The 267,777-nt window shown below is 40.6% G+C and overlaps 2 protein-coding genes and 1 long non-coding RNA gene across 5 annotated transcripts; all 3 read left to right on the top strand.

Annotated features, from left to right (window-relative positions):
- Positions 1-22,530: 22,530 nt before the first annotated feature.
- On the top strand, positions 22,531-186,571 carry LOC134510710 (uncharacterized). Of its 3 annotated transcripts, none has more exons than XM_063323962.1 (18): positions 22,531-22,568; positions 40,054-40,109; positions 46,300-46,366; positions 46,673-46,849; positions 58,860-58,946; positions 63,416-63,499; positions 69,096-69,265; positions 83,067-83,134; positions 86,113-86,233; positions 88,386-88,625; positions 101,332-101,595; positions 102,887-103,025; positions 107,638-107,799; positions 115,746-115,834; positions 120,190-120,329; positions 152,873-153,125; positions 157,743-157,906; positions 186,472-186,571. In XM_063323962.1, exons 2-18 carry the CDS (start codon positions 40,098-40,100, stop codon positions 186,488-186,490), a joined length of 2,256 nt encoding a protein of 751 aa, XP_063180032.1. In that variant the 5' UTR covers positions 22,531-22,568; positions 40,054-40,097; the 3' UTR covers positions 186,491-186,571. The 3 variants fall into 3 exon arrangements, with proteins under 3 accessions (XP_063180032.1, XP_063180031.1, XP_063180033.1); XM_063323961.1 differs by lacking the exon at positions 22,531-22,568 and adding an exon at positions 39,874-39,958; XM_063323963.1 differs by lacking the exons at positions 22,531-22,568; positions 152,873-153,125; positions 157,743-157,906; positions 186,472-186,571 and adding exons at positions 39,874-39,958; positions 144,724-144,855.
- An 8,837-nt stretch (positions 186,572-195,408) lies between these two features.
- Positions 195,409-209,614, top strand: LOC134511641 (uncharacterized). The gene is made up of 3 exons (XR_010069933.1): positions 195,409-195,622; positions 205,591-205,735; positions 206,709-209,614. It is a non-coding gene; the product is annotated as an uncharacterized LOC134511641 (long non-coding RNA).
- A 43,981-nt stretch (positions 209,615-253,595) lies between these two features.
- LOC134510711 (UPF0500 protein C1orf216 homolog) lies at positions 253,596-257,768 on the top strand. The gene is made up of 2 exons (XM_063323964.1): positions 253,596-254,028; positions 254,615-257,768. The coding sequence occupies exon 2, from the start codon at positions 254,640-254,642 to the stop codon at positions 255,441-255,443; it is 804 nt and encodes a 267-aa protein (XP_063180034.1). The 5' UTR covers positions 253,596-254,028; positions 254,615-254,639; the 3' UTR covers positions 255,444-257,768.
- Positions 257,769-267,777: the final 10,009 nt, after the last annotated feature.

The following is a 267,777-nucleotide window of genomic DNA, read 5'->3' on the forward strand; positions in this document are numbered from 1 at the left end:
CTTGACCGAGGGCTGTTTAAGCCCTTTCCTGAAGGCAGAGCTGCAGGACCTGGGGGAGTGGGCTGCTTCGTGGGAGGCCATGGCTCACGGTGGCTCTTGCTGCTGTGCCGTGACGCTACAAGCAGCAGCAGGACTGGCAGAGCCTCGTCTCTTTTGGTTTTGTGACTCATGTTGGATCCTTTGGAGTCCAAGGGTGAGCCAGGATTGCATGCTTTGTCTGCCTGGGGACCGTAATTAGGTCTCCCTCCCCTCAGACCAGGTGCCCGTTTTCCTGACGACTTGCAGGAACTTAGTGATGTCAAGGTCTCTGACCTTCTGCCAGCTGTGATCAAAGTCAGGCAAGATGCTCAAAAGTTGCTGGGAGATATATGGATGGACACACGCATGCACGCACTCAGCATGATTGCATTAGCCTTGTCTTCTTAAGAAACAGATGAAAGCTATATAATTTAATGGTTGGATACGAGTTCTGTGAGTGGTAATGAGAAAAATGCTGCCTCCACCACACCACACAAAGCGCTGGCTTCTGAGGGCCTCTTTGAAGAGTCGGGGACAGGCACAGCACTGCAGTGGCAAGACATTGCAGTGTGAATAAACACATGTTTGGGCATTGCTTAAGTGACGCTGACATTTGTCTCTACCTACTTTCTATTCAAGCATCTGGTTGGAATAAGCTCCATGGGGGAGAGGTTACCTGTGGTCCTTGAGCTGATGGAGAGGCTGAGCCCATTTTGAGACACTTCCGTGTCCGCAATGACAAGCTGTGGCCTCGGATGTGTGTTTTTACATTATCGCTTGGAGTTTTCCCTTTCTGTTTCTCAGCTGTTGCACAGATTTCCCAGGAACCGGTTTCCAAGGGTCGTAGTAGCTGACGCAAGAGCTCTGAAAAATTGTAAGGACTAGTGACTGAAAATGCAGTTTTCAGCCATTAAGCGGAGCAGCTGCTGTGGCAGGCTGGGCAGTGCAAGTCGGCAGGCTTGACTTCTGCCTAGGTGTCCTCCTACAAATTGTATTCTGGAAATGAGAAAGCTGTGTCCTGTGACAAAAATAACGTCGTCGTATGCTTTTTCAAAGCGAAGCCAGCATGAAAATATGGAGGAAGTTAAAAACTGGGTCAGGAAGAAGAAAGGAGATTTTTGATTCTATTTCAAACTGGCTGTCTTAAGTCACAGATGTCACTGGAGGGGCACATACTTTTGACTAGCTGGCTTCTCCACCAGAATTCAGACTGAAACTGGAGTTAAGCTGTGTCATAGGTATAAAAGTTAATTTTACTTTAGGGTAAAGACGAGCTAGTTTTCTAGACAGGAACTTTGGGATGATTATATTGTACTTCTAGCAAATGTGCACTGTTTTTCTGCTGCAATATGATTCAGAAACTGATCTTTTTGGTCATAGCGACACACAGAATACCATGCCTGTGTATATCTTGAGCTGTGGGAACCCTTTTTGATCTTTAATTACAGACTATTGGCTGAATAATGTAAGAAGTCTATGTTATATAGATATAGAAAGCCTTACTGCATATGTGCAAGAGGAGAGAGTTTAAACTCTGTGGGGTATTTTTCCTCTGGTTTTCACTTGCTTAATTGTATAAACCCAAGTTTTCTCTTAAATGAGTAACTACGATGTATACGTAGCAATGTTTTGGTTATTATTTAGAGGTAAGAGTTTCATAAAAATTACGTTCCCCTCCACCTCGATGCCCAAATCAAAGTACATGCTATGCCCTGCCTGTGTTTTTGCTCTATCCGTGTGGGTTTCCACCGTGGGTGTACGTCTGTCTTCTGGCTGCCCAGAGTCCCATCCTGCTGTGGGTCCCAGCTGCGTCTGGGCATTTCCCTACAACAAGGGGCTGGGAAATGTGTCTGGGTCCGACCAGATATGCGCCATAGTATTATATACAGTTCCACCTCTGGGTTTCTTTCTGGAACTTCAGCATCATTTTTATACCTGTGAGATTTATGTTCAGCGCCATGGAAAAGATTTTGATGATTACACCTGCACCTTTCGGGAAACATATTTTTTTTATTTAATGTTACCATTGGCTTGGCATTTGCAGTCCTTTGAGCAATGGTGAACTAAGAGGCTGCAGTAGGATACTCGGAGACTTAGATCTGGTTGAAGTAATAGTTAATGGCTATTGCAGATTTACTTTGCTTTTAAGCCAAGAAGGGATGAATGCTGGGAGCCAAATTTGAAAGCTCGTCACGACCACATGAGTTGGAAATGCAGTCTCTGTGACATATTGATAGTTGCGGATGACAGAAATGATATTTATTGCCATGGACAGTAAAATTTATATATATTAAAAAAATGCAAACTTTGGAGAACGATGGGAAGTACTGACAGGAAACGCCTTAGAACAAATTTCTGCAAGAAAAAGTGGCCGGAGGAAGCAGCTTCAGTGAAAATGTTTTATTTGTTCTGATCTGGGGGCCAAATGATAGAGTACAAGAAAAGTCAACTTCTGAAGTATCATTTCCCTTCACCCAATAAAAGTCACCTCAACTTTAGTATATAACGTAAACGTTCTTCCCTGCATAGCTTTGCAATTAGAAATATTGATGTCTTTTCAGAGAAGAGAACGTATTTAACTGAAAGCTTTACTCCAGCTGAAGCATACTGGCATGTCCTAAAGTGTCTGGGTAAATGCTTCCCTGTTCTCTTGAGAAGTAAAATACAGTTGGTTGAATGTTTAATTTGTATATTTTTTCCCCTTCTTCTCTCCAACGTGAATTTTAGTATTTAGGAAGCCTAGCCAGGTATTAAGTGGAATATTAGTTTTATACAGTACAAAATTTAAATTGCTGCAGGTTGTTGTTTAAATTATAGCTTTCTCTTTGTTTTTTTCCAGCCTAGCTATTGCACTGTCATGATGTTGCCTGAATTACTGGGAAACAAATGTGAATTCTAAATAAGAAAAACAAGGTAGACCGCTTTGATAGGTGAAACTGGGTAAACTGCTAAACATAATAGATACTACAGCTTAGAAATTCTGGGAGACAGGAATGGAAGAGGTTGGAGTTCTTTTCATCTGTCATAGAAACATAAGTCCATAGTTGTGTAATTCTATTAAAAAAGTCATATTATCTGCTCATTCCTGTACTGAAATCACCCCCCAGAACATTTGTGCATGTATTTTGTCTTGGCTCTGTTGGGGAGTGGTAAGGAAGTGTTTGGTTCTGGTTTTTCCTTCCTTTACTATAGCAGGTGGGGAAGCTGCAGAGATATGCACTAAACCAGTGCTGTGCAAAAAATATCTCAGCTCAAAACTCCTTTCTGTAGAAAACTTGGTTTTGAACCGAACCTTTGCCAAGTTACCTTCCCCCGAAATATTTTGACACATCAAACAAGGAGGAAAATTACGGAGATTTTGTCTAAGTGAAAAGTCAGTATTTTCAGTAGAAGTCAGTAATTTTAAAATATTATGAGGGTGGACGTGAGATCATTGTCTGCAGGCTGTAGTGGAGCATCTCGAGGAAGGCTGGGGTGAGTAAATGGCACGGGGAGCAGAGGGCCATTTGTTTTGGGGCCCCAGCCAGGCACGGTGAGGATAGGATGGAAGTGGCCAAGCTTTGCCAGCATCCAGAGGGACCATGGGTCAGTGCAGTACATGAGAAAAGGGAATGATTTTACATATGTATATACATCATATATAAAAATATGTACATATGTATATATATTTTAAATTTGTCTGAATTATTTGAAATGCTAAAATAAAGGGAGCTGTAATGGCCAGAACTTCCACGAAAAAAGATATTAATGAAAGAGTAGTTAGGCTAGTTAGGGGAGGCGGGGGGGGGGCGGGAAAGGAAAAAGCTGGCATTTCTTGCCTTCTTTTGCAAACTGCACTGTGGTAGGTAGATGTTTTCAGCACCAAACTCTCAGCTGCTTGTGTGAACTTGCAGAGTATTGATGTACTGTAAGAAGGTAGAATGGGTAGACCGTAGCTCAGCTGAAGGAAACAGCAGAGCTCCTGTTGACTTGGCCCACTGCCAGACTGCTCCAAACCTGCTTTTTTTTTCTTTTTTTCTTCTTTTTTCTTTTTTTCTTCTTTTTTCTTCTTTTTTCTTTTTTTCTTCTTTTTTCTTTTTTCTTCTTTTTTCTTTTTTTCTTCTTTTTTCTTTTTTTCTTCTTTTTTCTTTTTTCTTTTTTCTTTTTTTCTTCTTTTTTCTTTTTTCTTTTTTCTTTTTTCTTTTTTCTTTTTTCTTTTTTCTTTTTTCTTTTTTCTTTTTTCTTTTTTCTTTTTTCTTTTTTCTTTTTTCTTTTTTCTTTTTTCTTTTTTCTTTCCTCTTTCCTCTTTCCTCTTTCCTCTTTCCTCTTTCCTCTTTCCTCTTTCCTCTTTCCTCTTTCCTCTTTCCTCTTTCCTCTTTCCTCTTTCCTTTTTTTCTTCTTTTTTTCTTTTTTCTTCTTTTTTTCTTTTTTCTTCTTTTTTTCTTTTTTTTTTCCTCCATCACTAGTCACAGCAAATCCTGGGGGCTCCGCTGCTGGCTGCTGCGGGCTTGGGTCTGGCTCCCTCGTGGCGTTGGAGGGAGGCAGGGTGGCGCATGGCATTTGGCTGCGCCGGTGGCGTATGCGTGAGTCGGGAAGAGGCATCGGGGCTGTATACCGGCGAGATTTGAAGGCACAGAAAGCACTATGTGTCACGGTCATTTAAGCTGTTGTGCACTTAGCACTGAAAGTTTTATAGAAAGGCAAAATATACAATTCAATTACAACTGCTGCAATGCAATCCAAGTTGATCTAGTTTCTCCCACATGAGCTGACCACAATTTTAAGCTTGGCATAGCCTGAAAGCTTGAGGAATGTATTTCCAGTAATTGCCAGGCCACTTCATTGTTTCTCTGTATACATAAACACTAGGCTGTGATCATAGTGGTCATGCTCGAGCTGCTATCTGAAATTCACTTGTGCTATAGGGATTGACTAATCTGGTTCATACTGACAGCAGTTTCCATTTACTGTATTAGCTCTCTTTGACGGTTAGTGCCGTGCGACTCCAGCTAGGCTCAGAAAACAAAAACTGTTAAGAAGTGCTGGGCACATGAGTCGCGCAGCAGAAAACCCACATGTCATTGCAGGATCCGTGATTTATCAGCTCAGGAAATCTGGCTGGGTTGCAGAAGACCCATTAGTAAGATGCCAAGAGAGTACCAAGCACCTAGGGAGGAACAACAGGTAGTCATTTAGTTTTTAATCATATGGGAGAGGAATGGTAAGGAGTTGGTCTTTTGCAGCCTCAAGACATGCTCTTACTTGGACTGCGTAAGCTTCTCCTCCCTCAGTTTTTGTTTCTCTGAATGCCATGCTGTGTGTATGAAAATTAATTCCTAAAAGCTGCGTCCTTTTGTTCCCAGGCAAAGTTCCCTGTGAAGTTGGTAGGTTTGGGCTTTTTTCCTGTTTCTCTCAGCTTCAGTCTATGCAGCTGTTATGACTTCTTTAACACTGGGCAAACTAAAGCTCCAAGTTAAAACTGGCTGCACTTCTTTATTCCTTCCTAGCAAATCTATTTCTTTTAAGTTTTTCTCAGGATATTGATCGCTGGTAATTTAATGTGTCTCAACTGTGAAAAGCTGTTATGACAGTTTCACACGCTATTGCAGTTTTTTATTTCCCCATTCACAGACAAAAATGGAAGCTTGTCCTTGCTGGAAACTGTAATATATAATTCAGCTAGCATCACCCCTCTCAGTACCCAGAAGCTGTAACTTCCAGCAGTTGGGCCATTATTTTAAAATAGCCCAGTGTGTAATTATTTGACCTGTTTTTTGTGATGCTTTTATGAAAGAATTAGCCCAATTAAATGAAACTTTAGGTAGCTGAGCCAAAATTCAGTGAAGGATGTGATTAACTATTTTGAATTCTACACATAAAATTAAGCCTGTGCTTAGGTGAGAAGTGGAGAAATGCTTGGGATGCTCAGCATCCCTGCCAGTCGCATCACAGGATCGCTTCTGTGAGATGACTAAGGACTGTACGTAGCGCGGGTAGAAATAAAGTGATCCTATTCCCTCCCTTTCTGCGCAGTCCTGATGCCAGTCCTGTCCCTGTCAGCCTTCACTTTGCTAAGGAAAGCAAAACTATCGGTTGTCTTGCTGTCTGCCGCTGCTTCTCTGGTCTGGGTTGAGCTCACCCTGCTGGGGAAGGTGGCCTTTCAGGCAGGGTCTCCACACTGCTGCGCAGAGTGAGATGAAGACCACTGTAGGTCCGTGGGCCAGACCCACTGCTTTTCCCTGGCTCCCATGGTAAAATGACAGCCTCTTTCTGCTGCCAGCCTGCGTGAGTCAAGAAGAAGAAATACCTGACGTGGAGATTAAAACTTCAGTGCTGTAATTAGAGGACGGGAAGGAAGATACAGAAGGAAAATAAGATCTTATTTGTATTTGATTTGCCTTGAGAAGTCTGTACTGCATTATGTATGCTCTTGAAAAAACATTTTTAAGATTGTAAAGCCAAGTGCGCCCGATTTCAGAAATGTCGAATTTATAGTTACCTGCGCACCCTTTGCTCAGTGCTGGTGAGGGGAACTTTCCTCATCTGCTGTGATTTTTATCAGCAGCGTTCCCCAGCCTGCCTCCCAGGGAATCCCTGCTTCACGTCCTCACCAGCGTTCACTCACCTCTCCTGGTGTTTGGCCAGCGGTGGCTCAAGGCTTTGGCTGAGTCAGCGCTTGACTGCTCTCCTGGTTTGAATGAGAGGAACAAATTGAGTGACAAATTACAGGTCAGTTGAAATGGAAAGTTCCCAAACCATTTGTTGCTGTGGTTTATTAATAGCAAACCTAATTTGTCTTTTCCATAGATCAAGGGAACTGGATACAGTGATGTTACAGTAGATAACCCTTGTCTGTCTTCAAAAAGGTGTACGTGAGGCCTGGTGCAGATGCCGCTTCAGTCCATGGGATTTTCCCTATTGCCTTTCGTGGGGACACTAGCACTACTTTCCTTCAGCTGGCTTTCAGCTCAAGCACTAGGGGAAAAAGTGTAGGGAAAAGTGAAAGATTAGGATGTGCCACCCGAAGCAAAGTGTGATTTATTCTCTAGTTAGTTGATATTGATGTGAAATTATCAAGTCCATTGTTAGAGCAAGCCAAAACCTGGCATGGTTTTAGTCTAGCTAAATTCAAATATATGGTTCCACAGAAACACAACAAAGCACTGCAGTGATAGTTACAGACGTCCAGAATAAAGGAGAATTTATGGGTGTGGGGCTTTTTTCAATGGCAAACAAGGGACAGTTTGAAAGAAAGGCGAGGAGGGAAGACCTTAAAAAATAAAGAAACGATCCAACATTCCATATGCAGAGAAAACAATTTCCATGCCTCTTATCAAAAATGTGTTAAATCAGCTAACATTGATATAACTTCAAGCAATTAGGAGCACGCTAATAATGATATGAGTCTTCAGCTGTAAATAATTACGCTGCCTCAAGGCTATGCTTTAATTCTTGGCTTGCTGTATCTATAAACAATAATCAAACTGCAAAGCAAGTTGTGTTGTTTTTGTTCACAATTTGTGAAATGATTTCTGTACCCTACAGTGATGCTGATGGCTATTTTGACCTTCAGGAACTCCGGCCTGTGAGGCTAAGAGCTAATGTGTACTTCCATCGATCTGAGTTACAGGCACACAGCAGGTTACTGTGCCTGTTCTTCACAAGTACAAAAGCTGCTATCGTCAATCAGTGTGCGTTGTGAAAAGGGGGCTTGCTGCTGAGACTCAATAAATAGGGACATTAGGAGGAAATGTTATAATTGCTGCTACCCACATCTTGTTAATGAGTAATGTACAGTTAGACTCCATGCAATTGCAGCTAAACTGTTTATACAATTTATTCTTATGTTGCAACTAACATTTAACATAATGAAGTATCATAATTGCAGCCATTAAAGTCAAGATTAAGATTTGTTTAATTAGAATTAAGAAAATGTAGAATAGACTTTGAAAATGTAGGGTTTACTGGATAGAATCTGCAGCACGTAGGGAGATTCAGAGAATGGGTATTAAAGAGCTTTGTTTGTAGAAAAACCGTGACGATGGGGCATGATTCTTCCGTCCCTTACCCCTGCTTTTGGAGCAGCTCTGTTGCAAAATAAACAATGCACTGATGCAGGTGTAAAAATGAAAGCACAGACTGGCCTCAAGTTCAGGCTCTGATTTTTTAAAATCCTCTGACGAAATGTAAAATGATATTTATTTAGAAGGCAATGTATATGGTTGGCTTCCTATTTCACTGTTAAATCACACCATCCAAATGCAGACCCTCTGTTTTCTCCCTGATGCAAACCTGAAGTAAGTTTGCCATTAATGGGAGTTAGGAAGGGAATGACTCCTTAGACACGATACAGAATTGTCGTGTATATATAATGTTTTAGGAATAAAGTAAGTAATTGCTCTCAACTGTCTTTAAGCACTCTACAAATAGACAGTCAGATTCAGGCAAGCAGTAGTATTTAGGGGAAATATGTGAAAAACTGAGGCTCGACCCCTGAAGCAGCAACTGTGTGAGATATTTGTGTAAAATTACAAGCAGCTTTTTGGAAGTGTAACAACGTTCAGAGATGGCAAAAATATCTTGGGGCTGATAAACAGAGTAAAACCCCATGTCAGACTTCTGATGGAGCAGAGTAGACAATACACTGAAAAAGTGATGTTTTCGACACAGCTCAATTAGCTGGGAAGGGCAGTTGGGTGGGATGTCTCTCTCCCAGGGCTGGTATGTCCACTGGAAACACCACCACTATCAATGACCTCATCTCTATTTAGAGAAAAGCATTTTCCCATATAGCGATGCAAATAATGTTATGGTTTTGGTTTCGCTGAGAAGTAAATATCAATAATAGAGCCCGTGTTTTGAGAAAATCAAAACAATTTTAAAACTTTCTTGGCAAAAATTTTGTTTACTTTCACATTTGTGATTTTGATTTCTCCCCCTCTTCATTTTGAGGTGACGGGGCAGGGACTTGAATGCCTGACCAGATTTGGCATGGGCTGGTTAAGTCGGCATGGGATGGCTAATTGCTTTGTTTTGCAATGCTGTAAATTCTCTTGTGAATAGAATTTTGTACAGATTGTAATTGACCAAAATTTGATGCTCAGTAGCAACAAAATTTTTTCATTCCTTTCATCTTTCCTAGAAGCTTTCAAGAAAATATACCTTTGTGTTACTTTCAGGCTGGATTTTCAACTTATTGAGTAAATGTATTGCTGTAAAGATTTTGATAATGGCATATTAAGGAACTCACTGGTCATAAATGCAGTAGTCGAACATGTGGTAATTTATGCAGAGCATAATTATAGATGACAAACAGAAACAAAGGCCAATTAGGACGATTACTGCTGTAGTGTCACATCAAATGAAGTTTTTATCATTCTTGCTTTCTCTGAAATAAAACACAACATAAACCTGTTGGCCAACATTTTGAAAAAATGAACTGAACAGCTGTGAATACTGGTGTGACGCTGAAGGTTACTGACAAAGTCAGTGCTGGTTATCTAAGATTTAGAAGCCCATTGATTCCCTTTAGAAGGATCTCTATAAATATGGAATAAAATTGGCATTGATTTACTTTTTGGGATGAGGAAACCCACGTACTTTAAGATAAGAGCTATATTCAAGGGTACTTGATTAGCTTGCAAGCTGTGCAGTTGTGTGTGTATTCTTGGTTTTCTTTCAATATATATACAAAATAGAAACTCTGGGATAGCGTTTTAAAGGTGGCTTTTCTAAAATAAGATGAAACAATGCTAGCTGAAACATGGTGGTCTTGTTCTCAAGTACAGTGTGCGTACAGGTAACACGACTTGCTGGTGCAATGACTTTGTTTTGAAAGCTAAGGACCATTTACAATTGCGCTGGCTGAATTTTTGGAGACAGACCAAAATGCCTCCATGGTTCGTTACAGACCACTTTCACCTTGCAATTTATTTCCAATTACCTTTCCTATCTGGAAGGGCCCAATTCTAATCTGGCTTTGAGAACGCCACACCCTCTCCCCATAGTTTGTTAGTTGGCCTGACTTCCCCTTTCTACCCCAAGATCCCAGTTCATATATTTGGGGGGAGCTCATGGCCCAGGGTACCTGATGCCGTGCTCTCCCTTAACCCTCTCACAGCTGTCATGCAAATAGTCGGTAGAAAGCCTAAAGCTTACGGTTACCTGCAATGGGATTGGAAAGTGCCATCTGAGTTATCAAAGGAGACCTTGATAATCACAGACAGCACGCGATTAACCCAGAGAAAAATGCCTTTTCCAGGTGCCTGTAAGCATAGAGTCCTGAGATGCTGTGCCGTACCCATCTTGAAAGCTATAAAGACTGGTAGGATGCATTGTTATGGGGGACGTCTCATCAATCAGCGTCCTAGGTCCCTGAAATAGCAGGGGATTTTCTAAGGTAGGTTATCCTGATGGTCGTAGACAGGGACAAAAAATAACCCGCCAGTCATCGTCATACGGACCCAGGATAATTTCTTACCTGACCCTAAACTTGGTGATCAGGTTAGTCCTGTGTGAGCAGGACATGCCTGACAGTCACCCTGGAGATTTTAATAGCATGAGGGGAACGCCAGTCCACCTTGTCTCCAGATGCAAAATATCTTTTCTTCTTCCTTCCTGGAAACTGAGCTAGGCATGAGGAGGGGAAACAAAAACTGTCTTTGCTCTCTCATTTGTTTGCAGCTGGCAGTTCATACTTTCACTCTAAAGTGCTCTAGATTCCTTATTTAAAAAAAAAAATGTTATGGAGCTTAAGGTATTGTAATGATGAAGTAGACACTTTGATTTATGAAAAATATCATTCAAACTGTATTTGGGATCAATGTTCGTTCCCTTCAGAGGGGACCCTTGCCTGGGTAGAGAAGACTTGTTGTGTTTTACTTAACAGGGGCCTTACCAGGATTTATTTTACTACTTAGTCCTGTTGGATGTGTTGCTATCGGTTAAAAAATAGAAGAATAATAAGCCTGGTGCAAATGGTATATCCGTTAAAGCTATTGTGCCCGAGTAGGTAGCACAAAGGGTTTCCAGCCGGGTACCACCCGGCTGAGCTGTGTTGTCGCAGCTCCCTTTGTCTGTGGCGCCCGGGATGCTGGTGTCCTCAGCTGACTCCAGTCGAAACGGGCAAAACAGCTCTTGGCAGGTCTTCACGTCCCACTGCAGGGCTGTGCCCTCAGCCAGAAGGGGATGCTCAAAAATGAACTAGCCCACCCTGCCCCCTCCGCAGCCAGACCTCTCCTGGCGCCCTATGAAATTAGGGTGTGTGACCTGTCACAGCCTGTGAAATTATTCCTGTGTTTTGTATCTCGTTAAAAAGGACGTTTTCCTTTTGCTAAACGTGAGCAGCTGATAAAAGAAAATAATAGTGCAAAAATAATAGTTGTCTTTTTGCGGCAGGAGAGAAAAACTAAATCCCGTTACAGTAGGTCTCTTTAACCAGGAGTCCAATGATAATGACTGCAGAGAAGCAATTTTAGTACTTCCCAATGATTACAGGTTTATGGTTCTGTAATTATTTAATGCTTGTTAGATATATCTATTTAAGTACACCTCTTCTGATGCAAGATCTCGTGCTAAGCTAATTTGGAGTGACTCCCTGCCAAATCAATATCAATCTTCTAGCAAATATTATTAAATATTTGTTTGATACCTATTTACAAGTAGGAAAATAATTTTGCTGCCAAGGGATTGTAAATGTGTGAAAAGACCCTCTGACAGCTTACTTCACTCACTGTCTACAAGCCGGCGTCTGCATGCCAAACTTGGAAGACTAAGATGAAGAACATAATTAAGGAAACATATGAAGGCTAGCACAGGGTTTGAGATTAATTAGCTGCGCGTCAATAATCTCATCAATATCCGATTAACAAATGACACATTGCCCAATGAAACATATTGATTCATTCACACTCTACACTGTTAATAAATTGAAGCTGCTTTGCTAAATGAGAAAGCTGACAAAATAATAGCTTCCTAATACTTCTCCAGTATTGTGATAAAAACATTAAAATTAGCCCAAAGTATACTTAATTTAGCAGCACTGTCACTACACTTATGAAGCTTGTTAACATGACAGTGTGGAAGTTTGTTTTTTTTTTTTTTAATAGGCTAATTGTTAGAATGGATACATTAATACATGGATGCATACAAAAGTAGAAGTGGAAATGTTATCTGTTTGGAACAGGGTTCTTAGATGAATGCATTTTGGCAGAAGTGACATAAACCTTCTATATAATGTTGGGACTGGAGTTTGAATGGGCATTTTTGTTAAATATGATAACATATTAGTGTTTAAGACCGGTGTCCAAAACAAAAATTTTGTTTATAATTGGGATTTTTTTCCTATTCATTGAAGTAGAAGTGGCATCCGTATTTTGCCTTGTGAAGACCAGATCAAAAAAATTGTTATTTTTGATGAGGAAAATTCAGAAAAGTTGATGAAGAAAGCAGGTACGGAAGTAAAAGGAGTCCTGCTTTCCCTCCTGTGCACTGAGACACCCGGGCTGCTCTTAAGAAAGAAGTTCTTCATAAAAATGTGAAAAATGTCTGCGGACAAAATGTGCTATTTACTTGTCTTATTAAGCTGTCAAAAATATTCAAAACTATGGGAAAACTCCAGCAGCATAAAATATTGATAGTGTGCTTTTGCTATGGGAGTAATACTACCGCTGTGGTTTCTTATGGTATTTGAAAGAATACCGTAACGAGGATACAGCAGTAGCCGCTTGTACTGGCTGTGTTAATACTTCAGCAGAGTGTTTCTTAGAGGGGTAGAGGAGCCACTACAGCCATCAGGGAAGGTCTGGATGTGTTTTTTGTTCTGCACGGCAATGGGAAAAAGCCCTTCAAGTAATTTTGTGGAAGGGGATGCTCTTGTGCATGAGCTGCAATCCAGCTCCCTGCTGGGAGGTGTGGTTTGGGGTTTTTTGGTTGGTGGAGTGTCTTCTTTTTTTTTTTTTTTTTTTTTTTTTAATTGCAGAACCCTTCCAACCAGGTGAGGAAAGCCTGCCAGGTTGACCACCTTCCCCTCCCTCCTCCCCTCCGCCACAACATCTCTTGCTCCGTTGGTGTGAACCTGCGTTGCTGCAACAACGCAGCCGTGTCCCAGCTAGCTCTAGTGGCTCTGCTGTCTGCAGGATCCCACTGGCACTTCTCGCTGTCACCCACCGAGCCCCACGGGGCTGTGACAACCTCAGGCGACCTGCTGGCTCCCTTGTTGGCGGGTGCCTGTCCCCGCCGGCAGCAGGACACGTGGCAGCGGTGGGTGGCAGGTGTGATGGCTGCTTAATCAGCCCCCAGGGGGGAAACCTCGATGCCCAGGGGCAGCGAGATGCAGGGCGGCAGCTGCGCTGGCTTGCTGCCCACCCTGTCAGGCTCCTGCTGCGTGCGAGGCTGGGCAGGGAGCGGCTGATGCCACCCCAGCCTGCTGGCACGGTGCCTGGTCCCCGTGGGAGCGGGATGCGGGGTCGGGCTGGGAAAGAGGGTCCCTCCCCTGCCCCGATACCGAATCGCTACCTGTGCCTGATGGCAGAGCTGCCGAGCGTGGGGACCACGTGTAGCTCTGCAGCTGGGCACCAGCACCAGGATGAGTTTTGCTGTCAATGGTAGAGTTTAGCTGTTGGATTAAAGCACTCATGTGCATCCGAACATGTGCTGAGACACCTTGACTGCTGTCTGGCATGTTATCTGGAAGTTCTTGACTGCTGTCCGCTGTATTATGTTGAAGTTCTGTGACCTGGATGATTTTGATTTATCTACTACGCATGCACGCACACACAAACACGTATATATTTTTATATATATATATATGTGTATACACAACACACACACACACAAAATCTTGTCTCAGACTCACCAGGAGAAAAGTGGTGGCTTTAAACTTTGACGTTATCCAGACCGTGCTCTAGGAAACTTGGAGGATTTGAAATCCGGAGGCCAAACCATTTGCTTTAATAACTGCAGTACGCTCGTAAGGCTTTTATGAGTCATTGTTATGCATTCAAAAAACCTTAACTGTTAGACCTTGCAAAAAAATTTTATGACTGTGACTAGAAATTAGTGATCAAAAAGGCTCTTTTAAGTATTCGAGCTCCTTGCCCTGTTGTTGAGGATTCTTCTCCCACACTGTGAAATACTATTTCCAACCCCATTTTAAATGAACCGACTAACGTTTGGTCCATCTGTAGCTGGCTCTTAACTAACTGTCATTAACTTTTTAGGGCTCCATGATATGCTGAATAACTTGGAACAACTAATGATTTTATTACCAATCTTAATATTTAGAGTTCCCTGTGGAGTCGTGTATGGTTCTTAATGAAACCATTATTTACAGGATTAAAATCTCTTGGCAAATTCCTTTCCTTCCAACTGCACTGAGATTAACACACGATTGCAGTCCAACTTGGGATGAAAAAGGGCTTTATGTGAGGTGTGACACTTAACTCTGGCTTCTTTAAATGAATTATTTCTAAAATGTCAACAGTCAAAAATGAAGTTTATCAACTCCTACCCAGGGTCAATTTAGGATAGCCTGCTACTGCAAACTACTATTATTTGATTTAATTCTACATTGTCTTAGGGTCTGTCCTTGTATTAACTACTTATTTGAACATAGAAGTACTTGGGTACTCCTGCCAGCACAGGGGTGTTGGCCTTTGCACTTTAATAACAGTAAAAGATAGTCCCCATCATGAAGGATGTCCTTGTAACCAGTCTCGTGGGAGTGTTAGATTATACTATGAGGAGCACCAAGGGCATTATCTGAAATGCGTATATGAAGAGAGGTTTACTTATAGGAAAAAAACCAAATGAATTTCTTATTGGGTCTCTGGCTGTGTTTACAGCCTGTGGCACAGCCACTGGGTAAAAATTTCTTTTGGTACAAATTCAGTTTCAGACGAGAATTTTGACACCAGTTAATATGATATTAGCTAAACTTGTATCGTACTTCTTGTACACCCACTGTTCTAAAACTTAACCCCAAAATACCCCCTCTCCACAGATATCCTCAATTTTCTGAGGCAATTACGAACTAAAAAGCAATGATCTGAGGTTTGTCTTGACACCTTCAGGCTGAAGGAAGCATTTGGAGAGAGCTCTAATGTTGTGTAATGTGTTGCCATGTAACGTGTGAATGTACGTGACTACCTGTCCTACCTCACTTACAAGTCGTCAGTGGAGACCATCTGCAGCTTCCACTGGAGTAACTTAAAGTTGCGGGTCCTTCTGCTGTCTCATGATGTAGATGCTTTGCATGCTTTGACTAGCTACAAATCACAGTAATCTCTCTCTCCATCGTGTGGATGAGCACTACCCAGGGATAGTAAATTCTCTAAGGGGCACATGTCCACCGGATATCATGAATGGACTCTGGAGCAGTTCAGTCAACAGTATATCTCCTGACAATAGCAGCAATATTTCCAAAGTAGTTAACAAGGGCAAGAATCCAGGTCTGCCTCCAGGGAGCAATCCTCAGAAATCAGCAGGAGGAAAACCTAAATGGAAGTGTCAAAAAAGAAGAAAAAAAATAATCCATTGCTATTAGACCTACAGCATGCTAAAACCTGAAGGAAAACTAAGTAAAGCTTGTGAACTTTAGCTAGTGACTGGAGCTTTCTGTCATTTACCTGACAGTCTTTTTGAAAGTTGTTCTGAGGTGAAAAATCAAGTAGTGTCAAGCAAAAACTTGAGAGGTTTCCTCACCACTTGAATGTAGATGATTGTACTCTTTTCCTACCTCGTATAAAAATAGAGGGCTTAGAAGCTGGTACATGGTAACTGATGGGCTCAGTCCCCTGTGATGTTGTGTCCGGGCCTTTGTCCCATGCAAAGCAAGCAGAAGGGCCTTGTTGAGTTCTGTATGGGACATCAGGGTGCTGGACACGTGGCATTCCTACTTACCCCTTCTGGATGCTACTTCTAGGTGTTTCCAGAATTCTGAGTACAGACAACTCCGTGGTTCCTTAATACTGTTAATAGCTGTAGCTTCAGCTATACTGTCTGCGAAGGCTTCCGTTGGGTCTTGTTCCAGTCTCAGCTTTTAGGCTTCATGCCAGGGTTTTAGCAATCCAAGCTGCACAGAGGTCATCCTCAGGGCCTGCCTGTCTTCTTAAACACCTGCTAGCTTTCAAGTCAACAAGAAGGAAAAGATCCTTTGTATGCTGCATCCCAACCTGAATGATGGATGGGAAGATGATGTGTGATGATGCTCTAGGGACAGTTCTCCACTATAGCTCCACATTCTCTTGTGTTGTAAGACTGAGTGCAGGGATGTGCTTTGTCTTCTGTCAGGGAGCAGCATGAAGGTGGTGGCATGTCACGTGGGGTTGAAGGTTGTGGAAGAAAGACTGAATGTGCTGTGATGGCACCAATGAAGCCTGTGCCTCAGTTGGTGTGGTGTTCCCTTGCTTTTTGTTTTTTGGCAGAAGGAGAACAGGCTGAAGTCACATAGCATACCGTTTCACGGTATGAAAAGCGACTGATGTTGACAGCCATTGTTTTGTTCATTGATGCCGGACAGTAAAAGATGGGAATGGAAGAGCCAGTTCTATGTATAAAGGGTTCTCCATGAACCTGTGCTGCAAGGTCTTTGCACCTCAGGTATTGTGCTTGTCTTTGTCCCCATCTGTAATATGGGTCAGGAAACTATATCTATTCCCCCCACTTCTTTTATTTCAGTTAAAAATATTTTGAGCAATGAATGTCTCTTCTGTAGCATTGTGCATAAAACTTCCTGGCATAGGCAATAACACATATGGCATCTCTGGGCAGGCTTGTTAAAGACATGTACAATAACACTTGAGTTGCAGTAAAGCTAATAGGGTGAGCAGCAGAATTTTGGAGTTTCCTTCATGCAAATGCTGGCTTTTCTGCCATACAGCCTGTCATTGGTGGGTGGTAACTCACTGAAATGGTAATTCTTAGAATTAGACGCTCCAAACAAAAGACTTGTTTTTAAATAACCAAATCCAGCAATCACAAAGAATGTAGCTTTTGAAAAATTGTCTTGTTTCCTTGAATCACATTTTCCTGCTAGTCCTCATCCCTTTATTGATGACAGATAGAAAAGGCTGTTGCTTGTGTTAGTTGTAAACTTCTCTTTGTCAGAGCCCTTTCCACCATCTGTCATTGCATAACTGTATGTTCCCAGGTTTGTAGCTCTAATGTGTTTTTGCTGTTTTGTGTACAGTACGTTACAAGTTATAAAAGCTTGAGTAAATAATTCATGTAAAAACCTTTGTAAATATTGTCAAACTGTGGAATAAATGATTTATTAAGAGGTCTCTTGGCTCAGCCTAGCAGCTTTATTACTGTAACTTGTTTTGTAAACAACCTCCTCCTCCCACCCTGTATTTTTTCCATCAAGTGACTTTGTGTAAATTCTATTGCTAAGCACTACTCAGATGCATTTCAATCACCATAAATAATGCAATATTAGCACTTTAACCACCTGGGGACTCCATTCAGAAGTCAACCAAAGGTGTATTTTGTGCAAGACCCTTAAGGGAACATATTTTCAATGTGTGTAGAACAGTGTACTTCCCACTGCTTTCATTGCTAATTGTATGTGCTGGAGATGTCTCCCTCTCAGCTGGAAGAAGGTTTTTCAGTAGACTTCAGCTTTGCAGAGAGGCTGGTACCTGTGCTTCGTTTCGTGTCTTGTGGATGTTCTGCAAATGTGAGGATAGATCAGGTCCTAGGCTTATGGGAGGTGGTTCTGAAAACTACTCGATTTTTCTTCTAGCTTTTTAATAAAGCGTTGGCTGACTGGTTGGAGGAAAAGTAATCAGAAACATTTGTGTAAATGAATAATATGACTTCGCTTTGATGTATTCATGAGCCCCTTGTTAGCCTTCTGAAAACACAACTGAAAATGAAATGTTTCTTCAATAATGTTAGTGGAATGGGAAAACGTAAATGTGAAAATGTGTTAGATCTGAGTCCTTATATGTAGGCGTAATTGTGTGACTATGTGTGCTTGTTCTAACTTTGTTCTATGAAGTACAGGCACGCTTGGCAGGTATCAAGCCATTGGTGAACAACTGCAGCGATCATGATGCTGGAAGCTGTGAACCATCCATGCTGTCATATTGACTCATAATTTGAGCTAAGGCTTGAGTCCTGAAGCCTCTGAACGTCCATATTGGTTATAAGCTGGTTTTCTTGTTGGCTCCTGTATAGAGTGAGCAAACCTATTTTCCAGGCATTGCTGGAGACAGAGCTTCAAAGTGGACCTGTGCTGTTGCAGGTAGGATGAACATAGGCTGTCTTGGGTGTTCTGACGCTGCAGACTCAAACCAAGGACAGCATGGCCGTTGGCCAGGATGGGCACAGCCAACTCAACTTCTTCTGCTCAAGGGTGACATGATGTCCAATTGTTCTGTCCAGGCAGGTGAAGCAATAGTTACAGAATAAGGTTTGCAAGTGTACGGATGGGGGGCAGCTGGAGGGCATCAGAACAGCTTTAGTGATCCTAGGAGCTGGTAGACTCTGTAGGAAAGCAGAGCAAACAGACTATGATTGCTTGCCTGTAGACTTGCTTCCCTTGGCTCACCACTCGTCCTACCTTGCTTGGCTCTTAAGCTCCATGGAAATGACTATTCTTTAAAAAGCCTCATGCACTGAGAGCTTCTATTTTTCTCTCTTGACCAGCTTTCTGTGCAGTAGGTGTAACCAATCCAGCATAAAAGAATGGAATTTCTTCAAATACGTGACCTCAACAGCAGATGTCTTCAGACGCTCCTCTTATGGAAATGCTGTTTTCTTAGCTAACTGCTTTGAAGTTACTTTCTGCCAGGCTGGTCTGAGCAGCCTGGGAAGGGCACTTACACAGATTTCTGATTCTCTGTGAATGGGGAAAATCATTCATAGTATTATGTCTGATATCAAAGTTTATCCAGAAATGAAGTAGTACTGTTTTCTGATTGTAGAGATGGCATTTTTTACCTGATCTTAGGAAAGGAGTTGGCCATCTTTTGGTGACTTATCTAGATTTAGGGTCTAAGGAGCACAGCAACCAAGCTATCTGTGTTGTAAGAACTAAAAGTAGACTTCAAGAAAGAAATGTCTTGGAAAACTTTGTAATGGGTTTTGGGCATTTCTGTATGTCAGATGTAGTGAGGAAACAACTTCCTTCTGCTGGCTTTTTAACCCTTATACAAAGAAGATGGTAGTGTCCAAGCAGTGAATGTAAATGAGTTCGTGAGAAAGAAGAAGCCAATAATGGCAGCATTCGATCACGTAGAGTTGATGAAAGAAGAAATAATGGTGTGCCCTCTACGAGTTATTACTGGTAGTTTCCATAAAAGTTAAGTAAATGAAGTCTGAGGCTCAATTAAACCACATCTTGTCTTTCTTCTTGTGTGCCCAGGACAATACATTGTTTGCTGTGAATAGACCACCCGAGGGCTGGTCATGTGTTTTGGTAAAAATCATAGTTTTGTCAAACAAAGCAAAAGACATAATTATAGCCTTTTTATATTAAAAAAAATATTTTAATTATTATTGTGCATTTCCAATTAGAAATGTGTTAAACAGTTGCCATTAGAAGTTTAAAAGCATGAAAACAGCAAAATGCCAGAGAAGTTGTTCTGTAAAAAACTCGTTCTGATTTGGCTCTGTATCAACAATCAACAGGCAAACAGGGATTCCTCCTGTGCCGCCCTCACCCCCCGGCTTTTTTTTTCTTTTTTAAGGAGGGATGGGGGGAAGGGAGGCTGGTTTCTTTTTTTTTTTTTTTCCTAGATGAGAAAATCCTAAAAGTCATCATCTTTGCCACAACAGTTATGGCCTCAGAATAAAAAAATCTGTAATTAGTTGTAGTACAAAATATGTTGTGCCTAGCTATGTGGCAAGGTGTTATAGTGGTGTTACGAGATGTATGTTTCTTGGACATATGAAGTCTAGCTAGCATAATGTTAACACCTGTGAAAATATCATAGATGGATATAGATTGAGAAGGGAGTATATGCTATCGTTATGGAGCTGATGAAATTCGGTACAGTGAGGGGAAAAAATTAAGTCTCTTTGAAAGATCACTTTGTAGCCTCAATAAGCCTAGATATAAGACCCCTTGAAATTTCCTTTTCTCTTTATGGTGTGCATGCACAGGTATCAGTTGCTGTTTTCAGATCCAAAATGGTTGTAATCAAAGGTTTTGTTCTGGACGCTCTGTGGAAAACTTCTATTTATCTTTCACGTTAGTTACTTTAAAGCCTGCTCCTCTTCTGGTGGCGCATCTCCTAATGAAATCTCATGGGAGCTACAGGTTAGACCTTGAGGCTGATCTCTGCTCCACAGTGCTCTGTGATACTCTGACCTTCAGTGTAATCTGCTCTAATTTGTGGAGTTACTCTGTGTGTTGTCACCTTGATGCTGCTGGTGCCCTGTGTTTACCTTTGCTGTCAGACATCTGTGGAGACTGGAGGAGAAGGAATGCTTTAAATTATACCTTGGTTTCCTGGGTGTTACCAGTGCTCCTGGGCTGATGGGCTTGCCACCATCACCTTTGCTGGTCTGCTTTTCCATGTTGTGTTGTCGGGTCTGGCTGTAGGTCCCTGATGGAAAGTGACTTGTAGGCACCTGTGCAACTTTACTGACATCAGGACATACAACCCTTCCTAGTCCAGTGGCCTCTGCATCCCATGGTTTGACTGAGAGATGTTTTTTATATCTCCTTGCTGTAAAATAGAAATTAACTCTGTGTGAACTAGGAGAGACGGCTCTTTACCTGCACTTCTGTTGCAGTGGATTAAGGGCAAATCTATTGGCTTCTGCAGTGCACCTACAGCAGGTGCTCCTGTGAGGAGGAAAATACAAAGAAATTCCATCACTTTGAAAGAAAAGAAGATGACCTCCGTGCTTACCAACTATGCAGATAGAGGCATTGCATCATTTGGGTGTAGTCGTCACTTCTCAGGGGTTATATGCATGCCTAAGTCCTGTACTACTGTTTCCTTTTGGACTTTCTTGTGTTTCCTCTCAAACTGCCTTTTTTTTTTTAATGTTATTTAGCATCTAAAGCCTCAGGCAGGGGCCAGCAACCCAGCATGAGGAGGGCAGTACACAGAGCAGCAAGCATTCCCTAATCCCAAGTATTTACAGTCCAAGCATTAGAAAAGAGACGATATATGAGCAAGGATTAAGAAAAGAACATGAGGAAAAAAACTCCGCACAGTAGGTACGGCACATCAGTAACCCAGTGTGGGACTAGATTTTTAACATGCATTACAGCATTTGTCTTTTCTGGATTGTACTTAATGTCTGCTGGGCTATTAAAATCTTCATCTTTAGGATGATGGGCTATATACTTTTGGCCAACTAGTGAAAAAGGACATGGAAACTTAAGGAAATGACAACTATTTATCTGGATCAAATAGGATCCTTAAATTCTGAGTGAACAATTTTATGACAGAGGAATCACAAGTGAGGTGATTGCAGCAGTGTATCACACACAGTTAAATCCTTCAGGCAAGACCTGCTGCCACAAACACTGCTGGACTTCATCTCCTCCCCTGCAGTGGGGAGCAAGGTTGCAGTGACACAGAACTGCGCTAGAGACCTTCAGCTGCAAACTTAGGAAAGGTCAGTGAAATATAAAGATGATCTAGAGCATCTACAGGGTGTGCCATATCAGCAGGTGCTGGCAGTGGACTGTGGCAGAAAGTCAAAGCTGTTTCCCTGGCACATCTCCCCCCCATCTGGGAACCCGGAGGGAAAGCACCGGCGGGGACTGAACATCCTTTGCTGTGCCTATAAGCTACTACCAGAAGACACGTTACAGTGGAGGTGTGCTTCAGCATTATACAACAGCTAGGTACATACATTATGAAATATAACCAGGACTATATATAATACCTGCCATTTTGTAACCCCAGTGACTCACTGTGTCTTTCCTAAGGAAAGAAAGTCACTGGAGCCACATCCCCTGGCTGCCTTTCGGCACACCTTTGCAGGTCCCACCCGCTGCTCCTCACTTAGCGCTCGATAAAAATCTCCCCTCTTGCTCCTCTCTCCACTAACCAGGAGCCAGGAAACATCCTTCTGTCACTGCTGGTTCCTTGTGCCAGGTGGATGGACATTGTAGGAGGTTTTCATCATGGTGTTTATCAGCTAATTCTACTTCATGATGCAAATATCTTCTCACTGTCAAACCCTCTGGGAAAAATTACCTGTAATTAGTTCATTCTGCATAGGCTATCCCAATACACTCTTTAATAGTAGTGCTATCCCATTTATTTCTTAAGTAGCAGTAATTATTATTGAAAGGAAAAATGAAAGAGCTTTTAGACCCCATATTTATACCCAGTTTCCCCCTCTTCTATGCATGGAATGGTGGTTTAACACTGTTTTCTTTACCAGGTAGTTTGTCAGACGTGGTTCTGGAGAAAAGCATCATGTCCCAAGGAGGAACCAGAGACTGGAGACATTTCTGGTGCCGATAGATTTGCTCTGGCACCTGACACGCGTGCCAGCAGCCATCTCATCGGGGGGGACCTGGACGTCACTGTCACCATAGAGACAGCAACGAGGATTCGGTTTCAAAAGGTGAAGAGAAGCTGGGAATTAGGAAGGTAAGGCTGGGTCTAACAACTCTCATAAAGGATTTTAAAATGATGCTATGTTTGAAAGGATGCCACAGGACTGGGATGCTCTGCTGTATATTTATACACATGTATAGATAAATCTATATAAATATACCTATAGGCATGCATATTTACATGAACTGTTTTGAATACTTAGATGCAAAAGAACCCAATGGAGGTTTTTAAAAGACCTTGCTAGTGTTCTGCTTGTGCTCCTCTAATTAATTTTTCTTTTACAGATGGTGTAAAACAATACTTGATTTCTGTTTGAATTTTATTTTAAAAAGTCTTAAAGAATTCACTATCTCAAGATTTTATCTGTTTTGCACAGAAGCTGAGCAAGCTGTGGTGCGTTGTAAATTAACGTTGTTGACTTCTGCCCTTTTTCATGGTCTTCTGCTGTGCTTTAGCAATGATACGGATGTAAAGCAATGGTGAGTGTGTGAGTGGTGACAGGCGCCAGATAGGGATCAGCCATGAGTCATTGCTTAACCACACGGGACTTTTAAAGCCTGGGTTTATACTGGTCCAGAACAGCTTCCAAGTTATCTCTCTGCCCACTCTTATATCAGCAGATAAAACCGCCTCTCCTGATGGCTTACTCCATCGCTTGCAGATACAACCTCAGTGGTGCATAGACTTGTTTAAAGCTTCAGTTTGCACATTTATAATCCCCAGCAAGACGCTGACCCCAAAAGGATGTTTCTCGTACCTTGAAAGCAAATGATAACTTCACGGGTATGACTCTGAGGGGAGAGGAGTGGTGGCAAGGGAGGAGTCCATCTAGCAAAGCAACAGATGAACTACTAACAAGTAATGCCATATAAGCATTACTGCAGAAAGGGTGGTAGAAGGATTATAGAGACTGATAAAAGACCTTGTCTGCGATGCCATGCAGTGCTGGATGCCACCGGAGTGGACGGGGCTGGATGTGCGTTTCTGATCTTGGGCCAGGGATGCTCAGCAGAGCCCTCAAGCTCCCCTTGCCCTGCCGAGCCTGCTGCAGCTCCAGTGGGGAGTAGCCAGAGCACAGCAGGTTTTTTAACCATGACACACTTCTTGCCTTGACAGCTGGAGGAAGTCTGGCATGTGAGCCAAATCTATTGGCTTTGCGTTAGCTCTGGGGTATCTTTCCTGTTTTGGGAATTCCCCGCCAGGGAGGTACCACTGCTGTTTGGAGCAGAGCTCAGATCTCAGCCCCTGGGGCTGTCCACTCTGGGAGGGTGTTTTGGCAAGGGTATGTGTTTTTTGCTATTTCTGGGTCTCTTTGATTTTATAAATAACTAAGTGACAAGTAAAATTTTGGTATTCACCCTATGGCTGAATTTTCCGCAGGGATGTTTTTGTGTGTGCGTAATACCATTTGTATTTATTATTCCTACTGCTGTCGTCACTTGCACGTTTTCTGCAAACACAGAACAAAAGGCAGCTCCCTTTGCAGTAAGCTTATGGTCCCACTGCTGTGTAAAGACAGCAGAGGACACAGAGAGTGCCTGGGGGGGCACAAGGAAACCCTGAGATAACACTGCTTGGGCTGCCGTTGTCAGACCTCTACAAACCGTGATAATACGCGTATGCTTGATGCTAATAAAAGAGGCAACGAGGGTGTATGTGAAGAACTGAATTCTCCATTTACATGCAGCTGGGGCTTGCATTTTTTGGGGTACCATTGTTGGGACATGCAGCTAGCTGGCTGACTTCCATAATAAACTGCATTTTTAACTGATTTTATCTGATGACTGCTGCAGGATCTCGTCTACCCAGATTTTAGTCATTCACCTTGACTTCTGTTTCAGGAAGCTTCTGACCAAATTGATCTTTGGTATTGATATGAAAATCTGTGCTGGTGAACTTTCAGGCTTGACTCACTTTCTGGGATCAGCCTATGTCTCAGTTATGGCACACTCTCTTCATTAATCATTTGGTCACGCTTTTTAGGGAGAACAGAAACTGCGATTACGTTAGATTCAGAGTTCATCCAGTTCAGTTCCCTGTCTCCTGTGGTGGTGGTCTCCAGCTATTTCAGAGAAAAGAGAAGGCAATCCTGCATTAGTCAGGAAGGACATCATCTGTTGTTCCCTCCGAGCTCTTATAGAAACTTTGTTTCCATATTTCTCGAAGGATTCTAAAAAATGTTTTAATTAATGTGACACGTGAGAACACTCCTAGCCATGCAATTATCCTATGCTTTTTGGAGTCCCGTTAAATTGTTTGTTTTCATAACATCCTTTGGCAAGTGGTTTTCAACTGTACCTTCTCCCTGAAAGTATTTCTTCTTAACTTTTGATTCGTCCCCCTCCATTTTGTTGAATGACATCTGCTTCTTGAAGTACAAGACAAGCAAACACAGATCTTGTTGATGTGCAGCTCTGGATTATCCAATATTTGGCATGTTTGCTTGATGCTTTTTTCAACAGACAAACCATTCTCTGAGAACTTGAGTACCAATTGAGATTATTACAAAGCCAGATGTCAAGAGAGGAGTTGGATACCAACATTATCTTGGGGATCTGATCTGAAAGATTTTACTGATGCAGAAGCTGCTTCAGAGGGACAGCAGAAGCAGGAAGAGTGGACGGAAAGCTGGGCTTGATGTCCAGCCTAGAGTCCTGCTCTTGGCATGTTCAATCAGTTGCTCGTCCACTTGAGGGGCTCCTTAGCCGCTCTCTGGTGGCTCACTCCCTACAATCTGCTTTTGCTACAGAACATATACACTTTATCTGCTGTGGGGTGAATGGGAAGCAACACCTATTCTATCAAGTACCACCTTTTTTTCCCCCTGTTTTTTATTAGTGGTGGGGGTAATATAATTCCTCTGCTATATATAATTCCTCTTCTATAATGCCTCACACTTGACTGCCTGTGTGAAGTGGTCAAGACCTGCACCTGGAAATTATGCAGCAACAACATTTTTATTTCTTCCTTGCTACAGCAGGGATATTTATTTGTACCAGGTTTATGCCATAGTCTACCAGATGGTACAAGAAGTAATGCAACTTCAGCTATCTTCCTTACAGTGTTATTCTGTGATATTTTCACTTCTTCATAAGATTTCCTGAGGTTTTCTTTGGCTCAGGCTGTTAAGATTGGCCACAGTTGTGTTTTTGTTTTGAGGGTAAGGGAGTACCTGTCTGGAATCATGCCACGGTGATTGTTGGCATGTAAATAATCTACCAATTTGTGTTGAGAAGATAGGCAAAAGACAATATGAAACTGATGCTGGCCGTGATTTCAGACTGTAGAGCTGTGTACTCACTGTAAGCATCTTTGTTGATCGTAGCCATCATTACCCAAAGTTAGATACTGCTTTCTTTCTACATACTTCTGTACACTAGGTTAGCCGCTTGGGTTTTCCAATTGCCTCTCAGTTCAATCTTTCAAGTGACCCTTAAGATACTTACAAAGCCTATTTATTTTCAGCTACATTCATTCTATGAGAGGATGAATGAGACAAAATAACTGTTCTGAGCGCTCAGTGTTGTAGTGAAGGGTATACAATCCCTTTTTGCCTGAACCAGTGGACTTCGGGGAGGGTTTCTGAGTGCATGGAAACCCTGTTGTGCTGTTGACCTTTCTCACAGATTGGGCCCCAGTCAGCGAGGATAAATTTGCAGGCAATCCAGCCAGGATTTTTCCATGTCATAAGGGGAATGATGAGGAGCTCTAAGCTCTGAACGGATGACTCAGTGCTGCTGGTGCTGAGTTAGACCTATCACTGTACCCATTGCAGAGGCACGCAGTCCACACCCAATTTCATCCTCTGCCCACACACAAACATGTCATCTATCTATGCATGACTGAAGTGCTCACATCAGACACATTTGCCTGCCAAAACTGTGGGAACTGTCCTAAAAGGCTATTATCTTCTTCCAACTTTTCAAGTATTTCCCTCCTCTCTGATCGTTCCATCCCCTCTTTGCATGTGTTATAATTTCTCAGGGGTCCACCTGTGCATGTAGGTCTGTATGGAAGAACTGTATTTGCAGAGACATCTGTGAGTCATGTCAGTTTAAGGAAAACTACTGGGAGGAACCTGCTGAGCTAAAACAATGTATGGAATAGAAATGGATCACCTTGCTTATTTTGGATAAAAATATTGTCTCTTAATGCCAAGTATTCCATTCAAAGATTAGTTTGGATTAGTGGAATTTATGCTTTTCATTTCCGTGAATAGCAGAGGATTAAAATGTGGTCATATCTGGCATGCCATCCATATGCAAGTCATGCTAGAATCAGTTTAATTCTATGAAACTTAGTGCTATGAAATTAATTCCCCTTCACCACACTGTGTAGAAGAGGCAGTGAATTCATTCAACTATTAGGAAAAAGTAACTTTCCAATCTAAAGGTATGTGAACATATGTATCTTATGATTTTATATTAAGCTGCTTTCAGACATATTAGAGATGCTGACTTCTGGTCAGGACTTGAGTGTGTATGTGTGCATATCTCTGAGATTAGGAACTCTAAGCAAGGTTCTCTGTGGTTTCTTCGTTTTTTTTTTTTTTTGTTTGTTTTTTTTTTGAAAGTGTAAGATCTCAAGCCATCTTTCAGAGCACAGGCGATCTAGAGTTTCCTGAGGCAAAGTATAATGACAGTTTGTCTCAAAGCAAAGGTGGAAGCTAAGGCCGTAGTTCATGAGAAGAAGGTGATTTCTAAGCCACCCTCACCAGAAGGGAAACCGAAGGCTTGATCTCCTGTCTGGGAAGAGTTGCTCTAGGTACTGCTGGCAGATCAATTGCTTCCTAATGCTAAACAGCCTGGAACTGGAGGAAAGAGAGATTTATCCTTTGGAGCTGGGAGCAGAAGCAGAGGAAAAATCAGTTTCCCTATCCTCTTTTCCCCCTTAAGAGGACTGGGGGCTTAATGCCTTCTGAGGAAGGGATATATGGAGGCATGGTAGAAGACCAAGGTTTAGAGCATTGATCATGAAATTTCTCTTGGTTCACTTTCCTTTGACCTCCAGTCCCAAGAATTCCCGATGTGAACTGAAACCAGAAGATTTCACAGACTCCTACTTCTGGACCGAGTCATGGCTGAGTCACATCCTGCTTTACCTGACATTGCACAAATGATCCAGAGAAAACGGCGTGATGTGACTCCTCTACGGTAATTTAAATGAGAAGGATGGTTGCTGGCATGCATTTCTCAACATGCGGTACAGCGAAATACTTCTCTGCATAACCGTCAGCAAAGGCCGGCACAGAACAAAGCAGGCACAGGTATTAATCTGGGATAATGATGGACAAAAGGTGGCAGGAGGAGCTGAGAAGATTTAAGTCTTGTAACTTGTGACAGTTTTTACTGGAAAGCCAGGAGCACAAGTTTGACTAGTTCCCAAATGAGCCTGAATTGTTTGGCTAGTATTTAAGAAGCAACCTACAGTATTAATGGCAGCAATACAAAGGAAAAGAGGAAGATCTTTATCAGTCATTTTTACTTTGGTTTTATTTAACTTTTATATATATAAAAAATATTTAAATACAACTGTGTAAGCACACATCATGCTGTGTTGTTAGTCTCTGAGTTAAAATACAGTTACATGGGAACAGGAACAAGTAGGAACAATGCATTTAATGCCACGTTATCTGCAAATGCAAACAGAGGTTTGGCTCAATATGGCACGTGACGTTTGCCGGCAGGTTCGAACCTGGGACTATCACTACCAGTAGTTCGCAATGTTTGGGGTTTGAAGTACACTCTCTCCTTGGGTAACAATTTCTGGGAGAAATTGCTTTTGAAAAAAAGTCAAAAGGTTCCCCCCACAAACCAGAGACTTATCCCCTGTCAGTATAGGATGATGTAGCTGTACTAAAAAGTGCAGGTAACAGCTTATGGAGGCTGAAGACCTGGCAGAAGATCCCGGTTAACATCCACTGGTTTTCTGCCGTCATCTACAACTGCTTCATGTAAGAACAGGCAAATTTACTGCTGATACAAAGCCCTATCTGATTGGGTTTCACGTGGCCGCCGCCTTCTGTGTCCGTGATCATGGCAACCTGTTTCACACCCACACCCGAGTTCTCAATTTCCTCCACTGCCCCTTTCAAGTATCCTTGTGCTATATAAAGCAGCTGCTAGTGTTTACTAACTTTCTGCACCTGTAGTGCTGTTGGCTTAGGACGCTGCACTAGATTTTCCTCACTCCGGCATGTTAAGATACAAACTGTGCCCCTGGGCTGAGAGCTGGAAAGTATTCAGTATATTCAGTAGCACCATTTGCAGATGGTGTGAAGGAAGCTGCTCTCGAGGCATCTTGTCAGCGTCAAGGCTGAACATTCTTGGTCCAAGCTGAAGCAAATTCTTTGACACCCTGATATGAAACCAGCCTGTTCCTGTTGTCTGTGTGCCAAAGGAAGCTGTTTCTTAGTTGACGAATAGGGTATGAAGTGTAAACTTCACGTTGAGACTCATGCAATTACCTTGCATGTTTTCAGGAGAAGGGGGATTGTGTGTTCCTGGTCAGCTTGCGCCCAGATGTCAGCATATAGGTTGAGATTTCTTTTTGAAGAATGCCAGACAGGCTCGCTCTTGGTTGAAACTGAAGCAAGAGTTGCATCTTGCTGAAACTCTTGGGTTATTTCTCTTCTCACTCCAAATTTAATTTCTAAAAATGCCCATGGCCCCAGTAGCTGTGCCCAGGAGCAGTGATGGCTGTGGATGGGTCAGTTCAGCTCCTGTGCCAGCCTGATTGTGCCGGGGCAGAGCGCTGTGTCCTTTCCTGCACTGCCAAAGCAGCTTCCCCTCCAGGAATGGGCTTGGGTTGCAAGGATGCTTTCCCAGTGGCTATTCCAAAATCTAGTGTCTGATTCAGCCCGGGCAGACTCCAAGAGTTTGAAACAGGTCGCCCGGTCTGGCCAGCTCGACCCAGCCTTTTCCAGCTTGTATGCCCATGCTGTCCACCGATCTTTGCAGTTTAGCCTGGAGACTTGTCCAAGATTACACAATAAACCTAAAGTGAAACCAAATGCTGAATCTAAGTTTTTTAGGTCCAAATAGAATGTCTTGGTCCTGAAACCTCCCTCCTTCCTGTGATTTTTCTCCTTTGGCAGGAGGGGGAAGAGGGGAGGGAAAAATAAAACTTAGTGCTTTTAACACACTGAATGTCTCCCTATGCTTTGTTGTGGGATACGTGGTGTAGTGCATCTGGATCCATCTTTTTGTTAAGGTGAACACATCTTTGAACTCAATATTAAAGACTACAAAGTGGTTATAACTCTCGTAAGATGACAAAACAACTTGCTTGAAAAATATTATGCCGATTGTTTTTGCAGATGGGATGATCAAGAGGACTCTTGGTTCTGATCTGTCCTGTTGTTTTTCTGTGTGTTGTTGTAAATGGCTGATGGAAAAAAGGAGTCAATATAGCGAAGCGTCATTGTTAGCATCATAAAACCACCACCTTAAGGACTTGGCATACTTTCCTTTCATCCAAAAGTATGGACTTCAGAATCTCTAGCCTAATACCATAGATAAATCTGGTTGTTTGGCCTTAAACAATGTATTTAGGGCAGGAATAAAGTACGAGGAAGTTTATAGCGTGCTACTGAGGGCCAGTAATCACATGATACTATTGCCATCTGGGATGTATTGGCATGGTTTAGTACAAGTGAAATAAAAAACTCTCAAAGTTAATGGCAAGCTTTATAATGCCTAGTCTTCCTTCTTATGCACATAAGCTGAACATCCAAGATCTGTTCATCTGGTGCAAGTAAGTGGCTGAAGGAACTGTGTATGACGAGGCAGTTAGAGGACAGGCTCCCAGTTAGTGTCAGCCCATAGTCCTACAGTTATGCCATTGCAGAGGACTTTTGGGATCTCACAGAGTCCTGCTGGATTTTGCTTGAGGAGTGGTTTGCCCAAACAGAGCTCACTGCAGCATAATCTCCTGTGATGGGTCATGTCTCGTTTTGCTTTCTTTGGTCTTAATTAACTCAAATGCCCAACAATCAGTTGCAAGAAAACATGTGAAAGATCCATCAGCTTCACTTTTTCAACAGATGAAGATATTCCTTAATCCAGCTCTCCAGTGCTCTGGAAGCATCTTCAAAAACTCTTGAAAGACAAGATTTGACATTCTTAATTCAGATATAAAAAAAAAACAACCCACCCCCAAAGGAGGAAAAAAAAACCCTAATCCCAAATGGGAAATTTTTTAGGCATCCTTTATGGATCTTAAGAAAGAAGAACAGGGCAGACCCCTTTCTTTTTCACCTTAAAGATCACCTTCAGGGAAGCGTGAAGTGTTAAAAGTAACTAATGAAAGGCTTAAACTTAACCTATGGGCATATCAGTAACTTCAAACCGAAATGTCACTCCCTTGTGCTTCATGAGTGAAGTGAAAAATGGAGAAGAATTAATCCATCCAGTTTGAGACAAACAGCCACTTGCAATACAGTTTCCACTTGCAACATATGCTAAATCTTAGCTAGAAAGAGCACATCAGCGAGCCAGGGCCTGGAAAAGGGGCATTGTAAGCAGTGTATTTTGCATTTTACTACTATCTTCTTTCTGTGAGGGCTCAGGTACAGAGAGAAAAACATGGAGGTAAGTCAGGTGGAACTGAAGATCTGCTGAAGGTTTCTCCCAAGTCCTGATGTGACGAGGCACAGTGGCACTGTACAGACCCACCCCCTTGCTCACATGTGGATCAGGCCCGCGTTTACCCTTTCAACAAGTTTCTGAAATGTCAGGGAGAGATTCAATCTACAAGAGTTTAACGGGACCTTATACAAATTCTTGTTTAGTTTTGTGTTAGCAGTTTAGGAGATTAATTGACTTTACATAGAAGGAAGTAAAATGGAGGTGATTGTGTTTTAACATTTTCAGCTATTCTGAGAAAAACCCACAAGAAAACATCACCTAAATTAAACATGCAGTAGAAGTGATGCTTGTCAATTGCCTGTCCAACCTGAGACATGCCCCTGTGTGAGTTTCTACTGGTTTCTCTGGATTTCCTGTGGTTTCTAGTTGTCTCTACACTTTGTACAAGGCTTGTGTAGTGTTGATGGCATGCTCTAAAATTTTTCAAAACCAATGGTAGTCTTCTCATTGATTCCAGTGGACTCCAGGCCTTATTTGACTTCCTCACACCACCACGTATGGGCTGCAGTGGGACGCCCTGCAATGGAAAAATCAGTCTGATCTGAAAAGTTGCTGCTAATCAGTAGTTGGAAGTTACTACCGCTCCACCGAGTAATTGTAACTAACGGGGACCAACCTGCGACTTCTGTTGTGCGGGCATGTAGTAAACCAGGCCAGCGTATGTTAAACTTGATAAGCAAGAGCAGTAGCAAACAGCCACTGGTAAGAATTTTTAATCTCTCAATTATAATTTTTGGATTCAGTTAAATAGCTAACCACCTCGTCAATAAATGAACACAAATGAATTATGGTAATAAGAAAGCATTTATGATCTCGTGTTATAGCATCACCTTATTTAAGTTTGTATTAAGTCTGCTTTAATGTTTGCATGACGAAACCCTCTGTTTTTTAGAGTAGGAAAGAACCGTGTTGAAATTTCAGGTGAAAAAGAGCTCAGTATTTGGGCTGTCTTATGTCCACTTTAATGTTTTTAGTTTGTAGAGTGTGACTGATCAGCAGTAAGTATCTGAAACTGCTTTCATTCGCCTTCACCAAATGAGAAATAGTTCTCTCAGGTCAGTGAAATTATACCAATCTTAAACTGATGAAAATGATGTTAGAATGAGCTCCTTAAATCCTCAATCTGGTATTTGAGGGAGGGAGGGAGGGAAGGATGAGGGATCAGAAAAAATGAGGTGTAATCATGCCTTTTTAGTTCTACAGAAGTTTGCACACGCTCCCTTACTACAAATGGTTCTCAGTTGGGAGTGGGTTTATACATTAGTCTGCTGTACTCAATGAAGAAATTCATGCAAATATAGAGAAGCGCGTGCATAAGTGTTTTTCAGAGTTGAGACCTATAAATACAAAGCAGACTAGGCTTCAGTTATTCTCTTCCATTTATTACGTAATATGCTGTTCAACTGTGATGAACTGTTGTAAACTGTTCAAACCCTTCTTCTGTAGTAGTGAAAAATGTAGTATTAAAAGCTAATTTTAGATTGAACTATGGGTGTGGCCCCAAGCTAGCAAAAGCCAAGAAACCCAAAACTAACTTATTCTCAAACAAAACAAGTGATGCTGGGAAATCAGCTGCTTCTGGCTCAGTTTACTTGCTTCTCAAGTGAAACTGTCTCTTTTGAAAGAGGCTATCAAAATGCCGATATGCCATTCAAACTTCAAAAGGCTTCACTGATCTGTAGGCCTTTTGCTTAGCCTTTACAGAACGGCAAATTTCCTGCCTTTTTACTTTCAGACTGCCCCAATCCTAAACTGAACAACCAGCCTTGGGGCAGCAGGTGGTACCCAAGTGGGTGAGAAGAAGGGGGAGCCAGGCTGCCCCACCCTTCCCAAGGCAATGGACAAGTGAGAAGAGGATGCGCTGTGAGTATGAGTAGGCAACCTCTCTGGAGACAGGTGGGCAGGATTGCTTGGGGTGGTAGTGTGTCATCTCCCTGGTTCTATATCCTCAAGTCAATGCTGCCTACTACCTCCGTGAAGACCTTCTTTTTTAATTTTCTTTCTTTGTTTTTTTTTTTTTTAAATTAGCAATACCTACTGCAGTAGGGAAGCCTTAGTGGATTCTGTTCTAGTTTTCACATTGCCAGTCAGTGTAATTTTCTGCTTTGTTCCGATGGTGGAGGAACATAAACATTTTCAGACCCTTAGTTGAAAAGGCTAGCAGAGTAAACTCTAATGTTGTTATAGGATCTAGTTTCAAGATATCTTTTCTTTGATGGGAAAGCTTGCTTAAGGATCTTTTTCCTTGCTGGACTTCCTTGTGCCCTGGTTGTGGTAGTATAGCCATGTGCAGGACCAGTGAAGTGGTTCAAGGTAAATCACAAAAAAAGGAAAGTGTTTTGCGGACAGGTATTTTCAACCTGGCTTAGATCTACAGTAATATCAGCCCAATGAAACTGCAGCGAGCTGCGGCCCAGGGACGGGAATGAATGGCTGAAGAGAGGAAGGGGACAGAGAGCAGAAACTTATTAAGCTGCTTCATCACCAAGGAGAACATGTCATGGAATTGAATTGCTGCTGACTGTTTTACTTGGTTAGATGATATGGAGGGTGTCTCATTTTTATAGCTACTTCATTGGTTAGAAACCAGCTTTGGCCCTATAAGACATGCCGCCTATCCCAAAATGCAGGAATTTGGCTGAAGTCATGTTTGACTATTCTTTGCCTGCTCAAGGTCTCGAGGTGGCTGTTTCTTACATGTAATAAATGAAACATTGCTAGCATTTATTTCAAAGGGATATCTGGTTCAAGAATTCGAATCCCAGAGTCACAATTCCAATTGCTGAATTTTCTGGCTGGAGCAAAGAAACTTCTCACCTAGCCTTGCTGATCAAGGATACCAAATTTAAAACATGCCGGGCATAATTTTCCTGCTATTGTTGGTTGAAAACTAATGCAAACCCCTACAAACTTCAGGTTGTGTGTGTCTGGGTTTTATCAGCTAACTGGATCTTAAAAACAAAGCTGCAGCTCTGTTTGCTTATTAGTCAAAATACATCTTTACATAATGCCATTTCTAATGAGTAGTATGAAAACAGCGCTGTTGAGTCCCTGTCTGCTTTGTGTCACTTTTTCAGTTATAGACACCATTACCTCAGTTTCCCTTCATTTGTACTCAGTGGTTATGTCTTGTTAACAAGTACCTGACAGAAGAGTGCACTCACTCGGCTGAATATATTGATATACATGTATAGTCAATGTCAGCTGGCACACAGAACAACATAAGGAGGAGTAATGCGAATGTATAAACAAATAGCCTATGTTGTTTTATGTTGACACATATATGACACTAATCCCGAAACTCATGCCAGAGGCAAGTGAAATACGTTTTGAACCACTAGAGGTATTCCTTCTGGGATCGCTCATACGATATAATTTCTGTCTCTTTGACTGAAAGAAAAGTCTACTGATCTATTAGAAACAGTATTGATATCTGAAGTGGTATATGTGTAAAAGATGTTACTTTTACAAGATGCATTTTCTTGTATTTTCCAGCATGTTCTTGCTTAATTCAGAGAGAAGATGTAAATCAAAATAACCTTTAACATTGCCTTTTTATAGACGTATTTGAAATTTTAATCTGTAACTGATAAACAGCAAAACTGACTTTTTCCTAGTGCAAATCATGTGTGCTAGTTGGAAGGAAAATTTCCTGGAAAATGATGCTTCAATAATTATAGGCGTATTTCCTAAGCTACGGAAAGTATAAAAGTAATTTCTGATTGTTTGACTTTCCTTTGTAGTAGAAGTGCAAACTGGAGAATGAATAGTAGAAGTTCATGAAGCAGCGCTAAAATCTATGGCTAATGCAGACAGTCACATAATGAACTACTTATTCTCTGAAAATAAATTAGGGAGAAAACTCTGACTTTTCAAAAGAAGTTGGGGCTGTTGTTGTTAAAATTGTGTGTAGTCAAAATATATATTATTTGCTCACGTGTTTACTGTTGATAAATGTTTTCTGCCTGTCTAGATTTTTGTTTACCTTTGCACGTGGTGTCCCCTTAGATTTTACCATATTGTTTTTGCACAAGCAAAATCATTCACTGGTTTTGTCCCTAAAGCATATATATTTTTTAGGATTTCACATACAGCTCAGTACTTTTAACTGACATATTTTGGAGGCCATGTTATTGAAGAATTACAAGTCAGAAGAGCCCTTTGTAACAAAAAGAACCCTTTTTTGCTGGATAAGGACTGCAACGTGGATGGGAAGGGAGGAGTAAGGACAGTGGCAGTGCTGAGCTGCCTGCTACCATGACTTTGCATCCAGAGAGGTCAGCAGAAACCCACCATGGCTGGTAGAGTCACGGAGGTAATGCGGAGTATTATTGTGCCTCTTTTACAAGTGGAAAACTGGAGGAAAAAGAGATATATGCTTGACCATGACCATAAAGAGTGTGATTTCCTTACTGTGCTCAGTGCCCCAGTCCTGCTGCCTGCTACCGTCTTGATCTGAGCTGTTTCTAGGTTTTGTGGTGGGCAGCTGTGCCAAAGAAAAGCCCGGCAAGCAAAACTGGGAGGTTGTCATCCCATCCTGGAAAGACTGTTGTTTGGGATGGGGCTGGCTTTGCCCTTCCCCCAGTATCAACTGTCAGGTGACGGCCACTAAAAATTTCAGCACTCTCACCGTGACTTCACTGGGAGATGACCGTCTGTAAGTGAGGCTCTGAAGCAGCTTGATACATGTTTGTGTATGGTGCTTTCCATTTGGTGGGAAATGGGAATATTGGAATGATGGCAGAGGAACTAAAATTTGTTACTTGCCACTTCCACAGGAATTGCTGGCATGATGTAGTGTACTGGCTTTAGCCGAGATAGAGTTAAATTTCTTCATAATAGCTTGTGTGGGTTTATGTTTTGGATTTGTGATAAAAGTGTTGATAACACAGGGATGTTTTACCTCAGGAGCCCCTGGCTCATCTCTGTAAGAATTCCAAGTGTGCTGCAGTGTAGTCAGCATGTCTCAGAGCTACAGGCCCTTGTTAGCATCCTGCCCCTCTAACCTTGGTGTGTCATCTCACAGCTTGTCCCGGGCAAGCCTGATGTTGTCTCCTCCCCCTTCAAGTCTAGTTTAAAGATCTGTTGATGAGCCCTGCTAGCTTGTGAGCAAAGACCCTCTTCCCCCTTTCAGAAAGGTGAACCCCATCTAATGCCTGGTGAGGCCTGGTGCCGTGTAGGTCATCCCATTATCATAAAACCCAAAATTGTGGAGCTGCCCTAAGAAAATTATGTCTTTATCTCAACCCATGAGTTTTTGCACTTTCACCCTTCTGATCCTCTCCCCAATTCCACTGGGTGGAGGGGGTTAGCGAGTGGCTGAGTGATGCTTAGCTGCCTACTGAGGCTTATCAATAGAAAAATAATTTATCTATCTACTTTTTCAAGCACATAGAAAAAGACTAGGAACATTACAGCCTATCAAGCAAAGTAATTGAATGTGAGCTTAATTTTAAGTGTGTTAATGATCTTTATAAAAGCATATTTGCAGTAAACACCTTACTTTTTAAATTAAAAAAAAAAAAAGAGAAAGGATAGAAAGGATCTGAGTTTACTTTGAAGGACCTGCTCCCAAAATTGGTGATTAAAGAAGGATAAGCACAGTGCTTGTGGCTTCAAAGGTCAGTCCTGCTGAATTTAAGTGACTGATGGATTCTCTTCACCAGAGGTGCAATTTTCCCCTGAAGAAATACTTCTTAAAGACCAATGCTGGCTAGCTGGTATTTATGAGAGAGTCCAAAGGGAATTACAAGTAGGTTGTTAGGGTTATCATTTACTCAGTGGTTTCTGCCAATATTGTAGCACAGAGATCCCACAGCACTTCTTCTTAGCATGTGATAAATTGTGTACCAGGTGAAGGTGAGAAAGGAGTGAAGGCAACCACCGTGATGACAAACTGTTGCTTTGCTACTCCTGCTATGAACCTGCTATTTCTCTGCCAGCAATCACCAGCGCCTTAGCTGTGCCCAGCATTGCTCTCCTTGGCCCGTGATAACGTGCCTGTGCGCTTGGGAGCACTTCAAGGAGATGCTGGGAGCATGGCTACAAACAGCAGTTTTCTTCTGCGTGCCAGCATGGCAAGAACGGGATATTTTATGGCCACATTCACAAGAATCTCATCGTATAGAGGCCCTTTGTGCAAACCAAGTGGTTTCCAGTAGCTGATACAGCATAAAGTGTCAACTGGTGTGAGAAAGAGGTACCGCAGCCTGCTCCAGTGGGAAGGTTTTGATCTCTCACAGGTCTGCAACTGGCAACAGGATCCCATGGATACAGCTGTGGCGTTACTTTTGTTGCACCTCCCTGTATTTAATTCCTCCATCTTTGTATTAAAAACCAATTATTTTCATTACAGAAAGCTACGTGCATATCTTGCATATTTGATGTAGCTTCCCTAGTTGCTAGTCTTATGGAGAAAACCAGCACAACTGGGGGAAAAATGGAAGAAGAAAAAAAGAGAAAGTGGAAGAATCCAATTTAATAACTTCTAAGAGGTTGTTTTGCTTTGTCATTTTAATAGAAATGTACTTAAAAATAACTAAAAACCACCCCTAAATCATACAAAACATTACACCAACTAGGTATAAAAGAAAATATCTGGTGGGATCTGAAATAAGTTTTATGTTGTTTTTTGATTGATGGAAAAATCACGTACTTTGTTTTTGTTATACTCTTTCAGGACTGCAAGCTGGTTTAATGCTAATGATTCAGCTGTTATCCAGATACAGAAAATAGACTGATGAGGTTAAATAAGGCCACAGTCAACAGTGTTGAATGTGTTGCCTGATTGGTGTTAAAAGAAAAAAGGAAAAGCAGCGTCTAACACCTTCATTTAAAAAACCCACCAAAGTCATCCCCCACCCAAACAAACAAACAAATTCCCCAGAAAACCCAAATAAAGGGAAGTTCCTGAACTCTAATAAAATAACTTTTAAGGCACTAATGTTATTAATGTTTCCTCTGAACTCATTGTTTATATATCTTTGCCTTTGTTTTCCTAATTTGCTCAATCATATTCTTTAAGATGAGACTCCAACTCTTCCCATTGATGTTTGGATTCCTGGGACTATTGTGGCTTTGAAAGTCCTTATTGCTGCATCTTTGGCTCCTCTTCAATGAGCAGATGTTGGCCATGGAGGGAAACGTTGAATTTATGTCTTTATCAGTTCTTTCTGCTGGCAGCTTCCTGTGTTTCTACCTTGAAAAGGAGGGGAGCTGTCTCAAGCTTTTATTGTCTTTGGTTTATTCAGTTTCTTGGTTTTTGCTGCTCCTGTTTGAGCCATAACGAGGAATGTGCCATGCCATCGGACTCAAAATTATTTACCTGTTGTGTTCAGTGGATGTGTAATTAGATTAGAGCAGCTGGAAAAATGATGCAGATACTGCCTTGGCCTGGAAACCCATCCTGGATTTTGAAATTGGGACTCTGGGGTTGTTTCAGAGGCATATGATGACTAGATATATGACCTTAGCCTACCTGTGTGATCTTGGTGTGGCTTTATTTTCAATATCGCAGAGTGCTATGGAAGGGAGGAGTTTCGGCATAGTTTCTGCAACAGCTGTGGGCTACGGCACAGGGGCTGTTTAGGCAGGGCTGGCTGCAGGAAGAGCGGGAGTGGCTGGACTTGCAGCCCCCGGCATCTCTGCAGTGGCCTTGGCACTCCGAGGAGGGCACCGAAATCGAAGAGTGATGGCAAAGGTCAGCAGACTCTCAGCGTCAGCAAGACCTGGGCAAAAGCTCAGACCTTCATTCATTACTGAGCAACCAAAGTGACAATGCAGCCTTTTTCCGTGGAGAATTTGTGGCCCCGTCCACTGTCCATTGTATTGATTTCAATGGAACTTAAGCATGTACTTAGAATTAAGCACTTCTTTGCCTGGTGCCCTCAGGAAGAGTGAGTTTCCTCAACTGGGGCCAAACATGTACTTTGTACAGGGCATCTTCTGACCCAGAAGGTCAATTAAAGCTTCTGAGGGACTCTGGAGGGGTATTTTTAATTGTTCAAAGTCTTGTTTAGTTTTCAGGCCCTGCAAAACAATCTGAATGTGTGTTTGTATAAATGCATAAGGGAAAAGCTGGCAAAGGAAGAAGCTTGCTATTCATTACAGTTCAGGTCCTGTGACTGGAGTCAGATTGAGTTTTGCCATTGATTTCCATGAGCACAGGGACAACCCGTCTAGCTATTTTGAATGAATAATTTTTTTCCCACATAGAGACAAAAGTAGCTGGTATAAAATCAAGGCGCTTTTGCTGATGTGATACATAACTTGTAAAATTATTGTGTGTTTTCTTATATGGCTATAACCTCAGAGCAGAGGATGATTTCCATCCTTCTAATGGAAATCCCAGCACAGGGTGTGAGGCACAAGTGGGACCCACCTAAATGCTGGATCACTGAATCATTCCTGAGACTGGCAGTTTTAGCACTGTAATCTTCAGGTTAGCTGTATTCCACAGCAAACTTTGCATTGCTTTAGTAGTTACTGTCTGTGGGTAGGAACTACCCATTTCTGGGCTACTTCCCCTCAAAACTACATCTTTGTTGGTATTACTTCATCTGAGCTTAAACTACTCTTTTCTTGTTTATCTTTGTTTGCTAGCTATTTTTTTAATTGTGATCTGATGCAAAGTTTTTTTTTTTTTTTTTTTTTTTTTTTTTTTTTTTTTCAAAAAGATGACAGCAGGGAACAGCACTGTATCCTCCTTTTGCTCTTTGTCCATGCAGGAGCAGGAACTGCAGCAGGAAAAGACCCCTCATCCTGGCAGGTTTCTAGGTTGGTGCTCTGCAAGTCTGTGTGTTAAACCTAAGGGTATTAGTTGACTGTGTGTAGGCTGAAAATTCAGATGCACTCCCTCTTTTTTATTGCAGGAGGAAGCATTTTCTGCTGCAGGTTTGAGAAAGGGCAGGCTGGCATGGAGAAAGAGGTAAGTGAAGAAAAACCACGCTTTAAACCAGAAAAATTAAAAGGGCTTTTCCTAGCATTGCTATTTCAAAATATTATTTGTAGTGTGATGGGAGGGAAGTCAGCAGACGTGTAGGCTCCTTTATATCATTGACAAGTCAAGGGGATGATTAACGAGAGTACCAGACAATGTAATGGTAGGAGAAGGCCCACAGAAGTTAAACAAAAGTGCCTTCAGAATTTAGAGAATTCCCATGATCCATAGTAGGACCTCATTGTGCTTGTCTACTGTTTCTATTTTTGATTAGATTTATAAACACAGCACCACATATTTTCATGTGGCTCATAGCCCCAGGGCAGAGCAAGATTGACTGCACTGAAACTGTGAGGCTTGTGAATTTCGGGCAAGGGATGGAGTGAAATAAGTAGCGTAATTGTTTTTGTGGAGCGACCGTGGGACCTCCTCTGTTCTGAATTACACATGGTTCAACCCTTTGACCTAACCAACCTCGGCAATGCCTGGTAGATCTCCTAAAGCTGTGCTGAAAGGTCCTATCAGTGACATGTTGGAACATTATCTGTCATGTGAGATGTGTGCCAACAACCATATTAAACTACATTAATTACTAGTGAGGCCATGTTTGTGACAATCTCAACTTCATTTAACCCATCATTGTGTTAGTTATTGTTTAAACAGGAAGTACAAATGAGGACAATTTATGAAATCAAAATGTAGCACCAATGTTTTCTTTAATAAATTGTATGTTTTACTTCGTTTTATTTCCTTTCTATTCCCATTCTCCCCCCTCCAGTGTTTTTGTTCTTGTCATCAGCTTTGTAGCTTGAGTTTTTGAGGACTTTTCTATTTTAAGAGCAAGCAAGAAAAAAAATCTACTTCTTGGTAACTGAACGAATATGCCAGTGTAATTGTTATTTCTTTCAATGTAATTTTAAGTGATACCACAGTTGACTGAAAGCGCCAATGCTTGTTTTCTAGCAAGAAGCAAATGTGCTAAGGTAGTTTATGTAAGGCTGGAAAGATCACACGTGGGTTATTCACTTGAGGTACACCTTCACTGCTCTATGCTCCAGCTCGTGCATCTCTGCACGGCAACGGTTGCGCACCTCAGGAGCGAAGTGTGCATTTCGTTTTAATTCTCGGAGAACAATTTTCTCAGAGGCCTGACCCTGTAAGGAGCAAAGTGTGCTGTGAGTCCTCAAAAGGCAGCCCAGTATGTAGAAATTCAGAAGGATTCTTTGTACGTGGTCGCTTTCTGAAACAATTCTGGATTTTATTGGGGGAAGAGGTAAAAGCTCTCTCATGTCTCCTGCACGGGCAGTGTGGAGGTTCAGTCGTGCCTAGCTGTGCCCAATATTAAATTAGACTAGACACATGGGCTTACATCTTCCACCTACACACTGAGCTGTTCTTTTTCGACACGGCTTTTCCTTTAGCCTCATTCTCTAGCTAGCACAGGATTAAAAGAAGTCGGTATTTTTTTAATTTATTTTTTTAATTGCTGCGGAGTCAGCTAAAAAAAAAAATAATGTTTGACCCTACTAAGTGTCATCCTCATTAACCATGAAGAGTTTGCTCTCTGCAAAATCTAACACGGAGTGCTTAAAGCAGACAGGTGCAAATTACAAGCTGTTTCTCTTTGGCTGCCATCCCTTAAATAGACAAAGTAATAGACTAGGAAAAGGGAAAAGGTTCCAGCTCCAGCTGCATAAAGGAAAGCCTTAACAGGGACTCAGCAGCTGGTTGCAAGAATTAAATGCTGTAAATACCAACTAACGCATTTGTGTTTGTGTGTTCGCAGAGGAATATGTTTTTAGTAAGGCTCCATCCCTTCTCATGCAAGAGGATCACTCTCTGAAATCTGTGCTCTGCTTTATGTTGGATGGCTAATGCTCTCGCTGAAGTGAATGAGAACAGAAGCCAACATACCTGTTCCTGCTTACCATCATTACACTCCTTAGAGCATTTCAGGCATTATTAGGTTCTTGGAGCTCTACCAGATTGACAATATTTCCAGCTACTTCTCTTTGGGCTGTATTCAAACAAGGCCCCAAAGGAAAAAAAAAAAACCAACAAAAAACAAACCACAAAACCAACCCACAAACAAAACCATGGATGAATCTGCTGAGCTAGTTTGCTGATGTTAGAAACAGTTGTTCATATTAGGAACACCTAATTTAATTTCATGAAAGAGACATAACATGCCAGTATGTGTATGAATCTAAGGTATGCATTTCCTAAAAGGAACTAAAACTCTGTCATTCCAAAGTTGCTCTTCTTTTTGACTTCCAGCTTGCATGGGGACTGCTGTCTGGAAGCAGTAACTTTAACTTTAACTCTAAGGCTGCTGATGAGGTCTGTCTGTGTGATCTTCGTAAGCAGATAAGGGTAGGGAGACAGCTCAGAGCAGAGCTTGTTTACAGCAGGACAGAAGAAAACAGCTAGACATAAATGAGGGCTGACGGTTTCATGAAGCACAATTGGTTGATCACAGATTCAATATGACTGCCCTGAACTGAGCGATGATCCGTACAGTATGCAAAATTCACTTTCTTGCTGGTCTGTGCCCACCAGCCTTCCAGCAGCTTTCCCAGAGCCCCTCAGCCACGGCTTTGAGTGGAACCAGAGCTGAACGCAGCATTGTTGTACCCAATTCCTTTTGACAACAATCACATTCTTTTAAAAACTTCATAGGTTTTAGTTGTCACTGGTTATAAATGAGGGTTTTTTCCCTCGCTGCTGCTGCTGCTGTTGTTGCGGCGCTCGCTGCTCTCCTGCAGACCCGAGTACGGCAGGTCCTGGTACTCCCGGTTTTCCTTTGTTTCAATTGGTATTGGAAAGCAGGCGGTGCGTTTTAATGACGACGGCATGCAAAAAGGCATTTAAAGGTTTAGGTCACATTTTGAATGACATGCTGATTAGTCTGCGCTGTGCTCAGACACTTGTAACTCCCCTTTGCTGTAATGCAGCACACTCAAGGTAAAAAAGCATTTAAAAATTAAAATAAAAGGCAAGACTTTTGGTTTTTCACCAACTGTGGTGGAGCTTTGAGCTAGGATGAATTGCTATCAGCAGCAGCATCACCCCTTAAACTTGACTTTGCAAGCAAAGGACATCCCCTTTCTATGTGCTGGTGGGGGATGGACAGGTCTGACGTGTTTTGTTTGTGGATGCAAGCTGGAGCACCTCCACTGCAGGTGTAAACCAGCACAGCCATTGTATCACTTGAGGCTCAAGTTGTGTCACTTCGCTTTTTTGTAGGAATGCTTATTTATGTTTATTTTTGGATAATGTCCTATATTAGAATGGTGGCTTTCTGCACGGACGCGCATTCATGTGCATTAATCTAGGTATGCTCACACAACTGGACTTTGCCTGCAAATACGGCAAGTGGTCACTGAAAGAGTTTTATTTAATTTGCTGTTGCAAACCTGAGTTTTGCAGGTACATGCGAACTGATTAAAGAACAATTGCTTTAGACATAAATTTGCATAAATACATAAATTAACTAGTAGTGACTAATGATAAAATGAATATAAAATGCCACTGGATAATTTCCTGCCTATTCTCTGATGAGAAGGCAAAGGTATCGTAAAGGTAGGGGGGCTGGGGAAGGAAACCTAAAATGAAGGGGGGGGGTTTGAAAAAAAGAGTGTAATTTACATGACTTAAAGGTGCTCATGTGTCAAAGAGAGAAGGATGAGGAAATTGGCTGGAGATAGGTATGCGAGGAAAATGTCTTCTAATTTCCTCTGAAGCACAAAGTGACAAGAACATGTGTTGATTACACAAAAGCCAACACCAAAATACTCTGCTACCGAGTTACGTTGAGAAGTAACCCTGGAAGAGTTCCTTTCTGCTGTTGAAAATGAAGTGTTGCTTTCATTCTAAAAATAGGAACTTATGAAAAGCACCTTTTCAAAACCTGATCACATTAAGGGACAAGGGCATAATTTCTTTTGAAGTTCTTTGGAAAGTAAGTAAGTGTCACAAGCCTGTTCATCAACTACTTGAAAATACTAATTTGTGTTTGAGTGGGTGAAGTGACAAAAACTGTAGCCTATTGTATCCCTGAAAAAACAAAATTTGGTGCTAACTATACCGAATACTTTAAAAAAACCCCAAACAACAAGCAAACAAAAAACCCCTCAAAACACACACACAGGAAAAGACACTCCGAAACATCAGAACCCGCTATGCATCTTTATTAGATATGGGGGAGGAGGAATTAAAAAAACTTTTTTTTTTTAATTCTTGCTGTGAAAGGAGCTTATGCGTTTTACAGACTGTAACAATTGAAAGTTGACTCTGGCCTATGTAGGTTTTGCTAGGGAACTCTGACATGCGGAAGGAATACAGAGAACGAAATGCAGATCATCTCAATTCCGTCAAAGTTACGAATGTATACCGAGTCACACCGGTTGAAAAGTTGTCTCAGAATTTTGTCTAGACGTTGTTTTCTTTAGCTATTGACATAAGTTTAAGGTTTTGTGTGGTGATTATACGCAGCGTAATAAGAATAATCATCACACAGCAGCGTTACAAATACTGCTGTAATCTTTAAAACTGACTTGATTAAAATTTTATGGTATGCAGGAATGCAGCAATACTTTAATATTGCAAAAGGGATATGATTCTAAAGATACTAACCGAGCTAATGTGTATTTTTGAAAGATTTTTCAGTTGGGAAAAAATCAGCAACGGTAGAGTGAATTTCTGAACCTATTGAACTCCTGTCAAAATTATCATTAACTTCAGTTGTACTGCATGTGACTCGTAGGAATTAATTCTGTTATATTATTTATTGTAGTTTCCAGATTGTGTCTAGTCATTTTTACACATATTAGCTTTTTAGTAGGGTAGTAGTCTTAATTTAGAGGAAGTCCACTGTTTTCAGACTAGCATATATGCATATGTGCATACATATGTGGATGTATATGAAGATATTAATATCTATAGTAATCTGTCAGTGCTATGGTTGAGTTATTTTTGACAGATTTATTGATCGTGTCTGCTGCAAGCATTGTTTTTTCACTTGAAATTGACACCCACAATCAAATGGGAAAGACGGATGCTTTAAAAATTGCAATTTTTCAGTGATTCTTGTAATTAATCCTTTTGTATTGACAGTTTCCAGGAGCTATGTTGCCAGGAGTGGTCTTTATCACTGGACAATTAAGCAACTGGCTTGAAAAAATAACGCTGTTTTGAGAAACTGCCGTGTGACGTTTGAAAATAAATGGGTCTAACTGTTTTCTTACTTCGGTTTTGGCTTTGATTAATACTCCCAGATGTACTTTGTTTTAGGTAATCTCTGCCTGCTTTGACTGTTAGCATCTATTATAGCGGTCTGTAGCCATGCACCAGCCCACGTGTGACTCTCTTGCCAGCGCCGCTCAAGGTATTATACAAAGATGGTGTTTAGCATTTGGGCCTTCCTGATGGTAATAATGTGACCGCGTTTTTTTTGAGTCTGGCTTCCCCATGAGAATTAACATGGAACTTGTCAGAGTCTGGGTCCTCCAAGATCTCCTGCTATTTGTTTTCACTGTAACTGTTGTTGACATCTCTCTAATATTAAACGAACTTTTTATCGTTGTAGTGAGTCCTGCTTCCCCTCTCTTCTGGACCGTGACCTCTCTTTTGTGACATCTCGTCGTAAATTGTTTTGGAGTTATTTTTATTTTATCGCCTTGCACAAAATGGTAGAGCTCATTCATTTTTAGCTGTTCTGTGATGAACAAATACACTGGTTGTGTAAGTGGACCTAGAAAAGAAGGGAATGGGGGATATCAGGGAAGTCTGTCTATAAATATGCTGCATAACCAAACTTTTCTAAATGAAGCACTGCAGTTCTGCAAGTGAAATAAAGCAGTTGCTGCTGAATGCATACTGTAAAGGCAAGTCTTATAATGTTCTTCATTTGTTGAGGTTCCTTTGCATTAATTAAACTTGGGAAAAAACAAAGTATTTTAATGTGACCTTCATTTGGCATTTGTTTTAACTTTTCTTCTCCTATTTTATTTAATTCTTCCACTTCTGTTGTTCAATTAGTGTTTGACCCCTTTAGCAGAGATGTAAATTAAATGACATTTCAATGCCATCCCATATTTAAAATACTGTGTTAGTTGTGGATCATAAAGGATGATCTTCGTTCTTTAGCTAATTTATTCATTTAACAATTTCCCTCCAGAAGTTCCAGCAGAAGGCTCTGAAGCAAACTAAGCAGAAGAAATCCAAGTCGGCTGAATTTCTGATGGGTGAGCCTTGCTTGATGAGTTATTGCTCATAATTTGTGTAAGGATTAATTAACTAATTACAGACAAATGGCTGTGGGCGAAATTTTGCTCTTGCTTGTCAGGGTGCAATTTGTAATTATTTTAATCATTTATTCTTTTTTTTTTTTTTTTTTTTTAGAGTTAATTTTAACCTAATTCTGTTTTGGCGACATTTGAGGACGATACACTTGAGTCTTTCAGCAAAGGAATTACTAGAAGGAATTTTCTGCTTGTCATTGAAATACACTTTGCTATAATGTGCTCTTCTGACCTCCTTGTTTTCTGTAGTAAAAGAAGAGAGAGCAGCAACAGAAGGCATTGAAAATCCGGCTTTTAACATCAGCAGCACAGATCTTTCAGTATATCAGCCTTCAGAAGAGAGAGTTATTAGACATGACAAGCCAGATAGCACCCTTGCAGCTCACCAACAAAAATTCGGGCTGCAAGCCCATGCTGAACCAAGAGGTGAGACATCAAACCCGATTAGCCTCAAACGCGGTGACAGTGGGTTGTGTTCCCCATCCAACCTGCATGCTCCGTGGCCTGCGCCGGGCGTTCCCTTCCTGACCTGTCCAAACAGGCGCCCCTGCAAACCTTGGTGGGAAACCCAAAATACCGCTGAAAACATCGGCTGTCTAAATAATTAGAGACCTGGGCTCTGTCTCCATGCTCAAGTGCCTCCCCTTAGCAGGGGGCACAGGTTGCGTGGTGCTCCCCACTGGTGGGGGGTAGAGAGCGGGGACCGGGCTCTCATGGCAGCGCTTGCCCCTAATTTGTGTGTTGGGTTGGGTTTCGGAGGCACCGCAGCTGGTCCGAGCGCACAGATGCTGCTCCCTCGCTGGCTCCCTCGCATCGAGTAGTTTTAAACAGCTTACAGATCCGTGATTGATTGTTGTCCTTAGGTCTCCCATATGCCCTCAGTCAATCAGCATCTTGCCTCTGCTTCATGTTTCATTATTTTTTTCAGCCAGTGTTGCTCAGATACTTGGAGTCAGAGAGTCCTGCTCGCTTGGCTTGTCCAGGGGAGCGATCTTGGCTTTTAAGCTAGGCTTTGATGCAGCACTCAAAAGAGACGCTGCCTCAGGAAGCAATCTCTGTTTATTATTTAGGCTCATTCAAACATACTATAAGGATCTTCACTGATGTTAGTTTTCATTTTGCAGAGGTTTGATATCTTTTAACCTCTAGTGTATGGTTACTCTATTTTGAATTATTATTACTGATGAATGTTATGACGAACATAATGTTTTCACTTAGTAATCTAGTGAGGAAGAAGGTGAGGAAAAGAATTTAAAGGCATCTTGTGAGCTATATGAGAAAAATCTTGGGCCAAGATTTAATGTAAAAGCAAAAATGCCTGAAGTCAGACCTAAAATCTTCCCTAAATACCCATTAAAAAAAAAGAAAAAAGTCTTATTGGACTGTGTGGTGTCATTAACTTCAAGTGGACTGTATGCATCCGTGAATATTTGAACGTGCATCCAAGGTCTGAGACCACCTAAGGTACCAAAGGAACTGGTATGACTTTGACAAGTCCTGATCACCCAGCATTTCCCGTTAACTCGCAAGCGGCGATGCTGCTGCTTGCTAAGTACCCTTGCCTACCAGCCCAGGTATTTAAATGGGTAAGTGCAGGCTGGTGAGCAGAACTTCAGGAATTTGCTTTTAAAACTCGGGACCTTGTTGTGTTAAGATTTTATTCTTGTGGGACTGGAGAGCCCACGGCTCTTAATGGCCCCTTGCAAAATTAGGTTTGGCTTTCCATTTAGCCTTCATGTGACTCTGCAGCACCGCACGGAGCAGGAATTCTTCGTCTTTCCCTTGCAGCCTGTCAGAACAGTGATTAAGCAGACAAAGGGATTGATTGTTTTTTAATGAAATAGTCTATCTGGCAAAAAATGAAGTCAGGCTCGCTGGAGACTATCCATGCTTTCAGTCGTCTCTTCAGAAATTCATGAATAGTTCCCTCAAGAAAACAACACATTTTTTTAAAAGCCTGAAATGTGTTTTTAAACATTTTGATTTTTCATCCTAAGTAGCATTTTGTTCAAAAAACCCTAACTGAATATAATCTTTGTGAAAGGAGTAGAAATTGTTATATTTTGCCTGGAATGCAATGCCTTGATACACTGCTAAGTGTTTCTGTAATGGGAGAGGAAAGCTTGCTGAGAGTCGGAAAATATTGTTTCCCAACACTGCGTCTCCCTCCTCAACCTTCTGTTCATCCAGTTAACCAAAAAGATCAGTTATTCGCGAAGCTCTGCCTCTAAGTCACGCAGCTATTAAAAAAAAATAATCATCCATTTATACCATCATAAAAAGTCTAGATTGGAAGAGACCTCTAGAGATCATCTGGTCCAACCTTGCATTAAATTATTCTAGTCTAACTTCTGTCAGGACTTGTCTGGCAGTCACAGGGGCCGGTTCAGATTTATCAAGGGTTGCTAATAAAACAACAGCTTCAAGCCCGTCCAGAAACTTGGGAAAAAAATTGAACCAAACCTTCTGGTACCTCACAAGCTAATTTTACCTATTCCCGAGTGTAACAATACTTCATTAAAGAGGGAAAGGGAAAAGCCAACTGCATAGGTAAGCACAGTATCGCATAGGTAAGTATGGTATCACATGAATGTGGTAATGTATAAATGGTCGTATTTCACAATCCTCAGTGAAGACTTAGGTCCACAGGTAGCTTACCCCTTCTTGTGGCAATCTGTTGTGGTTTGGGACCACCAGAGCCCACGAGGATCGGTTCCTCAAGCTAGCCTTCCTTTGCTTTGCTCCGTGTTCATGGCTGCTTTACATGATTGCTGTCATTTCAGCTTGTACCAAAACCACACGTGGTGTTGAAAAATACCACCACCCTACAGAACAGGTGAAACTCTTCCACAGCTCCCTCTCCTGCTCCTCAGCTCTCAGGAGCCACTGCGCAGTTCACAAGAGACATTTGAGCAGAGAAGTCTCCTTTTTTTTTTTTTTTTTTTTTTTTTTTTAAACCATAGGAGGCAAGACTTGCACCCCACATTGGAAACTATTTCTCTAGGAGGGGCTGCCCACACATGCCAGCATGGCTTATTGCCCCAAACTTTGCTATGCCAGTAAAATGACAGTTCTTTCGCCACTTCATGCCAGACTTCTTTACTTTAAGGGAAATATCCGCTTAGCATAACAGCACAGCCTGTGTAAAATAAATATGTTTTAGGCCACTCCACTGCTCCCTTTCACTTTTCTCCCCTTTTCATCCCCAGATGCCAATAAAATACTCCTCCTTTTGGGGTTTCCTCCCCTCTGCAACCTTTGGGTGCTCTTACAGCGTTCAGCCCCCAGGGTTAGGTTTGGTTACTTACTCTAGGGGGAATGGTGTTTGTCAATTCTAATGCTCGGTGTTAAACTGTACCATTTAAAAGCAGTTATAACCTTAAGCGCAATTATTTAATCACAGCATTTAGCAGATTACAGGTATGAAAACACTATATAAACATCAGGCTGGATTTTCAGGCTATGCACTTAAAGGCAGGGCATGGAGATGGCATTGCCTTGCTGTTATCTTTCCACCCATCACCCATGTCGTTAACGGCAGCAAATAATAGCTACAGGGGTTGCTATCATCTCCTCCATCTTGCAACAGCGTCACAGCCTGTTCCTCTGTCAGCAATTGCTGGAGGGAAGTGTTTTATACAAAAACCTCCACCTACTTTTGAGATGCCTTCTCACACACCTCCATGCTAAGGATACCAGGAAGGAGTGTGAACAGTCAGCTCTGTGCTCAAGACAGCCTTAAAAACCAGTTGCTGGAGTTTGGCTGTGTCTGCGCAGGAGGCTGCTCTGCAGAACGCGCATCACTTGGGGATTTAATAGCCAGTACAGTGGTCCGTGATATTGCAACTTGCCTACATCCACCCCCAAACAGCTTAATTCACAGGTACGTTTGTGCTATATCAACATCTCCATTCCCTTTCCTCAGAGAACAGAACATCTCCTGAAAAGGAAAGAGATTGTGTGAACTGATTCTTGTTTTCAACAACTGATGAAATCTTTCCAGTATTTTTTTTAGACACTTTTCTACCTTTCAAACCAGATTGGTGGGGGCTATGCTTATGACTTAAAGTGCAAGGCTCCTGCAACGCTTTGCTTGTTGGGAAGCTGAGGTAGAGCATGAAGCCTTATTTGCAGTCACCCCACTGGCCTGTGACAGAAACGGAAATAAAACCTCTGATCCCTAGTTCATTGCTGTTTGTTAGGCCATTCTGTGTTTCACACTGTCATATTTCCTATGATGGGACAATATTCTAAATTTTATCATCATTAATAGACTGTTGTTCAAGAGCAGGCCGTTCAGTAACTCTTTCCCTTGTATACTTTCCATCATTGCTTTTATATGGTGAAGACCTCCTATTGCTCTTAAATGTTATAGTGATGCAGAGGAATTTGCTTGCTATGTACTCAGATTAATCTGATTTTCAGCCAGCCAATTGGTTGCCGCGGCTTCTGCTGAATTTTATCTTTTTGATTCTATGCTGACTCTTTGCTGATCACTCCTATCACCTTCATTTCTTTCTCATATTGCCTGTGAAATTAAGGTCATCTAACAGTAGTCTTGTCTTTGCCAAATTGTTCAATTTATTTGTGTCTGAAAGCACTTGGCGTTTCCTTGTGACTAAATCCAACCAGTTCTTCTGCCTTTTTTCCCCTCAGCAAGTATTTAAATTGCCAGAAATTTTCATGGTGGCCACCCCAGTTGGGAGGTCTAATAGACAAATTTCCCTAGGAAAAATGTCTGGGTTTAGATCATGCAAACCCGCAGTGACAGGAACCTATGCCTACCAATTGCCAGGCACCTGCTCTCAAGGTGAGCCAATATTAGCTTTTCTTTTATCTCCAGAGGGGTCTAAACCCAAAACACTTTGTAGAGTGCCCCAATGTCCAGGTTGGCTTGGTAAAGTCTCTGCCCAGCAAAGGGCTTCCAGCAAACTGTCATGACAGAAGCACCAAACCTCCAGGAATTATGCCGTCTTTGGCTGAAGGCAGAATACAAGGGCAGCTGCTCCACCTCAGAGGGATGATGTATGTCACAAGAAATCCCTTAACACAGGACTACTGTACTTAAGATATTATTGTAGGCCTGCAAAACAAATGTTAGTCTATTTTAGCATTTGATACATTTTGTCCTCAGCTGCCGTGATCAGAAAATGTGCAAGTGGCTTATACCAGTCTGTACTTAGTGTTAACCGCAGCCACCGAGCTACACAGATTTGGTCCAACTAATCCTGGGAAGAGCCCTGTGGGATGGCACTGCTCACATTTCTATGAGACACGTAAAATTTCCAGCCTCAACATGCAGAAGGAATATGTGTCAGAACAAATTAGACTGTGATCTTTCTGGGGTGTCGACCATGCATGTGAGCTGCAGAATCCAGGCACTGGGGCTTTTTGAGCATCCTCCCGCTATGGGGTCTGCCTTGCACCTGGTGGTTGCATGGACACCTTTGGAGACTGTGATGATCTGTTGGTTTTGCGTGGAAGATGAAAGAAAGGCTAATTGTGTTCTCCTGTAGCCTACACACTTGTACAAAGGCTAGAGGCAGTCTGACCCTAAATGTTGATGACTCAAGTTGAAATTCTCTCCAGATGACAAGAAGCATTCATTTTTTTCCCCTATCATCCCCAATACACAAATCTTTTTTTCAAAACCAGATTATCTCCTAAAATCAAAAGCTCTAATTAATTCTACCATTTTATCTGCAACAGGCGCTGTTAACATCTCATATCATGCTCCAATAAATTTGCCCACAGAGATTAACAATATTTGAGGGGGGAAAAAAAAGGGGGTGGGGGAACCAAGGAGGGAAAACCTCTTTCGATTGAAGATCAGAAACTATTCTTCTAATTAGCCTGGGTACAGCATGGCATTAACATGGCTATACTGCTTCTGGGAGCAAATTAGTGTCTCTATGTGGTGTTCTGCTGCACCACATCCTAGCTGCAGAGCTAGGTTGGATGTATCTAACACAGTGGTGCGTGCTTCCTACGGGGAAAATCCCACTGTAAAACAGAGTAGTTCTGCTCCTTATCAAAAGCTAATGTAGAGAGAAAACTTTGCTTATGGAGTGGTTACTGCCAAAGGTATTTCAGCTGTGGCAGGGCAATATAAGCCCTTTCTCACTCAAGCATGTAACTGGGTTGAGGACCTTGACCTGGGAATACATGGACAAAAAAAGGGCTTTCTTGAAGGAACCACATGGGATAACAATTTCATGATAAAAGTATCGGCAAGCGCATCAAATTCAGTCTGTTTACAGAGAACTGGAGGCTGAAGCTTTCTGAAAAGAATGTAATTTCACTCCAAAGAGGTTCTAGTTACCCACTGGAGAGACAGTAAGCACAAAAAAGTAGGCATCTGCTGGAAACTTGTGTTTGTGCTGCATGTGAAGGAAATAGGAGCTTGCAACATGGACTATTTGTGTTGGACGAAATGATTTGCATAAAGGATGGGACCAGAAATATGAATCTAAACCCTACCCCTTTTTTCTTAAACAATGGCAAAGTTTATATCTAATAATTCAGGTTCCGTGTATGTGGTTCCATGCTTTCCGATTCCAACAGGGACTTGAAATGGAAATGCCAAACCCGTTATGCAGGGCATGATGGATCACCATGTATGCATAGGAATAAAAAGGGTTGTCATTGGAAGTAATTTTGCGTTGAATTACACAATGTGTAATCCAATTGAAATCAGCAGAACGGCACAAGGTGTAATGTAGTGTGCAAAACGTGATCCATTGCATGCAATTTCAGCAACAGGGATACTGTACCACTCATCTAAGTAATGTGCTAAAATTGAATTTGTGAAAGGTAGGGAGAGAAGAATTGTGAAGAATGGATGCATTTTATAATTGGGAAATACTCTTTCAGAACGTGACTGAATATACATTTTTAAGGCTAATTTATTACACTTCGAAATTGTTTGCTTCAAAATAGTGCTGTCGGACCCTCAAAATTCAGCAAGTTCCCTTACATGGAATAGTGTGAGACCTGCCGAGCCTGCCAGCCTAGGAGCTCTTGGTATCTATTTTTCCCATTGACATGTGTCACGTTATCTAATAGTGTTCCTAAATCAACTCCATCATCATCATCAGTAAATCTTTTTCTCACGCCTTCGACCAACAGCGTTTCCCCAGGAAAAGCAGCAGGTCTTGCACTGGTGTCCCTTGGCACAGTGCCTCCGTTGCCTGCAGGGGAAGTAAGAAAAAAAAAAATAAAAAATTCCCATACCATACCTTTGCTTAAACAGCAGCAAATGCGGTAAGTCTTCCAGGAGTGGAGTTTGGGGGTGGGGGGTGAAAAAGGGTGCCGTGAGTGTGGTGCGGCATTCTTCAAGTGTCGGGGAAGGCACAGCATGGTCTGCACTTCTCAGGCTCACGAACGGCCCCTTTGCCGGTGTCCTGTCAAAGCTGACAAGTGAGTTTATTCAAGGCTTGTAATATAAACATAAGACACAGTTATGTGGTTTACTTATTTACCTACCCTCTCCGCTGAGGATAAGGAAAATGACATACGATACCTTTAAAACCTCTTTAACATTAAGAAGTCACCCGTTGATGGTAGTATTTAACTAGCTATATTTTCAAGATATAATCTACTGTCCGGTCACTTCCTTAATGCTCTTCAATTTGAGGATGCCATTAACACCTAATTTTTCATTGAATTCTGCCTAGTACTCTTGAAAATTTGAAGCTCGATGCAAAACACTCTACCCCCCCCATGTATTTGGTGATAATCTGGAATAACTTCATACTAAGGAATCTTATTTTAGATCTACATCTAAAATAATATAGGCAATATTTAACTATACTTATAGATGATGTTAGATGTAAATCTAAAAGAATGATAATATGCCTTAATTAGGGCATTCTCTATGTAACCTAGATAAGCCTATATAAATTTAATTAAAGGCATTTGTAATGGCCACGAGCTGAGGTCAATGTAACAGATATCATGGTTCAGTAATAACAATTAAAGATCCAAACTAAAAGTATAACTTCTGGTTAACTCATAAGCACTATTTTTTTTCTTGCTGAAATGAGAACTGAGACTTAACGTTGTTTTGTGGATTACATATTAATTCAGTATGTTCTTCAAAACTAGTTTTATTTTTAATATCTTCATAACATTTAGATATGAGTAAATCTAGTAACACAAAATTTTGTAATAAGGCCTCAAAATATTTCCATGTGAAAGTTTCAAACTTTCCTAAATTATTTTCCAGTTTTAAATTATTGTTTAAATCAAATAAGAACATATAAATTCACTGGAAATCCAGTTAGTTTCTTACTGTCCATGAACTCACTGTTTACACAGTTTTGGTGGATGATTTTTATTTTTCTGCACTTTCTGCATTATGTGAGGGGTTTTTTTTAAGGGGGTAGGCTGCTTTCTCCTCTCTTATGCTGTAGTTGGTTTGACTGAATTTTTTATAATTCTTTATAGCTTTTTTCCAGTAGTGTAGATTAGACGCAAAGGCCTGTATGTACAATGAAGCAACTTGCAGATACCAGGCTTTGTCAATGTAGATACCAAACCATGAAAATGGTGTGTGGGAGTGCTAGTCGCAAGACCTGCCATGTCTTGAGGAAGGATGAACAAGAGGAGGAGTTGGAAATGCAGGAGGTGGGACCCTTCTCTCCCCTTCCTCCTGATCCCAAGTCTTAGTTCTTGCTGGCCATGTTGAGGTGGGCACCTATCTTAGAGGGGATTCAGGTCTGACCCCAGGAAACCACTCTGGCTTTTTCAGTTGCATACTTTTCTCATGAAGAAACAAGGAAGTGTCCTAGCACACAACCTTACATTTTGGCAGCCCAAAGGGCCGTATCTGCAAAGTAAAATGAAAAGTATCCCTAGGGAAACAAGTTCAATTCTGTTGAATGGAGACAGTATTTACCATGATGTTCACTAACAAGAATTGCTGCTGAAACCAGTGCTTTGGGAGAGCTGTGTGGAAAGAAGGACTACTCTTTTCCATTGCTGGCTGCATCACTGTTTCAAAGCTACTTTGGGTCAAAATGCTGTCCTAGACTGGAATTTCATCTTTCCAAGATGCCCGTCTTATTCTATCTTATGCAAAAGGTTCTTATGAGTTGCCTTAGCAATGCCCAGAAATGTTCTACCAAGTCATTGGTAGAGACACATGTTGACTACTCTACTGCCTGAAAAGGGGTAGCTATTACTTAATAAGGCAAGTTTGCTCTGACCATACTGTGCATCCTGTCTTATAATGAAGGCCGGCTCATGCCAAATTTTTTGGTTTTATCCCTAAGACCCAGCACGACTCTGAAAACAAGCACCAGTAAATGCTTATTCAAGCTTTTTAGTAGTCAGTCACCTGGCTGTTATTAATTCCCTCATTGTTACATCGGTCAGGAGACAACAAATCCAACAGAGCTCTGTCTATTCTTTCATTAAACTAAAACCCTAGATCAATAGTAGAATATGAAGGACGATGGAATAATTGCCTGTTATCCGAATTCCTTGCTGTACCCTTGATGTGATATTGATACGGGCTATCTGATCTCTTTGTGGAGTAGCAGACCTTGTAGAAATGCAGCTTAGTCATGCCATTTCTGTGTTATGCTCAGGACTGTATAATTGACTACAGACGTCTTAGCTTAAAAGCCATCTTAGAGTTTCATCCAGTCCTAGTAATACGTGTGCAGTCCCATGGGCTGCATCCAAGGATTATGCTAATTTTATTAGCAACTCCTCATGCTTTAATTAAACTGTATAAATTCCCACCTGGTCACTGTTGTGCCAACACCCTTCTTTCAGTTTTTATTTGAATTTATAGATAATTTGGGGTTTTGCTCTTCCATTCTATTTCCTGAATTATCTGTTGTTTTTTCCACATGAAACGACACGATTTTGAAGGGTGAATAGAGTTTCAAATTGAGTTAATGGTTTGAGTGAACCTCTGGATCAAAGCAAAGACCTAAGTTTCCAAAGTTGGCCAGCTCTTCACAGGAGCAGATATTCAAAGAAACTTGCTGTCTGAAAGCATCAAGCTATACGCTGCTGTTCAAAATACCTGCAAGCAAGCTCTGTATTAACATTTACTTTACTGTGTTTATACCACGGAGCAGAGCGATGTGAATTCCTTAGTGGACTGTTAATTTACATGTTATACACTTTCAAATATTTCCAAAAGCAAATGTGAAATGATTAGTAATCCATTCACATGCTCACAAAATGTTATTAGCAAAGTGCCTTGGGCAGTATGTTATGTCGAATAAAATTGATAATTTTGTGTTTTAAAACTAAAGCAACCTCCCCCAGCCCCCCCAAAATCTTAGGATCTGCCCAGAGCCTAGACCCTCCTGGTCACACCAGTTCTCGGGGAATGTTGAGCTGAGGGGGGAGGGAGATCAAAAACCCCACCAAAAAAACCTAAGAGCAGCGATCTAAGGTTTGCAGTGATTTTGACTCTTTAGAAAAGCCTCACTGCAAGTATTCTGTGGAGTCCTGCAGTTTAAAATGCCTTGTTATGTATAAAATCAGCATAAGGAGGTGATTCTGGTGTTTACCACTCATTCTACCTACACATGTTGTTCTGGAGAAATCAAACGTGGCTCTTTTTAATTCTGCATAACTTTCTGTCTCCAGCAGTGTGTGGTTCTGACAGAGCCAAAGCTCTGGTTGAAATATCTCCTATTTCTCAAAGAAGGGTTAGAGTGGTTCTTTTTTAGAGGACCAAAGAGCAAGCTGTTTAATGGTATTTGTCAACATATTTCTTTTTGGAATAATGGTTTCCATGCCTTGCAGACTCAAATATAATATGACACTTCCTCTTAAATGCCAATTATTCTGTCCAGAAGAGTTGCCTAACAGTCTACTCCTCAGACTTTCACACCAGACCCATAGGATAAAGAATACAGAGTATTAAAATTCAATAAAAGCTGTTGTGATATTAAGACTGTACACTAGCAATGCACTAGCTTATGCACTAGCTTGAGTATTGCTTGTATGGTTGCAACATACTTTCCAGCAATTTACATTTACTGCTATGAAGTAATTGAATAAAGAGATGCATCATCATTTTCTTTTTTAGCACATGGGTGAATTATTTTACCAACGTGTGAAGGGGTGTTCACATAACATCACGGTGCTTTGTGCTAGAGAAAAACAATTACAGTGAATAAGGTAGAATGGCTCTGTTATTGCAGTACATAAGACTTTGATTACATACTGCCAAGATTCATACCAGCCTAGTAGTTGTTGACAGATAAAGTAACAAAAATGAAACTCATTTATTTTTTCTTTATTGAGACCTCAAGGTAAAGCAAATTTTCAGTTCTTGTACTTACTACATTGAAGGAACAGAGACTGACAGTCAAAATGTGCTGGTCCAGAAATATAAATTAAACCTAGTTTCATATCAAAGTTTCATTTAGTCTCTGAAAAGGAGGTGCTGCTTGGATTATTTTTGATCCTAAAACAAATACACTGTAGACTACTATAGTGTATCTTGGATGAATTAACCCCCTCGTCCATTTAGTGCTTTTGTATTTTCCAGGATATAGATCTGTGTCTATTCGAGCAGTTTTAAAATTTGTTACGGACTTAATTATTTTACTTTTGCTCTTTTTAGTAATAATTTACTATATTTGCAAATCCAATGAATGTAAGGATGGTTTTAATAGAGTGTAGCGCTTTTGCTGAAGGAAGGACACGTTTTGAGGAAAGAGGCCTCCTTCCCCCCTTGTGTAAAGAAAATTCTGGCTTTTACTGGGATTTGCTCTAGGCAGTTATATGCTGCATTATTCCTTGATAAGTCTAACAAATTACTTTTTTTGGTAAACTTGATTAGTTTCTAAAGAGCAGATAAAACTAGCCGTTGAAATGGAAAGTGCTAAAATGAGTGGTTTTATCCCATCAAAATCTTGGATTAGTTACCTAGCCCAACTGAATATAATTGCTGTTCAGATTAATGAGGCAGTATTCTAGTATCTCCTCTGTAATTAAACACTTCTCTGGTTGAATACAGTATTAAAGATGCACCAGACGTTGAAACCTCAGTGGTGAAATTTAAAACTGTTGAAATTGGAGGGGTCAGCTGTGAAACACAAATTCCTCTGCAGCACGGGTAATTCACTTGTAAAATGTGTTTCAAGAATAGTTTGGCTTATGTTAGGGATGCTGGATTTTTTAAATTTTTCTTATCTTTCCATCATCTAAATTTGAGAATTCTTCTCATTAGTTCCTGAGCAAAAGTAACATAAAGTGCACTTGTTTCTAGAATTACCTTTTCTGACCTTTCACAAGATGATAATTGCAGTACTAGTAGGCTTAGAGGACTTGTTAAAAAAATTAAGCTTATAGAGTAGCAAAAAATGCCCCTTTGCTTGCTGGTGTCGATTTCAAAATTAACATTTTCGTTCATGTGCTTCTAATAATCGCTGACCCTTACTTCATGTGCTTTCCACAGGAAATGAATACAGCAGAAATTACTTTGACCCGTTGATGGATGAGGAAATAAACCCAAGGCAGTGTGGGATGGAGGTCAGTGAAGAAGGTGAGGCAGAATTAAGTATGTAATTTTGGTGTCAGAATATTCTTTTCCATTCATGAAAATGAGGTGACAAAGATCACGTATGCAGTTCTATTTAAATATTGAGGTTTACAATTTAAATTATAAGCCTTACCTGCTCTGAACACGATAGGCAGCATGCATAGTCTTTGATCAAGGACAGTGAGTTAATGGATGGGTAAAAGTGAGGCTGTGCTGTATTCACTCCTCTACCGTAGCAAAATGAAATGTGGTCTGAGAACATTGTCTACGTCGTGTTCTCTTTAATTAATGAAGTTAGTCCCGAACTGAGTACTAAGCTGTAGCTTGTTTGCAACCCTGCTCCCAAAATCCCTCTTGGAGAGCAATTTTGTTACTGAGCTGAACGTGTGTTTGCCTAACTGAAAGAAACCCCAGAGTCTGTAAAAGTTCCCCACATGTGACGAGGCTTTTTTGGTTGTCTTTTTGTCAGTTTAGCTGAGGCGTTTAGCTTTGCCCTCTGTGGACAACAGTGAGGAGTGGGCAGGGTGTGACTCTGCAGAGCTGGGAGAACTGAATTTCTGCATGGGTATGAGAGAGATGAACCAGGAGGTATTGTCTTTCACTGCAAGCGGAGGAAATTCTCCTTCCATGTCATGGCGTTTAGATAAAAAAGGGTGGGAAACGGGCCTGCCTGAATTTGCGTGGAGCTAAGAAGGAATGTCATCATGGTAATGAAGTGCTTAGCTGTGCACTGACTGCTTTGGCCCAGCTCCTGTTGTTAAGGCGCAAACAACCTGATAGCACGCAAGAGCCAGTTCTCCGGTGCTGCCGTCCTAGCCCTTCGCTCTTTTAAACCTTGTGCTTATTTGTACTGCAGACCCTCTCTAGACACACTGTTGCAGTCAAATCTAAAACCAATTTGCTATAAAGGGTCTCAAAGTAGGTCACTTCTGACATTCATGAGAAACTTTGAGTAGATATGGAGGTTTAAAATTTTGAGGCAAAAACTTATGTGACTGAGAAAAACAGGCTCTGATGCACACCAGTAACTTGTATTTCTGCATACTGGTGAAAAAGATCAAGGTATATCAAGGGTAAATTACATCTAACCCCTATAATTTCCCCATTCGTTGTATGGAACAGCAATGTAATAACTCGGAAGTCAACTTTTGGCTCGGAGATTTTAAATGAAAGATTTTATTTCTGTAGGTACTGCCTTGGTTCATCTTGTGAATAGGTATCACGAGTCACGATCTGCTTCATAACCACAGAATGAAATGCAGATTAGATTTCTGTGTCTGTGCGTGTGTGCCTAAAAACGTGTACGGATAGAGTGGTGACATAAGGGACATGTGGAAATACACTTTTCCTTGTGAGAAAATGTTCTCTTGCCCACAAAATGTTCCCTAGCCTGTGTTGAGGAGGCTGAGTGGTACACACTTAATCTTAATTGGTTCTTTGGTGGGTTTTCTTGTTTGTTGTTGGTTTTTTTATTTTTTACAAAAATCTGAAACAGATGAAAGGTCTGAAAAAGTCCATCTGTTTACAGGGGTGGGAGTGGAGAAGTGGTTTTAGGTACTTGCAGATCGGGCTAGACCTGAGATTCACTTGTGAACAGTTGTCCTTTGGTGTTCCTCCTTTTTCTCCGCAGTGAAAATGTCACTCAAAGGTTGAGGTAACACTTGTTTATTAAAGGTCCGTTAGCAATGGTACTGGCCTGAGATTGGTTATGTCGATATCTGCAGACCAGTTATAAGTCTCTATTTACCAACACCTCTGCCAAGAGCAAGCCTCCCACCTTGGAGATATTCAAAAGCTGTCTAGACATAATCCTGGGCAACTTGGCTCTAGATAGGCCATCTTGAGCAGCGGGGCTGGACCAGATGACCTTCAGAGGTACCTTCGCACCTCAACCAGTCTAATTCAGTGATACTCACAAACCAGGCTTGTTGTCTGGTTTCCTTTTCCTTGCAGAAGCGTTAAATAAATGGAACTACATTTGTGTGTAGTGGAAGGAGTTAAAAGGACAGACAGAACTGAGGTCTGGTCCTGCATGGTCAATCCTCTGATGGGAAACCATATTCGTTTACCTTCTCCTTCTGTCCAGCAGCTGGTCACTAACAAGAGATGAAAGCAGAACAAGATGAAGAAATCAGTGCACACTTTAAAGTTACGCTCTTCTTATGACTTAGCCAAGTCAGGCTCAATGCCCAAAGAGAATAGATGGTGAAAGCAAATCTTCAGCCACTAACTCTATTACGCAAAGTTAAATATCATTTTAATGTGTTCATCGTATGGGATTCTTTAATGGGTTATTCTGTGAAAATGAAGATATTAGCAATTATCGTTTCTATATTTGACAAATTAAATTTGTTCTGGAAATTTGTCTGAGTTGATAATGCCCTGAGAACAAACAACACCCCACTATGGATTTGCTTCCCCTCCTCCACTCCTGCTCCCTGCCAAGGGAACATTTCAATGTTACGTGCTAAAAAAAATAGAAAAGATTCTGTACTTGCAGAAAAGGTTTGTAGAAGCCTCCCTCTTTGAATGCTGTGTGTAACTGAAAAACTTGGCTCTGAAATGTCATGGTAAAGATAATCTATTCTTTGAGATTCTATCAAACACTTAAAAAAAACCACCCAAGGTCCCTTGTAGCTGTACTTCAATCCACCTATTTTGTATGCATTTCTTTGGTCTTCTACCTGCCTGTCTTCACTGATAACTTAGAGAAGTCTGGGAGACCTGAAGAGAAAATAGTCTCAACTGGTCATTTCTCCCTTGAATATAGACACTTGAAGTGATTTTTAGGTCTCATGGAAAAAGGCACATGTATGTCTGTGTGACCCTTGCTCTTTTTAAAAACCTGCAGATGTTACTGGGAATTTGAATGACTGACCAGCCGATAGATCAAAATTCATAGTATGCTGTAATGTAGATAATGTGTTAGAATTATAGACAGCAAGGTAAAATTTCTAATGAAGATCCAAAATAACATTAGAAAACAAATTAGGTACTTTGATTTTATTTTTTTTTTATTAAGAGTCAAACAGAATTCATCTGGCAGTTTGAATATAGATAATCATTTCGACTAATCTATTTAGCAGAATTAGTAAACCAGTTTCAGTGCAGATCAAGGTATAATATTGCTAGCCCTTTAAAAGTATATGATTATGTACTTTTTATTTTAAATGCTCTTTCATAACTCAGAAGAAAATGATAGTCACCTCTGCTATGAAACTAGCACTAATGTAATGAGTTTGTGTGGCAAGGTTTTGGTAGTGGGGGGGGGCTACAGGGCTGGCTTCTGTGAGAAGGTGTCAGAAGCTTCCCCTGTGTGTGATAGAGCTGATGACAGACGGCTCCAAGATGGACCTAAAGCTGACCAAAGCCGAGCCCATCAGCGATGGTGGTAATGCCTCTGTGATAACATATTTGAGAAGGGGAAAAAACAGTGAGAATATGTGAGAGAAACAACTCTGCAGACACCCAGGTCAGTGAAGAAGGAGGGGGAGGAGGTGCTCCAGGCGCCGGAGCACAGATTCCCCTGGAGCCGGTGGTGAAGACCATGGTGAGACTGGCTGCCCCCCTGCAGCCCATGGAGGTCCACGGTGCAGCAGATATCCACCTGCAGGCAATGGAGGACCCCACACCAGAGTGGGTAGGTGCCCGAAGGAGGCTGTGACCCCATGGGGAGCCCGTGCTGGACCAGGCTCTTGGTAGGACCTGTGGAGAGAGGAGCCCTCGCTGGAGCAGGTTTATTGGCAGGACTTGTGACCCCACAGGGGACCCACACGGGAGCAGTCTGCTCCTGAAGGACTGCACCCCATGGAAGGGACCTATGCTGGAGCGATTTGTGAAGAACTGCAGCCTGTGGGAAGGACCCGCGTTGGAGAAATTTGTGGAGGACTGTCTCCCGTGGGAGGGACGCTATGCTGGAGCAGGGCAAGAGTGTGAGGAGGAAGGAGAGGCAAAGACAATGTGTGATGAACAGGCCACAACCCCCATTCCCCATCAGCATGTGCTGCTCGGGGGGAGGAGTTAGAGAAAATCGGGAGTGAAGTTGAGCTAGGGGAGAAGGGAGGGGTGGGGGGAAAGATGTTTTAAGATTTGGGATTTTTTTTCTCATTACCCTACTCTGACTTCTAATTGGCAATAAATAAAATGAATTCCTCCAAGCTTAGTCCATTTTGCCTGTGATGGTAATTGGTCAGCGATCTTTCCCTATCCTTACCTCAACTGATGAGCCTTTCATTATAGTTTCTCTCCCCTGTGCAGCTGAGGAGAGGGAGTGATAAAGAGGCTTGGTGGGCACCTGGTGTCCAGCCAGGGCCAACCCACCACAACTGTGAAAACTATTTGAAAGTGTCAAATGGTTTCTTAACTTTTGTATTTGAATGTCTGTCTGTATAGTTTAAAGTAGTGTTTCCTGAAATGCTACTGGAAGAAACAGTAAATATTTCACTGTTTGTTTTTGTTTTTTTTTTTTTAAGATCCTGTGAAATTTGATGAGCAAATCCTGTATGATAAACTTATGAAGGTTCTGGATGAAGAAAACAAGATGCTGGACTTCCAAGGTAAAGAGCAAAATCATTTGCATAAAGAAAAACAAAACTCTTTTGAGTCTGGATGCGGGGAGGAGAGTGGGTAATCCATCCCCTTGAACTTGGAAGCAAAAGGGACGTTGGCTTTAATGCAAGCCTCTAAGATCTTTTTCCCCAAATGTTTTTGTTTTGAGTCATGTTTATGTGGTTTTAAGTGTAACTTAAGTGGCATGCTTTCTCTAGGCTGCTTCATTGCATGTTGAATTCCACCCATAGAAATGAAGACTGGAAATGTCATTACTTATATGCTTAAAGCTAAAAATCTAAATCCTTATTTAAGCTCATAAATTGGCGGGCCATTTTTCAGATCCATTGGTTATGTCAGGCAGTGTTTGAGGTTATCTACGTAAGGATTTACGCTGGCAGGGAGGGAAGAAAATTATTTCTGTGATTTTCTAGAAATACCAAATTGATGTTCCACCTACAGCAAAACAACAACGTGTAAGAGAAGAGATTTCTTCACTTCAAGCCAGCAGCCTTTGGCTTCACTTATTTGTACGTGTGTTATTTCGCACCCACTTGATTCATGAGGCTGTTACCACCACAGCCTTTCCACAAGGTGCATCTGTTCTCTCTGGTTCATCCTAGGAGAAGTGGCATATGAACAAGCCCCAGCTCAGGGCCGCCCTCACGTTTTTTGTGTATCCCACTTACTTCCCCTTGCTTTCGGCAGAGGTCTTTTGTACAAAGGTATTTTCTGTTCTTTGTATCTGTATGAGATTTCCTGTTCCATTTTGGTTACATCCAGGACCTACTGTGCCAGAGAGACAGAGCAGGTGGTTGCCCATGACACTGGAGCTCCAGGAGCTGCAACGTGTTTTATGACTATGTAGTTTGCGAGCAACTCTGTTTTAGAAGAGGGAAACGTTTTCATTTGCCTAGGGTTTCAGAATCCTTGAACTGGCGCTGGTCATATCAGTAGCATCTTTGAAACCTATTTTGTCTCATTTTAAATGCAAGGAAAAGAAACTACAACAATCATAGCTAAATTCATGCAGATAGTTTAAGCAAAAACCTTTAAGAAATTATTAGCAAGCCTGCTACCGTTGCATGTTAATCTAGAGCTCCACATTGCTGAGAGATTATAACAGTGCTGCAGGTTGATCGTGGCTTTTATTCTGCAACCACACAGATTAAAATAAAAATATGTTTGGCTGTGAAATCAACATTATTTCTATAGGAAAGTTTGACATGGGGTGTCTATCTGTGGTACTTCTGCAGTCCCCATCTAACATTTACAACATTTCATGGTCTTCAATAACTTTATCATCAAAATAACCCTGTATGATGATTAAGGAAAATGTCCTGCTGTCATTTTACAGACTGCCCCAGGGTGAGATCTAGTAACCTTTCCATTAGCTTTTGGAATGTTATCTTCTGAGCTCCCCCAAAGTGGTGGGAGAGGGAGAGAGAAGCATTTCGGGGCAGTGGTTCAACCCACTTTGCTTGGGCACCTCTTAGATGATTAGAGGCCCTGGAAGCAGTTCTCTTTCCTTTGGCTCTAGAAGGGTCTTGAACAACAGACTCAGACTTGACCATTACTTTTTCTATGGCTAAAGATAAGTGTCTATTTGTCTACTTCTAAGCAAGGGTACCGGGGAGTAAAGAGGAAGCCTTTCCCATCTATCAGTGGTTATTCTCTTTTTCAGCTAGGTGCCTTAAAACTTTATATTATATTACAAATAACATTAATGAATATTGTTAAGATTTTTTACAGAGGATAATAGCAAATAGCATATTTAGAGAGAAATAAGGTTTCACTGACCTCTTCAAATGTTTATAATTTAAACTCACCAGGTATGTTTGAACTAAAAATGTCCTTTTCTCCAACTAGTTTTACCAAAGCACCGTGAGAGAGAAAATGCTCTTATTACTGTTCGGCTATGTGCGGTGTGAGACAGGTTCAAATCCCTCATCCATCCAAAGCTGTTTGAACGTTTGTGGTGTGCTCTGCGGACGGTGACCTCGCGCTGAGGGTGCCGAGGTGGCTGAGCTGCTGGCTCACTGATTCACTTCAAGGGCAAGCAAATCCATTACATGTGTGTCTTGCACTCCAGGAGCACGTCAGAGCCCCCCATGTAGGCATGAAGGCAACAAGCGGTGCAGATACTGAAGTCCAGCCTGCTGCTGTCTTGTGTCTTGAGCGGTGCTTCAGTGCTTTTATTTCTTAAAAGTGCCATAATGGGTCTCAGATCTAGTCCTGTGGGTGAATGTCGTGCCTTGTCCTAGCTGAATTTTTTACCTTTCTTGGCTTGGTTGAATAAAATCCAGCAAAGAGCAAGATTTTCCTGAGGAAGCGAGGCTTGTGCAGTCTCCGCCTCTGGATGTGTATATTGGGCTGTATTTATTTCTGCTTGTCTGTGTTTCCCCCTCTCAGTTTTTGAACCTGTTGTTCACTTCCAAACCCTTTTTTTTTAAGAGAAAGCAAGTCTCACAGGTCTGACTTCCCCACCAGTTTTATGGAAGTGGGCAGCTGAGCAGAGCAGACAAGCATTATTAATGTCTCCACTGAGGGAAAAGCTAATATGGGAGTTTGACCCTTATTAGACTGCAGAAAATCCATAGAAAACTAGGATTCATTTGGTTCCATTCTTACAGAACTGCTTCTTTCCTTCATTTGACCACTGAGCTGAAAAATCACGTAGTCATACAGTCCTAATTAATAGATGATCCCCAAAGGAAAGGAGAGAACATGGCTCAGAATTCATATAATTGTATATTTAAAGCATTTTGTCGCTGAGTAACCTGTTGGTGACTCTTGTGGTACGTGTTAGTTCATGTTATAAGGCAGCTTAAAAGGCAACATTAGTGGTTTGTTTTTTTAGAGAAAGAGGTAGACTGTATATTTTTTCACCTAGGGATAAAATCTCTCAAACGATGCAAGACCGTGATCCGTGCACATCTAAAATGGTACTAGGTGAATAGCAAAAAAAAATAATTGTTTTCTGTTCTTTGGTAACAACTGAAAAATTGAGGAGGCAGTGTCTTGCAGCATGATAGTTGTTTGAAACTGATGCATGAGCCTTTGGTGATGTACTATTTTAGCTATAATTATACACAGAGTCTTCTAGAACCAGGCAGCCAAAATGCATTTACCATGTGGAGTTTATAGCTGCTTTATACATTCAAACCCATGCTGAGGTGTAGTCTGCTGGTGAACCTACCCTTTAAATTCTCATCTAAGTATATAAATCACTGCAATCTGATGGACAAATGCAGGAGCAAATGAAGTTACAAGCAGCCAAGCTAATACTGGAGAGATTTTTTTAATTACACCACAGCGTCTACAAATACAACCTGTACTAAGGAGAAGTGATTTAAACTACGTGGCAAGCATGACTTGCAGGGTTAAGTACAGCCAAGGCAATGAAAAGTTTGACGCAGATGCTAACAACTTGAAGCAGCCAGTTTTTAATTAGTTTATCAATCTATCAATGAATTTCCTCATAAATTTTCAGCCACTTCGTCACGTGTGTATGAAGCAGTAAGATTTTTAACACCGTGGCTACTCAAGTTCAGCAAGGAGGTGGAGGCTTTGTTTTGGTCAAGCGTTGCTGCAGGGCAGCAGCTCAAGCCTCTAACCTGTGGGTCAGTTCAGACAAGGAGCAACCTGATGGTGACCGAGTTTCAGAGGTCTCTTTGCAAAGCCAGCGTAGAAGGAATAAACCAGCTGAACAACCCTCCTCTCTCCCTGTCTCCAGCTTAGGCAAATGAACAGTTTTTCCAAATGTGCTTAAATGAACATATGTATCTTTTCATCAAATATTTTTCAAATCTGAAATGTAATTTATCTCTGTATTTGTAGCAGTTATTTCCCCCGAAAAGGCGAAAATGTTTTCTCTCTTATTTTGCTCTTTTCCCAAAAACTGTGTGTTAATAAGTTCAGTGTCTTCCACCAAACTGAGTTCATTCGATGCGATTCCTCACAAAACTAATAAGCACAAAAAAGAGAAAGGATGTTTTGATGAATCACTGCATGGTCATTTTTGTGACAGGAATGTTTTTATTCCTTTTTCGATATATAAGGGCTGTCTCTCTACACCCAGTGTATCCTGAGATAGGAATGTACAGTCTTCCCAGAACGTAAGCTTGCTCTGCTCCTGTGAAAGCAGTAAAGCAGCTGATTTATACCAGCTGAGCATATGGCCCGTTGTGTACAACACGGCATCGAGAGGAACAAGCTGCGTCTTCTGCTGTTGGCAATGTTTCCTTTTCCAGCGCTTCCTGGATTTTCTCTCTCCTAGCCAAACCCTTAATGTTACAATAAATTTAAATGCAAATATTGTTTTGTTTTTGCAGTTAATAGTTGTAGGTCAAATCACTTTTCATTAGGCTTGTAAGATGCTACGTGAAGAGATTGTCTACCCTAAGGTAAATTGTTTGGGTTGTTTATATCTACTGCACACTTCCCCCAACGTGATTTTGAATTATATCCTGTTGTAATTAAATAAAAAAACCACCCTATTTCCTGTGTGTTGGTGGCACCGAGGCGATTTAAGTACTCGGGAGGCTCAACAATTAAAGTCATTAAACAACGAGTAGTGAGCAAAACTGAAATATTTAATAGCCTTAGTTTTATCTTTCCTTTCCTGGTCTTCATTAGCGAATGACAGACTTCAAAGGGGAGTGAGAAAAAAAAATATCTTCTAACTGCTTTCATGTCTTAGGATGGACAAAGAGAAAAACAAATAACTAGATATGGCATTTTCTTGCAGAGAAAGGCACAGAGAACTACAAAAACATGCACTTACACACAGAAATATGAAGCAAGAAAGATAAAGTCAGATGTGGACAACCTGATATCTGTGATTTCTTAGTGACCCTAATGTGGAGAAATGAGTAAAAATAGTCGTCTTTATTATTTGTGACACAAACTAGTATTAGTACTGTAGCAGATAACAATGAAAAGACATATTTTTTTACATAGCATGATGAATTAGACTGAAAAAACGACACAGCTTCTCTTTAAGTTTGATTTCATGAATGGGATTTATTTTTATTTATATGCAGCATGTACTCTTTGTTTCTGCATATCTCACTGCAGTGAAATCAGGGGAAAGATGTGGGTGAGAGCAGAGCTGGACCCAGTTAATTAGGCAGGAGTTGTGCACACACACCTGGGGGAGGAATGTGATCCTCCAGGGCGAGCGGGAGGAAGATGAAATGCTTGGAGTGGCTCCACCTAAAACACCCTTTCAATTGCAGTTATTCCTCCTCTTCCTCAGGAGTGAAAGCCAAAGTTGTTCCAAATCTCAATTCCTTTAAGATTTACAGGGGAGCAAAGTTATGGTGGAAATGCAGAGCACCCCTTTTAAAAATTATTTAAGGAACAAGCTGCACCTGCTGAATTTGTCCCTGTATGCAGGTGTTGCTCTTGAAGAGAGTTTTCCTGATAATGGCATTTGGAACCTGGCAGTTGTTCTACTGCTGTTATTCATTACTATTCATTTTATGATGTGAATTGTTGTCTTAAAATGTTGGTGGGCCAAACACGTTAACTGAGAAAGTACTAACCAGGAAATCAACTCCCTTTTGCTAAGAGATAATCTGCCACTTTTGTTTCAAGCAGCCCGTGTAGCCAGTGAAGATTTTCCGGACTCCGTGATGCCTGTCAGCTCCAGTAAGGCACGTGACCTTCACAGGGAGCTTGAAGATGAAGTGATTCCTTCATATATCGAACAGTTTGAGAGAGATGTTCAGGATGACATAATTCTGCTTGGCAGCTTTTCACTGGAACAGGTCAGAGTTAAGAACTATAAGACAATTTTATCGCTTGCTTCATAACATGATGCTGGCTTGTTAACCTTGTACACCCCAATTCTATTTCACTGCCCGGCAATACATATATTGAAAGGGGAAAAGATAACCCATTTCGTTGGCTTGCTTTATGAGACTGGCACTTTGCTAAGCTAACAGCAGGACCTTTATCTTTGTCTCCATTTCAATGTGAATAAAAATAGATTGCCTTCCTTGCTTCTTTCCTAAATAGTGGAGTGTCTCTGACTGCTCCGTAGTAAGTATTGCAATTGAGTTTCAATCAAGAGCCTAAGCTTAGGACATCTCTCTCTGCCAAATTTAACAGAGGCTTATTCATCTATCAACAAGCAAGTTCAGATTGGAGTCCAGGAAGGATTTGTGTAGTGATACTCACTGTAGAGAGGATAAGATTATTCTCAAATTATGAATCTGTTGTGTTTTTCAGGATGGCAAAGCTTCCTATGGTTTTCTTTTTACATTTTGCAGTGTAAAGAGACAGGGTTGGGTTCATGTTGACAAAGGCATGAGTTTTCAGGGCTGAAATGATACTTGTGGGCACCTAACTACCATTTGTCCCTTTGAAAAATCTCATACTAAGACTAGGGGACAGGAAGAGAGATTAATTGATGAATCTATCATTTTTAATTAGCAACATGAGAACAGCGCACTGGCTCTGATGGGCTTAAAATAGGTTACCCAGTGACTGATAATGATCTAAGATTTCTTTTATTTTCAGAGGAAGTTTTTAGAATTTTTTCACTGCAGGACTAAACCTCATCATTGCCTTCTGCGTATTTGTGAGGGACACAATCCCTTCCTTGCTGCTTTCCTCTAAATCCTTGCTTAGCTGTATTTCATTCCGTCTGACTTTTTTTGGAGCTGTATGCATCATGCATAGAAGGTGGTTGGGGGAATATTGCTCAAAGAACATGAAATGGGAGGGAAACCTGAGGGAAAAACACTCAGATGGTGCTAAGAGCATTGCCTGCCTCATGGGACTGTTGGAGTAGGAACCTGGGAATGGGTGACCAGAGTGCTGCACCTTTCCCAAAGACTTTGTGTTGAGAGTTCATACTTTAACTAAGTTTGGGCTATTTGGGTGCTCCCAAAGCTTCATGAGACTCTTTGATGCCTGAAGGAACACAATAGATTTGTCAGTACTTTGTTTACCCTCCCTCTAAACAGGGTCACTGGGAGGCTGATCATCTTACTTGGACTCTTTTTGAAGGTATTCAGCAAAGTTTATTTCCTAGACAGGGGTGAGATATCTGGTCATCCCAAAACAATGTTCTGCTTTTTAAGTGACAACTGCATATATAAATACACATGTAATACAATATAACACTACTTTTCTTCCTTATTTTCTTCCAAAAGAAAGAAAATCCTCATTTAATGTTATTGATTGAGCTGCTCTACCATGAGTTTACAGATAGGGACTCAACACTTTATACTGCACAGAAGAGGTCTTGAATGCCTGTGTTTTCTGTCCATTCCTCCCACGCATCTCTAACTTCAGTTGTCCATGCCCTGTTTAGGAGTTCAGTCATGCTGGTATCAGCTGTCACACCTGCATCCTGCAAGAGGGTAACAGGAGGGTCACTGTAAATTCTATATTGTCTTCTGGATCAGTGATGTATACGTCCATCCCTTCCTTGAAACCAGACAGAAATGGTGCATTCAGCCCCTTTGAACAGAAAATGGAATGTGACGTTGGAAGTAGAGTCTGTAAACATGCACCTCTTACGGCATATTGGTATTCAAAGACATCTAATAATAATGTGTGCATGCACATTCTTCTTTACTTGACCTTCTTTAATGGACCATCTTTACTCTTTGATCTGTGGATATAACCCTGCAACTCTGCAGTGTTGATGCCTTTCCGAAGCACCTACAGGTTCAGTGTTAGACTGCCGCCATGGTCTTCAGAATCTGTTGCTGCCATCTTTGTGATGCTTCCAGCTTTTGTTGCTTGAATGTGTGTTTCTTGGTTTGAAAAAGTCTTTAGTTTGCCGTGTGGCTTTTACTTCTTATTCAGAAAAAAAACCCTTTCCCTTCCTGCTGCAGGTTTAGTGAGCAGCAAATGTACTTTAGCCAGCATAATTTATGATTACTTAATTTAATCTGCCATAATGACATAAAGTGAGCCTGAAACAAGCTTCTATCAATTTTGCCGTTAGAGGTAACATAATATTTTCAAATGTCTACCAAACTGAGTAATTAACCCTCGGGCTGAGTGAAGGAGTCTAATAGACATCTCTCTCACATTCCTTTGCTTTGAAAAAATGAAAACAAAACATGGGAGCCCAAGGGTTAAAAAAAGCAAGTAAGAGTTTACAGTACATGAGACTAGTTTTATAAGTGAGGTTCAGGAACACACTTGAGTTGCTGCTGTTTCTTATTAGGCTGCCAAAAATTCTCTCCAATGAGAGAGAATGCTGCTTTGCTGGCAGTGTTGGCACGAAGAGGACAGCTATGTATTAACTATCTATCCCTTAGTTCATTGCTTTTCTTCTCTGCTTTGTAGCTTTACAATAAATGGGTGGCTTTTGTTTGAACAGCAGCTCAGTACATGAGATCACCATGATTAAAAGTTTTTGAAAGAGAAGATGCATTTTCCAAAATAATAATAATAATAACAATAAAGGTTTATGTAAGATTTTGGCTCTGGAACTTTAGGCCAAGTCATTCCTTACTTCATGTTCTGTTTTGTAAATGTAAAAGCTGATAGTTGAGGTTGGTAAGACATACATAAGGAAAGATCTGAGAGATTCTTGTAAAAAAGGCATTAAGCAGATGTCAGTGTTCTGTTAACAAACACATTAAAGAATATTAAATTTGGAAAACAGTACTGTTTCCTTCAGCCTACCATGTAGTCCTACAGATTTCAAAAGCCCCAATGATATTTGTTTTTAATAAAGACAAATAAACTCTGTTGAGAGAAAATCATAACTTTGGGACTGTGTTGTGGTGGAAGCTGAGCAGGTACAACCAAGGCTGGGTATGAAGAACATGGCAAAAAAAACATCTGTCATGAGACAATGCAGGGACGCGTGCTTAAGGGCAGAACTTGATCTTACAGAGCAGAGAAGTATGCAAAGACAGACCTGACGTAATGCTCGCTTAACGTGTTTGATTAAAGGCAAGATGCTCTCAAAACATGAGAGACTGCTGAGGGTGTAGCAAACACTGGTGACTGGGGTGAGAATTGTACTTGATGGGCCTTTGGCAACATAATCTTGCCAGTCATTAATTCAAATGCCATGGAAACAAACCAGCTCTAGGATTTTCAGACGTTTCTGAACTGAGACAATAGAAGTGAATGGTCAGTTTTATGTGGGTTCTCTCAGAAAAAATTAATAGAGAGGCAATTGGAAGGATCAATACTGCCCCAGAAGTCAAGAACATCTCTCCTGCTTGGCCATCCTCTTTTTGCAGCTTTGTTGGTATTCTTAACTGAACACAATTTGTTCACGACCTCCATCTCCCTCTACAGGATTCAGACACTACATTTAGCCCTCTATGCTGGGCATAACACCTTGCAGTACTTGGTCATTACAGCTATAATAATCAGTTTTGACCCATGACCTCAACGTGAATTACTCAAGAGCCTCGGAAAGTAAAGTGCAAGTTTTGCTCTTCAGTACCAGCAGCTGAGTTACAGTACTAAGAAAGGAGCTATTTGTTGCAGGTGGATAGTAATAAAATGTTGCCTTTCATCAATAGATTCACCTTTTGGTTAAACAAAGGTTAATGCCTCTTGGCATTAGACCTAATATTCTTACAGGGTCAATGTCATCACTGCTCTAACATCTTGCCAAGTCACAGAGAGATCAATTTATATGATGATGGATTGATCAGTTTTTCTTTGGTTAATGGTAGATAATGCGTGGGTAAAATTTGGTACTATGTAAGACAATGACAAATCTACCCTCCAACCAGCAATTTAATCAGGGGGATCAGGCCTCGGTCGCATAAAACACCAATGCACATTTGCTAGCATGTTTTACTCCATTGGATAATACTATCATTTATATCCTGATGATATCTGCAGAGCTCCCCTTGTCAAAGTCATAGCCTACTAAGCATTGTACTACCCTGTGTGATGCTTCTTCATGAATATGATACCTGTGTGAATATTGTGTACCTAAAAGCAATGCAGAATTGAAGGTGACGTTTCCTTACCTGAAACCTGGCTACTCCTTTTTGACATTTGCCAAAGTTTTAAATGACTGTGATGTTCGAATGAGTAATTTTTTTGTTTTACTGAGAATTGCAGGTCAAGAATACAAAAGCTGGCAATGTTCATAGAATCACAGAATAGTTTGGGTTGGAAGGGACCTTTAAAGGTCATCTAGTCCAACCCCCCTCAAATGAGCAGGGACATCTTCAACTAGATCAGGTTGCTCAGAGCCCTGTCCAGCCTGGTCTTGAATGTTTCCAGGGATGGCGCATCTACCACCTTTCTGGGAAGCCTGTTCCAGTGTTTCACCACTGTCATTATAAAAAATGTCTTCCTTCTATCTAGTCTAAATCTACCCTCTTTTAGTTTAAAACCATTACCCCTTGTCCTATTGCAACAAGCCCTGCTAAAAAGTGGTTCTCCATCTTTCTTATAAGCCCCCTTTAAGTACTGAAAGACCTCCCTCTGATCATTTTTGTGGCAGCCTTCTGGACCCGCTCCAACAGGTCCATGTCTTTCCTGTTCTGGGGACTCCAGAGCTGGATGCAGTACTCCAGGTAGGGTCTCACCAGAGCAGAGTAGAGGGGAAGAATCACCTCCCTCAACCTGCTGGTTACGCTTCTTCTGATGCAGCCCAGGATACGGTTGGCTTTCTGGGCCGCAAGCGCACGTTGCCGGGTCACATCCAGCTTTTCATCCACCAGTACCCCCAAGTCCTTCTCTGCAGGACTTTAGCATGTTGTAAAAGTGGGTGACTTCAATTTAGTTAAGTTAAATGCTACACTTATTATTTGGGTGTCAAAGCATCTCTGTAGTCTGTTAGTATAATGATTTACATTTAATTTTTGTGCTACCGTAGGAATTATGGGTATCTCCATTTTACAGAGGAAGAACAAGGGCACAGATAGAAATCGACTCCTGTCAGAAGTGCTTAGCACCTAATTTCCTTTTGATGTTTGTCATTAGGCCAAGTTCATTGAATTCATTACAGCCCTTCCAGGTAGACTGCTCCTGGACTGATGAAAAAAACACTTCACTGAAACCTATGTTTGAGGGGGGAAAAAACACAAGGGAAAATTCCCAAAGCCTGGGGTGTTGGACTTCTGGCCCTTGGACTTCTGATGTCCTGTGTAGTGAGTATACATGGCTCTCAGATATGTGTCAGCAGTCACCCAGCAGGCCCAAAGCTGGACCAAGATCTCAGTATGTGTACCTAGGGGACTTCTCTACCTCACAGGCTGACAACCTGAGATTTCTGAAGATCTCTATTCTATCAGGCTTGCTCCTGCTTCCTCAGTGGGAAGCCTGGGAACTCTCTAGATTTCTAAGGTTTCTCCCCCATTGCTTCTGGACATTCCGATATACACACTTTATTTATTTATTTATTTTTTAAAAAGAATTGGGACAGATGAAATGGGGAGCGTGGAAATGAATGCCAACATAAACAGAACTGCGGAAAACATGTTTTATGTGTTTGCAAAGAGCCTGTCACTGTGCTGTCACAGTGCCCACAATATTAATATAGATGCTCTTTTTAATTGTAATTCTCTTTTGATTGCCTTATTCAGAAGTTATGTGATTTTTAAGCTAAGTAAATATTTAGATGAAAGGAATTAAAATCTTTTATATTTCTTATATTTTTCACTGATAATGGAGTTAACTTAGTTTTTACTGTGTTCTTTCATTCTTTAAGATCAGAAGGGTAATTAAACAACTAAAGCAATTCTTGATATTCTGTTGAGCTGGAACAATGAATCCTACAGCTACTGTAAATGATGATACTGCATTTGCTGCTGCTTAAAGTAATCTGACTGGTCAGCTCTCTGGCTCATTATCCTAATACAAATTCCAGTAAGGAAGTCTATTTCTATGGTTCAATAAACAGAGGCAATTGGAAAGATTCTTCAAAGAGAATCGGTGTTTGCCAAGTCCTGCTGAAGTGACTTCATCAAATACTGACCACCTGTTAAAAGAAGCAGAACTCATATAAGGATTGTAAAGTAAAGAGTGAGTACTGCTGGTAAATAGGCATGTGAACCTGCAAATATAAATACAGTGAAAACATATTTTTAGTTGCTCGTGTATTCTCCAGAATTATGTTTAGGTTTTTGTTTCCCCAGGGAGGTTTTCAGTTTTCTCTGTATTTTTAATACATGTAGAGCCAAACTGTAGTCACAGGTGTAGCTAAGTCTTCTGTCGATTTGCTTTTATGACAGGAAGCTCCTTAAAATTAAATTAATTGCTCTAAATATTGTAACTTTTCTGCTTCTGTGGTCTTACAGTAGGGCTGAATTTGTCGAGAGGAATCTGTGCTGGATGGTGCTTTTGAGCTCTACTTCATAGAACAGACTAATTCTGGTGGGGAAGGACTGGGCCTCTGGAGGCTGTCTAGTTAAAAGCAGGTATATTGATACACTTTGAGCAGTTCCAGGCTTTCCATGTGTAATCTGAGTTTTTAAGAGCTTTGGAGTTCGCACCAGTTTGTTAGTGTGGAACATAACTGGGTCATCTATAAGTTGCGAGGTGTAGAAATATTGGGAAAGACAGTCCAGTTGCATTACATGCTTGCTTACTTGCTTAATACAAAGGTGGGAAATCATCGCTGTTGCTCAACCTGCGGGCAATCTGTTAACACAGTTGGTTTCTCTTACTACAGTGCTAGACCCTTAGACAAGATGTGGCTTTCAGGACGAGGTGGTTACGATGAGAACATAAACTAAAGTGTATACGTTCACTCAAAGATGTGCCAGCACAGTATGATGTTACGATACAATTGCTCTTGTCAGCATTCAAATCAGAGAAGGAGGGGCTTACGTTTCAGCTGAAAATGTGAAACGATTTCCACCCATAACTTTCAGGAGAGAGATGGAACAGGATGTGGGCTTTCAGGAGGAGATCTGTTCTCTCCAGAGAAAAATCATTAGGCGTGGCAACTTGTCATTTCCACTGTTGTATTTAAGGCAATCATATACTAAACTGTACTTAAAGTATTGTTTCCCTCTCTGTAATTTTGATATACTAATTGTAAGTGAATGTCTCTTTTAATTATAAAGTGCCCAAGTGCATGTCTGCACACTTGAAACAGAAGATGATGTGAAAGCCAGTACAAATGGAAGTTATTGGATAAAGTTAAAGCCTGTGCTTTTAGATTACAATTATGCAGACAAATTTGTGAGGCAATGCTTTATTGACAGTCAGAAAAAAGAATGGGGACTCAGAAGGACAGGGTAGACCGTAACCTCAGACCTAAACATCAGTTTTTATGGGGCTGTAACAAGCAAATTAGTCATTATGACTCAGTTTTCCCTATCTGCAAAACAGACCTAAAATTAGATACCTGCTTTAGGGAAGAGTAAGAGGATTAAAGGAGTAAAGTTTCATGAAGGACTTTGAAAAGGCTATGGAGATAATAAAAACATTCTGTGCTGAAATTAACAAACGTTTTTAAATTGAGGAAGAATGGGGGAAAACCACAAAAAACCCTCTCAGTATTTCCGATTGGTATTTCCTTTCAGTTTCTCTTCAGTTCGTGCCATGATTTGCTGTCGGTATCCAGAAAGCAGCAAAGATTGTAAAACCCTGAAGTTCATTACATAGCTTAAGAACATTTTTTCTTTTTTTTTTTTTCTATTTTAATGTAAACTATTAATTTTAAATCCACAGATTGGCATAGTTCGCTTGGTTTCCGCTAGCGTTGCTCATGCTACATGAGTTTATACTGAAGGGAACGTGTCCCCTAATAAAATGTGGTTACCATCTCCTGTTGTATCTTGTTAGCATCTTCCATTGTGTCTTACTATTTAGGCTAAAATTACTTGATGCTTCTTAGTAGCTGGTGATTTCTAGGCTAATCTGGAGACATCTGAACTTGTGGAGCTTTGACAGGCTAGCACATTTCTGCTTCAAGTCTGTTCATCAATGGCAAACGCCATTTCAGTGTTGTATATTTTCAGTGCTCGGCTATGGTTGTCAGACACTTTGATAAATGGCCTTGCATACACTTACAACACTCTGTAGATTTTGATGAGGACATCAAAGCTTGATGACCTTGAAGCTACCTCTTCTCAACTGTGAAATAAGAAGCATCTGAAGGAGTACCTGGTGGTTCTGAAGAAACTACAGGTGATCTCTCTGTGAACAGCAAGGCAGAAATGAGAAAAGTGAGTCCTCTGTTTTGAGGCTGGATAGGCAAAATCTTTATTTGCAGAAGCTGCGTAGCTCTGCAACACACATCCCTCCAGAGGTTCCTCAGTGCATCTTGAGCAAAGTGATTCAAGTTCTTTTAATTTGTTAGTACTATTATCTTGGATCAAAATCCTGAATGAAAACATCTCAGAGTTTTGGTGAAGTTCAGGTCCTTGTTTATCACATCTACAGCTGTATCCACTTTCCATAACTGTTCAAAATTAGTGTCTTAAATATATATATTTCTTATGAAAGCATTCACTTAGGCAGCAGGACACTGCCTTCCCATATTGACCTGGTAGCTCAGCCTTCACTGCATTGTTAGAAATAATGCAATGCTTTACACAAATTCATCAAAATGATCAGTCTATAATGTTGTCACTAAATGTATCCGTATTACTGTATTACTCAGTGTAATAAGGCTGTAGCACGACTAAAGTAAATCTCACTTTGTTTTCTGCAGTATCAATTTTAAAAGAGAGTATGAATTCTTTTTTTTTTCCTAGCTGTTACAAATGTCTCAGTTGTCTAAGTTTTTAATTTTATGCTCATGAACGGTAAATTGGTTTAATTTTCTATTTGGAAGGAAAGTCACGGGGGGGTGTGGGGTGTGTGCTTTGTTGCTTTTTCTCTTTCCCTTTTAAAAACATGTCTGAGAGATTGTGGCACATTTTTGGCAGAGTGCACCGTGAATAATACTACCATGTGTCCAGGATTTTGACACAACTTTACCTCCTGGTTTGTGGGTATCTCCAAGACAAGATCACCCAGATTCCAACAGGCAACGGGCAGTGCAATTTTCAGAGCAGCTATTCTAGAGTCTTTGCTTTCAATGAAGGGCACTCATCCCATTTAACAATGGTAGGATAAGCCTCTCAAAATCTCACTTTGCCAGAAAGGAATATTAACTTTTCTTGCAATATTTTTGGTGGTTTTTTGTCTTTTTTTTTTTTTTCCCCATCTCAAATGGTTCTTCATTTCTCACTTGTTTTGTGGTATACAGTGCCCTAGATGTTGAAAGTCACTGGGAGTGAACCTCCACGCAGCAGCCAGAGTGTGAAGGAAGAGGGCTGGGTGGCACTGGTGGGGACTAGAGGTGTGGGTTTTGTTTCTAGTCCTGCTGACACTTTGCTCAGTGAGCTCAGGCAAAATTCTCAGTGGCATCTGACTTCTCCTGTCTTGAAAAATTGAGTGGATGGGATTTCCATCACTGCAAAACGTTTTGAGATGCAGAGATGGAAATCCTAGCAAAAAGCTTTCATTTTGGCATCTGTTTACGGCTGGAAAGACAGCACTACCTGCACTGTGATGTACCGATGTGATTTCTCAAGGAGTGGAACGAACGGGAAACACTGAGATCCTCTGCATGTGGGATCCCTGTGGGTGGTGGGAGGCTGCTGGAGACCCCACTGGTGGCGTCTCCACACTGCCTCTGCTGTGCCCTGACCTGATAAGGAGGACTTGTGGGAAGATGAACCCCCACAGCACTCCTCTCAGGGAGTACAATTTCATCAGGGCCAAGGCTCAACTGTCTCTTTCAAACCATAATGGGGTGAGCACCTCACCAGAAGATCGTAATACCAGTGCTAGGACTGACCAAAAGGGGAGGGTAAATGTTTTCCCTAAATACACCATTTTTGCTAAATGATACAAAACTAAATCTGCTTTGCTTCAAAGCTTTGCTGAATTCTGTAGGCTTTCTACTAAGAGGAAAGGATGTGTTTGGGCGGGGTTTGTTTAATTTTTTTCCAAATTGGAAATTACTATAGGAATCAAGTCCTACAGTTTGTGAAATAATTTCACAGTGAAAATAGCAAGTCAGCACTGATTAATAGTATTGAGTCAGGTTCTTGTTTTTGTCTGCAGTAGAAACAATACCTACCATTGTGTGCCTCTGGGCTGAGCCCAGGCTGAAAGACCTTTTTCAAATACTGGTCTTGGTCGTGCTCTCTGAAATCAGTAGATGGACCATTTGTGTAATTAAACCTGAAGATAGCTGATGAAGAAACTGAGAAAGAGGTCTGAAGGAGCTGGCTCACAGCTAAAGCAGTCCTGGTATCGTGATAGGAAACAGGACAAAGCAGTGCTGTGATTGAGGCTTCTGCCTTCAAACACTGCCTCGCTTTCCCCAGTACATCCCAGGCGAGCTCTGAAGGATATCCAGTGGTTCCCAGCTTTTAGTGGCTTTTTTTTTTTTTTTCTGAAGAGGCCCTCAATGTCTATATCAACTTGAAGCTAAACCACATTTCATGCCTTCTTGTTGGCAACGCCCATTGTCAACAATGGGTCGTTTTTACGGTCTAGACAATGCCAGTGTCATGATGAGAAACAAGAGCTTAGCTATGTGTGTGATGGTATATGCCATTGAGAAAAAGCACTTGGGTTTATTCCAGTAAATCTCTGATTCAAGGAATATTGCAGCAATGATTATTCCACATTTAAAAAAAAAATAACATGGGCTGCTCACTTTTTGAAAACTTACACATTTTTTCCTCTATTAAATTGCGTCCTGGTGATGGAAATGTCTGGGATTTTTTTTTTTCTACTGCATCTACTTTCCTTTAGCTTGCGCACCCCTGAGGTAATTAGTGTAGGTTAAAATTTACATAACTGACTTTGGGGTTTTGCAAATAGGAAAGATGGAAATTTATTCAAGGTGGTGAATAATTCATTTTAAAGCAAGTTTCCTGATTTTTTTTAATCATGTAGAAGATGTATTACAGACTCATAGAGATTTTCTGAATAGGACCCTAAGCATTGAATTTTTGATATATTTTATTTCTTAGTGTAGGTAAAGAAATATTAACCATGACTCATTGCACTTTTCCTGTTCAATAAGATTTGAATAAACTTAGCAAATTTATTAGGTAGATGATAGAGCTTTTTAAAAATTATCATGACACACTGTGACAAATATTTTACTAGAATCCAGAAGAAATAGTTTTAAATCATATTCCCATTGCCACTTCAGAGGCAGAGAGATGGAAAGCAGTGCAGTTCATACAGGGAACACCGATTCATATTTTCTTTTGAATATTCATTATTTAATTAAGATTAGGAAGATAAACAATGCTATTGGATAGCTATGGGAGTCTGGTAATATAATCAATTTTTTTAAAAAAAATTTCTCTACTTCTGGCTCAGTGTAAGCCTGGACTGGTAATGTCTGAATGGTGGTGTAATGTTATGGCTACTTGATATTTTACATGAAGTGAGTTTTCTGTTTCATGTTATTTCTTAATCTTAAGTGCCTGCCTCAGAAAAATCGCTATCCCAGGCATCACCAAGAGTTGGATCCAGGAGACAAATTATGAACCAAGCCTTCCTCCTGCTTTCTGAATTTAAACCACTTCAGCCCAACTTTAAACCCCTTCCTATCTGCCACCAAACTCTGGAAACACCCGATGTCTTTTGGTCAGTAGTTTTCGTTATTAAACCCTCTCAGGGACTTTGAGCTCCATTGCTGGGCACTCTCCGAAACACCCTAGCCTTGGCAGGCTGGCTCCTCTGCCTCGCTGGGGTGATGAATGTCACTGCTTGGTCCTTGCTGCTACTGGGAGAGGTCCCCTATGCCTGCAAGACCGTGTCCCTGTGGAGCAGCTGGGGAGGAGCAAACCGCCTTTTCTCTTGATGCGTTCCCTCATGGCTGTAATGCCCACTGGTCTGCGGGAAGTGGCACGAGGTGGGTCTGATCACCCCTAACCAGAAAGCTGCCAGCTCTGATGGAGCAGAGCCGGGACCGGAGCCAGCTCCCAGCCCTTCCTGGGGAAGTAGCGTCGGTGGTGATTCACCGGGCTGGGTAAAGAAAATCAGTGCCAGCGTCTGTGGAGGCGGGAGAGAAATGAGTCCCGATCTCTGCTCCAGGGACTCGTAGTGTTCAGCCCAATACTGTCCAGGAGCAGGAGGGCTTGGTTCCCACTAACCAAGGAGCGGTGGGGGAGGGAGCATTGCCAATGATACAGCTGCCACGCAGAGAGCTTGCTTTGAGCTAGTTTGGTCATGTCACCTTTGTAATCGTGTATGTGTGGTGCTCGAGCAGGGCTTGGAGGATTTATTGCATCCGTCTGAGGCTCTCTGCTGGGACTGCCGACAAATCATACTGTATTTTAGGGCAACCGTTTTGTCTTTGCTTTAATTTCACAGGGTTTAAACAAGTTACGCTAAGAGCTACTCAGGCAGGCTTTGGTAATATGTTTTTTGTAGTCTGTTTTTATACTCTGATAATTTTCATTTGGGAAATTAGCAGGATGCTTTGCAAATAATTTTTCCAGTGCCTTAGTCTTCAACAGAGACTCCTAAGCTTCCTCGAAAACAGCCAGATATTTGTGAAAAAATTTAGAGATTTGGAAGAAAGAAGAGACTTCAACGGACAGATATGGAGCCTCTCATGGGGAATTTTTCTCCATCGGCTATTACATTGTTTCCCTACCAAAATGTTTTTTGGCTTTGAGGCTTGATGAGAGTGGAAGGGAAACAAAATTTTACACTGTTTAGATGACAGTATATGGCATACGGTAGGAAGCCTCCTTGTATATTACTAGTGTTGCACGCACATATGATTATATCAGGGACACCAGCAGGAAGCATGAGAGATACCCTTGAATATTCAGCCAGCGCTCTGAACAGTGTGGGTCAAGGAGAAGTATCTTGTTTTCCTGAGTCTACCACCTTCAACGGGGTAGTTGTTTTTGGGTTTTGCACAGAGAACACAGTCCAAAAATATACGGATGCTGGCTTCTTGAAGATGGACTGACTTTTTCAGCTTGCTGTGGAAGAGTAAAATGATTTGAGGCCCTTCAGCTTCATGCTGGAGAGCCACAGAACTGTGTGGGGGGAGCACTGCTCGTGCAAGTTAGCCTCCTGTGTGTTGCAACATCCAAAAATACCAGTCCCTCTTACCAAACATATAAAAACAGCTGTAGTGATACAAGCAGATTTAAAGGGGGACAAGTGGTGGGGTATCTGGTATTCTATGACTGGTTTGCATGTTATGTTTTGTTGTGTGTGTACAAACACACCGATATGTGCATATATATATATGTATGCACATACATGACTGTGTTAGGTACAGTAAAAATAAGGACTGTGGGACACTAGCATGAACAAATATACATTGTAACAATCAAGCTTTTAAAATAAGATTAGAGCTCAGTTTTGCTTGGAAATAATGGACAAAGCATATAGAAAAATATATGGAAAAATTTACGGAAAAAAAAAAATGGAGTAAAGTAATAGTGGCTGAAATTCCTAATTGCTTCTGAAAACATTCAACCAGAAGACCTAAGGCAAACCTTTGGAAAATTGCACATTTATGGCTTTTATTTCCACGTTCTTTCTGTACCTTCAGAAACAAAATGTAGGGTTTTTTTGTTCTTTTTTTGTCCTTTTTTTTTTCTTTTTGGCATGTGGGACTCAAAGCACCACAAGGAAGTCTCTCACCACAAGAAACAAAAGTTGCGAGCCAAGATTCATGAACTCTCTCAAAGGTATGTCAGATAAGGGCTACTTTGTACTTCTATCTAATGTGCTTTCCTTCCAAAGGTCTTTCAGTGCTTTACAGATATTAATGAGTGGAACTTCTCCCAAACAAAGGACCTCAGGCCTAGAAAAATTTAGCCTGTGCTTTTGAAAGAGGCCTCTGTTTTGGATACCTCCATTTTCAGATACCCAGCTTGGGCTGTAATTTTTTAAGTGCTACACACAGTGCACTTCAAAAGGTGACCAAATGGTGCTTTTCATCCCTGCCTCTGAATTACCGTTAGAGAGTGAAGGAAATATGAATTGGAGCAATGTTTTTGTGATCAAACTATAGGTGACCTTCAGATTAAATACATACATCAAATTACCTGTAAAGAAATGAATGGAGGAAGTAAATAATCCACATGGATACAGCCAAGGAAGCTATGTTCTGCTGTGACCAGCTGATGAGCATGCTGGTGAGCACAAAAGAGGCCTAACTTCACTGAATAAATTATTCTCTTGAATCTAATACCCAGCAAAAGGAGGGAAAGGAGAAAAACAATGCAACCCGAAAAGAGATCGAATGCAGTTATTTAAATGTTTGATGTTCAGTAATGAAAACTGTTTACCTTCATAATTGTGTATTAGCAGCTAATAAAGGCAATAGATACAGTAGTTTAAAAGTAATAAAATCAACAACAAAGTGTATTTAATTTTAAATTGAATTGCAAGCAAATGGGTGTCCTAATGAACCCCTGTGTCAGTGCAGCTCTAACCAAATTAAGTGAAATAATTTCCATCATGAGAAACTAAATAAGTATAAAGTTCCAAACAGACCATTCTTCTCAAGGAGAGAAGTTAACTTCTCAGATGTTTCAGCTCTACAAATTAGCTAGACACACTCAAGAAGCATCTTCTGTCACTTCCATTTAGGACAACTGGACCCAAGTTGACTTGACTGCAGCTCAAGGATAAAACCTCACAGGTGGTTGACCCCGTGCTTCTTGTATTCAGTCCTTAGCACTCAAATTTTGACCTTAATTCTCATCGGTCCTTACCTGGGCAAAATTCCTATGTATGTCTTTGGGACCAGTGTCTACACAGACCTTCCAACTGATTTAGCTGTTGTCTGGGTATTCACATGATGCGATTCTACTGTTAGAGGAATCTAGAAAACAGCTTAACTATGCACCAGTGGCAATTTTACTGCTGTACGTGTGTATATATGTTTCTTAAAAAAAAAAAAAAAAAAAGGGAACAGGCAAGATCTGAATAGAAAATGATTTGTAGCAATGTGCCAGGAACTTGGAGGCAGACTGGGATGTTTAGCTTGATTAGCAGAGTCCCTGTAAATAGTTTTCTTGATAAAGAGCCATGTTAAATGAACAAATGGGGAGGCTTCTCATATTATCGTCTAAAATGCAAAGGAGGAAAAAGGAATGAAGACACTGGAATTGAATTTTCCAAAAGCAAGTCAGAAAATTAAGGAATGCTTCAGAAATGCAGTCCAGGGAAATGTTGGGTTTGATTCCCCGCCCCCCCCCCCTTTTTTTTTTTAAATGAATACCAAACTTTAGCATTATTTTTTTTATGGCTAAAAAATGAATACACGGCTTAGCAGCCTAAGAGAGCTTGTCCTCTGATTGCCTGTGTTGTAGATGCCCAAGCTAATCCTGAATTGCAACTGTACCTGGTACAGTGATTTCTTCTTGGTCCATATGACTCCTCTCACTACGCCGCAGGCAGCTCCCCTGACCTCCAGGGTGGCACGTGGCTGGCCCTCGGCCGTGAACAACCTGCTCAGCCTCTGGCTTTTGAGAGCTGCCGTGTCTTTCTCTGTGCTCTGCTACCTGCCCCAGCTCCACCTGCAAGTGTGGCTGGAGCATCGCCAGCGCGACTGACCAACCCTCCTCAGCCTTTTAAAGCGGGCTGTGGAAGCAAGAGCTGAAGTGCTTTGAAGCCAGCAGACTGCCTACAAATGTTTTTACTTAGGGCCATTTCTATTTAGATACTGGTGCCGAGTAAGGACAGAGGAATTGTTCACGGTTCCATGTCTGTTGAAAGATGGGATGGAATTGCCAAAGCCTACAGCTTTATAGCGTCTGTTGTAAGTGACTTAGTTTTGCATTTGCTCCTGCTGTGCTCTAAGAACAAGGTTTTCTCCATAGGGTACCATGCCTTTTGTGTATCCTGTGCACTGAGCAGGGCAGTGTCGAGTGTAGGGCTGTTCTTACGCTATTTGCTGGGGTTCTGCATTGCTACAGGGACCTCTCTTTAAAAAAAAATCTTTGAGTCAATATAATTACCCCCAAAATTACTTCAACTATGCAAGAAGTTAACATATGAATGCCAAGGAAGGTTTAATGGTCCACATAGAGCTGAGAATTTGTGTATGTGCATGTATGTATATATGGCATATATATCTGTATAAAATAAGATCTTTTAGAAGACTTATAAATTATAGAAGATTTATATATAAATTTATAAGATTTTTTTTTTAAAAGGTAAGATTTAGATATGTAATAAGAATTTCTTCAGTGGTTTAAAGCAACCCAATCCTCAAGGAACCAATGGTTTCCAAAAGCCTGTACCAGTTTATTGAAGCTGTCAATTGGTCCTGAAAGTGCCAATAGAGGCAATGGCTTACTGCTTTAATATTCTTAACCTAGATAATATTCTTAACCTAGAACTCGAGCCCCAACACCAAACACAGCTGGTTATACACGGGCAGTGAAACTTTAGGTTCCTTAAGTTGACCTGTGGCACAGACTGACAAATATTGGCCATGTTACTGGGGCTGTGACTGCATTTTTCACGTGCCGCTTTTTGAAGCCTAGTCATTGCTGTGCTTAGCACACTGTTGTTTCTCCTGGATGCCCTGCGAGGCTTATGATATATTCAAGGAAAACATCAAACAGCGATGCATTTCCAATGGCAAGTGCTTTCTGTATCTGCGTTGTAGTTCATTTCTTTTCAGTTCTTCTTCCCTTTCTAACTGCTGCAGAGTGGGACGTCAGTTGCTGAAAGCAGAGGAGAACGAATGTGAAGAAGAAATGGTAGCCAGCTTCGGTAACCTTGCAGGTATGGATACTGGATTAAATGGAGCAGCAGGACCCTGTGGGAAGGTGAGGTTCTCCATCAGTGCTCTTTTCCCTCATGCGAACTGCTAAATGACTAGATCAATTGCATTGCATTATTATTCCTTTTTTTTTTTCATAGTTTAAGAGGATAGAATTTAGCAGGTTTCAAAATATCCTTTCCAGCAGAAGTAACCATATGCTTAAAGAGAATGTCTAAAGCTATTAATGATGAATCATTTGGGCATGGCAAGAGTTCTTCAAAACAGTTTGTCAGCGCTGGCCAAGCAAAGTCTTTCAGCAGGAGATGAGACAGCTCTGCCACCATGCAAATGAGACAGGCTTGAAATATGATGAATCTTCTATCTCCTTTTCCTACTCGACTGACACTCGCTTTGAGGAAGGTTGTAAATGCAAGAGAGATTGTGGTATAATTCCTCAGACTGGCGTTTCTGCCCCCCAGTCACTATTCGATTATCTTCCAAATTGCTGTGTTTCAGAGAGATAAAGATTTTTTATGGCTTGCTGACTTGAAACAACCAGAAGAGCCAGAAAAGAGATGGCTAACCGGCCATGCATAGTAATTCCATTGGTAAATGACAAAATCTTTGTTTGTATGACATTTCCAAAATTACTACAGAAGATGAATCTAAAATACAAAATGTCACATTTGGCATGCAAAACTATCACAATATATTTCAGTATAAAATTCATAGAGGCGTTTAATTTAGAATGTGTTTAATAACGAAGTCTGCCTGCATCAGTAATCCTGCCTTGAGGTTTAAAAAGATTGTCTTATTTATTCACATAATGTTAATTTTTTTATATATGATTCAGAAACCAAAAATATTAAGGTTAAATCTTCATTGTTAATTAAGATTTTCTAATTAAGCTGAAAATAATTGTCATTCAGATTAGTTGTGATTAGTATGGTTTGTGTTGAGAAACAAAAGAAGTTTAACAAATTCAACTGTTTATTTAACTGCTTAATTTAATTCTAGAAGCTTTCTATCTATATGGAAATATGCTATCTCTTCCAAAATAAATCCAAGACAGGATTAAAGAAGAGATTATTAGCTACTGTAGGCTTAAACTGTGAGACTACTAAACCTAGTAGTCAAGGTAGCCATTTGATTCTGAAGTGCGGCCTGGATTCTTGTATCCCATTGCATTGAAAGAAGACGACCTAGCACTAGTGTTTTCTCAAAATAATGGAAGAAATTGATTCCTCGGAGAAGGAAAAAAAAAATAAAAAAAAGATTGCTGATTTGAAGCACTAAATAATTAGTTATTGTGGAAGCAATTTTGTCCATTAAAGTCACCACTGGAGCCAAACTGGGACTCCCTGTTATGTGCCTGGCCCTGCATATTGCGTTTGGGCAGCACTAAAGTATGTGCTGGCGTAGTGGGATGGACCCCACGCTTTTACTCAGGCAAGACTTGTAAGGATGGCACTGCTGTGTCTGTTCCCCTCTGCCAACCTCCACTCTATAAGCTGAGCATACAAGGAAAGCACCAGAAAGGCATTTCTAATACGCAGCACAGCATTTATTCCATACTAAACATTCTGTAACTCAGACAACATCTTGTCAACAGCAAGCAGCAGATGTTTCCTTTTGTCTGGACTTGGAATAAAGGTGCCTGTAGGGAGTTGTTATTAAACTCTACACGTGTTGCACTTTGATTACTATTTTTAAGAGAATCTGATTATATGATAATCAGAAGGTGAAAGGATAGTCTGCATATTACACAGCACTAATAGCTTTGCCAAGGCTAATAATTAGTATAAAAACATGGCCTGCCCTGTCTTTCACTCTGTGCCTGCAGCCTGCTCGTCACATCACGTATTGTGCCTGTCTTGTAAAGCATGCTGTATTTTGGAAGGTGTTGTTTTCCAGTTAATTCTGCCTTATTATTTCAGACTAATGGTTTCTGGTGTCATACTTCAGCAGCTCCACCTTCCCCCCAAGGATGCTGAACGTTTTATTACGAGTATTTGTATTATTTTTTTTATCTGTCATCTCTATGACTTTTGACCTCCCTAATTGCAGATCCTCGGCTAGCAATGGGTAATTGCAGGTTGAACAAGAAGCACGTTGTCTGCTTTTCGGTAGTTATTCTCTTGAAGAAATTTGTTCTTGCTAATTGTACGGTTAAAGTTAGCTCAACCCAGGTCAGTAACTCAGAGCCTTCTCCCTAGGTTGACTGCTCCAAGACACCGCAGCAGATAGAAATTCACATCAGATGCCTGAGGGGAGTCAAAGATAAGGTGCCTAAAGGCCACTACACCCTCAAAATTTCTGTTCTTAGCCGCTTAGGTGGTGGTTTGCTGGAGTGGCCCAAACTGAAGGAGCAGCCTCAGGCCAGGACAACGCTGCCTGTTAGTCACGATGGAAACTTCTATAACACTGAAATCTACTTCGGACAAAGTATCCAGACTGTAAGCAACACTTCTTAAATATGCTATCTTTGCTTTGAAAGTTAAAACACATCCGCTCTTTCTCCTTCAGGCTTATATATTTAATGCATTCCATCATGTTCATAATTTATTTAATAATTTAAGGTGCAATTTAGGAGGGTGCAATTTTTTTCCCCCTAGGTTAACCCTCATCACTCACTCTAAAAGTGCCAAATACACACTACATCACATAGTGTTGTCAGCTAATTTTAAATTTTACTTTTATTCTCTCTTATCTATGCAGCTTGTCAGCTATGTAATTTGATTTCTGTAAAGTAGCTTTAGAATAATAAATGAACGAGTGGGTGTATATAAACACATAAATGCCCAAATCCTTCTGTGAGTTTTTAGCTCCATTGACCCCCATTTGCCAAAAAAGCAGCATTTGGATTATTTTGGAAGGAGCCCAAACACTTGAGGCTCTATTCTGTCTTCTGCGACTGAGGCACACATATTTTCCTGCCTAAGCATGCTGTGCATGGCAGGATTGTTGTGTGTCAGTTGCTCACTGTTGTAGCTAATGCCTAGTGCTGGTTGAAACAGTGGTCTCGGATAAACTCTCTGGCACAGGAAGGCTTCTTTACGGTTCGAAAAACAACACCCATCTCTCTCAGTGCAGTTTTTTTGCGTGTTGTGAGGCATTGGTAGAACGAAAAGGAGAGTTTTTTACTTTTTCAATTACTTATTTTGCAGTATGACCTGAACAGTAGATTTCCTCCTCTGTCCCTTCCGCCGCGTGAAATGTTGTGTAGATACAGAACAGACAGACAGTCCCTATCCCAAAGAGCTTTCAGATAAATCAGCTTTTATGTGTGGCACTGATGCTTTTAGTTACTTGCAGACAGGTCATTTCAGCTATTGGGTTTGTGATATATAAAGCGCTGCTATGTCACATATCCTGCTTTTTAATTGTTTATCATCTGTAATGGATAATGAACAGTGTGTCAGTAAATACAGCTGTCGGTATGGAAAGAATCATGCATTTAGAGAGGGAAATTGTGAATGTGCCTGTCACATGATGTTATAGCACATACATGTATCTGTCCGAGAAATCGCTGAGCTGGGATTCCTCCCTAGGCAGGATGCACGCATCCTGCTTACTGCCTCGAAGCCCAAGTGCTGCCTTCTCAGGCTTCATGCAGAGGAGAAGACTATGAGCAGTACTACTGAACGACTCCAGCACGCCCTACCTCATTGTGTTTCTCCTGGGTCTTGCCTGCTGCTTTCGCTCCTACCTGGGGAATATCCCCTGTTCAAAACTGCGTGTCTCTGTTCTCAGTACTAAGCAAAAGCTAGTTCAGATTTACCCGTCTTTTGTCCGGCTGCTCCGCAGTGCAAAGGAACTCCTGACATGGATTTGTGAGGAATACGTGCACGGTCCACAACTTGTCTTTCTGTTAGTTTCTAGGGGCTTGTGCAGGCACCTCAGTAGCTGCTTGGAGGTGGCTTTTATGCTTCATCCAAAGGTCTGAGAGAAATGCTTGGTAGTTTTACCATTTTTCCAGAGTTTGATTTAAAGTCCTCTTTGAGTCTCACAGAGGACATTTAATTAGTGTCTTCACCAAACTTAATTTTTAGTCTAGTGAACCAGGGTGCGGGTCTCAGGCAAGTCCACTTAAAATGCAGGACCAGGAGGAGAAGTCGGGCTAAATGACCTTCTGATGATTCCCTGTCTTCATTACTGTATAACAAACAGTAAAAGCTTAATGTCATTATTTTAGAGAACCTCTTCCACCAGCTCATTTTGAAGATGTAGGTGTTGTATTCTGAACAACCCTATGTTTCTGTTCTTCTACCTTGGTATTGGCCCATAACCTTAAAGAATTTTTTTAAAAGAAACCCTTAGGATCTATGCTGAGATGAGGCAAATGTTAGGCTTCAGATGGCTGGCATCTACTGCAAAACTTAGCGTAAGTAGTGAGGTCTTAGTGGTGAGCTCCAGATGAGCATCTGGGTTTGAACACAATCTTATATACAGCACTGCTGCCTTGGGAAATATTACAGTGGGGAAAATACAAGTGCTCACAAATGAAGAATAAGCTTTTGTTTTCATTGGCCACAAAAATGATAGGAGTTCAGTGTAAACATGGTGAAAACGAAGACATGCATGCTTGGTATTGAAGGAAAGCTTAGTTTTAACTAATATATTAGAGAAATTGTTCCAGAACACTACATCCTTCCAAAAATAATAACCCTGTCATGCTGGCAAAGTTGGTGTCAGCATGGGTTACCTGCTGCGTACAGAAAGTGCTGGTCATGTAAGTTAGATCTGCCTCAGGGCTAGTCTGACTTGCGCACCCGACCTTTCAAAAATGTTTTTTGTTCATTAATCAATGTTCTTTGCTCCGGCTTGCCAGCTTCCCTTCTTTCCCCTCCTTCACTGTCCTCCTTTCTAGTTTGTCAACCTACCTCCCCCAATAGCCTCTGACTACGTATTAGACAGTGGCTCCTAATAGCTCCAGTTGAATTTTATTTGGTTTTCAGTAAGGCCAGACAGTCACACGAGTTGTTTTTTTTTCCTTAAATTATGCTGGACAAAGCACGTGTGAATGTTTTGGATTGGGATAAAAAGCAATTGCTGTTTCAAATGACTCTTTACAATTTTAGGAATTGCAACTAACAGCAAGATCTGAAGGGGACTTGTTTTAGACCAAACATTTCAAGGACATTTTCGTATATTTAGTTCATGCATGGGAACTTTAGACTTAGACGAGTTAATGCTGTCTGGTTTAAGTGAAGCAAGAGCTATTTTGAAACTTCACCTATGTTATAACACAAACTGAACATGAACTCAAGCTGAGATTCAAAAAATGTAGTAGGTTAATTCTGGCGGTAAAGAAGCTTTGTTCCTAAACTTTCAATATACTCTTGCCCTGCCTGATTTTTCTCAGGTCTGGAATGAAAGTTGAGTAAGGAGAGGACAGGAAAGGAGATGAGAGGTTTACTATGCATCTAGTAAGGCAGTTACTGCAATTAGATTGTCCTTGGCAGCCTGTGCACAGATGTAACTGTGTCATCTTTAGACTAGACCAAGGATTTTACTAATATAATTTCCTTATTGCCATCTCATGGTGGCTAAGATCCTACTAAGTAGTCAGTAAACATTTTTCATTCACAGTGTACTTAAAGTAGTGCCTTATTACTCCATAGGATCCACGTGCCAATGTTAGCACGTCCAGATGACATTCTTCAGCTTAGTGATGACTTGGAGAGCACAAATGAGTTGCGGTGTGCAAAAGTTTAATTTTGCTCAGAAAAAGTGGTGGTTTTTCTTTTTTTTTTAGTCAGCTTGTCATAAGTTAGTTCAGTAAATGTTAAAATAGTTGTATGAAACAATTACCATAAAAAGAAGAAATCCTCTGTTTTCAGAGTCAAAGTAGTTAGTGGCTTCAATGGAATAAAAATTGGAGTGTGGCTAAAATGCTTCTCTTCTTTTAAGAAAAATGTTTTTAGCTATAATTTCAATTATTAGGGCCAAAATATTTTGTTGCACATCGCAAGATTCACCTACTAAGAGAAGGGACCTTTAAGGAAGATGTTTCTGTTTGAAGTATTTGCAATAAATTTTAAACATTTCTGGAACACATTTCCAGAAAAAATATTGCCTGTTGGGAAGCGAGTTTTTGTTCAGTAGGGAAAGTTCAGATAGGAAATTTTCAGCTATTGCGAAGAGCAGTGTAAGCCAACGAGATGGACTGCAAGTGACATTTAAAAAACGTTCATTAGGCCGTCCAGTCACCCGGGACGTCAGTCCAGTGCTGCTGAGGAGAAGCAGGGACAATCGTGTCAGTGTCAGGCTCCCCAAGTTGCTTTTTAACCCCAGTCCTGCTGCACCTGTTCAGCATCGGCCCTTATTCTGTGCCAGCCTTCCAAAATCGGCACTTCAGCAAGAAAAAAAGTGAGCTCCAGAAGTATGTCTGCACTGGCGCTACGCATTTTCCCCAATGTACCTGGAACTCAGGATAGCACTAAATCAGTTCATACGCATATAAAGCCACAGTTACTGACAGAACAGCTCACAGATCTGTAGCTTTTTAAGGAGTATATCAACCGGTTAATATTTATGTATCAGTGTGGCAAGGTACTAGCGATATTATAACAGTAGCTGGATACCATTTTGTTTTACTTGAGGGAAATTCAATATGAATAAAACAGCAACTTTTCAAACATGACATTTAATCCACGCATGTAAATCATACCAGGAGATCTATTATTCATTATTAAAAGGGCACCATATTTTTATTACACTGAAAATGAAACACAAATGCTGTGAAAAATTTAGTGCCTTTTTCTGAAGTTTCAGGACACTTATCATGCAGTCATCTAGCAGGGGCTGACACTCATTTTAAAATATAGCTACAAAATTAATAAATTCGAACTCTTTTGCTTGGAAAAAGAGGATGTTCTATTTCACTGAATGAGGTGGATTTATTTTTTATTTAAGGCCTCCTAAATACTTAAGATGGCAAAGTAGTTTGGTAATGTTCACATTCAGAGTTAGATGTATAACAGATAAAGTTCATATCTTTGTTGTTATTAGTCATTTCCAACATTTTCTTCCCTGAAGTGCATTTTGAAAACTACATATATCAGAAACTGATTAACATGACCTAAGGTATTAATTCTTAAAATATGATGAAACAAACAGTTTTGAGGACCTTATTTTCTGTATGTCAGCAGCTGTCTAAGGACTGTGATGCTTTTGGTAATTACAAAACAACGTATCATTAGGAAAAGTAGAGCACAAACTTCCCCCGCCCCCGTTATTTTATTCTTGAGCAAAATGCTGGCACAGATGAAGAACATTTAGCTCTAGGACACTTTATAGGACATAACATAAGAGTTTGATACACTATGAAAAAAGATAGAAAGTAATAATGCTTGGCAGTGCCAGAGGACTTTCAAAATGAGAGCCACTTAAATTTTCCCTGGATGCAATTATTTGTAGTTGGGATGATAAGGTGCTACGTGAACCTGTTGGTAAAGGCAAGAACTAAGCTTAGACGGGTGCTTGTATTTATTTGAAGACTGCAGGTTTGACTTTTTTTTCACACAGCGGGAACACACGCTTATTACTACTTCTGTTTTGTTTATCTGAGTCTGTTTGGGGTTTTGGTCTTCGATTGATATTCGCTAAACATCTTTTTGAGCTCCTCAAAAGGCATGTTTTCAGAGGGAGCCTGTTCCAGCTGTGTCCCGCCCCCGTGCCGTCCTGGGGACAGGTCCCTGCGGCGTGCTGCCGGCAGCCCTGGGACTGGGTGCTGCTCACAGCACGGAGACGAGGGACCCACGCTGCTCGGGCTGACTGCCAGCCCTTCAGTAGTCCTCTTCTCCCCAAATGGCCCTGAGTCCTTTCTTCTTTCTGGTACAGCCAGCAGAAAGGGTCGCGAGGAACTCCTGTGCCACTGTGCAGTGCACAGATCCTGTTCCATCCATGAGCTGCCTTCAGGTGCTTTCTCTGGAGACCTTCACTGCCCAAAGATGGACTTTCCCAATGTGGAAAGCTGTTTCCAGCACTGTGTGAAGACTTGAAAGTACTCATTAAGTCTGGTGTGCTGACATTGCAAAGCCATTTTATATTAGACTGCATTGCATCTACCATATTTAGCATTATGCAATTGATTTACGTATGCAAAAGGTTACTACTTATCCCAGGTTTTGTTTTTGGTAATTAGTTGGAGTTGCTTTTCACACTTCTGGTCATTGTTCTGCAGTGAAGGAGTTCTTGGAAACACCTGCTGACTGTGCCATGCGTGCTCCTTCAGCTTAGACCAACCACACTGCCCAAAGACCACGGAAATGTGGCCTATGTTACAGTGCATCATATCTACCTAGGGTAAGGTATGTGGTCTTCATTAGAAAATCTCGCAAGCATATGTTAAAGATCAGGAGTGTCTAGGGACAGGCCTTTATTTTGGACCACTCCATGGCCTATTCCCTACCTAATGGGAAATTATAACTGTAAGAGAGCTTGACGTGAGCCGTAGGATACAACAGTTGTACAAAAGTCATATATTATCTGGGGCAGATCAGTGGGAAGGCAGAATACAGCAGCACCTGCTTGTATCCTTAGCTCCAAGTAAACTCCGGACAAGAGAGGACACCAAGAACAGCATAAATGCCCGCCTTAACATTAAACGCTCTGAGTGGAAAAATGGAGCAATTCCACGACTCACCAGAGCTGACAGCCTGGAACTGTGAAAAGGGGCTTAAGCTGTGTTTTGGTCCTTATCTTCAAGTCGTGGGAGCCAGCAAAACACCCTCAGAAGACACTTATTTTTCTTAAAACATCTGGTTTTGAAGGTTTTCATGTTTTATATAGTTATCTGTGAACTCGGGATGAGCAGGTGAGTTGCAAAGCTGCGCTGTGGAAATGGGAAGAGTACTTTATGCCACGAAAGAAGAAAAAAGTGATCCTGTTTTATACATAAAGTTTTCAAGCAGAGCACACAAGGAAAAGGGGATTTGTTATCAGGAGTCGGTCTCACTGTTTCTTTGCTGGAGGGGTGTTAGCTGAGCCCCTGGAAAGAGAGCAGAGCCCAACGAAGGTCTGGACCACCTGGAAAATACTGCAGGAGTGTCAATTCCACATTGGCACAGCTTCCCTGGTGAAGGGAGCCTCGCTGCGTCCCACGCTGGACTGAAGCTGAAGGAGGAAGGGGATGCTGCTCTACATGAGGCGTGATGAGGAATCCAGAACAGCATCAGGAAAGAGACCTGAGATGGAGCAGCTCGTGGAGCAAAAGGGAGAGGAAAGCTGGCTGCTCCCGCACCGGAGCCCGGGGCAGGCAGAGCAGCGCTGCTGTGTGACTCAGCCCTGTGTGCCCAACGAGCCACGTCTTCCTGAGACTCTTTGGCTCCGAGTGGTTTTTGAGCGAAGTACGTGTCGCCTCGACACAAAAGAAATAAACTCTGCTGTTTCATGTCGGTGGCCTATGTTATCCCAGGAAACTCATGCTCTGACCGTGCTGGAATCCGTCTCAGGAATAAATGAGACGGGAGTTTCAGGAGAAGGAACCCGGGTTCCTGCCTTCCTGTTACAAAGATGATTTCTTCCCTTGCAAGATGAGGTCAGAATTCACCCAGGCCAGCGGTATATCACCAGAAATGCTCGGGGAGGCTAGCGCTGGCTGTACCATACATTACTACTCCCTGCTGGTCAAAGAACAGAAAAGAATTAGCAGCAGATGTGCCAGGACAATTAGCAACAGATGCAGAGGCTAAAGCTCACAGAATGCAAACATTATTCCCCTGTATTTGGGAAGATAAAAGGCCAGATTCTGGTCCTCTGGTGTAAGGTAGTCGTGCCGCGTGTGATGCTGCCGGAGTTAACTGCCCCCTGAGTTATCTCTCCTAGAGGAAAGGGAGGCGGCGGGGGAACCGTTGCTGCTCTGGTAGCACAGGAGAGGGCAGGAGATGTTTCCATCGGGGCACTGGATGTGGCTCTGGGAGGGCACCAGGGTGCTTTGGCACAGTGTATCAGGAGAAATCCTGCTGGCTGCCACTGCCGCGATGCTGAGAGTGGGGAATAAACAGCCCAATTACAGATACCGCTGCCCTGAGCTCCATACGGCTCATCCGCGATCCCAAGCTCATGTGCTGCATCGCAAGTGCTTCTGGTCCATAATCCCCCCCAGTCAGGCAAGTTGGGATACTGGGTCACAGGAAAGATGGTGGTACTGCGTAAAGGTTTGAGGAGATCTGCAAGCTGCAGGGAGAGGAGTCAGGGAGTCGTTTGACCGAAGTCAGGCCTGAAATGTCTGTTCTCTTTTTCAGAAAATAGGGAAAAAAAAAAAAGAAAAAGTATATATATGGGAAAATGAATGATGGTGCAGTGCACAGTCCTCCTTTGATTTGTGTGTTATTTTGTATTCAGATACCTGTTGCAGTTTCCAGCTACTCCAGGACATTCTGATGATAGATAGGACTTTTGGAAAACCCTAATAACATGATATTTTATTTTTACCTTGGCCCGTGTTTCTATTCCCTCCCCTCTGGCCTTTTATAAATTTCAAAGTTACATAAACACTTCCCAGGAATGCCCTTCCCTCTGTCTGTATGCTAGCCTTGCACGTTAATGGGGAAGGCTTGGAATCTGGCTGTGAAAGCTCCGCCTTATTTTGGCAATAACAGCCTCATCTCCAGCACTATTCATTTTACATAGCGAAGTAATTTTTTATTTGTTAATGAAATAGTTTGATGGAAACTGCTTCCTATTTAAGTGTTTTTCTACTCATGTTTTACACCAGTAAGGTTCATTTGCCACAGTTTTCATAAGCAGAAATGATGAGCTGTTAATTTATATGGTCTTTTGCAAGATTCTTCTATATAATAAGAAAACATTGAATTGCCTTTGCATCTTTTAATTCACTTTAATCTGAGTTGTACGTGTTTAGTGGTCAAATTTTTGTGTTATGTGAATTAGGTAATTTTTGCCCTTTTTCTCCTAAATTGAAAGCATTTGAAGGTGAAGGTGCAGAGGAGAGAAGAAGAGGCTTCTTTCTTTCCTGACAAGGTTAAAGCCCAAGAGTAAGTCAGACAAAACCCCCCCAGTCCTCACACTGGATCTGTTTATTGAAATATTCAAATAGAATTCATTCTCTCTCTAGAGTAAATGATTTTGTTGCTGAAATTATGGTGGCATATGGGGAAGTAAGATATATTACAATAAAACTGATATAAAACAGTTGAATTCAGAAATAGTGGCAAGAGATAATTTTAGTTCACTATGATTTAATTCAATTAAATGCAACACTGTTAACTGCAGACTAAGAAGAATTACTTGTGCCTGTGCAGGCACGCACAAGCATTATTTATTCGCTGCCGCATCTCTCTTTGCAAAAGAAATTACACCAGTAAAAAGTGGGCGCTGGATGCTTTCATAGCACTGTAAAAGGCTATATACCTCACCGACCTCAATGGAAATTTTAGCCGAGCACGGAGAAACAGGGAGCTAAGGTGTTAGAGAGTAGACCCATTAAAACTCAGAAACCTGTATTTATGTAGTGTGCTCTCTTTGAGCATCAACAGTGTTGGTCAAGCTTGTGGACTAACTTACCGAATGGTGCCTCAAAAGAGGTTGCCACCAGCAGGGAAGGAAAATGTAGCTGCTTTTTTTTTTTTTTTTTTTTTTCTTCAAAAAAAAGCAGTCCATCAAAACAAACTGGTCAGTTTGAGCTGCCTGTGCCTTGCCCATCCCAGGCACTGCCTCGAGCCAGGCAGTGGTCTCTGCAGATGCATCTTCTCCCACAGCTCCAGAAAGGACCCCTTCCTGTCTCCTCCCAGGGCCCTGGGTCTCTGACAAGAGCGAGCAATTACTGATTCCCCTCCTTCTCTAACCACCTGAGCTGTTCCCTGCCCTGTACCTGACCATGATGGCCCAAGCGCACAGAGGCACACAGATGCTCAAGGACCACAGATTTCAATCGGAGCTGCATGCTTAAAGGCCTTTGTGTATCTATGCCTATGGGTGGTGCTGGCTGTGCCCCAAATCCCTGCTCTCGGGCTCGCCACCTAGGAGGAGGCTAATGAAGGGCAGGTGGCACAACACCAAGCTCCCTCCCAGGGCTGTCTGACCCTGCGGCTGCGGGACAGTGGGCTGTGACGTAGAAGCGCATTCACTGTGGCGATGGGAATAGGTTTAGCGTGGGGCTGTTGAGGGGACCTGCCTCTTTTTTGACAGTCTCCTGCTTCAGCCTGGCTGTCCCTTCCTAAACAGCAGTTCCCCTGTATAAATCATGCTCCCGCAGCCGTCAGGATGGAAATGAAAGCCCACAGGCGCCTGCGTGAATGCTTGGCACACCGGCATAGAGTAACAGGCAGAAAATTGGCTGGGATTTTTCTATGGATTCAACAGAAAGAAATTTCTTACTTGGTAGGTATGTTTTATTTGACCATGTATGCTGAAATGTGTGACGCTGTCCTACCTGGGTCAGACACCCAGTGTTCACGTGTGAGGACTCACAGAATAAATCTCACAGCCTCAGGCTTTGTAACACACACGTGTGTGACAAAATCCTTCTTTTTCTTATTATGTGTTTCGTCATTATGATTTTGGATCATGGCACAGCTTAAACATCCAGCTCCTGTAACTATAAGGAAAGGGATGCTTCCAGTCCTAAAGAGTGAGTTTGCAATCCAGGTCCAGTACAGGAGCTTGTAGCAAATGAAGAATAACTGTGAGAAGGAAACGAAGAAACGAATTTTTAATAGTCAAAATTACCCTCACACCAACTGCTTGACTACTGTCTGTAGGCAGGCTGGCAGAAGAGCGTACTGTGAAGTTTTTCTCAAGAAAAGAGTAAGTCTGGGAAACAAGGGAGAAACCAAAAGGGATGTTGTGATACGACAGTGATTTCAGCTGCTTATGCTTTGGGATTGTTCAATAATGCAGGTAATTGTCTTTGATCATAGCCTTGTAACCACCACCTTTAATTTGTAGCACAGAGGTTACTATCTAGCACCCAGCTAGCCAAATGAAATGTATGGCTTGATTAAGGATCTCTTTTGTCAGTAATTTGTGCCTAATGTTTTTAGCTTTCCCACGGGCTGTTATAGAAAATGGTAAATCTGGTTTAAATGAAACCTGATACTGTTAATGGTTTAATAGCAGCTGCCACAGGGTTATGGCATTTTTCAACAGATGCTTCTGTTTCATTTTAAGCCTACACTAAGTCTTAGAATATATTTACATAATTAATATAAAGTACACCTACATAATAATGACAATATTTATAGTTTTAAAAGATTTCCTCAAATGACTTCCTCTCTCTTGCCATTATCTAATCACAATATATAACTTGAAACAGGAAGGCATATTATTAAAACAATAATTTACATTCACCTCTTCAAAAAAAATTACAGAATGCAGCACAACTATGAACATGTCTCATCTCCTAACATAGCGGTTACTGGTATGGGCAAATCCCTTAGCTACTTCAGAAAAAGAGAGAGAAAAAGCTTGGCTGTACCTGAGTTGTGCTTATTATCTTGCCTGCTCTTCAATCAGGAGTATAGAAAAGCAATGCTTATATTTACAAATACCAGTCAAGAAACAGCTGCGTTGGGGTGTGTACTTATGTGCAGAAATACTTGAAGCAGTAAAGATTTGTGGCTGGTTGTCAGCTGCAGAATGTTGTCTGGTTGAGGAAATCCCTGCTAATTTAAGAAGACTTTGGCATTTTAGGCTTTTAATAGTGGGTGATCAGTTTGGCTGGATGTGTCCTATTTGGAAGTCTCTTTCTGAGTTACAAAAAGTGCCGAGGGTATATCCTACAGGACACTCAGAGTCAGAGGATACCCTTCAGTATTGTGGCCTTCTACGAGTACGTGCCAATTCACAGGGACAAGAGGAGAAAAGGCTCCTCTTTCTCTACCTTGTCTGAAAGGCGAGGTAAGGTTGAGCAGGAGTCTCTGCAAGGCAAATGTACCAAGGCATTTGCTGCTATGAACTTTGAGGACTGAAATGGGAACAACAGAAGGCGGAAAACATTCAAATAACAGAACAATGTCTCTATTGGAGAAGCATCCGAGATAGTTTATTTAAGAGATTAGGCAGTCCCAGTTCTCTATAATCCAGGAGAATGTCTAGGAGCAGTGACAAAGAAGATGTTTTGCTGTGTGAGAGTCACCGCTGACATACTTGCTCCCTTTGTCCCCAGGTGACTACCCTTCAGAGCTGTTAGCCAGGGTATGATGGCAGTTACCTTCCATGTTCTAGCTTTTCTGTGGGTTTTGTTTTATTTGCCCTTTCCAATGTGTTAGAGCTGTTCAAGAGGACTCCCACGCTAATTAAAGAAATCAGTTACATTTGTGGCATAGGACCATATTTCTTTGTCTTTGCCCTGCTCCCTTCTCTACCCTCTTCTCCATGACTTTTTGAATTGCTTCGCACAGCAAGCCTTACAGAGGGATTTACGTAAATTCATTACTTCGGGGTGTTTCTTCATCCCCAATTTTCAAGTCTTTGCCATGGGAACACAATTGCTCCAGGGCCCTAAGGCATTGGTAACCCTTCCACAGCCCGAGCTGCTCAGAATAATATCTCGAGCTATCTTATGAAAAGTGTGAACAGTATTTGCCAGCCTTTGGTATCCTGACAGTTTACTACCTCAAAGTCCTTTTTGACCATACCCTGAGGTTCATATAGTTTGCAAGAAGAGTTTTCCTGCTTTAATTTGAAGGAGGAAGGCTCTTCTGTACCAATATCATTCCCAGAACTGGGTGGAGAAGAGTTTAGGACTCAATGAGGAGCAAGCCCGCAAGTGATCTCACTGGGTATTTGGATGAACTCTCCAAAGTTGCTGCAAGAAGAACCCAGTGGTGAATCTCGGTAAACCTCACAGGGACATCTCAGATTCCCAAGCTGGTTTGTTACTCTGCCTTAAAGTTTTCTTGTAGCAATGTTATTCCACCACTGGTAAAAAAGGCAGAAAATGAAACACCTTCAGAAAGCCAAAGGAAAAAAGAAATCACAAAATTAGCATGGAAAAAAAGCACAGCATTTTTTGTCAGAGTGGAAAATTGTTCAAATGCATTATTTGGTGGAAAGAGCAGAGTTGTTAATTGCTTTAGTGTGCAAAATTGGTTCAAAGGTATGAAGTTTGTAGAGCTTTATATGATAAAAGAAAGCTGGTTCCCTTGTGATGTTTTTATAACTAATAAATCTTCTCTTTTCCTCCTTTGCTAGGTTCTACCACCTAGAAAAGCTGTGAAGCCAGGCATGGTCCTCCTCTTTGAACTCTTCCTTCTTCGGGGGACCCATACTTGGGTTGATCGAGAAGTGGGATGGGGAGCTTTTCCCTTGTGTGACAACAATTTTAATGCTTTGGAGGGAAAATTTAAATGTCCCTTCCTTAGAGGCCACTACGACTCTAAAGTTGACCGATTCAAAAAAATTGAAAATTTTATTTCACAAGACTTGGATCATTGGTTATGCAATCTCTACTTTCAGGTTTGTATTTAAAAAAAAATTAGCCTGCTCCACTTTCCTTCTGTCTGCCTTAAAATCAATACCATCTTTCCAAAAAATGGTTTATCAGCCTACTCAGTAGGCATATAAAGAAAATGAAAATCACATGTGTCTCCAACTTTTACCTGAAATTAACATGTTTTTCACTACCAAATTTTAGTGCTATTTCAAACATCAAAATATTGTCTGGGGTGCTGAGTAATTGCATCTAGAAAATTAGATCAAAAGTTGAAATTCTGAGTTTGAGCCTGCCACCAGTACATGTTAATTTCCTCCACAGTTTTAGTGAATTTCAGAGGTGCTTTCACATGGCTACAAAATAAAATCACGTTGTTTATGATATTGTTGCATTTGTATGTCTGGGATTCTGCAGCTAGTGAGCAAGGCTCTGTTGTGCCAGAAACCTTACAGTGAATAGCTTTTGGACGTAATTCAGATGTGACATTTTGTGTATGTCTTTGGTGAAAATGGGCTTGAATTAAGAACTCCCCTTCAGTGGAAGCTTGGTTTCTGCACTTAGGAATTAAGGGCGATATTGTAACTGAGATACATTCCCTCATTCAGAATCCTAACAAGATCTCAAACTTATACCTCTTTTATAGTCATGTCTGTCTCAGGAAAAAACACTTAACGGAAGAAATGAATCCTGAAAGCATATTAATTTTAACATGTGAATTTACTTAATAGAAAGTGTAGTTGCTCATTTCCTTGTAGTGTTGGGTTTCAGGCAATTTTCTTTTTTGGGTTTACCAAGAGTTGAAGAAAGTGAAAATAACTTCAGAACCACATAGATATATAAGAATTTATACCAAAAAATATACCTAAGATATGCTAGGAAAAAGAATGTCAGGAACAACATTAGTAGAACCATTGTAAAAAAACCAAAGAAGATTCAAAATTAGTTGAAATGGGGGGGAGTGGAAGGGAAGACCCCAAAGCTGCAAAATTAGTCTTTCAACTCAATGTATAAACTGAGATGATTTAATGATCCGGGGAATCTATATTTCCCCTGATGATTCTGAATTTGGATTGTGAATGACCCCCCATTTACTGGGATGTCTTCTTTAGTCTGTAAGCATGGGGAAGATGTACATAAGAAATTGATATGAGAGAAAATTGTAGTAAACAGAGTACAGAGAAACAAGAACTTCCTAAAATCCTCGTAGCAACATCTCGGACTTCTAGGGTTCACAAATAGTGTACAAACAGGTACATTCTGGCTTTGTTGAAATACTGAACTGCTTATGTTCATGTATTTTTTTTTTCTTAACAGATAATTAAACTACCACAGGATTCAGATAAGCAAAATAAGAGTGATATGTACCTTCATCTCCCACCTGAACTTCTCATGTATTCAAGCATTGCTGAAAAGAATGGTGTCTCAGAGAATGTTGAACAGTCTGGACTACAAGGTGATGGATTCAATTTTTCATATTTATATTCAGGCTCTCATTGGAGCAATCCATAGTTTCATTTCAGTGTTGGCTAGTCATTATTCTTCTTGTTAACCTAGATTTTCCTCATTCAGATATTGGTCCAACATGTGTTACAGCAGGAATACTATGATTCTTTTTATTAATATTGCTTAACTTTGTTTTCAGTTGTGAGCAATTTAAACCAGCCTCATTGCTGAGGATGAAACTTTCCGTGCTGGCTTCTGCTTGAGGCTGAATACTGCTTGGAAAGTCACAGCAATAACAGTTCAGCTGTTTATGACACCAAGCTTACAGGAAGAAATGAAAAAAAAAGATACTTTTTGTGTCTAATTATTTCTGGAAGAACTCTAGCACCTCCCTGGGCTAGAATAGGGACTTCAGATTTGGCAGGGAGATAGTTCTGGTATTAGAGGCATGCCTTATGCTATTCCTGTGAAATTCTACCAAGATTCAGTCAAGTGGTAACCTGTAGGAAAGACAAATTATCATTTGCTTATGTGCGGCAGAACTCCCCAGAATCTTTCTCAAAAAATCACTGAATGTTACTCTTAGACTGAGCATTTTGGAACTAGAAGATCTTTAAAGATCCTTCCAGCGCAAACCATTCTATGATTCTATGATCTTCCCTGGCCTCTGAGTCTCCTGATGTAGCTATGTTGAAGACATACTTGCCTGTGTTGCAGTGGACTCAGAAATTTCTCCTCTTCTGTTAGAAATCCAGGAGTGAGAAAAATGTCGGGACACTGCCATTGGTTTTTCTTTTTCAGCATGTGGGATCTGACTGTCATGGACAAAAAGAATCCTTTTTTTTTGGTATACAGACGTTCCTATATTCCTTCTTGTTTAATGAACTGAAGGATGCAGCCATCGCACAGGTCATAGTGTCTGTGTTAATATTATGTGCAGATCTGAAACAGAGGTTCTTCAGGACAGAGGTTCCTTGAGCACTGGGAACAGCAGCAGTGATGCACAGTAGAAGACACGGAAGGAGAAAGAGGAGGATATTGGAAGGGAAGAAAGAGAGCAGATAAGCAATAATCATTTAGCGTGGCGAATGGGCAGCTTAAGTTGGAAGCGTAACACGAAAAGAGGCCAGTAGAAGTATTTTTCAGAGAGTAAGTGATGGTTTAAGAGATACAGAAAATGAGGTTTGCCCTGTGACACTTCTAGGCTAAACAGCAACTGCACCATGATCAAAAGGCTTTTATATAATCACTCTGACACCAGAAGCATGGAGATGCAAACATACATTGTACTGAGGAGTAATGTCTGTTTTGTTGCCATATTTCTTCTACATATCTGCTAAGGTGCTTCTAGGTGTAGCACAAAACCATGAACAGTAGATCCAAAAGGTGGAGTTGCAGCCAATTTTTCTCAACAGTGAAGAGTTATAGGCAAGCTCTTAAGAAATCAAAGTTGTCCTTACCCTTGTTTGGTCCTACCATCGGTTTTCACATGCACACAGATGCACACATAGACACAGAGGCTGCAACTGAATAGGTCACGCTTCTGGAAACACATAGAAAAACTCATGGTACTCAGTTTGAGAAGTCCAGAAAAGATGTATTTATAAGAACTGAGAAAGAGCATTAGGGTATGTCGTATTTTGCGTGCAGACCTCTGAAATACGCCGATAAGCTGATCATGGAAGATCTGCAATTTCCATACCAAACAGATTTGCACTAACAAAATTTCTAGGAGTAATTTTTGATATTGTTTATATTTATTTATTTTTCTTGGAGCCTTCTTTAAAGATATTATTAGCTGCTAATATCCCCCATGGGTTTGTTTTTTAATGTATCTATGCAGTGCTACAGTATGCTGTTTCTGTTGGTGATATGTTGCTAAGAGATTTAATAATGGGTAAACAAACACAACATGTGGTAATCCATTTCAAATTAAAAGTTTATTAAACGCTAGCTTGATGACTTTCTGGCTATTTACAATTAAAGGAGCAAACCTTAGGGAACTGGAGATCACGTGGTGAAAATCACGACTTCAACATTTCCAACAGAAAAATGTGTTTATGATCTGTGGCAAGCTGTCGCACATTGATATGCTCTATAAATACTATATTATATCTGTTAAACCACCAAAAGCAGGGGGAAAAAAAAAGCTCTGTTAAAGTGACATTAAGGTTGAGACACAAACCAGAGAAAGCAAGAACAGTCTAAATGAAGACTGGTGCTCTGTAACTCGCTCTCCTGCAGTAGTCTAAATAGTGAGTGATCTTACATATCGATACCATATGTGGTGCTGCAACATATAAGCAAAATAGAGCAGGTTAGGAGATGGTGTTTTAACCTTCACTTCAAATTTGTCTCGATTTTAGAAGTTCAAGACAGAGCCTTCACATTATTTCCATTAACTCCAGCCTACATTATTCTTGTAAACCACAGCTCCGTGTTGGGCTGGGTATGGCTCTTCCCTGCTGCACAGGATCTCGATTCCAGAGTTCAATGCAGGGGAATGCAACATAATACCTCTCATTCTACCTCCTTTGTAGGTCACAGATGTACATTATCAGATCTAGTGTGTCTCTCAGTCCAAACCATGTCTTCTCTCCACTCTTTTGAAGTGGTATTCCCTGAGAGGTTTGTGGAAGAATACAGCTTCTGCTTTCACCACCACCCCTCTTTGGTTTTTTTAAGAAAATTCTCTGTTGTTGATCTGTTGCCCCATTAAGGGATCAACAGTCCCTGTCAATAAATAAATGACAATTTCTCGGTGGAATTCATTAGCTGTTGTTGTGTGGGAAGTGGTAAGAACTCTAATAGAAGTAGCATAGGTAGGAAAATTTGATGCAACTACCAGAAACGTTGCCTTGATAGACTTGGATCTAAGTAGCCCAGTCTTCTAAATGCATAAGACTTCAGAAATGTGAATCTCCATATAAAATACTAAATATACAAGTTCTTCAAGAGAGCACTCTTTCTCACTGTGAAATCCACAGCAAATGTCCGCTTTGACTTTAGTGTCCATAGATGAGGGGATTCACATGTGCAAAATGTCAGGGCAAGAGTCTTTTTTTGAAAGTCTTTCATCCTCAGTAAAGTAGCTGTACAGCACTCGTATATTTGTTCTCCGATTCAAAGACTTTTAGGTCAGACTCAGGCTCATTTGGGAAGTGTCACCCTGCACTTGTTGGGAACATTCTTCCAAATGCTTGCTCTTCTATCTGTGCTGTTCCTCTGACTTGACAGGGAAACGTCTATTTGTGCCCATCAGAAATGGTGATCAAATAAAATAGGTAAGTAGAAAACCAGGGATAATTTTAGTCTCTGTAGTTTGTAGAACCAAAAGGAAAACCTTTTTGATTCTAGTGGTTTACTCACGCCTCTTTAATATTGGCTAGTTTGAAGTCCTGAAGTTATGGTCAGCACTGTCCTAGGATATAATAATGTGCGCTCAAGACCTAAAAAAGGTGCTTAGAAGGGAGAAGATGGAAGAGTGGCTGAGGAGGATTAAGATACTGAAACAATAATTTTTTTTTTTTTTTAACTGCCAAGTTGTGTGGAGTTTTTTGTCAAATAACAGCAAAAATCACTGCCTGTACCTAAAAATAGTCATGACTAATCGTGCATCTTTTTAAGCAGAAGTTAAGCCAAGCACCACAGTGTGAAATCAAGACGTGAGTTTTGCTTAGCCTGGCTGTGCTGTAGGAGAGGTGTTATTAGCCGAGATTTTCAAGGAGAGTGTTTGAAGGTAGCCAGGCTGGTTTGGTCCCAGCAGCAGGATGGTCTTGCTGTAGTAGAGCTGTGATGCAGGCTATATTAGCCTGGATACACTGTTGTGTTAGCATGGGTACACTGCTCCCAGTGTCTGGGCTAGCAGAGGTGTTTGTTGCTACTGCTTTGCCAGGTAGATTTATCACGTAGGAAGACTCCTAGCACCATAGCTGTCTTTGGACTCAACACCTACCTGCAGATTTTCTATGTGCCTGTAACATTTTCTTTCCAGAAAGTTTGCTTGTCCCTCATTCCCCCCTGCTCCACCATACTTTTGGGAGTGTAAAGAAAAAGGCAACTCAGCTATTTGAGTGTGGTTTTAAGGACACTTATTTTCTCACAATGAACAAATAGCTCATTTTTTTTCCTAAATTTTATTCCCGCCCACCCCCCCCCCCCCCCCGCAAGGCTTGCAGTCTAACAGCAGGGCATGTGGCTCATGTGCCACATACATCAACCAAAAGACAGGTTAGAGCAGCTGAGATTTTTTCTGTTCCTAAACTATGAGTTTATAACGGAAATAAACGTTACATAGAAGGATAATTTTCAGGTATACAATTTATCTGGTTACTGTACAATTCAGAGCATTTTTTGGTCTGTCTTCCTCCTGCCTGCCTGTTAAAAATAAGGTTGGTTTTGTACCACTTGGCTTCAGCAGTCCTTGAAACTTGCCGGAGTTGTAAAGCTTTAAACAGTTGCGCAGGTCTTCAATTGTAAATTAGTTTTGACAGGACCGCTAGGAAAAGGCCTGGCCCATCCCATCGTGATGCTAGCCGACAACCCCTTACTGCTCCTATAGCAAGGAAACATGTGGAAGGAATTGTTCTTTTACATTTCACAGCTTGTCATTTCCTCTGCAGGGCAACCCCTGACCTCCCCAAAAGATCCTGACACCCACAAGGGAAGTATTCCCACTGTTATAAAGGAAGTGGAAAAGCAGTTTAATGCCGCGAAAGGAGGAGAAACGTGTGTGTCAGAAGAAGCTGGGAGAAAAAGAGAGGAGCTCAAAATGCTTCCAGCAGGTTAGGACTTTTATTGCGTTAATTTAGCAAAAGTTTGCAAATAGATCTGCTTGGCATGTGTGTAAATACCCCCATCTCCCTTTCCCCTCGCTCTGCGATAGCATCTCATCATTATTTCACTAGGCAAAGGAAGCGATGGAAGAGTTTAAATCAATTGTGAAGGATCAAAAGCAGCTTAGGCGAAAAAGGTGCAGAAGTGGTGGGGTCCTCCGTCTAAAAAGTATTAGTAGGCCAAATGTGTTAGTAATTACAAGGTGTGTGTGGAGTGCACTGACAACATTAGATTACAGCTGGTGTTTCTGTGACATTTTTACATCCTTTCATTTTATTTGGTCATTTATATCCACGGATCACAACATGTTGCTGTTAGGTGCTTGAGAAGTATTTTGTCTTCCTGCAGCATGTTAATAGCAATATCCTTTGTTAATTGTGCTGAGCTAAATTGCATAAGAGTGTCTGTCTGTATTAACATCAGGTAGCATTTGCTTTTGCGATGTGGGGTTTCTTTTGAAGGCAAAGCCTTGCAATTTGCACTGTTTCAGTTTTGGTTTGTTTTTTTTTTTTTTTTTTTTTTTAATCCCAGGCAAAACACACATGTCTGAAAACTGAGCAACACAACCCTTTGGTCCTATTCTAAACTAGCCAGGGGCATATTTATCACAGGACAGGGCTCTGATGGTATCAAGGTTATAGACAGCCATCCCCACTTAATGACCTGGATAGTGAATTGTGCTCTCTGTCCCATGATAGGAAAATGGCTGCGCAGGCACAGAAAATGCCGCTGCCCATGCTCCCTTTCATGCCCATGCTTTCATGGGCACGTAGATGCCCTGGGTGCCAGCCATCCCTCCTGGTGACAGTACAGATGATTAGGATAAATAGGTAGATTGAGTAGCTGAACTAGTGGAGAGGGCATTGGGAGACAACCTGAGATCTACAGTCATCCGCAGTGGTCGTGACTCTCCCACCTACCACAAACAAGGCGAGGGTCAGCTTTCACTTAGGGAAAGTACGACTCTCATGGCCTTGGTGCATAGAGAGAGCTGAAAGCGTAAGTGAAAATAAATTAATCCCTCCTTTTGAAGGGAAAGAGTGACTCTCCTTCTGTACCAGGATGCTATAACAGGTCACGTTTAGACATCGAACTGAAAAATATTGGGTAAGGGGTAGCTACCTGAGGTCTGATAGATACCTGTTATCTGTGTAAACAGTAGTTTGTAGTTGTCTTCCAGTCTGTGGGCTCCCCAGAATTATGCGGTAGAATTTTGGATGATGATTTGAAGCCAACTAACATGCCAATATCTGGATGTTTCCACCTTTAGAACAACGTACGTCTCAGACACCAGTGATTAGTTGTGCAGGTAGACAGCTATTCCTTGTCCCTTCTTCCTCCTACCCCCATCACTAATGCTTATCTAGGTCTAAAACTACCATGTTGATTTTTTATTCAAGTTAGTTATGTGAAGTTCAGCAGAGATCCAATGCCAAACAAAGCATTTTAGAGACCACGTTTTCAATTCGAGAGAGTCTCTTACAAATACCCTGAAACAATGCAGTTAGAGAAATGGCCTGATTTTGAAAGGTACTGAATTACTACAGATTTTATCAAAGCAAGGTTAGATTCACAGGACATTGATTTGCTTCATCAGAGGATCTAAATCAGTATACTCAAAAAAGATAATACTGTCATCTACTGAGGATTTTAAAAACAGATCTTGTATAATAGGGAGTCTACCAGAATTACAAGCAGATCTCCAAAGGCATCGATGGATTCAAATTAGGTGAAAAATGTTTTTGCTTATCTTTATTCACAAGATGACAGAAGTTTTTCTTGATGAGCTCAATTTCTTGTACTTGCTAAATCAATTACCTGTTAATTTAATGCAAAACCTTGGTTTCAAAAGGCACGTCACTAAAGTACAGATTTTCTGTGTTGGAACATGGTCAGTAATGTAACCACTAAACTCAGTATCTGCACTGACAACTAGGAAGGGAAAAAAGCTTCATTTTAAAATCCCTGGAGAATTTCTGCAGAACCATGTAAAAACTAGGATTTATACTTTAACTGATGTTTAATTTGGAGCTTCAACAGTGCCTGCGTTTTCCTCCCCACCAATGCTTATCCCAGCAGGCATCTACTTCCTCTCATATGAAGCCTGATTTCTTTTTCAAAGCCCCCAGTTAGGCACATACTACAGTAAAAACTCTGGAAACATATAAAATATTTCTCATAAATATTGTTAGTTAGCGTGTTTCAAGCAGCTTGCATTCTGCTCATTTTTGGGGTTTGACACCACTTCTATTGTTCCTTCAACCCTCTGCTCTATCACCTTATGGCACACCCAGGAAGAATTTTTAGTCCCTGATTTTTCAAACATACTAGCTCAGAAGGATTCTTTTGCTCAATGTCTGTCTTCTGAAATAAACTGAATATTAAATTGAAGATTAAATATTGATCACATTTATGGTCTTCTATTCGAAAGTCTCTCTGTATTTGTGGAAAAATATTGGGAGTGAATTGTGTCCTTTTGTGACACCAAAAAACATTCCTGTCTGAACAAAGCTTCAGAATAACACCTAAGCAAAGAGGGCATCAGGCTAATCAAGGTGTTAATACACTAGCAGATAACACTCAGAAATTTATTCAGAACATATTAAGATGTCCCTTGCATATCAAAATACCAAACAGAGACAGCTTCATTCTAAGTTTATTATTACCTTTGGAGAGAAAGTTTTTCATTTGTTAAAACATGCTCGTGTAGGTGAGAAATGGTTTGGTTGAGAGGATTATATTTATGCTCACAGCCACTTCTGAAACCATTTCGTGAAAACTGGTGAGCCTTCCTTGCAATATTTCTCATTATACTGCAACAAGGTTCTCCTTCTGACACGCTGTTTGCTTCTACAAAACAGTTGTATGCAGATGCAAAAATAATTACCTAAACCAAAAAACCCAAGGCTATTCTCATTGGTAGTTCCTCATGGGTGCCACTTTAAAGAGAACAAAGTGATGTTTTAAAATGAAGATTACTTGCCCTTCATTTTTTCTACAGGTAGAGCCTCAGATAACTGAAACTTCTCTTTCTCTGCTGGCCTTCTCCTCCTCTGAGCAGGGCTGTATAATGGATTCGGTTGATTCTTGCAGATAGGATCAAATTCAGCTCCCGTTTACAGCTGTGCAATCCAGATAGTCCAAACTCTTTTCCGACTCTTACAACATGTTTGATTTCCCAGCCGCTGGGGTACTACTAGGGAGGGAGTCCAGATAGGATTTTCTTGTTATTTTCTGTTTCCCTGCTGTAATGTAATTAATCTGGTGATTTCTTTGTCTGCTGCCCTGCTCCTGGGTGTGCTGTCCCACTCTAAAATCCTTTCCCCCTGACTGAAGGGGAGGTTGCAACCATCAGAAGGGAGTGCACTTCATCCTTCTCTACTTTGCCTCCATACAAGTCAGAAGTATTTCCCACCAAACCAATAAAAAGTAATTTCCTAGCTGTGCTGTTTCTTTTTGGCCATATTAAAAAAATGTTTTAAAATTTCTCTTTCCCCTCCCCCCCTCCCCCGAACATGCTCTTTCCATCTACCTGAAAGGAGGTTATAGTGAGGTAGGGGTTGACTCTTCTCCCAAGTAACAAGCCATAGGACAAGAGCAAATGGCTTCAACTTGCACCAAGGGAGGTTTAGGATGGATATTAGAAAAAATTTCTTCACAGAAAGGGTTATCAAGCATTGGAACAGGCTGCCCAGGGAAGTAGTTGAATCACCATCCCTAGAGGTATTTAAAAGATGGGTAGACATGGTGCTTAGGGACATGTTTTAGTGGTGGACTTGGCAGCGCTGGGTTAACGGTTGGAGCCAATGATCTTAAAGGTCCCTTCTAACCTAGTCAATTCTATGATTCTACATCAAAGTTTCACAGTATCAGCTCTATATGCAACCTCTGAAAGTTTCACATCACAGAGAATCTGTTTCCTGTCCCTCTCTAATCCCAGGTCACAAAGGGTGTATCTACATTAGCCTTTAGGTTTTTAGGGCACTTTTGAAGTGAATGCCCAGCACCAGTTGCTGCTGTCTGGTTCGCATTGCTGAGTGATCTCGGAGGACAAGCACTGGACTCCTTTAGGGTAAAGCTAAGCAACAGGATGCACCTTTGTGTGTATCAAGTATTAATGGACCATCAGTTCACAGGACCAGAAGACACTGAGGTGCTGGAGCAGGTCCAGAGAAAGGCAACAAAGCTGGTGAAGGGTCTGGAGAACAAGTCTTATGAGGAGCAGCTGAGGGAGCTGGGGTTGTTTAGCCTGGAGAAAAGGAGGCTGAGGGGAGACTTTATCGCTCTCTGCAACTACCTGAAAGGAGGTTGTAGAGACGCGGGGGTCGGTCTCTTTTCACAAGTAACAGGTGATAGGGCAAGAGGAAATGACCTCAAGTTGTGCCAGGGGAGGTTTAGACTGGATGTCAGGAAAATTTTTTACACTGAAAGGGTTATCAAACATTGGAACAGTCTGCCCAGGGAAGTGGTTGAGGCACCACCCCTGGAGGCATTTAAAAGATGGGTAGACATAGTGCTTAGAGAAATGGTTTAGTGATGGCTTTTGTCAGAGTTAGGGTGATGGTTGGACTAGATGACCTGAAAGGTCCCTTCCAACCTAGGCAATTCTATGATTCTATGATTCTTCAACATAAAGTTGGGTCCCCAGTGTTCAGTGGTGTCTTCCAAATTGCTGGTATCATTCTACAGATCCACTCCTGTTGCACCACAATGCTTGTTATAGAAGACATAACCAAGGAGGATAACTTCCAGACTGAATGTAGGGGACAAAAAAGGTTACGTTATACTCTACAAGGGTTAAGAAGCAGTAAGACACCCTCCATTATTAAAGGTCATGCTACTATTCTGACCTATTGCCCCAAGAAGGCTGATACTGAGAAAGGTAACGGAGTAGCACTAACATTGTAGTTTCCAGCCTCTTTCCATCCTGTTTTAAAAATGTAGGTCCCAGCTGAACTCAGGGACTTTGGTACAGGTGATACTTTCTTTGTACCCCATATCAGACATGAGCTGTGTAGCATCTAAACTGTTGGGACTTAATATCACCAGGAAATAAGACTGCACTCAGCTTGGTCAGGGTCTGGAAACAAACTTCATTTTGCTATACTTTCCCAAATCCAGGCATTACTGTTATCATGCCCATTCCACAGTGGTGGGGAAAAATGCCACCCCTTTTTTCCTATTTGTCTTATACAAACATACAGCATTAAAACTATCCTGCTGGACTTCTTATTAATACCTGATCCCAGATTTATAGCATTGAATTAAGAATTTTATTGTCTTTTCCAGGCCCTGGTGTAATCATATTTTCCTGGTCTTATGCATATGTTTGTTGACTTCCAGATAAACCTATTAACAGAGAGTTTACACCTGCCATTGTACCGTTATCGTAGCTATGATACCTGTCTTTGATCATTCTTTCTTGGTGCTGTTTTCTCCTCCTCAAATTGTTCATTTTTATCATGAATGGTATTATGTTTTCCTGTCAGGGAACAAAATGTATTTTGAGTCAATTTACTAAAATAGTCACTGCTAAGTGCTATATCTGGACAAAGTTGACACCTTTGACATTTTCTAAAATGGCAAAAATAACTGTATTTAAGGTATGATTTATGGGTACTGTAGGTCAAAGGAATTTCTGTGTCATTACAGTTTTTGATGCAGCTATCCGAACTCCTTCAATGAATAAATTGCTGATAGCGCAGCTAATTAATGCTTTATTACTTTTCTGTGGTCAATTATAACAAGTTATAAAAAAATAAAATGCAATTTAATAATAAAGAACTGTGTGATTCTTGTTTCTTTCTCAGAACTGCTTTGTTTTGTGCAAGTGGAAGAAGCAATTTCTACATAGCTCAGTTTTATAAGCCACGTTTCCCCCCACTAACTAAGAGCAACTCCTATGATTAAAAAGTAGACTGGAGTCTTTAAATGTCTTTCTGATTGCTGGCCTCTATTAAAAACTTCTTAAAATAATAGATAGGTTTAATTCCTCAAGCCAAAGAAAAATTATATCATCTTAAGTATTTTCCATATTTATTATATTGATGAGACTTGGCTGCAGAGAAAAAAAAGGAAGCAAAATCTCTTGTATTGCAAGTTTTAAATGTACCAGGCTAAGGTTTACTTAATTAGAACCTCCAGGCAATAAAGGAGCCCTTTTTTAAATTCTGTGAATCTTAATATGCTAAATAATGCAAAGCTTCAACTCTTCAAGCATGAGACACACATCTGGCAGCTTAACATTTAAATTACAGAAAAAAAACCACTTCAGTAGTAATTTTCATGAAGAAAAGAATGGGAAATGTATTACAACTAAATTTAATTTCTTTTTAGATTTTTCATCCTGTCTAATTGCAAGCATTTGCCATCTTCGCCTTTATTTATTTATTTTCATACAGATTTTTTCTGTACTTTTTATTGATCTTTAATTTGAGCAGCTTCTTATTGTTACAGCCATTGAAGAATTACATTGTGTTTTTACTTAGCAAAAATTGTTCAGAGAACTCTATAAGGAATTAAAGTAATGAGCTTACTGGTATAGAAAGAAAAGAGCATTCGGAGCCTTACAAATAAAATACAAGAAGAGCACGTCATGATTAAATAACAAACTTGAGTTCCTTCACCCTCTCATTTCTTAAATGTAGAATATTATTGTTTTCTTTATTCTTTTTATTGCGCTGTTTTTTTGGCCAAGGTAATTACTGCTTTATTCATCTCCAAAAACATTGTCAAAGCCTTCATTATTTCAGCAAAGCTATTTGGAAACCCGTTTCAGTGAGCCAAAATTAAAAAATAAATAAATTGAACAACAAAGAAAACCACAGTAACCATCTTTACAAAGGTATGTTTATATGTTAATGTGTGTTTATGGGTTCATACATGTATCACACGTGTGGAATATGCGGAGACGATTTGAACTGTTTATACTGCATGTGTGCACTCACGCGACAGACCTAGCAGCTGTATTTTATGCAGTTTCACTGGTTTCAGTAGATCTCTTCTTTCTGCCTTCCCAGATGGCGTAAATACCTGTAAATACCCCATCCACTATGAGTGCTCAGCATATATACACCTATACGTGTGTGTAAATATATACGAAGCAAGAAATAGAAAGATATCCATAGGTATATACACGAACGCCCAAGCTCAAAGCCATAACATCGTATATGTACATATTGTATACTTACAACTATAACACCTAAGAGCAGATCCTGCCTGTAGCAGTGATTTTAAGTACACTTGACTGTCTTTTACTGAGGGGAAGTGGAAGTAACTGAAAAAAAAAAAAAAAGGTGAAATAATCACTAAGTATATTTTTGGCTTATCCTCCATGTGCTGTACGTTAAGAAGTGTAATACAGACCTTAATTTCCATTGTACCACTGCTTTCTATGATGTGGGAGTACATTTTTTGTTCACAGGTCACTGCTTTTCAGGAGTTTGAGGGACACTACTTGAGTAAATATTGCTTAGAACACACGAGTACCTGTGCCTCATTCTCGATGCACCTGTACAAGAAAATGAACTTCTTTCTCTTTTCTGAAGAACACATTGTGAGGTGTTTAAAATACCCTTCACTGTTGTTCTTCTTGAGTCTGTTATTTCTTTATTTCTGTTTTTCCCCCGTGCTTTGTATCTATACAGTTTTTATTTCCAGCAATACAGTACCTGAAGTTTTGTCTGCATTTATCATCCTAACACTTCTGGAAGGTAGAAGGTAGGAGAGAACTAACAACCTATTTATAACTAGGACAGAGGGGAAAAAAATTGCCTGGAGTCCTGCAGGATAGGGTCTTGGTGGAAGAGGGAACAAAACCCAAGTCCTTCCTTTCCAGAGCTTTGTCTTATGCACTGATATAAAAATAATTTTTTTTTTTTTTTTTTTCTTATAGAGGCTGATTTTTACCAAGATTGCCCTGGCAGTGCAGACGAGCACTGCAGCTTGTTTTGGCCTAAGGAAGACCAAGAAGGACATCACAAGGTAGTGGCCTTGGTCCGAATGTCACCATCTCCCTTAAAGCCCACAGTGAAGCCATTGGAGCTTCTACCTGTGCCATTTAGGAATGATTTGTGGGCTTGCTTTTGTCATTGTTGTTGGGTTTCTTTAATCTGTCACTGTGAATTTTGCTATAGCGAACATAAGGCTTCGCATGGCCAGGAATATTGCCCTCTCCTGCATAGATCTGTAGGGAGCTAATCCCTCCAGTAAAGGAATTTCAAAAGAATAGTAGGAAAGGCCATCCAGTAATCAGACGATAGCAACTTGATCAAGACTGCACTGCAAGATGATATTTCAGTAACGTTTAAACACAAGATAGATTTCCTATGCATCTATAACTTTTAAGCTTTCACGTCCTTGTGCAGAAGATCCCTACCCCTACTTTTAGGATCCTTATTTGTAGTATCTTGTTCAAGGACATAATTCATTTGTGAACAAATATTGTGTCATCAGTACAAGTTACCATGAAATTACACATGCATCATGGCAACGCTTTCTGGGTAAGAGACCACTGGAACTTTCCAATTTAATGTAAATCCTGAGAACTAAGACACAAAGACGACTCTGTCGTTATCTGTTCTAAATTAGATATTTTCCAATGAAAGATGCAATTTTTCTCTGTAAGTGTTGCTCCACTTCCCTCCTTAGATCAGCATGGCTGCAGTGGACTATAACTGCAAATGTGAATATTCATGGCAATTTGTCTCACCCTGTTCTAGATGTACTCTGAAACATTTTTGATGCTTTTAATTGCCCATGGAAAGAAGTCGTCATGGTACTCAGAGTACTCACAAACTTGTGTACTATGTGTTGATACCTGTGCATGTACTGTGGCAGAAATACTCAATAGCTGGGAATTTATTATCACAACTTTGACTTTAGTAGTGTGATGATCCACTTATATAGATATATATAATGATCCATTTATATAGATATAAACATCTATAAGATAAACCAGATTGGCCAACTGGAAATTCCCTCCATTTTAAATGACTGAGTTTTCAAGTGATTTATTTCTTTAGGGAGGGAAGGATAACTTGGAGAAACCAGGGCTATAAACATAGCTGCAGACTGATGTGTACATGCGTGTGTGTAGCCTTATATCTATAGGAGGACTGATTGAAGGACTGATGGAGTGGGTGTAATGGGCAAAGCAACCCAACCCATGGGAGTGGCAGAGTGAAATTCATTTCCTACAATCCCATAATAGCACATCGTCTTTGTTCAAAGTGCCACGCTCTTATAGGAACCTCAGTTGTGGGTGGCTCTCAAAGCCACATTAAAGTGACCTGGTTTCAGTAAGGTGTGTAAACCCATGGGTAATTCAGCACTGTCTAGTCCCTTTGGATTCAGTGAAATGACTCACAATCTTACAGTTATTGACATGTTTTAATAGATTTCTGAACCGAGCCTCTTCTGAGAATACTTCTGACAAAAGAAAAGTGAGCATGTGAAATCTCCTTTCAAAAGTTGTAAGAGCCCCTCTATTTTAATGCGATGAGTGAGCCTAAATGTTCAGAGAGATCCTTGTTTTGGCATGTTCAAGATTTAGACGCTTGGCCTACCAGTATCTCTGGAACAGAAACCATCTTCTAAAATAATTTTACCCAGCAATCATATATTGCAAACAATTGAACAGACTTAAGGCAGAAGACAGAAGTTCATGTAGTGGATTATTCTCCTCAGCTGTCCCTTTTCTTTTTGTAAATAGATTTTAATTTTATTTTTTTTTTGGTAACAAAAACAAATGGAAAGACCTTTGGGTCTGACCACCATTTTTGGGAATGTAAGATATATCAGCAAAACCACAGGTGTTATTGCTTTGCCTCCCCTGCCCCTAAATTCATCTATGCTAAGGAGTTGCAAAGAGTCTCCCACTGAGGTTCTTCTGAGTGGTGGGCATTAGTGACAACTTAGCTTTTGTTGCAGTGAGCGTGCACACCATTGCATGCATTCAGGATATTGAACGGTGACTATGAAGGACACAATGCTCCCGGTCAGCGTCTTCTTAGAGAATTAAAATATATTCTGTGGCCATAATCCCATCCTCATGCAGATGACTGAGCTTCTGCTTTCATACTTCAGACAAGATCAAACACAGTCTCAAAGAAATTAACTCATAATACTCTTTAACACTTCCAGGATTTATGTCTAAATAGTGTTTTTATATCTACTTTCACAGGGATAGTTTCATGGAGACAGTGTCAGTGCAAGCAAGGTACTTTGCACATGCTACCTACGCTGAAACCTTGACTTTCTCTAGGGAATGAAGTTGGTCAGTCATGTGGCTAGGTGAATGCAATGCTATCTGTAGCTGCCTGCTCTTCATATTTGAAAACAGCTTTGAGCACACTACTCACTTCTACTCTGCCTTAACTATTCCTGTTTACATAGAATCACTTTCTGACAATATATTCCATTGCTTGTGGCAGCTTTTCCAATGACCGCTGAAAATATAATGATTGTATCGTGTTTACTGATAACCATGCTTAGCATTACGTAGGTACGGATATGAACCTCTGTCTGTTATGTCCATGAGCCTTAAATTAAAATTCAAAATGTGGATGAGGTCTATGTAATCCAAGCTTCAGAATACAAATTTGCCTTTTAGAGCAAAATGGTTTACTGAGTTAAAAAAACCCCAACTTTGTAGTTTTCATTACTAGCAAAGTGTACAGTGATGTGACTACATCTAACGCCAGTGTTGTGTTCCCTGGAAACTGAATTTTTTTGAGGCCTACAGAGTAAACTCGGATGTTTTGTTCATTACAGATTTCATACATGCAAAAGTCAAAACGGACCTTCAATCATTGCCATGGAAACCAGGACAATCATTTAGCTTAGCTCCTAGTACAGGCTACAAAATTTCAACCACTTGCTCCATAAAATCGGCATCAAGGGATGGAGAACCAAAATTTCCCTCTGTAGTTACCTCTAAACAGTATACTTTTCATCTCCCTGTCTAAAAGAAAAAACGAAAAGAGAGTCCTGTTTCTAGTTTGAACATAACTGGTTTTAACTTCCATGCATTTGTTCTCTCTGGACTTACTCACTAAACATTAACAAACCCGTCACAGAGTTTGGTACTGTGCCTAGGAAGGTATTAATAGATAGCTTCATGAAGGGACCTGCAGATGTCTGTTTGGTAAGTTCTGACCTCATTGTGTCTCTGGTTGGAAGCGATGGTTGGCGCTCTGTTCAGGGGCAATAATGCCGAACATATGCGCGGAACCTGCTGGTCACTCCAGAGAGAGGCAATGTCAGTGCCAAATCAGGCCCTGTGCGTGCAAAAATGTTATTCCAGGGATGAGCACAGATTAAGATTCTGTACTTTGTAGCTCAAGGAGTAGTTTAAATCAGCATAAACTGGCACCAGCACTACAAGATGCGGTACTGTCCCTCTCCTCCCTTGTGCTGGCACCAGTGCAGGGTGGCCTGGATCAGAGTGGGTCCAGCTGAGAGCTAACCCAGTTATATAAAAGGAAAAGAAAAGAAAGAGGCCAACAGCATTAATTCCCTTCTCAGATCAGTTCCTTCCATATGTTTTACTATGTGGATGTCCAAATTTTTGGGCTGATGGGAGTGCGGTGTGCAACACAGGAAAAAGTGAGCAGCTAGAGGAAGGCTGGATGACCTCTTCCGGTGTCAGCATGAGCTTATGCCTCCAGGAGAGGGTTTGTCAAACCACAGCCTTATAGGGACATAAATCAATTCACTGAACTACTCTGTATGGAGTTCTGGGCCCCATAATCTAAGAAGGATGTGAAGGTCCTTGAACGTGTCCAGAGGAGGGCAACAAGGCTGGTGAAAGGGCTGGAAGGCATGTCTTCTGAGGGGTGGCTAAGGACTTTGGGCTTGTCTAGTTTGGAGAAAAAGGAGGCTGAGGGGCAACCTTGTTGCTCTTTACAGCTTCCTGAGGAGGGGAAGTGGAGAGGGAGGTGCTGATCTCTTCTCCCTGCGATCCAGTGACAGGACGCGTGGGAATGGTTCAAAGCTGCACCAGGAGAGGTTTAGACTAGACATCAGGAAGCATTTCTTTACCGAGAGGGTGGTCAAACACTGGAACAGGCTTCCTGGAGAGGTGGTTGATCCCCCAAGCTGTCAGAGGCATTTGGACAATGCCCTTAATAATGTGCTTTAAGTTGGTCAGCCCTGCATTGGTCAGGCAGTTGGACTAGCTGATCGCTGTAGGTCCCTTCCAACTGATTTGTTGTAGAGTGAGGGGTAAAACAGAGCTAGAAGTTCAAAAACAGGGTGAAACTGGCAGCTCACACTTTGCTAGCTGTGCCCAGCTACTTACCTTGCTATTCTAACTTGGTTTTTCTTTTCGTTTAAAGATCAATGGGAATAACCCACCTGACCAGTGTTATCAAGAAAAATCAGGTCCTGGGAGCAATGCAAGCCCAGAAGGAGGAAAAGCATCTGCAGAGAGTAATTTCTGCTTGGAGGAGTTAGAGAAATATACTTTTTCTGTATGGTAAGCAATCTCAGCACCAAATAGTTTCAAAACCCAAAAGTATGCCTTGTTATTCTTGTATTACAGAGGTATCTACATTCAGATGAATGTTATTAGGCTGCAAAATTCAACACGTAGGTTGACAATTACCTAAGCAATGTCAGTTTGTCCCCTTTGTGCATGTATGTTATGATTATGACATCATATGCTATTTTTCCACAGAGCTCATTTTTCTCTGTGTGTGCTATTTACTTGTGTAAATATTAAGTATTTTATTTTCTGCTTTTTGGTCACTGTAGCCCCTGGCCTTATTTACAACATGCAGACTCTGCCTAGAATTCAAAACTACTGATTTCCTTGTACTTTCCTTCCCAATAGAATTTTACAAATAAGAGTTACTTTTTCTTCGCAAAATCATTGTGAAGTTAGGAAGGGGTGTCATTCCACCTTCACAGACAGGGCTATGAGATAAGGCATTTCTAGCACTTATAAGTAAAGACTTGGATTTTCTTTGACTCCTTAGTGTTATTTATAATTGAAGTTGATTAGAAAAAAATTTGGAAGCATTTTTTGCCTGAGAATGCAATTTTGACATTGCTGTGTTGCTTTGAGAAGCTGTGTTGGGAAAGAAATGAAAGGGGATTTCTGGAAAATCTTTTCAGCATTTTAAGAGCAATACTCTGCCTTTCTTGGACACTACTTTAAGTATTATTACTTTTCTCTGTTATAAAATACACATATGGGGAATGAATTAAATGAAAAGATAAATTAAAGCGAAATTAAAAAGACTGCATCAAAATGAAATCTTTTCATTTGCTTATAATTATTTTTCCTGGGATTTCATCTTCAAGGTAATTGCAAAAGTTGGGCAGTTATTTGTAATTAGTAGAAAACAATGAAGACCCAATCCTTTACTAAATGAAATGATCTGAAATTCCTTCACATAGCTTTGTATTGTGTTTTGAATGTTCAAAACCCAGCTGTAATGTACACCTCTGGCACCTATGGGCTTCTGCAAATCAGACCCTGGAGTTTTAAATAAAGCATCCAGAAAATGAGCATCAGAATAGGGTGGATGTCTGTGAAAATGTAGTTTTAAATGACTTAGCAATCAAAACATTCGAAGGCAGGATTATCTAATCAGGCAAGCCAAGCAGCCTTCAGCATCACCGGCCCTGTCATACCCTGCTCTCACTTGCCACGTTCACTTGGTACCTTTAAAGTTTGGCAGAAAGCTAGGTAAAGACCCTACAGACACAAAGTGCAATTTCACTGTAGAAATCTGAACTCAGCCCTAGAGGTGGTCAGCCCTGAGTATTACAGGAGGCAGCAATCAAGTGGAAAAATAACACACAATCATATCAAACCAGACTGCCATAATTCTGCTGAATGAATCGTGGTTATTTTGGACAGTTAAGGACATTCCCATCTTGGCCATAATTTAAGAATGGATTTTAGAGTAGCGGTGTTCATCTAGATATCCTTGCCGCCTCCCACTGTTTTATTTTACCTACCTCAGTTTTCAAATTAAATTAACCAAATTATCATCAGCCCTTTCTGTCTCAAGGTCCTTGCTTTCTGTGGCGGTGAACTTTACTGTCTCTCTTCTGCGTCTTGCGGAGTTACAGTGACACAATAAATGTTTAAAGTCAGCAGTATCGATCCTTCTTTCTTTTCAAAGTTGTTCAGCTTGAAGGTGTTGGGAAAGGGGCCCAAGTCCATCCTTCCTCAGCACTGAAGCACTCCTGGAGCACATACTGGTTTCTGGTCACTGTCCCTGCAGCAGCCTGGCCCCAGGCCTTGAAGCCTGTGGCCTCTCCGATTGCACAAGGTGCCCAGAGGAGTAGAGGGAACAGGCATTTGTCTCAGTTGCCACGTACCTCACTGTCTGATTTGGGGACAGAGAAAAAATGATGGTTCTTTCTTCCTTTTGCTTTTCCTTTTCCTTTCTTCATCCTCTTTTAGGAAGCCCAGTTGACTTTGAAGCTCTGTGCCTGCAGGGACACTGGCTTCACCAGGGTTCCCTGGGGAGACAGAGGTATGTCTGAGCGCAATAAGTCACAGGGCATGAACCATATTATCCTGGTATGAAACAAAGGCTACAAGGCATGCGTCATGGTGACCGTGCTGCCCGTCCTTCTGTGAAGACAGCTGAGGCTAGTATTTTATTATTTCAATATGCCATTCTATTTACTGTCTCCGTCACCCTGTTTGAAGTGAAGACCAGTGCTTGCTTTATTTACTTATTTATTACGTGCAAGTCCCATGAGGTTAGAACAAAACAGTTTAGAGATCATTTCTTTACTTTCTGCTTCACTTGTGGTAAAACATTATCTTTACCAAAAAAGAAAAAAATTGGAAAACAAATTACTCTACTCTTGGCCAAGTAATATAGATATGACACTTAGCATGCCATGTAAAGAATGTGTCCTTAATAATAATGTATTTTTTTAGCTTAGAGTTAATTCAGTTTCCCTGTGTGACTGAAGGAGTATCCAATACCTTATGAGTTGTTAGTTCCGTTTGTCACCATACTGGCATGATGTTTCAGTTGTTACTCACTTTTGTCTGTCTCTTCTCCTTTCCTTCTCTCCCACTTTATCCATCAAAGGGCATCAGCTCCTCTTTGTCTGTTTCCAGACCTTCCTCTCTGCTAGGATTGCTACCTTTTAAAAAATGCAATGCAAGATAATTAGCTACTACAAAAATTTTTAATAGGACTGTAGATCTGGGGGGAGCTTAGATCTCCATAAACTTCAGAGTTTCAGATGCTCCGAGATGCAATCTGAGCAATTTCCTTGATCTTTTATTGCAGCTGGTAAATCATTTATTGGGCTAGGTTATTTTACAAAATCCTCTTTAAAAACAAAATCCCATAAAATGTATTTATCATAAAATACTGCACGACCAACAGTCTTCAAAGTTGTACATACCCTGTATTAATTAAAAGCTAGTGTTGTACTGGGACAAGTTAAAACTATCCACTCTGTCTCAGTCTCTCTCCTTTTTCTCCCCCCCGCCTCTCTCCCTGCCTCTCCCTGTATTTTTTTCTCTCTTCTTTCCTCCCTCTCATCTACCCTTTTCTTGTAGGGCTTGCCAAAGGGGAGACTGGCGAGTACGAGCAAACTATTCTTTTGTGATCACAAATATTTTTTTGATAATTGTGAATTTTTTTTTTTTTCGTTTCCATTGCTATAGCATGCTTGTCCTTTACCATTCATATTAATTTGACAGTGGTGTCTCACATCCGTAGGCCATAGTCAAACCTCCTTACAGTGGGCATTGCATTATACACACACGTAATAAAAAGATCATTCTGGCTGCAGAAGCCCGCGGCCTTCAGCTTCGGTCTTGCCGCCTACGCGAGTGACTTTTCCACTGTGCCCACACGCAGCCTTGCTGAAAGCAGCTGGCTTCTGCTTAGGTCCAATGAATTGGTGGTGAAGGGTATGAGTCCATAACACAAGGTGAGAGAGAAGAGGTTAAGACAACAGATGAACGTGGTCACATATGAGAGGGTTCTGTGTGCTGTTGATGTGGTCACCTGTGGTGCTACGAGTGCTTTGCAGACCTTCCTGAGAGCCAGCCCCAGGACCTTGACCCCCACCACGGCATCTCTGAACCTCCCTTCTCTCAGATATTTGCGTTTCTGGAACTAAAAGCCCATGTAACCTGCAGCAGAATACTTTTAGGGGCTATTGTCTAAATAACACAGGTGAAATCTATAACCTTGAGAGAGAAAATGTTTGGCGGCATTTTGACCCTTGCAGCCCAAAACCTGATATCAGAAGCTTTCTAGCCCTGTTCTTCTGTTCCCTGAAGCAAGTGAAATTTGAGGAAAAAATGTTCCTCATGGCTATTTGTCACTATAAAGCCAGATTTCCTGAAATGCGTAATAAATACAGATCTGAAAAATAATTTCAGCATTTCAACACTTTAACACTGCTTTTTATGCATCGTTTTAGAGAAGACGGGAAAAACACCCCGGATTTCAAAGGCCTTTATCTGTCTTAATACAAAATAAAACACTTTCTGTTACTCTAGGAATATTCAGACTTGAGTTTAAATATAAATAATGAACTAGCAGTTTCAGTCACCAGCAACTTATCATCAAACACAGCTCTTAAGGGTTAATATTACACACTAATATAAAAGTAACGATCATCCTTTGTCTCCATGCAATTAGCTTTTTAACAATGTGCCTGTAGCTCATACCCAGGCTAAATGCTGCTTTGAAATATTTTCTCCTGAACTCCAAATGTGTTAAGCTACTCTGGCCAGTTTCTATAAAAATAATTTATTATAGGGCATTGCCTTTTGTGGGGGAATACCCAGTGCCCCGTGCAGGCAGTGTCACGAGATGCCCACGTTATCTTGGCTGCAGGTTGGTCGGTGCAGCATCAGTGGGGGATCAGGCAGCATCTTGAGACAGGAGACGAGCCGGTGTCCCACCGCATGCAGGCATCAGTAAGAAATAAATCCTACCTAGATTTACATTCTCACACCTCTGAAATCTCCAGCGAGGTTTGGGCCAGGCTTTGGTTTTCACTTGCAGCCATCAGGAGCAGATGCAGCCCCGGTCCAAGGGGAGAAACAAGGGGAGGGTGGAGAAGAAACGGGCTCTTGGCAGCTTAAGCCTGGGCAGGGCAGAGCGGGTTGAAGAACCCTTTGGAACCCTACCTTTGCACCTGTAGCCTTTACGATTTTACCTGCTGGGTTTTTTTTTGGCCAAATCGGTGAGGACACTCAGGGGCAGGAAGAGTTAACTGTAAACAGCACAGGAAAGTTGTTTTTTAATAAAAACAATAAACTTTCCCTTTATAATACACATGTGATTTGACATTGAAATAAATGCAGATGCTTCTTTGCTTGGTGTATTCCCTATTGTGCTTTCTAAAACACCTTCACATATGGTTTGCCTCATTCCTGTGAAACTGGTTGTTGTTTATGTCATACAAAGAGAACAGATTGAATTTACACTGAGTAAGGAGAGTGATGAATTATACGTTGGAGGAAAATCCTTGTCTGAGTGTTTAAAATTTGTTCAAAATTAGTGTTGCCTGTTTAAAAGGTTTCCCTGGATTCTTCCTTGAGCTCCTTTAAAGATTTTGTTAAAATAAAAAAAAAAAATCTGTGGCTGCCTATAAATGCAACCTTTTATTCAAATATGTAACATTTACCTAAAATCAAAGGTCAAATTTTGCCATTTTTTAATAGCTGTACTAGTAGGACCTGCTTCAATGCACTATATATAAAATATTGCCATTAAGAGTAGGCATTCAACTTTCTTTGTGAAAAGGAGACTAACTCTTTATTGCTTACTTTAAAAAGTGCTAATAATTTAAAAATTACTTCAAGAAACAGTTTCTCAGTAACTTCTGACAGTCCACCTAAACCCAGTTTCATTGTTTCTAATTCTGTTTTGAAGTGGAATCTAGTTAATATTTTTCAAGATGGAGATTTAAAGGCAGGCCAAGCTTTACCTCTTGGGAGAAATCAGAAGTCCCACTGTTTTCTTTGAATGCCTTCACATCTTTCACGTCGTTCCTAAAAATGCTTAAGCTTTGGCTGTGTGAGCACAGAGTGTCACCAAGATTGGTCCTTCTGTACTCTTTGTGGGAGTTATGTTTTGCAGACAAGTCACAGCACGGCACAGGTCACGATTTTTTTTTTTTTTTTTTTTTCCCCGTGTATTCAGATGTCAGATCAGTGTTTACGTTGGTGCGTGTCCTCCCATCTTTGCAGATTGAATTTTTACAGCAGAAAGGTACATATTTATGCGGAGTTTTTGCTTTAGTCTTAGATTTGTCAGGGATTTTTCTGTCACAGTAAAAGTTTACTCTTTGGAAACTTATCCTATGGACAATCATTAAGTATAGCTGTGGCATCTTTCCCATCCCCGGAGATTTTTCTGAAGCTGTGTGTTGCTTCTTTTATTATATAGTATAATTCATAAGTGGGCAAAGTCCAATGAACTGCATACATTTAAGGACACTGTATTTCTTTGCTATCTTGTGCAATTGATGAATTATATTCCTATACCAGTGCATTGTGGTAAAACGGTGCAAGTGAAAGGCGAACGAGAAATAAGCTGTACCTCCTGCTGATGATTCAGATGTAGAGGTGAAGACCGAGGGGATCAAACTGTTTGGAAACAAATTTAAAATCAACAAAAAAGATGATGTCAAAATTTATCTAAACTGCTGGAAAAAATAGGAAACAAAATTTTCAGGATTGAAAATACACGCCAAGGAAACGTGAGCCTTTATTCAGAACTGTCTTTTACAGGGGTCTCTTGCAAAGCCCTCCAATATATATGCACACACTTGATTTTGCCGGAATTTGATGTTTTTTAGGGTGACAGGGAACATTTACTATTGTGATTACCTATAGACTTCAGTGTAATTATGCCTGATGATAATTTTATTTATATGTTCAGGATGATGAAAAGAGTTGGCAGCCGCTGCCCTTCCTCCTGCGGGTTCCAGACCTGCAGAGCTCTACTAGCTGAGAGCTGGCCTCGAGCACTGGAGAGGAGAAGTTGTTGATACAGGTCACTCCATTGAGAGTGTGAGTGGAGCATCATCAGTGAGTGATCACTCACTGACGATGCCGGGGAGATGTATGTTTGTTTGTTTTTTTCTTTTTTTTTTTTTCTTTTCTACTAGCTTTAATGTTCTTGAGTGGAAAGAAGCAGTGAGCTCAGTTGTTGAGCAGCACCACTATGAAAACCAAGTTTTCCTAGACATCTGGGCAAGTGATTTATGTGGTTGCCATCTGATTATACGTAATGGGGCTGAAAGAGGAGGCAAATGCTCCTCAACACTGGAGGAATTCACAGTTTGGCCTAGCCCTCTTCAGGAGTGTATGTCTATAATTCCTAGCCAAAAGGCTTTTTTTCTGTTCTCCTCCTCCCCCTTAGAGAATTCCTATTCGTTCAAAGTGAAAGAAGATGGTTCAAATTTGGTAATAGTCAGGGGAAAGCGGGGTATTCTGACAGAATATGTCTATCGTGCAGCTTTTTGACAGAAGTAGCTAGTTTCTCTTCTTAAATACTGGGATAAATACTCGATGGGTCCAGCCATCGAGCAGCCTGGGCTCCCAAAGTTGGAGCCTTTGCCATGAGGGTAGTCGACATGTTTCTGAGAGAGTACTGCCGGCATTTCTCCCTCACAGGTGTTTCACGCCATTTAGCCTTGATTCCTGCTCAGTGTAAAAGCACTTTTTGACATAACTGAGTTGCTCTTTAGTTTATTCAGACTCATAGGAAGGGGGAAGGCTTGGCAAACTGGCTGTGAAGCATCGGGTAGAGAGAGATTTGGTTGTTGTTTGTCATTTAATACACATTTTGTTTTCATGAGCTAGAAAAGATGACATTACTGATGACTAGTGGAGAAAAGCAAAGCTATAAGTGCGCCATACACGGTCATCTCTAATGAATAGAATGAATAAAAATAATAAGTGCATTACATAGCTAACTGTCACATCTTCAGGGCACTACAGTAAATAAGTGGGAGTTATACATGTGCATTAGTAGCAAAATGGGTACCACACTTTGGATCCTATTGAGTACAGTGTGGAGAGAAATATATGACAGATTGCTGCTTTTTATCTGTCACTGCTGTGGCACAGAAGCATAGACCATATGTATGTAAAATGACTTTGTTATTTCAGTAAATTCTCTAACTCTTTCTGTTGTAGCCTGTAGCAAAATGAATAAGTAGCTGAAGATCCTGGTGGGATAGTTCTGAATCTATCAGAATAAAATACCTCTGCAGAGGCATAATTATTATTAAATATACAGCGATGTGTGACAAAACAGCCGGATAAGTTAGGAGGGTCTCTGTCCTTACAGGTTTCCAGTACAAACTGAGACACTTCAAAAAGGGTGGGAACAAGAAGCTGATGGTAAGCTGAAAAGAGTGGGAGCAGGGAAGTCTGGGAAAATATGGGCCTTCTAACTGGTGACTCTTGTTTCTTATCTCAGAGGTAATGATAAAATTGTGGATGACGGTCAAAATCCTCCTCCTCAGTCGCCTGGTGGGACCAATATTTCACCCCATGTATTTTGACCTTGCTTCAGGTAGAAAACAATATATCCCTCCCTGGCAATATCAAATTGGGGCAGGGAGGAGATAAGAAAGGTGAATAGGAAAGAACAGAGGGCACCTACTGTTTGCCTGGCCTTGGATCCAAAAATACAACCCAACCTGCCAGGTTTGGGAGTCTGGTTACAAAATTCTGGATAAAATGCAGTCTGTCTGCCTTTTGATTTAAAAGGAAGTCCAGCAAACAGGGAATTTGCAGTAGTCATGCTTGAATGTTATGAAAGCGTGAATCACTGTTTTGAGCTTAGTTTTAAACAGACTAGGTAGCTCTCTGGTGTACTTTGTCCTCTTGAGCTTCTCGGACTGGTACCTAGATCTATCCCAGTTTTTGTTTTAGATCTCCGCTGAGAGATAATGACCGAAAACATGCCAGACAGTTTGTTTTATGAGATTCACAGTGATGAAACTCCTGGTTCAGCTATTCTCTCTTGCAACTGTACTGAATGCTGCGTCTTTCTCACAATGTGCAGAGATGCGCTCTCTGACTGTTAATGCTCCAGTTTAAACAATTGCAGGGGAAAGAGCTGGGAATGGAAAAAAAAAAATAAATCCCATTCCTTCATCAGTCCCATTACTCAGAAATAGAGGGCAAGCTATTTTGCAGAGCTTTTAACTAACTACTGATGTAATTTGTTCTGCATTGTTTGCCCATTAATCCAAGAATTACTGTTCCCTTTGAAGCTTGCTTTATATAGAGGAAACAATGCCACCCTTAACCATCATGTGTATCATTTTATGCAGAGTAACTGTATTTGCTTTGCATTTCAGTTAAATGTAGTACAGGGGACTTCTAGCATCTTTGGTTGCTTGGTAAGTTATAGTATTTCAAAGTTGGAACAATTTCCACTTCAAAACATTGTATCATGATCCTCATTTTCTAAAAGACACTCGTATGTGTGTTCATGACACAAGTATTCAATTTAGCCTCAGAGGTGGCAGGAATTTTGAGGAAAGAAAACACTTTCTCGTGTCTGAGTATCTGCCTTTCTCTCTCTGTCTTTAACATACGTACATCAGATACAGAGTTTGACTTAAAAAACGTCAGAGGATGAAAGATGTATATTCAGACCAGTTTATCATGCATTTCACTATCCCACGCAGTGCATCCAGAAAAATACTTCCCTGTCTGTGCATGTGTTACATAAGTAAACACATGAAGACAGTCCTCAGTTTTCCTGGAGATAGCTATAAGAACCAGTATCTCCACTGTGGCAGCGCGTCTCTTATTCCTCAGCTTTCAGGAAAGATATGGGAAATGAAAGGTTTAAAAACCATAATGCCTATATTTTTCTTTCCTCAATGCCAACATGGAATAAATACTGAATTTCCAGATTTGATGTCCCAAAAGAAGGTAAATAGCTGGTCCTGGAAACCAAATGATCTTCCAGTGGTTTTAGCCAAAATATCAAGGAAGCATTTCCAATCCGTCCCTAATGAATGAGCAGCCCAGATATTAAGATTGTAGCAGGACTGTCCAAACGGTGGCCCAAGGAATGGCTCCATCTAACATTTCAGTAGCTTCCAGCAATTCCTTGTGATTGCATACACCCCAAAGCTTAATGCCAGCTGTGCTGCAATCACAGAGATGTGACTCTGTAGTGTACTGCCACCAATCTGTGGAGTCATGGGAGATTAAAAAGCCTACTCTAGTTCATTGGCAAATTGGCTATTATTTTTAGTTAGTTCCCCAGGTGAACGCATCCATGCTATGCTAATAATCAGTCTGAATTAATTCTGGGAGAGAGTTTTCAAAGTAGCGTACAGCAGGCTGGTGTCCCAATGGTGTGTTCTCTCCTGTGTATTAGTGTGGAAGTGTATTACATTAGAAACCCTGTTTATTAGACTGTTCTGTTTCTCTAAAGCATTTAGTCCGTTTAACCTATTGTGCTAGTTATTTTCCTAAAGATTTCCAGACCTGTACTTTTAAAATAAAAATTAATGGTGTGAGAAAAGATGGGTAGATGGAAAATTCAGTGAAATCTGACTCGGGCAGCGTCAGAAATTCTCAATTATGGAATCAAGAGACAAGAAAAGTGGTATTTTAAGCCTGGCCTGCACAAAACTGCAGCCATGTGGAATCTTCCCGTTTGCCTTCACTTGGGCTTTGGATCAGGCCCTGGAGATACCAGACATATTTCAAGGGTTTATGGTCATTGCTAACTTTGGAGACACTGCCAGGCTTCAGAAAAGGGGCTGCATTCCACATGCACCAGGAGTAGCCTTTTCCCTGCTTTGAGTAATGTTACAGGAACAATAAAAAACTCTTGGTACTGGGAACGCCAAGCTCTGTGGGACTTAGATGGGACCTGACATTTATACAGTTCATCACTACTGTAGATCAAAGAACGCTACTTTTAGCAAAGAATGCATATTCATTCTTTTTTGTTAACCTTTGCTTCAGTGCATTCATGACAAGATTGTATGGGTATGTAGCTGTGTTTTAACAGTTTTTTAATTTCAGTTGTTGCTTGAAGCACTATGCTGGAAATTAGACACTTTTAGTAGTTCAATTATTGTTGATTTATTCATCCCTCTTGTAGATACAGTGAATGTAGTTACTATAGTAAGGTTATCTAGTTCTGAATGCCAAATGCCAAGTTTCAGAGCTTACATCTTGGCAACTGCAAGACTTATTGGCTTGGAATTTGTCATGCCAGCAGTACTGCCTCGTAGCATTTATTTCACAGATTTTCATTAAACGGGGGAAGACAAGAGAGAATAGTGCTACTAGTGACATCGTGCATCAAACTGTTTACTGATGTTACAGGGAAATCAGCCAAAAATAATGTACTCCAGGATTCGTTCTGCCATTTTCCTAGACTTCTTTGGAAGAATGGCTGCATTACACCAAATTTAAAGACGTAAAAATGCTAATCAGGAAAAAAATATTATTTAATATCACCCTTTTTTGAAAAAAATGGGAAGCTTAGAACAGCCAAATAAACTAAAAATGCTGCATAATGCTTGAACATTCATTAACTTTGCTCTAATTTCTCTTTTGGGGCAATGAGTCACGAGAAACTTGCTTAAGTTCCACCAGCTTTAGCATCTGCTCTTTTGCTAAAGACAGTGAATGCTGCAGTAATGCAAAGGGACAGATCCTCAGCTGAGGTAAGCTGCTAAAGTGCCATTTCCAGTGGAGTGATGACAATTTACTCTGACTGAAGCGTAAACTTTCATGCTAACCTACTGTAATACTTTCCATCACACTGTGGACTGTCTACACGTGAAATATAATGCACCTAAGGGCATTCAAATTAGCTATCATTGGAGGCATCTGTCACACTATAATCTTTACCAGCCACTTGTAAGGTCTTCTACCACTTAGCCTCCCTCTACTTTTCAGTAGCGTGGCTTGTGGTGATGTTATTCTACACCCAAAGATATCGGCTCTCATCTCCCCTTGCCCCTACTTCCACGTGCAGCTTTAACCTATGCCTTTTACTTGGAGGTAACTCCTAACAATATCTGTGACGTCTTTCCTCTAATCCCATCCTTCCCAAAAAGGCAGCTACAAATTATTAACATCTCGCTCTGCTTAGAGTGATGATAACCGGAGATTGCGGAGACTAATGTGATGTCGAATGAAATCGCAGCCCCATACGTGGCTTTCAACTTACATTCGTGTTTAATTGTCCGCCATGCAGTTTCAATGCTACATTATGATCTCCCTGAAGCATGAACTGGCAATGTTATTAGTTCATCTAGCACCTTGGATGCTTCTAGAATAATAAAAAAAGGAATGCCAATTAATAATTTCTGTTCCCCATTTAGCAACAACAGAACTTCAGATGAAGGTCAGTGTCACTGTAAGAAGCTGATTCTAATAGTTTAGGCAAAAACTGGAGCAGGCCTATGAGAACAGCTGATACACTCAGTGGAGTGATCCATAATCAGCTGATAAATAGCACTATGTACTATAGTTTTTGTGTTCTTTCGGCAGCTGTCATCAACTAGAGATTTCGCATAAATTTTTTTTCAACTGTGATTTTTTCTTCCTGGAGGTTGAGGACAGTATTCTACACTTTAAATGGAGAGTCTGCACTGAAGTTTTCTTCATGTGGTATTCACCAGAATTTGAAGATCTTGGCTTTAGGAAAATGATGCCATTTGCGCTGACGCTACTTTGTTCTCTGGATTTAAAAAAGCCAGTGAATTTTTTTAAAGAAACACCAAACTTAAAAGATACCAATCTGTAATACTCTTTTGATCCATATTTGAATTTCTCATTGTCTTTGAATCCTTGACCCGCTGATTTACTAACTCTCTCTTCTTTATCTGGCTAATTTGTGTATGTGAAATATTTCTGGTTTCGTTGCTGTCCCCTTTGCCTCGTTAGTGGTTCACAGGTTTTCTCAGGCAGTTGAAAAACGCATGCTGTTGCAGGATACTTTCTAATCCATGTTTGCCACTAACTGAATTATACATGGGTGGCATAGCACATATTCAGTCTTTCATCCTTATCTGTTACTTCATCATTACTTTCAATCTGCAGTGAAAAATGTGACTAACATGTTGTGTGGTATAAATAGACACTGCAAGTTGAGATCATTTATGCATGGTTTGAATTTTGATGAAATTTTATACTGCCCTCTGGGCTAAACACTTAACCTAAGTGATTGTCCCAATAATTTTGTTGAATCAAACCTTTTCAGATGGAAGTTTTACCTTTCATTATCTTCTAAATTGTTTACTATAAAGCTTTCCAGGAGTGTTAGGAAGCAAATAAAAAGGACACAGTTGCTGTTTATCAGTGGTTCTGTGAATCATTATCTTGTCATTATAAATGACTGGAAATAGGAATATAAAATACTTTAACTCAAAAGGCTGTGTTTTTAAGTTGCAGGCCATCCTCAATATGTTTTTTCCTTTACACCCACAAGGTTGTGTGTTATACAGAATGTGAAAGTATAAATGTAGATCTATCTATTTACAAGTATTTGTGTATAAATCTATTTGCATTTGGTACAGTTCAATTAGCAATTTATGTAATTCTAAATTTTAATTTTTCAGTTGCTACAGTTGTGTGATCTTCCCATATTTATTTATTTTCTATTAAAATTACTTCAGCTCTATTTCTGTTTTTTTTAAAAAAACCAATGCTTCAGGCCTATATTTGGGATATTTTTTCTCTCAATTACAAACATCCTCTCCATGTAGCTTTATTGTTTCTGATGTTTAAAAGTCTAGAATTTATTATTATGAGCTGAAACCAATCATTGAACACTGACATTTTAAGTATGACAATAATGCAAGTAATTGTCATTCACTCAGTTAAGATATTTCTATTTCTTGCAAGAACCAATTACAATACGGTGCTCCTGTCTTTTAACTGGAAAAATGTCTCCTTCAGTTTTCAGCTGAGTATTTTGTAGGGATTTTCATTGTTCATAACCATGGTGAGTCGCTGATCAAATACCACCCACTACTTTCCCTTAGCCATTCTTAACTTAACAGCCCTAATTTGTTGATTATATTTAGGAAAAGGAATTTTTTTTTCCCCCTCCAGAAAACAACAGCTTTTTGACAAAGTTGAAACATCCAGTCCAGAAGAATTAAGTGGCTCAGTTTGGAAAGGTTGCCACTTGGTTGCATGCGCGCTGTGGTGTAGGCAGGCCCTGTGGTACCCTCCGTAGTCCTTGTCTTCTGGTCCTCTTGACAGAGGGAGATCATGGTCTCCTACCTTGCCTGTCCTGGGTTTCTTTGATGGAAACCTGGGTACATGGGGTGAGGGTAGAGGGGATGGCACTCGGGTCTCATCTCCCCAAAGCTTCCCAGGTGGGCTGCATGCATGGCCCCTGTGCAGCGTGTTCTTTCAGCCTTTGCTTTGCACATTGGGACATTTGATTCTGGTATATCCAAGTGAGGCGATCTGGCAAAAGTGCCTCGCACAGAGCGTGGGCCGAGGGAATGAAGAGCTAGTTGCTGATTCTGATGAGAGGGACTGCTGAAACAAAACAGTTTTATTTTTTTCAGGGTGAAAACCCGAACATTTTATGAAGAAAAAAAATTCTCACAGAAAGGCAGTTTTCTGGCAACCACTGCTAGTCAGAAGTCTCAGTCCTCCTTCACACAACAGTCTCAACGGAAAATTTTATGGCTAGCCCTAGTGCAGACTCTTTCAGAGGTGTTGAGCACCCGCTGTGCCCATTAATTTAAATAAGCCCATAATGTGGTTTACATTTAATAAAGTTGCAGCCTCCACATGAACCAGGTTTACTGAGTGTTGCCTTCTTTCCTGCGGGGTCTGAGTCTGCTGGTCTGGATAGTGTAAGAGACTTGGACCCAGAGCGTACCTTCATCCCTTGTGTTCCTTAGAAATCTCCAAGCAAAGACTACAAAAAGAGTGTGTTTTCACCCAGTAGAGATGACTTTTATTGTGGATAAGCTTGCGCAGAAGCAAAGTGGAAAATGAATAGGTTTGTACTTGGGAGGGCCCTTTTGTTGGTTGCCCTACTACTATCTTAGCAGAATTGAACTCTGATAACTCTGATAAATATAAGCAATGTATTGCTTTAGTACTTACACAGCACTACAAAGATAGCTTACTATTCATTTTAAAATCACTGGATATAGTGGTAGAATAAAAGCCATCAAGTGCATATTAAGAAAATAAGCAAAATGAAAATAGATCAGATACTTCACTAGTGTGTGTGAATCAGCTTGCAAGACTGGTGGCTTCAGCATGGCAATTATGTCAGTTGAAAAACTGCAGTTTAGTTGCACTTTTTACAAATGCTGTTTAAAGAAAGGAAGTGTGAAAAACAACGTATGTGTGACTGTGTGCTGATTTGTTCATATTTCAGTAAGGGAGCCTGGGTAACTGTAGCTCACAGCAAACATTCATCATCTTTGGCACCCTGAATTTAAGTAGACTGGTGGTGGATGCTTTTGCAACCAAGCCTAGTCTCATAGGCTGGCTGCATATGTTTCCAACATTGTGTCATCCAACTCTGCTCATAATAGATATAACCAGTTTATTGTTCAAGCCTCTGCACCAAGCCCTTGTCTACAATTGAGTCTCAGCTTACTTGTTACTAAGGAGGAAAAGAAGATTTGTGGGAAAAACATTTTTAAAGTCCAGTGCAGACCACTGTCCAGGGTTTTCAGTACTTTAACTGGTTAAATGGATCCACAATCACCTTTTAGCTGGTTGATTGGTGTGGTGGAAACTTGGTTTTCCCTTTCGGTGGCATCCTGGGCGGTCAGTTGCTCGGTGCAGAGTTCTCCCCTTCTCTTTCTTTCCCAGGACTTGCCAAGCATTCCCCAGTCCTCCCACACAGCCTCTGGCAGCCCTCTGGCCAAGTCAGAGCACACTCTTTTAACATAAAGACAGTCCCCAGATCGCTTGGATCGCACAATGGAAGATGTATTTCCAATTTACACTCCTCCTTCTCACTATGAGTGCAGTCTCAGTGCCCCGTATAGTCTGCCACGATGCTTGTTAGAGCGGTGCCGGAATGGGTGACACATCAGAATTTTACAGTCTGTCTCAAGCTACCCACTGAAATGAAGGAAGCATGTGACCCCATCAGAATCAAGGATGTGTGGTATTACTGCCACGGTTGAGGGTTTTTTTGACAAAGCACTTCTCATTGGAAAACAAAGACTTTCAAAAAATGAAATTGTGGGAAAGAGCTGGTGTTAACTCTTCTTCCAATTCAGGAAAGGATAATTGGAACAAAGTGTGGACACTCTTGAAACATTCCATCTTGATATTTTGAAAAGAACATTTGTTTTGAAGGGCCTTTTTTTCCCACATGTTTTAATATATACAGAAGGGTTCATTATCTATGAAAAGGTCAAAATAATTTCAAAGCAGTTTAAATGATCAAAATACGTCATTTCATTAACCAGAATATCAGTACACGAACATTTTTGTTTTCAACATTTTCATCCCGATTTGGGATCAGAATTGTTTTTTGAAAATCTTTACACGAAGGAGAAGTTAATTCTCATCCATCTTTCTTCTGCAATTAAAAAATTCTAAGTAACCTTCATGTATTAGTTAAAGTGAGATCCCATGAAATAAGTCATACAGGTTCTCTTTGCCTGCAAGTAAGTACCTTGTGTAACTTCCGCATCTCAGTAACACAGAATTAGATTCAGCATGGAAGAAGAACAAATGGACGGTAAAGACAGTTCCCCAGCCTGCTACTGACTTACCTTATCTTGGAGAATATTCTTGCTGTCTGTGCCTCAGCATCCTTATTGTATTCTTATTATGATGTGTATCATGGAAAAATGTTGTAGATACAGACCTTCACGCTCATTCTGCTTCCTGTGGATATTTTTCACATGTCTTTGTTCTTGCTCACGAACTCCCCCTCTGTGATTTCTCTGCCGATTCTCTTATATTTTCCCTGCTCTCTTATTTCACTTTCTGTCAAAATCAATAGAGTTCAGGCCTACAGTATTCCCTGAATTTTTAGTACTGATTGGTTGGAATATTCAAAAAGTATCAGATAATAGAAAGACACTCACAGAGAAATGTTACTGAATTTTACTTTCATTTCTCACCCAACTTCATAGAACCTGGCTTTTCCTGAATTCTCCCTTTTGGGCCTGGGTGGAAGCTGAAGGCTTTCAACATTTGTTCAAGATGTCTAGACCTTTGACAGCCCATGTGGCAAATCCAGATGCATCCACCGGTTTGTACAGACTTGCTCTATAGCACGTGAGAAGTGACTTCTCTGTGCCGGAGACGTTAGATCCATTGTGTGTGGACTAATAGCCTTGAAATGGGCAAGAAATCTCGTGCTCTCTAGATGCCTTGGACTTGCTGCACACATACAGCTCCATGGAGAGTACTTCTGTAATACTTTCTTGACTATTGTTCTGAGTGTGTTTATGCTCTGCAGCGCATGCGGAGCTGTTTCTTACAGGAAAGCCCAGAGATGCGACTACACTAAGCAGAATGGCTGAAATTATTGAATACAAATTTAAGAATATATTGATGATTGTACCCATTTATTTTTAGAAAATCATAGAGATCTGACGTATTGTTATGTAGTGATTTCCATTCTGCACAAAGAGCTGTATTTTCCAGCACGGCTCTGTATTAGGAGGTTTGTTACTATGATCTGTTAGGCACTAATTTCCCAATCACACCACTTAATCTACATAGGAAAAAACAACGCCAAACAAATCACATTGTAGGCAGTATTTTTTCAGCTTCTGGAATTATGGCTTAAAGAATCTGCCAGTGTGAAGTTCTCAAATGCTGTTTAATGTTGGGAATCCCACAGATTTCTGTGCCAGAAGACAAACTGCAGATGCAATATGTGACCGTCCATCTTCTCACTGTTTCTTTTCTTCCTAACTCCATGCAGGACAGAAATACCAACTGATGAAATAGGAGGGGCAATTATAAAGATGCATTAAATAAGCTTAGATGAGCATATATACACAGTATAACTGTCTTGATCAAAGGATTTGCAAATGAATGGAAACAGCTTTTTTCCAGGCTGGATTGGGTGATAATAACATGAAAAGAATGGATGCCCTAAGAGGAATGCTCTTTCTCTGGCTGTGTTGGAGAAAGCATGAAAGACTATCGCAGGGTGGACGAGACAGTTTCTTTCAGAGGAGAGATCATTGGTGGGAAATGGGTAGAGAAGACCCTAACGTGCTAAAAGGAACCCTGATCTCAGTCAAAGGAGTGCTCAAGAGCAGCGTGGACATGCAGAAAGGGTGACACATTTAGGCTTTTTTAAGCTTGTGTTTTTACCACTGTATGCCCCAGGAAAGACGCATCATTAACACAGAGCAGTCACAAAGCTGGAGTACTGCAGTCTGGGAGGTTAGACCTGACCTGGGGAGAGGCTAAGGCAGCTGAGCTAATGCATCTCATTTTTCTGGAGGTCTAACGCCCTTGCCCAGGAAGTGCGCTGAGAGAGGCCAAGGAAAGAAATGTTATTTCTCTCTCCTAGTGAGGTGACACAAGATCACCGAGAGAGAGAAAGAAAGGATGTCAGGGTAATTTGGGAATTGACACATCAAGGCTTAGAGGCTATATTAAAAGTACTATTAGACATGTCAATTAATTTTCCTTTGCCTCATTAACGAGCATCTTAGCTCTGCATCTTCTGTTTGAAGCAGCACGCAGTCATTTTTCCAGGTTCCTTCATGCTATGACAAGTCACAGCCCTCCTGAGACGTACATGAGACGGGGTGTAATATAGTATGATTATTGTTCCTAATTTCATGAATGACTCTTAACTTTTGAACTGAAGGGAAATATAATACTTATTTTCAAAGTTAAATGGTGTCTCTGAAAAAAAGAAACCTATGCAATTCAACATTTTCCAAAGCACTAGCTTATTCCAGACTTCTAATTTGATTCTCTTGCAGTAACTGAGTTTACCCACTAACTCCAGTGTCAGAGTCCAATCAAAGCTCCGAAAGAAGGAAGGGGAAAAAAAAAAAACATACCTCAAAACCAAAGCCAGAGCATGCTCTTTCTTTTGCCACCAGAGTTATGAAGTTGCTGATGACCTTCATTAAATGCCGCAGCCAACTTCTGACGTGCTCAGCAGTGAGTCTCATGACCCACAAACAGAAAGCCAATCTAAATCATGGAGTGGTTGTATTTGTCTTTTGTGTCTAGAAATCCACTGCTGGAATTTGCTGACTGCCTCTAAAAATGTAGCAGAAGGTTCACTGACAAAAGGCATTGTCTTTGTAAATTTTACCTTCAAACCTTGATCCCAGCGAGCAAAAAATATTTAATAAGCAGGAAAAAAAAAAAAAAAACAAAACCCAAAACCTAAACCACCAAAACCTTCTCTCTTTCTTTTTTGTAATGATTTGAAGTCTTTAAGCTGAAAGAATAACATCAAATACGACCTGTGAACCAATTTGCCTTCAGGTTAAAACAGAAGCAAAATAAAAAATAACACAGTGTGTTAACACAATTTTAAGGTTACACAACTAAAATATCACCAATAAGAAACTAGGAGATGTGAAAACTAAAGTTTCAATGCAAGTTCTGATGCGTTGTGGATCAAGGAAGTTTTAGATTGATCCTTAAGGAAATAAAGATTATTAAAGCTACATATTAAGCAAGAAAAAGAGGCTATAAAATACCAAGAGCGTGAGAGCGCCTTATTGTCTGAACTGAGGGAGAGGTTTTCAAAGTAGTCTGTATCCTGTAACCACAGTGGTCTTTCTAGTTGCATTTCAGCAGCCGGATTCCTTTGGTATTTTTGGAAACCTCACCCTGACTGCCCTGCCTGACTTCTTGAGGTTTTTGCATCCATACACTGTCACCAAACTTATGGGAACCCATGGGAAGACGAGCAGGCTACTTAACTAAATTGAATTAATACTGTGTAAGCATACCTGATTATTAGGCTTTGCCTCTAGATAGGAAGGAAGGACCGATAAGGATCCTGCTGCAGTAGGAGCTGTTGGAGGGGAAAGGAGCACCAGACTCCATAGTGCTGTTAGCCCATCACGCTGAGTTTTGATGAGGGGCAGTTTGTCCAGGAGGGGGAAGGTGTGACTATTTGGTAGGTGCTTCTATTTAAATGAGGTATCGGTTGTGTTGAGTCAAAGGAACAGAGTCTACTGCAAGTCAGTGAAATCTTGTCTGAATTCAGACCAGTAGTGGAAAATCTTATGGATCTGAGATAGTAGGATTTTGTCCTCTGGGATTGTGTGGCTGTCTTTATTGTAGATAGAAAGGTAGAAAATTAGTAAGTGTTAAAGCTGATTGGCACACTGACACACGTCCCCCCCCCCCCCCCTCCACACCTCCAAATAATCCAGCCTTTCAGCAGAATAAGGGAACCCTAAAGTTTAAATTTGGAACCGCCTCTGTGGTGCCTCTTGAAGTGTTTCTTACCTTTATTGTCCGGGTGAACCTGGCTCTTTGCAAAACTGCAGTTGTGTCTTTCAGGTATTAGGAGTTCTTTGATGAAAAATCTAAAGCTTCCAAGAAAAAGCAGGATCGTGTCTTTATAAAAAGACAGTAAAAAAAAATATTTCCTGAGAGTTTTTCCAAAAAATTTTCAACTGTATTGTTTACAAATACACTTGCAGAAAAATATACACAGGAGAAAAAAACACACCAAACAAACAGAGAAGTTATTTGCATGGTAAGTTCAATACTCGCCGACTATCGTTTACCAGAGACAGCAAAATAACAAGGCTTTTGTTCTGCCCAAACGCATTATTCTTCTGCTTTGGAAGCTTTACGTGAATGGCTTCTGAACATCGGGGGTTATTTCTTAGCCAGGTTTTTTAGGAAGTCTGGGTGTGTGCAGTAAGGTTGCCTGTAATTCTAGTAACTTCTGAACCTGCTGGCTAATTTCAGCAAGAGGGATAAAATCCGTTACCTACCACTCTGCTTCTCGTTATTCTCTGATACTGGTGTTTCTCACAGTGACGCTCTTTTGTGTTTTGGCTCATACTGGAGGTCGTTTAGTCACACCTGGGACAGCAGTTTTGAATGTGTCTGAAAGGAAATGCCCCCAAAGAAAAACACAGGCCCAGAGCACATTTTTATCGAGAGCACACAGAAAACACAAAATGAGTTTGTTACAGCACACTTTCAGTATTGCAAAGCAACATTTCTACCAGGAAAAGGACGGCCCCTCTCTCATTTGAGCTTTTTTTTTTTTTTTTTAATTTTACACTCTTAGAGCTATGTATTACCATGGCGCTGTGCAGTAATTAGCAGGAAGTTTCAGGATTTCTTAGTATCAGGCAGAAAGGTTTACTCCTCATAGCAAATGTCCCCTTTGGGAAGGAAGTTTTAGATGAAGAGCATTTCACTGGATCAATAGATGACACCAACAGAGAAGGAAGCCTGCATTTGTCTTGCCATGTCTTACATGCAGCTATGGGCAATAGAGGAAAGTATGTTATCTAGAGATTGTCTCTGATAAGGGGATATCCCTCAAACTCCCAGTGCAGCTAGCGATCATGCATTGATTTTTGAGAAACAAGCTGTGGCAATTTTTTAATTTCTGTTTTATACTGTGGAACCAGAGGAATAAAGCCATATCTTCACGTTGAAAGAAAATTTGTGAACGTTTCATTCCAAAGGCAGCCAGGCAGCCTGTTATAACACTACTTGAACACCTTAAATACAGCTAGTATCCATTATGTCATATAGCATAACAAGCGAGAAGGAAAGCACTGCACAAGAAATTGCACAGTTTTCTTTCCTTCATTCTTTCTTTCTCGTTCTCTCTCTTTTTTTTTTTTTTTTTAAGGCGGGAGACCTGATTTCTGTAAACAACCCCCTAAAGGTACTCCCCTACCAATAGCAGTCCACTGTAAAATAGATAAGGTTCTCATTATGTATCCTCCATGTCTTGATCATAATTTCTATCATGGTTGACATTCTGGTCCAGTTATATCAGGTACATTCTGTGTAAGTCCTTTAGAAGACCGGGATAAAACCCTGCCGAATGCAGGATCATTTTGCCTTGGGGAGAGAGTTAGTCAAAGTGCACACAGTTCAAGGTGGATTTCTCGTCAGATTCTGCAGTACTGGGACATTCTAAAAGAAATATTTTTGAATCGAACATAGCTCAGAAGGAATTAAATTAGTTCTTTAATGCTTGGTTTTTCTCCAGAGCCATCAACACAAATTACTTTCTAAAACAGGCAGCTAAATATAATAATGCAGCATTAAACTGAAAAGAAAAAGTTAATACTGTTATTATGTGATGCATTTTGTTTGTCTAAATTGTATGGATAATTTCCACCATAATTTCAGTGGTGTTTATAAAGATCTTTTAAAAAGATTTCAGTTTAACATTTCCTATAGCTGTATTTTTTCATCATGTAATTGAATTTAAGATATCTGTACAGTATCTAAGTTTTCTCATCTTGATAACTGCTGAATGATGTTTTAAATATAATAGTATCCTAGCGTATTCTGCACAAGCACCTAACTTTTTCCCTTTCTCTTCCCTTTTTTTTCCCCTAAGGCTTTTAAAGATTTAATTTATCTGGTCTAACAGATATTTTTTTCTTTCAGAAAACGGGTTTTATTAAAGCAAAAATGTTTTTTAAAATGTAGTTTTATAACATCAGTCATCTGTTCAAACCCGAGATTGTTCTCTTTCATCAAAACCTTCAGGAAGAGTAGTTCTTCCAAAATGGTTCGTTATAGCTACATTAGAACAAAGTATTGTTTGTAAATGCTCTAAATATTTCAGGCAATTTTCTGTTTGTGAGATTTATTTTTTGCTGTATTACATTTTCATTGTAGTTTCATGAATTGCCTTATCTGGCCTTGTTTAAATCTGCAAGGAGTTATTTTTAACTGCACTCTAATTGGTGTTACCTGGGTCACATCATACTTCACTCTCTTCACGGATTGCTATTCCTGTATCAATCAAACTTTTCTGTGCATGGACACATTGGTGCGCAAACTAAAATTAACTAAACAAAGGTGATAGATATCAAGTAAAAAATTAATTCTCAATGTCAAATTGCTCTAAATATATGTCCTATTGTTCCCCCAGACTCCGTCTGTTTCGCTTGCTTAGTTCTTCCTTGTAAAACTTGCTATGAAAAACGAAAGGTCATTTTTGTCAGGTCATTACAGAAGCTTCTAGAGATCTGACTGGAATAACACTAGTGGTGTTTTAGAAGCACGTTTATGTCCAATCTACAGCCATAGATTCACTTTTTTTCTTTCATCTTTATACCCACTTATTCTAATGGTGCATGAGTATTATAAATCTGCAAATGAAGCGAACGGTGCATTCAGTTTAACAATTAACATCCTAACTCCAGCACCTTCACACATGTACAATTTAATTGTGCAAGGCAAACAACGCAAGCATGCAGAAATTCAATTTGTGCTTCAGCCTGTCGCTGTGAAAAACAGACACAACCGCAGAAGTCGGGGGGCTTTGACTCGTGGCTTGCCTATGTTTGTATAAGATGAAGTTTCGTCGCTGCGCAGCCAGCCAGAATAAGGTCTTTCTGAAATGTGGGACCATCCGGTGCAACGCGTCTCCTGCCCGCTCTGTCCACAGCAGCCACAAGCCTGTTGGTTCTCACCGAAGGAAGGTGACTGATGCCAGCTGTACAGACCCCCGCTCCTAGTGTGATGCTGCTGCTAATTAAGCCCAGGATGGTAAAGATCAAAGCTGTGCCTTTTTATTTTTTTCTTTTCTTTTTTTTTTTTTTTTCCCCTACACCACAAGGCTGTTTCTTATTTTGAAGCTTCATTGCTCTCTGCTACGGCGCTCACTGGAAACCTCACCTGTTTGCTTGGTAGAGTTTTGGCTGGTATTGGATTGCCATTTTAACTTGGCAACTTCAGAGTCTTGTTTCCCAGTGGCCTGCCAGCTAAATTGGTGTGTTACAGATGAATGCACAGCTCACAGATGGTGTTTGAGTGTTTAGTGGCTCTCAGAATTAGATATGTATTTGGTCAGGAGGAAGATTACATTTTTCCTCCAGACAGAGCAAATGTCCTTGGGGATGTTTTCTGTGTCAAGGTAGAAACTGTTCCACACATCAGGTACAGGGGACTCTCTTAGCTAAAGCAAGAGTACTACCTACATGTATATGTATTTCTTTTTCTCCTGGGTAGGGTACGCTGTTACTATTAACATAAATGTAAAGTTTTTCATCTTGATTCACCTGACCTTCCACAGTTGTTTTAGCCCTAACAGCTCCCCTCCTTTAGTTTTTCTTTTCTTTTTAACTGTGATGAACTTGAGGGTGTATTTATTACTCTGGTTGCCCTGTGATGTTCTTCTCCAAGTCGTAAAGTCTTTCTTTTATTGCTCATGCACAGGGTTGAACATTCGTGGTTACCTACTGGTAGAACAGCTTTACAGATAGTGCTGTGTTTGTGAGATCTATGCCTCTCGCATCCTCCCCTATATGGGCTGTGTCTTTTTCTCATTCATTCGTTGTCGTCTTATTAGCTTTAAGCAGTCAGAAGGCAGGGAGGAGGGGAGGAGTTACATGCTTTCTTTTTCTTCTTGACTGGCCTAGTCATGTCATGAGGATGAATAACAGAGACTGTCTGCTGCCTTTTGTTCCTTTCTAGAATGAAATATAAAACAGAGCTTCTTAAAAGTTCTGAAAGCTGCGCTCGAGTTTCCCTGTTTCATGTTTGTTCCCATCCAGAGCTGGAACCAGACAGACTGGAATATTTTAACAAAGTCTGTTCTTGTAAGATTTCCAGACTGTTTTGCCAAGCCAATAGGATCATGAAAATGCAGTTAAGCATGAAATGGGCAAAGTTTTAGTTGCCTACCTAAACTGTAGCCATGACGATAATAATTTGGGTTTTTTTGTCATTTTTGCTTTGTCATTGTCAGATGCTGCTCAAAGCTGAAATGTGCAAAGCTCTGCCAGCTCTCTACAAGGAACCACACTGTCTTCCAGCACTATTGCCGCTCTGCTTAAATTTTGCGATTCCTCCTTCCTCCTATGCTTCCTTTCCCAGCTTGGTAAGAAATCTCGTCTTGTGAATTGCTTAGTTAATTCCCTCAGGAAATTCTTAGTTAGCTAAAGGCAGAAGATGGGCTCTCCTGCCAGCCTTACACCATTGGCTAAAGGGACCGATGAGGACAGGAATCTGCTGCTGTTTGCCAGTTTTCTGTTGCCATAAACTCTTTTATAGTGAGAGCTGTGTGTCCACCATTTTGGGGCTAGCACAGATGCATACAGAGGAATATCAAGCTGTTAGGACTTCCTTCCCTTCCTCTTTAACTAATATGTCTTGGTCCACTGACCCACACTGTCCATCCCCAGTGTTGAAGAACATAGTGGTCCCTCCAAGGCAACAGCTGTGCCAGCGTGTATCCCTGTGAGCTTCTTGGCGCGAGTGCGTTGTGGGAAAAATTCAACTGATGTGTTTGTTCTGGCTCCTGGCTATGAACGTGATGCAAACACACCTGGGCTGTTGCTGATCCAGAGCTTGCTGCCTGCTGGCCATCTCCTTGTGAGCTGGCGCAGTCTGGACCTTGGAAGGAACTCGGCCACCATTGCCCTCCTTCTCCCCAGCTTGGTGGGGCAGCGTGGGTGTTGCCAGGTGGACTCACATACCTGTGTCATGTTCTTTGCAGCAACCCAGAACAATTATTGCAGTTATTGGCTGACTATTTTTCCTGCTTTGCAAGGATGTTTAATTCCTAAAACCTTCTTTCAGAGTTTTTGGATTTTGCATGCTTCTGGCAGTTTCTTTTTTCCGCCACAGCTGTACCTGAAAAATAAACCTGTCATGATTTCCAGCATTTCTTCTGTACCGTGATTTTGGATTTTTCAGTACGCTGTAGAACAAATTCTCCTATGAGCATTTGTATGTTAAGCAATTGCCTAATGTCCCCTCAGGTCTTTTGCCACCCCTCTTACAGCAGGTAGCCCCTGTAACTTCTTGTGGTACCCACTTTCTTGGTGCTTGCAAACTGAAGAATACGAAGCATAGGTGTGTCCTAGAAAAAGATGAGAAAAAGCAGTGTCTTCATCCTTAGCAAATGTTCTCCCTGATTATATTCATTTTGCATACAAACAAACAAAAACCCTAATATTTTATTAGGAATCCAGTGGATAGAATAATGGACTGTAACTCAGCAGAGCTCAGTTCACAGCTCTGCCATTGGCTTATTGGGCAAATTCATTTGTATCATCACCATACAGCCTGGGATAAAGACAATCTCTTTGTAATGCAATATGAGATCTATAAAGCAAAAATATTATGCAGAAGGAATAATAATAAAATCCTTCTAATGATAATAAAATTATATTTTTTTAATATATGTTTATGTTGTGCCCAGTGGAACGAACCAGATTCCATTCTGCCTCGTGCTTCCTCAGTGGTGCTGTTAACTGGTTTCCATTTTAAGGGCCACATGTATTCGTGTATTATTTTTAGCTGAACCTTCAGGTGTGCTTTTCCACTGAAAGTGATAGCATTTCATTGTAGTAACAATGGGCAGCATTTCCTGCATCTTCGTTACTGTTGATAAGCCATAAAGGACTTTATAGCTAAGTTTAAACACCTACCATTTATGCTGATGATGGGGAGGGGTCCCTTTTATTTGTGAACTGAGTAAATACGTTGTACAGATTCTTGGGCTGCAAGTACTGTGATTCCCTGAAAGTAATTTGCATAAAGTCATTCATGTCTGCATTTGCTCTTTAAGTCTTCTCTGGCTGTATGGGTAACATAAAACATTTATTTTGCCTTATTTTATGCAATGTAAATAATAGATACATTCAGGAGTAGATCCTGAATACCTCAGCTTGTATACACCAATGTAGCTCTGGAAGAAGCAGAGTTGCATCGGTTGAGAATCTACCCCCACCATCAGCTGTAAGTGCCAGTCTTGGAGTGCATTATACAAATGTTCGCCGTAGTTTGTCAGCAGCAAAGCTGTCACCCAACAGTACACACTGCCTTCTATCAGCCATTACTTTTCTGTCATCATCATCAAGTGTAGCTTAAGAGAATCTGTGCATCGTTTCTTTCCTTCTGAACAATTTCCATTGAAATAATTGACCTGCTTTTATGGTAATTTGGTCTCTGCTATTTGTTACTGCAGCATTTTGCAAAGAAAAATGCAAAACTAATGCCCTAGAACAGAAACATTCAGCCAAATTACTTACCAGTAATCCAAGGAATCATGGATAAATCCATTGCTCAAGTGGCTTCTCATTTGGAGCTTTATATAGTTTTCACCCAAGGGTTGAGATTTGGGGTTTTTGTGGGTGGAGGGGTTGATTTGTTTTTGAAAGGTAATGCTCATGCTCTCTGCCCTAGAGCAACTTTATATAAATCTTCTGAAAACTGTATCTGCCAGCACTGTCACTCCACCCACAAGCTTTCGCTAGTAACACCAGCTAAAAATATTTAAAGGGGCTGTTTCCACTTGTTTGGTGCATTTTGTTTCATGTTTCTGCCTTCTTCTTTCTTCATTCTTCAAAAAAGTCAATAAGAGATATCATATAAGCCCAGCGTTTTGAAGTGACAACCGGTAAACAGCCTCATACCATGATTAATAAGTATACACAGAAACAGTTTGCTGTAACTTACAAGTAGTAAGTTGGGGCCCGCTGAATTTGTTTTAAAGCAAATGAAGATATTCCAGTTGTGGGTTGGGACCTTCACTGAGCCACTAGATATGCTGCATTTTCCACCAGTTTCTACCACTGGCTGATGATGTGCATGTCAAGGTGTTACACGGTCACAGGGAAGTACAAGCTAGCTCAGGAGTGAATCTGGACTGTCTGACAAGTTAAAAGGAGGACTTTAATTTCCATTTAAAAGCTGGAAACGATGGGCAAGGTGTGTCATGAAAATCATGATGTCTTTTAAAGAAAAAATGGCTCTTCAAAAATCAAAATGAATGTTGTTTGGTTTTGCCTAATGGATGTATTTTTCTTGATTTCCTTGACTTCCAGCAAGCTTGGCCTTCTGCAGAGTTTCTGGGCTGTTATTGCTTTTTTCAGGGAAAGATGCACCAAGGTAAAGGGATCACAGGTGTTGCCCTGCTGGTCTAAGCAGGGTCATTGCCAGTGGAAAATGTCTAGGGTTTGATAACAGCAAATGTGCTCTGAATTTCTGTACTTTGGAAGTTTGCTGCGTAGGTGTATTCCTGTGGCTGAGAGCCAGCGTCTCAGCAGAGATAACAACGCACAGACCTCTGTTCTGCTCTTTGTCATCTCCATGTCCTAAAAAAGTGCGACTTTCTTGATAGCTCACAGGTGGAGGCATTAGCTCTATTTTGACCTCTCGGAAGTGGAAGTAGGCTGGGGAGCAACAGAGTGATGAAGGCACAGGTCGAATATTTTCATTGCTGCCTAAATTTTCATTGCTAGGGAGGTTTGATAGCCCCCTCTTTGTCTTGTGTGCTCGTGGTGTGTACTCGAGCAGCTTCCACACGGTGAATTACAGAGATGGAATAAGTGTATTTATGAAACTCCTGCGAAAGTGCTGATTGCATCACCAGAATCCTGCCTCTGTAAGCAAGAAGTTACCTCACCTTCCCAACCCAGCGTTTCTCAGAGTTTCTGGCGCTCCAGGACAGCTGCGAATGGAAGAGGGCTCGGTAATTTCAGCACTCGAACTGCGCTCTATCCTTCTCGATAGGTGTGTTGGGTTAGAGGAGGGACTTACGCTGTTTGTAACAATTTAAAGGTGTTATATTGAACGTTTCACTCTGGTGTTGCTTGTTTGGAGGTAGCTTCATTTAGTAAACTGAGCCCAAATAATCTAGCAGTCACTGACTCTGACATGAAATGAGAAGGTGATCTCAATCCAGATTTTTGTGGAAAATACATAGTTACTCATGCTCTCGGCACAGAGGCGAAGATTGGCAGTGATCCCTATAGGATGTGGATTTCTGACATGGGTGAGGCTGGGTGGGACATCTGTGTAATTCTGATTGTTTGACGAAGGATGAGAAGAGTGTTATGAGCTAAGATAGTATTCTTTTATCTTTTTTTTTAAATCTTTTTCCTTTTTTTGCACAAACAACAAACTATTTGGTCTGACTAAAATAACTGTGTGACTAATCCTGCTCTATTAACTCTCCTCAAGGAGTGAATACTTTAAGAGTAGACTTTGATGGAAATGATTAAAGATGACAAAAATTTCTTTATATAAAAGGAAATGTAGTACACTCTAGATTCAGAGTTCAGAACATTCAGAATGCCACGGGTTTTGTAGTATAATACCACAGTCAATTATATTTCTTATTTTACATTTTTCTTTGTCTCTTTCTCACACAAGCCTAGACTATGATTTCATAACGTTAATGAACTGTGTTGTGATGTTTCTTTAGGCTGCTGTGGGTAAATAATTACAATATGAGGAAGGTGATTCATGATGTGGGCCTAAGTCTGTAAAGTAGGACTTTGTGACTGATTAGGATATAAGCAAAGTGGACTGCAGTGTCTACAAAAGACCTTCAAAACCCCTGACAGATCAACCTATAGTCACTGCAAGGATCACCTGTCTCAGGTCAACAGATACTTCTGTGAGAAGTTTTGGTGATTTGTACTTGAGGCCTTCTTAATGACCCAAAAAATATTTTTTTGTGGTGTGTCCCTGACAACTTCTCCTCCTGTTCTTCAACCAGCCAGGTAACTAAACTCATGAGCTTTCTCATGAGAAAAGGGGTTGGCTGACAGCATGCCTTCTCCTACACACACACATCCTGCTCAACTCTGAGGGTCAGGAGTAATGTGATGCCAAGGCTGATCTCAAAATCCAGACCTATCAATGGCAAGTTCGGGATTTTTATTTCTCCTGCTCATTCAAACCTAGACCAGACGCAGAACCCTTTTAAGTTTCTCCATTGCTATTTGCAGTTCTCTTTGTGACTGCTGGAGAGAGAAATACACACGGCTATTTAAGAAATTCACATGTGTAGGCAGAAAATGCTTTAAAATAGTAGGAAATACAGTGCAAGTATTGCTGTCGCTCCTCCTCCAGTCATATGCTACACTTCATAAAGCCAGGATGTCTTCTGCCACAAAAAGATCTTTATATTTCTGAACTTTCAGATGCGTTAATGGATATAAATAATGGTTTGAACATGATGACATCATATTTAGTCCTAGAGTTGTGCATCTCAGCTGCTTAGTCATTTAAATCAGTGGAAATAAGCATAGCAGTTAGAAGTTTCCAAAGGTCAAAGAAGCTACTGTCTTTTCAGCTTTGAATCAGCTGAGAGACTCCAGTTTGTTGGAAACATAATGCCAAGGCTGCATCTCTGCATCTCATTGCTTTTTTTTCCCCTCCTTTGAAGCAGTATAGTAATTATCTTAAAGGGCAAATCACGCCACACTCAGTAGCAGAATACAGTACAATACGGTGCAAGTTCCTTTCAGTTTTCTCTTTCACTTGAAACTGGTTTAAGGAGAAGTTTTAGCCCACATTGTGTGCTGAAATATTTGACTGAAGTTCTCTTACCCAAATGCCAAAAAGCTGTTCGCTTTTTTCCAATGTAATGAATACTTTTTCAGTAAAAATATGACAAGTTGTTTTACCATTTCTCAGAAGGAAAATAAGTGATAAAGTGTTCCTCAGAGAGCAATTTGTGAGAAAATTAAAATCAAAATGAAAGTGAAATACTTTTTAAAACTTTGTTTTAAATGTGTTTTGTTGTTTTCTTTATAAAATAGCAGCATGATTTCTGGGAGGAAGCCACCTATCATCTAGACTGCAATGGAAAATACTGTTCCTTTCTTTCCTGTCAGATGCATCGGTCAATCAGGAGTTACGATCAGAGCGTGTGCTACATTTATCTGTATAGTAGGACTCTACAGTGGTTTAGGGATTGCTATTTCTTGTATGTTTTTCCGAATGACTCTTTGGTTTATTTCCATATATTTCCAGCTGCTGTTCTGCTGCTGAAGAGAAACTGTCCAGGCGGGTTGTTGAGCGTTTCCATTTTGTAGTATACGCAGCCTTCTCAGAGCTGGGAGCCACACACTGGCGCTCCAGGGACTTCTGGCTCCTCACGCTGCTGGTAGTTTTGCTTTGGTTCGTGAGACTTTACCTGCATTATTTGAGCCAATGGCTCTTCCTTCAGACCATCTCAGTTCCTGTTACAAAGTAAGTTCTAGAACCATAGAATCACAGAATGGTTTGGGTTGGAAGGGACCTTAAAGATCATCTAGTTCCAACCCCCCCGCCTTCTTTCTCTGTTGGAATATTTCTACAAGTAGCTTGATTCAAAGCAGTTTCTTCGCACTATGAATAGAACTGATGACTACAACAGGGCATGCAAACCCTGATAGGAACCTGTACAGAGACAAGGAGAACAAGGACCACATCCTTGTTCTTAACGTGATATGTAAATATGACCCTAACAGGAAGATGAAGGTGTTAATAGTGTAAATTTTCAACCCAGAACACGATGTGTCCATTTGTGCATCTTGTGTCATGCCTACCTCTCCCCCTCTGAGATACCCAGCAGGTTACGTATCTTCCACAAGAATCATTTATCATTTTGGATCGAGTATTTCAAAACGCCTAAGAAGTGCATAAAACTGAAGAAGAATTTAAATCGTATTTGATGTTACCAAAGTGATCTATGAGTAAAATACTTTGAAGAATTTAGCTTTGATGTATCTGTTTTACTGTGAGAACTACAATGGGGTTGACATATTTTAACTATATGATACATTAACTTTAGCTCGGGAATCAGAGCTCTCTGCGAGAGTTCCAGGAAAATCATTACTTGTCATTACTTGACATGAAAAAAAGAGAAAAAGACGGAGAACAAGTCCACAAGGTGATATATACCTGTTTCTCTGTATTTTGCTGTGGGGTAGAGAATGGGTTTACAGAGCAAAAAAGATCAGCCATGCTTAGGGAAGGGAAGATTTCCCCAACAGAAACCTTTTTTTTCTCTGCTTCGCTTTAAAGCATCATGCAAACCTGAATCAGTCACTAGGAGCCGGTAACATGCAACTCTGTGACTTGTGTCTGCTGATTATTAGCTAAAATTGGAACAGGGTGCCTGAGCGGACTCTGGACAGCAGTGGGTATTGTTAAGGTGGTCTTCTAGATCTTAACGCAAAGCCAGCCATCTCTTGCTTCTGGCCTTGCACAGACCAGGTGGCCTCAGCCAGCTGGCATTAAAACTTTTGGGAGGCCAAGCATCAAGACTCTGTGAAAGCAAAGGAAACACAACAGAAGGAAACAACATGTGAGAGAGAGGTGGTCATGTTCGAAGCCACTAATCACAGCTGTCCCAGGCAGTCAGCTAGATAAAGGATAATGTTCTCGAGCCAAGATGCCCTGGATCAGCATCCAAATCTGTAGCCGTGTGCCCGCAGAAGAGACTGAGTTGAGCGCTCTCTAGTCCCGCCAAATGCAGTGGTAGTGCTCACGAGTTGGAACTAGAGTGAGAATCAAACCACTTTGCCTTTACTTGGGAGCAAAATTTAAGCCAGTTTGATTCACTTGAAATTTTTGCCTTAAATTTCAGCATCTGGATGTAGCTCACAGTACCATGCAGTTCCTGTCTCCTATAGTGCCAGCAAATTTGCTCATTGCGTGAGCTTTTCAAATCCCACCACCCCATGGTGGCAAGAAGAACATTTTCAGTCACTTTAGGATGCCAAAAGCTATGTCTTCCTTGACACATTTTCCACTTTGTGCAGTGTCCAGAGGTGCTGCAGTACGCAGAGAGGGCTGAGCTCCTGGGGCATGTGCTCACGTTGGAGCCTGTGGGAGCTAACACCTTCCCACAGCCCTGCAGGCACAGTCCCAAGGGCCTGGGCGCGCATCCACTGAACTGAGAGTCAGGGGAGATCAAAGGACATGAAGGCAGGAAGAGGAGAAAAATTCTATTTTCTTGAGTAGCATCATACAGTTTTTGGCCAGAGGATTGTGACCGAGATAAGGATGCAACTTTACAATGCGACGTGCTGTATGCGTTATTCTATGGGTTTTTTTTAATGCTTTGCCCAGGAGCACAGACAAACTCTCTCCTTTTTGCTTGTTTACAGGTTCCAGCTTTTCCCTCACACTGTCGAGCTGTGCTACCAGAACTCCTTGCTGCAAACCAGTGAAGAGTTGGTCATGGTTGTGGTGGGACCCCTAACCTTGAATGCAGGGCTGCTTCTTATGGTGCTGGTCAGATGGGGCTGTCAGCAGCTGTTTGACTCATTCCCTTCCTTCTTGTCAAAGTTTATCATAGCTCTGGGACTCTGGACAGTGTTAGACCCCTTGGCAGTGTTCATAGTGGATTCAGTCCTGGGGGTAAGTCACTTAAAATAACTTGGACATGAGACCTTGACGTAGAAGTTTGTTTTATTCAGTGAATCACTGAAAGATATGAAATTCCACCTCTGGCAATAGAACATGAAAGTTAAAAAGAAATTAAATAATAATGTTATACATTACCTTTTTATTAACAAAATTCCCATCTAATGGAGTCACTGTTTCTGCATAAAATTAAGAGCACTGTACAAGCCATATATGGAGATAAGAAAGTAAATCCACCACTGGAATGATTGCATCTGCTTTGAAAAGGATTACTGCAATTTTGGATGTTAATGGAGATGGGTTAATGAGCAGTCCTGATTATTAGCGCTTCAGATTTTTCTAAGTGCTGAAACAGACAAACCGAAAAAAATAGCAAAACCCAAAGGAGATGTTATTGTGCACTTCTTTGACATGCAACGTAGTTAACATAACTTGCTGGCACACCAAAAAAGATTTGTAAGATTGAAAGACAGACGTCTTTAAGGAAACAGCTTCACCACATGTAAAATTATGAGAGCAAAGTTCCCAACTCTCCCTGTGCCTACATATGCGCTGTGTAGCCCATCTGTACTTTGGTGGCCGGGTAACGCCCACATCCGAGGTAATGCCCAGCCTCCCAGAACGTGCGTTTCAGATTTGGCTCTCACTCCCTTGGTGACACGGGGTCCTTTTGATGGGTGCAGGACTCAGCAAGTTTTTCTAAGGGCATGGTATTGCTGTCGTCCTGCCCTTGTCTGCCTTTCAAAGGCATCTTTGTTTCTGTTGTTCGTTCCAGGTCAAGCAGTAACCCACAGTCCTTGTTGTGGATCAGGTTTTCTCAGGTCTCTTGGTTCCTCATTCACTAACCTGTGCTCTACTTTTAAGAAGTCCTGTTAAAAATGTGATTTTCAACTGTTTACATGCTGTTTCCCGTTGCAGTGGTTTTGAAAATTAAAATTCAGCTGTTCAAGAAATTTAATTTGAGCTCACTTGGGAGGTAATTGCAATATTTTAAGCATGTGGCAACACACTCTAGTTTTCACTTGGTCAGCCTGCTGTTTTGGGGTTTTTTTGGTGTTTTTTTTTTTTTTTTTAATTTCATGGTGTAAGCCATGCACAGAATTTAATTGTAATTGTAATTATTCTGATGATGATTTATTTTCCTAGGAGAAAAAGGGGTATTTCCCCAAGATCCAAACTAGAAATATTTAAATATTTAAAAAGCTTCCCCTTCTATTCATAAAAACTGGAGGAAAGGCTGAGGTCTACCTTGTCTTTCCCACACTTGCATTGAGAAAATCATTGCCATTGACTTCCATGGAACTGCGTTCAGTTCTAGTCAGACAAGATTTGTTATCAGTTTCAAATAGGGCTTCTTTGCTTGGTCAGAGGGAAATGTGAGATATGAATAAAGTAACTAAGTTTTTCATTACAGTGTTAAAAAAGCACACCCCTCTCTGTACTTCATACTGAAAATTCGGCAATTTTACCCACCAAGTTTATCTTTGGTAGAAAGTCATTTGTTCAATCATTACACAATATACTGTGTGTACCCTTTCCAAAATGAAACTATATCTCTTACACACGTTTTCGTTATTGCATTTGTAATTTTTTTCTCTTGACATTCTTTCAGCAGCTATTTTAGATTTACTTGCCAATCTATTTTAGATCAAGCATTTTTAAGATGTGGTGTTGTGGTGGTAATATTTTAGCCCTAGAATGTATTTTAGTATCCTAAATGGCCTTAATACTTATGAAAGATGACAGATAGCCCTGGAGACAAAGGTTTCTCTGTTTACAAACTATTTTTTTTAAATTATTATTATTAAGGGAAACTAGAGCGCAGTTTCATGTTTGGGGTGTTTCAACTCGAAGTTAAAGATACTCTATCAAATGTGTGATTACAGGCTTGATTTACTATCAGCTTGTAGCAGGGTGTTCCAGGGGTAAGAAACTTTCCCGTGATTTTGGAGAATGCAGTTGTAGTTCCAGTTCTGCCAGAGCTCTCCCGGGACCTCTCACTTGGTCTCTCTGTAGCTTGTAAAATGCAGAGAGTAACACCTCTTTAGCCACATGGATACGTGTCATCATAAGAAACGTTAGAGACTGCAAAGTGCTCATAGGACCGTCACTCTGTGGTGTGGTAAGTATCTAAGACAGATACTGACAGATATTATTGAAACGATTTAAAATGAGGAAACCTTTCTTGGATGATGTCTTTGAGGACCTCAGAAGGATTGACACAATCTCTTTGTTAGAAAAAAATGGACAGAAAGATACACTTCCCCCACGTCATTTTTGCCTCGACAGAAAGAACTGCTTGGGTACGAGATAAATTTATCCTTATTTGCCATTCAGACTTTTGCCTCTCTGGAGGGATGTCAGGACATGACTGCTGTGCAGAGGATTTTCCTTGGTAGACAGTCTCTTCAGTTAAGAAAGTGGTGGAGGCAGACAGATTTTTTTTTTTTTTTTTTTTTTTAATTTGCAAGAAGAGAGGATAGGACGGGGAGATAGAACCGAACCAGGAAATAATGTATTTTAACTTCTTTGTAAAGAATACGGACACATCTTAATTAGCGAGAGTCTTTATGTGCCGTTACCATTCTCCTGGGACTTGTAATTTCCATTACAGAAACCTGGCAGCGTTGCAAAGGGTGGAGAGCGCACAGAAATATACTGAAGAATCTCAGTCCTTGTACAGCTCATCATTGGACTTGTAATTGTCTTTACTTTATTACGCATGTCACTGCAAAGGTAGAAAAAAAGTGGGGAGAAAGTTTTGACTCTTCCTAAGGACTAGTCCAGGCAAGTTGCTCAGGAAGGTGCAGGTTTCTTGAAGCGTAGAGGTTACGGACTCCCTCTCTGAATGACAAATATTGGATTTTTTGGAGGTGCAGTTTCACATCCTTGCAAAATGTGTCAATGTGATTTAATATGGATATGACTGTCATTGTGTCACTTTAAAAAGAGAAAGGTGAAGAGAGAATTTTTTTTTAGCTCTGAGCAGTAGAAGACCCATGATATGTAGCTGAATTCTTCTAAATTGATCCAGCAGAGGGCAATAATATGTCAATACAGTAGCTAGTTCTTAAGAACTAGATATGAAAAAAAAAAGGAAAGTAATAGATTTTTGGAAAATCTTTTTCCATGTTTTACTGGAAGTATAATGAAACATGGGATGCTATGAAACCTTCAGGATTCTTTGTGAATCTTTGCAAAACTGCACAAACCACCTTCTTCCCAATTAAATTACTAGTTTTGTTGTATGAATATTAATTCCTTACCAATATTTAGCGTGCTAAAGATTTGTTTCACCTTCAGTAGAATTAAAATAGTTATAAATTTTTATTTGTTTACAGAGCAATTGAAGATAAACTATTAATAGCATAACTAAAGTAGGGCATATGACAGTCATGTATCTTTGGAGAAGCTATTAATGATACAACTTATGGTTGCTACTTTGTATAGTTAAGAGGTATCTTTAATTCCACCACAGCAGAGGGAGTATGGTACAGACAGATCTCTTCAGAGGTATTGGTCTCGTTGTGTCTCTATTTCTTTCAGGAAAGAAAGAAATTAAGTGACAGCTATATCATAAAATAATGCTGATGTTTGTTGGTTACAGGCTGTTCTTTGTGGCTTTCCAAACTGGACTGACTGGACACTAGGAGTGGGGGATGAAGGGAATATCTGATTTTCTGACTTAAAACATTGCAGACAGTCTTGATAATGCATGCACATAAATTAAAATACCGCTTCATAAGGGTGAACTTGTCTCTTTTGCACTGAAAAAAGGTCAACCCCTTTGGGCAAAACTTAACAAAACCCTGCTGGTGTCCCCTGTTGATCTGCTTGTAGTTGCTTTCTCTTTTTTTCTCACCTCATTGGGTCCCAGTGAAGCTTTGTGAATACAGTACCTTCTTTGGCTGATGCTGCTGTTTGCAAGGCTGGTGGAAAAGCTATCCTAGGTGTCAGCTAGCAACGCATGCAGATGCCCTGATGCTCCCATTTAGCATTTCAGATAACATGTTGGTTACTGTTGTTTTCCAGTGGTAGCACCAAACACTGACTCAATCTGAAATTGGGAATTGGCAGGTATACACCCTCCAAAGTGCACATGTTCAAAATAATGCAACTTGCTAAGTTTGGTAGGAACCAGCATTTTTCTTGTGACAAGGTCATGTCATTTTGAGACTGGTCAGTTTGGAATTATACACTGGCACAAGTGTTTTCTGCTCACGCAGCGCTCCTAAGCAGCATAAATCATTCAATATTGTGCCTCTGCTCATTGAAATAAGGCACATTTCAGCCTTCTTCCCCTTCCACTCCTCCTGAAATATGCTATTGAAGCTCACGTTGGGTATTTTCACTGTGACGTGGGTTTTGTTCAATAAGCTACCTCTATAGGGTAGATTTTAATTGTACTAAAATAAGCCAGAAAATAATTTATTTCACATCTCATGGTCAATTTCAAATCCTGTGTAGCAGACTCCTAAGTTTCAAGCTGTCTGCCCCACAAATTGGAGTTAAATCCTTCTTATAAAGAAACTCAAGTTATTCTGTTTCTATAGGTAAATAGTCTAATCAGGTTTGGCATTTTCTTGTCTTGATTTTTTTCCCCCACGACAGAGACTTGGGAACAGTGTAGAGAAACCCATTGCTGATGCTGCAAAACTCTACTGGGTCTTTCTAAGAGCAGAGGACTCAGGGATTCCTGGTGCCTTAATCACTGTGTTGGTTTATGCAATCCTGTTCATCATCTCATCGACAGTGTTATACCTGTACTTTTTAAGGTATGTCTGTTTATCTCATTATTCTCTTAGGAGCTTAGGCCCTTTCCCCTGTAAGATAGAATAAGGTGACATCAGAAGAGATATATCAACGTCACATGTCCAGAGCCCAGAATTGCTGCCAATCAAGGAGGGGTTAGCTCCTGTTTAACTTTTAATGCACTGGTATTTGGTGGGCACAGAAAGTCAGCGAGGGAGCCACCTATTTTCCCAACAGGAACACAATTGATATAATGAGTTTTCATAGAGTCTGGGAGCCTCTGTTCCTTTGGCTTCAGACAATGGTGTCTGTGTCAAGGGTTTGAGCTCTGAAGTGTGTGTACCTTTTATTTAGGTACTTTGGAAGATGTTGTCTTTAGTCTTTCAAGAAGGGTTTTTGTGAGAAATAGGAAAAATTCAGAAAGCTGCATATAGCGCAAAGTGCAAAATCTCTCTCTGAATCTGCAGTGGCCCCCAGAGTCTTACAGCTTTGATGACACAGGATTTTTGACTTGATGTGACTGAGGATTTAACCCACTGCATGATATGACTTAATCCAAATAATTTTTCCATTACTTTAGCCCATTGTCAGTATTCAGTTCATCATTAAATTTGTCCAGCTACCTTTCTTGCCACCTTTCTAGCAGGCACCATTAGCTGTACAGTCAATAAGGACAGGTGTGGGACACTGAAAATGAACGAGATAGGTTGTCTAATATATGGAATGAAAAAGTGTATTTTCTTTTTTTCTGAGTGACTTGTAGGTAATCCAGTATGAATTTTGTGCTGGCCCTCGACTCACCCAGTGATGAACATTGAGTGGTGGCAAGCACCAATAAAAAGCCGTACGCAAAGGCAAGATGCAGGCAGGTGTAAGAACAGAAAAGCTCAGCATACACCCTCCATCTGACAGAATCATCCCTCGGTCTCCTTTTTTCCACAAACTCTGTTGCAGCAGGCAGAAAAAGATAAATGGCAATCTAAATTTCTGCAAAGTATTTCAAAGATCCTGCATTCCTGGAAGCTGTACACAACTCCAATGTACCGGTAGTCTAGTTAATTAGTTTTTGAGATGTTAATGCCTTCTTAATCATTGACTTAATAGTTTTGAATAGCTTCATAGGTTTTAGCGGCTGTCGTTTATTACTCAGGAAAATTAATTTAAATTAAAACATTTGTAAGGCAGGTTTTTATGAGAATATTACCAACATCTTCATTGTCTGGGGAACAGGTGCAAGATCATCAAAGGTTCCTTTCCTTCTGGATCAATTTTCCCATAATGTTTTCCAATAGAGGGGTGGGGGGAGAATGTTACTAGGGGAAAAAAGTTGTCTTAGTACGACACATTTTAAAAATGATTCATAGCAAAATACAAAAGCAAAGGAAGGATAACAAAATCTGTTACAGTGCATAAGGTCTTTGAAGTTCGTTGCTCGAAAACAAAAAGAAACATTTTGAATGAGTAAAGTTATACTATGAGCTTCTGGAATTGGATCAACTTTCTCTTCCTTGTATGTCCACAGCCCAGCACAGTGGAACCTTGGACCTGGCTAGGACTCTTGAGCAGCACACTACCAGTCCGTTAATGATAGCATTAAAACATTTTAAGATGTTTTTAAGGAAAGAATCTTTGCAATTTTTAACATTGTTTCCTGAATATTGATATAACAGCATTCATTTTCAGAAGAAAATAGTATTATAACCAAGGCAGTAGTATCCCTTTGTGTGAATATTTCTCAGGTGCTATATCTCAAAGATATTCAAATGTAATGTTGTTTGACTCAGAAAACATATTTTTCACCCAGGCATCCACCACTTTCTCTTGTAATGTAAACCAATATAAATATTGAGGGATGTCTTCTGTGTCCTAAGACACCAGTCCACAGGGAAGACTTTGGCTCTTGGACGGTGGAGTTGGTGCCAACGGTTAGAGTTACTCAGCAATTTGCCATTTAAGAGAAATGTTCAGCAGAGTATAAAAAAGCGATGAGAACAGTGAACCCACCAGACCACCAAAGCAAGTAGGGGAAGTGTCTGTTTCTGACACAGCTAGAAAGCTTCATGGTAGCACTGATGAACAACCAGGAATCTAACAAAATCATGGGCAGGGGGTAAACAGCAGTAGGCATCTATTTCTGTCTTTATAAACTAACATACCTCAATAAATCTGGCTCCCCTTGGGTGCCTTGGAAGTCTGTAGTACGTCTAGCATGGAGAGATATTCTAATTACTTTTTGGAAAAAATAAGTGGTACTGGTTGCAATTCCTTCATCTTAATTCCACTAGACACTAGAAACAGTCAGAAACTTGTGGTGAAATGTTTTCTGCACTGTGAGAAAATGCAGACCCATCTCAACTAAAAGCCTCTGCTGGAACGAGTCTAAATTTCCTGGTATTGAAATTTTTTGTTTGGGAAAGGCTTCAAAAATATACATTTTTCAATGTTAACAGCAAAATTATTTTTAAATTTTTTACAGTTGCTTTCCAAAAAAGGATGAGAAAGGCTCAAGCAAAGATGTAATACATTGTTTTAAACCACTCTACCCTTCAACTTTTTGTTTGTGTAAAGTTTCGAGAAGTCCACTTTTTTGATCTGACTCTGGATAGCAAATCATTTCAATGTTTTCTGTTCTTTCTCATAAATAAGCGAACTTGTAAGGTATTACACTGGGTCTCATATCTCTAGAAAATAGCATCTGAGTTTTCTTTTGCTCTTTATTGCATTAGCAATCGAAATTATTACTGTCATAAGAAGCCATGGTAAGACACAAGAAGTAGTGTTTTATTAGTTTTCATGTCAAAGAAACGAAATTAAAGCAGGTAACAGGAACAGGCTGAGTACTTTTGGGCAAAAGGAACAAAGCTGGAAGACAGGCTTCAAGATTCTTAATTAATTCAAAGTTAATTATATTGTTTATAACCATGTGCTTAAAATCTTCATACAGAAAATGTTTATGGCAGCAAATAGACAGTAATTTAACTGCATTAAATTTTACTTCATTTGAAATAAGAGTGTTACATTAAGTGAGCTTAAATAAATGGCAAGGTCTTTTTCTTGTTTAGCAAGATAAGTGGCAAGTCATTTAAATTGCTGACCTGGAATTTCAAAGATGAACACAATAGAATATTATTGTTTCAAGATGAGTGGAAGGCCAGAAAGCCTACCAGCTTGTTTGCTAGTTTTTCAACTAAGCACAAGACAATTCTAAATTACGAGTCAATGTTTGCAAAAATGTATCTTTTGTGTTGAAAGAACATCTAATATAGATCCAGGGATTAAGAGACAAACTTTTCTTTGAAGATGCTGTGGAATTTGGAAAATTACTTCATGAAGTGTATTAGTTATTTTTCAAAAATCTTCTCTTCTGTAGCATGTTTTAAGATACTTTATTATCCTTTAGAGCTTGTTCTATTATTTCTTTGTTAGTTTGTGTATATTCCCAGGACTACCTACATCTCAATTAGGTTATCTTCCAGCTGCTCTCGTCTTTTGATAAGAGAATCCCAAAATGACATGTTGGAAACTACAGCAAATTTAGGGCTGCAGCTTCAAAAAGGAATGTTTCAAAAAAGAAGGGTGGGAAAAAAAGTACAGAGAGTGCCTTTGCAGCAAAGCAGGAGATATAATTTCCTAATCTGATGTTGAGCCAGGCTGCCAGATTTCAGTATCAGAACAGCTACTCCATCATTGAAACTGTTGGATGTAGAGTTTGACCCGAAGGTACATATTCCCCTTTGAAGAGAGAGCTAAAACTCCTCGTGAGATCAAGTTGAAAAACGGTCTGTTGGTGCATCTCCTTATTTCTGTTCCACACTGAATCTCAGTTGTGGGCAAAATTGTACCAAGCAGTTTATTGAATGTGCTTCTCTACAATTAATGTGTGCACTGTAAGGTGAGATATAGAGCTAGTGTAAATGTGAACTTCATTCTGATTTACTTGAACAGTCCACTGCTCTCCACCCACACACGCATTGTTTAGCACATACATGCCAATACAGGACCCAAGAACAAGGATCTACCGCAAGAACTACATCTAGTGCTGCTGTACACGGGGACGAGTGTTCAAAGGAGTTGTGTGTGTGCTCTCGTTCCCACCTGCCAAGAAATGAAGGACCTCTTCTGCCTCACAGAAATCTAGGCTTTTTGTTGGTTGCAGTGCCACAGAGCAATCCCTGCGCTTCTGATGACTACCCAGCCAGTCGCTGGGAAATATGGAAAAGCTGAGATTGGCACCAAGCAAGAGCCAAATTGTAATGAAGTGTTAGCTTGGAAGAGGGTACAAAAGGAAAGACCTCAGTTCAATATCCAAGATTGAGATTCCAGATTTTCTGGTCTTTATTTCTGAAACGCTGGTTTTGGACTAAAAGTAGAATGAGAAAGATATTAACTTGAAGAGGTTCCATTTGAATTAAACAGCAATGTTTTGAAGTTTTAAAGTTCATCTAAGGCTAAAAATGTGACACTAGGCTTTCCAAAAGCCTCACAATATTTCTTGGTTTCACCTACATTAAGAAATACCACACAGCAAGCCTTTCTTGTGGTAGAGCATTTTACTGCATAGCGATTATTCAATTCCCTACCACAGCACAGAAATGTCCTAGAAAAACAAATCCAACAAATAAAATGAACTTTTCTAACATCAAGAGAAGTTTAGATTGTATAGACCTCAGCCTTGGAGTTGAAAAGAATGGTGGGTAGTTCCTTCCTATACGATGTGGTTTGCCCATTATTCAACCCTGGCACAGGAGGACTTCCATTCATGCCTAACTGAGGTACTCCATGTAAGCACTGGAAATAGTTACCCAGGCCAATGTTAAGGACAGACGTTGGACATTTCTGAAGGAAAGGAAGATCATGAACTTTTTGGGAAGCCACTATCTTGAAATAATTAAAAGAAATTGCTGCTTAAGTTTATGTGATTTTATTCAGGTATTGTAAAGTCTCCAGAGCGTTGCGGAGGGTTGTATGTTGGAGAACTTATGGGAAAGAAGCTTCTTACTCATGGGCAGGGGAATATAGTCATGAAGGGAAACCTAAGCTTTAGAAGTCTACAAAAGGGTAAGACACCATTTTCTTTTTTGCATGAAAAGTCCTTTCAAAGAAGGACCAAAAGTGTCATTTCTATCCTCAGGTTACATAGTGAAGGTTGGCTGTTGGATGTATTTCAGCGGATTCATGGTGAGGAAGGCACATTCTTTGTTCCACTGGACTTGGAGATTTCCAGTCAGGAGCTGAGCTTTATTATGAAGAGGGCTGAGCAGTGGAGAGGAATCAATGGTGAAAGACGGATGGTGAGTGGTGAAGAGAGTCTGTGACTCTGGGTATTATGTAAAAGGACCTAGGTACACAAGAAAATCACGGTGATTCTTTGAATGGAGAAGCTAAGAAGCATGTTCAGGACAATTTTGTGAGAAGGTTGTATGTGCATTGCCTGAACATCTTGAGGGGTTACACTCAGCTTAGTATCCAAAGGCTTAGCGGCATCACTGATGACAAAAATTACCTGTGCTATCTGGTGATTCTTGACTGGGTCGTAGAGACTTGCTACTTGTTTAAATATCAGTACCATCCCAGATAATTTCTCAGCCAGCTCAGCAAACTGGGGAGCTCCATGGACAAGTCGAATTTGCTCCTCTGCAAGGGCATGGATGGGGCTGCCCTGAGGAAGGGGTATGAGTTTGGTGAGTCAGATGCGATAGCCATGCTCTCCTTCCTGGCCATGTCCTTCCAGGGTCGCCTGGAGGAGTGGGCTGAATTGGAAATGTGCAGGGGGAGGTAGAAGAGGTCTGAAGTTGGTCTGCTGTACTTTGGCTATCAAAATAATTTCTCTTTCTTTTCCATTAAGCCACTAGCCTCTAGTCCCATATACAGACTTCAAGCTGTGATGTGCAGGAGATATATCTGTGTTTGCAAAGTGTCCAGTGATGGGGGTGCCATCCAAAAATGAGGCTTCTGGTCATAATTGCTTTCAGAGAATTGAAAATAACAGAAATAATATGGTCAGTAGTCTGAGCGTCATTGTCTTCCTTCTGTGAGGGACGTTTTCTTCATTGCTTTCTAGCTTTGCATTAACATTATAAATTCCCATAGGCCTATCTTATAAAACAGCTCTTGGACAATTGTTAAAGTGGTCATCAATTGGATCTATATATCTATGAGTGCCTCTGCGCACAATGCTTTGTTCAGTAACAATCCTGCTTCAATGTGAAAACAAACAGATTCCAGACAGGAAAGAAATTAGTCCTCTTAAGTATGTATGAGTTGTTTGTTTTGTTTTTGTTTCTAACCCACGGGAACAAATGGTTTCAGATTAGGGTCTGCAGGTTTTTCAAGTCTCTATAGGTACCTCTGAAAGATCAGCAGTTTATATAAATATATAGCCTCAGTTGTCACTGCTATAAACATCTGGCACAGCTGTAATTATTTTCCACTTTTTTTCGTGATGACAGTTTGGACCCTGAAAGGAAAAATAAAAAGGTGAATGTGCCAATTGAATGAAAAAGCAGATACTCAGTAAGCTTAATTTTTGTGGGAAAGTGCAGAGCACCACATTGCATTTCAACAGAGGGGAGGGAAAAGGTATGAACAACTGGATGTGCTACCACAGCCACCTGCCTCAGATATTCCCAGTTTTTATACAGACAGCACTTCTTTGCTTTACCCCAGTAAGCAAAATCACCCTTTTTTTGCACTTAAAAACTTTCTACAGTAAGTCAAATCATAGCCACTGATGACTGGTTTCTATTACCTTTGTTACATGTTAAGTAAGGTCAAAGAAAGAACATACATACTGGACCTCATTTTACATGCCAGGACTACAAATGCCATATGGAAAAAGTGGTGAATAAGGCAACTGCAAACAACTACTTTTCTGTTTCAGATGCTGAATGTATTTCTAATGATATCACCAGGATATCATTTCTTACTGTAGTACGGGAAGGGCTGGATGCAGGGGGATGGGGAGGGGAAGAAAAAAATAAATGCAGGCAAGGAGAAGGAGAGGATGGGGGAGGGGGGTAAAGACAAATGGAAAAGAATGGAAAGAAAAATTACTCCTCTGTATACAAATAGTCTTCCCCTGAATAGAAGAAATCTGCATTGTCATAGAATCCCAGAATAGTTTGGGTTGGAAGGGACCTTTAAAGGTCATCTAGTCCAACCCCACCTGCAATGAGCAGGGACATCTTCAATTAGATCATGTTGCTCAGAGCCCCGTCCAACCTGTCCTTGAATGTTTCCAGGGATGGGTCATTCTACCACCTCTCTGGAAAACCTGTTCCAGTGCTTCACCACCCTCATTGTAAAAAATTTCTTCCGTCTATCTAGTCTAAATCTACCCTCTTTTAGTTTAAAACCATTACTCCTTGTCCTATTGCAACAGGCCCTGCTAAAAAGTTTGTCCCCATCTTTCCTGTAGGTGCCCTTTAAGTACTGAAAGACCTCAATAAGGTCTCCCCGGAGCCTTTTCTTCTCCAGGCTGAACAGCTCCAGCTCTCTCAGCCTGTCTTCATAGGAGAGGTGCTCCATCCCATCATTTTTGTGGCCCTCCTCTGGACCTGCTCCAACAGGTCCATGTGTTTTCTGTGCTGAGCGCTCCAGCGCTGGACGCAATGCTCCAGGTGGGGCCTCACCAGAGCAGAGTAGAGGAGCATATCCAGTGCTATAAGCCATACTTAAGAGGACAGAACATTGAAAAACATGACCCATGGCTATAGACATATTTAAGTGCCTAGTTTTGCACCCAATGTGCAGCTTGGCACGTACGAAATGCTGTATTGAAATGCGAGTACCTGACCTTACTCTGAGATCCTTTAAAATGGACCTAGCCTCAGCCAGATCCAGCAGCAGGGAGGATGCAGTCAGAGTAGAGGGAGGACTCCCCTGTGCTCCCTAGGGAGCACTGCACAGTTCATTTGACAAAGTGGAGTGATGGACGCTTTTGGCTTTAGCCTAAGTCCCCAAGATTCTGACTTCTATTCTCTCTACATCTGCACGAGTTTCATGTCTTTTCCTTTATATCAGTCCTAACCAAATGCGAGGCCGTGACAGTGTTAAGCATTCCTGTTCTCTATGGAATATACTGGTAAAGACTACACGATATAAGGAGATAGGAAGCATGTAGAAAGTGTGCAGAAATTTGCATCCCTGACATCAGTCGGATCTCTGTCATTTACTTCACTGGGCACAGGATCTGCCTCACAATGAGGAAAATTTGTGATTGGAGACTACTGTCAAAAACTCCCAACCTACCTCTACAAAACACGAATACTGTGAAAATACAACCAGTGTTCTTCAGAGCCTTGAAATCTTCCCCTTCTGCTCCAATATCTTGTTTATTTTGATGGAAAAGAGAACCATAAAACTCGGTTTCATTAGGTGTTTGGCAAATCTAGTTTTGTATTAAAAACCCGCTCCATTCCAGAAATATGTTCGCCACATGGAGCATCTCCCTGTAAGACCAGAAACTATGTTTTCAGGTCTTTTATGCTCATAGGCATTGCAGATACTGAAAGACTCTTTTTTTCTGCCATGAATTTGCATAAGGTATTTATCTTGTCCCTTTCTTTTTGTATGTCTAATTGTACAAAGTAATCAGTATGGAAGACACATCACTAGGCCTTATTGCGTGCATTATTAATGTGTTAATTTTTAAATAAGATACCAAATTAACTGTGAGCAATTTTTATAAAGGGAAGCATGAGACTGCCATATCTTACATCACTCCACATAAAAAATATATTTTAAATGGAGGTCATTCAAGTAAATAGTCAGTCAAACCTTCTGGAAAAAATAGGTCTACGTTTTTGCAATATTTTCTTGCTATTAACCATGTGCTTCTCATTTTTATTCCCTGGATTAAAAATTGCCCCATAAATGGGTATTTTATAATATGCTTAATTTCCTTTTATTAAATTGATAAATGCAGCAGCAGAGGACACATTTACAATATGATGAGAATTTAAGGTTATTGCGTTTTATAATTTTTATATTGTTCAGAGAAGCGATTTGTCATTTGTGGAATGACATCCATGCCATCGTTTCAAAGTATTTTTAGTCATTCTTTTGATAGGAAAAAGGTCACTTTCTGTAGACTGGGAAGACATCACTCTATTAAACTAATTTGCCTACATGCAAATTTTGTCATTTTTACTTCATTAACTATTTATCATAGAGTAAAAAAATATATATATTCATGAAGGGGCAGCTAGCAGCCTGATGGAGCTGGAACTAATATTTTGCAACTCTAATGATTTTTTGCATCCTTAATTAGATAGCATAAGGTTGATATGATTAGGTCAGGATGTAGTGTTTTTCATTAAAATACATTTTAGAAGCTGTATTCATAATCTGCCCTTGCAATTAAATAATGAGCCTATGAGTTTAATATTATCGACCCAATTATTATCCCATGGAAAAGTATACCTTTAATAAATTTGTGCCGTAGGACCTTCATTAGCAACAAAACGAATTATATTTCCAGGTACACAGATTACACGGCCACAATCACATTTACGTAGAGGTTTGGAAAGCACTGTAGGGAGAGAGCCACCAAAGCCCCCTACCATACAGATTATTTTGGAAGAAGTCATTTACAATGCCTTTAATGAGGAAAGCTGCAAAGAGGTGAAAATTCCACCTACAGAAACCTTTGTAGAAACAAACATTTGCAGAAACAGTGTTCTGGGCCTCCTCTGCTAGGAGGAAGCCTGGACCCTCATTCCTCAACCTGTTACAAATATGTACAGAGAGCCGAGTATTTACTGATCTTTTATTGGAGATGGGCATGTGTTAAATGTATGTCACATTCCAGAATCAGGAATATGAGGACCAATGTCAGCCAGGAATACATTACCTTGCCATTGATAACAGCAGATCAGTTATGAGGTCAGGACTCTGGATTTCAGCCAATAATTTGATTTTTTTTTTGGTAGAAGTGATAAGAGTGACAATGACTTGCTGTCCTCACAAAGTAATCAGTTTCCCAAAGTTAGGTGACAGTTCAGAGCCAAAGTATCAAGTGGGGTTTTATTTTGCCCAAACAGATAAGAGGGTGCTGTTGGGTTGTTTGTTTTTTTTTTTTAAAAAAAAAAAAAGGAAAAAAAAAAGAGGAAAGTATTTCTAGTAAAACAGGTTCTGACCAGGGATGGTTTTCTGAATGGGGTCTGTTGTGGCTGGATCAGTTGTTAGGTGCGCAGTGCCCAGTGCATCACTTTGCTCATGTTTAAAGCCTCTGAACTATTTATCAGCTGTATTGCTAGCAGCAGGGGTAAAAAGGAAAAAAATATGGTCCCCGGTGATTTTTACTGGATTTAGACCTCCAGGTACCACCGCTGCTTGCAGTGGAACTTCTTACACAATACTACTGATGATGAGAAAAGTTGTACAGGCAGTAACCATTGTATACACCATTAGTATACCAAGGATAGGCTCAAAATGTTTGTACATAGAGAGGGTTTCTGAAAAAAATGCAAGCTCTATAGGCAAGAAGATAATGTGAAACTTATACTTGAAATAAAGCCTGATGCACTGCAAAATTATTTTAATGAGACTAGGGCTAATTTTCTAATTCTAAAATGATATTATAGCAAACCATAAAAAATTACCCGGCAGTAGTTTTTTGAAAGGAAAATATATTTGTAATTATCTTGAACACACAAGATTACTTCAGGGCCTATTATCGACACAATTTTTGGTACCACTTTACACTAATTTGCATTTATTACTCTCAGGCCAACTATTAATATGTTAATAAATAAGTCATTAATACTTGTTATTTAATTGCTATCTATTTATTCCTGTTCAATAATGCATTAATTACTTTTGAATAGTTGAGGGCAAAATCCTGCCCTTGCTAGTGGAATCAGCAGTGGCAGGAGAGGAAACCGATGTCAGACAGTGTCGGCATTATGAGAGCTGGTAGAGAGCAAGTCATTTAACCCATTTACCACCAGGAGGTTAACTTTTCATCTTGCCTTAGACGAAGCTTCATGAGCCTCCAGCTAGTCTGTGCTGCAGCAAAGCTGCTCGGCCACAGGTGGAGGCTGCTGAAGACAGGTGGTACCACACCTGAGGTCACTGTAATTTGTCTCTTCCTACTATCCTGGGCTTGCTCCTGTGCTGGAGTTTGGACCTTGCTTGCAAAGACAGGTGGGTGGTGGATAGGGAGAAGCCAAGAGCAAAGATTGAAGTCCTCTGAGAGCCAGCGCTACACTGAGGACGTGGCACATAGCACGTAGTGCTAAATGGAAATAGGCACATAGCTTTCTTGCAGTTGGATATTGGAAAGAGAAAAAGGAGGATCTCCTACCCTGACCCGATCCAAAATCCTAGAATCAAGTTCTTTGGCTCCCCTTGTATAAGTAGACAGTAGTGTAGCTCATAAAAGGCTAAAAAAACCACTGACAGCATAATTGGCGTATTTTCTGTTTGAAGGTTTAGCACTATAAGTGCAATTCCTTGCCTTTTTTTGGAGAAAGATGACATCTAGAAATGGATGGCAAGACCAGGCCAAATTTTGAATAAGAACATCAGCCTGTCTTTGTGGATCTAATAGATCTGACCATCTTAAATTTGTTTTCTCTGAAGTTGCAGGGTGAAATTTTCCCATGAACACAAATAGAAATTTTGCCGTTGCCATTCAGGAAGCTCAGTTTCCAAAAGATAGGTGAAAAATTGCAGGGGTATTTTTGCTTAGAAAAAAAATTAAAAAAAAAAAAAAAGACTGAGGAAATGAGCTAGAAGGAGTAATACCACGGTACAGAATTGTGGGGTCCTGAAGGAAAAGTCAGCAAAGAACGAGGTGGAAAGCTGTTCGGGAATTTGTGCAGAAGACGCAACCATGCCAAGGAAAATGGAAAGAAATTGAAAGAAATGCCGGGTAAGGGAAGCTGATGGGAAAAAATAGCTATTCAGTTGTGTTACTCTTCGTTCCCCTAAAGGAATTCTCCTCTGAGAATTCATGAGCCTCATGAAATTGCTGATTTAGATGTCACTAGTTTGCAAATGGAGAAATGAAATCATGTTTAGAAAGAAAAAATATAGAAAGTGTAAATTTCCTTGTTATTTATCCACTCTTTTGTTTGCAAGCTCCTTCTGACTACGAGTTATACCTTATATATGTAAGTTCTACCTCATGTACTCTGTATTATATCTTTCAAAAATAACAAATGGCTGGGATCACTCAAGCTGCAGTAGAAGATATGGTCTTATAATTTTGATTTGTGGTTTCTTTTCCCTAAACTAGTTTCAGTGATCTTTTAGAAGCCTAGCAGTTTGTGAGTTCACTATCAGCTTTCCTCTTCCTAACCTTAACCCACATTGTAAAACATTTTGAAGCTGCTCAATGGAGCTCTCCGTACAGTGTCTCCAGCAATTTAGATTCTACCGAGAATCAAAATGAAGTTTGCTATAAGAGTACAACAGGAGACAAGAAAGCGGTGGCGAAACTGACTTTGAGCATATCCAGAAAAATTAGCACTAATACAGAATTTAATTCCTTAAATGCCAGTATGAATAAATCACTATGTTGATCTGGGGTAATGCACAATTGTTTTAACTACTACAAGTAAACCATACCACTAGTCCAGGACAATTCAGCTCAGCACGTTGAGATGACAAGATTAGGCAATAAGAAATAATCACCTATCTGCTATAAAAATTGTAGGAGGGAAACCTTGACTCCTTTGCAGTCAGCAGCAAAACTTGCACTGACTTCATTAGGGACAGAATTTCCATCTGTCTATATAAGCAAAGGAGAAGGGAGGAAATAGGGCCGTGTCTCACTGAACTTCTATGTGATCTGTGTATATAAGGTCAGATTCTCATCTGGGATAAATTATTGAAGGCACAGTCTGTATTTTTTTGAAGATTAAATAGAGATTGAAAGTCATGAGATGAGGAGAGGGAAGGCTCAGCCCAGTAATGGGACGTTAGAGAAAACAGAGCAAAATGTAAGGTCAGAAAAGAGTGTAGAATTCTGTCGCCTCTTAGATTTAAAATAAAATGATTTCTGTGTGAAACAATGAGGCCTTGAACTGTGTAGGATCAAATTGGCAGATGGTTCTGAAACACTTCCCTTGCTGTTCTTTTAGAGTATTTAGTCCCCAGGGAGTGGTGGATGAAAAGAAGAAAGAGGGGAAAGGTGGATGGTCAGAAGCATCTGAAATAGCCAACTACGTTGACCATACCCAGGCATGCCATTAAACCTCACCACAGTTGATTAGTTATTCGTCACAAAGTGTGCATGTGTGAACCATGGAAAATAAGACAATGCAGCCTAGGTAAAGGAAAAGTTTCTTTTGCCTGGGTGGATAGGTCTAACGAGTAGAACTGCGTAAACAGATGCGCACACAAAAAGAAGCGTTGTAATAAATTATAACAATGTTAAAACAAATATAATCAACAAATAAACTAATGAAAGTGGCACTAGAAATTGAGCCAGTAGAGTAACACTGCACAGGACTTTCTTGATTCCATGTTGTAACCCATCTTAAAGAAAAAAAAAAAAGAGATGAAAAAAGGATAAAAAACCCAATGAGCTATGAAAGCTTCTCTGAATTTGAAAGTGGTATGACAGTAAGTTAGTGGAATAAAAAACCGATAAAAAGTAAGCCAAACTATGCTGAGGCAAGTATTATGAGCTACTTACAGCATTTCTTTTTTGGTTGCCATGTGATATCTCACATGATAATACTATAAATGGAAAACAAAATGATTTAGTCAAACTCCATGGAATTTACTTAGGGAGGTTGTAAACACAATCTTCTTTTTAAAAAACATATATTTTGTTTCCCTTTTCGATGAGAACCGATTTATTCAAGTCTCCTTTGCTATCCCCATTATATACACAATATAGTATTTCCATAGTGAATGGTAAGAAATCATTTTAATCCTATAATCAATACATGAATTATATAAAGGCGTTAGTGCAGATGGACCAAATTAATTGTCTGCTGACATCCTTCTGATTACTATACTGGCAGCAAGGTGTTAATTTCTGTAATACTTCAACAGATATCCAAACTGTTTTGTCAGAGAGGTTGGACAGTGATGGAGGAGGAGTACACTTAACTGTAATTTTTGTAGTAATTCATGGGAAGCTTCATTGACATGTGCTAATGGCACTTGATTGCCCTCAAGATGTTTTCACAACAGAACTCTGCAAGTGCCACATCAAGGTTTGCTCAGTCAAATAGTTTTTTCTCCTTGCATCTAGATAATTTGTGACCACAGGCAAACTTTTGAAAATCCAAGGTGGTTTGCAACACTCCGTTGGGGTGAATCTGTCATCAGCTGGCTGGTACCGATCAGCGCACTAATGAAGAGCAAGCTCTTTGGGTTTTTTGTCATTTTTGTGCAAGCAATCCATTTCATTTCTCCTCAGTGGCAGGGCATGTTATACATCTCATCCCATATAATCTGACTCACGTTATAATTTGATTCATACACAGCCTTTCCACAGAGATTAATTAGCAGCAGGTTTGAAGTTTGCAAGTGAAAATATGATAATTAGTTTTCTTGGAATGCTAACATTTCAACACTTCAGGTTCTCTCCATCTTTGTCTTCAATGAAGCTGCAGTAAACGAGCACTATTTCTCTTCTAAATCAGACTTTTGTGAGGTTTGAAATACAGACATTTTCATCAAGCTGGATAATTTCCATAGAAAATTTACTAGCTCATGAAATATTGCAGGAGTAATTCGTACAATGACTCCCTCTTCCCCTTGGTAGGTTGAAGTATGATGTGATCAGTTCTGAAACCCCCCAGGACAGTCACTTATTTAACAACGGTGATTCCTATTCTTTGTAACAAAAATCAGCTGACTCTTCATTTCTGCACAAAGCAGGATCAGCCAATAGGTCTCTCATACAGTTGTCGGGTAGAGCTGTAAACAGGGTTACATTAACACCTTTGAGTCCCTGCACTGTTTGTTCTGTTGGGGTGTATAATACAGGTAACTCGTTGGCGCATGCAACATCTCTAAGTCCAATAACTTGGCAGGATTCTGAAAAGAATTAGCAATTTATCTGAATAATGAGAACATTCGAAGTTACAACAGTGAGTAAAAGTGTTACGTGAAATATCAGCCCTGATGATTTAAAGATATAATGTAATTGCTAACAGATGGGGCTTAAGAAGAAACTCACCTTATGGAAAAGTTACTGTGTTGTTGTCCGTTATGGGTGGGTGTAGCTGTTTAAAAGCTAGTATTTGCTTAATTATTTTGATTTATCCTCCTTGGTGTTGTACATATTTATTTTTTTCCAATTATATGATTTTAAAAAATCTCAGCCTCTCTAATTACTGGGCTCATCTTATCATCTTCTTACCTCTTTGGCATCAGTCATCCTCTGAGCTTGGGCAGGGTACTGTCAATGCACATTGATCTAGTCAGGCAAGGGGTAATTGAAATGCTTCTACCAATGTAACATCTAAGTCACCATGTGGTTGTGAGCATGCATATGCAATTGCATGAAGTTCATGTGCCAATTACGTATGTAATTGCAAGCATGTTTTTGCAGATCAGGCTCTTAATTTCTTCCTTGAGAGGAAATGGCTTTACTACCATTGTGTGATTGTCACACAAAAGGCTGCTAACAAAGACTGAATTACTTTAGATGTAACTGCATTGGCGAATACTTGAGCAATGTTACAAAACTGAAGCCTGAAGTGGTTGGCTTTCTAGTAATGACCTTTAAATATTCTGGGATCACATTATATTTTCTTCTTTAAAAGTAAAATTCCCCACACTAACAGCAGAGACTACTGAAGACATCTGCACATAGCAGAACAAGATCTCCTTGCCCACTGAATGAGGCTGGAGGGATATAGCAAGCACTGAACAAGGTCCGACTGTGTATAAGAACAGGTCTAGGAGACTCCATGGGAGGGCTGAGGTCTTGCCACTCTGTGCCCGTCTACGTGGTGAGTTTAGCAAAGATGCACACTGGTCCTCAAGCCTCTTTTCTGTCTTAACTTGAGCTCAAAAGGTGAAGTAAACTTTGTGCCTGAGCCTTCGGGTGAGCTTTGGCTAGGCTAAAGCCAAGTGTGGGCAGAATGCATGTGGTTCACAGGACTCAGCAAGGACACTCGTCCTTCCTAGTGTAGCTATGCCAAAGGCTGTGGTGTCAGAGGGGGCTACAAACCCCAGCCCTGGCACAAGGTTTGAAATATCTACCCTTTGAAGCTGCAGGGTGGGCTGAGTTAGATTTCCTCTGCTGACGCCTGACAGCTCTGTCCAGAGCTTATTTGCTGGAGTTTTCTGAAGGGGTCACGATTGTCACCCTGACACGTTTGTCAGGACAGAAACATGCTCTCACCGTGCTTCACGTTTACATCGTTTTTTCTATCTTAGTGATAATCAGGGCATCTAAAGCAACAATAATTTCCTAGGTCTGTCTGAAACCTGGCAGGAATGTCTCTGAGGCCAGCCAGCGAGACTTTGTTGTTGCACAGAGCCTTGTTTTCTCCTGATCGACAAAGGGGGAGAGGAAGCCATGCCCCAGGGAGGTGAGGTTGTAAGGAATTCCTGCCAACAACAAAAAAGAGAAGGAGGCAAATTGACTGTTTTATTAGGAACATGATCTGTAGTGTTTTTCATCTGGAGAGGGGATTGTTGCATGCTGATGAATATGGGTATCGTATCACAAGAGTGCTAAAATGCCCCTGAGCGAGTATGTTCCTTCAGCTCTCCTTCAGCAGCTCCTGCTATCCCAGCCACTGACCTGTGAAATGTGGTCGCGTCCTCTGGATTTTTCCTCTATTTTGAAAGCTGTTCTTTTCATCCTGCAAAATATTACCCTAAACAGTTAAATGGCAGTTGCATTTGCAAGGATTTGTATATTAATGGAAAATCTGACGGGTCTGGTGGTCAGAGAGGGATAATCATGCCATTCAGGTGACATGTAAGTACAGCAGGTTTTATGGATTTATTGTTTCAAAACTTATTTGGTTTTGTCCAAAACAGAATGGACTTTTAAAAATTAACATTTCTGCAATAAAATTCTGCAATTTTGGCCGGGCTGTAGAGAAATGATCGAGAGAAAAGGTGGGCAGCTGCTAACTTTGGCATGGTGAAGACAGAGCCAAGCTTTGAGCCCCACAACACCTTGATCCTAGTGGGCACTGTTCAGTCCATCTACTTTCCACATGAATCCTAGGGCCTCCTCTCCTGCTGGCTTGAGCACCTCTTGCTGTGCCTAACCTAAAGCTTTGGGATCACCTCGGCAGATCTTCTGAGGTGTTTATCTCTCTTCACTGACTGGGGGCAGGGACTTATTTACACATCAGGATCCCCGATTATAGCCCTAAATGTACATCATTTATCCGGTGACGCTAGCATCAACGTGTTGCTGTAAAACTTTTAGTGTTACTGTCAGGCACTGGGACTGAATTCCCACGTCCTCTAAATGAGGGAAGAAAAGGCAAAGGGCAAAGCTTGGCAGCACCTTGGGGAGCTGGGGACCCCCAAGCCCTCCCCAGGCTGCAGCAATGGGAGCAGCCCGTCTGGTTTTGCAGGGCATTTGTCTGGCCAGAGTAACTGTGAAGGGTTATTTAAACACAGGAAAATTGCACCTGGTCATTTAAAACATCTCTGAAGGGTTTGTAGCACCTGTCAGATGAACAGCCATTGAAATTAGCACGTTGGTCGTGACACGAGTAATTCTTCGATGAATCAGTCTTTTTGCATAGAAAATTATCCCATCAGAAACACTCTGAGTAGTGCTAGCCTGCAGGCTTGAGGCTTAAGCTTACTCACAGCATAAAAATCTCCCCAGCCTTGTTTTCTTTTGCAGCTGAGATTACCCATTTAGGACTCGTAGTTTAGACTTTTCTCAGATAAACCCCCTTTTTTATTAATGGGCCTTGCCTGAGAGAGTAAGCCTGCCAACTGGATCCTTACTTCACTTGTTTGTTCACAAAGAAGGATGCTTATTTTAGCTTTATTCAACACGTTTGCATTTCCATTTAACAAGTGGGAAATAATGTAGTAAAGGTAGAAAGCTGGTTTCTGTTTCTTTCAAAGTCAATATAGGTGGAGAAAAAAACATACTCAAATAGTGTCTTGTTAAGCTTTTTTAGGATTACTCTGCACTTTCCCTTGATTAGTTCCTCTTTGCTGAAGTCTGATGGGCTTCAAATAAACTGAAGGCTTGTGAACCTGGGAGCCTAAGCCCTCCCGCTGCTAAGGAAAGGTTTATAGACTAGTTCCTTTCATTATCGCTTTATAAATGGCATTGTTTGGAGCAGTGTGTACTGCAGCTTGAATAACAGCTTGGAGGATGTTAGTTAATTTGCTGTTTGAGAACTAGTGTCTTTTCAAGTGGCTGTTGGGTGGTTCAGGTGATTGTTAGTAGTTGAGACAGATGGGAAATCTTTCGTTGACAAATGTTATCCCACCTCACGCTCAAGTCTGGGCAATGTCCACTGCATGTCTGCAGACCTTCAGGGCTACAGATAAGCACTGAATGCTTTTGGCCCTCTAGGTAGGTATGATGCTGATGTAACTTATGGAGACCCCTGCACAATTTATCAAGTCCTTTCACAGGATGAGAGAGCCAGAACCTCCCCTAGGTCCCCCAGCTGCAGCCCAGAGCATGCAGCAGACCTTTGTGGATTGCTCTTCCCTTCAAACAGCAGTGCCAGGGTTGGAGCAGCATGTTCATGTACAGCCTCAGCGCCTTTCTCTACAGGGTGATCTTGCACGATTTGGTATTTTCAGTGTCCCCTGTTTCAGAACGTCTGAGTTTGTGGTGTCCACTCGTCCAGTGACAGAGAAAAAGATCTTTTGAAATGGGAAAAGGTCCTGGGTGCCTGTCTTTAAAAGTGTCTTCTTAAAAGTGCTGCCCTTTCCACCATAGCCCTTTCCATTCTTGTCTTACAAAGCAATTTTGATGGAGGTTCCTGCAGAATTTGTGCATTCTTCAGGTTTAGGTCTCGGTACCACAGCTTCCTTGCACTTGCTCAGCTGTTTCTGCCATCTCTTGCTCCCCAGCTGTGGGACAAGCAGCTAGGGCCCAGGGTAGCCTTTTTGTTCTGTACCTGAAAAAGCGCGTCCTGATCTCTGTGGTGGTGCCAGTTCAGTACGTGTGCAGAGGAGGGTGATTTTAGGATTTGAGAAGCATTCTTCAAAGAAAATAGACATGCAATCAAATAGATGAAGCACGATGAGCACCTTCTGTGGCACAGGTGTACAGTACTGCTCATCAGAAAAGCACTGTGAATGTTTGTGATGGCTTTAAACTGACCAGATGTCCTGCCAGTAAAGGAGAGGGTGCTTTAGCCTCCATGGGGAGAGCAGAAGTCTATTGCAAAGCTTCCTAGCAGGTTGAAATGGCCACTTGTCGTCATGGAGGTCCTTAGCTGTGCTGGGTCAGAGGCCAAGGTGCCACGGCTCCCCGTGCGGCATGCTTTGTGGCCAGGGAGCCCTGTGCCGTGGAGGCTCTTGCAAAGCATCTCAAGGCTCACAGTTGGCTCTTGCACAGAGTGACTAAAAGAAAAGGAGGCCCAGCAATAGCAAAGTATTCAAAATATTTTCTTGTTCAGTTTTTACAAGTAAAAGTATAAACACATGTGTGTGAGTGAGAACGATATGACAGCAGATTATGACTGTTTGGAGTCTTTACCCTCAATTTCCTCTTGCCACATTTACACTCTGAAATGCGTGCATGTGGACCAGGATTCTTGTCACTCATGTATACGTCCAGCCTGAGGAGCTATAATCAGCATTTAAGTATTACAGGAGCAGTTTTTATATTGATTGCAGTATCTCGTTTGTGTTAATTTATTTGTATGTGATGTTATATTCTTGACATTAACCCTTCAGGTAGCTTCCAAATATATATTTTGTGATGAAAACTAAAGGAAAACATAATGGGCTTTTGGGGGGACAGAGAAAGAGGGGAAAAAACAACAACGACAAAAGAAACCCCAAAACCAAACACAAAAAAACCCTCAAAACCAAATGACAATAACAGCATCTTTGTGTAAATATAAAATACTTACGCAGTGTTTAAAGTCCAAACACTGGGGCACTGGAGAGGGTAAGCGATTGGATGTGAGGCAAAACTTCCTTCGCTATTATTTACTATAAATGCCTGTTAGTTTTTACTTCATTGTCTAAGCTAAATGCCAAACACCATGAAAATAAATAAGACAAATTTACCAGAAAAAAAAAATCCCTTTGCTTTTACACTGGTGATGGTGCAAGTAATTGTGTCTGTTTTAAGTGTCTGGGGTCTGACTCTCATTTATGCTATTCTGGCATCTTGACAAATCTGTAGCGTGGGTATAATGATGTGCCAGAGCTGTGTAAAAAGGCCTGAGTGTACAAAGGGAAAGGAATTTATGATTTTTGAACCTGACAGTGCCCTTCAAGCTAACTGTGGAGGAACTCTGCTTGTTCTGCAATATATTGCTTCATCGCTGGCCACTAAGGGTTACTATTGTCATTTGTTGAATGTGTAATAGGATTTAGAGATGGATTAAGCTAAATGTTTTGGCTTTAAAAGTTTTTTTTTGTTTTGGTTTTCTTTATTTTCACAGAACAAGCCTCTTTTCTGCCTGCACAAAGAAGGTTGTACAGTTTAAACAAAACCTAATGGAAATTCTTGAATGAGGCAAAGATGCTGCAGTTCAAATACATTCATTCTGTTTTCGTGGTGATGTGGCATCATCATGACTAGAGTTTGTTGTTTCTCTTTCTGGTTGATGTGTAGCCAGGCAAAGATTCTGACTTAAAAGCTTAGGATTCAGACTCCCAGCCCAGGCTTTTTTGAGAATCATTATCAGTGCAGTTGGGCAAGGAGGCGCTTTACGGAACAAACAAACCAACAAAAATAAACAGAGAGCTCACAGTATTTTTTCATGTTTTCAACCCCATGACATTTTGGTTTTCATATCTGTATTAAGCATGTGGATTTGGAAGTTACCATCAGTCATGGGCTTTTGCTCATTTCCTGAAGGACTCTAATACTGTATTTCCTTTTTTTTCATAAGGGAGTAAAAGTTTCAGACAGTGCACAAACAACCATTTTCATAAACCCCTTAAATTCAGAGTAATAACGATTCAGGCAACTAGGATATGTCTTAAATGGATTACCAAAGTGTGTTTACCATCACATTAATCCGTCTCTAATGCAGTCTTTCAACTGGAAGTTTTTTTCCCTAGCCTGGACTGAATTTTGCTCACTTTAAAACTTTGCTGTGGTTTGGGGAGAGAGAGAAGGGACACTTCTTTTTTTCTAAAGATGGTGTACACACACCAAATTTACTTGTGGCAGGAAGCTGAACCTGCTGCTCCAAGAGTTCCTGCTGCCTTGCCACCACCTGCAGTACCTTTTCTCATCCTTTCAGTGGTAGAGGTTATCAGGAGCGGCTCTAGGTAGATGTTTTTGTGGCCGGGCTGGCACAGTGCTGTAACCTGTCCCTGCCACATGGTTTGTCAGATCAGACGTGATTCCCATATCTGCAGTGTTACCTCTGGAAGGCATTTTCATATTGCATACAGTCCAGGGAGTTGTTGCATTTCGACTGAAACAATCGTAGAAAACACAAACCAGAACCATATCACTGCACTGCGTTATTCAAATGAGAGGTCAAATTACCTCCACTGATGTAAGCAGGGTTGCCAAGGTCTAAACGAAGACACAACTTGGCCAAAGGTCTGTTTCTAATGTGAGGTTTGAGGGCTGGTAGGTCTTGCATCTAATATCAAACAGCTGCAAGACAGTACCAGCTCCATTGGAAAATACGCATACATTTCTAAAAAAGCCCTCCCCAAACAAAAACATAAAACCCAACAACCCCAAATCCTAATACATTATTTAAACCTTGCCAGCATAAAACTGAAAGTATAATTGCTCATTGTTGCCTGCTATTTTAGTTTGAGTTCCCTGTATGAGGTTATTTAGCTGCATTAAAGCGTGCTAAAACATTTCGGTATAATGCTCATGCTGCTTCTCTTCCCCACTCCCACACACAGCCCCAGACCCCTCAAGGGCCTTTACAAAAGTGCAAACTCAATTCTTGTATCTTTTGCACCCCTGTAGATCGGTGGCATTTTCTCTTCATTTGCATTTGCTAACAGAAAGCAAGCTCAAGATGTGGATTTGGTGTACCGTTAGCACGAGCAAAAAGGTAGCTCATTTATTAGTCCTTAGTTTCATTTTGCAGTGCAGCCTTTGGTGTCCTAAGATTACATGAGAAGACACTTTTATAACTGTAATCACTCAGGAACTCAACTACAGACATACATAATAAATATGAATACATTGCTCAGAAATTGTTAATGGCCAGCAAAGTATTCTTTTTCTGAATTACTGCCAAGTTTCAAAACTGCATGTGTCATCTTATCACGTATTATACATTAAGTGTTGGTCATGTAAGTCAGATCTGCCCTATGGGTATTTTAAATTGCAAACATAACTTTTTAGAAACTCTACTGCAATGTTTTTTATTTGGCTTAGTTTCTAAATCAACATAGTTTGTTCATACCAGTTCAATTGCATTTTCCTTATTCTTTGCCACTTCTAAATCCTTTACTTGAACAAGAAGCAAAGATCAAGTAATTTGTTAGGTAGCTGAGCATCTAATGCTGTCTAAACTCTCTATAAAATCTGTAGTAAATTTATGGTATGCCCTTTTTCTTTTTTCATTCATACGTAACCAGTATAGAAGTGGAACTTAACACAGCTTGCAAGTTAGCCGTGAAAGAAACACGATCTTTTTTCCATCAGGTATTGGCAATAATAAACTTAAAACATTTAAGATAATAATATCAAGACATTTGAGTTTATGCATCTTTCTTCTGTTGTACAGTTGTAGTTTTGTAGTTTAGCTGATACCCTCCAGCTATATAACGTAGCTCTTAGTTTGGATGTAGTCCCTTGTATGACATCTTTGAGGTTTCAGCCCATTGCAAGACTTCCCTCCTTCCTGAGACTGCCTGACTGTGCTGTGCTGTAACGATGCTCAGTGCCTGTTTCCGTTTCTTTTTTCTTCCCATGTAGAGGCTGACTCTGTAACAGCCACTCTCGAAATTCCCAAATCACCAAGCAGCGTGGTGCACCGGAACCTAATTGGGTTGCCTCTCCTTAGGATGCTATCTGGTCAGGGACTTCTGAGAACATTTTTGTTATGTCACCTGTCTGAGTATTAGAAGCAGATGATCTTGATATGCAGATGAAAGCTTTGGATGTAAATAGATAGAATTGTCTCCGAAAGTTATGGCTAGACAAATGGGTCAGTAAAGAGTTGTGTGTTACATGCAGACTATATTTGTCAGGTGCAAACAAGCTGCAAGGAAACCACAAGTATAGACAAGTTGATTTTTTTTAGAAAAGAGAACTACACCATCTGAAAGCACAGGAGACTAAAGCAGTACTTCTGGCAATGCTATTTCAATGAATTATTGTATATATAAATCCATTTGCGCTGGAAGTTGGAGAGACCGCTTATTTCACAAATACTAGTGTTATCCCAGGAAATGGAAACAGGATTGTGAAAATGATTATTAAACTTTGCACTTCAGGTTTTAAGATAGCTCCAGTTCCAAGGGACTAAACACGATCTAACTCTGGGAGGCAAATTAGCGTGCTGTTGAAATGGCTTCTGCCAGACAGGACACTATAGCACTAGGCTGCTTTAAACTACATCCAACGAACCTTGGCGTCTTCAGTCCATGTCCACGGCATGTCAAAGTCACAGTGTCTTTGCAGCACAGGTAAAATTGGATGTTGCTACCACAGGAACAAGGTGGTGTCTACTGCTGGGCTGCAGTTATGGTGGAGAATCCCAAACCACCTCTTGCTCTTGGTGTCTCTGGAGGAGCAGCCCCATTGTAGGGACCTGCCCTGGCTGCCGCAGCAGCCACCAGCCTGGCTTTTGCTGGGGCACTGCTGCGGGTGAAGTAGACAGAGAAGTAAAACTCGTCTCCCAAGCACCTGCCGGCTTTTCTTATGTCTGGAGCTGGTCCTGCTTCAAGAAGGCAAACAGTCTGGGCAAACAGAGCAGTGCTTTTGAGGGGTGATTGCTTACTAACGAAGCCTGACCTTTAATTTTTAAGTTTAACTAGAACTGCAAGATGCAGTCAGCTGAAAAGTGATTAAATAAAAGGAGTCAAGCAAGATTGCTGATGCTCTTGTAATGATGGGAAATGAATCCTTAATATAAATGAACAATGATTCATAAATATCACTTCCGCGGCTTAACACCCAGCAAGGATCCCAAAATACTTTTTCTCAATAATTTTTCCCAATATATATTTTAACTTGAGAAAAAAATGGAGCATCCCCATTCTCTGTGTGTTAACACTTTTGAAGTCAACAGTCTTTTGGTAGTATTTCCATAAAACCGAGCCACCAAAATATGCTTGAAATTGCAGATGTGCTGAGTGTTTTCTGATCTTCCTTGAATGGGGTGCAACTGACCCCATAAGACACATAACAAGAAAAGGAACCGGCAAGGAGCTAAGAAAGTACAGAGTGTGCTGGTTGGAAACTCACACTTTTACATGTAGCAAAAAACTGGGGCGGTCATTTAAATCGATTTTAGGCAGCCAGTATACAGAAACTGGCTTTTTTCTTGGTGCTTTCAATCCTTGAAAAGTATCAGCTAAACATTTGGTAACTCTGCTGACTTAAGAAGGCATTACTCTGTTCTTGGGTACAGTTGCTCCTTTTCTTCTTGAATAGTAAAACAATTTGGTTGATGTTTTTCTATTCTTAGCATTCTGTTGATTGATATGTTGTTCTACTAAGTTGGGGAAATGTTCTGGTTACAGTTAAATAACATAAAATGTATGCACATGATTAACACCTGTGCTGCTGTCACTTACTCTAATTTTACTTCATCAAAGAAGCTACACCAGCATAAAAGCAGCAAAGTTGTAGTGAATCAAGCACACATGCAAAGCAGAAAACATAATAGTTTTTAATGAGATATGAAATTACTGTATTATCTAAACTACTATAGAGTGTACATTTTACATTGAATTTAAAGATTTATAAAATGTGACACAAATCCCACTATAAGAGACATAAAATTTACTTAGAACAAATGGTGAAAAGATATTAGATCTATATATTTAAAACTCTATTGTTGATTTTACTAATCATTTTCTCAAAGTTTACTCTTTTGAAAGGCAACATCTCAGTTACAGGTGCTATTTTTTGTATTCTCCCACGTAGCATAAGCTGAATCAACTTGCATTTACTCAGGCCAAAATAATTTTCAATGTTCACCTTTTTTATAATGCCTTCACTACATAACAAATCCAGTATAAAATAGCAGTATCTCTCATTGGTTCTGTGAGTGGAGAAAAAACCTGTCATCTGTTAAGCTATCAATATTGAAGCAGAATCATTAGGGAGTAAACAGTCATCTTCCGTTTCAGTATCTGCTGTCCGATGTAATGAGGATGGTGCACTGACACGCTGCTTACATTCCTTACATGACTTGTGAAAGGAGTCACTATCTAAGCAGAGCGAAAAATAGACACTGGTATAAAACTTTGAAAATTTAGACTTCCAATTTTGTTCATTTAGCCAACCCAACATCCTGCAGTTGTGCGTCTTTGCTATTGTAGTCTTCTACACAGAGTGAGCTGCCTTTTAATAGATTCGTTAAGACTAAGCAAAGTAATTTATTTAAGCTTCTTTCCCATGCTTTACCATTTATAGCGTGTGATGTACTTCTGGTGGTAATACATGAGTGAAATATAAGGTGCTTTCACAGAAGGAAGAGGCACAACCTCCCCGTTGGTTGTGGACTGAGGGCTTGAGTGATGCCAGTTGTGCTGTCCCAATCCGTGTCTTTCCCAGGGCTCTCTTTTCCTGGCCCATGTGCGACTGCTTGTGAGTGCTCCCAGGGGATTTCATCTGCTCTACAGCCTGACTCCTGTAAGCTCCACGAGAGAGGGCTGTCATGGATAAATTGCCCAGGCAGCAGCAACCTTGTCTCAGCTTCCCCCTCTTCAGCTGCAGTTCTGGGCTGCTCAAAAGTTATTTCTGCAAGCTCGTGTTGTGGGCAGTGTCCCATGTGGGCAATGCACCATGTCGCAGATCTCATGTTGCTTGTTCTCAGGCTAACAGGGCAGATGTGTGCAGCAAACCCTCTGCCTCATGGAGTTGGACCTCCTCTTTTGTGTTGGGTCAGAGGTTCAACCACATGCCCTGGGAGGGAAGACAGTATACAGACCTCCTTTGCAGGTGGGAGAAGTGGCATTGTCCTCCTGCCAGAAAACATGGTCACCAAGTTTGAAGTAGTGGGAGGAAAACAGGGCAGTGACTGTTTCTGAGGCTTATTAAGACACTATGTTCAGGCAACATACATTTTATTATAACTGGATCTTACTATGAGTAATATTTCCTAATTAACCACAGGGATACATGAGCTTTGCAGACTGAAAGACTGAGCATAGGAAACGTCCCAGGTCTGTTTTTAATCAAATTGATGTCGTTGTGAATCGCTTGCTTTTGCAAAAAGTTTCAGGGGTAGCCAGTCTTAGGAATTACCCAGGGGGCACGAAGATACTCCCAGTTACATCCTTGTAACATCTCTGGAGCCGTACCTGTGCTTCTTAGGAAAGAATTGTTTCTGCAGAATTAGGACCAGCTTCTAAGTGGACATGGGAATGGTGGATGATCTCATTACCTCTATCCTTCTTAGATCTCTTCTAAGGCTTTTCAAGCTCACCAGGGACTGTCTTTCCAGTCTATGTAGACCCTGGTGGGTCGTGAATCTGGAGACTGAACTTTTGCACGCAGATGAGCAAGGATTTGTAATAATGAAAACCTTCAGCTCTTGAAAAAGTTTTTTTTGAAATATTCCCTAATGGAAAATACTTTTTTTCTTGTGTGGATCAGGCCAGACTTTGACTGTGTAGACACACCCACCCACCAGTGAAGATCCGGGGAGGTGTCAGCATATGCTCTGTGTTACAAATGTGTTATGAATAGCTGTGTAGACAAGCACAGGGGGAAGCTGTGTGCTGGTACAGATGAAAATATCAAAGAGGGAAGAAGAAATTGGAGTGTGGCTTCTCTGGGTCAGACCAGGGCTATGTGTCAATGAACCTCACGGTCCAACACAGGACAAAAAGGGGCAGTGTTTAGCAGAGCTAATGCATAAGAAGGTGTGACTGAAGTACACATTTTAGCATCTTCCTTTTTTTATGTCAAATCTATGTAAATAATCCTGTTAAGTCTAGGAGGTGCATAATGGTTTTCTGGCTTGTGGCTATTCCACAACCAAGGATATGCCACATGTTTGTGAAAATTAGGGAGTCTCTACTTTAAATACGGTAATCAAAAACTCTTAAAAGTTGTGCTGGATGTTTTCAGTGTTAAAAATAAAACCTGTTGCTGTGTGTATTAGTATACTTAATGATTAGTATAATAATTAAGCAGAATTTTTTTATATTAACAATAAGGTATGTGCGTTTTTGTGTAGATGTGAATACTGTACCCGCACAGAAAAAAAAATCAGTTACAGAAACCTGCAAAATTGATGAAAAGTCAAGGTTTCCAAGACAAATAATCTGTCACTAAATTGATGGGGTGTTGAAGTCTCTGGCGGGATTGGATCTTGTTTGTGCCTGAACTGTGGGGTGGAGCTGTCTATTTGTCCTGCACATGAGTTCTCACGTCACCTCACGCAAGACAGGTCTCAGCCCACAGCCATGACAAGGAAGCACAACTGCAGTGTTCAGTGCAGGGGGCTCGCTGCTTTGGCCCATGCAACAACTACTGCCACTGTAGGAAGCTTCATGCTCCAAGAGGAAGGTAAAGCAGACAGCACAGGAGTCTTGACTGGCAGAGACACCCTGCAAGGGCCTATGCCACAACTTTGTGGGTTGTCATCTTCTTCCTTTCAAAAAAAACCAACCAAACAACCCAAAACCCCAACAAGGTTTGGTTTGGTTTTTTATTTGCTTGCTTACTTCTATTTGGGGGTGAAGTAGTGACCCAAGAGCACTTTTGTGATCCTGTCTTGGAGTCACTGATTGCACCACAACTCCAAGTCTCGATGCTTATGCGGCTGTGCCAATGCACCAGTGTTGTGAGGAGCTCAGTGTTGTGGGCACCTGCTGAGCCAAAGATTTGAGATGAATAGCACCCATATTGATTTGCCTATAATGGAGTGGAAAAGAAAAATGTCCAGGTTTTGTTGCAGGTATTTTCATGGGGTATTAAATTGGTGGATTAGTTGCAAACAGCAGTACTGATAAAGTCTCCTGTCCATCTTGATGGTTGGGCCTTTCTATTAAAATGACACATAAATAACCTATTATGTCCCCCACCCATGGAAATTCAAATGCACCTGTCAACTTGATAAAGCACTTGCCTGGAGGGAAGCATTGTTTACATTTTCACTCCATTCTTCAGAAAAAGTGAGATTCTAATTATTTTTCCCACTGTAAATTAATGCTGACTATGATGGTTAGCATATCTCTGTATTGTTATATCTATGCAAAAGTTAAATAATAGAACTGATCCATCATGTATTATGCAATGTGCATTTTTATGACAGGCTTCCCTCTGATCTTATTATGCCTTTCTTCATAAATACTTACTTTTTTCCAGCAGCTGGGGGAATCTTTGTTGACTGCCGGTTCAGAAGTTGAAATCTGTCCTGTGTGAAAAGGAAAATGCAATTTACATCTTTGTCGGATGCCGAATTCTGCTATCTTCTAAGGAGGAAAAAATAAGGATATAAAAGTACACTCCATTAAAAATAAGCTTCATTATAACAGATAATTGGTCACAGTACACCAGACCATTTTTTCTCCAAACAAAGCACATCAAATTCAATAATACAATCCAATTGTTTCTGGTTATCTTAGTAACTTTTTGTTCAGGAAAGGCAAACTAGTTGAGGTGAAATCGAATACAAACAGAATCTTTCTACCATATTTAAAATCACGCAACATATTTGCCCAAAACTTGAAGCTGAACCATAACCCATTTGTTAGGGTTCCTAGCAGTTGATTTCACTTTGTACATTTTTTTTTTTTTTGGTGTATTTCATGGTTCCTGCTTGAACTGAAGGCAGAACTGCTGAAATACCACAAAGGGGGCTGTTTTTGCAATACTGTGCTACAAGTGGGAAATATTATTGTCAGAAGAATTTTTGCTATCTGGTTTCTTAACTCAAGCAGGGAAGAAGGCATTGCTTAGAGGCTTTTGGTACAATCAGAGGACCCCAGGAGGCAGCCTGATCTTGCAAGTTCTTTTGACAAGTTTTGCAGACCCAACTGGTTTGCATACCCGGTTGAAGGCTTATGGAAACTGCCCTGAACCTTTGACCCCTTTCTGCTTGCTGCAGTAGATTTCTACTTCTAGATTTCTAGCGAAGCATCAGTGGTGGGCATGGTTAAAATGTTTGCAAGAGCCAAAAATAAAACCCTGGTGTGCAAAAAGGAGGGAGTAACAAGGAAATGCCTTAGCAATTGAGGGCCTTTGGGATTAGGTTCTGTTGAATTTGGAACTGGGGTGCTGGCCCTATGGAGGCAGGAAAAAAGATCCTTGGGGTGAAGATGGCAGAGGGGATGGAATGGGAATGGGGAATGCCAATCCTGACCACAAAAGAAGACCTGAACCTTCTCTGTCTTCATTTTCTTTCTTCCCTTCTTTTCTGCAATTAAACCAGCATTTGTTTTACTGCCATGGAACATCAAATTCTTACATGAATATGCCAGGCCCTTCCGCTACTGTCTGTCCTGCCAGGAAGATGGTTGTGAAGCTTTTTTCCTTCAGTTCTCCCTCCATGGCCTACCTCCGCAGTGATGTCTGCAAGAAAGCAGCTAATTACTGGTGATTATTGGGAAAAACAGATAAGATAATTTTTAGGGGCAGTTAAAGCAAATAGCCACATATATGTGTTAATACAGCTATGGCTTTGATCTCACCATAGGGTGTTAACTCTTTGTTCTGCAGGCTGCCCATTTCTACCTGTCTGTACAGCAGATGGAGTTTCTAGATGCCTCTGTGGTAAATCTGTTTGCTCATAATTTATGTGCATGACGGAGTAGTCAGTATACTCATTAGGACTACTGAAAGACCAGAGAAAAAGCACAATATTTCTAAAGGGGGGCAACAACCCTTCCTGGATTTTCATCTATGCTTTACCAAAAGTGTTGAAGTTTGCTTTCCTCTTTCACCTTCTTTTTCCTAGCCCCCTTCAATCTGTTTGAAAAGAAAGCTCGGTCTAAGCGAGCAAATTAGGAAATATTGTGTTCTTAGAAAAACCTCATAGCCATTTTGCTGTTGTTGGAAGACTATTAAAGAAAAAAAAAAAAAGAAAGTTTAAAATCCAAACTTGGTCAGGTATCCAAAAAAACACACTCTCCACAAGAGCACAGTTCACATTTTGTTCTACCCCACTGGCACAAGGATACACAGTTCCTCTGCCTTCGCAGGAGGTAATTTTCTGAATCTGGAGAAGATGCAATTAGAAGCCACCAGTCCAATGTATTTAAGGTTTAAGTTCTCGGCTGTTTTACTGCCCAGGTAGTGATGCAGATTTAAAAATGCTATTTAGCTGCCAGGAACAGATCTGTCCATCTGACATAAGTCACAGGTGAGCAAAAGCGTGTCTCATACCCAGACATACATCTTGTATGCACATGGTCTTGGACATGGTGAATGAAGTCTGTGAATGCAGACTTATTTTTTTTTAACTATCTTTCTGCGTTTAATCTGTTCCAAACAGTAAAAGTCTAAGACAAAATGTTAATTGCAAATAGGTTAATTGACAAACTTAGCTCCTTTGTTTTCTGTTTACAGATTCTGTTTGAACCACATTGTTTTTCAACAAATCTGTTGGGACTGTTTTCACAAATTTTTACAGAATGTCTTCTGTGGGCAAATTTTATCCCATAAGATGAACTTCTCTGACCGTCTATTTACTATTTGTTGTTTCTGGTGTATGTTTGGTCACCAAAGTCATATAGTATTATTTCTGCTTTCTGACTGCATTACATTTGTAAACAGATGAGTAATGAATAACAAATGTTGATGAGCAGATAATGAATAGCAGACACTCTTATTTACACAGATATGCCCTTGTATGCATTAAAATCCTGACTTCCATAGGGAAAATAGCTTTTCCTAAACACTTTTGTATATAAAATCCTGTCTGTCTGAAGTTACTAAAGATGCTTTCTTAAGTAACTGATTCCAGCATGTCTTATAAAATTTGGGAAATGAGGCATGGAGAGAGATTTCTCTTACCCATCTGAACCAAACCCATTCTGGGCTTGGAATACAGCGGGATTCTCTGGAATAAGAGGGGAATGTATTATATCTCTTTTCCTTAGGGCAAATCAATGGACAAAGACACTGCTATGCACGAGGAAATGCAAGAAAGCTGCAGCCTTTAATTGTCACTCAATAAGGTTTTTGCTGAATTGAATACCAGTTTTCCTTGACTTAATGCTTGAGATGACAATTTTTTCCAAATTTATTATTGTTTGGAAGAGTCTGTTTCTACATTTGTATATTATTGATGGACGACTCAAAACCATGTAAGATTTAGATCTGAAATGACAGGATGGTAAGCAGCAGACTATACTAACAACGGGTGCACAGTGGCTAAGGAATATGTGACTGCACTTTGTAATATCTAAGAGCAGGAGATCAAAATCATCCCCTAGAAAAGATCTGCATCTCTGTTCATTTGGACGTATCCATAAACATGATGCTGTCACAATTCAGAAACAAAAAAACACTCCGCTGTTTCCTTGTGTTACGATGCTGAGCAGCTTGCCATAAATCTATTCTGGGATTTTTCCTCAGTCGTTTACAAAGAGGTTATTCTCTGTATATGGTTATTTTCATCATTCAGTCTGTCCATGTCAGTTTATTAAATAAATCAGGGAAGACTGTAACAACAGTGCTTCAGGCATTCATAATTTGACTGAAATAAACAATTCCCAGATACTACTGGTCCATTATGCTGGTCCATTATGTTCATAAATAGGACGATTTAGAAACAAGTTATCTATCTGCAGAGTTACTACAGGGAGTCGTAGGTGGGGGGTATCGGACTGGTTCGAAGGCATTTGCTGCTGGTCCGGCTCCGTAAGTCAGGGTATGGCTGTTACACCACGCGTGCCTGGCAGGGCCCCTCTGCCAACAGCAGACCAAAGACCTTCGCTAACCTGAGACATTTACATGCTTTATTATTGCCCCAGGTGCGACAGCACATGCTATCACCCCACCAAAGTACACTGTATATGTATAAGGACGTGTACACACTCATGTTTATACATTTTGGTATTAAATATGGGGGGGCATTGGTGTAACTGGCTGTGCCTTTCTCATGACAGTATGACTTTTGGCACTCCCAATAGCTTCCCTTGTTCATGCCTTTGCTTTCCATTTCTCCAATTTTGCAATTTATTCAAACAGAGTTCATTTTCGCTTCTTGTAAAGCACCCCATCCTTCCTGCAGTGGCTGGAAAATCTTCCCCAGTGTCACAGCTAGTTCTGCGTGAGGTTCAGTGGCAGCCTTACCCAGACCAGGATGCCACCAAGGTGCCTTTGACATAGGCAGCAAGGGTGTTTTTAGGCACATCCATGTAAATTCTTCTTTTCCCGGCAAGTTTTTTAACAACAGTGTGTCAGAGCTGGGGTTTGCAATACTTAAGGGGTGCTGAGCTTTCCTCCGAGGTTAATACTAGCCAGCTTTTGTTTTTATAATTGTAGGGCTACACTAGTTTAACAAAGATTGCCTCCAGGACAGCAATTCCCATATTTACAACTCTTACCACAGAAAATGCACTTACCATGTTTATGAAAGTTACTTGAAGTAAATACAGCACCCTCAACTTTTGATGTCTTTTTTTTCTATAATTTCAACACTTTTGCCCTTTCGCCTAAAGTTAACAGCTTGTAACTTTTGCTAATTATTTGTCATGACCAGCTCGCGGTTCTGCCCATTCTCAGCTGGTAGGTTTGGTCCGTATTGCTCATTTTATGCATTTTCTTTGAATGCTTCTTTCAAACGTTTTTTTTTTTTTTTTTTTTTTTTTTTTACATTTTGCAATGCATGAAGCTGGAATTGATTCACATGACATTGCTAGTAATAATGTTGCAAGCAGTTAAGAATCAGTGCTACTCATAATGTTTGGAAACATGTTTGGACGCAGACAAATATGTATATTTCTCAACTTTTTTTAAAGATTTTTTTTTAATGCTGCTGTCTTTTTATGAGACACTAAAATTCAGTCTTCCTTTCGTTCCCGCTATAGCTCAGAAAATTTGAGGTATTCTTTTTTCGTTTCTTCTTTTACAAAAACTGTCAAACAATAGAAAACCTCATAGTACCTTTATGCACTAGCACGGAATTTTCTGTACCCTGACCTTGGAAATATTAATATTCATTGGCTGTGTATCATGTGCATAATATATTTATAAATATGCATTTATTAATATATTTGTATTTTAAATGTTATCATGTTCTACTTCAATAACGTATTTCTATGCGCTTGGTATGGCGTGAGATAGTTATACAACAAAGTACATTTCTATTTGTACTTACAAATGTATTTTTATCTTTTGTCCTAGGTTACGTACTGTAATTTCCAAAGGGTGATATAATTTACCTTCTTTGTACGAGAAGCGTGTTCCATTCCTTTAAAAGTCAGTGTATTTTTACGTCACACTGTACGTTAAAGGAGCACTGATTGAAATCATTGTTGTCAAGGAAGAATGTATTAAAATTATTAATAAGACTTAAACCCACATGAGACTTACTGAATCATCTGATCTGACCTAAATTTATGACCCTTCCTCCCAGTTCTTCCCTTTGCATACTTGCACAAAGACAGGAGGATCGAAAGCAGTAAAAAGCAACACAATAAAGACCAGTGAAAATGGTAGATTTGCATTAGGTTGATGTAACATTTTGTGATTATAATAATATAAACAAATAAACTATAAGGGCATTCACATCAGACCTCATTTCAAGCTGAACTATTATAAAGCGATTAACAGCCTCACACTCCTGCTTTAATTAAGTTATGTTGTGAAATATTCAGCATTTGAACCTGTTCTGGCCTGCCTCTTTTATCATTGAATTACCATCCTTAATGTGTTTTTCTGCTGAAAGATGAATTTCATTTAAGGATTACTGTACACTGCTCTGGCATTTTGTGGTTTCTTGTCAGCCCTTGTGAATCTAGATCATAGCTAACTTCAGTTCCTCTGACATGTCCTATATGCACAGTCTCTTGACTAGCCTGTCTCAGTGGATTTATTAACTCATATTGTATTCCTGTAGAAATGAATGGACATTTTTGATTAACTTAATGATAGAAATTTCAGATGACAGTAGAGTTTACTTTCAGAGCTTACTTCAGGTTATGTAGGCCACAGCAGCTCTCCAGTGACCTATCACTTCACAGAAATGCGTTTTGAAAGTTTCAAGACAGTGGATGTCCGTCTGCCAAATACGTTATTTAAGATGGTGCAAGCAAGGAGTGAACTGAATGGCCCTTCAGATCTGTGGTGTTTAAATTCTCAGCCACCCCCAGCGCTACTCTTTCCTTTCCTGGGGTTGATTTTCAGCTGCTATATCCCACCAAGTATTGCAGACTCTGCCTGCAGGCAAATTCATGCTACCAGATGACTTTGAGGAAGGGTCAATGAGTGATGCTCCAGCCAAGCGTCCTGCTTCCCTCCTTTTTACTTGTGCTTACCTGGGACCAAGGTGATGTAACTCAGCACAGCACCATCAGTTTTGGTGGTGCTTTTTAGTTCTCAGTTGTCTGATGGTCAGGCTGTGCTTTTAGGGAGGGGAAGACATGTCAATCAGTATCATCATGTTCTCTTGGATAGTCACATAAATGACCTTAGAGGGAGTTCACCAGATCTTGAAATGCGACCACAGGTCAGGTTGGTTTGTTGACTCCCACTACACTGCAGATCTGTCTGCTCTCAGGGTGGGTGGCAAGGCAGAAGCTCCTGATGCCACACCTCATCTGGGATGGATATGGTGCCACAGGGATGGCATCCAGACCTGGGAACTCCTGAAGGAGGTCTTCACCCTGGCAAGGTGAAGGTTCATTTGAGCACAAGGTTTAAGTGACATGGCTTTGGCTTCCAGCATGGTAATTACATGCTGTAAATTACACTCGGCTCTGGGACTGGTTGAAAATATATGTTATAATCTATTTGTGTGAAGGTAGTCTTAGCTCCATTCTCTCCTCTGTGCTGGACAAGGACAGCACGCGTATCTTTGCCCCTAGAGCTCACAGCTCAAACAGGCAAAACAGAGCTGCAGAGATGGATGTGGTGTTCACAGTGAACAATCCATGGCTTGCAAAATACATGTTAAATAAGCCCCCCTACTTGTTGGTAGGGACAAACACAAAAGACAAGCAGATTTAGTGAAAGAGGGCTAAGGTGAAGGTCAGAGAAGCAGCAGGGGAGCATGCAGGATTGATTCAGGAGGAAGGAAAACACTCTGAAGAAAGGAAGCAGGCAGTACAGGGGAAAATGCATCTAGCATAAAAGGAGGATCACAACAGAGATCATCCCATTTGCTGTGTGGATCCCTCACAGACTGAGTTTCTGACTTGGTTCTCCCAGGTGTTTCTCTTCTCTGAAGTCATAGATGAGGGAGAAGACATGAGGCCAGGGAGGGCTTGGTGCTCTTAATTGCAGAGGTCAGAGCTCTCAGTTGTGAGACGCTGGGATGAGAGAGGAGGGCAACCGTGGTGGGGTCTTTGTTCCCATTTCACAAGCTGTGGTGTGGCAGCTCTTGCAGCTGCTTGTCCCTGCTCTGGCCCACACTGTTCCAAAAGAAGATGCTTTTCTACTTTCCTGAAAGCATTGGGCACCTCAATTCTTATGGAGCAACTTCATACAGTAGGTGTGTAAGACACGTTTGTGTTGTAGGCGGAAGAAAATGCAGGGCTTGTCCTGTCCTTGTAGCTGCTGTATGTTCCTAACAAGTTGTTTTCAATGAAAGTCTTTTAATCCCAGACATTTTGGTGTGGGAAGTTCAGGCTGTGCATATTTTACCTTGAATTTCAGATGACCCTTCCTTATTTTAAAATGTATAAAATCGTTTAGGACTGATGCAAATGCAAGCTGGCACTAAGATGAAGTTTCCTATTGTTCCGTCGTTCCTGGAAAAGAGTTGGAGATAATTTCCAGTGCGTGTTCTTACTTTCTTAACTCACCTAAAATCAATCCTCTCCTAAGGCAGTTGCTCAGAATAGCAGCGTGCACGTCAGGACCGTGGCGTTGGCACACTGTGCTAGTTATGGGATTCCTCGTAATGCAAAAGAACGGCTGAGGAAATGAGAACTGGATCACAAGCAAACTGAGCTAAACCTAACTTTTCCCAAGGTGGGGGGAAAAAATTGTATCTGGTGATTTTGGGATCTCTTGTAAGAATCTGAGCTCTTTGTTTCAGCAAAAAGAAAAAGCAGAACTATGCAAAAGAGGGTTTTGATGCACCTATCTTAAATTAGAGGTTTTCTATGGCCAGCTTCATGGGTGAGTTCCAATTATTTCAGCCAATGTAATACATTTTCTTGAAAGAAAAGGCATGTGCTACATCAGCAGAAGAGTTATTTCCTCTACATTAAGTAGAAGTGTTTGGGAAGAGCATGCTGGTGTATTGTAAGGATATAACAACATCACCAATCCCTTCCTGCTGTAAATAGGAGTAGCATCTCATGGGAGAAAATGAGTGACGCAAAGGTCTTGCAAAAGTGAAGGGTTAAAAAGCTTGCACTTCAGTGGGAGTATAAAAATAATGCTTCTCATCATCAGTTCTAGTTAAGGATAAGGGGTGCTTAAACTGTGTGCTATGATCCGTCTGAAGTCTTGAATTCTGCTCAGCCTGTGTAAAGAATTAACATGAAAAAGGTTAAATGGAAATTCTGACTGAAAGAGGGAAGTACAAAACATACCCAAGCAAATGTGTTTAGAGCAAATCAGGGAACTAGGTAACTGTGTCAATAAACTAGCTTTATGCAACGCACTAAAATACACCTTATTTACTCTGCCTCATCTACAATTCAGTTAGCAGCACAAGGTTATTTTAATACTATACAGAGATCAGAGACTAAAAAGCGCTTGTGGGTACAGGCGCAAACGCTTCTCAAAGAGAGAGAGAAATACAAATACTCGTTCGTGAAATTCTCAGGAAGCTCTCTTTTTAATCAGCATTGCCATTTTATTGTTTAACCTACCCTGCTTGATCTCCCTACTTTTGGTTAATACGGGAGTCAATTACAGCTTCATCTGTGCAGAATTAACTTTATAGAATATACACCAGGGATTTGTCTATCTCCTCTATTTAGATCTATGTCATAAAAAAATATGTAGTAGAGAACTGTGTGCAAGCACTGCATATGGTTCAGGCTTTGCAGATTTATTGTAAAATCATTTTAAATCGGTTAAGCTCTTGCCAGAAGTTAATTAAATATGTTCCTTTGGTGGGGGGTGGGGGGACTCTGTGTGTGTGCGTGTGTATGGCTGGGGGGGGGGACACCTTCTGTCTCACTAGGTGGCAGTGTCTGATTACATCTGGAAGGACCACGCCAGCAAGCCTGGTGTCTCCAGCTGTGACCTCCAGCGCCAGGATGAACGCCCTGACTCTGCAGCTCCCTGGAGAGGTAGCACCACCGTTCGCATCTCCGTCTACACCGTTCACCTCAGCGGCTTCCAGGAGCTCTACAGGCAATTCCTCAGGCTACCTGATGGGGCTATCGTTGAGGTAGGTCCAAGCAGGCTCCTCACCTGCAGGTTTTTGGAGGCAGAGGTGTGCACTTCAGAAGTAGGTCAGCATCGAAACAGGGAAGCAGACCTGCCTGACCCTGCGCAAAGCGCACACCGAAATCTTCCATAGGAAGACCTCACTCCTAAACAGGAGTGTAAAATCAATGAGTTAATGCCTTGGCAGTGCAAAGTAGCAATTTAGTATTGTTTATAGAGCCATTTAAAGGCAATTATGTAACATATACATTGAAACTACGCACATAGAGATTATTTATAAATATATATTGCTTAGAACTGCATCAGGTCATTCTGTGTGGGAATTATTATATGTATAAATATACAGTGTAAGTATTTTGCACATTTATTAGACAGCTAGTACTACAGGTATGGTCATTCCCTCAGGTTTTCCTCAGATACACAGAGCTAAGGCACAGTTAGATTACTTACTGGCATCTTGCAAGTTTTAGATTGAATCCTGGTTGTTGTCAGATTTTTAGCAGCTCGCGCACTAAAATAAAATACAGGATTAAGTATTAAAAAGAAGTATCGCCCATTACTTGTTTCATAGGCTGTATTTTGTTCATTGCATTGTCATTTTTGTTCTAAGTGCTTAGAAGAAGTGCATTTCGTTGTTGCCTTTGGTCTTGTGTTTGGAGACCTTTAAAAAAATTTGGCACCTAAGAGAAAGTAGAGTGAAAGAACATTACTTTACCTACCCAGATAAGAAGTGGGAGCATCATCGTGGAGGTCTGTTTACCATAGAAAACTGGCACAAATGATGCTGAGGTACAAAGTTTTCAGTTGCTCACTTCTAAGGTGAAGGTTCAAGTATGCCTTTCCAGCATGAGGCAAACGTTGCTTCTGCTCCTTGGTTATTGTTTCAAGACTGTTTTCTTCATTAAAAGATTTTATTCTTAATGTCTTTGCCCTACTTGGCTTTTAAAAGAAAACTTAATTTAAAGGAAACTGTCCTCAAGGAATCCAAACATAATTCTCTGCCCTGGGAACTTGTGATTCACCAGAGTGAAGACACTGGAGTCTTTGAGCTGGCCAAAGAAAACAAGAGAAGGCATGTGGCCTACATGAAGCAGAACTTAATTATTGAAACAAAGAAACTGGCAAATCCAGGTTCATGCCTAAGTCTGTTAAAGAAGCTCCTCATACAAATCATTGGCTAGATTTTTGCTAGAACACCTTTTCCCTGTTTGAGTTCAACAACCCAGCACCATTCCGACTTTTTGCCTGTTACAAACACTAGCTCTTTGCAGAAGAGTTTTTCCCAATTAAGTTCTTCTCAGCTTTTCAGTCATGAGGTTTCATTCAGCTTCCACAAGGCTGTGGAAGGAGGGGCTTCAAACACCTTAGGCAACCTTAACCCAGTGCACTGGTTCAGTTCATTAATCTCTTCTGTATTTCTGAGAGAGGAGAAACGCATTCCCGTACAATGTAATTTTGTCTTCCCAGGTGAGCTTCCCAGAAGCTTCCAGCTTCCAAACTGATGCTGATCAGCATCCACAGAGTGAGCGAGCGCTGCACAATGCAGATGGCTCAAGCCTCTTCTGTACAGCTTCCCACACCAGATCACAACCTAGTCTGTCCCTAAAATCTACGTGGCTGAGTCTTATGTCATCGTCTTGAATGCTGCATGTCTAATTTAGGAGATCAAGGCATGCTTTACAGCATTTTTATTTGTAGATCTAAATGCAATTACATATAAGAAATGTGCTTAACTAATAATTGCAGTAAAACTTACATATCTCACATTCAGTTGATAATGGATGTAATTATACATTTGTGTATTTTATAGGTCAAGGCTTTCTACTTCAGTTGCAAATTAGGACTATTCTGTAAGTTAATGAATTTTAAAACTATACACTGACAAGTGAGAAGTTTGCTGCCTTGGGGCAAATACACCTGAGCTTCACCCCTTGCTGCTGTTGCTGCCCCTCAGGAACAGGTTTTTTGCCTCTGCTGCAGCTAGAGAAGCAGTGGTATTGAGTGGGGTTAGAAAATCATTTTGGAGGTAAAAGGTTGTATCGCAACCCTAAGTATAGCTTTTAAGGGTGTAGGAGATGACGACTACATGGGCTTCTTGAGAAAATCTGTCCAGTCTGCTGCTTCTGTGGACAACTCATTGCGTATAAGCGTTTTCAGTCTGAATATTAAAAGCTAGTCCTAAAGATTCTGGTAGTTTAGTTTACCAATATATAGCCCAGTTTAGGTATTTTGTCCCCAGTGATTCAATGGAAAGATTTTTCTGGGTCCTTGCAGTCTATTTGGTCAGAAGTCTCCTCTTATTCTCCAGCCTCACTTTATTAATTGTCAGCTTCCATGTGTTCATTTGGATCACCCTTTGGTGTAAATAAGATTTCTCTCTTCCAGAAGTTTACCTACATAATCTAATTTCATAATCTTACCCCTTTTCTGCCAGAATGGGTACAACGCTTCACCAGAAGAAACACAACAGGCTCTCCTTTTGCTTTTCATTCCCCTCCTCACCCTACCAGCAGTGGTGAAGGAGGGAAGGCTCTCCTTCCACATTGGCGAGGGCAGAGATTGTCACCTATTCTCTCCCTGTCGTAGGAATGACAGCTGCCTTTCCTCTTTCTTCATGATCAGCAAGCCTCTTTCTCCCCACCAGAGATAAGACATTTGTATGAAATGCTGTCTTGGGGCTGTAGGAACACGAACTGTAGGAACAGGGGAGGTCTGTGGCAACTGTGGTGTGTCCTACCTTTGTGTATATATATATCTACCTCATCTGCAGAGTCCACAGAGCAAGAAAAAAAAGCGGTTTTCACTTCTTTTCTCCTCATTTTTTGTGTGAGCTAGTGCTATTGTACAACTGCAGAATATAAGGAGTAATTCAATAGCATCTAGGAACGAGGGGTTGCATGCAACTTCTTCCTGCAAAACAGTTGTACTTTTTATTACAGTAACCTACCAAGGGTGAAAATGTAATTATTTCAGTGTAACTTTTGGTTTGTTTGTTCACTTTTATTAAGAAACTCTAAAGGCACGTAACTCTGGAGACAGCAAGATGAAAAGGCTTTGACTTCTTAATTTCTGGGACTTTCAGGAACCATATCTGAAAGAGCCATAACACCTATTCCTAATTACTGCAGTGGGATCTCATTAATTCAGACATTTGGGGACTAAGATCTCTCCATTGGATGTGTAATGCATTGTGCCGTTATAGCAGGATGGTTGCTGGTGTTGGTAGGTGTTCTTTGGAAATAATATGTATAATAGGAGGAAATGAGCAATTTGGCAGAAAACAACGCAGAAATGACAGTAACTTAAAAAGCATGTGCAACTGTAGACATTGGTGAGAGGGTACCACCAGCATGAGCCGGAGGTTCTTAGCATTCAACTAACTGGGGTGTGCGTGCAGGCTAGTGAGCTCTGGGTTATTGGGGTGGCAGTATGGCTCTCGTCAAACACACTGACATGAGAACAGTGTTTAAATCACTGGGCCAAATTCTTCCTCAAATTCATGTGTTCAACTCCTGGTGACTTCAAGCTCAAATACGTTTACGTGTCTGCAGATATTCTTCGACAGACATAAGAGGAATTTTGCATAATCTTGCTTTAAAGCGCTTGGATGCTCATAAGGAATTTACATTATATTCACAACCTCATCCTACTCTTTCTTACTTCAACGAAAGCAAGATTTCCTTGTAGCCCTAATTCATCAAAGCACATAAGCGTAAACTTAATTTAGGCCGAGGAGCCAAAACACTCTCTTTAATAATACCTTTTTTTTTTTTTTCCAGAGCAAGTGAGGCCAGTTTGTAAGTGCTGTATGCAGGAGTACACTAGCCAGGAATAAATGTCTCTCTATACAATAACTTCTTTAAAATAATTATTACTTTAAGTATGGTATTCCCAGTAAAGGTCCAACTTTGCTGGTATAACTAGAAATTTCATGTCTGGTATGAAAAGTAGTTTTATAGGTTTCATAAGCATGAGGCAAAAATAACTGTTTTAAAAGGAACATTAAGTACAAGGTGACATGTATAAATTGCCCTAGAAATGTTAAATAAAAAGGTTTTTTTTTTTTAAATGTGCAGCATAAAAATTATAGAGGTTAAACTTTTAAGTGCAGTCCTTTTATCATAAGCATTGTAAAACTCAAAGAATTCACATGCAGTAAAACCCATTTTCCTTTTTACCTTTCATAATATATTTCTCCTTTATAGTATTCAATTTAGGTGTTGGCTAACCAAGGAATGACCTTCCCAAAATAAATCACTTTTCATGCTTTCCCTTATTCATTAATCTTATGTTATTGTAATATATAGGAAATTATTGAGTTTTAGCATTTTAAATGTATTTGAAATCCATGCACAGAAAAGTTAATGATAGCGGTACATCTTTGCTGTCTACATGGTGATAACACCAACTTGGTGATTTTTATCTTGACTTTTGCTGACTGGAGTTGATTTCTTATTAAAAGGGCAAAGATAAGTCACTTTAACTCAGCAAAAAATGAGTTTCCTATTATAGGCGTAGTAAACCTCAGCATTGTAGAGAAAGTTTTTGTATAGTATGATTTTATCTATCAAATAAACCTACCCAAATGTCAAGGATTCATCCAATTTAAACTTACTGGATAAGAGAGATCTGTTTTCCCTAATTACTTGAAAAGTACCTAATAGTAATAGGATAAGACAGCGTAGGTGACTAGCCAATTACTTAGTTTAAGCTATTTACATCAATCCATATGCTATAAATTATGCCTAAACTCTCTTGCACTTCTGGAAAAGTGAATAAAATCATATAAGTTTATTTTGAATACAAGATCAGATACGGTATGCTGAGTGACACTTAAAAAGAATGAAACAGTAACCGTAGCTTATTTTCTGAAGCAATCTTGACAGTAATGCTAAATTACAGCTCGGAAACATCTAGCATTTTTACCTTTATGAGAAAAGGCTTTTTACATATTTAACATAATTCTAGGGAAAATATACTGGAATTATGTATAAAGATATGTACACTGTAACCAAAGGGCATTTATATTCCCCAGTAGAATACTTACAACAATTTTATTGCCATTTGGTGTCATTTTCTAACAGATATAAAATACAGCCAGTAAACAAACTAGACTTCAGATTTAAGCTGACAGCTGTTCCTTCAGAAGCAATATTCAGATATTTAATCTTAAGAATACTGAATATTTTACAATTGTTTGAGCAAACTATACTTTTAGCGTGTAAGGACTGTGTGCTTTTATATACAGTTCTTGGATCTGATAATGACACTAAAAAACAACCTCAGAATAATCTACACATTTGTCGCTCCCATATATTCCCTGGGCAAATCAACAAATTGCCTCATGTTTTATTCTTAATTCCACAAAGTCTTTTTATATACGCAATGTTACTATGAATATTGGGGCCTATTTTTTTCCCATATGTGCCTAAGCCATACAGTTGATTCCCGTGCAGTTTATGCATGTATCTGAGTGGAGCTTTTTCTGGCTCTGACTTCATTAAGGGAATAAATTGGCCAAGTTTACCACAAAAGCCCTACGTGTTGTTTTCATAAAGAGTCTCACTGCAGTGGTCACTAAAGATTTATGGAGAAGAGGAATAGGGAGGATTGCCCCAGCTCAGTAACTGAGGTTGGTACACTCAGTTGGCTTCATCATCATATGACATCATCTCTATGTGCCATCATCATATGGCACCAGACTCTACAGAGGGAGCAGGAAAGCTCTGAACTTTCCAAACCATGAGCTGGATCAGCCGAGGTGAGTGGGTGAGGACTTCTTGGCTGGGGAGAGTCTGGGCAAAGGTAATTGTTTGGTGTAAGTTGACCCATATTAGGTGGCTTCAGCGGCATCATGGCAGGTCATCCACACACAGGGCCAGTTTACAAGAAGTCAGTTTCCTGAAGATCCCTGTACAAGTAGGGATTAACAGTAAAGGTTTAGCCTTTGCAAGAGTGATTCCACCCACACTAATTCATGTATGTGTGTATATGCTCCTGGGCTGAATAGGCTTCGCCACTTGCTGCCCACCTAATTCTGCGCTCTGATCTTCTCCCATTGAAGACATGTAATATTTTGCAACTGCGTTCAGTGGGAGGATGATCCCTCTCAACATGGATTGAGATTCAGTTGGGAATCATACATGATAGAAGTCCGTTAAGGGATACTCCCATGGACATAGGCAATCAAATCAGTATAGCCTGCAAACTTACAGCCCTTTTGCTGAGGGTCACAGCAGTATTGCTAGTTCCTCTGCAAATAAGAAGTAAACCAGACTGTTTTAAGTTATCTTTACCAGAATATATTTCTCCTTTAACTCTGTAATTCAATTAAAGATAATCAGTTTAAGAAATAAAATAGTTGTCCAAGCCGCTTTTTCCACTCCACTGAGAAGATGAGAATAAGAAAAAACGTTTTCCTGGAGAAACATTGCATTTATATGCTTTTCTCTTAAATTGATCCAGCTCATGTTGCATGTGACATGTGAATCCTGTCCTGAAATGGACCCACACTGTTGCTTCTTGCCCTTGTGATGGATAATCCAACTCATTTGCTGCAGATGAAGAGGATGCACACATTGCATCTCAGATGAGAAGTTAAATACCTTCTGTTTCGGGTTGTTTACCCTTTCAAGGATAAGATTAAGTCCTTAATTTTTTTCAGTAAATTGAGATATAGTCTTAAATGGAAACTGTGTTTATTACTATTACTCTATTGAGATTATCAACTACGGTGAAGGCTATGATGCTGCATGCAATGGGATGGAAATGCAGGAGGCAGCCTTGCAGCATGTGGCCATTTCTTCTCTCTCTCGTTTTCTCCAAATCCCAGGTTTGACCTACTCTCTGCCCCAGAAACTCACAGAGCCATGGAGAAAAATTTATTTCCACCAAGACACCATGTCCTGCTTATCTATGGTGGAGGCTGTGGTCAGATGGAAGGACCAGGAAAGTGGTGAGATAGATCCACCACTGGCTCTCAGCAGGACACACAGGCTTTCAGATAACCAGCAAATGACTGAAATACCTATGCTGCAGCATTATAGCCTTGTTCTGGATATGGATATGAATATGCAATTATAAATCACACTGGTTTCTTTATTAGTGGCAGAGAACACAGCGTAAGGAGCAAGGGTTACATACCTAGCCAACAAATACACAAATATTTTATGGGCATGGTTATTTACATTTATTTTTCCTTGGGGGGCCTGAGGAATTAGAGCTGTTTCCTTTGGATGTTCACAGAAGGGATGGGAGCAGGTTCAAGTGCATCCATTCAGTCTGGACAATGCTCATGGGAAAAATGTTGTCATGTCACTGTAGATGTGCTGTATAACAAACAACAGTGCTGATAATTAAGGGGTATTTTAAAAGTGCTATTTTGTATTGAAACACTTCCCTTTTGGTTCCAACCCGCTTTAAACACCCAGATTTTCTGTATTTTCAGTGATTTTCTGAATGACTTTATGCTGTGAGGGTAGAGCCACTGATTGCTGCAGAAGGTGTTTTGTGCTCTTACACGCTTACAGTTGTTATTCATCTATCACGTAGTTTTACCTGAATCAGCAGTAAAATCTTTGAAGTCAAAGGATAATTGCCAAAACAGCATTAACTTATTTTATCCGAATAAAAAAAATAACCTTTGAAAAAGTACCTTGCAGCTACACAGATTGACAAAATGCATCAATTATATTTTTGCTCACTTTATAATTACACTGCAGTAAGTGCACAGTGAACTTTATTGCATGGTTGATTAACCGTAAGGTTACTGCTATTAAGTCACTCTCAGAAACAACAACTTGGACTGTAATTTAAGAACAGAACTCTGCACAACATCTGATCAAGTCTAAAAATCTGACATATCCATACAAGGTTCAATTTAAAATTCAGAAGTAAATGTTAGCACCTTAAGTGTAGCAAAGTGTTTCTGTTGCTTAGGTCAGGCATGCTGGATATGTGAACTATCAGATCTGAAAGAGCTCTTGGTATGTGTTAACCAACACCAATGGAAAGGGTTTTCCAGTGAACTCTAAATATCCCCTGTATCCTCTTTTTTGCAGAGAATCAAGTCCTATGAGAAGCAGCTGAGGGAACTGGCGTTGTTCAGAAGTCTGAGGGGAGACCTTATCACTCTCTACAACTACCTGGAAGGAGGTTGTAGCGAGGTGGAAGTTGGTCTCTTCTCCCAAGTAGCAAGTGATATGACAAGAGGAAACAGCCCCATGTTGTGCCAGGGGAGGCTTAGATTAGATATTAGGAAAAACTTCTTTACCGAAAGGGCTGTCAAGTACTGGAACAGGCTGCCCAGGGAAGTGGTTGAGTCACCATCGCTGGAGGCATTTAAAAGACCTGCAGCCGTGACACTTAGGGACATAGTTTAGCCGTGGACTTGGCAGTCTTAGGTTAACAGTTGGACTCGGTGATCTGAAATGTCCTTTTCCAACCTAAATGATTCTATGGTTCTATGAAATTAGTGTTCCCACTTCTGTGGAATTAGGATTAAATCTTTAGGTATACCCTGAGAATATTTCCACATTCTTTCTCAGATTGTTGCAACAGGAAAAATACCGCCATTCCTGTTAGCTCACTGATGCTATAGGCCCTTTTTTTGTTGACTTTGTATATTGCAAAATTGTTGCTATGAAGTCCTGCCGTGATGTTGTATCTCTGTCTGACCTGCCCTGAAGATTGTTTATGCCATGAGAGAAGCAGCTCAGGACAATCTAAAACTGGACTATCCATTATTCTAAAAGAATAAAACTAAAGGTAAAGTAGTAGGTCTTCTGCGTAAGTGGTACCTAGATAAGAAGAAAGCGTAGCCTGGTACGAAGGAACTTGCCTAGGATTTAGGATGCACAAGATCACTTCAATGTTTGCTAACAGTTTTTTACTTGAGGTAGGGAATATCCCCTACACTGGCTGTATCCCCTTGTTCTAGAGGTAATAGTGCTTCCCAGCTTCACAGGGTATTAAACCCAGAAGCAGAACAAAGATTTGAAGAACCTTCATCAGATAGATTATAAAAGTACACAAAAATAGAATAGAAATTAGAGGTTATTCCCGTACATAAACCAGTGTTTGTATAATTTATTAAAGCTGTGTTAAACCAGGTTGAGAATAGCACAATTCATTAAAACATTACGGTGTGACGGGAGCAATCTGCTTTTTTCTGTGCTAGCGTTTGAGTAACAGCAGCTAGACAGAGCCGAGGCTCTGTTACTTCTCAGCATCCAAAATTTGATTTCTGCTCACATTCATCTGAGCAAAATTTCTCTTATATGGGCACTCCAGAAAGTGAAAACAGTCGGAGCCAGGGCACTCTTGTGCAAAATGCCACCCACATGACACAAGCTGAGGATCTGACATGCGATGTGGTAACTGCTAATGAACTGAGCTGGATCTGATGCAGTGTCTTGGCTTTATAACCAGTTTCCAGTCCTATAACACATCATCTCCTCCTCATGGCCATGATTTTCTTCTTTGAAGGTCTATTCTTTATTCACTCAAATCTTCTCCATGTGTCAAGAACATCATAAGAAGAAATTATTAAAAGCATCAGGCGTAAAAATCCCCATTCCACTGTTTTACTAAAGTGTTTAGAGTCTGAGAAAAATTAGGTGAATTCACATTTCACATGTGTTTAAATTGCTAATCTCACTGCTCTATCTGTATTAGTGAATACATTTACAGTAACTTTTACTTTATAATATTTTGGCAGAACTGTTAGAAAAATTGTTATAAGCCTAGGAGTGGAACTGAACCATGAAAGCTAAACTGTAAGCTGCTGTAAAGCTGGGTTATTAGTATGACAGAATAAAATTTCACACACACAAATGCTTCTAAGCTGCAACGTTTTGAAAGCAAGAAGAGAGGGGTGGGGAAGTGCAATCAAAGTCATCTATGTTCCCTCTGATATTTCACTGAATGCTGCCATAAGAATATGTTGGTTTTGTCGGTTCTGTTTTTCAGGCATTTGGCGATATTACTGGAGAAAGTCTTTTGTGTAATGAAATGAGCACAGCCCAGGAGCGCAGAAGCGAAATGGACAGCGTGCTGCATACATCTTCACGTATCGAGCTGAGAGAGAGGAAAAAGAGTACGGCAAGGTGGAAAGGTATTATTATCAGTTGCTGTACCCAGCTGAAAAACAATGCTGATACCTAAGCATAAAACCATGGGAGGGATAGAAGAAAAGAGATAATTTGAAAACACAGTTTCTCTTGGAAAGACTAGGGTGCGATCGGTTAGGGCTGAAATTTCACAGTTGTGTTTTCCAGTGGGTCTTTATCCTTGGGTAGTTTCATAGGTCTGTTGCAAGAGTCCTGAAGGCTGAAGAGCTGTCTTTCACCCAAGCACTGTCCCACTTTCTGTTCAGAAACTCAGTACAGTAACGCAATACAGAGCAATCTGTCTGCAGCAAGGGACAGTGTTTAAAGTATGCTGAGGGCAGGCTTGAATCATCTACTTTACATATAATCAAGTATGTCTCCACACGTATTGGTCTGAGTGCGAAAGTCCCAATCTCTCAGACTTGCGTTGTGTTTTCCACTGTGCACTGAGAGCCACTGGCCCCCTCCCAGCGCCTAGAGAAGTACACGTAGAGTGGAACAAGCCCATGTACATCAAGCTGCTAAGTGAAGTTGCTGCTGCTCAAAGGTAGTACCAGGGTGTTCAATGACAGAGAATTATGGAACACACGGGGTGTCCTTAGATGTCACTGTTATTACAAGATATAAATTTCCTCTCATTCCTTATTCACAGTCTCGGTACCAGATATGGCTCCACAGGATCCCTGCACTTGGCTGAGTCCTATCAGCATCATGTTTCTGATGCCCTCTGAGGAGTAAAGTTCAGTTAAAAGCACCTTGTGTTACTTTTAAGTCAACAGTAATCTTGTCTGTTGACAGGGAAACCTTGGAAAGTTCACATGAACACAAAAGACACATTTTTTCGAAGGAAAATTGATAAATCTAGCGTACGGGCTCTTGCTCCTGTATCCCTCTTGTTGGGGTAGGGAGGTCATCGGTACGCTGGTGCCTGTGTATTTACATCATGTCTTTCTCTACATCTTTTTTTCTAACCTTCAGGAAATGACGTTGTCTCCGACAAGAGCTAATTCCTGCAGTAATGCATAGTCCACAGAGTTGTTTACATCCTGATCCACACCCATGGTATGGTTACTGTCTGACAGGATTTATGGTTGTGATGTCCACACCTCTGTGCGTACAGTGTTGTCCTGCAAATGCTCCATTCATAGGTCTTCTGTGGCTTCAACAAGCTTTTCAGTGCGGTGAGCTCACTGGATCAGATCACAGATCGGATCAAGCAAATATAATTATTCCATAAGATTTTTTTTTCCTTCCAAATAGTGGGACATTCTTAGATTTCTCAGGTTTGCTTTTTCCTGCTTTTCCAGGTTTGCTTTTACCTGCTGGTGGTGGGGAAAAAGTTGCTGATTTGTCTTTCAAGTTTCATGACTAAAATGTTGACAATGTTTTCAGTAATTGTTCAAAGCACAACACTATTGTAATTGCAAGGCTGCAAAGATGCCCAGAAGAGGAACAATGATGGCTTCATGCCACCAGTTTTGTAGCCAAGTCCCAACAGGCCGCAAAATTTACAAGATCCCAGAGAGGATCATTTTGCTGAGATCTTAACGTTGGTCCGACCTGCTTCCCTGGGAGCTACAGCTTAAAGCAACCTGGAGGTTATCCTCGTGCTTTCTTAGGAGTATTAAAGTATTGCTCATTAGTTTGAACCAGTCCTATTCTATTTGGCTATTCTATTCTATCTGGTGCCTATTCTATTTGGCTTCATACAAATGCATAGGAACTGAAGTCCATGCCCCAAAGGCAAGGACTACAAGAGACAACATAAGGAGAAAGTGGGAAGGGGAACAAAGGCAAGAAAGGTGAAGTCATTTGTCCAAGATCACCAAAGTCAGAGGCAAATGCAGAAATGAAGGGCATACTGCCAGCGCCCTGACTCTTGGTCTTCCCTGTATTAGGATTCTTTTTGTCCTGAAAATGCAGATGAAAAAGGGAAAAGTCTTACCTTCCTGGTATTTTGAATCATTCATGTAGAACACTTGTAACCAATTAACAGTAATCAGTGGCATTTTTCTAATACATATGCTTTTCTGGTGTCCCTTTGTTCACACTGGTACAGTAAAACTTTTTCAGATGCATTTACCTTTGCAAGACCTTTCCCAGTGTCTGAACATTGTTGATTGATTTCGATAGTTGAATCTATGGTTCTCATCCATCTGAATAATTGTTAAATGACATTAGGTAGTAACCTGGAGGTTTAGATATCACTCCTTAAAAAAGTTTTTCTTTGGGTTTGCAAGATAACTATTTGGTCTCCACTTTTCTTTTAATCGATTTATATGTATGTGCATATGGGTGCGTTTGTATGTGTTTTACCCAGAAAGAAAGGGTGTTAAAAATCTTCTGAATATCTACAAGAAGTGATGTGATTTCCGTGGGTTCTATTGCATCAGATATTACTTGGATGACTTCTCGATGTCATAACAGGAATAAAATTGCCTTTTTAATGTTTGCTTTGCCTGTTGACACTTTAAACTATTGTACTTAATATTGAAAAAGAAACTAACTGAAGAGAAACTGTCCAGTCCCAGAATTTTTCTGTGGATTTTTTCTACCTGAGTGGAGTTGCACTTTTCACAGATTACCCCAGCATCTGGGGTAATGCCCACAACGAGTGAAGACCACTAAGATTGCTTGTGTACATGGCTTTCCTCTGCTATGTGTTATGGTGGTGATCTGTAACTTACTGCAGCTTATGGATAACAGTACCAAGAAGACAGCGTGCTGTGGGCAGCATCATCCCTTGCGCGTCTTCTTGGCCTCAGTGTTATCTTTGAATGTGACTGAATGTGGTGGTAAAAATTCCTTTGGGCAATATTATATCCTAGATTTCCCACCACTGAGTTAACACATCCCAGTCTGGTTCTGTGAGATTTTGACTTCAGTGTTGGTAACATGCTATTATTTAGCACGATGACAAGACTGACTTTACATGTGGAGCCACCACACCTTCAGTTCTGATAGAAACATGCTGATTTGTTAACAAATGTGGATCTGGTCCTGAGACTTTGTTCAGGATGAAGGACTTGATTCACCACTTTTATTGCCTCAGTTACATTACCATGTCTCCACTGACTTTCATCTCACCTGGGATATGCAATTCTGCAACAGTACATATCCTTGAAAGCTGAATTTAAAGTGCGCTTAAATATTAAGTAAATTAATCTTACATTTTTGTTGCAAATGTACAATCCTACCTATTAATTTTGGTTATTGCATTGTGTGAGTTACCATGGTTGTTGGTCAGTATACACTGGGTGGCATTGGCTTTGAAATTGTTTTCTGAAGTGCTCTTATAAGCAACATCATCCATAATGCTCAGTTATAGTTGGATAGTAATTGCCTGTCTATGCAGTGTTCCTTTACAACAATTTTCTCCTGTGTAGCTATATATATGTAGTCATTACTGAAAAGTGTAAATAAAGAATCCTTTTAGTGGTGTAGTTTCCCTAGGTACCTACTGTGCTCTTATTATCTAAAACATACTCCCCATCTGTAGTTCTGTTCTATTAAAGGATAAAGACATAAGTATGAATTAAAAATTAAAATGCTTGTTGTAGATTGGAGAGCAAGGTCTATTAGAATATATCTGGCGCTAGGCTCACAGTACAGTAGATAGATTACACTGAGCACCAGTTAAGCAAGAGGATGAAAAATGAGTGATTTTCATCATTCAGTTAAATATAGTGCTAAGTGGTATGCGCTAGCATTAAAAGCAAATTACTTAGCACTTCACCAATCACAGCATGAGAGCATTCCATTGGAAGCAGTATTTCCAGTGATGCTCAGTCCTCAGTTTTATTAAATAAATCAGCTGTTAATGCTTAAGGAAGCAGTTGAAGACGTATTGCTATGATAATAAAAAGATTGGAAATGTAAAAATAAAGAGAAGCACTACCTCATTTTAATGAAACGGCCTAAGAAAACCTCCCTCTCTTTTAACAACAAAATTCCAAAGTGCTGGTAGATCTGTAATATTTGCATCTCCTGTACCTTCTTTTGGTCTTCCTTTCTTACTAATGAATATGACCTTTCCTTTTTTTTTTTTTTTGCTTCTTTATAATGACATCTTTTTTGTCATAAATCTGCTGCCATGTCACTGAACATTTTGATGAGCTTTTCTGATTCCCTCTTATCTCTCCTTGATAGGATATTATTATCCAGTAATCTGGACATGGGAAGCCTGATCCTCAGCACAGGTACTTTTTGGTTGCTCAGTTAAAGACAATGGAGATGTGATAATTTACACCAGAAGAGAGTTTGACATTGAGGGCTACCTTTATATCATGCAGCAATGTTATTTCCTGCACAGCAATGGTCATTGGGAGACACTCAAATCTGCTGTCTGAACGTGTAGAAACTGTCCAAGCCTCAGACCATTCCTAGGCCTCCTCCTCCTAAACAGGAGTCACCTGGCAGGAGCCACACAGCAAAAGTCCTGGGAATGACACACACAGGAGATGGTCCAAGGTCTGAGCCATGGCTGCATCTTCACCAGTAAGATCAAACATTAACAGGAGAGAAAATTATTACAGGTCAGGTATCAAAATTACAAGATTAAGGAGACTATGCATGAAGCTATCTCGAGTCCTTAATTTTCCTGCTGGTATCGTTCTTTGGGGAATCCTATTTTGACTGCTCTTTTATTACTAGGTTAGAAAGCTGTTTTCTTTATAAAGAGAAAAGTGTAGGAAGTGGGGGACAAACTAAAAGGATGAAGACCAAAAATCTCCTGTCAGTACGTAATTACAGGAGCTCGTACATGGAGTAAAATACCACCTCTTCTGGGATTCATTGGAAACATGACAATCAGTTATTTTCTTTGGTCAGGGGAGGACGGGTAAGTGGCAATCGACTTAAATGTGTTGCAAATACTATTTATTTCTGGGCTTTTTTGAAGACAGGGCAAAAAACCATACCCAATGGATAAGCTAGGTAGTTTGTCTATTTTAGTACAAAGGATGGCCGGAGATGTTTTGAGTTTTCTTCTGGTCCTACATTTCTGGGGATCTGGGAAAATGATGACATCTGCTCAAAACGAGTACCTTTTCCGTTTATGCGTAACTTGTTCTTAACACTTTAGTGAAATCATTGTAGTCCTATACAGCAGAAATCTTTCCACTAATAGTATAGAATAATGATGTTGGACCTAAAAGAATATTTTGTAAAAACTTGGCTTCTTTAAAAAACATTTCCTTGTGAAAAAAACTGTCAATATTTTACAATATATGTTCTAAAACAAGGTGTTTAAGCAACGCTTCCTTCTTTTGCTGCAGCAAATTTTCATTCTCATTTCCCTCTGTTCTTCTGCTTAGACATGCAGTGAGAAGTTGTTTTTTGTTTTTTGTTGTTTTTTTTTCGTGTTGTACAAGATCTTTACTTGAAGTACTCCCTTAAACCTTAAAACAACACACATTCTTTTTGGTACCAATTTAACATTTTCTTCCCAAAATATTTAAGGACATGATATTTAACCTACTTTTCAAATACAGAATTCCTTTTTACATTTTCTTGGCTGACATGTAATGGTTCTGATGTATCTTTTCTGGGTATGCCAATCCTGTCATATACACTAATATGAAATAATGACACAAGGTTGACTTAACTAGACATAATAGGGCATATTTCTAAAACATTCTGTATGGAAGGTATATGCACAGATCTTGCTACTTGTTAATGGGATTGGAGAAGTTCCTCATCTGCACTACGACATACATTTATAACAGCCTCCTACTCCAAAGGCGTAGAGCCCTTACATAACAGAATAATAAAAATAAAAAAAAAAGGACCCCACGCAGCATTGTTTCAGATAAATTTTTGAACTTCACTATGCAATGGTAAGTGTAAACACTTGAATTTGGAGCAATAGACAACTATCTTTGCATCTAAAACCAGTGTGTGTATGTGGGTGCTCATGTGAATAGAATGATAGCAGGACAGATTTCAGTGGCAAGGCGCTTTATTTGAAACCTTTTCAGGGGTTTTTCTGTTGTTCAGTCTTTATTTCATATTTTTGAACTAAAAATCAGTGTTTGAAGTCTTTTCTCTTTTTTCCACAAATGTTATCTGTAATTATCATAGAGAAGCTCTAAACTGTCTGAGAATGTACGCTACTGTTTTATAGACTCTTTCAGATAAGAGATGGAAAAGCCTAAATTTTTTAATGGTGTCATCACATTATGTTTTTTCTTTTGAAAGTTGTGGATGGGAATTGGTTATAGCCTCCTATTTTTCCTTTTTTTTTTTTCATGTTTCTGTTAAGAGTCGCCCATATTTTGTGTCAAAAATTTTTGTGGACAGCTGACGGTGGAAAGGTTACCACATTACATCAACCTACTAACAACTCTTAAATGCTGGCTTTTCCCTATGGATCAATGGCCTTCTGCACACAAACACAGCTTATCAGGAACGCAACATTTTACTCAAGGCCGGGGCCATACTTATAAGCCAAACATTTCTCTGTGTTCCTTCAGCAGACAGAGGGATTTTACAGGGAATGTCGAAAGAGCTGCTACAGGCAAAACTTGGTCCAGAAAGAAAATAGTGAGACCAGATTAAGAGGTGTTGCATTCAGGTGTCTAATTTTTAGCCTTCCTTTTCTACCCTTGCTATTGTTGTGGACACAAGCTCTACTTTGAGTGCAGCTGTGGCACCTGAATGGATCATCTGCAGCTGCTTTTTCATGCAGGAGCAGCTCTCATGGGAGCTCTGCCTCACCTGTTTCAGGATGAGCAGCAAATACCTTCTGTTCCTGTGGTTCAAGCTTTGCAGGGCCATTTTAACCAAAACCAGGTGAGAGAGCACTCGCATGAGCAACTCCACTAGCAGCTCTGAGCAGTCGTCTTTGAGAGAAGGGTGTGAGGACAGGTGTGGGTGATGCTGTTATTCCTTCACCCAGCACAGCTGCAGCTGAAATGAATTTCTGCTCTGCGTGTGTGTGTCTGTCTGTCTGGTTTAAAGGTTTATTTTGAAGTCCTGTGTTTCTTATTTGACTGCAAATGTTGTGAATGGTAAGACAAATCTTTGAGTTGAGAGTCCTCAAAGATGGCTAAGTGGCTGGGGGTGACACATGGACTTTGACACACATTTTGGTCCAAAGTGAAAATAACGTAAGGAGTGTATGCTGTGAGAATGCATGAGGAAGCAACACTAGGAGACTACTTCTACATTAGCAGTAGTACAGCACAATGGGAACAGATTTGTAGAAGAAAACAGCTGGTGCTGAAGGTCTGGCATTCATGACACACAGGTTGTGGGGGGTTACTTTGGACTAGTTGTAATCTGGTCCTGTGGACCCAGCATTAGGTGCTGAGGTAAGATAGGTTTATTCCTGGAATAAACTCTCAGGAATAAACTGGAATATTCTTGCAGCCTAGTTTCAACTAAGGAACCTGGCGAATGTGCCCAAGACTGCCACAGTGTGAAGCAGAAAGCACAGTAAATGGGGATATCGGTAAGATTTGCCCCAAAAGCTCATCTAAGACGCATATGTAGAAACCTCCAAAGTTACCCACAGACCTGGTTTGGGAGTGGGTGAGACACAAAATGTCCATCTAACCGATCAAAGTTGGTGGCTGTCCACTAAAGCGGCTTATACTCTCAATACTGCTAGGGTTGTCATCAAAGTTGTTAAGTAGCTATGTGTTTTGAAATTAATAAATAATGCTACTTAGGCATTTGCTTTCTCTCTAGTATTGCCATATCCTTTGTCAAGGTATATGGAGAAGGCAAAAGGAGCATTAGCTCTATGTAGCTGAAGGCTTCATCCAGCCAGGTATGTGACAACCATGTGACAGATAAGAATGTGTGAAAAATAAGCTTAATTTTTTAGCTACATAAACATATTTTCAAAAAGAAAAAAATCAGCTATATTTTATGAAGATTTTTTTGTTGTTATTCTTTCAATGATATATGCTGCTGCTGCTGTTTTCACATGGTTCTTTTTGTCTCCTCCGAGGGAGAAATTCAACCCATGCTTAATCTGTAGCTCGTGCACCTTGGGTAGAGAATAGCACTAAAATACCTGTTGCCAACCATCTTTGGACCTAACATTGCTGAAGAAGGAACGCAAGCCTTTGCATCCTCCCTGAACACAGTGGGCATTAGTCTAAAAAAGCAAATAGGCTATCGGTTATGCCCTTGGCTTTCTCTAGTGTGCTTGCCAGCCCCTCCATGTGGCTGTGCCTAATTATGTGCGGTGGATGGGGAGCCCCATTCACTCTGCAGGCTGCAGCCCTCTGCTGCCCACTCAGCTGGCGCATACACAATCCTGGCTGGTGTATTCCTGGGTAAAATGAAACAAAAAGGTGCTGCAAATGATACTGCTTCAAGTGAAGGACCCAGTTGGAGGACTTCTCAAGGCTTCTGACCAAATGGGACCTGAACGGGAGAGGAAAGGGGCCTCATGCAAGGTCAGAGCTTCATCAGCAAAGGCTACAGTGTTTTTACTGGCTTTACAATCTTCCTGAAAGGCGAGTGATTTGCCTGGGTAATTAGGTCAGGATTGTAATAGTTTGGCTTCCTTTTACCCTTGTTATGTGGATAACTCAGATTTATTTTTTCTTCTCCACAGACTCAGCAGTACAATTTCAAAATTGACATGGTGCTTATCAGAAGTTAGTAATTGGATAGTGCAACCCATTTGTTTGATAAAGCTGAACTGTTCATTTTGGGTTTCTAAAAGCTAATAGGCATTGTTCCTTCTCTGACATTTGATTTTAATGGCTGTAATGTTGCTCCTGTCTCAACAGCTATATGTCTGGGTGTTTTCCTTGACTCCAGCTTTCTCTGCAGGCTGCAGGAGACTGGTTTTAACTCTTTAGCTTCTGGCATCTGTGGTCATTTCCTCACTCCAAATGCTGCTGTATCCCTTGGAGCTGTAGGAGGCGAAGTGCTGGGATTCAGCGGTGAATTAAAGATGAAGGTAAAGGTGCAGTTTTTCCCAGGTATGTGTTGCTCTAGTTAGTTCAGAAATAGTGTAATCATAAAAAAAACCTTCTTTTTTTTTTTGCCCCAGCACAGTCGTACAAAAGTTTGTAAGGTGGGGTGAAACTTTGGTAAAAATGAGACGTGTAAAACTCCTCTCACTGTATCATTTGTTGCTGATGGAGTTCTCCGAGGAACCGCTTTTGTTACTATAAGACTGGCTTATTGCAGCTCCTTTTTCTTCGGCCTTCAAGCAAAATCAATTCATGAACTATGCAATACTGCTTTAAGGCTCTTTTTATGAGACTAGCCTAATCTACATATGGCATTGTCCCTACTTTACAGTCTTTTAATTGGCTACAAGCAGCTTACCATATTGATTGAAAAATTCTTCCTGTTACATTTAGAGCTGTAGCTAATTATGATCTTTCTCCTTTCCTTGTCTTCTTGATTTGTAGTTCACATCTCCTTCTCAGGAGCTCCCTCCTTTCTCTTTCAGCCCGGAGTCTCCTCCACTTAAACTAATTCCCACCCTGATTTCAAAAAACCTCATGTCTAAGTCGCTGCTGTTAGCAAGGTACTGAGTAAGATGGACCACTGCTCTGGGGCTGCATGGCAAATTCTGCTTTCCAAATAAATACTGGATAGCTCTTGATAGCATCATTATGTTAGCTAACACTGGGTATTTAGAGAATATTTCAGTAGTGAAATAGAAAATACAAATTAAAAAAAAATGGACCCTAAATATTTTGTGTAGCTTTATGGGGGCTAAAGAGAGGTTACATGGAAAAGTTCAGTTGGTAAATTAAATGCATATTTCAGTTAAGTACAGTAGAATCCTTACTGAAAGGGCTGTTAAAAACAACAGTTGTCACTTTTGATAACTGTAAATATGTAGCAAAGTTAATTCATTAACTTTTTATTATGGAAGGAAAATGCTATGATGAAGTATTATTTTCCAGAAATCTGACTGTAGTAATTTCTCCTAGATTATGATCCAATGATCCATGAACTTCTAACTCCTGGAAAAAAAAAAAAATAAAAAGAGGTGTTAAATATTGCAGAGTATCCATCTTCTTTTTAAGACCGGTGCACCAGATCGCTGTACAATCCTCACTGCTGATGTAATCAATGGGAAATCCGTCTAAGCGAGAAAGATGTGAAATGGCATGCCACACTGTGTCATGGGTACAGCTGATTGAAAAAATTCTCCTTGACACCCTGTGTCACAAACGGAGGGCAAAAATTTTAGCATAATTCAGGAACTCAGAAGAGAGTTATTCCAAGATCTGGAAAATGTCATCAATCTCTTTGGAGTGAAACATGTGAACTATTTTTATCATTCCATGTCTTTAATATCCGTATTTCCTTCTTTTATGCCTTATTTTACACATTTAATTCAAATGAGACTAAATGTGTTCTGGATGAATGTCATATATATATTGTATATAATAGAACTATGATTAACTGTATGAATAATTACCAGTTGCAACTAAACAATTCAGATGGATAATTTCATTAAGAAAACAACATGGGGTCATTATAAGGTTCTGGTCGCTGCCCCCAGTCTTAGAAAAAAATGTAGTTCTCTCTGAACCTCCAATCTGAACTGGTGATAAAATATCCCAAGTAGGCTCACATTAAGCTGGATAATATGCAGGCTGCTTGATTTGTATTGAATATGTGTCTGGTAGCTGGAACCCACTGTAATGAACTAGCCCACAAATCACAGCTTAATGGGAATCTACTTATACATATTGCTTAATTAAAAGTTGTGAGCTTATTAACATGTGTCTTTGGCACTGAGCTTTGGGGATGTAATCTCTGTGCAAATAAGACTAGGTTGTAAAAGTTTTATAGATTGACAATGATATTAAATTCCATACCTTAATAACCCATCATTTTCTCAAAGCATGGTTCCTATTCTGTATTTATTCAAAGCTGTGAAAAATTATTTGTTTGTAGTCCTTTACTGTGCAGGACTTCATGTACTTGTTTTATCTTGGAAAGCTAGTGCTGCTGATGTTTCATCTACTTCTGTCTCTTTTTTTGGGTGTTGCTGGCTATTCTGTCTGGCATACAGTCTCAGAGACTCTTTTTTTTATTACAGAGGCACCCCATGGCACAACACCATTAGTTAGGATTGTGCCAGTGTTTCCATTATAAACCTCTGTTTTCATGGTTTTATAACTCTACTGTAAAAATTTGCTTCGGGCTCAAACTTGGACTAGAAGGCCTGAGAGTGGGAGAGAACATTTTTGAACAATTAGAACAAAAATCTGCAGTATGTTGCTCTTTACTTGGTTACATGACTTTCTTAATTTCTGTATAGCTAGTTTCGGAAACACTTCTGTCCAATTTTTTTTCTTTTTTTTTTTTTTTTTTGGCTTTACGTGACATACTAGCTGGACTGTTTCTCCTTCATCTCAGATAATTCCACTTAATCTTCGCTGTTGCTTTCTGTCCTGGTTTGAGGTAAAACAGAACCAATTCTCTTTTCAGTAATTTTACTTTTCAGTTAAGTCTCTTCTAACTAATTGCACTCTCAGAAATTAACGGCATATTCTTCAGATGGTGTTGGCTTCCAGCAGATAAGGTCTGATGTTTATAGTTAATACCAAGGAATGGTATGCAGAGAGGCTCTTGCTTATACTTATTGCTGTAACAACCAAGGTCAGCTAACTTTACTTTGTTATATGCCCCATTGGAGGGTCGAAAGCAGAAGACTGTAGAGGGGTCGCACCTGCATGGAGGAGAGGACAGGACAGGTGACCTAAAACTGACCCACAAGGTATTCCATCCCATCTGCATCATGCTCAGTATAAAAGCTGAGGGATCAAAGGGTCAGCTCTCTTTCTTCAATGGCTGGCATCTGAGGAGGACTCTGTCTGCCTTTGATCCTGATCCGTGCGCTCCTGAATCCAGATCTGGAATCCAGTTTCCATCCATTGCTGAGTCCAGTCTGGGACTTCCCCAGTGCCTGCCGGTGATGTCATCCTGTGAGCTTGATATGGTTTTGTATATATTGCATATATTTCATTATTTTCTTGTTAATACTATTATCTTATTTTATTATTAATATTTCATTTAAGTAGTTCAGTTTCTTTTTCAACCCATAAATCTCTCTCTCTCTCTCTCTCATTCTTCTCTCCCTTGGGAGAGAAGTTAAAGAGAGCATCTGTCATTCATTCCATAGCCTGTCCAGCCCAAACAGCAACACTTTCATTTCACTTAAAAAACCCACAATATAAAAACACAAAACCCCAAACCCAAATAAAGCAATCTTTAAGGCTTTAAAAACATGACTTCTGAATTAGGTACCTCTTCTTTCTCTATGGAAATATTAAAGTTATTTTACCCTATTTGGCACCTCCCCATAGACACTTTGCAATATGATGATGCTACAGGAGAGAATAAGGGAGAGAATTGGTAAACGGAGACAGAGAGATGAACTTTCATAGGTTGTTGCAAGTCACAGTGGTTTTCATGGATATCACATGCACCACAGCTACCCTTTCAGAAAAGAATCACACGTTTTCACATGACAACCTTTGAATCACAGATCTGCGAAAGAGCAGAGAAAGCAAAGCTCTATTCTCAGTAATTTTGATGGCTTCTGCTTGAGGAAAGGACTATTAGCTGTGGATATGCCATCTCCCCTTCTTCCTCATCCCCAATCCCCTCACCTCAGTGTCCCAGCTGAGAACACACAAGTGGTGAAGAGCTTTGGTTTTCCCCAGCTGACCTCCTTGTCAAAAAAGGGTTAGAAACCATTTCAAACAGATGTGCTTCTTCATGTGAGAAAGTTGTCTTCGTTGCCAGCATCAGATCACTCTGAGTAAGTGCAAATGAAACCAGCTCTCCTTAAAGGACTTCAACGTGAGAGGTGAGGACTTTACACTCCACAAAAGACTTGAACATGGGAGTGAGATCAGTCTGAGGGAAAGTGTACTAATCTGCATGATGTTTACCAGAGATCTACACAGTTCTTCCACCCTTGAGGAGACAGGAGGATGGGGGCTATACCTTTGTCTCTGTGCTTTACTATCATGCCATCCCTGAAAAATGCATCCAGGAGACAAACAGGGACGGTGGTTCAAACAAACAGAGAGATGGGCAGACCTGGTGTGGCAGGTGTGTTAGATCTGATATAGGCAGTCTGAGACCTGCATGGTTGAGTCCAGCTTGTTTTCTCTGCAGTATCATAAATACCGAGCAGCCCTGCAGTGTCTCTCCCATGGTGTGCTGTCACCAAATCAGGATGGTTACCCGTCTTTGGAGATCAACGCTATGGCACAAAGCACAGCTTCACATCTGAGGTGCGCTGAAAGAAGACGTATCCTCCACCCCTTCAGCTTGTGGTCGGTCACTGTCTGTCATGAGGCCCAAATGTTGTTGTGCCTCCTAAAGCTTTGGATTAGATCATTACCAGGAGCATACTGCTAAGAGAGTTTTTTGTTGAGGAAAAGGAGAGAAAGCAGAGACTTGCCCTGGAGAGGATTCCTGAATGGCCTGGATCTAGTGTCTACCCCGGTCATTTGTTATCACACTTCACACTGCAATGGATCCCATTGCAACAAACTGAATTCCAGCAGAGAGCAGACCTGGCCCAGGCTGTGATATTTCACAGTCCTGATTTCTACAAGAGCCTGACACAACAGTTGGTGACTGCATGAGTTTTTATGGTGAGCATTATATAATAATGAAGTATGAATCACAAGAGACCAATAACTAGACATTTCTTCCTAGAATAGGATGTAGATGAATATGTCGTAGTTGAAGAAATAAGTATTGTTTTCAATATGTATGCTAAAATAAACTGTATAACTACTCTGCATTCACAGCAGTTAACACAACTGCATATGACAATTGAATAAGCTAAGTTATAACAAAATACCCATGAAGGATTTCCTTTTTGTAGCCCACAAAGTTTGAGTCCTGCACATGAACTGTTTTTACTCCAGTTGTTTCATTTTTTTGCATTCATCAGCAGTTATGACAGTTAAAAAAGTAATTATTTCAGTTTGGCACAAAACTCCGTTATTTGGAACAATTGATTAGAAAAAGATCAGGTCAGATGTGGTTTTGATTTCAGACTTCACGACTGTATACCAAAAAGGAATTTTGAAACAAATGGTTGTTTCAACCTGAATTGCTGAAATGTTTAATTAAAAAACATAGGCACTGACAGGGCTGAATGTTCCTGAAAGAAGTAATTTTGACAAGAAGTTCAGCAACACTTCCATATTTTCATAAATCCATTTGATGGCACCTTTTTGTCTAACAAAAATTTTCCCTGCTTTAATCCCAAAGCCACTTAGGCTTAGGACCTGACTCAAGAAAGCAATTAAATACCACTGAAGTCTGTGGAACTTGAGAAAGCATTTGAAGTCTTGAACATGCTAAGTTCTTGGCCTGGTTCCTTCTGAACCTCATTCTTTAGAAATCTACTCCCTCTTAATTAATTTGATTAAGTAGCGTTTTGTCTGAGACACTCTCCATTGTGAAGAAAAGGAAAGTAAGAAGACCTAGTTGGCAGTTAGACTAATGAGAAAATGATAATTTCTCTAATACCCTGCCAGGGTCCAGTAAAATACTACTCGCATTAAAATAAAAGTTATATTTCCCTAATCTTTTAGAGATGTGTGATTCTTTCAAAATGATATTCACATCAAAGACTTATTACTGTCCCAAGCCTCAGCCCATTTGTTCTAAGAGGTATGTTTGAATTCCAGGGAAGAAAAAGGAGAATTAATTGCAAATCTGTCTTACATGCTTTTGTATCATATCCTTTCCACAATTGTATTTGATTTTTTTTTTTAAATAAAAATTAATTTATGTACGCCTTTTGAATATCCTCACTCATAAGGCAGCCAGGCATTGCATTGGAAGCAATGTTAGCGTGTTATTTTACTGGCGTGAGACACCCAGAGACAATAACCCCAGGCCTCACTGTGTAATACAGACAGCTGAGCAACTACCCTGTGAGCATCCGCCCTTAGTTGCATTTCTCATGCACATGGTGGTTGTGAGGAAGCCTCGCAAAGGGCGTCCAGAGAGACAGCCAAATCAATGCCAGGGTGTGAGGAGAGCGAGGGACAGCCAGCAATGGTGGTGCCATACGGGAGGTGTCCAGGGAGCCCAGGGAGCAGCAATGATCTGCAGAATGCCCGGCTGCTGTCATGGGGTGGGTGAAGGCTGTTGATGGCAGCGGTGGAGGCTCCAGCATCGACAATGCTGCAATGCCTTTCTTGTCCCGGGGAAACTCGACACGCAGCCGGGCATGTGCTTCCCCACTTCTAGAGCCAGCTGAACCTCATCCTCTCACGCTGCCGCCAGGCTCACCGAGGCATTGAAGGGATGTGTGCTGGTCCCACAAAGGGAGAGTCCTAACTCTGTAGCATCTGGGGTACAAGAAACCACAAAATGGGTAAGACCTGAGAAAAATCAAGTTATCGGTGTGGCTGGCGGCAGATTTTCTGCTGCTCCTCCTTCTGTGCTTCAGTGGCTGAGCACAAAGCGACACGCCAAGACCAGAGGAAAATCCAGAGCTAAGCAGGGATCACAGACACTCCTCAGCCTTTACGCAGGTCACACCTAGACAAACTGAAGCCATTAACTCCACACTTTTCTGGTCCTCTGTGTATGTGACTCAGACTTTCCCCAATACAGAGTACGAGCGTACTTTCTCAAAGCTCTAATTGATATTCAGACAGAACTTTCTTCATATTAATGGAATTCACAGTTAATCTTCAGGGAGAAAATCAGCATTTTTATGTGAAATTAGGTGTATATTGCTTAATCAAGGCTTTTTCAAATTAATTTACTAACAATAAGTATTCATGCTGGTTCTCTTTCAAAAGTCTCTTTGTTTCAATACAGCTAATAATTTTTACAGTTACAGCTAATTATCAAAGAAAAACTAATGAGGCTGCTCATGACATAGTGCAAGAAGTATTTCTGTTAAGATATTATACTCTTTTTTTTTTAAATGCTCACAAATTTTTTGGATTTTTCTTCCATATTGTAGGTATCCCAGGAACAGATTACGTTTTATCTGCTACCCCAGAATGCCATTGAATAGAATTCCATTTTCCACTGAAAAAAGCCTCCGAGCACCCCAATGCTTTACAGAAAGACGAGTCAAATCCTTCCTTCACCAGTACCACATCAGCTTTCTGCCCAGACACTGGACCTGACAGAAGAGATGTTATGCAATCTGGACTAAAGCACCAAGAACATAAGGAGTAAGACCAAGAGAGGGGAGACCCTAGAGAGGCATGAGTAAGTTGGCAGTAGGCTTTAAGGACTCCTTGCACAAATAAAACCATGTGATGGCCCTTCACAAATCTCCAGGAAAACCAAAAGTTTCATTTTGCCTCTGTAAATCCTGTTTTCAGTAATGACGGAAAATTTCACAGGGAAAAAATTCTTTGACATTCTTCAAGGTCTACTATTAACTTCTATCTCAGGTCATCTTCTTTTCCTCTTTCTCCCCAAATCTCTCTTTAATTAGGAGTGTTCAGAGATAAACCTAGAAAACTGGTAACCAACGCCACAACATCACAGTGTCAGAGCAAACCACTCTGATGGGAATAAGCAGCACCCTTCCTTTTGACTTCCACGTCCAGAAAACTGGTGCAAATTTGCCTTTGACCAGGCTGAAGTTTGTGGTGTGCAAAGTATAGAAACAGTTGTTTCAAAGTAGACAGTACTGAATGCCCACAGTGCCTGACAACTAGGTGCGAGTTTCACTGTATTCCCTTGGACGAAACCCTGCTCCCTCCTAAATCAGCTGGAACACTGCCCACCTGCGCGGGGGAGCTGGCACCAGTGCTGCACCCGAGACATTGCACAGCAACCAAGCAAAAGGGGCATGACAATATTGTAGGATGTGACCCCCTTCACCTCACTCAGGAAAATAATCAGTAATTACTCAGGCAACTAAGGCAGACTTAAACTTCTTAGGTAATTAAGGCAAAGATAGGGCTTCTAGCGTAACGCTCTGAGAAAAGCCACTTGTGCTAATAGTTCCCATGAGAGAAAAAAAAAAAAAGACAGAAGCAAATGATTCTCTGGATGTCCGAGTATCGGGATAAAAAATGGGATCCTGCCTGTGTTATCTAAACTTCTTGAGCTTACTGAACAGGAACTGGAGGAATAAGAGATGAATTTTCATTTATTCAATCATGGTCTCAGAGGAAGTCAGTGCAGTGAAGAGATAAATGGAAATGTTTTTTGATTGTTTGTTTATAAACAACAAAGAAGAAATTTATCCTGAACTTAAACAGAATTATGAAAAAATCGGAGTATCTAGTTTTAACGTAAATCCACATACCCGTCTGGGCATATCTAGAGCACTTACTGAAGGATTTACATTACAATGCTGAGGATGCCATTGTTCTTTCTGGCCCCTCATGAACGTATCCAGAAATGAAAGGGCTCTTTTTATCCACCATGCAAGTAAAGCTGAAGTGTTGCTAGTGCAGGCGTTTCTGTCTTGTCCTGCTAATCTATGCACCCCTAACGGTGGGATGGTCATTCAGTCTCCCTGTCCTAAAGCGCTCTGGACCATGATACTAAGCAGAGGAAGTACCCCGTGTCTTATTTCGGAGGAATGAGACAAAAATACCAGTATGTTGCATTGGCGACTGGGTAATCATCCAACAATAAAAGCACCTACAGCTGGACTCAGTATCCATAGAAGATAAAGGGAATATTTCAATTAGCTTCAGTGGGGTCCTTTGTGCTCTTGGGTGAGATTTCATCAACTGAAAACCTCAAAAGAGATAGCTGTGCTACAATAGATTTGTCTCCCTTCTGAAGCAACTACCTAAAATTAACTGTTCCAGAAATATTTGAGGGTTAAAACTGTAACTGAACGCTTATGTTACAGGGATAGTATTTGCTGTGTTCAAAGCCAGTCTAAAATATACAGTATGCAAAATATTGGTCCATATTTCCAAACATGGCAAGTGGCTTCTGAAGCTGGCCTTTGGGGTGCTCTGTTTAGAATGGTAAAAGGTGCTGAAAAGCTGAGGTAACCAGACTCATTGGCACCTTTTGAAAATGCAAGACTTGTTAGAAAACGCTTCCACATAGCCATAGCCCGGAGTGAACTGGAGCTGCCCAGCTCTCTGAAAAAGTTAGGTCTTGTTGCTTTTGTTATTCTTAGCGCAAAGTCTATTTAAAATGGTGAAAGACTTCTTGCCAGCTTGCTAGATTAAGGATTGCAAACAAAACCTTAGGAATACCTACAATTAAATCCTCTGAATTAACCTTTCTAAAAGTAAATATGTGTACTTGAGTCTGTGCTTTGTTCTTTCCAAGCTTGGAAGTACCAAGGTACAGGAGAAAAGATTTTTTTTTTTTATATATTTGAGCTCAGTTGAGAGGCAGAATTCTTGGCGTTCTCATATCTGGTTTTCATGGGATTTCCTATCTAATAACGTAGAATCAGAAGGTTTGAATAAGCATCCTAACATCTGAGATTTGCTAATTGCTGGCTATAATGAGCACCTGATGCTCTAAGATAACATGATTCCTTTCCACCTTTCCCCTGTGATGGCATATTATGTTGTGCTTCTCCATGTTAAATAGAAGACAAAGAGTGACTACTGGTGCCAGAAGAAATAAAATCAAGATATCTCCCAATAACTTGAGAGCCAATATATGTCACTGCTTTAGCTCCCTCTGCTCTTGATATAATTTAAGGCATTTTGTGTGAACCCACCTGGGAACAACAGAGACAGACAGCAATCAAGGCAGTCCTCCTTGAAGAAACAACTGTAAAACTGACAGGGAATGAGTTTATTTACTCCTTTGCTTCTTCAGACCTTTACCAAGCCATTTGGGAATTACACCAGGATAGATATGTGAATATGGCCACTGTGAGCTCTATTTACTGGAAGAAATTTCTTACATTTCTTACTGCACACAATCAGTAAATGAAACTTCCTTAGGAACTTGCAGTATCAGGAATTTTACCCCTAGTTGTCTCAAAGTGTAACAAAACCAAGACTTTATGATAAGAAGGAACTTACATTTAGGCAGTGAGTTCACTTAGCGCTGCTGACTCTGTGTTTCTAACTTGCAGGATCTGAAAGCAGACGCTTTATGAGGAAGCAAAGCCTCCACTGGATAAAGACTGCAAGGTCCTCCCCGGGCTGCTCTCCACCTCTCCTTAACTTGTGACATCAGCTGTGCTTTAGAGAGAGAATCCCACCTGCTTTCCCTGAGTCTGCGTTCCCATTTGATAACAGACATCTTGATTCAAGAATTACCAGCACTGGAATCTCATTGCTGTTCATGAATGCTGGTAAGATTGAACACATGTCTTTCACTGGTTAATCTCTCCACATGTGACTGCATTCAGCAGCACTGAACATCATTGTATGTAACCCATCGAGTAAGTAACTTGTTATATTAGATAATGACCAGCTGCAGATTCTGAGACTTCAAGCAGCAGATTTAGATTTATACAGGAGGATGCAGGCAGAGCAAGCTCTCTTGCCTTCATGCCAGCAGCAGAGCACAGCCTTATGTCCGTGCTGAGGTATCCTTCTTGGCATATATAAATATATCGTGGTGTTTACTCTGCCATCCTTTCCCTGTTCAGTGTTATATTCACGTGAGGACTGGTCTCACAGTAAGTCACCGCTCAGTCTTAGAATGGGTGGGATCATTTACTTGCGCATGTTTAGCTCCAGGAGCATGGATTATTTATGTCTTTGCCTACAGATATTTTATTAACTTTTTTTTTCTTTTTTTTTGGCAGGGCGAAGTTATTCTAGCTTCTAGACTTTGTGCTGCTTAGTCCATTGGTATTTACTGCCCCTTATTGACTTGGTGGCAGGACACTTTTTCTGTTTTTAACAATCTTTGAACTGTATTTCCACTAACGCTTTAGTTTACTACACTGGGATGAAAAGCATTTAAAAATGTGGTATGGATATTACTGTGTGGTTTTGGTTTCTACGTATTTAAGCCTCAGTTAAGACTGTACATATGAGCTGCTGAAACAGTTTCCAATTGTTCCTTGGGGTTTGGCCATTGACTTCTGTGTGTCAAGCTTTCAACTCGTGCAAAGTGAAATTCATTACAAAGTTATCAATATTGTCACAATTTTAAAATTTCAATTTAATTGCAATGGCTTTAGCAAAAGCAGGTTTTTCAAGCAGCAGCAATGTTAGTGAATTTCTGGGAGAGAAAGAAGGATAAGCTCATAATTCAGTGCAATAACAACTAAAACTAATATTAAAAACTTGATATTGGTAAAAATCAAAATGCTTCCAACGACATAAAGATATCTGATTTCTTCCATTCCTAAAAAAAAGCACACAAATACCTTGCTAAATATTTTTTTCTCTCAGGTCAGTGTTTCTGCCTTTCTCTGCTCCTTCTCTTACCTGTCTAGTCGCTCTCTCAGTACCTCTCTACCTTTACACAGGCTCCTGTCCTCGATCCTCTTTATGCTTATTTCCGAGTGCTGTCAGCACATGCACAAACACAGCTCCTGTTGCTCTCACTCCCACCGCTCTTTAGACCTGTTTCCTCCCACCCTAAAATACTAGCTCCTCTCCCCTCTGCTGTCTCTCGAGTGTCTCAGATCTGCTCTGAAGACCACACGGCTCGTGCAGTCCCTTCATTTTCCCAGTGCAACCTCTCCCTCCTCTGCCACCCACCACGAGTGCCCGGCCTCCAAGGCGCTCTGTCCCTCCCTCCTGAGCCTTGCGGCTAAGTCATATCCCTGCCTTTACAACTCTTCATCTCTCTGAGAATGTGCCAGTTTCTCAGAGCCCATCCAAAGCGATCTGACTGCCTTGGTAAACCCCTGGAAGGCCACCCCAAAGAGACGTCTATTTGTCCATTGCTTTGACTGTGTTACTACTCTCCAAGCATCTCTTCCTTACCAGCCTCAGTCTTCTTCATCAAGCGGTTGTGTTGGCTTCCACACACCACAATCCTTTTTTTCCCAATGCTTAAAAGCGCTGCTGCTTTTCTCACAATTCCTTCACAATTCTGCATCATGATTCTCCTTTACATTCCTCTTTTGAGATCCTCTTTTACTGTGCTGCAAAAAAACTATTGGGGCCTGCAAAGCACTCAAGCAAGAGTCTGACATGCATTTACTGTTATTCTACCAAAAAAAAAAAAAAAAGTAACTTCAGTTATCTCTGTGTTCCCCCCATCTGTCTGCCTGTCTGACTTTAATTCTTGTGTATATCAGCTACATTCAGAGCCCACACACAAGTTTTCTGTGTCAGAGGCTGTACCATTTTTCTCTGGATACGCATCTTCCAGGAGGAAAGCCTGATCCTTGGAAATGCTGAGCCAACAGCAGAAGGTGTTGTTCAGCTAAAGGTCTTTGCTGTTTTCTTCTTGTGTTGCTTCTGGAGAGTCTTATGGGTGTGCGTCTTTCCTTTGCATTGCTTTCTTTTAAATTTTATTTTGTTTATTCTTGGGGCAAAGAATGGTTTTGAACAGCAGTGGCGAATCCTACTGTAGCTCTTGATACTTAGCTGTCTGTAGATAGGTTAATGGAATAGAGGAAGGTAGAGTGCTACACAGCAGAGACGATCCTAATGTTGACATCACCGAGTGCCTCTCAGTTGGCAGAATAAATCCAAACAAAGTAACCAATACTGTCATACAATATTTACATTTAAATCCAAATCAGGACATACATATGGAAAAACTATATATGATGACATTGCAGATTGCCTGTTTTTTCAAACAGGACCTTCAGGGTAGCAGCTGGATTGGTTTTAAGATAGGAGCTTCTTAATCCAGGCAGATGTAGCTCTCATCAGAAGTTAATTTGCAGGGATATTCACATATGCAAATCATGTCACAATGCTGAAATGCAACCACGTAATGACTGGAAAATGTTATACCCATAAATCATACTACCACGATCATCAAAATTTCCACTCAGCCAGGACAAATTCAACAGCACTTATGTCTTTCCAGCTTTTAGCCCATAAAAATTCTGTGTTTTTGGAGAGTGTGTTACACTGGTGATCTTAAAACTCCCAAGTCTGGTATAATGAGTCCTCAAGTGCGTTATAACTTACCAGTAATTACATTTCAACATTTCTGCTTTCAGCAGTTAGTGTTTTATTCATAAACATTTAAACACTGAATTAGGCATAAAATAAGAATGTTGGCAACAACCAGGCTTAATTTCATTAACTATTAGGTAAACGTAGTATTGCTTCTTCAAATAATCCTTGGTTTGAATGCTAAAGATGTAATGAACTTCATGGTTCATAGCATCTGACATTGCTTAATTAATGGGTGCATTTATAGTACATAGGCCTCGGTAATTGATTTATATGCATGATTTGCACATACAGCTGTTAGTTCCTGTAGGAAAGTCATAATTCAAATGTGTGCATATTTTCTAGATATGGGGAAAGGGGAAAAAAAGCACCTCACAAACTTGTCGAGTTCCCAAAAAACACGATAGCAAATAAATAGCACAGGAAAAATAAATAGCACAGGAAAAAACCTACCAGAAGAAACATTAATGTTACAGCTTTGAGTTTCCACAGCTTACACATTTCAAATGGAAAACATGACAAAATGCTTCTCAGCATTTTTTTCCTCTTTACAGTAGATGTGGTTAAGTCTATATATGCCCACACACCTCTGTAAGTCTGTTCATATTACAGCGTATACAGGGTGAATGGAGTCCACATTTTCCATGCCTGTTTGAGTTTCTCTCCCTCACTCACATACACATAAACACACACAAGGTATACATAATTTAGATTTAGGAGCAAGTACAATAAAGCTAAGAAAAGGTTACGCTTAATATTACACGTGTTTAGTCTTGGGGCAAATCTTCTCCTAACCGAAGCCAAACATTGGAGACGAGGGAATTCAGCACAGGTTTCCTAGCCTGTCCAACAGATTACTTGTGAAAGCCAAAGTGGTGTGTTGAGAAGTCGATGCTGAAGAATAACTGAGCTCTGAGTGGAAAGAGGTCTCCTGTGGCAGTTTAAAAAAGGTTGAGGAAGAGAAACAGCTGTTTCTGGATTATCCATTACCTTGGAGCTAAGACTGCATCCTTCCTAGTCCTTTTCTTGCTGTTTGGTGTATCCCAAGCAACAGTCCCAGGCGCCGAAGCAAACATCCCCTTTCCAGAACGTGCAGTTCCAGTTCCCCCATCTTTCTACCTTACACTGAGGACTGCCCCACATTAGCGGCAAACCTTATTTCAAGGGTTCTTGCAGGAAGCGCTTGCCATTTTAGGGTTTTTGGTTTCAGTTATCAAAGCATTTCATTGTACATTAAGGAATGCAAAATGCAGGCAGCCTGATGGCTTTCACAACCCTGGCTCCATTTCCTGGTGCTCTAAGGCAACACTTTGCTTTTCACTCTCCAGCCCCTTATATACTCTACATCTGCTATTCTAATGCCTGCATTCATCAGTAGACTGGCAATAATAAATTTTCTTCTTTCCTTTCTCTTTTCTTTCCAAAGGCCTTCCTTTGTGCACACGTTTGTCATTTCTTTGCTATTGACTGCTGACTGGCCAAACCTCCACGAACAATAATCCCATTATAATGTAAGCCAGGGGCATGGTTGGCTTTATGGTTCGACTGGAGGCAGGTGAAAGGGTGGAAAGGAGATTATTTTAAACTCTTAATCATCACTCATCTTTTTTCAATATTCATTGACAAGCTGTAGTGGAAACTATATTTTTTTCTTGTGAACCCGGGCACTCTTCCAGATGCTTATTCCTCGGTATTAGCCCAATGCTTTCCTTCTGAGGGTGTTACTGCAGTCTTCTGAATACAAATCCTTCCCACAGTGTTAGTGACTACATTCACACGGTCCAGCAAGGCCTTGCACTCAAACCGGTGGGCTAATGTGACCTATATCAGAATGTCATTTTCATCACCAAGACCTAAGAGGCACGAAGAACAACAACTGAGGGCCCGAACCACAAGCATAGTCACTGCACAGTACAGGTGAGTTTGTGCTATGTGGATGGACAGTCTAGTACTTAAACTATCATTCAAGAAATGCTACTGAGAAACTCTGAGTGATTCAGTTTGATTCAGAGTGTAGATAAGTTAATCAAAAATAGAGATGGTGGTGTAAGATAGCATCTGCCTTTCTCCCTGTTGTAGATACACCTGTAGCAAAGTAGAGTTCATGAAGCTGCAGCGTGTTAAGGACCAGCTCAGCTGTTAACATCTCGATTGTTTGTCACAGTAGAGCTATCATGGAATGACTGAACAACAGAATAATTTAGCTCCAGGGGCAAGGTGCAATTTTGGCTATATAAATATATTTATGTTCATTTAAATGGTATGTCCATTTTGTTTTATAACATATATATTAAAAAATAAGTAATTTTAAATCCTATATCTAAAGATGACCTAAAGGGCGCCTACAGGAAAGATGGAGAGGGACTCTTTATCCGGCAGTGTAGTGGTCGGGCAAGGGGTAAAGGTTTTAAACTGAAAGAGGGGAGATTTAAATTAGATATTAGGAAGAAATGCTTTACTCTGAGGGCGTTGAGACACTGGGACAGATTGCTCAGGGAAGCTGTAGGTGCCTCCACCCTGGAAGTGTTCAAGGCCAGGCTGGATGGGTCTTTGAGTAACCTGGTCTAGTGGGAGGTGTCCCTGCCCATAGCAGCGGGTTGGAGCTACATGATCTTTAAAGTTCCTTCCCATATAAACCATTCTATGATCACTAAAACTGTGAGAAGAAAAGAGAATATATTGCTGTCACTGAGGTCAGATGTTTAAACGGCTGCTCCTCTTGTCCTCCATCCTGATTTCACTGATCTGAGACACTGTTTGCAAGTATTTTGATCATGGATTAAGAATTTCAGGGGGTTTGGCCTCTGAAATTATCTTCAAATCATTACATATTTTTCAGAACAACAGAATTAGTTTCTTGGAAGATACAGGCAGAAAAGGTGATCATTTAAAATTACAAATACTCGGTAATATAAACATTTTCTGCTAGAGCTTCCTCCTCTCCAGCACATAATCAGTTCTCATTGATCTCAAAAGCAGTTGGTTTTCATCTGATCACTAGTTATTAAACAGCTTCCAAAGTTATAAAAACCCACAAAGTTTTGCTAGAAATAATCTTTGTCTCCCTGGCAGACTGTAACAATAATAACAATTATACATAAACATGCATATACACACATTTCCTTTCTACTTTTATATCTTCAGTCATCTGGAGTTCTTCAAGCATTTTATGCAGGTGAGTAAAAAATAATTATCTTTGTTTTGCAGACACAAAGGGAAGGTATGGTTACAGTTGGCAGAGAAAGGAAGAATATTGTGAATTTTCCACTGAGATTAAGAAAAAAATTAAAAAATCACATTTCTATGCAAACTGCTCTTCGTTTCTTTGACCAAAGCAGGCTGTATTCAGCATTTTTACCCTTTCCTTTATCTTTCCCAGAATCCCAAGTCTCCTTGAGAGAAGGTTTGGTGTCTGAGGGCATCCTGAGCAGTGTTCTTAATGGTAAATTGGACAATTGGTAGAGCATATCTACCAAGCGTGTGTTCTCTCTGTTCAAATAGAACCATTTTTAGGTCTACCATTTCTAAGAGTCTGTTTCTGATCCCCTTGCTCCCATCCGGTGTGCTTTTTCATACTGCTCGGGGTGCGGGTTGGCACTGCTAGCCGGGGCCAGTCCCTCACTGCCCGTACGCAGGCTGTGCAGACAGGCAGCGGTCCCATGCGAGGGCAGGCAGAAGTGGAGCATTGGGGCTTGCAATGCCCGGGAGCTCCTCTGTTTGGCTCCAAGCTGTCCCCTACCATTTGCCCACAGGGCACGCATCCTTCCCACCACACCGCTGGGCAGAGACTGCTCTTCCACAGCAATGTGACCACAGTCCTTCCCCTCCCAAAACATGTCTTTACCCATGCAGAACTAGCGGTATCTGCAGGGATGACTGTAGATGAGGAAACAAGCAAGACTGAAGGCGTTAGCTGGTTGATTAGTGCGTCAGGATCCTAGTTAGTTTGCATCAGGTAGCACTGGAAACACCTGATTTTTTTTTAATCAGTACTAATGTTTATTACTTGAAAGGTGAATCTTGCTGTGTGCTGTGTCCTCCTGACTGGTTCTAGAACTTGTTCTTTCCCATGTAATGGTTCTCAAATTTGTGGCTCTTTGCACAGCAGGGAAATATGCTCAAAGCTGTTCTGATCTCCGTTGGACTACGTAAAAGCGTATGGATGTGATCTTGTGATTAAAAATAAAGTTTCCCGTAAACAGGTTCCTGGGGAAGTATTCGGCTGCTTTGCAAAGGGATTACAGCTAATTCTAACTAAGGAACACTTTAAAACTATTAGGAGACAGTAATTTTAGCAGTTCTACAGATGATTAAAAAGTCATTTTCTAAAATATTCTCACTGGAGGGTTTTTTCTGTTCTTAAAGAAAACATTTAATTGCTCCAATCAACCATAACTACTTTCTATTTATGATGTAATTTGTATACCCTGATCACAAGGTATATGGTTATTTTTCATATTTGCTTATGAGCATGTTCCCTAAAGTTCCTATCAGTCACTTTAATTGACTGTAAGTTACTGCCCATTAAAGAAGGAAGGACCAAACTGAGATGCAGAGGGGGAATGCTCTGGTTTTGCAGTACCGTGACTTGACACGCTTCGTAATGCCCCTCTGATAGACACAGCTTCTATTATTTTTCTCCTCGTACGACACTAGCAGCTGAAGTATCACCTCACAGATCAGTCAGTGAGGTTGGCTTTGATTTTTAGCACCAGAATTTCATCTGGGATCACCCACTTGCGTACTACAAAACCAGTGTCTCTAATAAGCAGAAGAAAGCCTTGCCAGCAAATGCCACCAACATTTGTCGACACTTGAAAAGGTAAATAGCTCAAACTGACCTACAGTGATTGAAGAGTGTGACTCCTCTTCCCATCTTGGATGCTGAAATTAGGCAGTAAAGAAGGATATTCCCCACACGCCACTTCTTGAAGATGTGACATGGTAAGCAACAATAGTGTCCATGTGTTTTAATGTGTTGTTAACATCCTGTCCAAGCCCTCGGTTTTTCCTGATAAATTGTCTTCAGGTCTTGGCTGAATAGCAACACAGGCAAATCAGGTATCCAGCCGATGTACAGCACTTTGGCAGCCTTGCCTGCCTTTAGATCCTGCCTGTGTAATAAATCCAGCACAATTTATAATTTTTCAAGATCACAGCGTTGCATGAGACTAAATCCGACTGATATTGCCTTGTGGTTTAAGCTGCTATTGCAGCCTTTTCACTTTGCAGCACTAATAAGCAGGCATCTTCAACAATTTCACCTGGCAACTCAGATCTGGCGAGCATTTTGACCGTAGCATTTACTGTAGAGCAGCGTGTAAAGAAGGGCAGTTCGGCTGTCACCTAAGCTGTCGCTCCATTTCATTAGGAAAACACCTCACAGCAATCAAGTGCCCACTACAGAGCTTCGAAGTTCATTCAGCATTGAGGTTCTATGTTATCTCATATCTTGTCCGTGGGAGACACCATTCAGCAGTGCCTTATTATCCACCGGTTTATGCTCTTTTTCATGTAGATTTGTTTCCTCACTAGGGTAGACCCAGAAAACACCAGGCACATTTCCCATGATATAACTCTGAATCATCTTCTCTTTTTTTGAGGGAATTGTTTTACCCTAAGGACCATTGCAGCAACACTGAGTTTCTGCCCATGGTGGAGCCACTCCATAAATGAACCTTTGGCATGGCACCTGGCACATCCGCTGCTGTGAGAAAATAGCTGCCAGTGGTTTAATTGCTAGGATCACTCTAAAATTGCTTGTTTTCGGGGACACAAAATCTACCTTTCTCTCAGCATTTTGAATTTTCAGCCCTTGCGTGAGGGTTCTCTGAAAGCCAAAACTTCAGTATGTATTACCCAAGAGTTCTCACGGATGTTTTGAAAGCCGGAACATTTTTATTTGCTTTAAAATAGTTCCCAGGAGCACCTGCCAAGGACTGGGTACCCCAGTGTCATAAAAACATGAAACAACAGAGCGCCTGTAAGCAAGAAGCAACCATGGTGCAGGGCAGCAGAGCGCCAGCAGCAACTTGTTGGGCTCTCCCTGCTCACGCTCGTGATGCCCAGAATGACTTGGTTAGCGCTTTGAACTAGGGAAAAAAAAAGAGCTGATGCTGCCCAGGCTTTTCAACAACATGCCTGGCCCTGCCAAGTTCGGAGCGTGGCTTCCCCTTCACTTGTAACCTTGGGCTGGAAGGGGTCACGGTGTTCATGCTGACGCCCCAACCTTCATCCACCTTCCCAGATTTCTTGAACGCTTTCTCTACATGCATCAACCTGTCTAGTCTCCAGGTTGTTCGCTAAGAGAAGCGGTGCCCACACCTGCATGGCTGTGACCATAGCTGAGCTTCTGCTGACACAGGCAACATCGTCCCTTTGAGTCATCATGAAAAACTGACCTCGCCCAGCATGACTTGTACCTTTAACAGCTAGAGGACTCATTGCTAATGTGACATCTGGCCTTTTTTTCACCCTCCGGCTCAGCACAGCACAGTGTGATCATCTACAGGGAAAGGGAGGAAAATCAGAACACGCTGTTGTTAGTCCTTTTCCCACTCTTTGTCTTTCTGTGCTCCAGGGTCGCCCCTTTCCCATGACACAGTAGCTTTCAGGATGTTAAACTTTGAATACTATATCCAAAAAGAGACCGAGGCTAAGGAAACAATTACTTTGCTGTGTAATCCCTCCTTGTTCTGTAATAATAAAACCTGCTAATTTCTTGGACGAATAAATAGTACAACTACTTAGTAGCTCAAATTTTCTCCCTGAAGACCAAATAATTAAATTTGTGACCTCCTAATCCCTGCATTTGTCTTGAACTGCTGAATCTACACCAATCCTCAAAATTTTATCAAGTCAGGCTCCCTCTGCCATAGCCCATTCCATCTGATCTCCCCAAACAGCTATGCCTTCCCCTTGCCCCTACACATCTGCCTTTCCCCACATCAGTTAATTTTATCCTCACACCAGTTGTGGACACATAGCTGGTTATTTATCCTGACTATTAGGATAAGATACATCCATGGAAAAGAAAAAGCAGAATTTAACAGGGTGATAGACAGTTGCCTTTAAAACATGGTGGAGTGAACTTCTAACTTTGCTGAAATTTGTGGCAAAACATAATGAAGGCAGGATTTCAGTTTACAGTGTTGAAAGAAGAATGCCATCCGTTATTCAGATTTCTTAACCCTTCACGTACACTTCCGTACTAGCCTTGTAATTTGCTATTAAAGTTTACAGGATGCTTCAAAAAAACCAAACAAACTGTAGAAAGAATAATTATTGATATTTTATGTTAATAGATTTTCCATTAAATAATACTGTAGTCCTTTATTCATGATTTCACAGTGCCTTTCAAACACTGCATTTGAATAATGTTGACTTAGATCCAAAAAAAGCAAAGAAAAACTAAAATAAAGAAGTAAACTCTTATTTCTCTCCCTATTAGAGAAGTTTGTGTGTTGGCTAGGGGAATCTATTAAAAGGCTATCGTTCTTGAGTCAGCTCTGTTTTCCAACTCCATTCGAACAACCACAAGCTTTGTCATTTGTTTCAATGGAGAGAAGATTTGAGGGTACAGGTGTCTCGAGTCAGATGTGTAGAAATACATCGGTCTCATTGTGACCCACAGCTAGGGATTTGGGACCAGTGGCAGTTTTAGTATTGTCTAAAGTTCATATCAGCCTAGAGTCTGGTGCAGATCAGGTAGATGCATCATATTTTCTGCCTTCTGTGCGGTCTTTAAGAGAAAGGAATTAGCAAACATCCAAATTTAGCTAATCTCTGTACAAAACCAGCTGCAAGGAGAATCACGGTCCTTCCTCCTCTGTTTTTTTTTGTCAGACCTCTTTTGTTTCACCTTCGTGAACAAGCCTAAGTCCAGATAAATAGCTCACAGTTCCAGCTTTGTTAATGACTGATCCACACAGCTCAGATACTAACCTCAGGCACAAATGGCAGAAAGCTAAACTTGTTCACGAAGAGCGACAGATCTTGTACCTGTACATTCAGAGCTCTCTACCCACATACTATAGCACACCATGTTACCAGCTCCATGATCAGCATCCAAGGTGGCAATAGAACATTTGCAGTACTTATAAAATCTACAGTACCTATATTTGCTAACAAGACTCACCAAATCCTCTTTTTTTGAATCAGACTACGTACCAGAATAGGTATAATTCACCAAACTGTGCCCATCCAGTGCTCACTCATCCCAGCCAGTCTGGCCAAAAGACAAACAAAGCAAGTCTAAATCTTCAGTCCTTGCATCATCTGTTGGTGACCAAAGCTGATGGAGAAAGCCTGAGGCAAAACCTCCAGAATATGCAGGTTTATGCCACCTGTGACCAGCTCTGCGAAGTTATCCAGAGACAGTAACTTTTCTGCTTCTGCTTTCTCCTCTCTGAAACCTCCTTTGCAGAGACTCCTTGGGTCCTTTAGCTGAGTAACCTTTCCTGAAATCTCAGCATTATAGTAATTAACAACAGCATCTATGTATCCTTTCAAGGTATGGAGGGTTGCATTGCCCATATGAAGTGCGTCCTGAAGGAGCATTGCAGAGGGGTGAGGAGAAAGGAGGAATTCCAGGGCTGAGCAGCAGAAGGGATGTCCCAGCTCCGTGTGCTGTGCTGAAACCCACCTGACAGATGGCCTTCGGTAGGTATAACGTAGAGCCTCTGCTGACAATTGTCACCTGCCTTCTAGATGGCACCATAAGTAAACAAGCAAGGACATATAAATGGATATTGGTAAATGCCGTCTCCCCTTTTCGCTTTCTCACACATGTACATAGGTGCTCTTGTTATTACTGCCAAAAGGTGGCTAAGTGGGAGGGTGGGAAAGAACCCTGCAGAACAGAGGTCAGTATATGGGTATAATTCATGTAGTCCTTTACAGACGGCATCCAAAGGCTGACATAAATGCACCAATTACTTTGCTATGCAGGATTTTACAGTTGCTGAACATTCAGAGTAAGTCTTGCAGCTAGGACACCCAGACTTTTGCTTTAACAGGAACATCAAGTAAATGCTTCAAGAACATTTACAGCTGTCTGTTTTCTACACTGATGAATTCAAACAACTCTTAAACTAACCTGGTAAAATTCATCCTCGGGAACTGTGCTAAACCAAGTTTACATTTAAAAAAAAGCATTTGTCCTCAAAACGTTACATGTTATTTATGTGTATTGACTCATTTCTGTCCCAGGCATGGAGACAGAGGTTTGTTATTTATCTGAAAATCCAAATTTTGTGGAGCTGTGCCAAGCTATAAACTTCTCAATTCTCCAATCCCGGCACTCAGCACCATGTCCAACAAAAGGCTGTATGTAGCCAGAGACCGCTCTGACTTCTTAGTTGTTGGCTTCACTCATCTTTGCAGTTGTTTATGTGAATGCGGACCTGGGAGCAGTGGCATTCTTTTTCCAGAATGGCACAGGTTTGATACAGCTTCTGATATTAAACTATCTCAGGTGATGCCATCACTGAGAAAACCTAGAAGGCAACTGTGTCCCTTGCCATGCCCTAAAACACTGCTGGGGTCCTCTCTTGACGGAGAAAGTGAATCAAAGTAGAAAGCTTTTGGCCATCAGGGGATGCCTATTCACACTAAGTCTTCCCAGGAACAGAGGTGTGGCTCTCCATGAATTGTACTTTACGGAAAACATCAGGTTCAACTAAGAAAAAATCTGCGCTATAGCAAGGGGGAAAAAAGGGAAGTGGGTAATGAAATAGCAATAAAATTGAAAGCAAGTTCGGTTTAAAAAGTTTAAATGCTTCCACACATCTCAGAGTCCCTGTGGAAACTTGACGGTCAAATAGTAAACAGTACACCATCTCACTGAATTTTATGTCATTATAGTGACAATGTTATTGAACTTGATATAGTTTTAGTTTTAATTTCAATGAAACATATTTCCTGATCTTTTCATAAAAATGACCTTTGGGAACCATAGCAATCTAGACATTTCTTTATTTATCCTGCTGCATCAGCTAATACTTCCAATCAGAAGCTATATTGGAAAGCATATGAAATCCCTTATAGGGCGCTGTAATGTTACGAGCTAGATGCTTTATTAGAACATTTTAAACGAACAAGCTGAAAGCTCTCTGTTATGAAATTACTTGATGTGTTACTGTGAAGAAGATAGTGTCAGTGGATCTGCAATCTGTTTTTGCAAGGATTGCTCTATATTCTTTTGCCTTTTTTCCTGGAATTTTATACCTATTTTTTTCTGTCTTGCAAACTTTCTTTTTGTAATACATCCTTTTCACACAGTAAAACAAATCAAATATATGTATATGTTGTCTTAAGCAAGCCATTCTTTGTCTTTGAAAAAAATAACGTTTTAGATGGCTTTCCATTATCTGGACAGAATATTACTAACGATTTCCACTGTTGGTTTAATTTTATAGACAGTTGTAGTTGCTGAGGACTGTCGAATAGATAAGAAGTTGTGCAAGAATCAGGAAAACTTGAAGCTTAATCTGGTCTTCCCACTGACTTTCTGCACAGGACTGAGGAATTCATTGAAGGTAAGAATTTTTAAAAATAGAGTTTTCCAAAGTACCTCAGTTTGGAGTTAATGAAGACAATAAACCTAAAGGACCTTAAGGACATTGAAAGCCTTGTTTGTGCTTCAGCAGGCTTTGTGAATGCTCTGAATATTTGAAAATCAATCAGTTGTCTAAAGAGGACCCACAAACTGCCAATTCTCCAAAAATCACAGGCAACCTCTGAAAATATGGACTTTTAAATGCAGATCCTTAAATCCTTTTAAAATCATGTTACAAAAGAAACCCCCTCCAATACTCAGAAAGCTGGGAAAATGGAAAATGATCAGAAATCATTTGTCTTATTTTTGAGCATTCATAAAGCGAGAAGAAAAACATTAGAAAACAGAAAAGAAATTATCCCATCCATACAACTTTCAAAGCAGATGTAGGTCAGGATAAAAAGGGGATGCCATTCCACAAGAAGCACTGCAGTATGGATTGGAAATAGGAATAAATAAATAATGCCATAAATACATAAAAATGATTTTTTTTTCAGTATTGCTTTACTAACTTGGAATAACTATGCACTAGAGAAGTTGATTTCTAACTTACCAAATGACAACTAGGAACAGTACTGACAAAAATTAATGTACGACTCCTCTATTTCTTTTTCTACTGCATTTTAGGATTTAAAGGAATTTAGTATCAAGGTAAATCTAACTCACATTTCTGATAGGATCAAAGAAGTATTTGACTCGTTGCCAGAATTTTTCTCTACAGTCGTCTTGAATTGTCTGGGTGACCACAAATAGAATTTACTGTATTGGAGTTCTGACTAGAAAACTGAATTTCTTGAAAGAAGATAGGACAAATTTTTCCTTCACTTATGTTATAACATTTCCTAGGAGCTTGTTTCTATGCTTATAATCTCGCTGGTGTTAGTGTGATAAAAGGAAGAGTTAGATCTATACTATTTTCCACAATATATTTTGACATAATTATATAATTTATGTCCTGGATCTTTGTTAGCACAAAAACCTAATTAATTTCACTGACCACAGCATCATGCTTTGATTAAATCTTATTTAACAGCAAGTCGTTAGTTTATTGCTGACCTAAGATCATTGTGACAGTTAGGCCAAGTGAGGAATTTGGAGAACTGAGGTACATAAACAGTTGTAATCACTGTTCTGCAGAAATGCATATGAAGATCTAAACCAAAAGTAGTCCTAAACCCAACGTAATTTGCAGATAACAGTATGCACAAATCACTGTATGACAGATCCATCCAAACGGAAGTCTATGGATCTAACAGATTTGCACCTGCTTACCTTGGAATTAAGTTTAGCCCAGGACATCACTTAGAATAGGCAGAGCTGATGTTCAACTCTGCTAATGACAAAATGAAATGCTCAGAATCAGCACCTTTTTTTAACAGAATGGGCCAAATGCTGCCCTCAGTTACATTCCCAGGCCTCAGATAAGATGAGTATATTTGAAAGCAGTTTTGGTTCAATATTTCTTGTATTTTAGAAGCTCTGGAGCAATCATGCAATATGACCTTTAGTGATCCACCACAGAATAAAGTTCTGCTCTGTATGGGATCCAGACTGATCAATAACCTATTACAATCACAGCCCATTTTTTTTTCACAACTGAGACACTTACTGGGAATAGGCTGGACAAACATTTCTGCCTGCAATGGCAGAGACTCAGCAGATTCACAAACTATTAGCTTGTTAAATCTATGCTTTTCAAAAAAAATGACATGGAAGTTTAAGCAGTATTGTACAATACGGTACAAATATACCCAATCTTAACTCGCTCAAGCACTCCTTATTAAGCCGAATCTCTAAATGACGTCCACAAAGACTTTCTGAGAGTTTGGAACGCTACATCAGTCCACACATACACACACACACGTACATGCACACATACATACAAAAAACAAGCTCAGATTAACTTGTCAGGTGTAATAGGGGTATAACAATCAGAAGCATGGGATAAATCCAATACCGGTACAAGGTCTAATTTTTCTCTTGGATGATAGAAGACAGATTTCACTGAAGGAAATCTGAACCCCACAGGGAGCCAATGACTTTCCTTGAGCCAGGATATCTTCCATTGGTTTCAACCAGTGGGGGTGACTGATAGCATCCCTGACTTGAAGAAATATGGGGTGAAATCCTGCCATTGAAGTCAATGGCATATCTCCAGCTCACTTCAGCATGGTCAAACTTTCACTTGAGATCAGTGCAAAACAAAGACGGCACTACAAGTGTGCCTGAGCACACATGTTGACAAGTAGAGGGGAAAAAAGCACTGGGCCTGTTCCTATTTTCACAAGACCATGTCCAAGGAAGCAAAGCCAGTGTGTCTCCGTTTGCGCTCAGCTGTATTTTAATGAAGAAATAAGGAGGAAAAAGCATAAACCCTACTGAGGTACCTTTTTCCTCCAGAATAGGCTTGTTTTCTTAGAACTGTCTAGGCTGGAAGGGACCTTTCAGACCATTGAGTCCAAAATTCTTAAAACGAAATAGCCAACAGCCCTGTTATTATTAAAATCAATAATGAACTAAACTCAGGTCACAGTTGTCCTTTTCTTTTTAAGATGCCCATTTTTTTGTAGTAAACGGTGCCTTTAACATAACCAGTGAAGAACAAATTTAGTGAACTTTCAGGTTTACTTGTTCATGCTCGTCTCTCAGTAAGGATTGCATACATGCATTTAACCATTTAAAAATTTTGCACTGGCTATCATGGCAACAGTGGGATGAAGGATTAAGAATGTTATACCCCTCAAGTGCACGGGTTGTTTTGCAGCGAGCTGGGTCCATGAAGCATCTCTAGGAGGGAGTCCAGGGTGGAAGTCCCGCAACGCTGCATTCCTGTTGCAGTTTGGTGCCGCACAAAGGGATAAACCTGGTCCCTCGCCACCAGCCCATCACAGGGTGCCAGGGCAGGTTTGACAGCTGAAGGTTTGTGGGTGGCTCCAGCATGCAAGGTCTGAGCAAAGCCATTCTTTTTGTGAGTAAGAAGCTCTTTCTTCTCTTGGCAAGCATGTTTTGTGTTGCCCCTGTTAGCTCTTGTGCTCAGGGTGAGGAAATAGGTGGAAAAGTTTGCTGCTCTGTCCGTGGAGATTTCAGCCCTTTCCAGAGCCCATGTGTTAGCTTCTAGGAAGGGAAGTTGGTATAATTAGAATAATTTAGGAGGATACAGCTCTTCAGTGAGTCCATCCCTCTTGGGCTTGGGATTGCCTGCAGTGACTACAGCAGGCCATGAAGGAAAACTGGTAGATGTACAGACTTTTATTTAAACTTCATACTGCACCATATTTAGTATGCCTTTCCCTGGATACTTGTTTGGGTTAGGAGTAGCTACCAGGGCAGTGAGGAAAGAAAAAAAGAAGAACCTCTAGGAGTCTTTCAAACTCCTATTTGAACTTGGTGATGTGCTAAAGAATTTGTATGAGACAGTCTTTTATTTTTTTTGTCTTCTTCTTCTGTTCCCCACCCCACCCCCTGCCCCCGCCTCCTCAAAGCAGGCTAGAAAATCTGTAGTATATCACTTTGTATTCTGCCTCTACTTGATCGCTCTTTACTATGCTAATGAAAAACTAATATTTGACTTGCCTGTTTGGGGGAGGCAGGAGTACTTCTGTAAGAGTGAGCAGAATTTTTCAAGAATATTATAAGTCCTGTTTGCATCAAAACCATGTGTTCCTAAGGCCATGCCTTGAGACCTTGTGAGCCAGGAGCTAACACTGTATGCATCCTTAAAACTGAAATAATGGGAGGTCCATAACTGTTGTGGTATGGGCACATTGGCTCTAAGTATCTGAATGAAGCTGACCTTTTACATACTAATGTTCCATAGCTGCTAATAAAACAAAAAGCATTTTTTTCAGAGATGGAAGTAGAAAGAAATATTACTAATACTTTAGTAAGGTCTATGTATTCTTGCTGCAATGAAATGAGAAAGGTCAAATTTTCTCTCCCATCTTTTCTATTTTTTTTGTGTTCTCTAACTTCTCACCCATCTTTGTTGTACTAATGAAATTAAGATATCCTTCATGATATAACTGTGAGCTAGGGGGATCTAAATTACCTTCATCTGGCATCATTCCAGTATACTATAAATGAGGTAATTGTCCTTGACTATAAAATTTGCATTTTCAAGACTTAATTGCTATCATTACATCTTTTTGTAATTCTATTAATTTAACTGAATGGAGCATTTGGTTTTATGGTAAAAATTTGCATTAAAACATTGTACATCTAAATAGAATTTTAATATTTGCGTCAAAAGCTCGGTACAGTTGTCCCACAGGACCTAAGTAATTTCGCAAGAAGAGAATAGGAAGCAGTCGCACTTTAGGTCAACAAACAGGTTTTCCTTTGATGAATATTAATAGAACTTGCTGTAACAGGCTTCGTGTGCTGAAAATCACTCCTGCCTGAGCTCTGCAAAAGTCTTATTAATCTATGAATTCCATACCATAATTGTCAACAGGAAATGTATTTGCCCAGATACAGCGTAGGTAGGATGTATGTTTGCTCTGTTCAGGAAGGATGTGCACCAAAGAGCTCTGTCTTTTTAAGGAATCACTCCTTCCCCCTTTGAGTCCCCCTATGCTTTACTGCTGCTCGAGAAAGTACTGAATATGCAATCAACACTTTCTCTACATGTGTGCATGTAGTCGTCTAGCCAAGGTCCACCATGCTATGGAATAAATTAATTGGTCAGTATGTGAGTAGCTGTCAGGAAAGTATTTCTGTCTTGACATTACATAGTTAATACTGCATAACCTTTTAGACCTTCTCTTTTTTATTTTTCTTCCTTTCTTCATTCCTTTTTAGCAACATAAGGTACTTTGGCCATGAAAAGGGTGTGGAGAAAAGGGTAGAGCAGTGTGAGGAATCTGAAGTGGCTGAATATATTGCAATTGCAACGACGCCATATGCCCTCTTTTTATATATGGGGCCCAGCGGTAAGGTAAGACTGCATTACTGAGCATACACAATTTGCAACGGAGTCAACTTTGTTGTAGTGGATTGACTTGGCACTTGGTGCAGTGGGACCTGACGTCAGGTCTTTGGAGGTATTTAAGCCACTAGATCCCTTGGGGGTCTGGGGTCCCAGTCTTGGTCAGGCACTGCAGGTAACAACAGACACATGGATGGGAAGACAGCATTCCATGTTGGTCAGACAAGTCCGCTATTTTCCATGCCATGTTAATAAATACGATTGAGTTGTATAACATATTATTTATGAAAGTAATAAAGCTAGATTTGTGTTATATTGAATATGTCTGTGTTTTTCTTTTGAAAACAATTTTTTTTGCAACATGTGAGTAATATTTCACAAGAGATAAAGTCTGCTTGTGACAGAAATCTCATTAACTACTCTTAATATATGTTGTATTTACTGGACTTCATAATCATCGTGTAATTAAGCTTCACAACTGGCTTGTGAAGCAGAGAAGATGAAGGATGTCTCCATTAAAGAGATTTATGGGATGAAGAAATTAAAGAAAGATTTCTGAAAGTGTATAGGTACCAATCCTCATTGGTTTCAGTGCCTAAATACCTCTGGGGGACTGAAGCTCTTGCAAAGTTGTGTAGTAAGACACTGGTGCCAGGCTAGACCCAAACCTGGGAGCATAGGGTGAAGCCTCTATATGAGATCATGACTTCTGGGCAAGTGCCAGAGTCACTTTGCCTTCTGAGCCTGTCTCCTGAATGCCAATCACACTTCCTCACTTTGGGCACTGTATGATGATTTGAGGTAGGCTGGAAATGCAATATAAAATAGACGAGCAGGTAACAGTCCTGTTTCTTCTACAGCCACACGTATATGCAACATTTCTGTAGGAGTCTGGGTCTTTACTGGAAAAAATTTAGTGTCACAGATGGGGGGAAAAGGCTGCTGAGAGCTACAGCTCAGTGCTGAGTCTCTCAGTCCTACAGGCATCAGCTCTACTCTGCCATTGGAGTCTGCTGTTTTGTTCTAGGCACGTGCACAGGGTAAGAAGGCTCCCAGGGCATCTGCTCTACACAAAGACTCATTTTTTCCACTTCAGGGAGGACCCTGTGCATGTTCTTTCTTAACGGGTGAATTTCATTTGATGTGAACATTATGCTAAGTCTGAATTTCTAGGCAGTTTATATGATAGTGCATTAGAAGAAGAAAAAAAAACAACAAAAAAACCCCAAATCCAAACCAAAATGCATATTCTTTTGAAAAATCCAGGTTTAGCTGTTAGCGTTGATTATTTCAAACACCTACTGACTTTTCTGGCACATCTTTCTCATTGGATCTTGGAAGTGATTTTATGTGCTTTAAGCATTTGATCACATAATCAGCTTCTGCAAACCCAATGCAAAGGATCCTGAGTATTGTCCTGGCAGACAGTCACATCAAACCTGACACAGAAACAAACATAAGGGAAAAATTGTTGTTAAAACACATTGCATCACTTTGCATGCTAAAGCATTTGCTCTGGTAATCCACCATGCTGACGTGTCCCTCTGCTGATGCCATCTGAGCAGGGACTGCATCCTTAAAGTTGACATGTGCATCGCATTACAGCAGTGACTTTGTTATGTATCATCGGCATAATGGATATTCAGAAGAGATTCATAATCTTGAAAGGTGGCTTCAATCCACAGATCTCATCCATGTTCTGGTGACTCAGAGCATTTTGGAAGCTCATTTTATAACATCTCACGCTGGCTTGGGCAAAGGCAAAGTAAACAGTCGCCTAGGGCAGCAGACTTAGGAGAGAGGCAGTCCAGGTCTCGTTTCCTACTCACTGTCTGCTGATGACAACAGGAATACAATCCCTTAACCTGCCTCTCCACTGGCCCTCCCACTCACCTTTCTCCAGTTTAATTCTTGTGGAAATCTAAAGACATCTTTTAGCCTTCTCCCGGTCGCTTTTTTTCTCATTCACCCTCCCTTTAAAACTCCTGCGGGTTTCTCCTAGCTTTTCTCCTCCAAGGACATTCTACTGCTTCCTACTTGGACCATTCCAGGAGTGAGGGGATTCCCTGTTCCCTCCCAGCCTCACATCTCTTTCTGCAAATAACTATTTACTCCTCTTTTTTTTGTGCCTTTGCTGAATAACCTCAGCCAGCCTAGGGTTTGTGGTAGCATGACCTATGTGAGAAATACACGTTCCTGTGCAAAAGTATACCTGGTCATTTGCCTGTTGATCGCCATTGCTTTAAAAGAGCTTGTTCACATTAGGAAAAAAGCAGACAGATGTAGAAATCTTAGTTGCATTGCTTATGATTCACGAGATTAAACGAGACAAAAGTAAGACGGTGTCAGCATGTTACTGAATCCCTCGAAAGGTGTGGCTTGCCCTGTTGGTAATGCTTTTCATGCAATGTAAAATTAGATTGCAGAATTCATTGCAATGGGATGTTGTAGAAGACAAAAGGCTGCTTCAAAACGGAATGAGGCAAATTGTTCCATCAATGACTGTTAAATGCGGTTATCTTGATGCAGCATCAAGCTCAGGAAACCCCTAAAAGTGGTTGCTGGAAGCTATTTGGTCAAACCAGTGCAACGATCACGATCTCCACTGACCAAGAGTTCCTGCTCCAACTATGTTAAGGCTGAGCTTTCAGTCCCGCTTAATAATGTCTACCTCGTGGTTAAGGTGCACTACCGTGGACTTAGTCATCTGAAAGTCATATCATTTGAAAGTGAAGCTAAAGGAAGCCTATTCCAAGTGGCAGTTTCTCCTCTCTGTGTTGAAAACACTTTAGGAGAGATAAATTATCTAGATTAGGTGCTGCCTACTTCTCTTATGACTTGTACTTTTGTCCAATGAGCTTGGTGGCTTTGTCTGTAAAAATGAGCAGGGTTCCGAAAAGACTGTTTGTTCTTCCTAGCAAGAAAGCAAGACCTCAGCGAGCCTGTGTGGGTGTTGTTCATACATGTACTATGTGTTCTTCTGCATGTATTTATTTTTCCCCTGTCTCAAAGCTTTGGATTGCCTTAACTTGCTCATCTTGGCCAATTCCACCTCCTTCTGGCACACGTGATACGCATTCATTCCCTCAACCTATACTGAAAGAAGCTGCAGAGCTGTGCGACCCTTTTAGAATGAGAAAACAGCAACCTTCCCTTGAGAGTAATGCAAGTTCCTGAAATCAGTAGACTGGCAATTTGAATTATGGCTTACCCAAGTGATGACAGAAGTCTCTGTAAGGCTTCTTACACATTGATGTATGTACAACTACCATACGTAAGAGAGGAGCAGATCCTTCGCTCATTTGACTCATTATTTTTGCCTAAGGAAGTGGAGTTTACATATGTAGGCATTAATTTATTTATTTATTTGCTGCATTCGCTGTCTCAGATCCCTGCTGGCAATGGTTGTTATCAAGACAATCTTGCGAAGAGAAGCAGGGAACTGTGAGTAATTTGCCAAGTGTGAGGTCAAACACGATGTTTTTGCTTACTGCTCTCAAAATCTTAATTAGTACAATACCTCCAGTAAGTGTTGTGATCTCTTCGGGAATCGATAAGGTGGTGCTGGTGGCGCCTTGGTGGGGTGTTTAGGAAGGATGGGGAGAAAGCTTTCACGGTGGCAAAGAATACATTAATGGTTGGCAATGATCTTGCTCTGTGTTCTTTTAATGCTCTTCAGGCAGATCTCAAGGAGGCTCCGTAACCGTGACTGAGGATAAAAGCGTGGCCTGGTGTCACTGGAGTTAATAACAGCTTGCTAGTGCCTTCTGGGTACAAGGAGGATTTGGGACTACGCATGCCAGTGGGGTTATAGCAGGACTTTTGCCTGGGGCTCAGGGAGGTTCAACAGGGGTTCAAGGTTCGAGCAGGCAGAGCTGCAGGGAACTTAAGTGGTACAAGGAAGCATTACCTAATTTTGACATCCAGAACCTAACTATGCTTGCTGTTTCCGGCAAGGACACATTATTCCTTCTGTTCAGCCTGAGACTTCAGTGGGATTGGTATCTCAGATTCTTCTTTCTTAACCTGTCCTCTGTTCAATCAAGTAAAAATTGGATTCCATATCTCTTCTTCCTTTAAGAAATAAGTATCTGTAGATACACATCTCTAAAATAAACCTCCAAATGTTTGGAGGCTTATCTCTCATTAATTGTATATGGCTATCTTTTCTCTGTTACTTTCTAATCTCTTAAAAATTTTACTTATAGAAAAGTGATAGCATTTTAGCTGATAATTCTGCAGGTAATGAATTGGACTTTGACAGACACTCAGCAAAGAGCCTCTGGATGTAAAAATGAAACTGCTGGTGGTAAAGAATAATCCGTACTAACCACTGGAAGCAGGCTGCAAAAATCCAGGTTGCTGAGCAATGCCTACGTTGCAAAATAAGAACATGGTCAAGTACAACAAACCTGTGGTCCATAGGCCTTCGTTCCCCTTTGGAGTCTGCTAACTCTGCTGTAGCTGAGATTTAGATCAATTACCCTACATACTGCTGAGATCATGTTTTTTGCTGACAGGCAGGCTCGTATCCTACTGGCTCCCATCCATCTCAGCCGCGTTAGCAGCTTCAAAGACATTAAGGAGTGAGAAAGCCTGACCGCCTTCTCAGCCCCAAGTGAGCTTGGGCAAAGTTTTTTTCACTCTGTGTTTGTGTGTGAGGTGAGTCTATGCAGACAGTAGGAGTAAAGCTGGATTGATCTGGGTGCTATGCAAAGGTCGATGTGTAGGTTACACCACAGTGGGCTACGCACCAAGGCATACGGAGTGGCAAAGTAGACTTTTTGAGGAGGTGTTTGTAGATGCAATTTTTTTCAGTCCCTGATACTGATCTGTAGAGTTAATCTCCTCATGAGTCAATTTAAGATTTGTAGAAATGGTTAGGCTCAAACAGCATGAATACATCTTTATTTTTAAGACACTTGATCTAAAACTGTTTCTGAAAAACATTTTTCTATTAAATGTAATTTTCTTAATATTCTTGCCTTATACCATTCTGGTTTAACAGCTAAGGCAGAAAAGGCATGCTTTTTAAAGCATTCATTGTTGTTATTTTTTAAAAAAAAATGCACTTGGCTTCTGGAAAGGTCAGTAAGTTCATTTTAAGTTGTAGTGGAACACCAAACAAGTACTTGTCTATCCATTTGTGGCTTAGCCCCACTTCCTGAAGTTTTCCATGCATGTATCGAGGGGTTTTTTTTCCATCTCTCAAAGTGCTCTGTTTATTATTCTTACAGTTTAAAGTTTTCGTCTTTCCTAGCCATCGGTTTGTCAGTTATGATCAAGTGTCAAAATGAAAGCAAACATAAGTATCAATTATCAAAAATTACTTAGTCTGTTTACATATTGCTTAGCAGAAAGGATTTTTCTCTCAATGCATACCGGATGTGAATTGTAACTAGACACGTGAGTTGTCTACATACTCATTTTCACATCTAAAATCTAACAGCTAGGTTGGGTAATCCAGTATTTACCTGCTAGGCATGGAGTTCTTGCAGTATATGCACAATATTTTTAAATCTTTTAATACTGGAGGTTATTCAAATATATTTCAAGTACCATTTTTTCTACACGAGGAATTTTTTAGTCTTTTCTCCATAGGAAAGCTACAATAGCATCTCAGGTTACCTGATCTTCCTACTTTAAATTCTTTTGCATTTTTTTCTCTCCTTCTGCCACACTTTATTTTTTGCTGAACAAAATGATAGGCAAGACTAAGATTTAGGAAAAAAAAAATGAGGCAGAAGCATCACACTGAAAAAGGTCACTTTTAATTTTGCTACCATAAAACATAATCTTTACTTAATTATGGGGGAAAAAAAAAATCAAACCTTTGCTGATATTTTAGAATTTCCTTTTCACTTAATATGTAAGGGAAGCTATTTTTTGGAATCCATCATTTTTCAGTTTATAATCAGATTTTCCATTTCAGTACAATTGTAAAGAATTATAGACAATCATATTCTCTCCATTAGAAGGAAAAACAGCAAATGGGGTAAACTGACAGTTCTCAAGATTCATGGTTTTTTTAAAGACAATATAAAGATTTCTGTTTGCTCTCACACTAGTTTGTAGAGCATATGCTGCAGACACCCTTGTCATGCAAGCTTTCCTCCTTTATACATCCACTGTGAAGCATTCTTAACCCAGTCTAGAAATGCGAAGAGTTTGCTCCAAATTGGAAGGGGCCTTTCCATTTGGTGTCCATTGGGTCTGCCCAGATGGGAGAAAAATCAAACAAAAGCCCAGCTCCATGTGCCCGTTGGTTGTCTATTTCCACCTTAGCCTCTGTGTCAATGTTAACTGCTTATTGGGTGAGCCGAAGTAGATCCCTGAGTTCACAACAAGACTTTAGAAAGTTATTTCTGGCTGTTTCAGCATAAAAATATGGCTCTGTTGATTGGATGGCAGGAATGAGGACTTAGACTATAAACTGGTTTAGGCAATGATGCTGTTATTCTTTCACTTGGTTAATGGTGATTCAAATCATAAGCTAATGCTTTCCACATAGATGGTAGAACAACTGCTGCCTTGAGGAAAATCAAAACATTCCACTTTTAAAATATATTTATAAAGCCATATAAATATATTTTTCATGTTGTGTCCCTGGGAACATTTAAGCCCGAGCAGGGTTAGGAGTAGAGTTGCTGAAATATTGCAGTGAGAGCTGTCATCAAGCCCCTTCTAGTGTTTGGGTCACTTTGGCACCTGCAGTCTTGAGATTTCAAAGCTTGCAAACTCAACTCAACCTTAGTCTGAGCTACTCCTTCAGAGATTTGCACCTCTGACAGGTAGTTCTGTTGAAACTGGCAAGAAGCCTGCAAATTTTTGCCAATCATGGCAGATTGTTTCAATGTTTTTTACCCTTGATGTAACGATGGTCTACTGGAATCCCTGGGTTTTCAGGTTTGAAGCCATTGAACCTTTCCCCACTGGTAAAGAATCATCTATTCACTCTGTTTTCTCTTAAAAGCTTTCGGGTTATCTGCACACAAGTTTGCACTCCACCTCTGTACAGATACCTAATTTCCTTCTCTCTGAAAGCCACTGAGATGTCCCATTGTGCTTTTCCCTGCCGCTGAAATATCCGCAGCACTTCTTGATACCATCAGTAGGCTGCTGGTGTGGAGCTGGGCTCCATTTCTTCCTTTCTTTGCTGGTGTAAAAGGATTGCAGAAAAGCCTACGTGTGGACGAGGGTGAGAGCAGAACGATGGCAATCCCTGGCTGGCCAGCAGCCCCTCAGGGTACCGTTACCATCCAGCGTAATGCACAGAAGCCTGTAATAACTCGTGTCTGTTTTGGGTATGGAGGCAGAAGAAAGGGAACATATGACTTTCTTCTGTGACTTACTGCCCTGTAAAAGGATTTTAAAGAATCTTTGGGGAAAAATTTGGGCCTCAGATGCACACATGTGGATCTCATTGATTTCATAGGAGGCAATGCAAGTGTGTACATTAACAGACAGAATATGGCTTTTGATCTTTAAGAGCAATTAATATAAAATATGGAATTACACTACCGTGTAACAGGATATTTTTTACTACTTTGTTAAAAGTACTCCCCAAACTCAAATACAAACCAACACAGCTTCCCAGGCCATGGTCTTATAATGGCATACCTTTGCCCATGCTTATCACCTTCTGACGCTGTTTGTAAATGTATTTGACTGTTACGCTTTGAACTTCAGTAAAACATTTGTACTTAATTAAAAAACAAGACCAAGCACCTTCCTGTCCTCACGTGTGTCCATGCTCGGGAATGGCATTATGATTGGAAGAGAAAGGAGAAATAACTGTCCTGACTCTCTGCAGGGAATCCTCCATGACCGTTTCTTTCCTGCTGCCACGTGAGACACAGCCGTGGTGGCTAAGCCCTCGTTCCATAAGCATGCAAGCACAGAGTATTTCAGCACGTGCTGACTGATATGAGCCTGCAGGCTGCCAAGAGCCTCTCATAGCTAATATCTGAAGGAGCGTGATGGATTAAAAACCTCTGCTGGCATAGACCTTGCAGGGGCATGCAAGACTGACAGCTTGAGGGTGGCTCCCCAGGGTCTACACCTTGAAATCGCTGCAGTCGCACCTACATGCAAGTGGGTGGTAGTAAAATGCAATGAACCTCAACTGGAGGCGTCTTTGCTTTCGTTTTACCTACCTGAAATTCTCAGTGTGTTGGACTGACAGATGTGTTGACCATGAAATCTGAAGCAGCTTCTGTCTGGAAAGGTTCCCACAAGTGTTGCCCACAGGAAACAAGTCCAGGAATGAGCAAGAGGGATCTCTGCCTGTGACGGGCTCTCTGTGAGAACAGCAAACTCTTCTCAAAATGTTTCTTCATCAGTGAAACGGCACAATGTACCTCTTGCAGCAAAGGGAGTTAATGTAAGATCTTTCCAGGTCTCTTTATTAAGCAGTTGAATTGCAAATAAAAGGGAGCTAAACTGTAGGAGTCACTTTGTCAAGGTAACAGTCTTGGGGGAAAAGAAGGATTCTTATATCAGCTCAGAACAAGAATTTACACGTTTCCATTTGAAATGAGCTGTGGTCTTGTTCGCTGCTCCCCACTCTGTGAGCAATACAAGAGGCCTTTCTCCTGAAAGGTTTCCGTAAGTCTCCCCAGACATAAGACTGGTTTTGTTCCTGCTTTCGTACTTGAGCCTCTCAATCTTTTTGGCTGAAGTATTCAGTATACATTCACTTTCAGTCAGAAACCGAATCTAGAAAATTTCCATCTGAAGCTCTAGGTGAGATTTTAGGAAGCTGTGAACAGCAACGGGGAGAGTAATAACAGAAACATGTATGCAGCCCCAGCCATAAATGGCACTTGCATTTTAGCAACAATATATACATATCTTTTACTGTATTTCTATTTTGCTGAATCTAAGTCCAATAGACTGAATATTCTTTGCTATTAAGCTTCATAGATCACAGCTGAAGTCATAATATTCTATGAAAAGCCATCTAGCTCAAAGAGTTTTGATTGCTTGTAGTTTTATTGTTAAGTTGATTGTATCAGATGCTATTTATTCCATTCAGATCCACACCTATAAAACATTTAATATTATTTTTGATGAAACTAATTTGGTAAGCCACTTTTTTGTCCCCCCCATCCCTTCAAACAAGACTGCCTGTAAAATTTTGCTGAAATAATTAAAGCTGCAGAGAGCTTTTAAAAAAAACCCAACAAACCAAAACAAAAACCCACACAAAAACAAACACCAAAACAAGCCACAAAAAAAAAAAAAACCACAAACCAAAACCAAAAAAAACCCAAAACCAAAACTTTGTTTTTTCATGCCCTGTTAGACTATTAGAAAATAGTTATTTGTGGCAACTTGCTACAAAGGTGGAAGTGAGGAACAGAATACTACTGCTGATAGAAAAGTATTGACATAGCTGGGGACCATGTACTACCTAGCACCCCTCCTCTGTCCTCTTCGTAGTGGAAAGATATGCCTGCAGTGCTTTGGAGAGGCGCGCAGCTGAAAGTACCAGACTCCCTACATAATGCTGTGTTACAATGAACCTTTTCAGTGTGTAATACAGTAAAATCCCTGTTATCTGAATTCCATATTCTTCAATTACCGTAACTTGTGATTCAGATAAATGGGAATCACTAAGATATAAACTTGCAGAGTTTATTAACTCACTGGATATTAATCTCTTCCTAGTATTATTTATATAATCTGCAGCATGATCTGGCACATAAACACAGCAGGTTTAGTTTATTTATTTTACCAATTCAGCAAAATATCTCTTGCACCAAAAAATGCATTCATGTGAGACCTCAGGGTACAAATCTTAATTTATGTTAACTGGACTTCATGCGTTCAAGGTTGGAAGTATACCCTAACAGATTCATCAGAAAAAAAAGAGTCAGTACAGATGAAAAATAAGAAATTATTATCTGTACTGCAGCACACGTAGAGATAGGATGTGGAGATAGGATCTACCTTCATTCTTTTCCGGTTCCAGGAAGATTCTAGATAGTATTTTGGATTGGTTCTTTCTTCTATTTATATTAGCAGAACGGAGTAGAGAAGGTCTTGGGGCAACTGGAGCCCTGTGGTAAATTGACTAAAGTAGATGCAGAGAGATGATTCGTGAATTTTGTTCCTGGCATTGCAAACAAGGGAGGATGCTTAAGGTAGCTTTTCTGAACATCAAAGGTGCAGATAAAGTTTATTGTTCTGTGGGATACCTTAGTTGGATGTAGAGCTGCTCCTTAAAGATTAGGCCAGCATAATTAAACATGGGTGTACATGAAACGCTTAAATCTACAGCTTCTGCCTGCCTTTATGCTTAGCGTTCAGTTGGTGCTGAATAGTTGTTTCATTTTTTGGGTTTAGTTTGTTCATACAGCTAAAGTTTACCTAAGCTTATTTTCTCTGAAGTAAAATGTGTACACTGGAGTCCAGAATGACCGGCCCTCTTTATGGTGCTGTGTTAACTTCTTGCTGACTGGCAGGGACAGGAAAGGCCATAGATATCGTCCCCCTGTAGAATGAGTGAATCAGGTATGTCTGATTTTGAGGTGAGAAAAGAAGTGTCATCCGACCCTGGTTTTCATTTTGGTGCTCAAAGATGACATAAAAGCTGGATGCCAGGGAGGAATATCCACCGGGGGAGGAAGAAACCAGCCCTGCACTCCTCCGTGATTGGGACTGACTGTGTTGTTGCTGGGTGGAACAGCGTAATGCTGTTGCTGCTCCTGCTCCAGCACCGTGGTGTTTCTGTTCCAGATTGTGCTGACTCACATTCAAGAAAACATGATACACAGACACAATGCACTGTAACTCTTTTCCTTTTCCCCAGTAACCTCGGTAAGTGTTTGGCTTCTTTTTCCTGTCTATGGCTAGCGTGGTGCTAATATAGCTTTGCTGTTAGAATTAATAGGAGGGGGAAAGGCAACCTTGTAAACAAACTGGTAGCAGACAGATTAATCTTGGAGAGGGCATTTAAATGCAACCTGCTGTTTGTGGTACCTCCACCTCCCTTTAAAGCTGATCAATCCTGATAACTCGCCCGTCTCTACAAACTACACTTGTTAGAGCTGTGTTCTTAAATGGGAGAAGTGCTTACAATACCCATTTACCACTGTATTCTGTTTAATTAGTCAGCACAGCCAGTGCTGCAGGGATAGATCGCTTGCCTTTAAAGATTTGAGAATGTTAATAGTACAGTATATCATTTTAATTATTATTGGATTAATGTTGTGTCTCAAAGAACATCTAATGCAAATCACAAGAAATGGCCTGAAGTGACCCAAGGGTTGTGCTTTATTAGAAAAGTAATAGGTCCATTGCTTAAATATAAGAGAGGTTCTTTCTTCAAATGTCACTCTGCGCTGGGCTTCTCTCTGTGTGTGTATGTCAAAATGTAATCCTCTTGCTTCCACTTTTTCCACAGAAACTTTCTGTAGCTCATGCAATAAATGGCTGAGACAGTAGGTGTAATACCAAGAGATGAAGATGAGATCCAAAATAACAGTGATGATGAAGACCCATTTCCGAATTGTGATGAGGTAGCAGCATCCCCTGGTTGCTTTGCCAGCCCTTCGTTAGCCAGCCTTAATGAAGACAAGGGAAGCTCAGCAGTGCCAGAAAGGCTGTCCATCCTTTCCAGGAAAGCTGTGGCCCAGGCAAAAGCCCTGACTGGCCCAGAGATGGTTAGTGGTGGCCCGGCACAGAGGGCAGCCTCTGGGTTGGCTGAGCATCATCCAACAGCTGTAAATGCATCGTTAGGTGGCTCTTCATACCCTGCAGAGGTCGGTAACCTGCAGCCTGTGGGCATTGCCTCCCCGTGCTCCGAGAGCCCCTGCTGTGACGGCAACCTGAGTTTGGAGGTGCTGCAGGTCCCGTGGGTGCCCGGAGGGGCCGATGAGCCCCCGCAGCCTGACGCTGCCCTGCCCGGGAGCGACACCGGGGGCTGCCACACACCACAGGCGGGGAGCAGAGTGAAGGGGGACACAGACCCCTGTAGTCTGGGCCGGGCAATTTGGACAAAGACTGTAAAAGTAACGGAGTCCTTAGAAAATAAGAAAAAAGAGGAAAAGGAGAAGTACCGGCTCCAGCTAGCTATGTACCGGCGGCTTCTGCTGTTGCGCTCAATCAGGAGCTTGCACAAGCAGCTGGAGCAGCAGCAGGCCAGATTGCAGGAATGCTATGGCATGGTAATAAATACCAAGAAAGAAGTGTTGAAACACATTCGCTCAACCTCGCCCTCACCTTCGCCATAATCGTGTTGCTGCATGCAGAAATGAGCTTTGTAATGCCACCGGAGCCGTCAGTAAGCTTGCATGCTATAGGGGTGGTGTCCTCATACCCAGGAGTACGTGCCCACGTGCGCCGAGAGCAGGGAACAGCAGCAGCAGAGCAAGAAGAAAGGGGAAGGGAAAGTGTTGGCCCCTGAATTTGGCTGGAGGAAACCGGAGCAAGACTCTACCTGTGCGAGAAGCTGACTGCTGAAGCGCACTCAAAGCCTCAAGCTGAAATAGGATTTTTAGCATATAGGCTTGTAGAAAGAAAAAAAAAAACAAAACAAAACAGGAACTGGGAACCTAGTCTGACAGCTAATCTGTAAGGGGGTCAGGTGCAAGAGTTGCTGCCGGCTGAATACGTGAAATGGCGCATCTCCCTTCTATTTGCAGCGCTAACAAAACTTGAGCAGAATTAGAGTTCATTTGTCTGCAAGAATACCTGAATCTAGAAAGCCAGGATATTTGAAACACGTAAGCTCAGGCTTGATTATATCTAGCCAGCTGCCTGTTTTTCACAAAGCTGCTAAGGCCATTGCACATTTGCGACCTCTGCCCTCCTATAAAATTTATTCAGATTGACCAGAAATTATTGTGGGAAGGTAGGAAAGTCAAGCGCATGCACAGGGAGACAGTGCAACTGCCTAAACCTTATTTCCTTAGGAAAGCAAGCTAAAAACAAAGGCCTCGTAATCTGGCTTTGCATTGGAAACCCAGACTGGCAGTGCCAGGGGAATGTTCAAGGTCTGCACAATTATTAATCTGCTGCTAACTCCCAGTGGCACTAGCGTCTGCAAATCAAGCATATTTTGTGCCTTACTGCTGTCATTTAATGGAAGTTGGTGACAATTAGCACTTTTTATCCAGGTGTATTAGACACGTGGAAAAGCCTAGAGCAGTGTTTCTCCAACTGCGAGGTTAGGATGCCTGCAGGGAATTTGATGTCAGTATGCAACAAACACACAGGGAAAATGAAAGCAAAAAGATGCAATTTTTTTTTTTATGCATTTAAAAGGCAACGTGAGTCCCTATTATTGAAGAGCAAATTGAATAGTTGACTGTGCTGGTTTAGGATCTGAAGCAAAAAATTATTCAAGAAGAAAAGGTACTGAAAAGCTTCCTTTTCTAGGATTTAAAGTGATATGGAAAAATATCGTTTTCTTCAGATAGTTATTTCTGATCATGCCACCCTTCCTTTTCCTCTGTTTTTTTTTTTTTGTTATAAATGTTTAGGTAGATGAACAATCAAACAGGTTTTTGGTGTGTTTTTTCTGGATAAAAAGGTGAGTCTGTTATTAGAAGTCATATCTTTCTGAGAATAATATACTATATACAGGAAACTTTTTATCTCAGCTTTTTTGTGTGTGTATAGAGAGAGGGTGTGTGTGTGTTTGTGTATGCCCACACACAAACCCCTCCCTGTATACTAGAGGTTATGAAAGGTTGGGGCTTCTTTTTCTGTAGCGAAAACAGGAATAATCTCTCAAAATAATCTCTGCTGTCTGCGAGGAGTTTGGTTGATTAGATTCACATGCACACATCTGTGAGCAAGGTATTGAAGTAATTCAACAATTGAAGTGCAGCACAACATTGTCATTATTCCGTCTTTGTATTTCTGTGCACCCAAAATTATGGAAGCCCCCTGGGTATGCACAACCTTAGATAGGTTCATTCATCTCCTTGGGCCCTGGTGTATCTTCTCACACAGCATGAGCCTGTAACTTTGAATGCAGGATTACCATAGAAACATCCTTGGCATCAAGGAGATATTTGAAGAAGCACCTTCTACTGCCTCATTTGGGGGGATTTGGGTTGCCGGGGGCCTTTAGTGGGCTGCAGAAGAGAGCTGGGGATTGCGTGTGACTGGGAGCCATTACTCCTGAGCTCTGATCCCACCCAGCTCTCTGCTCAGCCTTGGGAATGCTGTTCTCTGGCAGGTTTCTCAAAGAATGCTTAAATACTAAACTCACCCCAAAGGTAACCTGCTCTGTCTTAATATGCCCCCCAAGAAGGAATGTTGACCGTGGCCAATAGAGCCATGCAAAGATTTGATTTTTTTTTTTAAATTTTTTTGTACTTCATGAACTAGAAAAGCCTTTTTGTCATTGGTTAAGAGTGAGAGTAAGCATACTGTACCAAGCACAAGCAAACCACTATTAGGTCGTCTCTCTTGGGGAAAGAAATGTTGGAGAAGGGACACATCTCTCAAAAATATTACTGAATTTTGAAATCAAATGTCAAATTGTTCCCATTAGGAAGACAGTAAAAATATATACTTTTGTTAACTTTGGCCAACTTTTTTTGTTGTTGTTGAAAAAGAATTATCTTCTGAATCATATTCAGCTTGACTAATACTATTGTGTCATTGAAATAAAACATATGCACAAAAATATAAAAAAACCCAACTGGTAAGACAAAGTAGCTATTTTGCCTCAGTAGGTGTTGAAGCAGTGTATTGTCCTGCATTTGTTGCAAGAAGTGGAATGCCCCCTATTACTGCATAGAGCTACCTGTAGTGTCTTATTTGCATTTAAGGGCGACTCAAATAACACTAAAAAATACTTCTTACATAACACACACTGCAGCAATAGTTGAGTTGTCAACCTGTCCAACTGCAAGTGCTTCGTGGCAGAACTGTGACAATCAAGACGAATTTCTTGATCCTAATTGGGATCAGTAGATGCTTTTGCACTACGAATATTAAATACCAAAAGATTTGTGCATGAGCAATGCTGTCTGATAGCTGGCAAGAAAATGAAGCCAAGGCTTGTTCTGTGTGTGCACACTCTTTCCATGTAGCACTTTTATGGATACATGCAAAATAAATGTTAACTGAGGAAATAACATCCGTCTTTGCAACAATTTGCTGTTTAGCTGGTGGTTCTAGTGTGGCTATTAATAACTGGAGTTGGGCAAACCAATAAAAAGCTACATGATTTTTAAAATGAGTTTGTTTTACTAGCTTGGAAAATGTGGCCTAAGAGCTACGGTTTGTTCCTTGTATGTTGTAGCTGTTGAAGGCCAGTGGGAAAGTGTCAGAATGCCATGGGTAACCAACCCATGGAGGTGTTTTCAGGCACACCAGACAGAGCAACGATCTCAGGTATAATAAATGTGTGTCCTCTCAAATTATTCAGTCTCCTCATGTTGTTAAGAGGTTTGGTAGTTCGGATGAGGTTCAACTAAATTTCTTAAAATCTTTATTTTTATCTGAACTCAGACTGCATGGGTTTAGGGCTAGCAAGTGGTACCAGCTTGAATTCCTGAAATTTCATACATGTACCTAAGAACTCACAGTTCTTGGGTAATGATGACAAAATAGGTAGTTTCAGTCAGGTCTTTCTTCCATTATCTTACTGCCTGCCAGAGCCTGTCAAGCTAACAATCTCCAGGAGAAATCTTCTCTTCAACCCAACAGCATATGTTTCCTACTTTTACGGCAAAGGTTGAAGTTAAATGATGCTGCCTGAGCCTTAAGGTCCTGCCGCTTGCCTAATTGCCTAGCCAGCCTGAAATGGCAGAAAATGATCATAGGTTTCCCACCATGGAAGGGTGGGACGTTTAAAAGGTGCCAGCTCCCTTGGAGTCATTGTTATCACTAAAAAAGGTGTAGCTTGTGCCTACCTAAAACCAGAAATCTTTAAGAACAGAATGGAGTTATAAACAATTAAGTGACAAAATGGATTACTGAGATGCTCTTTTAACACAAGGGCTTTTCCTCTGCACCTTCAGCATTTCAGTTAGATAAACTGCTGCCCTGGAGACTGGTCAGAGCTGTGTTTTTGCTGTTTCTGTTGTTGATGGCTATGAGTCAGCCAAGTTAAACAGTCCAGCTTAACATGTTCACTTGTTACCCCTTGCGATGGAGCCACATGTTATGCGGGGGATTTGTTCACTTCCTCCTTCTTGAGATTTCCTAGTGTGTCTATCACATTCCTTAATTAGGACAGTGATGATTTTACCAATTTATAGTAAATTCATGATATTGTGGCAAACGTGTGAGCCATGCACTAAATGGGGATCATCCTGCAGTAGTTCTCAGAGCTATGAAAATTATGGACTCTGGGCATGACATAAGCATACCAAAGATAGATTTAAAGATGCGGTTGTTTAGATCTTCCTTGTCTCATGAGTAGACTTAAAGAAACCGTTTAGAGTTCTTGTTACAGTTTATTTCTATAAATGTTATGAATCAAGAATATAAATGTATTGGAGTGCACCTTTTACTTAGGACTGTTGAAAGAGACGCAGTAATGCAGGAGTGGGTTTGGGACATGCTTGAATGGGACCCTACTCTGAAGGCACTGGGCAAGGAGTAAATATTCCTCAGTCTTAAAGCTCAGAGGTTCAGATGAGCATGATAGCCAGAAGCCTGGATGGTGGATGGAGAGTGGGATTGAATGGAACTACAAGGAAAGATGTTTCAGGGTTTGATTTTTAATGCAGTGAGGGGGAATGGCACACTGGACTTTTTTTTTTGCTCAGTTGAAGATGACCTTTTTCTCATTCCTGAAACAACTCTTCTGGATCATTGGGCTGGATGTGGGCTAAGGGTGTTTGTGTAACTGCAGTACCTGGGAGTTAATGCCCATCTCTGAAGCAGACTGACAGTAGCTTTTGTTGACAAAATTTGTACATAACTCTTACTCCCCTCGACCTGGCTTTTGCCTAAACTGAAACATGTTGAAGTGGTGTGTCCTGCTGACTTTTGATGACGTTTGAATCCAGACCAGGACTTTGAGGTAGTGCGCCTTATTCAAGCTTCTCAAGTTTGATGCATTTCTATCTCCCTGTGTCTTCAAACAATTACGAATGTCTTGGATGGTACTAATCTTTGTGTTTCTGGCAAAATGTTTGCAAGATCTGGGAGAAGAGGAAAAGGCCTTCCTATCAGTCTCTTCTGCTATTGAAGAAAGGGGAAGGTAGTTTCTTGTTTTCAACGAAAAATAGAGGCAGGGAAGATGTCCCTGTGAAAACACTTCTGGATGGTTTCCTTAAACAACTTGAAAATAACAGGAGTCCCTACAGGAATAAAACAAGTTGCAAACAAGTTTTCTTAACTGTATTGATCACCTTCTCCCATGATTTTAGCCAAGTCTCCAAAACAAACAAAAAAGTTGCCTCCATCTCTGACAAATCAAGTCTCTAAATCCACAGCCCAAAGTGACTTCTGTGTGCATGAGAGGCAAGGAATTCTTGAGAATCTCAATAAAAGTTACATTCTCCCTTTGATGGGTGGGGGTTGGAGAGGAAAGGGAATGTGTGACCATTCATCACAGCTCCAGGCTCATTAGTACCCAGGAACTTTGTACTCTAAATGACAAAGAGTTTCACTGTCGCCAAAGAGAAATTGCTGCTGACCTTAGACCTCTTTTTGGAAAGTAAAATAATGGAGCACAGGAGCAGAGTTTGATATTTGACCGAATTCTACACAATTATCATGCATGTGTATATAATAAAATTAATTCTGTGTCTCTGCATTGTAGCCTCCGGCAAGCAGCGTACAATCAGTTTTGTATGTATAATAGATCACAGAGTTGTTCATGAATAATACAAATGCATTGAGCAGATACTAGTGAGTGAGGATGTTTGTCTTTGCATGGAATCGAAGTGAACATGTAATATTGTGATAATATATATTTGATGAATTCAGGTCTGACTTGCCTTTGCCATAGCCTGCTAATTCCCCGACAAGGGTTGCCACAATAATTGAGTTTCCAATAACATTATGATTATTTCCACATGATAATTTAATTGTAGGTATTTTTTAATATTGTAATAATGTAGATTTGTGATTATTATGCATTTGCATGCAGATTTTCATGGTGACTCCGAGCACATCCCTACATTTATAACTTAATTTCCTATATTATTGCATATATATTTTGGGATGAAGTCATTAATGAAAACTAAAAAAAAAGTAGGTTTTTTTAGTCATTTTGCTTTTATTATAAATGGCTGAAAGCTTTGCTCATTTTTTGAGACCAGTCTAAACAAGTGAATAAACAAAAGACAACTGTAATTCACGGATGGATTAATTTAAAATAATAATGTAATTACAAATCATGGCAGATTTGTCTGAGGTAATTGGGATGCAGACTGGTACAAATTTTGCTTTACTGAAACAAAACTTGTTTAGATGAGTCACCAAGTTTAGTAGGGGCTGTTTTCCATTCTTCCAATTCCTCTATATAACATGTTGGCAAAGTAACATTGGCTTAAAATTAATGGGTGCCTGTACAAACGGGTGTAACAACAGGGAAGCCTGGGCATCTGGACCTAACTGGATATTATTTTGGCAAGCAGTATGCCCAGTAAGAATAGAATTGGGTGTACGCAGTCATGACACTAGCAGGGAGGGCTTTTAATCAGTTAATTTGTCCACTCTGGAAAGCGGCTGGTTGCTTGCCCGATAACAGCCTTCAAACTGCATTAGAAAACCTCACCTGAAAGTCAGCGGGGCAAAGGTAGGCCTTTCTCTAGAAATAAACTCTGTTCCCATTAATTGGAGCAGACATCCATACTATCCTGCGAGCACCCTGCTTCAAATGGGAAAACTCTCTTCCAGGCGCATCTAAAATTCGAAGAGGAGGAAATGTTTTTGGCTAAATACTTCTGTTTTGAAAAGAAACTTTCCAGAGAAAGTGACACAGGGTTTGTGTGGTGTTCATCTTTCTGGTTTGTCTGAAGTACATGTAGTTGGAGGAATGTGTCCTCCGTTTTTTACCTGTAAAATTTCAGTTCCTCAAATCGGATTGTGGTGACAACAGAGTTTGTGGTCTCCTTCAGGTTACGCGTAGCTGTCAGGTTGGATTTCCATTGCCTGCATGGCAGGTATATGCAATAGGAACTAGGAGATCAGACCTGGTCCAAGTCTTCAGACATGGGAGTTTAAAACTAGGGACTGGTATATACAACTTACTGCTATCCTTTCACATCGCTCCTCAGTGCATGTGGATGCCATTGCTTCCCGTGTATTTTGGTGCCTGCTTCTACTTTCAAACATATTCCTCTAAATTAACAAGATACACGACACAATGAGATTAACTCACTTCTCCTTTATTTTTCCTCGTTCTCTGGACCTAAGGGCTGAACGGAAAAATGAGAGATTGATTTAGGCAGTAAACAGAGAAGCCATGATTTTGTAGTATAGGATGTTCTCTCTAGGTTTTGCAGCAGAATGACTACTTGTTTAGGTAAATTAGATTCTGTCCTGAAACGCACCAAAGCCATTTTGATCCAAGTCTTTTGTAAACCCAGTCTCCAGCTAAGCAGCACTTTGGCAGCTGACTCCAATAGAAGCAATAAAAGTATGAAAACATAAAGGCGTTAAAGAAGTAATTTGTCAGAAGTTCACAAATCTGTACCTGTGCATTGCTGAGAGCAAGTGATAGATCAATGCAGGGGGCCTGGAAGATCAGTCTAGCTGTTATTTTGTTTTATAGTGGACCAACAGCATAAAATTAAGGGTGTCTTTTATGCTCTGACATTAGATCTTCAATGTTCTCAGGTGTTATTTTGCACACAGTAAGCACCATAGCATATAAAAGTATCATTATCTCTGTAAATCCTGGATGCAATGCGTAATTCCTGCTTGTCGTGAAGACACCTAAGGTTGTTTCAGGTACCAGATGATTTATAATGAGATGATTGTTTTCATTACTATATGTTCCTGATGTTAGGTGGGTGTACGCAAAATTAGAAGCAAGCCTGCTGAAAAGCACCGATTTGTGTTACGTTCATGAGTAATACATGTTCATGAGTAATTTTCTCTGACAAAAAAAAATTGAGACTAAACTTTTGTAATGTGAAAGATGAAGCTGCCCTGACCTCTCAAATTTTCCAGCATTGCATAGGTTAGGGCTTGGAAGAGCTCGGTTCGTTTCCTACCTTTACCTGATGGGTTTTGAACTTAAATCACCTATTTGCCCATAGAATGTCAGAATTACTAGAATATTTTAAACTGGGGGAAGTGGTGTGGAGTCCTTCAGCCTCTCCAATTAGTGCTGCTTCTCATTCCATAAAAAAGTTTAATTTGGTCCAGTGGCTGCTGTCCTCTCCATGGGAATGCACGGAGGTGCTTCCATAGGAGAAATTAAGAATAACGCTCTCTCTTCCCCTGGCCTGGTAAACAGAGACAGAAATATGTGATTCGCTGGTGGCCAGAATCCTTTCATGAGGAGGGAAGGGGGCATTTGGTTCAACTTGATTCAGCAGGAAAATGGGTTTGCATCCAGATGCCAGTCAGTAGGGTGAGAGGTTAAAACACCCCTCCCAGCTTCTGTGTCGCAGCTTCAGTGCATCGTGTCCTTTGCTTTGCTCGCAGTATGTGAGAAGGAAGTGTTTAATTTCTGGTCACTTGCAAGGCTTCTTTTGACACAAAATCATTTGTTGTTGCTGCTTTGTTCTTGCAGCTGAATAATAAAAAAAACACCTTCAGTTTTCTTGCAATTTTTTTTTCCATTTGTAGTTGTCTGTGAAGCAGTGGGACCATGTCATTTCTGCGTGAGGCAGGGGTACGTTTTCTTGCGCACAGACCAACATTCCCCAGCCTATTCTTAAGTAAAGCATTCCTTCCAAAATCATTTAAGTAAGGATGTATTTATGTATTTCCCATCTTCTCTAGTGCTTGAAAATACATGATTCACAGCCACTAGTTCTTCTTCTCATAGTGGGGAAGGTTTATTGGCCATAATCCTGGAAGTCCCCCGTGTGTCAAATGATCGCTGATTGTATTGGAAAAGGATGCTTCAGTGACAGCAGGCAGCCCCTGGGCGGAAAGAGGTGTCCCTTGTCCCCGAGCAATAACCTGTACAGATGATTGAGACTTGTTGATAGACCTCCGTGGAAGTCTTACCTAGTAGTCAGGGCTTAGCAGCGTCTGACTCGGTGAAGGATCCTTCAGTACAGGATGCTTGAACTTGATTTGTTACTCTCATCAAGGAGGGCATAAAGGTAGGCAAAAACTGAACATGCCTTGAGGCCCAGGCAGATGCAGTTTTACCACAACCTCTGTCTTAAAGGGGAGGGGGGAAAGAAAGAAAGAAAAGGCCGCTAGAATTTACAAAATATAATTATTGACTAATTTCTTCATCGGCGAGACCTGTAAGAAATCAGTGATGTCTCTCCTGAGAGATCAGTGGTGTCACCTCACATGTCCTCGGGGTGCCAAGTGGTATAAAACACTCACTTTGAAAGTACTGCACCGTGATAAGCTCCAACTCCCAAGGGGTGCGTTGTGTGTACATTTTGTTATATGTAATGACACACTGAAAGGGCAGTGAAGCTGTTAAGGGAACGCTGCATGTCTAAAAAGAACTTATTTTTCTTTCAACCAATAAAAGAAAGAAAGAGTCTTTCAGAAAAGCTGTTAAAATAATATCATTTAAATGTAACAAGTGATAAAACACTGGAGAGAATTCACCTGTCAGATGAAGAAATTTAAAACACGAGGTATTCTGTGTAACATACACATTTCAAATTGGACCATTTTCGTGGTAAAGCAATAGACCTCTTCAAAAAGCTTTTAAAACAGTTGATATATACACAAAATCTTAAGGCTGACACAACCAGAATAATGGCAACAATTATTTAAAATAGTAGATTTGAAGAATAAAGCATAAAAGGTAGTCATTTCATGTAGTCATTCCAGACAATGTATGAGATGCTGTGAGATTCAACACCACCAAAGTTGAATGTGAGACTCTGGGAGATTTTCAGCAAAGGTAATTTTGTAGTAAACCAGCTCAGTACATATGAAAAATACCCCTAGAGATGTCTACAGTGCTAACAACTATTTTTAAATTAAGCTAAAAAAGACTTGTGTTCCCTTCAACAAAATTCCACATGGACATACTCAAAAAATCTGTATGGCCTCAGTGTGCTGGGGCCCATTTTCCAGTAGTAATACTTTTACCTACAAAACATATGGAAATGTACGTGAGTGTTTTCGTGTATTTCTAATGCAAAAGTAGTTGTCTTCCCTAAACTTGACACGGAAAGAAATTTGAGGATATGAAATCCCAGTTAGCAAGGTGACAGAACAATTGGGCAAATGTGTTTCTGCCAAACTTTAAATGCAAAATTCAAATTGGACAAATAATTCACTTGATGTTGCTCAGAAATAAACAAGGACTCATAAAAAAATAGAAAAGTGAATTGGATCGAATGGTGCAGTTGTATCTTCTATTAGCTCAGTACTGACCATCAATCACTGTCAGTTAATTATCATTAAGATTGCATAAAAAAAGGCCCCTGTGGGAGCTGGATAGTCTGTGAGCTTCATTCTTTCATTAAAACCAAGATAAACAATATAAGCCGCCTTGTTTGCTGGGTTGTTTTTTTTTTTTTCATTTGGGTCTTTTTGTATACAGGGAAATTATGTGAAAAGGTGAATCTTGAAATGAATAATTGTGCTGAGAGTTATCATATGAATTAAAGAGAGAAAGTAACAGAACAAGGGATTCAAAATTAAAGTTGTTATTTGTCAGGAACAGTTCAAAGATTTTTAATTTCTTTTCCCCTTCCCTTCCCCTTCCCTTTCCCTTTCCTTTTTTCCAAAAAACAGTAGGATTGCCATTTCTAAGGTGCAAAACTTGTTGGATTTTTAAAAGAAATGCTCACTTCTTCATTAACTGTGGTGGTTTTAAGCCTCTAGGGTTTATACTTCTCTGTGCAATATCGTTTGGAAACTTTCTGTTTTAAAAAAAAGGATAAAAGCTAAAGTCACATAACTCCAAAAGCTGATTCTCCAACAGAACACGAGCCAGCATGAAATTCAGTATGAGTTACGAATACAGAAATTTTCAGAGCTTATGAGCTGATCTGAGGAGCTCTTGAGCACTTACCTAATGACGGAAACAGGAATGCCATAGTTGACAGCAGCAGCTACTGTTATTTCCAGGGTGCCTCCCTGCACTGCTGAGTAGCAGTTCACACTCTTTCAAGTGCCGGGATTTATTGACAGTGCTCATCAGCATCACAAACAGGGGCTGGTACCTGAGCTCTGTGCAATTTCTGCCTTTGATATAAAATTGGTTCTGAGTCAGCTTGTGCTTGCTCAGCCTAAGGATCACAAGGTTCTCCTGGACAAGCTCTCTCTCTGCAGAAGGTGGCTACAGAGATTAGAGTAAGCCCTTATGAATTTTTCACATCTCTAAATAATTATTTATCATGGGAAAATGTACATTTTATAGAGATAATTCTTTGTTTGTTGGGATTTGGGTTTGTTGTTTGAAGTAAGGCTTTCTTGCTAACTTTTTCCCTCCTCAAATGACAGAAGTGCCTTATGAACAAGAACAATTTAAAGGCTGAAGCCTTCAGGGCCAAAGGCCTCTCTGTTCAGCAAAGGAATAATAATTTAAAAAAACACCTTACGCTTTGAATTAACCACACTTTCGCCGATTTCTCAAATAAACTTCAGAGCTGGAGTCACTTAAATGCAAGTGTTCCCACCCAGATGTCAAACAAGCAAAAGGCCTCTAAATGACACAACCTCAACTCAAAATGAAGTCTTTAGCATTGTTGAAGGATGGTTTCTAATGAGGAGGAATGAACGACTTAAACTGGAGCAGAACTGCCACATTTAGGGCTCTTCAGGCTGAATACAGTCCATCAGGACAATTCATCTGCTCCCTGTGAACCTCCTTCTCCTGGGAAAGCCTCTTTGCCGGCACACATCCAGATCACCGGGCAGCACTTAGCGAGTGATGGGCAGCCAGGTGGTCACAAGGTAGAGACAGATCAGGTCAGGTAACTCACACTGTGCACCCTGTTTTCCTTTATGGGATATTTTCTGACATGCCAGGAAAGATTATGCTTTGGAGAAAACCTCATCAAGTAAACTAATTTCTACTTGTACCTTTGCTCCCTCTGTCATGTGTTGAGTTTCTTCATTCCTATTTGGCTATTGGAGAAGGAAGATCCTCCAGTGCCGACTTTATTTTGCAAGGTTGGGTCAATGTTAGCATGTCTGAAAACTGGTAGAAGAGGAAATTAGGCCATAGCAGCAAGGGACAGTGGATCTTGAAAGAAAACTAAGACAGAAACCCTAACCTCTTCTAATTTACATATGGTGACATTTTGCAGAAATATTGTAACATTAGCAGTGGCATAATGAAATTCTGCCTATCAGTCGTGGAAGGAATAATGTTACTGTAAAGGTAACCTGTCCACAGTTTGTTATCAAGAAAATATTCATGGCAAGAAACATACATTTACCAATGAATGTTAAGAACAGTATATTTTCCTTATATTTTTTCCTTATGGGCTATCCATCTTCCCCTCCAGATTTACTGCATGATCACTCCCTTTACAT

The sequence above is a fragment of the Chroicocephalus ridibundus genome, chromosome 2, assembly GCF_963924245.1.
Source record: "Chroicocephalus ridibundus chromosome 2, bChrRid1.1, whole genome shotgun sequence".
Lineage (NCBI taxonomy): Eukaryota > Metazoa > Chordata > Aves > Charadriiformes > Laridae > Chroicocephalus > Chroicocephalus ridibundus.

Bases quoted from the DNA above. Each gene is read 5' to 3' on its own strand.
- LOC134510710 (XM_063323961.1), top strand. From the start codon at position 39,904: ATGCAGGAGCAGGAACTGCAGCAGGAAAAGACCCCTCATCCTGGCAGG. The intron at 88,626-101,331 runs GTAAGCAACACT...CTCCTTTGCTAG, and splicing joins TCGGACAAAGTATCCAGACT to GTTCTACCACCTAGAAAAGC. The intron at 115,835-120,189 runs GTAGTGGCCTTG...TTTCGTTTAAAG, and splicing joins ACCAAGAAGGACATCACAAG to ATCAATGGGAATAACCCACC.
- LOC134510711 (XM_063323964.1), top strand. From the start codon at position 254,640: ATGGCTGAGACAGTAGGTGTAATACCAAGAGATGAAGATGAGATCCAA.